Source organism: Trachypithecus francoisi, unplaced genomic scaffold (assembly GCF_009764315.1).
Source record: "Trachypithecus francoisi isolate TF-2019V2 unplaced genomic scaffold, Tfra_2.0 Lachesis_group21, whole genome shotgun sequence".
NCBI lineage: Eukaryota > Metazoa > Chordata > Mammalia > Primates > Cercopithecidae > Trachypithecus > Trachypithecus francoisi.
The window spans coordinates 41,759,578-42,044,941 of record NW_022681467.1 but is presented as its reverse complement, the minus strand read 5'-3'; the positions used below and the strand labels follow the sequence as shown (position 1 = coordinate 42,044,941).

The 285,364-nt window shown below is 49.9% G+C and overlaps 3 protein-coding genes and 2 long non-coding RNA genes across 15 annotated transcripts; 3 read left to right on the top strand and 2 right to left on the bottom strand.

Annotated features, from left to right (window-relative positions):
• Nucleotides 1-17,378: 17,378 nt before the first annotated feature.
• LOC117068867 lies at nucleotides 17,379-18,559 on the bottom strand. Its single transcript, XR_004431263.1, has 2 exons — nucleotides 18,479-18,559; nucleotides 17,379-18,024 (listed from the first exon to the last, which is right to left on the bottom strand). It is a non-coding gene; the product is annotated as an uncharacterized LOC117068867 (long non-coding RNA).
• A 132-nt stretch (nucleotides 18,560-18,691) lies between these two features.
• Nucleotides 18,692-59,748, top strand: ELMO2 (engulfment and cell motility 2). Of its 2 annotated transcripts, XM_033186615.1 has the most exons (21): nucleotides 18,692-18,757; nucleotides 31,296-31,391; nucleotides 31,706-31,749; nucleotides 32,209-32,281; nucleotides 32,667-32,716; nucleotides 36,862-37,044; nucleotides 38,654-38,753; nucleotides 39,818-39,969; nucleotides 42,568-42,646; nucleotides 45,666-45,716; nucleotides 50,173-50,295; nucleotides 50,593-50,727; nucleotides 51,324-51,428; nucleotides 51,521-51,629; nucleotides 52,423-52,559; nucleotides 54,018-54,181; nucleotides 54,296-54,408; nucleotides 54,528-54,635; nucleotides 55,450-55,532; nucleotides 56,962-57,039; nucleotides 58,236-59,748. In XM_033186615.1, the coding sequence occupies exons 2-21, from the start codon at nucleotides 31,317-31,319 to the stop codon at nucleotides 58,434-58,436; spliced, it is 2,163 nt and encodes a 720-aa protein (XP_033042506.1). In that variant the 5' UTR covers nucleotides 18,692-18,757; nucleotides 31,296-31,316; the 3' UTR covers nucleotides 58,437-59,748. The 2 variants fall into 2 exon arrangements, with proteins under 2 accessions (XP_033042506.1, XP_033042507.1); XM_033186616.1 differs by lacking the exons at nucleotides 38,654-38,753; nucleotides 39,818-39,969 and having other exon boundaries at nucleotides 58,236-59,744.
• LOC117068866 lies at nucleotides 39,964-54,615 on the bottom strand. Of its 2 annotated transcripts, none has more exons than XR_004431262.1 (4): nucleotides 54,503-54,615; nucleotides 51,091-51,201; nucleotides 45,172-45,444; nucleotides 39,964-40,615 (listed from the first exon to the last, which is right to left on the bottom strand). It is a non-coding gene; the product is annotated as an uncharacterized LOC117068866 (long non-coding RNA). The 2 variants fall into 2 exon arrangements; XR_004431261.1 differs by having other exon boundaries at nucleotides 51,091-51,688; nucleotides 54,503-54,593.
• Nucleotides 59,749-61,336: 1,588 nt separating the features above from the next.
• On the top strand, nucleotides 61,337-74,910 carry SLC35C2 (solute carrier family 35 member C2). 9 transcript variants are annotated; one of them, XR_004431260.1, is made up of 10 exons: nucleotides 61,338-61,447; nucleotides 66,044-66,420; nucleotides 67,033-67,183; nucleotides 68,169-68,232; nucleotides 68,962-69,034; nucleotides 69,558-69,764; nucleotides 69,872-69,955; nucleotides 72,494-72,669; nucleotides 73,749-73,878; nucleotides 74,113-74,910. XR_004431260.1 is itself a non-coding variant. In XM_033186625.1 (10 exons), exons 5-10 carry the CDS (start codon nucleotides 68,969-68,971, stop codon nucleotides 74,241-74,243), a joined length of 693 nt encoding a protein of 230 aa, XP_033042516.1. In that variant the 5' UTR covers nucleotides 61,338-61,447; nucleotides 66,044-66,420; nucleotides 67,104-67,183; nucleotides 68,169-68,232; nucleotides 68,962-68,968; the 3' UTR covers nucleotides 74,244-74,910. The 9 variants fall into 9 exon arrangements, 8 of the variants coding, with proteins under 8 accessions (XP_033042513.1, XP_033042516.1, XP_033042515.1 ...); XM_033186625.1 differs by having other exon boundaries at nucleotides 67,104-67,183; nucleotides 69,659-69,764; XM_033186624.1 differs by having other exon boundaries at nucleotides 67,104-67,183; nucleotides 69,596-69,764.
• Nucleotides 74,911-115,743: 40,833 nt separating this feature from the next.
• Nucleotides 115,744-252,043, top strand: CDH22 (cadherin 22). Its single transcript, XM_033186609.1, has 12 exons — nucleotides 115,744-116,189; nucleotides 173,889-174,560; nucleotides 184,627-184,921; nucleotides 198,398-198,517; nucleotides 209,016-209,183; nucleotides 212,826-213,019; nucleotides 215,437-215,690; nucleotides 226,087-226,223; nucleotides 238,921-239,042; nucleotides 239,163-239,280; nucleotides 247,570-247,821; nucleotides 250,690-252,043. Exons 2-12 carry the CDS (start codon nucleotides 174,288-174,290, stop codon nucleotides 251,271-251,273), a joined length of 2,517 nt encoding a protein of 838 aa, XP_033042500.1. The 5' UTR covers nucleotides 115,744-116,189; nucleotides 173,889-174,287; the 3' UTR covers nucleotides 251,274-252,043.
• The last annotated feature ends 33,321 nt before the right edge of the window (nucleotides 252,044-285,364 follow it).

The following is a 285,364-nucleotide window of genomic DNA, read 5'->3' as shown; positions in this document are numbered from 1 at the left end:
ATGCACCAAACGACATAGCAAATACATATAGAAAGAAAAAGTATTAGAAGTATAAAGAGAGCCTCATAAAAATACAATTTTGATGGGAGACTTCAACATGTCTGTTTCAAAATCAGTAGCTCTAGTAGGAAAAATGGATGCATAGAAGGATTAAAAATAGAATCAGCAAACTCAAATAACTATTTCTTCAACTACAGAATATAGATTTTTATACATACATGGAGTATTTACCAAAATTCATCTTCTATTAGGTCATAAGGAAAATCTTGAAAAATTAAATAAATTAGATATTTTATAGGCTATCTTTTCCATTCATCTTCCAATAAAAAGAGAAGTAAATAATTTAAAATATTACCAAAATATGCTAATGATTTGAAAATTAAGTATAAGAAATACAGTGTTAGGTAACCCTTGGATCAAAGGAAATAAAAAATAAAATTACAAATTATCTGGAAAGCAATGGAAAGGAGACCTCGTCATTCAAAAGCTAATGGAAGACAGAAAAAGCTGCAGTCAATGGAAGCTGTATAGACTTAAGTGACTCTGTCAATAAATGAACTTAATACTTGTATATGACTCAGTTTATGTATTGCTACAGATCCATAGCAACCCTATACCCCATGCTTCCTCCTCTGACATCAACCATTGCCCTGCTTCAGTGAACATCACATACATCTTACCATATAAACCAGGTATCAAACTTTAATGTGCATACAGATCATCTAGGAATCTTGTCAAAATGCAGATTCTGTTTCAGTAAATCTGGAGGGGAACCTGAGAATTTGCAATTTTTTTAAGACAGGGTCTTGCTCTGTCACCCAGGATAGAGTGCAGTGTTGCAGTAATGGTTTGGCTCACTGCAGGTGCACACTATTGAGCCTGGCTAATTTTTTTGTTTTTGTAGAGGCAGGACCTCACTATGTTGTGCAGGCTGGTCTTGAACTCTGAGCTTGAGTGATCTTCCTGCCTTGGCCTCCAAAGTGCTGGGATTACAGGTATAAGCCATCACACCTGGCCAAGAATTTGCACTTCTAAAATGCTCCCAGGTTCTTCTGCTGCTGCTGATCCCCTACACACACACACACACACACACACACACACACACACACACAAACTTTAAGTAGCAAGGCTATACATCATCACCCAAAAGCAATCAGACTGACAGAAATGGCCTCTCCGAGGTTTAGTTAAGGTACCAGCTTGGAGACAACACCTTTTGGGGATGAGGTGATTTCCTCCAGAATATGGTACATACACTGAATTAATGGCCAATATACGGTGTGATATCCCCAGGAGCACAGGATTGGAAGTAAGATTCGCCTCTCTCAAACCAGCTGGCCATTTGGGGACATTTTGGCCATTCATGCCAGTTGACTAGCAGATAAAGAAAAGATGGTTTTACCTGCTGAGATAATCAACCCTGGGATAATCCACCCTACAACATGAGGAGCTAGGGTAGCTGCTACACAATGAGAATCCAGGGAATTCCTGGGCATCTCTTAGGACTTCCATGCAAAGGACAGTCCTAAATCCCTTGCAGCAACTACAGTTAGACAAGAGCAAGGGTTCAGATCCCTCAGATCCCTTGAGGAGGAAGGTCTGAGTCACTCCACCAGGAAGCAACCCATTTCAGTTGAATGATAGCCAAGAGGGAGGGAAATCCAGAATGGGTAGCAGAGGAGGAAGACAATGAATTGGAATTACTATCCTGGAACAGGTTACAGCAGCAAAAACTGCACTTGGTTTGCCAGCCCTCTAAAATTGCCAGGAACTGCAACAAGTCACCACCTTGGAGGACTGACTTGCATCTCTCCCCTAGGGGACAAAATGAAGGTATCGTTCTTGTATGTGCTCAAGATATTATAAGAGGGTGAAAGTAGGTCTGAATAGTGCAAAGCGGAATGTACCAGATTTGGTATGCACTGCCGTAGATCTCTCTGTGGTATCTTCTCCCTAAGCCCCATACTCACCAACCTCAGGCCTAAACCCCTTGCCTTCAATCCTAGATAGAAGAGATCTACAGGGGACAGCAAGCTAGTACCTGGTCATGGAGCCAGGTCAATGCCTCTGCCATTGACTACACTATAGATGGAGGATCCCCACAGTGGCACTGTCAGAAAAGGAGAGACAAGCTACTACCTGCACTAGCTAGATTGGTCTTGAAGGCTCTGGCTTCCCTAGCTGCTGTCTGGAGAGATCAGGTAATATAGCCTGAATGTGCTGGAGGGTTAATGCCCTGTGGGGGAGACTTTGAGCCACAGGGGATGAGACAAGAGACAGGAAGGAGCCACGGTTAAATTCTACTCACTTTCTCCTCCTGAGGATGTTCCAAGACAGGGAGTTCATACAACTTCTCTGAAGATCTGAAGATGTACTGTGAGTCCAAGCAGTTAGCTCCATTAATTACAAAACTTGGGTCCTCTCAGTAATGCCTCTTATCTTTGCACTTCTTCTTCTTGCCTCATTTTTCTCTCAATCTGGTTTCTCCAAGGTTGCACTCCCCAGCAAGGTGTTAGCATACAAACTTGCCAAAGGCTCTGTTTTCTGGAGAACCCAGGCTAAAACAATATTCTTGAGAAATAGAAAAAAGACAAGAAAATAAGCTAGGGGAAGAGAAAACTCATTAAGATGGAAGATAATATTTTAGAAATAGTAGGGGGAAATAGCAGGAAAAAATAAATCCAAAATTTATGTCTTTAAGGAAAAAAAATCCCAGTGTATCAGTCAGGATTCTATATTGCAAGCAACAGAAGCTGATTTGGATGATTAAGCAGAAAGCAAGTTTATTAAAAAGATATTGAGTAGCTCACAGTATTTTTTTTTTTTGAGAAGGAGTTTCGCTCTGTTGCCCAGGCTAGAGTACAGTGGCCTGATTTCAGCTCACTGCAAGCCTCTGCCTCCCAGGTTCAAGCGATTCTCCTGCTTCAGCCACCCGAGTAGCTGGGACTACAGGCACACATTACCATGCCTGGCTAATTTTTGTGGGCTTCACCGTGTTGATCAGGCTGGTCTCAAACTCCTGACCTCAAGTGATCCACCCACCTCAGCCTCCCAAAATGCTGGGATTATAGGAGTGAACTACCACGCCTGGCCAAGTAGCTCACAGTATTATTGGGAGGGCTGAAAAGTCAGATTCAAGGTTAAGCAATGCCAAAAGCATACCCAGTGCTGGCCTGATAAAGAAACTGCCACTGCTGTCACCATCCACCAAAGGCAGGGCCTTGACCTTGCAACCTCTTCTGGAACTGCCACCATCAAAGCTGGTTGCATGTGCCACCTGGGCCTATGGAAATAAACACTCCATGCAGAACCTGATCCCTCATGTGACTGACTTCCAATTCTTTCCGCAAACGTCAAATATGCACATCTTAACTGTGAGAGAGACTGGGAATTTGAGGTCTAACTCCTACCCCGGAGAGGTGAAACTCATGATTGTGAATTTCCCCCAAGAGAAAAGGGCTATTCAAAGATGATGGGAAGTGATGAATAAGACAGATGTCTACTATGAGAAATAAAATAGATATACCTCTCACGAGGCAGATAAAAGATAAGTGAAAGACAGCAAAAATGTTTAAGAAATAGCTCTGGCACAACTGATAATCTGAAATAGGGCTGTCCAATAGAAATATAATGTAAGCTATGCATGTAATTAAAATGTCTTTTTTTTTAGACAGGCTCTTATTCTGTCACCCAAGTTAGAGTGCTGTGTCTCTAACATGGCTCACTGTAGCTTCAACCTTCCAGTATCAAGCGATCCTCCTGCCTCGGCCTCCCATGTAGCTGGGACCACAGGCATACATCGCCATGCCTGGTTAATTTTAAAAAAAATTTTTTTTAAGATGGGGTCTCACTATGTTGTCCAGGCTTGTCTCCAACTCCTGGGCTCAAGCAATCCTCCCACCTCAGCCTCACAAAGTGCTGAGATTACAGGCATGAGGCACCATGCCTGGCCTAAAATTTTTCTAGTAGACACATTAAGAAGTAAAAATAAATATACAAAGTTAATTTACATAACATTTTATTTACTCTAATGCATCCAGATGAATTAAAGACTTAAATCTAAAAAATGAAACCATTATAATTTTAGAAGAAAACATGACATTATATCAACCTAGTACTTGATGAGATCTTTCCATCTATCTGCAAATCAGATGGCAGATAAAGGGTTAATACCTATGTGCGTATCAGAATAAAAATGGTATCAGAATAAAAATGATCAAAAGCTGTCTTAGGCAATTCCCGGAAGAACAAGTCCAAATGTCAACTAAATGTAAAAAGATGTTCAGTCTCCCTAAGAGTTAAGGAAATGTAAATTATACAACAATCAGTTATCACTTTACTCACATCAGACTAGCAAATTGGGAACATGATAACACCTACTACACAGGCTGGAAAGGGATGCTCTTCACCACATCGCCGGCAGCTGTGACCTTGTTGGAGAGCAATCTGGCAGCATATATCAAAAGAAAACAACTCCACACATTCTTTTACCCGGCAATCCCACACATGGGAATTCATCCCATAGAAATAAAAACACCAGAATATATGTGTATATGGATGTTCCCAACAACAGTGATCATGATTGCAATTGGGGGAAAAAACCTGAAAACAATGTGAATGCCCGTAGATAGAAGAATTATTGAGTAAATTGCAATACATTTATATCATGACATAATGCAGCCATTTAACAAGAATAACTTAAACCTCTGTCGACTGACTTGAGAGCACTTCCATCTTCCATTTCTGAAAGATGCAGAGAAATTTACAAACTATGGTTCTATTTTTGTAAGCTATAGGAAGAGAAATTTACATATATATGTATATATTTAGATATGATTTTATGAGCATGGAGAAAGATATAGATGGATACAGTCAGTCTGCTAGCAGCGTTACCTGGGAAGAGGAGAAGCAGGTTGTATAATTGGAGAGAAAAGGGGAAAGAAAAGGCTAAAAGGAAAAAAAGCTATTATTTCAAGTCAGAACAATTCTTGTCAAGTTATCATCTGTGTTTGAAAAGGGCAAACATGGCCGGGCGCGGTAGCTCAAGCCTGTAATCCCACCACTTTGGGAGGCCGAGGCGGGTGGATCACGAGGTCAGGAGATCAAGACCATCCTGGCTAACATGGTGAAACCCCCGTCTCTACTAAAAATACAAAAAACTAGCCGGGCGTGGTGGCGGGCGCCTGTAGTCCCAGCTACTCGGAGGCTGAGGCGGGAGAATGGCGTGAACCCGGGAGGCGGAGCTTGCAGTGAGCCGAGATCAGGCCACTGCACTCCAGCCTGGGCGACACAGCGAGACTCCGTCTCAAAAAAAAAAAAAAAGAAAGAAAGAAAAGGGCAAACATTTATCTCTATATAAATTTATTTGGTTAAACTTGGTGTGCTGGCTGCAGTGGCTCATGTTTGTGATTTCAGCACTTTGGGAGGCCAAACTGGGTAAATCGCTTGAGTCGAGGAGTTTGAGACCAGCCCGGGCAACATGGTGAAACCCCATTTCTACCAAAAATACAAAAATTAGCCAGGCATGGTGGTGTACACTTGTGGTCCCAGTTACTTGGGAGGCTGTGATGGGAGGATCGCTGGAGCCTGGGAAGTTGAGGCTGCAGCGAGCTGAGATGGCACCACTGCACTCCAGCCTGGGTGATAGAACAATAGTAATAAATAAAATAGTAAATAAAAGAAATAAAATAGTAATAAATAAATAAATAGTAATAATAATAATAAAACCTTGTTGATTGTGGTACTAGATCTTTATGTTTCTTACTTGATTTTTGACTACTTGTTCGGTAGATTTCTAAAGGCAAAGTTTCCCACGAAGCCATGGATTTGTTTTCTCCTTATAATTCTCAGTTTTTCTATTACACATTTCATTCCTATGTTACTAGGCACACATAAGCATAAGGCTAAACTGATTAGTAGATTGAGTATTTTACCACTATGAAATATTATTTTTTGTCTTTTTGAGTAACAATGATTATTTTTGCCTTAAAATCCATTTTGTCAAATGGTAAGATTGCTTGTACCACTTGCTTTTCTTTTCCTGGCATTTTCGCAGTTACCTTTTCCATCTCTTTATTTTCAATCTTTCTGTATTACTCTGTTTTACTGTGTCTTATACAACAATACATGGTTTGACTCTTTTAAAACTCAATTCAAAAGTCTCTGTCTTTTAGCAGCGAATTTGACATAGTCATATTTATTGTGGTTACTGATATATTTGCACATTTTCTACCAATTTACCTTGTGCTTTTTATTTTATATGCTGTTCTTGTGTTTCTTTTTCATCCCTGATCTTTGGTTAGCTGCTGGCATTTTACTTCTTCCCAACTAATTTTTCTTCTAATGACTTGAAAAGTATATGTTTAGTTCCTGTATCTTTATATTTTTATGTGCATAGTTACGCATATTATTAATTGACATCCAGAGCTAATTGTATAAATAAAATGAGGCTCCTAGCATACTTTTACTTCTCTCTCCTACCTCCTTTGCAGACTTCATAACTCTCCGTCCTGAGTTATCTCAGATTTTAGTTTATTATTATAGGTTTATTGTTATAATTTATTTAGATTTAAAAGTAAACTTTACCGATTATCTTGCTCACCTGTGCTTCTTATATCCCTTTTTTTCTTTCTAGATTTATTTTCTCTTTGAATATATTTTCTAGACAGTGGTTTCTCAACCAGAGGTGATACAGCACCCCCTCCAAATGTGGGGCTGTTGTATATTGTCACGGGGAGGAGAAATGCTACTGGCATTTAATGGATGATGGTCAAGGACACTAAGCAACCTGCAATGTGTGGATCAGTCTTACACAATGAAGAATTGTTCCACCCCAAATGCCAGTGGTACCCTGTTGAGAAAGGTTACTCTATGTGGACAGTGAATTATAAACTTTTTGAATCTGTTTGTGTATCTTAAAATGTCTTTATGATGTCCTCACATTCACTTGCAGTTTGGCTAGTTAAAGAATGTTAAAAGAACACTTCAAATTAAACTTAATGGAGTTTAATTGAGCAAGAAGGAAAAACAATTCACAAGTCGGGCAGCCTCCAGAACCACCGTAGATTCAGAGATACTTCAGGGATGCCTCATGATCAGAACAAATTTATAGACAAAAAAAGGAAACTGACACACAGAAATTGGAAGTGAGGTAAAGAAACAGCTGGATTGGTTACAGGTTGGCATTTGACTTATTTGAACACAGTTTGAACACTCAGCAGTTGTGTGAGTGATTGGAGTATGGCTGCTGGGATTGGCCAAGACTCAGCTACTGTTACAGATGCATACTCCTAAGCTAGGTTTTCAATCTTGTCTATTAAGTTAGGTTATGGTTAGTCCACAAGTATGGAGTCCTTCTCAGGCCGTATTTAGTTCACTTTAACAAGAATCATAACTTCACAAGTATTTTCACCAGAAAACTTTAAAGATGTTATTCTGTTTTCTTACTATGTTGCAAATGTCTGATATCAATCTTATTCCATCCTGCATAATTTTTTTCACTCTGAAAACATTCAGAGTTTCCTCCTTATCCTTAGTGTCCTGAAATTTCATCATGATTTACTTACATGTCAGTCTTTTTACATTCTTCCTGTAAATATTCACTGGTTCCTCTCAATATGAGTGTTTCCAATTTCTAAGAAATTGTCTTAAATTTTTGCCTTGTTTTAGGTACTCTCCTTCCTGAATTTTCTTCTCTCCTCTAATTCACATTAAGTAGAGAGTGGAACTTTTACGTCTGTCATTCATATCTCATAACATTTTGTTCATCCTACCCATCTATTTATTGTTTTGCACTGCATTCTGGGAGAATTACTTAGCATGATATTCTGGTTCACTGATACACTGTTCAATCCATTTTGCTATTCAACTCATCTATTGAGATTTTTATTTCAAGAATAATTTTTTAATTTCTAAAACCTCGATGCATTTTTTTATTTTTTTAAAAAATGAATACAGTAGGCTCTGCCATTTGTCCAAGGTGTATAATGATACTTGTTCCATAGCCTGGTTCTATTTGCTGTCTTTACTCTATTTCCTCAGGTGTAAGTTCTTTGGTTTGTTATGTTTTTGATGTTACTGTTTCATGTGTTGGATTTTCCAAATATCTGGTGACTCTTGGCTATGTTTTTATTTTGAAGTTTAAAATTTCTTGTCAGCCTATCTGAAAGTGCTTTCTCTGTTCACCACATTCTAACTCCAGGGATAGAATATAAATTTGTTTTCTGGACTTGGAGACCTCTGTTTCTCAACTCACTCATCCAGGATACAGTTTTGCATTGAGACTTACTGCTGCCATCTGTGGGGAAACACCTATGTAACTTACTATTTAGCCAAAGCAGTATGGATGGGAGGGAGCTGGTCACCATGCCTGATGGCTTCTATTGCATCGCTCCAAATCAATCCCCTATGTCCCCAAACTCTTGGCTCTAGGTATCTACCACCCTTGGAATGACACCCATTATTTACTGCCTTGGTGTGTTTGAGGCTGTTTTCTCTTCTCTTTAATCTCATCTTTTGTAGTTTCTAAACCACTGGAGGCCTGCCTTCCTGATTTTCCATATGGTTTTGGAACACACACACACACATTTCTGTTATTTCTAGATATTTAGGGGTGGGGCGAGGCTGCTGTTAAATGTCCCATCTGCCATCTTGACCCAATCATCCATAGATCACTTTTATGAGAAAAAAATGATAATAGCTACTCCTGGGACCCGCCTCTGTTTCAAAACAGCTGTTTCTGCTGTGACTTGGTGCCCTCTGGCTGCTCCTCCTTTTCTTCCAATAGAATTTACAGTAAAGCCAGGCCTGCCTTTGTGGGAAGGCAGCCACAGTAGAAAGACTAACTTAGCATCAAGAGCATGACAGAGAGGACAGAGCAGAGGCTGTGGAGTCAGATAGGCCATTTGCTAGCTCTGTGACCCTGAGCAGAGGTTGCACTAGTAGCAACAGTAGTGTTAATCTATTAAGTAACAAGCATATATTGAGTATCTGCTATGTCCCAGGCAATATGCTATATGAACTGTAATCCCTGATGCATCCTAGAGGCAGGATTATTATTGTCCCTGTTGCACAAATGAGAAAAGAGGCCAGAGGGGTGAGTCTCAAGTTCATCACCTGTTAAACAGGAATGATAAGACCTACCACTCAGTTTCATTATGGCAATTGGCGTTAACATAATGCCAGGCATGTGTTGCACACTAAATACCTATTTGCTGAATAGGCAAAAGTGATATAATATATGTAAAATACCTGGCACATACATAGTAGGTATTCATTAAGTGGAATCATATTACCATTCTTATCATTATCCTTATTATTAGCATTCACTGAGATAATGACATTCAAGGATTTTATGTTCTTGGTTTCAACTGTGTAAGAATGCCACCACCCCTCCCACCTCCAGATCTATGACATGGACTGATTTATAACTTTGCTGAGGTACCAATTTGAACTACAAGTAGCAAGCCTGGTGAGTGGGAGTGGAAATGTGCCCAGCATCTGTCTTCCAAAATGGCTTTATGTTTTTAATATATGACACCAGTTAACCATCACCACTACCCCAAAAGGCAAGTGTCATTATTCCAGTTTTATAGGATGATAAACCTGAAGAAATTGCAAGCTATGGTCACAGGGCAGTGGTTTAGGACTCCAGGCTAAGCAGTCGGATAGATGGATGTGGTACTTTGTGACTCCAGAAACGAACTCTCTGGGCCTCAGTTTCTTCTTCTGTAAAATGGATCTTACAGTGACTCTTTTGTCACCTCAGTTGGAATTCCACTCATCACTCATCCTTTAATGCCTAGTACAAATGCATTGTGCCACTTCTAAGGATTAGAACCATTCAGGCTGAACTGCCCCCACATGTCCCCACATTCTGCCACTTCCTCGGGCCCTTCATTCACCAAAAGCATCACATGTTGCTAAGAATCAGCTGATTGTACATGCATCTGCCCCCACAACCAAACAGAAAGCAACTTAAGAGAGGCACTTGAGATGACAATGAGATGACTTCCCCAAATCTTAGAAATGAGGCTGACCTCTGATAATTAAACGTTTTGTAAAAGCAGGATAGAAACAGAGAAATATAATGTCCCCTGTTCCAGTTATTAAGCTGCTGGCTCTCAGCTCCAAACCCACCTTTCCATACCCTGCTCTGTGGTGCTGGCTGGAATTCTGAAAAACTGCACTTTTGCTTCACCAGCAGCTCTCTTAGTCTCTACTAATGCGGGTGCTCAAGGGAGCTACAAGTCTGGAAGAGGAAAAGGCTTTGCTATTTCCTGTTTGCTTTTTGTGGAATTGTTTTGAGCATCACTTATTCACTGCAGCAACAGCGGTGCAGTGTCTTCTTGTAGCACCAGCTGACTCCAGTTTGCAAGTTTCTTCAAAACTTGCAGACCAGATTCTAAGTCTTGATAATTCCAATGTCTTTCATTCGTTCCTTTCAGCCCTAGAGGTGGTAGATGCTTTCTGCAGTCACTACCCCCATGAGAGCTTAGAGTTCTTTTGATCCTTTCCGGGGAACCTACTTAACAACTTTATACCCCGTTAACAATTCTTTATATTGACTTACGTCTGTTCAAATAACTGGTATTGTTTCTGTCTCCTGACTCAACCCCGATTGACGCATTCCCTTGAAGGGGCAGAACATCCCCTGAGACAAGATGCAACCGTACACCTAAATAAAGACATAAAATCTTCAAAAGAAAGATAATGTCCTTCAGCAAAGGGTTTGTCAGCCATAGGCGCCTGGCCCAGGGAGGGTCAGAGAATAAACCCCAGGATGACATCCTCAGCAGTGACAAGAGAACAGACCATCACCATGGATAGCCTGGATGAGACTGTAAAGACCCCTGCTACAGACTAAATAGCTGCTCCATGTGCCCCCTACCCTCCGCCTCACCATCCATTCATATGTTGGAAACTGATGTTCAATGTGATTGTATTTAGAGTGGGGCCTTTAGGGGGTGATTAGGTCATGAGTGTGGAGCCATCATGAATGGGATTGGTGCCCTCATAAAAGAGACTTCAGAGAGCTCCTTTCCCCTTCTGCCATGTGAGGACACAGTGAGAAGATGGCTCTCTGTGAACCAATAAGGCAGCCCTCATTAGACATCAAATCTGATGACATTTTGATCTTGGACTTCGCAGCCCCTAGAACTGTAAGAAATAAATATTTGCTGTTTATAAGCCACCCAGCCTACGGTATTTTGTTGTAGCAGCCTGACCAGTCTAAGGCAACCTCTACTGGAGGATAAAACCACCCCTTAGTGTCTGCAACCAGATGCATTTCTTGTTTCTTTAAGCACAGGAGCCCTTTGATGGTCAGGTATAGTCTGGATGAGCAAAACAAACTGTTAATCTTATATAGGTTTGGGGAAGAATTCGTTTGGGGATGAGGTTGGTTTCCAAGCAGAGAGAGGAGTGACACCAGCCTGAGAAACCTACTCACTACAATGAATCTGGGGCAGCTTGGCTGATTCTCAAAGCACAGACTATCACTGATTGGTTGGTTTCAGATGCAGATTCAGTGAGATGAGTTGCCATTAACCTATTAGGTTTAAGACCAGTTCTGGTGGTTACTTATTACTAAGGCCATAGAACAATCAGTCTTTTCCTATGAGGGTGGGGGCTTTTTAATATTCGCATCCCACTCGGACTTCTTGCTTCCATCTTTGTATTCTACAAGCTAGTCTCAACACAATCTGGTCACAGCAACCAACTAGCTATTTTTCAAAACTTAAATCAGATTTTGTCATTCCCCTGTTTGCAACCTTCCAGTAGATTCCTATTATACATAGAATAAAACTAACCCTCACCACAGCAGGGCCAACAAGGCCCTTAGTAGTAGCTGCCTTCTCCTTAACCCTTCTCTTCTCTTCTCTCTGCTTTTGTAATCCAACCACCCAGGTGAAGTCATGATTTTTTTTTTTTTTTTTTTCTGTTCCTTCTACCTGGAACACCCTACCCTTCACTTCTTACTTGGAAAACTCCTATTCATCCACCAGGTCTCAACAGAATCATCACCTCCACAGGGAGGACCTCCATGACTACACTCTCCTCCTGCTTTGATTGCTGGAATGTGGGGAGGTAAGCCTAATCATTTTCCTATTACATTTATCACAGTTTATAATCACACTGATATGCTTGTTTACTTCTTTGTATGCTGTCTGTCTCCCCTGTGTCACTGTGAATGCCAGGAGGACAGGGACCATGTTTGTTTTGATCACTAACATACAGCCACTAGAGCTAGCAGACACGGAACACTCAACAGATGTTTCTGGAAAGAATAGACAGATGATCATATGTAGAGGTCTTCCTAGATTAACCAGAGCCTCGCCTCATGGTCACTTCCGGCAGCCAACCCTCCACAGCCAGGCCTTCACTTCTTGTATCATGGCTGCCTCGTTTTTCAACAAATGGGCAGCTGGCTCTGGACAAACTGAGCCAGTTCTGTAAAACTCAGGGAGGTGTCTAGTGAAGCAAAGTGACCACAGACCGGTTAAGGAACCCCCAACCCACCCCAGGCTCTGGGTTCCAGGACTCAGCTACAATTGAAGAGAATGAAAGCAATGGATGGCGAGATGGGTTCTGGAGTCAGCAAGACTAGCTCATTCTCCCCACCCCAACAATGTCCCCCCCCGCCCCAACACACACACATATCTGTTCAGACCGTTAACACCAACTCTCATCGACTGAATACCTCTCTGAAGTGGAAGCAGGACCTTTACTTGCTTTTGTTTGTGTAACCCCTGCACCAGACCCATGAGTGTGTTCCTACTATTACCCCAGGACCCACAGTAAGAATGGCAGTATTCAGCCAGCATAGCCACGCCAACTGTTAAAATATTGAAATTCTTCCATATTCCTTGGTAAATAGTAGCTGCCTCAAACCACTCTTCCCCAGCAACCCTGACCTCATCTTCCACCTCCAATGGCCCACATTCCAGTAAGTAAAAGGGTGAAAGCCTTGGCCATACTGTGGGGGAGGCAGAGGGACTGTCTCCTGGGATCCTGGGGGGAGGGGCTGTCTGTTCTGATCTGTCAGTACTGGTACCTCCCTGGGTGCTAAATGTTTTGCATTGTTCATTAGGACTGTCTGCTTTGTTGCAGCCAAACAAAATGTTGTACTATTGTAATGTGGTTACTACTGGACAAACAGATTCTGGGGGTCCAAGCTGAGCAGTGGCTGGAGGCTTATCTCTGGTTCAGACAGATGCAGGGGATTCTAAGGCCAGCCACCCAGCGAGTCTACAGCCTCCCTGAGCTTGAATACAAAAAGCAGCAAACTCACAACCAAGTCCCAGCCTGGTTACCATTTTCAGAAGCACTGAGCCCTTGCTTTGTGTCTGCTCTGAGTGAGGCTCTGTACAAGGAGACTTGCCAGGGGGCACTCCAGACCCAAAGAAGGGTCATTTCCAGGGCACAGACCTGGAAGGTCAGAGTCCACTTGTTCAAGCCCCAGATCTGCCACTTAATAGCGGTACAGCAAATGACCTAATCTCTCCGTCAGCTTCCTTGTGTGAAAAATCAAAGTCATAACAATAATTCCTAATTCACAGGGTCGGGGTAAAGGTTAAATTAGGTGCAGTATGTAAAGTCCCTAGGAGTAAATAAATTAATGCAAAATCCTTAAAACAGCCCCTGATCCCCACCCCAATGTTATATTGCTAAGTGGCAGCTATTATTTTTATTTACTGTGTGCATTAGAAATTTTGCAAATCTCAGCCAGCTGCAGTGGCTCATGCCTGTAATCCCAAAACTTTGGGAGGCTAAGGCAGGAGGATCACTTGAGCCCAGGAGTTCGAGACCAGCCTGGGCAACATAGTGAGGCCCCCATCTCTACAAAAATCTTTAAAATTACCCAGGAATGGTGGCGCATGCCTGTAGTCACAGCTACTCGGGAGGCTGAGGCAGGAGGATTGCTGCCCAGGAGGTCGAAGCTACAGTGAGCCATGATCGCACCACTGCACTCCAGCCTGGGCGACAGAGTGAGACCCTGTATCAGAAAAAAAAAAAAAATGAAAATTTTCAAATCTCATTGCTTCTCCAATGCCACACACACACACACACACGCACACCCAACACACACAACCGGCTTGCTTGATGTTGGAAGGTGGCTTCCGATGCCAGCAGAGGGCGCTGGTCTCCCGCAGGCGGCTTGAGCACGCCCTCCCGGAGCTGACAGCCAGCGCTCACCAAGAAAGTCCGGCCCCTTCCTGGGCTCCACTCACACAAATAAACCATCACCACCACCACCCAGTTCCTGGAAGAACGATCTTCGCAAATTAAGTTATTGTGAGTTATGTGAACCCCTAGCCTGCAAGCGCTGGTGCTAGACTGGCTGGCTGCCTCCTGCCCTTTTGCTTCCCGTTTCAAGAACCAAGTCACCATGAATTTTCTTAATGATACTTTTATTCTCCTGTTTTAGCCACTTTTCTTCGCTTTCTATCTGAGGCAGAGAGTGGTCTTAAGGGAGACAGCGCGCTACTGCAGAAAGGACAGAGGCCTTGAAATTAAACAGAGCCAGGTTTAAATACTGGCTTCACCACTCAACTAGGTAATGGTGGGCAAATGTCTAAAGTCTCTGTGCCTCAGTTTCCTTGTTTGTAAAGTAAAGGTGACAGCAGTATGTGTTTTCTAGAAACATGAGGATCAAATTAGATAAATCACGTAAAGACCTTAATACACAGTGTCATCTATATCCAGGATTAATAAGTGTGAAAAAAATGAAGAATTACATGCACAGTGGAATGCTGTTTCCACTGAGTGGTATAAAGAGAAAGTCAGACTGACTGGGTACCAGCCAGGCTGAGGTGCCTTAGCAAGTTTTTCACATCTCTAATCTTCAATCTTTCTCATTTGCAAAATGGGCACACTAATATGCCATAGAAAATGGACAGTTTTAAGTGTGATAATGTGTATAACAGCCTCCAGTATAACCCTTGGCACATAGTAAACCCATGATAAATGCTAGTTCTATTTCCTTTAGCAGATAAATGAAGGTTTTGACATGTATGAGCCACCATGTAAAAATCCTTTTGGGATAGGCACAGTGGCTCACGCCTGTAATTCCAGCACTTTGGGAGGCCAAGGTGAGCAGATCACTTGAGGTCAGGAGTTTGAGACCAGTCTGGCCAACATGGTGAAGACCTGTCTCTAATAAAAATACAAAAAAAAAAAAAATTAGCTGGGCGTGGCAGCAGGTACCTGTAATCCCAGCTACTCAGGAGGCTGAGGTGGGAGAATTGCTTGAACCTAGGAGGTGCAAGTTGCAGTGAGCCAAGAATGCGCCACTGCACTTCAGCCTAGGCAACAGAGCAAGACTCCATCTCAAAAAAATGAAAAAAGCCTTTTGGTGTGGTGGCAGGGGTTGTATTTGACAATAATTCTATATGAGAAGGGCCATGATTAATCTGTAAGTGTTTAGAATGATTTGAGTCAAGTTCATAGAGACCTTCCATTTACCCGTAGGTCACTTTTGTTTATTCAGTGATGCAACCATTATTTCACATGGTCAAAAAAGATATTGACCCATATTATGTACTATAATAGATATGTTCTAGGTAGCAGGGATACAGCTATGAACAGGACAGTCAACACCTCTGCTGTCATGGAGCTCTGACCCATATTATGTACTATAATAGATATGTTCTAGGTAGCAGAGATACAGCTATGAACAAGACAGTCAACATCTCTGCTGTCATGGAGCTTACAACTAATGTGGAAGTCAGAAAACAAAAAAAGGTAATAGGACATGCAGTGCTAGGGAGAAGACTAGAGGAGGTTAAGGCAAGAGAGGGGTGGAGGGGCTGGATGATAGGAGACAGAGTTGTCAGGGAAGACTTGGAGGAGGGAATAACAGAGCATGGCCTGAATAAAGTGAAGATGGAAGCCATGTGATGAGCTGGGAGAAGAGCATTCCAGGAGAGGGAACAGCAAGTGCAAAGGCACAGAGATGAGAAGAAACTGTTCACAGAATGTGAAATTAGTATGTGAGACTCAAACAGTTAAGTTAGGGAGAGAGTAGTCTGAGAAGTAAAGTGCCAGATCATCTAGGGTCTTGTGGACCATGGTAAAGATTTTGTCTCTAAGCTCCCCACCACTCTAAAGATGGGGCCATACTAGCCGGGTGTGGTGACTCATGCCTATAATCCCAGCACTCTGGGAGGCTGAAGCAGGCGGATCACTTGAGGTCAGGAGTTCGGGACCTGCCTGGCCAACATGGTGAAGCTCCGTCTCTACTAAACATACAAAAATTAGCTGGGTGTGGTGGTGCACACCTGTAGTCCCAGCTACTTGGGAGGCTGAGGCAGGAGAGTCTCTTGAACCTGGGAGGCGAAGGCTGCAGTGAACCAAGATCATGCCACTGCATTCCAGCCTGAGTGACAGAGGGAGACTCTCTCAAAAACAAGAAACAAACAAAAGTCAAATGGATTAGAGAAATGAGAGGGGTAGATAATTCACTTACACAATAAGTAGTTATGGAAGGCCTACTAGAAGGTTACAATTTTAGAACTTACAACTTATTGAGCACTTACATGCAGACATTTTGCTAAGTGTTGTACCTTTGCAGTGATCTCACTTCTCACAACAATCCATTAAGGCTGGTACCGTTATTCTCTCCATTGTACACATGAGGAGACAGGCTCAGAGAGATTTAGTAACTTACCCAAGGACAAACAGCTGGTAAATAGCACAAATGTCTATAACGTTACAAAGCTCAGGATCTCTACTATGCTCCCCCACATGCCAGACCCAATTGCATTTGTGTAATCATGACATTCCACTGCAGGAACTCCTCCTATTTGATCCCAGCCTGAAAACAAGGCACCTAAACCTAGTTGCCCACTGGGAGCAGTTGAGGTTGAGGAAGAGGGATCTGGAACTCTGCACTTCTGTGCAGTCTTGGTGGAGCTGTCCATCAAGGTGCCTGCCCTCCTTATCTAAAGTGTGGACCTGTTACCTGAGCTCAGCCAATCGAACCCTTTCTTCAGGGACATTGACTCATCAAAGAAAGCTCTGGTCAAGAAACGGAAGAAAAACATGGAATTGATTCACTTGCCTGCCTAAACTCTCAAAGCATCTCCGCTTTCTGTCCTTTTCTAAGCCTGATCTCCAGCTTCCAGCTTCCTGTTACCTCTGTGAGTTAGACACTAGCCTACCAATAAAATCCTTTTCAGGTAAAGTTAGCCAGAATTGATTCCTAAGACTTGCAATCAAAGAACCTGCACTGGCAATATCAGCAAAAAAAATTACACAGTCTTGTCAAGTTAAAGTGAGTGATTCATTCCTTGGATAAATGTGTATTAAGCAGGGTCAGGACTAGAATGAAGCAAAGTGAGGCACCCAGGGTACAAAATTTAAGGCTTTCATCCTCAGTGTTGTGTGAGTGCAGGTTTGGCTCTAACAGCCCTCCCTGCTATCAAAGTTAGTAATAAAAGGAACGGAGAAAATAATTTCTCTTTCCCATAAGAGTATGAAATGAGTGTCCCAAGTCAGCAGGTAGCATTCGAAACCTTCTGTGCTGTGGCTCTGTCCCCTAGCACATCATCTTTATCATCACAAGGTCAAGGATGGGGCCAGCTGGTAAGGAGAAAGAGTAACCCCTGCCAGAGCTTTAGCAATGTTAGCTATGGTTAAGCCTCAGCCTCCCCAAGCCTCACTTTATTCACCTGTAAAATAGGACTAACAAAAATCATCTTTAATTCCAAGATGTTTTGAGGATCAAATGAAACAACATACGTAAAACTGCTTTGCAGACTGTGCAGTGACCTATAAGCGGTAGTCACCACATAGTCTCTTTACTCTCAGTTTATCTGCAAAGGGACAACTGAATACACACCTCCCAGGATGGTTGTAAGAATCTGCTAGACGAACGATTAAAGTACAAACTTTGGAATCCAACAGGCATAGGTTGGCGTCTTGCTCTGCCCCGCACCAGCTGTAAGATCCCGGACCCTCTCTGAGCCTCAGTTTCCTCGTCTGCAGCAAAGGGATCAGGGTGCTCCCTCCACCACAGGGCTGCTGTGAGCATGAAGAGAGACAGCAGGAGTGAGTCCTTGACGCGGTGCCCGGCCTTGTTCCGAACCGCAGGTGCAGTGACGAATGCCACCTCCCACGGATCCCTTCCAAAAGCACAGCTGAGCTGCACCCTTCTGCTTCTGCTCAGCGCCCACGGTCAGCCCAACCCGGTGGTGAGCAGCGCGGCTGCTCACGGCCTCTGACACGACTGTCACTCCCACTCAGTTCCCCAAACCACAGCTATCCCCACTGTTGAGTGTGCGGTAAGTGTCCGCAGGTCACAGGGCGGAGGCGACCAGAGGACCGCTTACAGCTCACAACCTATGATTTGATGCAGGGAACCAAAGCCTTTTCCTTCACTCTAAGACTGCATACCAAAAAGAAAAAAAAAGTTTGGGGGAAAAAGAAAGCTGCCTCTTGCGTTTGCTAGGAAATCACGTTCCTCCAGACCCCGTACCGGCCAAGAAAAGGCTCCTGTTTCTTGAAGACGCCTCTACTAGCTGGGCGGAAGGGCCGGAGTTTTTCGCCTCTACCGGCAGCTGCGCCCACCCCTTCTTGAGTGACAGACAAGCTACCCAATTGAAGAAAGTGAGCTCAGCGTGACGGCGAGACGGAGCAATAGGAGCCCGGCCTGGCCTGTGCGGGGCGGGGTCCCAAGAAGGCAGGGCGGGTGGAGGCAGGAATAGCCGCTGAAGAGAGACCCGGGAGCGGGAGCTGGGCCTAGGTCGGCCCCCTGATGAGTGAGGGGCGCGCCGGGGGCTGGGGGCAGCAGACGGTGGAGAAGGACCCAGCCCGAGACACGCAGGGAAGAGAGGCCGGGCCGGGCCCTGCAACCTGCGTCTGCCCCGGAAGCTGAGGAGCTGAGAGGGTGGGCCTGGGCTGGACCGCGCGGGTTCGTCAGGCCCCCGTAGGGTGGCGGCCCAGCCGGGGCCTCGGGACGGGAGGAGAGACCGGGTCCTGGACCCGGAAGGGGCGTCGCGTGGCGGCAGAGGGCGGGCCAGGCAGTCAGGCGGGGCTGCTGGGCCGGGCAGCGGTCGGAGAGAGAAGGAGGGAGCCGTTGGATGGGAAGATCGGGGGCGGGGAGGGCACCGAGAGGGCCGGGAAGGAGCCGGAGAGCGCTCGTGGCGGCCCCGCACCAGTCCAAAGCCCGGGTTCACGCTCGACCTGGACCCCACTGCCCGAGTCCACCAGTCCGCCCGGTGAATCCTGTATGCTCAGTAGCACCCCCTCCCGCGCTCCCCCGGTGCATGTACTTTCCATCCCCTGCGCTCATCCTTCAGGCTCCTCTTGCTTCCTGCCTAGACAGTTGCAGTGCCCCAAGCGGTCTGCCAGCAGGCACGGGGGTCGCTCTCCTGTCGGCCTTGTACCGTGCGGACAGAAATCCTTTCTTTTTCTTTTCTTTTTTTGGAAACCTTGAGAGAGCGTCTCGCTCTGCCGCCCAGGCTGGAGTGCAGTGGCGCGATTTCGTCTCACTGCAACCTCCGCCTCCCAGGTTCCAGCGATTCTCCTGCCTCAGCCTCCCAAGTAGCTGGGATTACAGGCGCCTGCCACCACGCCCAGCTAATTTTTGTATTTTTAGTAGAGACGGGGTTTCACCGTTAGGCTGGTCGTGAACTCCTGACCTCAGGTGATCTGCCCGTCTGGGCCTCCCAAAGTGCTTGGAGTACAGGCATGAGCCCAGCCGAGAAACCTTTTCAAATTGCAGAGCAGATCTAGATACTTAGCTCATGAAACTGGTCTGCTTCTCACCCCTTTGTAGGATCAGACCCAGAACCTAACCCAGGCCCTGCAGATCTGGTCCCGCCGACCTCTCCCAAGTCTGTCTACTCATCCCGCTTTCTCAGTGCCCTCCACACACTGGCCTCTTTCTGTTCCTTTTACATCCCAAGCGCCTGCCTTCCTTGGGGCCTTTTATTTAGTATTCCTCCTCCCTAGTCTGCTCTTCCTCCCCTGGCTTAGTCTTGTAAACCCTTCTTCATCCTTCAAAGCTCCACTTAAGCATCACTTCTGCAGGGGAGGCATGCTTGTCCCTGACTCTTGGACCAATACCCTACTTTTATCACCTTGGGTACTTGTCCTTCACGACACTTGGACAACTGCAATTTTACATTTATTTACGAAAGTATTGATATTTCTCTGTCCATCCCACCAGATTGTAAGGTCCACGAAGAAGATAGTGTCTGGTTTTGCTTCATGTTGTATCTCTAGCATCTCACACAGGGCCAGGCACTATAAATATTTACCAAATAAATAAAGGCAGGGTTTGAATTTGGCAAGAGGAAGGGGATGTGAATGGTGGTCACTGATGTCCTACCTGTAGGGTAAGGAAACTGACATTTGGAATGCTTTTTGGGAGGCCGAGGCGGCCAGATCACGAGGTTAGGAGATCGACTCCATCCTGGCTAACAAGGTGGACACCCCGTCTCTACTAAAAATACAAAAAAATTAGCCGGGCATGGTGGCGGGCGCCTGTAGTTCCAGCTTCTAGGGAGGCTGAGGCAGGAGAATGGCGTGAACCCGGGAGGCTGTGTAGTTTACAGTGAGGTGAGATCGCGCCACTGCACTCTAGCCTGGGAGACAGAGCGAGACTCTGTCTCAAAAAAAAAAAAAAAAAAAGTAATGTGAGTTATAGATATGATTTTAAATTTTCTGGTAGCCACATTAAAAAATGAAAGAAACAGTTGACATTAGTTTTAGTAATACAATTTATTCCAAAATTATGTTATTATAACATGATCAATATAAAAACATTATTAATGGAATATTTTACATTCTCGTTTTTTGTACTAAGTTTTTGAAACCTGGTTTGTATTTTACACTGAGGGCAGCCTGTGCCACTTTTCAAGTGCCTACTAGCCACATATGGCCAGGGACTGCAGTGTTGGGCTGTATAGTGTCACATATTTTATATACCCTCTAGAGTCTTTTGAGATAACTATTGTTCTCTGCACTTTACTGATATAAATAGTGAAACTTCTAAAAGAGGTTTCCTGCCAGGGATGATTCTAGAGTTTGTAACTGGAGGAGGTGGGATTAGGACTTCTATCTGTTAATCTTCAGTCTGATCTCTCTATATACTTCATGCTGACTCTAGGAGGTGCAAAAGAAGTTTGAAGGTACAGGAAGTCGGGACCAAACTTCTTAGAAAACTTCAATATACAGCATATTCTAGCTTGTTCTGTGCTGAGATGATGTGTCCAGATGTAGCAGTACCACATGCCCAGGTGGCTCAGCAACAAGCATATTTGATGCGGTTGAAGAAAACCCTGCAAGGCAAGTCCTTCTTTGACCCAGTCACCATACCTCGTCCCAGCCTGGACTAAGTCTGGTCCTAGGACCTCGGTAGAAAAATGTACATACCATGTAGCATCTCAGAGGTGCTGGGAATACTAGGCTTGTGTTTGCAACCTGGCTTTTCTCTCTTCATTTTTTTTTTTTTTGAGACAGAGTTTAACTCTTGTCGCCCAGGCTGGAGTGCAGTGGCGCCATCTCGGCTCACTGCAACCTCCACCTACTGGGTCCAAGCAGTTCTTGTGCCTCAGCTTCCGGAGTAGCTGGGATTAGAGGCGCATGCCACCGTGCCCGTTTAATTTTTGTATTTTTAGTAGAGACGGGGTTTTACCATGTTGGCCAGGCTGGTATTGAACTCCTGACCTCAAGTGACCTGCCCTTCTCGGCCTCCCAAAGTGCTGGGATTACAGGCGTGAGCCACCACGCCTGGCCTACAGCCCCAGTTCAGCAGTTGCTCACTGAGTATCTACCATGTGACCAGCACTGTTCTAGGCCATTTTTGGTGATGGGGCGGTGTATGCCATAGACTTCATCTTCAGGATGCTTCAGATATATTTGCAAAGACAACACTGGATCACATAAAGTGACTGACTAGATGGTATGCAGGGCATCATGTGGTGTAATGAAGAGCCAGAATCAGTGTGGGCCAGAGGCTACAAAGTGGGTGTCTCAGCCAAGCTGCATGACGTGTTTTTTAAAATGTTGAATTTAAACTACTCTAGGCAAGGTGGTGCTTTGCAGTGTTACAGACCCTACCTGCAGGCTGCTTGGTTTGTTTACTTGCCTGCTTGGTTGCCTAAGACATTTGAATTTATAACCCTATTAGGCATGCTATGCTGGTTTAATGTGAGTCACTAGAAAAGATTTGTTGAGCACCTACTATGTGCCAAGCATTGTACTGGCTGCTGCTTTGGAACTGATCATAACATCTTCCAAAGTTCTTCCACTAGGAAATAGTAATAATGATAATAGTGGAACACCAACAAATACTTTGCCTTTTATATTGACTTTCCTCCCAGACTGCCTTCACATATGCTCTCTTATTATGTCAACAATATACAATATACCTGCCTAGCAGGTAGGGCTTTCTGTGTTGGGGAAATGTGATTTCAGGGCTTTTGCAGTTTCTTCAAGTTCACACAGTTAGAATTCTGCTATTATGCCTAGTGCTTTATTATCCCACCTAATGTTCACAACAGCTTTACAGGGTAGCATTGATGCTAATGCCTTTTTTTTTTTTTTTTGAGACGGAGTCTCGCTCTGTTGCCCAGGCTGGAGTGCAGTGGCCGGATCTCAGCTCACTGCAAGCTCCGCCTCCCAGGTTTACGCCATTCTCCTGCCTCAGCCTCTGGAGTAGCTGGGACTACAGGCGCCTGCCACCTCGCTCAGCTAGTTTTTTTTTTTTTTGTATTTTTAGTAGAGACGGGGTTTCACCGTGTTAGCCAGGATGGTCTTGATCTCCTGACCTTGTGATCCACTCGTCTCGGCCTCCCAAAGTGCTGGGATTACAGGCTTGAGCCACCGTGCCCAGCCACTAATGCCCATTTTACAGGTAAGGAAATTGTTACTGCTAGGATCCAAGTTCAGGCCTTTCCCACTCCAGAACACAGCTCCTAACTGTTAAGCTACACTGCCTCACGAGAAGGCTAAAGTGGGAAGAGAGCTCAGAAACATCTAGTCAAGCCCCCCCATGTAGATCAGGACCTGAGGTCCAGAAAGGCTTGTGCTTGTGGCAAAGCTGTGCTGCAGGAGAAGGACTAAACAGAAGTGGGGGCCTAGGCCTTCTTTTGTCCGTAACTGGTGGCATGGCCTTGCCAGCTTCTCTGGACTTAAGTTCCCTTATTTATATAAAGAAAGGGCTTGGCCTGATTTTATGCTGAGAGCAGTTTTGTGCTGTTATGGTCAGTACTGAAGGAGTTCACAGCCCGAGATTTTAGTCGTAACCCAGGAGTCCTCCCCGCACACCACACTCCCTCCCTACCCAAGCGCCATCTCCTTGTGCAGCCACCGTTTTCTAAAGTTTAATTCTGAAGTTCATCTGTATTTTCCATCTCAGTTTCTGTTTCCTCTCATTTCCAAAAACCGAGGCAAGTGGTTTGTAAACACTGACTTTCTGTAAATTCATCTCCTCAGTCATTGTAGTTAGGGATTTGGAAAGTTCTAGGCAATTTCTTTTAAAGGCATTTAGTTAGGTCTGGAAGCACCCTGGAGGGAATTTTCCTGTAGAATTCTATGGACACAGCTGTGTGCCAGGCAGTGTGCTGCAAACTGGGGAAAGAGTAGATGGGGGAATAGACTCAGGCTTCATGAGTCCTTGCCCTCAGGTTGTCAACGCTCCTGGAGCTGTGGGTCGGCCCTCGCCACCATTAAAATCATCTGGGAGTTTATAAATGACTTGGGGTATGCATTCACAGCCAGAGTTGAGAACCACTGTTTCTCGGACTTTATCTGATCTAGAGCCTATGTCCCAGACTTGAGCATGCACTTGAACCACCGCAGGATCTTGTTTGAAGGCAGATTCTGATTGGGTGGGTCTGGGCTCCCAGGAATACTGCTGCTGCTGGTGTGCAGATCACACCTACAATAGCCAGGGAAGAGACTGCACACAGAGAATTGTAAATCGGTAGGATCATGAAGGTGTGTATAAAAGACTGGGATCACAGAGGAGGATGCAATTAATTTTTACCTGAGGTGAGAGGATTAGGAAAGCCACATCGAAGAGTGATTATCTTAGCTGGGCCTTGAAGGTTGAATAGAAGTTTGCCAGCTGGACAAGGAGAAGGAAATAATAGCACAAGCAAACATACAAACTCAGAAGAGCATGGTTTTTCAGGGAACAGGTGGTCTGGCAAGAATGTGGCATCTGCAAAAGCGAGTCTGAGAGCCAGCTCCACCGCAGAGCCACGGTGGAACTGGAGTAAGTTGAATGCTCTGCTAAGGAGCCCTCTTAAGCACTACTCTTTAAGTATAGGAACACTACAGAAGGTGTCGATGTAGGATAAGAAAAGACCCAGGCAGTTCTTAAGCAGGAATCAAGATGAAGAAACCCAAACAGTTCCCCTGCCCCCACACCCTTTCTCACCACACTTTTGCCTCTATGTAAGTTTGTGGCTTTTAACCATGTTTGAATGAGTCCTGTGTCTAACACACTTCAACAAAAAGGGGACACTTCAGCTGCTGTTAGTACGGTGGTCCTTCCCAGGGTTTCCAGCAGTAAACATAAGAACCTTAATCTCTGCCAGTCAAATCCTCCCTTTTCTGTACCTCAGAGTCTCATCCTCATTCAGTGGACTGAACTAAGGGAAATTGAGTCACTTCTCAGATGAGAAGATTGCAGAGGGGGAAGCCTTTATAGAGATGGTGTTCTCGATTAGAAAGAGGGCGTGACCCCAACTTGCCTTCCTGATGAGGTTGCATTCTGTTGCAGGAAACATAAACCAAACTTACCCATGCCTCCTTCACCAAATCAAAAGCGAAATGACTGAACAAAAAGCACACATCCATTCTTATCCTTAAAGGAATAGGGGGAAGGGTGGGGGGAGCTGGAAACCTGGCATTCTTCATCCCAAATTCCTTACTAATAGGAGGAGATCATCTTTCACTTCCTTCCTTAAGATGGGTTTTCCAGCCCTGCTGTCAGAATCCAGCTCGCTGAAGCAGCAGTCACTGCATGGGTGATTTATAAAGCTCCATGGGGCCTTTTGTAAGAGTGCTGATTTTATAAGCACACCTAGAAGCCACTTAGAGACTGCTCCATTGGAGACACTAATATTCCTATTTTTCTCTACTTTCCACAGGTCTGTATTTGAGAAACTGGCCTTTCATTCTTATGACTTAGGGTAAAATTGTCTTCAGGTCAGTGTATGCCTCTCTCCTGTTTTGTAGCATTTTGAGTTTTCCACATCATCCTTAGGTCTGTAATGCTTAAAGAGGGGTGGAAGGGAGAAGGCTGGAGAGTTGTTTAATCTGGAAGGGGCCCTCTGGGCCTGGATGTGGAACCACAGCTCCCTTATTGTGGGGGTTTGCTGTTGAGCTACAGTACTGCTGAGAGGCGGACCAAGAGGCTTTTTACAGCCCTGAGAATTTTGCAGTGTTATTGAATTCCTTGTACCTAATTTCCACTTCCTTTCTAGAATGAAAATGAAGGGAGTAAGCAAACATATGCTGGGAGGGTCCCCTACAAGGAGATGTTTTATCCTGGGAATTTATCTGGAGAATAGAATTACTTCTAGTTTCCTATCTCCTGATATTTCTTTTCCATAGGGAGAAAAGCAGAGGGATGTTTTCCTCTTTCTTTTAACTAGAGTTAGATGTGCTAACCCTGATTTTTCAGTAAGATTTATTCTAATGTTCGATATGAAAACAACAGTTTTTTATTTTATTTTATTTTTTAATAGAGACAGGACCTCACTCTGTCACCCAGGCTAGAGTTCAGTGACATGATCATTATTCATTGCAGCCTTGAACTCCTGGGCTCAAGCAACTCTCCTGCCGCAGCCTCCTAAGTAGCTAGGGACTACAGGCACATGCCACCATGCCCAGCTAATGTTTTATTTTTTTGTAGGGACAGGTCTCGAACTCCTGGCCTGAAGTGATCCTCCTGCCTTGACCTCCCAAAGCATTGGGATTACAGGTATCAGCCACTGTACCCAGCCAAAACAAACTGTTAAACAATGGAAATACTTTGTAGTTAAAGGGTATTGGGACACAGAGGGAATACCAGACAACCTGTGCAATTCATGCCCATCCCTGTCCGTTTGGAGCCAGCCTGGCTCCCAGGAGTGGAAGAAGTCAGAACCACAGGGTTTAAGCAGACACAGGTGCTTACTGAGACTTCACTGGACACCAAGTGTTGTGCTAGGTTATGAGACTGCAGAATAACTGTTCTGAAGGAGGAGCTAGTGGAAATGTGTAAATGTGTAACTGTAATAGAGTATGACAAGATCATACTCGTTAATGGAAGTATGAACAGGATTCTGTGAGAACACGGAGGCCCCTATCCTATTTAGTTTTGCCTAGGAAAGGTAGAGAAAGCTAAGACTAGTACAGGGAGGAGGTAACATCTGAACTAGGTTTTCATGCTTGAATAGGAGCTCTTCTAACAGTCAGTAGGAGGAAGAGAATATGCAAAGGTACAGAAGAATTGAACGAACATGGCCTTATAGAAATAGCAGGTAGTCCAGGGAAGAGTCTGGCTAGATTGTAAAGGACCAAATAGCACACAAGGGAGTGTGACCCACCTGTAGACAGTGGAGTGCTGTCTTCTGTTACATGGTGAGTTCTTGTTGTGAAGGTTTCTTAGCCTCAGTGTGCTTTGGTTTCAGATACACAAACCAGAAATCTCCACAAAGCACCTGCTGCAGGTCAGGAGCAGAGCCACCTGCTTTCTCATGGCTTTCCAGCAACACCAGACAACCTGGGATCAAATTCTGGCTGTGCCACTTGCTAGCTGTGTGACACTGAGTCTGCTACTTAACTATTCTGTGCCTCCATTTTCTTATCACTGAAGTGGAGATAATAACATACCACACAGTGTTGCTTTGTGGATTAAATGAATTAATATATGTAAAGCCCTTAAAATAGTGCCTTAGCATTATGTAATTGTTAGCTGATGTCATCATCTAAGGAAGTATTATGTAGAGGGATGAGAACTAGCTTTGGAGTCCTAAGACCTAAGCTGGAGACCCAGTTCTGAAGTGTTGGGTTGACTTACTTTTTTCTTTTCCCTCCCTTCCTTTTTTTTCTTCCCTCCTTCTTTTGGGAGGGAGATGTAGAAAGAGGTACACGGAGAACAAGTTTGTCAATCCATCTGAACTTCAGTTGCCTTACCTGTAAGGTAAGAATGTTTTTCAGACTTCTTATGAGCATCAACTAAAATAATGCTATAGAAGTGAGCAGTCAACTATAAAGAGGCTACCTGGGCTGGGCATAGTGGCTCACACCTGTAATCCTAGCACTTCGGGAGGCCGAGGCAGGTGGATTACCTGAGGTCAGGAGTTCAAGACCAGCTTGGCCAACATGGTGAAACCTCATCTCTACTAAAAATACAAAAATTAGCTGGGCATGGTGGCGAATGCCTGTAATCCCAGCTACTTGGGAGGCTGAGGCAGGACAATCGCTTGAACCCAGGAGTTGGAGGTTGCAGTGAGCTGAGATTGCGCCAGTGCACTTTAGCCTGGGTGACAAGAGCAAGGTTCCATCTTAAACAAATAAAAATAAAGAGGCTACCTGTATGTTACTATTAGATACACAATTACTGCGAAGGTACCGTATAACCGATCTGTTTCAAACAAATCAGACTTATCTAGTGGATAAGAGCAAACCAGAGCAAACTTGTGGATTTTGCTGACATTCATTCAGCCATCGTTAATTAAGTGCTTACCTGGTACCATCATCTTATGCCAGTGATGCTGCTGTCTGCTCAGACCTCCATTTTAGAGTTCCTGCAGAGCTTGGGGCAGTTTTGGTCTTAGGCTTACTAGTTGCAATGAGTAGAAACACAGACTAGCTTAATTTATAGGAGTTTTGTTGGCGGGATACAGTGGACTTTCAGGTTCCGCAAGCATAGGAAGTGTAGCCACGTAATCTGGAAAGTTATCAGGTAATGGCTTTTCCCATCTCTTTCTGATTTCTGGCCTCAGCTCATTTATATATTTCTGGATTCCTCTTGCAGAATCGCTTCCTCTGAAAGGCTCTTGGTTTTTTATTCTCTGTTTCTTTGGCTTATGTGAATCTTTGGCTTGCCATGGTACTTGCTCTGAAGCTTACTATGATCTTACTTCTCCAGGGCCCATTATCACCCAGTTCCCTTAGTCTGTGTCTTTTATATGTATGTATGTATGTATGTTTGAGTCTCACTCTGTCACCCAGGCTGGAGTGTAATGCTGCAATCTAGGCTTACTGCAACCTCTGCCTCCCGGGTTCAAGTGATCCTCCCCGCCTCAGCCTCCTGAGTAGCTGGGATTACAGGTGCCTGCCACCACACCCAGCTAATTTTTGTATTTTTAGTAGAGACAGGGTTTTGCCTTGTTGGCCAGGTTGGTCTTGAACTCCTGACCTCAGGCGATCCACCTGCCTTGGCCTCCCAAAGTGCTGGAATTACAGGTGTGAGCCACCGCGCCCAGCCAGTCTGTGTCTTTTAAATTCAAGAGAAAGAATTGGAATAGTTCAGCTAAAGTTAGTATTCACTTTGGTCCCATCAGCTATGGCAGGGTTGTGGAGAGTGTCATTCAGTTCAGATAGGCTGCCTGGGCTTTGTGGGAAGGACAGAGTCACTGAGAATGGGGGCTTATTAATATCTTTCAAATAGTTCAGTAGTTGCAAATCTCCATGCTTTAAAATGTATATGAATTTTTGAATAGCCAAGAATCATTCAGTGCTAACTTCAATAAAGAGCATCAACCTAGGATATGTCATACGGGGTCAAGAGAAAATAATAGGTATAACATAATGAGCTTTAGCTCATTTATGTCCAAAGATGGTTTTCAGAAAGGAGTTAAAAATAATGTGGGTTGTTTCTTAGCAGCACCATCAAAATTAAGGAAGGGTGTAATAACTTCTTTTGGTGAGGACTTTAAAATGGGCATCCTCACTTGGATTGTTTACATTCCACTTAAAAATCATGGACTTTTAGACTTTGAAGTCACCTGAGGTATGCTTTAGTTCTACACTCACATCTTTCAATAGAAGAAAACTGAGATTTGGTTAAAGGGACATGTATACATCGTGAAAGACCTAGGATTGGGTCCTGAGGCCTTTGGCTGTAAATCCAGTCACTTTTTTCAGCAGGGACAATCATTCCAGCCCAGTGCTCTTTCTGTTGTACCTTCTGTGCCTGCTTATTTTAAAAATAAGAAGAAGCCAAACTAAACAAATGATCTAAAAAGTCATATTGTATAGTTCCATTTATATGGAGTACAAAAACACGCAAAACTCATGGATGATGTTCAGAAGTCAGAAATTCCCCTTTAAAGAACTGGAAGGATTGACGGGAAGAGGAAGTATGAAGTAATTTTCTAGGGTGATGAAAATGTTCAGTGTCTCGTTTTGAGTGGTGGTTACAAGGAGATGCATGTGTATATTTTTATGATGTATATTATATATACAAACATACTTATTGTATGTAAATTATACCTCAGTTTTTAAAATTGACCTCACAGCCATGCAGTCCTGTCTGCTAATTGCAGGAGTTTTGCCGATAAGGATAAGGAGGCATCTCTAGGCATCCAGAGATTGATGGCGCCGCCCCTGGAACGAGAGCTCCCTGCCTTCCTGTAACTGGAGCAGAGCATTTTCCCCAGAAATTATGCAGATAGGGCCAGTTTCTTTTCTGAGGTTTGTTTTGCGTCTAGGCACATAAAAATTGCATGTGAAAAATTCTGCCATGAGCTGCAGAAGTTATGGAACCTTTGGGGGCCGTAAGACCAACCCACTTCAGTCCCTTTAGGCCGCGTTTAATTGCAGTGGACAGAAGTTGAGGCTGGCTCAGAGGAAAAGGGGGAAGCATTGGCCGAAGCCAGTCCAAGTTCTGTCTCCCCATTGTGACTTACTAGCTGGGTGACCTTGGGCACTTAACAAAACACTGAGCTCTAGTTGTGCCATCTTCCAATGGAGGTGATAATCCTCTTCTGCCTAATCCATGGGGCTGCTGGGAGGACACAATAAAATAAGTGAAAGCACTTGGAAAGCTAGTCCCTTTACATTGTCATGGTCTGGAAATGTTGGCTTTTTATAACAGCAGACTTCTGAAGCATCCCATCCTGACTAGGAAATGGTCATGAAAGCATCCCTCTTTCTGAGGCCAGTGGGCTTGTCAGGGACAGGACTTTTACTCCTTTTCATCAAAGAGGTTTATACTTACCAGGCTGTGAGAACTGACATCTGTGTTTGGGTTGAAAAATTGATAGCATACATGCATAATAGCCTCGCGACAGCTATGCTTTGTACGCCAGGAGAGGCAGGTGGTCCCCATTAGCGAGTCGTGAATTGCGGGTGAATGGCTAAACCTGGAGGATGCAGAAAGGTCTTTTTCATTAAGAGAGAGACCTCTCCTGAACCTGTAGGCAAGGAGTATAAATATACATTGAAATAATCCATCAGCCAAGTGACTTCCCTTCGTCAGACCTTGGAGAGAGTGTGCTTTAGTTACTGCTTGGAATACCAGTAAGCTATCAGAGTTGCCTAGGATACCAGTCACATGGGCCCATCTTCCAGACTTGCTCAAGATGATTTATTTTCCTTTATTTTGGAGAGAAGTGGGGGAGGGGGTCAGAGGTACTTGCAAAGCCTTGTCCTTGTAAGAGGGGCCCTTATGTGAGGATATGCTTACCTCCCTCCACTTGAGTTGTCAGCCACCCTTGCCCTTGGCAATAGGGACAAAAATAGCATTTCCTGTCCCAGTTCTCTTCCCCATTTTCTGATGTCGTCCCACACAGAGGAGGCTTTGCATTGTGTCCTTTGAGGGGAAAGGAGTGGCATCGATGAGTGTGGGGGAAGCAAGAGAGCATGAGTCTGGGCCCCGCTGACGCTGGGATCTTCCTAGGGTGACTGCAGAAAGAAGTAGCCTGGCTCCTCCAGCTAACCACTCAACCAAGAAAGGCTGTCTATTCTTATCTGTTTCGGAGCATATGCTTCTCTTCTCCCAAGGTCTCAAGACAGGAATTTACAGTAAATGCGTTCTACCACTGAGTCCTCTTGACTCTTCAGCTGACGTGCCACGCTGGCACATCCTGCTGCTGGCTGATCTGCGGATGATAGCTTGTCCCATTTCTTCTTGCTGATTTAATCTCAAATAAAACCCCAAGGAGAGGTTGTGGTATGATCTAGAGAAATTCACACCAAGTAGTTTCATGTGTTACTTCATGCAGTGTCTGTCTTCGGACTCTTCAAAACATGTAACAAGAGTGAAAAATGAAGATGTACTCTTTTTGTACCTTTCAGATTCTTTCTCCCCAGGCAGCCATGTCTATGTTCTTGTCCCACAGAATTAGAGCCCATTGGGAACGATGCCACCACCATCAGACATTGTCAAAGTGGCCATTGAGTGGCCAGGTGCTAACGCCCAGCTCCTTGAAATCGACAGGTACGCTCCTGAAGTGAGAAGCAGTGGTTCAAGGAAAGGCACCTGGGGAGTGCATGGCAGAGGACATCTTGAGGGATGGGGACCACTGGCATCAAGAATAAGAACCAGCAACAGGAAGGCTAAGCTTTGGGCCTGGCCTACCCTAGGGAAGGTCGGTCACCATGGCTTGGGAGAGGCTTCCTCTTCAACAAAAGCTAATAGGAAAGAAGTTCATTCTCATGCCCCAGCTTGACCCTGCTTGGCAGCCCTCTTGTCAGAACCTTGGCATGAGTAGGATGTTGCTGCTGTTGAAGGCTTTCTTTCTCTCTCTTTCAGAAACGGCCCCTGGCATCCATTATCAAGGAAGTTTGTGATGGGTAGGTTGAAACGGACCTCGTTTTCGACAGTGGCAGCTCCGACTGAAGGAGCACTGCCACACCTTGAGGGGAGTTCTGAGAAGGATCTCCAGTTAGGCAGGTCCCCAGCATGGGGGTCTTGGGAATCATTGTCTTGGGAAGGAAGTACAGTTGACAACAATACCCCTAAGACGTTTATACTTCTTAATTTTTTCCTTAAAGTCTAGCATTGCTCTGCTTGAGGTCCTGGTAGAATCTGAGACCCCTCCTCAGTTCTGCACACCTCCTTTTGTGGTGCTCATCTTTACAAAAGGCTGAGGCCATGATTTTTTCTACATGACAACCTAAAGCTTTGTTTTTTTCCACTGTATTCCAAATAGGCCACCCAATCCCTTGAGCAATTCTTATTGAAAATTATTTATGAGCAGCTTCTGGACAAGAGAGTGGCCAAGTGGGATGTACTGTTTTTCTCTTGCATAGGTGGTCGTTGCCAAACCCAGAGTATTATACCCTCCGTTACGCAGATGGTCCTCAGCTGTACATCACCGAACAGGTTAGTACAGGGAGAGGCAAAATAACTGTGGGCCTTGCTTGGAAGTAAATGACCCAAGAAGACGCACTATTTATCTTCACTTAGCATCCAGGTAGCTTTCATGTGTTGGGTAAAGAGTCACTCTCTGGACAGACTGGGAAGCACCAGCCCTTCTTCCTCCCTAGTGGCTGGAAAAAGGTGGCTTTTACTTGCTGTGGGCCCAGGGTGCTAGAAGAGGATCTTAGAAGCTCTTCGCCAAGGAGTAAGCAGGAGAAGAGGGCCCAGCTGAAGAGCCTCAGTTACATCTACTGTAAAAAAGACAAAACGTTGTTGATTCAGCTTGCTTGTACCACTTTAACATTTTATCATAGTTACTTTTTTTGTTTGTTTGCTTTTCACTACCCAGACTCGCAGTGATGTTAAGAATGGGACAGTCTTACAACTGGCTATCTCCCCGCTAGGTATTCTTTCCTTCGGAGCTTATTCATGTCACAAACAAATATGAACACCTACCATGGCCCAGGCTCTGTTCTAGAAACAAGGACTCTGGAGATTAAAAAGTCAGTCTTTTTGTATCAGGAAATAATACAGGAAGATTAGAGTGTCTTGGTTCTTACCACCTAGTGGGGAGTAAACAAATGTAATTGAAGGCCTGTCTCAAGGGTCTTGAGAAGAAGTTGCTTAGAGAGCTGTGGGAACTCACAAAGGGGACCACCTAACTCAGCCTGGAGATTTCCGGAAATCCTTGCCAGAGAAGGGGTCACTTAGCTCAGATGTTAAAGTATGAGCAAGAATTAGCTAGAGAAATAAGAAAAGGAAAAGTATTCCAGTCAGAAATCAGCAGATGCCAAGGCACATAAGTTTGCTGTGTTTGGGAAAAGCACAAGTACTTGGCAGCTGGAGGCTTGTAGCAGTCATTGAGAAGCCAGATATTCAAGGTTCCTTGATGGCCTGCTCGTAGGTTTGAACTCTGTCCAGAAGGAAACTAGGGACATTGAAGGATTTTAAGCAGGAAGATATGTTATGTTTAGATTTTTAAGTTTTAGAAAGATCACTTTAGTGACTGTGCGGAAGATGGGCCTTAAGAAGAAGGTTGGTGGTAGTAGGAACCTTTGAAGAGGCTAAGGAGGAATGTTACGAGCCCAGTGAAGGCAAATGTAATGGACATGAAAGGATATGAAGAGTATCTAGGAGGTAAGCTTTATGAGTATGGTGACATGCTGGATGTGGAAGGAAAGGGGAGAATGGAGAATGACCCTGGTTTTTGCAAGAGCAGCCCTTAAAGGTCACAAAGGAAGCAACCAGAAGGGCAGAAAGAACACCGAGAATGTGAAGTGACTGAGGAGCTTTGGGCAGGGAGAGTGTCAGGGTTGAGGACAGTATGATCTGCAATTTTTAATGAGCAGAGAAATTTAGTAAACTGAGAACAAAAGCTGTCTGATAACGGGAGGTGAAGAGGACACTAGTGATCTTCACAAAAAAATTACGGTGGGGAGGCCAGGTGGTCAGACTGAACTGGGTCAAGTAAAAGAAAGGTAAAAAAGTAAGGACTTTGAGTCTACTGCTGTATCAAGAAGCTTGGTTTTAAAATAAAACACAGAAGGTGATAACTTGAAGAGGATGTGGAGTCAAAAAGATGTGCTTTTTAAAAGCCCGTAAAGCATTCATGTGTTTCACAAATCAAAAATTTTCACAGAGATGTAGCAAAAGGTCTCCCCCCAACTCCTGTCCCCATCTGCCGAATTCCTCACCTTTCTGACCCTTCATGGTTGTTTCTGTTGCAATTTTGTATGTGCCCTTAAGAATGTGTTAAGATGGAAGACAGGAAGGTTGAAGGTGTAGGAAAGCAGGTAATCAATAGAACAGGACCTTAGTGGACCAGGAGAGGAAGTACTCAAAGCCCAGGTAGAGGGAATCACCTTGACTGCTAGACCCATGAGGAAGACAGCCATGTGGTTGCACCTTTGCTTACATTTGTAGAAGCGCAGCCAGAATATTAAGGACATGATGGCACCTCTTCTCCTGGTGCAGAGAGAGACTGGTTCATCTGAGAGGAGGGGAGGTATGAAGTGGTATTTACTGAATGCCTGTATTTTGCTAAATACTTTGTGTAATTAAATAATCTAATCTTTATAAACATCCCATGAGATAGGTACTCTTGATAGCCACATTCTGTAGACAAGGAAACCAAAGCTTAGAGAGGTTAAATTACTTGCCACACAGCTAATAAAGTAGCCAAGCCTGCTCTCAGACCCAGGTCTGTCTCACTAGGCCTATATTCCTCCCATCATGTTCTTCTGCCTCCCCCTCTTCTCCTGAACTCTTCTCATCTTAAGGACTTCATTCTTCCCTCCTTAGCTCTGGTAATTTAATACGACAGCCTGGGAGTTACTCACTTTTATGGAAGTGCCGACACATTTCACAGACCTCTTGCACAGTGCAGTTGCCTTTCCCAGAAGCACATCTCTCTGGCGCGGGAGGCAGCAGCCCAGAAATGCTGTCTCAGGAGGAAAATTGGCAGAGTTGGAAGTTTCTAAGTGGGATGCAGACCAGTGCTCTTCAGATTGCTCTATGCTGTGACCTTTTCCTGTGGCGCACATTTTGTCCACTGTAGAGATAGTGAGGGCTTCTGTATCGTAGAGAGCATTGTGCTGTGAAGGGCCAGCTTTATAATAGTGAAAGAGGAGAGGCAAAGGGGAGAGGGCCAGCAGGTCTGACTCCTTGGTGGCAGCAGGAATTGGGCTCCAGTCACTTGCTTAACACTGATACAAAGGAAAGAAGACAGGAGTGTTTTTGCTCTTAAGGCTCTTGCTTTCTAGTGGAGAACATCAAATTAACACCCAAAAAACAGAGAATGATGAAACAATAAATTGTAAGGCACTATATAGTAACAAGCTCAGCAGAAGGAAAGCCCAGTGAATGCTAGAGGAGGGATTTTAGCCGCAGCTTGCAGAAAAGGAGGCGGGCATCCTGCTAGGAAAAGTTCGTGTGCTAGGAGGAGGTTTTGTTTTCACCAGACTGCATTTTCAAAAAACGATTGGGAAATTGTTTCTGGCTCCTTGATGTTCTTAAAGTTTCCCCAGAACTATCACTTTGAGGAACAATCATATGGATTTTGAGATAAAGTTTTAAAAAAATTGTCAAGCTTTTCACATTTTCAGATTAAAAGGGACCTTAGAGGACATCAGATTAAATTCTTCACCCAATGCAAGAATCCCTTCTACAGCGTCTTTGACAGATTCTCCTTGATTGCTTCTGGTGACAGGGAGCTTAATACCTCAAGAGAAACCTCTTCTGCTGTCTAACAGTTTTATAAATTTCATTTTATTTTATTTATTTATTTATTTTTTGAGATGGAGTCTTGCTCTGTTGCCCAGGCTGGAGTACCGTGGCACGATCTCGGCTCACTGCAGCCTCTGCCTTCGGGTTCAAGCAATTCTCCTGCCTCAGCCTCCTGAGTAGCTGGGATTACAGGCGCATGCCACCATGCCCAGCTAATTTTTGTATTTTTAGTAGAGACAGGGTTTCACCATGTTGGTAAGGTTGGTCTCAAACTCCTGACCTGTGATCTGCCCGCCTCGGCCTCCCAAAGTACTGGGATTACAGGTTTAAGCCACCGTGCCTGGCCAATTTTATTTTATTTTTCATTTATTTTATTTTTATTTTATTTTTTTTGAGACAGAGTCTCCCTCTGTCTCCTAGGCTGGAGTGCAGTGGCACGATCTCAGCTCACTGCAAGCTCCACCTCCCAGGTTCATGCCATTCTCCTGCCTCAGCCTCTCAAGTGGCTGGGACTACAGGCACCCGCCACCACGCCCAGCTAATTTTTTTGTATTTTTAGTAGAGATGGGGTTTCACAGTGTTAGCCAGGATAGTCTCGATCTCCTGACCTCATGATCCGCCTGCCTCGGCCTCCCAAAGTGCTGGGATTACAGGCGTGAGCCACCGCGCCCGGCCTATTTTTTATTTTTGAGAGAGAGTCTTGCTTTGTTACCTAGGCTGCAGTGCAGTGGCGCAGTCCTAGCTCACTGCAACCTTGAACTCCTGGGCTCAAGCAGTCTTCCCATCTCAGCCTCCTGAGTAGCTAGGACTACAGGTGTGCACCACCACACCTGGCTCATTTAAAAAATTTTTTTGTGGAGACAGGGTGTCACTCTGTTGCCCAGGTTGGTGTCTAATTCCTGGCCTCAAGCAATCCTGCCTTGACCTTTCAGAGTCATGGGATTACAGGCATGAGCCACTGCACCCAGCCAGCCAGCTTTAGTTAATAGAAAACCTTCTATTAAACCAATATCTGTTTCTCTGTGATTTACCATCGTTAGTGGGCCTCCCAGATGTCTCTGGTCTTCCCTTGGTAGGAATTTTTTAAATCCACAGACCAAAGTGGTACAGAAAAGATACAGATAACTATAGATTGGTTTTGGCATACTAATAACTCCCTGATTGATCCCACAAACATTTATTTAGCAACTCCTAAGCAGTGTGAGAAAACTAGTTCTGCCTCAGGTTTGGATGTCCACAGAAGGGCCTCTGTGAGCTATCCACAGAGTAGTAACCTTCTCCAAGGAGCAGATGGCACATATGTTGTCCCTGGCCTCCTAGTCCCGGGCTGCACGCCAGCTGATGGAGAGGACCCAGTCATCCAACATGGAGACCCGGCTGGATGCCATGAAGGAGCTGGCCAAGCTCTCTGCCGATGTGACTTTCGCTACTGAGTTCATCAACATGGATGGCATCATTGTGCTGACAAGGCTCGTGGAAAGTGGAACCAAGCTCTTGTCCCAGTGAGTATGACTAAGGTCTCGTTCCAAGGACTTTGATAATTTACTACATCCCACAGGGCATCCTAGTCTCATTTCCCTTGAGTCAAATAAGGAGTTTATTGAATATCACCTGCATACAGAGCAGTGTGCCAAGCACTAGAGTCTATACCGAGAAGAGAATTCCATATTGTGGTTCTAAATCGTGTAGTGTATTTGGGCTCTCACAAATAATAGTACAAATCAGGACTGTGCCAAGTGAGCAGTAAAAATAGGGGCTAGAGAAGTCAGGAGGAGAGCGGTGAGGTCGTGACAGACCTGTCAATTGCTGGAAATGATTGGTCCGATGAGGGTTAGCGAGCAGATGCTCCAGTATCTCCCAGGTATCTGTTTGTAATCATCCCCTGCTCTTCCCTCTCCAGTCACCTCCCATCCCATACACACACACACACACACACACAACACACACACAGACACACACAGAGGCCTTCCTTTGTGTTTACCACAGGTTTCAACCTACCCATTCACCATCACCCTGCCACACTTTTGCACAGGGAGGAGGAGACCAGAACTTTGTGATACCCACAAGCATCTTCATCATACCCCAGAGTTGACGTGCATGTGGTGGGCAGCTGTGCCTTATGAGCAGCAGTCAGTAAACTGGTGCTTGGAGCCTAACCTGCCGAAGAAGGAATCAGAAATCTTCTCAGCCCATAGATCAACTATTGAAATTTTCAGCCAAATCAAGTAACTAATCAGAGATACTTGTTTTACATATTGGATCTTCCAGGTGTACTGAAGTCCTGAAGCCTTCAGCTGCCATCAGCACTGACATAGTTCTACAGTCTCCCGAGAGTACAGGGTTAGACTGGCTTTAGTTTCCCTCTCTTTAGCCTGAGGATAATACCTTGCAGTATTATTGTGAGAAGTATTGTTAATGAGAATGTGTCTGAACATGCTTTGTAAATAGGAATATCATCTGTTAATTCTAGAGCACCGTACAGATATATAAAGGATTAATGTATAAGGAGAAGAGAAAACATTTTAATCCTTATTCTCTACCAGCACTAGAATAAGAGCTTTGCATATATCATCATCTTGCCCTCTCTACAACCCTGTGAGGTTAACGCTGTGAGACTAATCTGATTTTACAGAGGAAGAAATTGAATTTTGAAAAGATAAAGTTTGCTTGGTTAGTAAGGTGGAAAGGAACTGAACTCATCTCTTGCACTCTACTGCCTCTTGGCCCAAAGGTTAACATGGCATGTACGCTTCCTTAGGTTCCCCCGACAGGTGTTGGAGTTTGACAAAGGTCCAATGTCTTCTTTGGTCTTGGGAAATAGATAAGGGATTCTGTGTCCCTGGGATGAAGCATATGGAGATGGAAGATCTAATTACCCAGCAGCATTTTTTTTCTTTCTTTTTTTTTTTTTTTTTTTGCAGCAATAGATACCTGGGCTGAATCTGCTCTGCATCTGGCTAGGTGTGCACACAGGCACTCACAGTTACAGTTGCATCGACTGATTTCCCATGGGGTGTTCACATTAAAAGTCATCTTTTTTGTGGCTGCCCTCACACCTGTGTTTCCCGATCTGAATCCTTGTCTATTTTGTGTGTGTTGCACGTGTCTCAGCTACAGTGAAATGCTGGCATTCACCCTGACTGCCTTCCTAGAGCTCATGGATCATGGCATTGTCTCCTGGGACATGGTTTCAATCACCTTTATTAAGCAGGTGAGGCCTCCAACATTCTGTCTTTCTTTCCTCCCTCAGCTGCCAGTTCACAGGGCTTAAGGGGAGATACAGGCAATATCGCCATTCTGGTGAGATCAGCTTTATATTCCCTGGGGCCAGATTTTTCATCCTCAAGCTCTGGTCTTCTGTGGCTTCTGAAAGATTTGCATTTTGTTATACTCTCAGGGCCTGCACTGAGATGGAACTGAACTGTCAGAACTAAATATGATCAGAGTAGAATTAGATCGTCAGTGAGACTGGGGATAAAGCCAGCCAGTCAACCAGTACTAGCCCTGAGTCTTTTGACCGACTTCCTGAGCTCTCTCTTCTCTTTGTATTAAAAAAAAAAAAAAAAAAAGTACATTTCATTTGTAATTCTGCCTTCTATTTACAAATCTGCAAGGTAGCCTGTTTGGATTGTCAGACTAAGCTCAGTGGGTAAGGGGTGACTTCTGGTTTTACCCTCGTTTCTTTTACACAAAGGAGCAGTGTCAATTCAGAAAACTGAACTAAAACCAATGAATAATATTCTATCTGCTGCCCTAGAACTTCACCTATCACTGGCTTAGGACATTGGGACTCCCCAACACTGGACACAAGTGAAATGACCACGTGTCAAGGATATTATAATGAGGACTGAGAAGAAGGATTAGAGGAAAAGGCTTCAAGGTCCTTTCTACCTCTCAGAAGTCTAAGTGTGTTTAGGGAAAATGTGTGTCAGTGGAGGTACATGGAAATAAAATGAGATCCCAGTATCAGTAAAATTCTCTGCTTTTGTATACCACTTTCTCAAGCTGGAACCTTTATTTTGATAAAAATAATTAAGCTTTTAGATTCTGAAGAATCATGATTAAGTGGATACTATAATCTGAGATTAAGGTATCCATGCCAAGGGAATCCCTGGCACATTGGCCAGGGTAGCGATAAACCAGATACCACTATCCACCTAGCAACAGCTGCCCAAATGTGAAGCAGAGAGAGCTTTAAGGCCTAGCATCAGATGCTTATCTTCTATCTTTCTTGGGCCCTGAGCTTCTCAGTTGATGTACCATCTCTGGGTCTAGATTGCAGGGTATGTGAGCCAGCCCATGGTGGATGTGTCAATCCTTCAGAGGTCCCTGGCCATTCTGGAGAGCATGGTCTTGAACAGCCAGAGTCTGTACCAGAAGATAGCCGAGGAAATCACCGTGGGACAGCTCATCTCACACCTCCAGGTGTGAGTAAAAGACCCTACACCTCCCTCCCTTCACTTGTATGTCTTCTTCTCTCCTCTTATTTTAAGTCTTCCAATCCTACTCTGCTTTGCTTATATTCCAAGCTGCTGGTTGGCTTCTACATTCATTCGTCACCTCTTCCACACTCCTGCCAGAATTTCTCCCATCATTCAGACCTGATCATGTCATGCTCCTGCCTAACATCCTCTGTAACTCTCTGCCCCTTAGGTTAAAATGAAGATTTTCCCAGTCTTCCCATACTACCCTGGTACCAGGCAAAATTAGATGCTTTCTCCCACATGGGCCCAACAGTCTCTGTTTGTACCTATGATAATTGTATAAAATACTGGATTTTTATTATCTGTTGCCCATTTTGAACATAGAGCCCCCTGGAAACAGACCAATCATTGTATCCCCTGTTTTGATTTAAGTAGAGGCTCAATTAGTACTTGTTGAATGAATGCTCACTGAACTGATGATGCGCTGTGGGTGATTTGTAAGAAGTATCACACAGGGCGTGAGTTTGGAATATCAGTTCAAATCCAGGCTCTTGTGCCTACTAGGTCACTGCCATCAGCAAGTAACCTAGTCTCTTCTGGCCTCAGTTTCTTCATCTCTAGAATAGGTTAATCATCTTCACCTCTCACCCTGTGAAGATCAAAGGAGATTTTTAAAAGGTCCAGCATAGTGGCCAGTATGGGTTAGGTATTCAGTAAATTCAGGGACTTTTTTCCTTTGTTTGTTAAGACTCTTATCACATCCTAAAACATTTTACCAGGTAATGAGACTATATGACAAATGAACCCATTGGAGTAATGTTTCTCCCATCTCTGTTGTTTTTACTTCACTTCCAACCAACCTACACCATGTAAGGAAGCTGGACTTTGCAAAACAGCGGTGGCACTCCTGTTGATTCTCTTCTGACTGTTGCTCACTTCTGTCTTTTTGGACATTGTCAGAATGTTGCCAGAATCCCCCACCAGTTCAAGGGGAAGTCATAGCTCCCAGATTTGGGAGTTTATATTGGCCCTGTCTTCACTCAGCTATGCTCCCAACTTGTTTCTCCCGACTAATCCAAGTAAACAGAAAGCACAATTATTTCTTTGCAACTCTGATTTCTCCTTGTCACTTTAAAGGAATTTTCAGCCTCCGCTTTCTTTGCTTTTCTTTTTTGAGACAGGCTCTCACTCTGTCGCCCAGGCTGGAGCACAGTGGCATGATCATAACTCACTGCAGGCTCAGGCGATCCTCCCCATCTCAGCGTCCCAAGTAGCTGGAATCACAGGCACACTCCACCACACCTGGCTAGTTTTTTTTTTTTTTTTTCATTTTTGTAGAGACAAGGTCTTGCCGTGTTGTCCAGACTGGTCTCAAACTGTTGGGCTCAAGCAGTCCTCCCACCCCAGCTTCCTGAGTAGCTGGGGACTACAGGTGTGAGCCACCATGCCTGGTCTAGCCTCAGCTTTCATACCCAGTGAGCCACCAAGGTTGATTAAGGTGAGAGGGACATTATAAACTCCAGATAGAGAATTCTGATCTTCCTGTAACCTCACATCTACCTCGCTGTTTCTTTTTGTCTCTGAATTCAAGTGGCCCCAGTTGCCTCCCGAGGGATGATGGGGAACATGGCATCTCATAGGGGCCAATCATGAATACTTTCAGCCCACAGCAGTCACCAGAACTTATATTTCGGCTGAGGAACACTTAGTGCCCTCTGTTAGACTCCCTGGGTACCATGTGACCCAACCAGGAAGCCTGTCAGACCCTCTGGAAAGACAGCCACAGAATGCACCCAAGACATGGCAGGTGGAAATGTCAAGTACCAGGATTGTAAGATTCCAGAGAATGATTGTAGTTATTTTGTTTGTTCATAATAAAATAAGTTTATAGTCAAAGACTTTAAAAATACAGAAAAACCCAAAAAGTAAATTCTTTGCCCATTATCTCACCTCCAGACATACCCACTGTTAAACATTAAATTGAATGTCCCTTCAGTATTTTTATGCATATTTTTAACAAAATCGGGATCTCATTATATATACTATGTGGACCTTGATTTTTTTTAGCTGAATAATATATCTTGAACATTTCTCCATGTCAAAGATTTTTCTGAAAGGGTAATTCTAAGTCTTTTTTGCAACCTAGACACCTTTGAAAATCTGGTAACAAGTATGTACTCTCACCAGTTTGGAAAAAATACCACTTAGTTAGCAAACTACATAGAACAATTTCTGTATCATTCCTGGGGTTCACAAACACTCTAAGCCTATCCCTGAATCCCAGGTTGAGAATCTTGACCCTAAAACATGACTTTTAATAACTACTTAAGATTCTCATATGTATAAACAGTTAGCTAATGTGATCATTTGGATTACTTCCCATTGTTTTTTAAGTAGTACTTTAATGAAACACCTTATCAGTAAATCTTGCACAGCTCTCTGATTACTGTCCTAGGATAAATTCCTATTAGTGAAATTGCTGGGTCAAGAGCATGGTCACTTTGCTTATAATCTATGAGTGATTGTTTTAAACCATCTCTAAGCATCATCTTGCTGTTCAGTCTTCTAATCTCCCTCTGCCTTCTTTCTCCATTGACACAGCTCCAATCAGGAGATTCAGACCTACGCCATTGCACTGATCAATGCACTTTTTCTGAAGGCTCCTGAGGACAAGAGACAGGTCTGTGGCTGCCTTTTCATATATTTCATCTGGGCTTTTCTGAGAGAATTCTCACCCCATATACTCCTTGCTGTGCAGAAAGCACAAATCCAGCCATTTTCCTAAGAGTCCTTCTTCCTAGCCATCTGGTCTGGAGCCCAGCAGGGTGGCTTTGCTAAGGAAGACCCAGGGAAGAACTATGAGGGGAAACCAACTGGGTCTTAAATGAGAGCAGGGCCCTTCAAACTTTTTCCTCTAAAGGGCCAGAGAATAAATATGTTTGACTTTATGGGCCATATGGTCTATGTAATAGCTACTCAACCTTGCCATTGTAGCCAAAAGCAGCCTCAGCCAGTAGGTAAATGAATGGGTATGGCTGTCTTCCAATAAAATCTTATTTACAAAAACAGGCAACAAGCCTAATATGGCCATAGTTTGCCAACTCTTGGGTTACAGGATCAAGAATAAGGAAGAGGAGACCCTGTGGGTAAAGGGGTCCAATATGAATGGGACTTTGCACTAAGTTTTATGTTTAAAGGTTCTCTGGATGCAAATTCTAAACATCTTCCTTCCCCTGTTCATTGACTGACATTATGCAGATAGCTCTGCCTCTGTGAACCTTAGTTTCCTCACCTGTCACATGGGAGCAACAACATCTGCCTTGTTTACCTCACAAGGATGTCTGAGGAAAAACAAGATCCCTGTTTCACAAATGAGGAAACTAAGAATCAGCTGGGTGGTGGAACAAGCACTGACCTAAGAGTCGAGGGGCCTGGGACCAAGTATTCTCCCTGCTGCTGGCTGGGCAAGTGTTTGTAACTTCTTTGGGTCTCGGTTTCTCTTTCCGTAAAATGAAAGGGCCAGTTTAAATGATCTCTGACAGCCCTGCCAACACTAACATTCTAGATTTCACTGAGAAAAGCCCAAGTGGTGTTAAAAGTAAGACGTTTTCATTTTCTGACAATCTCATGGGCTCAGTAAGATGAAATCCAAGTGGGATCATGTATGTACCCAGCTCTTGGTAGATTCTAGAGGGAAGACCAGAAGCATCTGTGGTTCTGTCTGTCCTTGTCTTGGATGGCTTGGCTCTGTTAATCTGCCTTCCCGGTCCTTGTTTGAATGTAAGCTGAAAGCTCATTCTGTCTGCTTCTCTCTGTGCTTTTGCTTTCTGCCGGCAGGACAAGCACCTTAATCCTCTAGACCTGCCTGTCACTGTAAGTAGCACCGCCATGTGGAAAGGGCCCCGGCTCTTCCAGGTGGGGAAGTCAAAGCTAGGCAAGAAGCTCATAGTCTGATCTAGATGTTCAGGGCATGCCAAGACCCAGGGAAAGGTTGTGTGCCGTGAATCTCCTTTGTCAGGACACTTAGGGAAGTACTGCAGATTAGAGTCACAGAAAGGATTAAGGGGGTACCTGCCCCAGGGAGTGTGGCCCCAGCCTTCCTTTATAACTTGCCTTTGCATGGGTCTGTGGTTCAACTAGGGAAGACCAGACTTAGAAACAGCTTGCGACTTTGATCTAGACAATATCATGGATGCGTCATACCTTCTTTCTTGCTTTAGTGGAAGAGAAAAGGTATCCATGCCCTTTTTGGACTCTTACTAGACCGTAGGAATCTGAAAAGGTTTAGACAGTCGACAAAAGGGAATTTGGATGCTCATTTCTTCGTTATAGGGAGCTTTAGAGAGGTCAGCTTTGCAAGGAGATGAAAGGGAATAAATGCCTCCCCCTGACACCACAGAGAAGCTTTCGGTCTAAGACCTTTATATCCTAGCTGCAGACCACTGTCAATTACCCACTTTGTGAGTTGTCCACAGCAAGATTTAATCTCAGTCGACTTCCTATAGTTACCAAAGAAGTTCCTAGGCCACTGTCCTCCTCTGCTAGCCAGTATGTATTCAGTGAATGCAAAGTAAAATTTAATGTTCCTGGCAGCATCAGCCATTTGGAATATGGCTAGAAATCCAGAAGTGTGAGAGAGGGGCCTTTCAGCTCTGAGAAAAATGACACAGAGCTCACAGATACTACTCCATAGGAGAGATGTGACAGCTCCCTCAGGCCCACTAATTTAGGATTCTCTATAAAATTAAATGAAAGCAGCAGTTTAGAAAATGAAGTCATAGTAATTAACATTAGTAAGAAGTGATGGTAGACACTGGAAGGAGGAGACAAGAATTATGAAAAGCTGCCAGAAAAATTAAAGGCATTGTAATCTGGGACCATTTTGTTTATGGGAAAATAGCTTCACATCTCAATAGCTCCTCAGGGTATCACAGTATCACAAATACAATGCAGAATAATCACTGATGTTCTTTTTGATGAAGCTGACTCCTTAGCAGTGATTAAATTATCACTGTAGTCACTTCAGAAATAAAGATATATATATATATATATATATCTAAATGAATAAATAAAGCATGACTATCAAAATCTGGATCAAATCTGGATCAAATGTTATAAAAAAGGTGAGCCTGTTATAAAAAATTACCCAAAACACTGGACCTATTGTTCTCTAAGCCAGTTAGAACTGAATCCTAGACTACTTACTGTTGTAGAGTGTCCAGGCCCCAGCCGTCTGCTGTAGGGTGGGAGGGGGTTGCTGGACCAAAACTCTTCCAAAGTTTGGAGTCAGTGCTTCACTAGAGTTCCTTCTAGCCTTAGCGGTGGGGTCTGCCTGGCACGATGCATGTGGCTTGGAAACCATCACGCTGCTGTGTGTCCACGTGCAATGTCCTTGTGACACAAGTGTCTCATCTTCAAGCAGTCCACATCTCTCTTTGAAGACAGTGCAGTTGATTGTGCCAATTAGAAAGGGAAATCCTATTTGAATTAATTTGCACTCACAGAAATAGGGAATGTTTCAGAGTGTGAAATACATTTGATGGTGAGTGGATTTTCGTTCATTCACCCACTTTTCATTTGGGAGGAAAAAAATTTAAGAAAGCCAAAAAGGCTCAGAATTATGACATCACCTTCCTCTCGAAGTAGTCACAGGTGTGTGCCTGCCACCCTGCCTTATATTTGCTTATTTTCCTTCATAGGATATGGCCAATGCATTTGCACAGAAGCATCTCCGGTCTATAATCCTGAATGTGAGTTCCTGGAACACGGTGTATTTTGCTACTATTTTGTTACTATTAATTGCAATTATTACTGTTACTGTTATTATATTATTATTGAAATTATTAATGAGTGAGGAGGACACACAGAGGAACCTTATCAATAAGAAATACCTCTCGAACCGAAGAGCTTTTTCCTGTGATCCTCTGTGAGCAGAGTTGGCTCTAGGCGGCCATCTCACCAGCAATTGCAGTGACTCCAGAGAGGGACCAAGGCCAGCTCTACTGTTTGTTGCCCTGCAACTCCAGAATTTTTATCCAGAGGGAATATGTTAAAATAGGCACAAACAGGGAAAATAACTCATCCAGCTGACACTGATTAAAAACCTGAATTGTGTAGGGCACTGACAGGACTAAGTAAACAAGTGTATTTGCTCTCAAAGACCTTCTGGCCCGGTAGGAAAGACTAGTGATCATAGTGCGGTGTGATCCCGGTCTGAGGTCTAGGAAAGGATGGAGGAGGAGCAGTGAGTTCTGCCTTGAAGAAGAGTGTTTCCGGAAACTTTTAGAGGAATGTCTTCAGGTGAGCGTTGGAGGATGAGTAGGCAGACCGGGAATAACAGGAATTTCAGCCAGAGGGTAGCCAGAACCCAGAAGGAGTGTGTGATTAGGCACACAGCAAGGAGCAAGTGGGTGAGGAGGCCAGAGAGGTAGCAAGGACCAGATCAGGAAAGGTTAGTCTCATTCCTAAGGACAGCTGAGGGCATTTAATTAGGCTGGTGAAATAACCAGACCAGATTTGCATTTTAGAAAGAGCACATGAAAGACTTGTATTTGCTAAGGGGTGCCTGAGGGAGGAGAGCAGAGCAGGAGTTGGCAGGGGGATCTGGAAAGAAGTGTAAATCCCTGTTACCACCTGTCGGGTGGAGTAGGGCCGATGTTGGGAGGTGAGGCCGGTGGGAGTGGAGGAGGAGAGCCAAGGATCTGAATTAAAAGGAGGCAACTTTGGCCAGGTGCGGTGGCTCACACCTGTAATCCCAGCACTTTGGGAGGCCGAGGCAGGTGGATTGCCTGAGGTCAGGAGTTCAAGACCAGCCTGACCAACATGGTGAAACCTCATCTCTACTAAAAATACAAAAATTAGCTGGGCATGGTGGCAGGTGCCTGTAATCCCAGCTACTCAGGAGGCTAAGGCAGGAGAATCGCTTGAACCCGGGAGATGGAGGTTGCAGTGAGCCGAGACGGGGCCCTTGTGCTCTAGCCTGGGCAACAAGAGCGAAACTCCATCTCAAAAAACAAGTAGGCAACTTTATCAATTGTCAGAAACAAGGGAAACCTGGGAGACCACAGTGAAGGGAATAAAATGAAACATTAGAAGTCAAGTGTAAGACTTAAGTTAAACATGGACTTTGGAGTCTGCCATTTTCCAATCTTTGATCTTGAGCATTTCACGTAACTTCTCTGGACTTCAGTTTGCTCATCTGGATATGAGGACTAAGTGAGGTAATGTACATACCATGCCTAGCAGGGTGTCTGGCACTCAGTAAGCACTCTGCTCATATTGGCAGAACAGGATGCAGAGGTGATAGGATTGAAGAAGTAAGCTCTGAGCACTTGTGAAGCTGAGCAGTCAGCTGCTCTAAACATGCAGAGTCTGCCAGACTTCACCTTGCAGAACCAGCTTCTCCCTGCTGGCTGCTTCCCTGGTCACACCCAGCTACCAACCTGGCAGGAGGGGCCCCAAGCCCACAGGAGTACACAGGTTCCCACACATTCCTGTCTACACTCCTCAGCAGCTGTCCTGGTCACCCTCTTCTGCATGTGTGGGGATGAGAGTGCCCTTCTGAGGGAAATTTAATTATATTTGAGACTTACTATTTAATCGTGTTAGAAGTTCATTTCTGGACAAACCCTGTGAACAAGTAAAGATTTCACTATAGAAGGCAGTTCAGCATCAGGACTCAGGACTTAAGTGGCCTGGCAGGAAAAGGCTAATGTGTGGTCTAATGCATGGTCACTGCAGTCCAGAGACTTCATTGAGTAAAGCCAGAGAACTAAGACACTGAGATACTTGACAGTCAAGTGAGACTTCAGGTAAAACCTCAAACTGTCACTCATCAGACTGGAGCTGTACTTCTTTAAGCCATTGGTGTTAGGATAATTAATTACCTTCCTGCTCTGATGTTTCTTAAGTTTGAGAAAGAGGATTAAAGAGAATGAAAATCAGAATCACATTAACTTCCACCTCTATTCAAAGCTCTTTTATAAATTAGGGAGAAAAGTGAAGAGAGAGGAATAGGATAGACAGGGAGACAGAGGGAACAGCAGAGAAGAAAAGCCTCAGAGTGAGGCAAAGGAAGAGGTGTGGAGGGGAAAAGAAGTGGCGATGGCAGTGAAGAACCCCTGGCCATAAAAGAAACTGGGGGGAGTGGGAAGGAAGGGAAGTTACGGGGCAGGGGGCACAGAGCAGAGAACAAGAGAGTGAGGCTGGGGAGATGAAAGAAACAATGAGACTTAGCTAAGAAGAGCGATCTCGCGCTTAAGAGACAGAGGGCGTGCCTGTGACAGGGCGGGAGCTAGAGGACTGGACATGGTCACTGATTCACAGGGAGGGAGGGATGCAGGCAGAGGCCTAACTCCAGCATGTTAGCACATGCTATGGAAGTGCTGTCCGCAGTGGTGGCCACTAGTCATGTGTGGTACTTTAAATAAGTCTGTTGTGACTGAGGACCTAATTTGTAATTTTAATTTCATTTTAATTTAAATATCCATATGTGGCTCATGGCTGCTGTATTAGGAAGTGCAGATCTAGAGAAACAGCTAGAAAAAGGAGAGACTACTGGAGTCACAGTAGGGGAAGAGGTCTAGAGCAGGACCATCCAGTGGACATAGAACCCAAACCATGCACATGATTTTAAACGTTTTAGTAGCAGCATGAAAAAGGAATAGGGAAATTCAGTTCAATAATATATTTTATTGAACCCATGCTATCCAAAACGTTACCATTTCAACAAGTAATAAATGTGAAATATTACTAATAAGACATTTTTTTCCTACTAAGGCTTCAAGATCTGGTATGCATTTATACTCATAGCACCTCTCAATTTGGCCTAACCACATTTCATGGGCCTGGTGGCTACCAAACTGGACCTCACAGGTCTAAAGAGATTGATCTAGAGTCAGAGCAAACTCTAGGGAGAGCTGATCCAAAGTTAGAGGGAGCTTTAAAAAGATACTGAGTCAGATACCTGCCTAAAGTCAGAGCGCTCCAGAACATTGCTATTCAGTAGAACTCTGTTAATGGAAGTGTTCCCTATCTGAATCGCTGTAGCCGCAGCCACGGTGACTACTGAGCACTTAAAATGTGGCTGGTGCAACTAAGGAGCCACTTTTTCAACTTAAATTTGTTTTAACTGATTTAAATGCAAATAGCTGCATATGGCTAGTGGCTGCTATACTGGACGGCACAGCCCTAAAGACAGGGCTACCGAGTAGGGAAATTGAAGGACATAGTGGTGGTACATGTGGGAAATGGGGGAGAGTCTCATTTGGGCAAGAAAGAACCAAGAGGGACAGGATTCAGGATGGTGGGTGAGACAGGGGGAGTGAGAAATACAAGGGAGCAAGAAGGGAAGCACGATATTGTGGGAGTGAGAACAGGATGGTGAGAGACAGGAACATAATCAAGGGTTGATCAGCTAGGACAGACAGAGGGAGACACAGCATGCGAAAGACAGAGACAGAACGTGAGACAGGACCAGGGGACCTAAAGTGGGGGGTGGGCATCAGAGGGACAAAGGAGGAGGTGATGAACCCTTAGGGGAACGTGGGGGCACAGAGACAGTGGGGAGGGGAGAGTCAGGAGGGAGAGGGACATGGTGTGGGCGGCACAGGGAGCAGGGACAGAGTGATAGGAGAGAGGAGAGGACAAGCGAGACGAAGGAAGGAAGGAAGGAGAGAGGGCTGTGGGAGGGAGCTGGTGGGAGAGTGAACTGTTCCTCCTTTGTGTAGCTATCTCAGTATCATTGAAAGAAAGTGGCCTTTCCCAAAGCCTCTCTGCTTGGTGAAGCCATCCAAAGCATTTTATTTTTCTAAGGGAAAAACAACTCTGCCACCATGCACACCATCTATTGTTTTGCTTTTAGTAGGCCTGTGAAGTGCCTGATTGGAGAAGGTCCAGCCGCCAATGTTCTGTATCATAGCCTCCCCCATTTCTGGTGTGGCTGGGTATAGCCCCTGCCTTCATTCTACTTCCCCTGCCCAGGGGAATGCAGAGGAAGGGATGGTGCCTTTCAGACCTGCAGTGAGTCATCTCTGCCTGAACCAAGCCCATTCATGCTCCCATCACCTTCTAGAATATGAAGTCCTCATGTGTCAGAGGAAAGTTCTGTTCCCTTCCCAGCATTCATTCCTTTTCCTTAGCATGGATGTGACCCTTCATTAAAAGAGATCAGTTCAGTCCCCTACTCCCTGCCTGTGCTTTTTCTAGCATGTGATCCGAGGGAACCGCCCCATCAAAACTGAGATGGCCCATCAGCTATATGTCCTTCAAGTCCTAACCTTTAACCTTCTGGAAGAGAGGATGATGACCAAGATGGACCCCAATGACCAGGTAGGTGCTAAGTGGGGCAGCTGTTTTCTCATGGCTGTGGTGCAGTCCAGCCTTAGTCTGTGTGCCAGGCACTGTGCTTGGTCTTTGTCTGCAGAAGTAGTTTGCATCTGCCCTAGAAAATCTAGCATGATCTGTACCATGAGCCAAGCCCATTTCTGTCCTGCTGTGGTAGAGGTGATGCCTCCTAAGGGACTGATTGGGGCCAGAGTTTGGCCCGGAAAAGCCTGACCCACTGTTTCTTTTCCTTGCTCCCTTGGTTAGCTGATTTACCTGCTGACTGTCTGTTTCGCCTCACAGGCTCAAAGAGACATCATATTTGAACTGAGGAGGATTGCATTTGACGCAGAGTCTGATCCTAGCAATGTCCCTGGGAGTGGGACAGAAAAACGCAAAGCCATGTACACCAAGGACTACAAAATGCTGGGATTTACTGTAAGAACCTCAGAACATAGATGGTGGTAGGCCCTCCCCCCTGATGGGAAGTCAATGGTGCCACCCAGCCAGAGCCCTGACAAGCAACCCCATGGTGACCCTGGACTAGATGACAGTTAGGAAGCTGGTGGGACTTTAATGTTTGCTTTGCTTTGTTGATGGTGAGTCTGTGAGTTTGTGTGCAAAGTTTGGCCCTATGAAACGAATCCATCTGTAGGGGGGTTGGGGTCAGCTAGAGTGGGTAGAGAGGGGACCTGTCCTCCTACCCAAACTGCTAGGTTCTTTGCAAAGCTAGTGTGAATATTTTGTGATAGAGTAAGGGCTTGAGGATGGAGTTAACTGGAAGAAGTATTTCTTGCATACCTACTCGGTGTGCAGCATCATGCGAAGTAGGTTCTAGGATGCATGATGAGGCGGCCACCATCCAGCAACCAAGAGATCACAGTTCAGTGGTGGTGATGGCTGTGAAAAGAGCTAGGACAGAGGTGGGTGCTAAATGGTAGCAGCATCAAGAGGAGAGGCGAGAGGGCATCCCCTCAGGTCCCTGCACACAGGGAGACTACTACATCTCAAATTGTGTGTCTTTATTTCTCTAGAACCACATCAATCCAGCCATGGACTTTACCCAGACTCCTCCTGGAATGCTGGCCTTGGACAACATGCTGTACTTGGCTAAAGTCCACCAGGACACCTACATCCGGGTAAAGGCAGGGGAGCTGGCCTCAGTCCTGGTGCTACATCTCCTGCCTTCCTCCCTCATCTCCCTAATCCTCCCTTTCCCTTCCCCTGACAGATTGTCTTGGAGAACAGCAGCCGGGAAGACAAACATGAATGCCCCTTTGGCCGCAGTGCCATTGAGCTCACCAAAATGCTCTGTGAAATCCTGCAGGTTGGGGAACTACGTAAGTCTCTACAGCTTCCTCTTCTGCAGTCATTCCTTGTCATCAAGAGCTCAGTGAGACTGGAAATTATTATAAACAGTTAAATGTCAGTGGGGCTGGGCATGGTGGTTCACACCTGTAATCTCAGCACTCTGGGAGGCTGAGGCAGGAGGATCACTTGAGCCCAGGAGTCCAAAACCAGCCTGGGCAACATAGTGAGACCCCCATCTCTAAAAAAAAAAAAAAAAAAAAAATCAAAAAATTAGCCAGCTGGTAGAGCATGCCTCTAGTCCCAACTACTTGGGAAACTGAGGCAGGAGGATCACTTGTGTCAGGAGGTCAAGGCTACAGTGAGCATAGTCGTGCTACTGCATTCCAGCCTGGGTGACAGAGTGAGACTCTATCTAAAAAAAAAAAAAAAAATGTCAGTGGGACTAGACAACCTTAGGTGGGTTTTTAATTTTGTTTTTTTGTTTTAAATCACTGCATCAGCTGATAATTCCATCTTATCCTTGTTTATGGGAATCATGGTTGTTGCTCTGTTTGAGCTGGCAATTTGAATCATATTCCAAAGCTACCCCAAGCCTGTAGGTAAGGGCTGGCTGAGTCTGTAACAGGGTAGAGGGAGGGCAAGAAAATGCACCCTGGAGAAGAAAGCTAAGGAAGTGAGAAACGCCCATCCCACACTCCCCATTAGCTGCGCTCCTTGGTGTGCTGTTGTTCCTCGGGACTTTGGTGTAAAGTTTCCGGACGTGAGCTCCCAGGCCCTTGTGGACAGAGGCTTCATCTTCTCCCTGTTTTTTCACTTCCACAGCAAATGAAGGACGCAACGACTACCACCCGATGTTCTTTACCCATGACCGAGCCTTTGAAGAGCTCTTTGGAATCTGCATCCAGCTGTTGAACAAGACCTGGAAGGAGATGAGGGCAACAGCAGAGGACTTCAACAAGGTCAGTGTCTCCAGGCTGCTCTGAGGCCCACGGGAGGAGACCATCACACGACAACCTCTGACAGCTGGCTGGCACCTGGAGAATCCCTGAGCTGGAAAAGCAGCTTGGTCTGCAGAGCTGAGTCATAAGACTGAGGCACTGGAGAGTTCAGCCCCATCTGCTTGTTGCTCCCTCTGTGATCTTGAGCTTGTCTTCCACTTGGTGCCTTAGGCCCTCATTTGTCCATTGAAGTTAGCACCTGTCCCTCCGGTCCTCCATAGAGGTCAGAAGGATAAGCACAGAAGACTCACTGTGGTTTATTGAGGCTTACTCTGCAGGCACTGCTGTAGTTTTGTGAACTGGGAATGTTAGCAGAGAGAAGAGTGGACACCCTGGGTACTTAATCGATTGTTATCCCTCGGTGCTTTCAGTTCCCACTCTATGCAGAGCACTGTTGAGCCAGGCCCTCAAAAGCTGATCATTTAGGGGTTGAGTGTTTTGAAGTTGATCATCTCATTATAAAAAATGTGGAAAGTATAAAGAATAAAAAATTACCTGTATTCACACCATCCAGTGACAAACATTTTTGTTTTCCTCTAGTCTTTTTTTTGCCTACGGGTTTTTCCTTCATTACTGAGATCATACGGCACATGCAGTGTGGTATCCTGTTGTTTTCTTTAACAGTTGTTTTAAGGGGACCAGTGCATTTTTTAAAATCACCACAGCGTGCCAGGCACTGTGTCTGCCTTTCATGTGGTGTTTCATATTCTTTTTTTTTTTTTTTCCAAGACCTAGTTTCACTCTTGTCACCCAGGCTGGAGTGCAGTGGCACTATCTCGGCTCACTGCAATCTCCACCTCCAAGGTTCAAGTGATCCTCCTACCTCAGCCTCCCGAGTAGCTGGGACTATAGGCGTGAGCCACCACACTTGGCTAATTTTTGTATTTTTAGTAGAGACGTGGTTTCAACATGTTGGCCAGGCTGGTCTCAAACTCCTGACCTCAGGTGATTTGCCTGCCTCTGCCTCCCAAAGTGCTGGGACTATAGGCATGAGCTACTGCAACCAGCTAGTATCTCATATTCTTTATGACAACACCTATCAGGAGATGTGTCTTCCTTTCTCTTGGTTTAGAGATGAGTAGATCACACCTGAGGATGTTAAGTGACTTGCTGAAGGGACAGAGTCAAGATGCGAACCCATTTCTTTCTGACTACAAAAATCCATGCTCATTTCCCCACACCATTGACCAATTGAAATATATGGGAAATAAAGCATCTATCGGTGTCAGTCATGTGACCTGAATAACCTTAGATGGTTATTCATTCTTAGATGAAGGTATACCTATTTCACCCAGCAGATGTCTGTAGTGCCTGCCCTGCTCAAGACCCTGGGGTAGGAAAGAGCCTTGGTGCTCCATAATAGGCCTGTCCATTTCTCAAGAATAATGGTGTGAGTTGGCTGGGTTCTTCTCCTCTTAGGTTATGCAGGTCGTCCGAGAGCAAATCACTCGAGCTTTGCCCTCCAAACCCAACTCTTTGGATCAGTTCAAGAGCAAACTGCGTAGCCTGAGTTACTCTGAGATTCTACGACTGCGCCAGTCTGAGAGGATGAGTCAGGATGACTTCCAGTCCCCACCAATTGTGTAAGCTCCATCTCAGGGGAGGCTGGCGGGGGAGGTGGCTGCCAGCTCTGCTTTCCTTCCAGAGCTCCACTGTCCCCATGACCTTCCGCTCACTCCAGTGTGTGTCTGCCCCAGGGAGCTGAGGGAGAAGATCCAGCCCGAGATCCTTGAGCTGATCAAGCAACAGCGCCTGAACCGGCTCTGTGAGGGCAGCAGCTTCCGAAAGATTGGGAACCGCCGAAGGCAAGGTGAGAGGAGACAGGGCAATCCTTGCTGCCAGAAAGAGCCTGCCTGGATGGCCCCTTTTGTGCCCAGGCCTTTCCCAGTACTGTCGTTGCTCACCTGTTTGGTTTCCCTTGTGTTCCAGAACGGTTCTGGTACTGCCGGTTGGCACTGAACCACAAGGTCCTTCACTATGGTGACTTGGATGACAACCCACAAGGGGAGGTGACATTCGAATCCCTGCAAGAGAAAAGTAGGTTCACTTCTCTGTTGATGCGTCATGGTCAGTGGACTTGTCAGGAGACAGGAGTTCTAGTACGGGCTGTTTCTAGCTGATCATCTGGGCTTGTACCTGTCACCTTTCTGGACCTGTTTCCTTATCTGTCAGCGATCGCCTCTACCTGGCCTACTCGGTGGGGTGGTTTGGAGAAATAATGAGTTCACAGGTGTGAATGTGTTGTGTAAAGAGTGGTACATGACTAAGTCAAAAGGCAGCAGTTAAGAGGAGAAGCTGTGAAGCCAGACTGCCCACATTCAAATCCTGGCTTTGCTCCTAATTAACTTGAATCATAATTAATTGCAAGTTAGTTCTCCCCTCTGCCTTGGTTTCTTCTCCTGTAAAGTGGGAATAATAGCCACACTTTCCTCCTAAGAGGATTGCATGAGTAATGTATGCAAAGCACTTAGAAGAGTGGTTGGCCGGTAGTCAGCATAACTGTTAGCAGCTGCCACTGCTGTTGGCGATGATAGCATCATCACTGCCATTACTGTGAAGCGGGGGAGAGGGGAGTCACCAAGGTCCCATTCCTTGGGGATATAAATCTAAGAACCCTGAAGTGACCCTCAATTAGCTTTGACACAGCCTCACTGGGCCATGGTCTACAAGAAGGAGGGAACGGTACAAGGCCACCCTCCCCACCACCCTCACTGAGCTCATACAGCAGCCCTTGGAGTTTGGGGCTGAGGCTTCCTGTGCATCTGCCCCAGTACCTCCATTCCAGTACTGATGCAGGCACTGACCAGCTTGCAACATGAACTTCCAGAGACTAATTCCCATCATTTATCAGTTCCTGTTGCAGACATTAAGGCCATTGTCACTGGGAAAGATTGTCCCCACATGAAAGAGAAAAGTGCTCTGAAACAGAACAAGGTGAGTGGAGAGGCCAGTTTGAGTAGCTAGCCCAATGATACTTGGAGAGTGCCATTGGTGATGTTTTTTTGCAGGTGCATTCTTACCGTCTTCCCCTCTGTATTCCTGAATGTTTTATTAAGAATTTTGAACATACACAAAAATAGATGGAACCTCTGTATATGCATCACCCAGGCTCAGCAACCATGGCCAATTCTGCCCATCCACTTGTTTCTCTCCTTTATCACTTTGAAGAAAGTCCCAAGTATCACACTGTTTCATCTGTAAATATTTAGTGTACATCATATAGTATATAACATTACCACCAGTCCATTAGCACACATAACAGGAAATGAAAGTAGTTATTTCAGATCAAATATTCCACTGATGTTAACTTTCTACCAATTGTCTTATAAATGTCGTAATTTCTCTACAGATATATAAATGTTTATATGCATACACACACACACACACACCCATCTTGTTTAAACCAGAATCTAAGACTGGTCTTTTAAGTTTCTTAATTCCTGAGTTCCCCCCGCCCCCCACCATCTTTTCCTTTGCAGTTTATTAGTTGAAGAACCAGACCGCTTGTTTGGTAGTTTCCTAGCATCTGAATTTTGCTGATTGTTTCCCCATGGTACAGTTTAACTTGTTCCTCTGTCCCAGATCTGTAAATCAGCAGAGGGATCTAGAGGTTTGATCCAGTTCAGGTTTAACTTTTTTTCTGGCCAGTGTCATCAGTGGTATTATGTTCTATCAAGAGGCACATAATGTCTGGTGGTCTCTCCTTTTGTGATATTAGCAGACTGTTGAAGCTCAGTGCCTCATTCCATTAGTCAACTAAGGTTTGCAAACTCATGATATTTTGATGCAGTCATTGCTTTTCATTTATGAGCTGAACCATGAAACTTACCCTTATCTACTATTGGTTTCCCAGTGGTACAGTTTATATAGGAAACAAGAATAAATGCTGATTCTTCTTGTATGTACTTACTTTCAAAATAATGAGTTAGTTCCCTGGTATCATGCAACAGTGACCAATTTTGTGTGTGTATGTTTTGTTTTGTTTTTTAATTGTTAAGACATGCCTATGCCAAATACATCATGATAGAAGTTGTTAGTCATCTTGGTAATTAAAAACTTTTAGGATAACTTACAGTCATGGATTGTGACCTTCCAGGGTTCTGAGTGTTGAAAATGACTTTTTTCCAATCTTAAAAATATCACAACATCTTTGAGGTGACTTGGGCAGGGAGTGGGTAAGTTAAGGTTGATTTATGCTGGGCCTAATCTCCAGCCACACTTGTGGCTGCCTAGGAGCATTGATGACATTCATTTGAATCAGCATGTTTGGTGATGATGCCGAGTCACTAGGACTTTGGCCAAGATCTTGATGTGCAGACCCCAGGCTGTTCCATCGCTCTAATTTAAACGCTTTCTCATTCAGGAGGTGTTGGAATTGGCCTTCTCCATCCTGTATGACCCTGATGAGACCTTAAACTTCATTGCACCTAATAAATATGAGGTGAGCAGTGTGGTGCTGCCTTGGACAACAGAACCATTTCTGTAACTCTTTCGTTGGTGCCAGGAATGAACAGATCAGGAACATCCCCTGTGGTGGGTGGCTGCAGTGTATCATGAAGGCTGTAGAATGCCAAGGATCTGTCACACTCTGGATTGTTTATCCGTGAGCTGGGCTCTCCACATTACTCTTCAGCAGCAGCCATAGGTTGTCATTACAAAGACAAGGTCAACTAGGAATGACTCATTTACTTGGGACTAGGAAAATTCTCCCCTTTTCAGTTTCTCTGTGGTCAACTACCCAAGAGAACTTGACAGATCCTTCCTCCTAGGGGCTCCTGGTCACATGTTGTAGTGGATCCAGTGTGGACTTTGAAGCCAGATGGAACTGGTCCTTCTGACAAGGGCCCTGTAGTTCCATCTGCAGCACTGGAAGATACTAGATATTAAATGAGTGATTGCATTTGAGACCCTACGTGCCTGGTGAGCTCTGAGAGCCATCACCGGGAATTAGAAGTAGGGCTTCTGAAAGAGGAGACACTTGGGCAGGGCCTGAGCTGCTGCTAGTGGAATTTTATTGGGAGGACATGAAGAACAAGCAAGTGGGGAACCAGGTGAGCAACGGTGTGGAAAAAGGAAAATGGCAGCAGAGGAAGCAGAAAGAGTTAGGGAGCAGTGGGATCAGAAGGCTTCCTGGTTACCCCCTTTTAGCATGAGACCCACCAGTTCCATTTCTTTAGTATTTACTCTTTAATATGTATTGACTTATTGATTTTAATTTACTTCTTTTTTGGTGGCAGGGGAAACAAAATTGAGATCTTACAATGACTCCTGTTTGTGTCTTGCTTCTTTTCACCTAATACATATTTCCCTTCTCTCGCTTCTGATTTTGGGGTAACTTCAGGTAGATGATGCCCCAGGACTCAGATCTCATTTTGCTGTATTCATTCATTGCATTTTTAGGTTCTATTTCATATTATTATAAGGAGTTGTAATATAAAACCCCTTATAAAAACCAGATATCTTGAGAAAGTGAAGGATCACCTCCCGATTTATCTTTGCTATCATTCCAAATCAGTTTTGCCTATACTGATTAGTTCCAAAAGGAACTGTTGTGAGCCCCATCAGAATAGAGACCTTGGCAGGATCTCCTGCTGTCCCGGGGTCACGATGTGACATTTTGCAACTTGCTCCCCACAGTACTGCATCTGGATTGATGGCCTCAGTGCCCTTCTGGGGAAGGACATGTCCAGCGAGCTGACCAAGAGTGACCTGGACACCCTGCTGAGCATGGAGATGAAGCTGCGGCTCCTGGACCTGGAGAACATCCAGATTCCCGAAGCCCCACCCCCCATCCCCAAGGAGCCCAGCAGCTATGACTTTGTCTATCACTATGGCTGAGCCTGGAGCCAGAAACGACGGTACCCAGGAGAAGGGATTTTGGGCCCAGGAGAAACGCTTAAAGTCTGGTGCCTTGTCTTTTGCTTGTACAGAATCTGTAGTGATTTTGGTGGCCAGTAAACGCCAGCCATTTCTCAAACCCACCTCGGACCACCCAGAGTTTCCTCTTGGTCCCTGTCTACTAAGAGTCATGAAGGCAGGGTGCTCTGCCCACTCCATCACCATGAAGCCTGGGATTGGGCCACGAGGAACAAACAGCAGATGCCCTTGCCTTCCAGTCCAAGAAATTGCTTCTTGAAATGGATTTAACAACAGCCACTCACCTTTTCCTCCTGAACCTGCTCTCTGATCAGCTGGATCCCCACGTGAGCAAGAGCTGGCCCAAGAAAGGCTGCCTGCAGAGGACAGGTGTGCTGGGTGTGTTGAGAGCCTTGGAGTGACTGCCTGTATCTCAGATCTGAGTACAGGCCTGGGGCCTTTGCTTTTGTCTTTTTTGATGAGGGCTCACTCCAGCTTCATATGGTGCCAAGATGTTGCTGCTTCTGAGGTTGGCTCTAACATCTCTGGTCTTTAGAGCCACCAGATCTCTCGGGCCCATACAGATATCAGAGCAGACGGAAATTTCTCCCTACAAGCACTCAGTCTCATCCTGGCAAGTCAAAGACCTCCAGGCCAAGTCCTGCCCTCTTAAGTCTCCAGGAACGCTGCAGGGAAAACCCAGCTGAGGCCTGGGCCTAGACTGTGGTTAGGTCACTAGATTCTACCCCACTCCCCCCACATTAACACCTTTTCCTTCCTCAGAGAGAAATCTCCCACCTAACCTGAATTGTAGCCCCCTCCAGTTTGCTTTCCTTTGGCCTTCCAGACCCCAGGAAGTTTGCCTTTCCTTCTTAGAGCTATGGTTTCTGCCATTGGCCATGATTTCAGGGAGCTGGCTGAGGCCGGCTGAGGCCACACCTGTGCCAGTGGGGCTTCCCTGGTGCTGAAGCACTTGTAAACCACACATACAGCCTCTCTCCCTGGACATACGTTAGCACATTGGCATTCAGTATTGGTGGCCTGGCATGGTAGGTACTACCCAATGAAGAGTGTACCATATATTTTCATTACTATAGGCCATACTTATACAGACATGTATATATATTTATATAAGATCTACCTATCTTAGGATGGAACCTTGGGGAAAAATAAAATTGAGGGGAAGTAAAAAGTATGTAATGCTTCCAGTTGTGAGCCAAGATTGTAACCAGAGAGCAGCCAGGAGCTTCCTGTCAGTAACCATGTTTTCAATAAATACTCTTTCATGTACAAATGTTAACAGCTGTTTGTCTGTACGTACCCCCTGCCCAGTGGTGAAGATTTCACCTTGACAAGACTTGATCTCAGTGTGTCCGGGAGACTCTGGAGAGCTCCAGCTGGAGCCCTTAGTCACCTTCCAAGAGTCCCTTCCTCCTCATCATTCGCTCCTCCCACACATACACATACACACACACACACACACACACACAGACACACACCTGCTGGTTAACAGTGTTCACAGATTGCTGCACTGGGACAAAGCGTTTTCTGCTCAACCCTGCCAGGTACAGCAGGGTAAGGCATACTGTACACCCCCATGAACACATCCTCCCTCTTCTCCCTGCCAGGGACACAGCCAGGGAACAGCTCGAGTACTTGTGCCTTACAAAGAAGACACGCTCTTTACCCTGTGTGTTGCCTGTGCTTAGTGCCCAGCCTTCCAGCTGGTGTTTTAGGCTGTTGCTCCAAACCTTGGCCTTGGTAGCTGGGAGACTTGAATGAGGGTGGTGATGAAAATAGATACTTTCTCTTGTCCCTAAGAGAGAAGGGTGTGAGGACAAGCTATTTCAAAAGGCATAGAAAGTGTATGCAATACAAGCCTTGAGGACTGAATAAAGCCAAGACCTTGGGCAGTGATGGGTACCATTGTAGGTGCTTGGTAAGCACTGAATGAACTAATGCCTGCATGATGCCAGCTGGCGGCGGTGACAGCAGCAGTTTGCACAAGACACTTACACTCTGGCCTTGAGCCTTCTGTTCAGAGGGGCCAGGGATCCCAGCTGAGTCACTTGTAAGGATCCATGTTTGCAGCTGGTCTTACTGCCGGAGAGCCCAGGAGGAGGCTAGAGGACGGCAAAAGGCACAAAACTGGGTCTGAATGTGCAACCCTAGCTTGCCCTGGCCCAGTGTTCTCCTTGACTGCAAATGCTGCCCTTTTAATCCATCCCGCAAGATGAAGAAAATATGAACTCCCTAGGCTGGCATTTTGGGGCCACTGCAACCTGCCTCTTACTACTTTAACCACCACAGTTACAAACAATCTGAGCCCCAGGCACGGCTGGAGGCTTCTCACCATCTTTTAGGATTCTGCCATTTCCTCTATCTGGCATGCTCTCCCCCTACTCAACCTATTGAAGTTGAGATAATTCTTAGAAAGTTTCATACAGAAAATATTTCACAAATGTTTCGTATTACTTCTGGATCGCCTAAGTTTTAAGTTGTAACGACCCCAGCCGGCCTCAGCTCCCAGAAGAAAAAGCCCATGAGATACTTATCTTCGTGGTTCATTCCATGGTTGCCTAGCACTAGACTGGACATAAGAAAAACAATTTGTTCAGTAAAAGTAAACAAGTGACCATTTTTTGGATGCCCACTGTATGCAGAACACTAGCAGGTACCGGGGTTCCAAAGCAAGCCCCTGATTGAGCGCAGGAGAGACGCAATCACAGGGCTGTGCTCTGAGCCCGAGGGACTCCGCGGAGGACAAAACTGCGCTGTACCCCGGAAGGACCCGACCACCTCAGCACCGGACCACAGCAGACGCCCCGCCCCCGTGCTGCTCCGCTCCGCCCCCGGGCTGCCTTTTCGCCCCGGCTCCGCCCAGCCCCTGGGTAGCTTCCGGCGGAAGTTACCGCCCCTGCCGCGGTTCGGCGGTGGCATCCGGCCTCGCACTTCCGGTGGGAAGATTCCGGCCGGGAGCTCACCAGGCGGAGGTGAGTGGGTGCGCGGCAGGCCTCCCGGTGCGCTCCCAGGGGCTAGGGGGCCGGGGCTGGAGACGGGAAGCGGGCTCCGCTCCCGGGCTCTGCGCGGGTTGGCATGGGGCACGCCACGCCCCTGCCCCTCCCCGGGCCTTAGTTTCGCCGTCTGTGGAGGGAGCAGGGGTCTCCAAGCGCCCTCCTGCCGTGCTTCTGCCCGACGCCGGTTCATCTGGTATTTCTTGAGCACGTGCGACGTGCTGGGTGCGGCACCCGGGCCGGAATCGGACACGGCTCTGCCCTCTGAGAGGCTGCTTCCCGCGGTGGGATTGGGGCGGGCAGTAAACACGTGAGCAAACAAGGAAACGTCAGAGGTGGGATGTGCCACGAGGATTGGGAGGGGTGGGGCATTGGGGAAAGTATTCAGCCCAGCGGAGGTCTGCGGAAGGGTGCTGAAGACATAAAAAGCAGCAAGTAAAGAAATACGCAGGCTTGATGTGTTGACACGTGGCAGGGGGCCGCTGTGGCGGGTGCTGGGGCCAGTGGCAGAAGAATGAGGTTGCGGAGGCCTTCCTTGTGGACCAGGCTGAGGAGCTGGGCTTAGCCTTAGGGCATGGTCTATTCTGTGTGCTTAGGCCATCTCTCTAGCTGCTTTATAGTTTCCAGGCCTTAGAGGCGAAAGTGGAAACAGGGAGACCAGCTAGACGAGTGGCAGTCAGCAGGTGAAAGATAATTGTGGCTTAGACTATGGTAGTGGGAAGGGAGAGGAAGAGAAGTAGAGGGGTCAAGAAGTATATTGAAGGTGGAACTGAGAGGGCAGGATTTGAGAAATGACAGAAATAAGTGGCCAAAGATGACTTCGTCATAGATTTTTGGTTTTTGCTTAAGTAACCGAGTGTATTATGCTGGCATTTACTAAATGACTCTGGGATAGATTGGGAGCGTGAGAAATAATTATGAAATCTTCTTAGGGCATCTTAAGTTTTAGATATTTGGAGTGCAGCTACCAAATAGGCAGTTAGATAATACTAGTCTGATGCAGAAAAGGTCAGGGCTGATGTAAAGAATTTAGAAATTATTGGCAAGTGGATTGGGTAGGATGAGATTATGTAGGGTAAGATTTAAGAGAGAAGAGAAGCCAGGTTCCAAGCTTTAGGCACCCAGTTTTTATAGATTGAGTTGACAAGAAGGTGCCAGCAAAAAAGGCCAAGAAAGAGTCCAGAAAAGCAGAAGAAAAACCAGGAGAGTGTGGTATCGTGGCACCTAAGAGAAGATTTTTTCTAGGAGAAGGAAGTGATCCATTGTGTAAGATGAGAATAGAGACTCAGCCGGCGGGCGCGGTGGCTCACGCCTGTAATTGCAGCACTTTGGGAGGCCAAGGTGAGTGGATCACCTGAGGTCGGGAGTTCAAGACCAGCCTGACCAACATGGAGAAACCCCATCTCCACTAAAAATACAAAATTAGCCAGGCGTGGTGGCACATGCCTGTAATCCCAGCTACTCAGGAGACTGAGGCAGGAGAATCCCTTGAACCTGGGAGGTGGAGGTTGTGGTGAGCTGAGATCGTGCCATTGCACTCCAGCCTGGGCAACAAAGAACGAAACTCCAAAAAAAAAAAAAAAAAAGAATAGAGACTAAGCCTTTGAAGGGGCAGCAGAGAGGAGGATGTGGTGACTCAGTGGAGCAGTAGAGATGGGCTGAAGTGAGGGCAGGGAGTGCATGAGTGGGGCTGGCAGTGCGAGGCCCTCTGGGAAAGTTTCACTGTTAAGGGGACCAGGAGGGGAGTAAGCCTCTATCATGAGCCAGCATTTAATGCTGTACCTGATGCCACTTTACAGTTAGAGAAACTGAGTCCAGTGGTCAAGTAACTTAGGGTCACCCAGTAGTGAGTAGGGACACCAGGATTTGATTATCAGTCTCTGACCCCAAAGCCCACACTCTTAAGCACTAAACCATGCTGCCCAAGTTACAGTTAGGAAGATTGAGGGAAGCAGGTGCGACAGTGATGCACCAGCCAGCCTTACCTTGATGTGACTGCTGCCCCCAGCTAAGCTGCTCTCTGTGGAAAGTGGGGCAGAATATGGACTTTCCTTCCTGAGCAAATGAGATTTCAAAAAGAGTATTTACTCCTTTAAATCTTGTTTCCCTTATAAAATAAGGGTGGGGACCTTTTCAGTTTCATGTCTGTGTGTCCAGGGGTAGGCCTACAGGAGCGCTTAATAAATGCCCATTAAGTGCCTAGATGATCTCCAAGGACCCTTCCAGCTGAGATTTGGCTTTGTGTTTGTGCATAGGTGACCTTCTGAATCCCAATAAGAAAATGAGTTAACTTTGAGATAGTGCTTCTTGTAGGCAGGGTAGCCATAGGGACTTCTTGGAGACGAGGAACCTGGGCCAGGTCTGTGAAGGAAGGTCAGCATTGAACCTCTTTTTTATTACAAATATTTTGTAACAGTCCCTTTTATTACCCTAAAATGAAACATATGATTAATAAAAACAGCCTACACATAATTTTTGAAAAATCAACAATGCGACCAGACATGGTGGCTCACGCCTGTAATCTCAGCACTTTGGGAGGCCAAGGTGGGCGGATCACCTGAGGTTGGGAGTTCGAGACCAGCCTGACCAACATGGGGAAACCCCGTCTCTACTAAAAATATAAAAAATTAGCTGGGCGTGGTGGCGCATGCCTGTAATCCCAGCTACTTGGGAGCCTGAGGCAGGAGAATGTCTTGAACCTGGGAGGCGGAGATTGTGGTGAGCCGAGATTACACCATTGCACTCCAGCCTGGGCTTCAAGAGCAAAACTTCATCTCAAAGAAAAAAAATAGTAAAATAAAATAAAAATAAATAAATCAACAAAGGCCTATAAAAAAGGAGAGTAATTGATAGTAAAACAAAGTATGTTTCAATATGTAAGTTCCTGGGCACAACAATGCTGGAAGTCGCAGTGAAGCTGTCCCTTCTGTGTGGACCCTCTAGGAGTGTGATTTCCACAGACGCAGACTGACACAGCCGTGTTGTGTCACAACTCAAAAACCACTAGTGCCATTGCCGTAGATGATGTGGTTTTTCCAGAATGGGAACTTTGGTGCCATTTTGAGACCAATTTTGACCATTTTCAGTCTCCCTTCATTGTGCATAGGCATCGTATTCTTGGAAATGTTAGTTCACAACAGAACCATGGAAACACTGCCCTGTGTTTACATGTAAACAGTTACATTCTAGGTTCAGCTGATTATAAGCTAATCTTTCACCTATATGAATGTCAAAGTCATGCGAGATGCAGAGCAGTAATTGGCTATGTGGACTGCCCCTTCTTTATCCCTGCTCACTGAATGCCAGGAGCATATCCCCAGAATACCACCACAGGTTTCCAAAGCTACTCTGAAGACAACTGTAGCCCTGGAGATTCATTTGGACACAGCCAGCTCCCTGTTTGCCCCGGAGAGGGGAAATAGTAACATGGGTTCCAGAGTGCAGAACAGAATGTAATGGCTCCCTCCGGAAGTAGTGGGGTGCGAGATGGAGAGTGTTTCTGATCTTGAAGCCTAGGAAGGCTTCGAGAAGAAGGTGGCGTTTCGATAGGATGGGGATGTCTCAAAGGAGGAGCTGTGGTTGGGGGCACACAGATGAAGCAGCAGGTATCACATAACGCTGGACCTGAGGCTCCTCCAGGCGCAGACAGGTCTACCTGGCATGCTCCGGGCAGTTATCCGGGTTGGCTGGATTGACAGGGAGGCTGGGAGTGGTTTCATTTGGCAAGACCGTAAGGCAGGCACTGCTTCCAGGCAGTAGTGGTTAGAGCCTGGTCTTAGAGTGTTCCAACTGTTAGAGTGGTTTCCTTCTCCACTTTTAACCCCTAAAGACCAGACCAGTCCCCTGAAAATCGCATGCCTGCTGTCAGTCAGTCATCAAACCAAACGGAGAACTTAAAGTATGCCGGGTGTGCATAAGGCCAGTGTGGACACACCGTTCCCTATCTTTGTGCCTCTCGTAGTCTCTCAGTGGACACAGACATTACTCACATCACACCCTACACAAGTGCTATGAAGGAGGAGGAAAAGAGCCGTGAAAGCCACCTGTATCTCAGGGGACTGAAGGGGATGGGGTGGGGGTCCCTGAAGAAGTGACCTCTGAGCTGAAGATAGGTAGGATGGATGAAGGACTGAAGGGTGGGTGCAGTGTTCGTTCAGTTCCTTTGGACAACGGGAAGAAAGCTGGTGTGTTTGAGAAGCTGAAAGGCGCGCAGTGGGGCCAGGTCCTGGAGAGCCTGTGGCTGAGACTGGGAAGACCAGCAGGGCCAAATCAGGCCATGGGAGCCCAAAGAAGGGTCCCGGTCTTTATGAGAAAAGCACTGGAAACTGCTGAAGGGTTTTAAGCAGTGGCCCGACATAATCAGATTTGTGTTTTAAAAGATCACTTTGGTGGCAATTCATGGAGAATGACTTGAGGTGACAAGAGAGCAGACATGACATGGGTCTCTGGGAGTGCCTTGTGCCATTGTGGGCAGCCCCTCCGGAGCCCTGAGTCACGCAGCCTTCAGAGGCACCCATGGCTACGAGAAGCGCAGTCTCTGCCTAAGGCTCCAAAGCTGCCCTTTTTCCCCAGCAGCAGACCTCGGGACCTGTGAGCGTTGCATCCAGTTAACCATGGGAAGGGTTAGCACCAGCCACCAGCCCCTTAGGTGAGAACTCTGCCTGGGGCTCCGCTGATGGTTCCAAATCATGGAGCTGCAGAGAGCTCCTCCAGCCAGGAGACGTTCTTGGTGAAAGCTGTGGTCCAGCTCCACCGGCTCTTCCTGCACATTGTCTTCAAGAGGGGTGCCTGCCCCCGCTGACTCAGGAGCTCGGGTGCTGCAGCCGCCACGAATGGGGAGGTGGGCCCTCGATGTGGCCTTTGTGTGGAAGGCGGTATTGACCCTGGGGCTGGTGCTTCTCTACTACTGCTTCTCCATCGGCATCACCTTCTACAACAAATGGCTGACAAAGGTACCGGGAGGCCTTGCTGGGGCAGGGCGCTGGGATGAAGGTGGCTGGAGCCATGGCTATGGTGCCCTTCACGTTTAACAGGAAGGCACAAGCTTCAGCCAGTCTAACTGGAAGCCAGTTACAGCTGGGCTGGAACAGGGCCCTCCAAGCCCGCCATGCCGGGGTTCCCCTTCAATGTTTGGATCCAGGGAAACCAAGGAGAGTGGGAGGTGTGAAGGGATGAGCTGGGGAAACTGGGGCTCAAGCAGCAACTGTTTACCCCACTAGAGAAGTATTTCAATATTGTAACAAGTGATACAACGTAGTGGGCCGCAGTGGCTCTCACCTGGGAATGGGCTGTGAGGAGGGCTGGGCAGGTAGCTCACAGTGTATTGAACTGGTGGAGACAGCACCAGGCTAGAATTGAGCCCCTTGGCTGCCACTTATCTTTGTGACCTAGGAGTCTGTCATTCCAAGCGATGATACGGTACCTAAGGGCCCTTCACACATAGCAAGGTCCTCATGAACCACCAAATGAACCCCACTCCAGCAGAGGGGTGAAGAGGAAGAGGGAGCTGTTGGGGGACAGGCTGTCTAAACCGAGCCGGGGTGTCTGCTTTGGGCTCCATACAGAGCTTCCATTTCCCCCTCTTCATGACGATGCTGCACCTGGCCGTGATCTTCCTCTTCTCCGCCCTGTCCAGGGCGCTGGTTCAGTGCTCCAGCCACAGGGCCCGTGTGGTGCTGAGCTGGGCCGACTACCTCAGAAGAGTGGCTCCCACAGGTAGGTGGGGTACCTCAGTGAGGGCAGGGCAGGAAGAGGGGCTGGGGAACCATAGGATGAGAACAAGAGAGACACCCGCATGTCTGGAAGCCGAGTCCGTCCCCTCTTCCTGCACTGTTCCTCCTCTGCCCTCTTGACCTGGCCTCCCTCCACCCACGCTGCTGCCTCTTGCACACTGCGTGCCTTCCCACTGCCCCACCACACACCCACAAAACCCCTGCTGCACCCACGGCCCCACAGCTCCCTCACCTGGCAGCAGACACCGAGCCTGGAGTGTGGCCTCGGGCCTGGAGATGAGTGGTGAGCAGTTAGGGTCCCTGCCCTCGCAGGGCTGTGACACGGACATGGAGGACACTACGGAGCCCAGGGAGGGGGACTGACCCAAGGCCGGGGCCCATGGCTGGTAGAGGAAGATTTCCTAGGCCAGGTGCTGAGTAGGCCGAGAGCTGAAGGATGCATGGGACTGATTGGCCCTGGGAGGAGGGGCCCTTGTGGCCAGAGGGAGATTTAGTGCCAGCTGTGGGTTCTGGAAGGGAACTCAAAGTGTTTCAGGATGCTGAGAACCCGGTGCTGGTCAGAGGAAGTGGGAGAAATGAGAACTGAGAGGGTGGGTGGGGCTCACATCCTGGAGGCTGGGTTCCCCTTGGAGGAGTTGGTGTTCCATCCTGAGGAAAAAAGGGTTTCCAGTAAGGGATCAACCAGATCGGGTTAATACCTCTGCTTAGGGGCCAGCCGGAGTGTTTGTGGAAACCACACTGGCCCAGCCAGTTGGAATGGGCCCAGCCCTGGTGCTAGAGCAGCCCCTCACCGCTTTGGGGCTGGGTATGAACCCTTTAGTTGCTGGTGGAAAAAAAGGCCTGAGGGCCCCAGAGGAAGCCCCGGGATGGTTCAGAAGTGGGGGACACTCAGGTGCCTCAGGGTGCCAGCCCACCCCAGCAGAGTGTGGACCTCCCACACCGTCCTGTGGGTGCCTTTGTCTCCACAGCTCTGGCCACGGCGCTTGACGTGGGCTTGTCCAACTGGAGCTTCCTCTATGTCACCGTCTCTCTGTGAGTACCGGCCATGCCCTGCTGCCTCCCTTCAGGCTCAAGCTGTCTGTCTGTCCAGCGGGCTGTCTGCACACCCGGCTGCCAGGCCAGCCACTCCACTACTCTCTGCGACCAGCCCTTGCTCTCTCAGCCTCTCTCTGGCACCCAGCAGCTCTCCGGGAATTCACCAGCCTCTTCTGTAAGCCCAGCGCAGAGGGGGTGCTGTGCCCACCTGCCAGGCAGCATGGGGAAGCCAGGGAGCTCACCCAGAACCCCATCATCAGAGTAGGGGAGGGCGGGCCGCAAGGCCACAGCCAGCCAGCCACTGGCGGGTGGTACACGCAGTCGCAGCAGAGCCCTGTGTGTCCTGGGGGCTGCACAAGAGTTTCTTCTTCCCTCTGATGTTTCACTTCAGAGAGCACAGTTCCTGCCTCCTCCTCCTCCCACTCCTCATCCTCCCACTCATCCTCCCACTTCTCATCCTTCCTTCCCGCTCCTGCTCCGCTGAGGGTCAGGTAAAGAACAGAACTCAGGGAGCTCAGCGTCAGACCTGCAACCTCTTTTCCCTGGTGATAACCAGAGGCCTCTTAGTCAGAGATTGCTTCTGGTTAAAGGTCGCTTATCAGCTCAGATGACTTAGCCCAGCTCCGTTTGGTCATTTTGCTCAGTGATTTGTGCTCCTGCTCCTTTCTCGATGATGGGTCTGAGCCCTGGGCTCCATCAGTGCATTGTGGGTAATTTTGCTTCCAGGTACACAATGACCAAATCCTCAGCTGTCCTCTTCATCTTGATCTTCTCTCTGATCTTCAAGCTGGAGGAGCTGGTGAGGGCCCAGTGTCTCTTTTGTCCCTCCTGCCCCCACAGATGCTAAGAATAAAGCAGGAGTCCGAGCAGTGACTTGTCCCGCTGTGTGACAGAGGAGATAAGCCCAGTCCAGGTGGCAGTACATCCCTTTCTGAGAAGGGACCTAGACATGGGCAATATTCGGAATATTTAGAAACCAGTGTGGCAGGGTAATGACCAAAGGTGAAAGCACTGCAGGATGCGGGTCCCAGCAGAGCCTGGTCTAGGAAGCTCCCTGCTGTGGGAGGCAATAGCCCTGTGTGTTAGGCCCCGAGGGGGAGGTGGGACCTCTTGGGGGCCTAGGACAGCCGTCAGTGTGGCAGAGCAGGCAGGGCTGTTGGCATACCAGCTGACTGTCAGCCCTGCATGCTGACATTAGTGGGCAAGGACTGTCCAGGACCCCCTGGGGTAGAGCTGGAGGGTGGGAGGATTTCTTGCCCCAGGGGCAGTCAAGATGGCTGCTGACCCCAGGCTCCAAATGTGACGAACCCTTGACCCTCAAGACCCCCAAGTTAGCTGCCACTGCTCCCCATCCTACCAGCGCGCGGCACTGGTCCTGGTGGTCCTCCTCATCGCCGGGGGTCTCTTCATGTTCACCTACAAGTCCACACAGTTCAACGTGGAGGGCTTTGCCTTGGTGCTGGGGGCCTCATTCATCGGTGGCATTCGCTGGACCCTCACCCAGATGCTCCTGCAGAAGGCTGAACTTGGTGAGCACGTGCCACTCACCCTCCAGAGAGAGGAACTGCGGCACAGGCAGGGCGGAGGCAGGGCAGGGCCGGGCCAGACCTGATGGTGCCCGTCCCCTGCCCTGCAGGCCTCCAGAATCCCATCGACACCATGTTCCACCTGCAGCCACTCATGTTCCTGGGGCTCTTCCCTCTCTTTGCTGTATTTGAAGGTACGTTGGGCCTTCCCTCTCGAGGGCACCTCAGTGCAGCAGACCACAGATCCCTGCCCTGAGCCCAACACAGTGGTAGCTGCAGAGATTATTGAGATCAAAGATGCAGTCCCTCCCCGGAAGCCCATGGTTTGGGGGACGGCCAGACGTAAACAAAATGGCTGGAGTCCAGCATGATAAATGCTACAGAGAAAGCACATATAAAATCCAGGAAACAGTAACAACAGTAAGTGTGTACAGAGCCCTGAAAGTGCACCAGGGCTGTTCTGATCTTTTTAAACATGCGAACTTATTTCATCCTTCCAAAAACCCCGTGTGGCGGTACTATTATTCCCCATTTTGCAGGTAGAACAAAGTGAGGCACAGAGAAGTAAAGATAACTTGCCCAAGGTCCCATAGCTCATAAATGAGCCAGAATTTGAAGCCAGCAGCCTGGCTCCAAGTGTTCCAGCCCTCCTCTTAACCACCCTATCCTGCCTCTAAGGAGTGGGGAATCAGAGATTGTTCCAAGATGCTGGAGTAATCAAGCAAGTCAGAAAGGCTTTCCTGGCTGTGATTTTGGAGGGTGGGTGGGATTTTGGCAGTCTGCAGGGAGCAAGGTATCTGGGAAGTGGGAATAGGAGGTTCAGCCATGTCCAGGCATATAACATTGGGATGTGTGTTCAGGGAGTGTGGACCGTGCAGGATGGGCAGAGGGTGGGCTTCCAGAGCTGGGGGCTGAAGGCCAGGAGCCAGCACACAGGAGCCTGGGGACATGGTCAGTTGTTCCTCCACTGTCGTTGTCCAAGTAAGAGGAGAGCCCTGGAGAGTTGTGTAGGCTGGGAGGTGTGGCGCCACCTTCCTTTCTTTGATGTTTTGGGATTAGCCTTTGTCCCCTTTCTGTTTATCCTTCCTCCCAGAGTCCGCTCTGTAATACCTTCAGGGTCATTACAGAAAATTCTGTCCCACATCCGTTTTAAGTTTCAAGCGGTGAAGCATCTTGAACCTCCCTGAGAAAATTATTTTGAAGCCCCGTTGTCCAGGAAACTTCTGTTCAGAGCCTCATTTTTTCCCCTCTTTAAAATCTCTCCCCATTCCTTCATTATGCCCCCTCGTATCAAACGCCACACTCTCCCCTCCCGGGTGTTTACACCATGCCCCATCTCTGCAAAACCTCATCTGAAAGCCCCTGGTATTCGTCACTTAGCAAAGCTGCATGGATTTAGCTCCTTTAATCTTTTCTGGTAAATTAATCCCCCAAGCGCCTTCATTACTTATGTTGCTTTTCCCCGAATTCCCTTCAATTTGCCGACGCCTTTGCAGTACTGCTGAGCCCAGCACCAAACAAGATGTCCTACAATGTGAGGCTGTTTTGCCTGGGGGGGACTGTCACTCAGCATTTCTTTGGTGCTTCCCTCCAAAAATCTCAAAATACTCGACCAACTTCCAGCTACCACAGGTGTCTCCTGTGCCCAGTTCCGGGCCCCCCTTCACTCTGTGCTAATACACCACAAGGACTTTCCTGTGGGAGGGACGCCGGGAGTCATTCTCCCAGATGGACAGTGTTGGAAGGACCATGACAACTCCGAAAGTCTAAGCCAAATTTGGGGTAGGGGGTGTGCATGCCTGTGTTTCTGGAGCAAGGGGCCATGGCTATATGTGTTTGCATTTTCTTTTTGGGAAATGTTCATCAAGTGGTACCGCAGGTTGGAGAAATACCAGTCTGGTCCCAGGCCTCTCATTTTATCAGTAGAGAAACTGAGGTCCAGAAAGGGGACCATCTCAGCCCAAGTTCCTCAGCTTTGTACTAGCAAGACCTACATTAAAATGAACGTTTGTAGGGATAGAATTTTGTCCCTGTTTGTAGGTAACCTGGCTGAATTGTAGATCAAGGAGCTCCCTGAGTGGGCCGGGGCACTATTGGTCCTTCCTCACTTGGTGGCTGCCCTCCCTTCTTTAGCCCATTGGTTACCACAGCTCCAAAGACCCCATGAAGTTAGCAGCCTTGCGCCCCTTCCCCCAGACCAGCAAGTAAATACCGTCCAAAGGCTGAGGACACTTCCGTCCGTCTTTCCATGCAGTGCCACCCCCCTCTACTTTACCCCAGAGGCTCAGACGAGCCCTCCCCGTCATTCTGTTAGGATCCCTGTCATCCCGCTTGGATCCCATCATCCCACTAGGATCTCCATCATCCTGCTAGGATCCCATCATCCCGCTAGGATCCCATCATCCCGCTAGGATCCCCATCATCCGGCTGGGATCCCATCATCCCGCTAGGATCCTCATCATCCCACTAGGAACCCATCATCCTGCTAGGATCTGGCTTGTATTGCCCCCGGGGCTCTCTGGCAGCCATCACTGCTTCCCTGGTTTCTCCAGGTCTCAGGCCATCTGTGTGGGATCACTTTATACCTCCCATGCTTTTTCTCTGGGCTGCAGACAGTTAGCAGGTCTCAGTAAGGACTCACTATGACAATGGAAGATCTCATGTGGTTGGCGTTGGGCTGGCCGAGGCAGCCCAGGGCCCAGCCTCCCACTGTCTTTCCCCATTGATTTCAGGTCTCCATTTGTCCACATCTGAGAAAATCTTCCGTTTCCAGGACACAGGGCTGCTCCTGCGGGTACTTGGGAGCCTCTTCCTTGGCGGGATTCTCGCCTTTGGTTTGGGCTTCTCTGAGTTCCTCCTGGTCTCCAGAACCTCCAGCCTCACTCTCTCCATTGCTGGCATTTTTAAGGTACAGACTCGGGGGTGATGCCATTCCTGTCTTAGAGGGGGAGCCCCCAGGGATTTCTCGCTAGCAGCGCCTGCACCTCAGGGCCCTGCAGAGAAGAGACGGAAGTGCCCCATTAGGTGCCGGGCACTTTGCTGACTGCTGTGTTGGGCCCTCCTTCCGCCTTGACCACAGCCCTTTGAGAGGGTCTGATCACCTGCACCCCACAGACAGGGACACAGATGGAGAGCCAGCTCTGACTGCCCTAGGCCTGGGGCGCATTCACATTTTACCTTGACTACCATCTCTGGCATTGGGCAGTGACCTGGAGCCACAGGTTGAACAGCTCCTATCCAGACTCATCAGGAAAGAGTTCCATGATTGACTGGCGGTGTCCTCCAGGGCCACAGCCAGGGGTAGTGAGACCCTCAGCAAGCACCCCTGTGGCCAACCTCGCTGTACCTCCGCCTCGCAGGCCTGTCCTTCCCTCTCACACCTCGTCTCACTTCTGCCTTTCCCTCCCACACATTTAATTTTCTCTTTGGTCAGGCACACACCAATACCAAAACTGTTGCCTAAACCCAGAAATGCAGGCTTCTCTCAGTGTCTTCTGGGAGCCAGCTGCATGCTGAGGCATGGCTGTGGTTCTTGGATGAACGGCCTCGCCAGTCCGTTTTGCAGTCTCTGTTTATAGAGAGCCCCGGGACCAGTGTGTGTCTTCAGCCCAGGATAACGCAGCATTCTCACGCAGAGACTCAGGGCTCCTTTCTGTAACTGCCTTCTGGGGCAGCCGTCCTTTATCCTTGTGGATACAGCACGATCTGGACACCCTGGTCCCCAACGTGGGATCCGGTTTGCCTCTTTTATTCCTGACAGAATTCCGTGACAAGCACCTCCTTTGTTGCGTCTCACAGAGGGAGGCTGGTGGGACAGCGCCGCAAGCCGGCAGGGTCCCCTGACCTCTCTGCCTGCCTGGGCCCAGGATTTCAGACAGATCTTGATCTATCCACCTGAGTGTACCCAGTACCCTCACCTTCCACCCTCCTGGCCAAGTGGCCAGATCCTCCTGTTGATCATGCTCCCTCCTGCTTCTCTGCCCCCAGGAAGTCTGCACTTTGCTGTTGGCAGCTCATCTGCTGGGCGATCAGATCAGCCTCCTGAACTGGCTGGGCTTTGCCCTCTGCCTCTCGGGAATATCCCTCCATGTTGCCCTCAAAGCCTTGCATTCCAGAGGTAACCCAGAGCCCCTTCCAGAAGCCTCTGTTTTGTGTTCTTCTCCCTGTGACTTTTAGTGATTCTGATGCAGGAAGTGTGCACGGTGGCTCTGCTGCCGTCACTTCTCTAGGAAGATATGGGGGTCATCTCCAGAGTGGGTGGGTGGGGCCTGGGTGACTCAGCACACATGCAAATCAGCAAACCAAGAAAACAATGACTGGGCCTGTAACTGTGGTCTCTCTCTATCCCAAGGTGATGGTGGCCCCAAGGCCTTGAAGGGGCTGGGCTCCAGCCCCGACCTGGAGCTGCTGCTCCGGAGCAGCCAGCGGGAGGAAGGTGACAATGAGGAGGAGGAGTACTTTGTGGCCCAGGGGCAGCAGTGACCGGCCAGGGCAAATGGCTTAGAAGCAGGCCGCTCCCCAGCCTGCTGCCAGCGCTCACTGTGCTCAAGCCCCCGGGGCTCTTCATGGTAGCTGGGAGCTGTGGACGAAAGTCAAAGGTGGTGGGCCCAAGCCAGGGACTCCTGACTCTTGTCCCTCCCTTCAGAGCTTGGTCACACAAGGGGCAAGCAGCAGGCCAGCCTGGAACCTGGCCAGAGCTGGGCCCAAGCTGCGCTGGAGTTGGAGTCACTGCCGGAGAGGGGAGTGGGCTGGTTCTTCCCAGCTACTTCCCAGGCTCTGAGAGCCAAGACTCATTTCCAAGGCACAGCAGCTTTCTAAGGGGACTGGGTTTGGACTGAGTTTTGGATCTCGAGGGGCTGGAGCCTCATCACCTGGGTAGCATCTTTTCTCAGAGAGCAGGTTTCTTTATAGTTTGGAAATAAATGGTTCATGGTCCACTGGCCACCTCGTGTTGCTGGAGACGGGGCAGGGAGGGGACAGTGTGGGCCTGGCCTCTCCTTTTCTTTCGCTGCCTGGGGCCTTCTTCAAATGACTGGTCTTAAGCCAGGCCTCCTTTGTTTCTTGCCTATGTTGGAACACCAGTGCCCTCCGCATGGGGCCCCACTGCACCTGCTGGCAGGAAATAAATGAATATTTACTGAGCACTGCATTCTGGAGACTTTACGTGTTTTCACAGCCTATTGTGAATCCTGGCTACCACTAGCTGTGTGACCCTAAGCAAATGACCTAACCTGTCTGTGCCATAGTTTTTTAATCTGTGAAGTGGGGATAATCTCAGAGTCCTTTTGAAGATTGAGTCATTATTAGTAACAGATTAAATGCTATATAAGCATTTCTTTTAATCCTTTTAACAACTAAGAGACTAAAGCCTGGAAAAGATAAAGAGCTGCCCAAGTGGCTGGGCTGGGATTCACATCCAGGTCTGTGTACCTCTGCGTGCACGTGCCGCACGTGACATCCACACTGCCTCCTGGAAGGGTTTATGGACCCCGGAGCCTGGGCCTTCCACTCCTCCTTGGCCAAGTCCCACCTCTTGTCTAGACTACAGGCCTCTCTCAAATGAGGAAGGGAGGGGGCAAGACCCCGACTGTGATGTGCTGTGGACTGAGTCTGCTGTAAGCTGGTTCCTGGGCCTTGGGAGACCCCACCAGCCATTGGAGACAGCTTTCCAGGCGAAGTGCTCCTAGGCACTCACAGCAGGTGGCGCCATTGCACCACACTGGCTCCCAGAGCCCAGCCGCCCTGCCACTGCTCTCCAGACACAGGCAGAAAAGGGGTGCTTGGAAGAGGACAGTGGGTGTCCATGGGTGGGGACAAGGATAGGACTTGTTCTAAAATTGTTTCCACAGGTTGGAGTCGCTAAAGCTCGCTCGGTTAAGCGCAGGATAACTTTAATACTTTAAAAATGGGTCTTCAAACTTCCTGTAAAGGGCCAGTTAGTATTTGGGGTTTGGGGAGCATAGCATATGGCATCTGTTGGAGCTGCTCTGCTATTGTAGCACAAAAGCAGCCATAGATGACACAGACCCAGGATGTGGCTGTCCCAGTGAAACCTCATTTACAAAAGTAGGATCCAGCTTGCCAGCTGAAGTTTGCCAGCCGGAGAGCCCTCAAGAATTCTCTAGTCCAACTTCCACTTCTGCAGCAGGAGGCTAAAGCCAGGAGGGGGCGGTGACTAGCCCGAGGCCCTCAGAGCTTCCATGCTCAGGAGGAGTCAGACCAAAATCTGCCTCTAATTCAGATTCCCAGCACAGACTCAGCAGGCAGAGGTGGAGCACCAAGGGAGCTCGGAAGCGGCCCGTTATCTGGCTTCTGCACCTCTGCCCCCCTTGGATTCCACAAGCTCAGAGGCCAAGATTAAAGGAGGCTCGTGCTCCAGCTGGATGACATGGGGAGAGCCAGACAAGGAAGGGGGCCAGGGCCGCCTCCGTCTGAGAGGCTGCTTGCGATGCAGGCCGCTTGGGCAGTGGGGGGAGCCTGCCGGAGCCCCTCTGGCTCAGGTGGATAAGAGCTTCCTGTCTGCTCCCCCACTGCCCGCCTCCCACATGGAGAAAGTGCTGCTGTCTGGTGCAGTAATTACAAGGTGCAGAGCTGAGGCCCTTACCTCGCACTTGTTGGGTTCAATGACAGCCCTTCATTTAGCAGCAATTACCAGCCAAACCTAAAGGAGGGCTCCTTCTCCTCCCGCACCTGGCCTCCCAGGCCAGACAGCGTCCACCTCGGTATTGAGCCCTAGAACCACCCATGCTGTCTGCAGTCATTGCATCTCAGGGCTGCAGCATCACCATGGCAACGCGGTGCTTGCACAGGTTGAGGGAATCTGAGGATGTGACTTGTCTCTCCAAGGCTGTGGTGTCTGTCCCCACACAGCCCCCCAGCTCCGAGGCTTCTGCAGAAGGGGGCGGAGAGAGGAGGGCTGACCTGCAGATTCGAGTTTTAAGTGCTTACAAGCCCACCGCCTCTCCCAGGAGCGCACAGTGGAAGGAAGTTAATGCCCCCAATATGTGAGGACGTCCACAGTTGGTGCTGTGGTGGCAGTGAGAACAGGCTGCAGTTTGCCTGTGGGAGGGACCTGAGCCGTCAGGCAGGGCCCGGTGTACCTTCATCTTCACTCCAGTACCCTTTTCTGCCTTGAGGGCTCAAGGGATTGTCTCCATCTGTTTCTGCTCTATCGTGCTGTGAAAAAACTGAAAATTCCAGTGGCTTAAGAGTAGTTAATATGGCACCAAGAGAATTCTTATGGTACTTGCTGCAGCTTCCTGCATCACACACTAGTGATGGACTGAGGGTGGGGACTCCCAGGCCATCCATTTAGGTCGACAGCATTCAGTGAGTGCTGGCCACATGGCAGACACTGCTGGACTTGGGGACAGAGACATTCGTTTTTGGAGTCAGCCTTCCTCCCAGCCCAGGGAAGTGATGAGGCAGTGGGCTGGGGAATGGGGAAGAAAGAACAGAACAGACTGTTCACTGGGCACCATCTAGGCCTTTGCCATAGGTTATTTAATCTGTAACAGCCTGGTGCAGTAAGGACTGATTGTATTTCTATCCTAGCTGTGACAACTAAGCTCCAAGTGGGTAAGCATAACAGTGGCTAAAGATACAGCCTCCAGATGCCGTAGACTGAGAGACATGTCTCTCTGCTGTGATTAGCTGTGTGCTTTTTGACACGTCGCTGATCTTCTCTGAGCCTGTTTCCTTGTCTCTACAGAAGGAAGAATAATATATATACCTGAAGGAAGCTACTGTGAAGGTGAAATAAAATAATGTAGGTAAAGCACACAGTGCTGGGCTCATAGTCATCGCCACTCAGGAAATGGAGCGGGAAGAATGTCACATAACTCGCTCAGATGAGAGGAGGAGCCAGTGTTGGCGCTCTGGCCTTCCGAGATCCCCATCTCTGCTGCAATGTCTGGTACTGAGCACGCACTTAACAGATGCTTTTTTTTTTTTTTTTTTTGAGATGGAGTTTTGCTCTTATTGCCCAGGCTGGAGTCTAATGGCGCCATCTTGGCTTGCTGCAACCTCCACCTCCCGGGTTCAAGCGATTCTCCTGCCTCAGCTTCCCAAGTAGCTGGTATTACAGGCACCCACCATAATGCCTGGCTAATTTTTTGTATTTTTAGTACAGGGAGCTCTAAAGCTGAGATGCCTTTCAGAGTTGTCCCAAGTTGGGGTGAGAGGTTCATGGCTTTACACCACAGCATTTTTTGTATTTTTAGTATTTTGTATTTTCGTATTTTAGTACATGTTGGCCAGGCTTGTTTTGAACTCCTGACCTCAGGTAATTCACCTGCCTCAGCCTCCCAAAGTGCTGGGATTACAGGTATGAGCCATCGCGCCTGGCCCAGATGCTTGTTTTTCGTAGGAATTTCCACTAGTGGAAAGTGGGGGATTTTACAGGTTCTAACTTCCAAATGACTTGCCCTGTAAGAAGGAGCTGCTCCCTCCCACTGCCACCCATTCCTGCCAGTCTCCAGTCTCCCAGCCATCCCATGGAGTCTTCACCCTAACTGCACGGCCCTGACATCAGCCAGGTCCCTTCACCCCTGCTTTGTAGTAACCAATTAGCTTGACGTCTGTTCCCATGGTTATTTAGTTTCGTTGGCAACTAACATACTTCCGAGAAACAAGCCAGCAGCCCCCAGTCCCACCACCATCCTGCTGGTGGGGCCGTTTTCTTCTGGATGTCGGATGAGAACTCTCCTGCTGGGGAACAACAGAAGGACAGAACACAGAACCAGAGGAAAATGCATTCAAATGCATTCCGTTAGTGTTTCTGGACCATCTACAATGTGTCCTGCCCAGTGATCGCTGCTGGAGATATAGAAGCCATTAAAACACAGTCTCTGTCCTCAAGGAACTTTTATTTTAGGGCTTTTTATTTTATTTATTAGAGATGGGGTCTTCCTGTGTCTTCCAGGCTGGAGTGCAGTGGTACAATCATAGCTCACTGCAACCTTGACCTCCTGGGCTCAAGTCAAGTGATCCTGAGTTGCTGGGACTGCAGGCTTGTGCCACCATGCCTGGCTTCTGCAGGGCTTTTTAATCCAGTGGATTCCCTGGGAAGTAGATTCAGAGATGGAGATTAGAGTGCAGGACATTTATTAGAAAGTGATCTTGGAAAAATTACCTGTGGAAGGGAGAAGGTGGCAGGTTAGGGCAGAGGGGACGTTAAGCTTCACAGCAGTCCTGCCAGAAGCCTCAGCCAACCCCACAGGGAGCTCTAAAGCTAAGATGCCTTTCAGAGTTGTCCCGATTTGGGGTGAGAGGCTCATGGCCTTACACCACAGCATTGACCTGTCATTGGGAGTGAGCCTGCCCCTGGAAGGAGATGTGACTTTGGGTAAGGCAGTTTAGTCAAGACAACCCCCAAAGAAGGCTGCCTGCTAAGGGCTGTGAGCTGAACTCCCAGCAACTGAGGAGATAAGTCCTTCACTCCCAACTGGAGATCTCAACACCACATCACAGTGTCTACCACAATCAGGGTCCACAGTCTGGCTTCAGGGATGACCCAAGAATCTTTGAAGAGGAAAGCAACATCCAGCATGTGTGTGCATATACGTGTTTTTCTGGGAGACATTGACCTTGACCCCCAAAAGATTAAGAATCATTGGTCTATGGAAAGCCAGACTCATTTAAAACCATGTGATCAGAGATGCACACGGTAGTTGCTCAATAAATCTAAAAGGACAGATGGATGGATAATCGATGGATGGTGGGTGGATGGACAGATGGGTGGATGAATGGAGGGGTAGATGGATGATGGATGGAAGGATGGATGGATAATGGATGTATAGATGGATGGGTGGATGGATGGGTAGAAGGATGATGGATGGATGAATGGGCGGGTGGATGGACAGATGCCATAATAGTTGAATGTATGGGGGCCACAGGAAAGGGAGCAACCGTCTGGGTCAGGAGAAGAGCAGAGCTCCAGGAAGAGTTGACCGTTTTGAATTGAGTCTTGAAGACTAAATAGAAGTTTGCTAAGCAGGCAAAAGAAGAAAGGCGTACCCTGCAAGGGGAAAGCAGATGTGAAGGTGCAGAGATGTGCATGAGCTTCAGGATGGTGTGTTTGGGTGCTGTGAGAATTTGTTCACCATGGCTGGCCAGGTGGCTGGAAAGAGGAGGGGGAGGGGAGCTAGTGACCCACCTTTGAAAAGAGGAGGTATCCTGATAGGATTGTTCCATCATGTTATTTGAACAAGTAAGTAGATCCCCTCCCCGCCCCACAACACTCAACAGTGGTATCTCTAGCATGACGAGGGGGAAGAGGGAGGTCCTAAAAGAGTTTCATGCAAGTGAAGAGCATTGGGTCATTTACCACATCTTTTTCCATGCTTAAGTTCCTTAGTCCTGCAGTCCACCCTGGGAAGCCGTTGGTTGTGAGCAGCCCTGCTTTCCAGATATGAAACAGGCTCAGAGAGGCTAAATGACTTGCCCAAGGTCACTCAGCTCGTTAGCCACCAAGCAGACAGCGCTCTAGCCCAGCAGGGGCTTACACCTCCCAGAGCTCAGCAGCCCTACGGTTGGGATGGCAGGCAGCCTCACTACCTTCCTGGGATTAGGTTACTCTGGCTAGGGACAGAAAAGATGGCCCACTGCGGGGCGTCCAGGGCCTGGCGGCATCCTGCTGACAATATTTTGCTCGGTGAGGAATCCCCCACTGAGCTCAAGCCTCCCATCCTGTTCCTGGGCTGCCCCATGAATTAAACATGCCCCCGTGGTTAACTCAGTAATGCTTTTATTAATAGTTAATTACTCAACGCGCACTGGGGAAATGAGACTCACTCAGGCCTCGTAAATTAAGGCAGTGATCTTGTGAAGGAGGCCAATGGGAGTTCATTACCCCAGCCCCTTCCGCCATTGTACCTCTGGGTTTACCATTTAGCAGTGCTAAACGAGATGTGCTGGCGGGGGCGGGAAGGGGAGACGCGGGGACAGGGACCTTCTGCAAGGGGAGGCGGGAACTGGAGGATGAGTGTCCACCGGTTTCCTAGGAGAGAAAAGGCCCTAGGAGATGGGGCGGAAGCGTCAGCTAGGAAATGTGATCCCTGCACCTTGGCAGCTTGTCATCTGCCTGTGTTCCCTGTCACTGCTAGGGACTCACAGCCTCCAGGGATTCCAAGACAGGGCAAAGCCGTCTGTCTCAGGTGTGGGACTCCCTCACCCCATCTGGACCTGGAACTGGCCCTGCCCCAGCCTCAGCTGGTGGTGTCCCCCATCGTGCCGCCCATCAAGCCCTGGGTGGTGAAGAGCAGATCCCAGGCCCTCCCTCCTCAGAATCCAGGCCCCTGCCTCCCCCACCCCTGCTCTCTCATTTCACAAATGTCGAGACTTCCCCTTCTAGTTTTTGTTGTGTCTGAAGCCAATTTCCCATCCTGATTTTGCTGCTGAGCTGGACAAGGGGCTTGCGCTAACCTGGTTTGGTTTTTCTAAATTTAACTTTCTCCCAGGTTTTGTTTCCCAGGAGACAGAATCCCCTCTATTTATCTTCCTAGGAGAAGGCAGCCAATGTCCGCTTTGAACCTACTATGTGCCAGGACCTGTCCCTGTGGGTTCTGTTCACTGGCTTTAATTTCTAGCCGTGTGACTCCACCTCCTGGGATGTCCGTTTCTTCATCTGAAAATGGAGATGATCATAGGACCTGAGTCTGGAGTCGCTGTGATGATTAAATGGAGTGGTTAGACACTGCTCAAAACACGTCAGCTCTCTCTCTACGGGGCAGCTGTCATTACTTGCTTCTTCACAAGCATGCTGCCAGTTGGAGACCGTCCCCATTCTACAGATAAGCAAAGTGAGGATTTAAATACCTTCTTTGAACTTGCCTAAGGACACACAACCCAGAACTTCCTGTTGCCAAAGTTTATTATGTTCCTTCCTTAGAAGCAAAGTGGAGCACCGATCCCCACTCTAGGAGGGCACATTGGCCAAGCCCAGGAGCCAGGAGAGATATGCCCATCTGTCCTTGAGTCACAGGGTCTCACCAAGGTAATGTAGGATGAGACGCAACGCCCTGCAGTTGGGCTGGCCCAGGTGCAAATCCTGCCATACCCACTAGCCATCACTTTAACCCCTGGAGCCTCAGTTTCCACTTCTGGAAGAATGGGCTCAAGGTAGCACCTGGCTCCTTGGGCGGCCATCAGGGCTTCCGTTTGCAAGTGCCTGACATCTTGTAGTCAGCTTTCAGAGCTCTCTGCACCTGGGCTGCTTTATCTGTAACTGGGGATAACAAAAAACGTCCCTTGCTGGGTTGTGGAAGACCCCACAGAGATAAAGGGCACCAATCTGCCTTTCGAGCAGGCAAATGTAAAACAGGTGAGCTGCTGGTGCAGAGGTCAAGGCCCCTCAAAAACAGTTTAGCAGAGCTGCTGGGGGTTAAGCACTGCCCGGGTGGATGAGGTGACTGCTGGCTTGATGAGGTCTCTCATGGATCCGTGATGCAGAGGGCTGGGGACAGATCACCACCTAGTGCCCTCCTCAGCTCCCAGCTGCTTTGCCAGGCAGAGATCAGTCTCTCAGCTGTGACTCCCCAGGACTGCCAGAACCACAGGCAGGCAAGAAGTCTGGGGCGGGAGATTGAAGCCTCCATGGTTAGGGAGCACAAGTAGTGAAGGAGTGTGGCTCGGGGTTCATATATAATATGTAGCGTCAGATTTAAATGTCACTGCTGCAGGCGGCTGACCCGGGTCCCACACAATGGGCCGCAAGGGGCAGCGTCACCGCCTCTTCATCTTCCTGGCGGTAGCTGACCAAAGGGAGGGAGATTTGGTTTCTTAAAAAACTAAACAGTTGTTGAGCACTCTGGCGTTGCCTGGGCAACAGCTGAGGGGGAGAGAGAAGCATCTTATTGTTTAAAGTTATTCTTGCTCGATTTCAAAGGGCTGCTCTGAAAAGACCACATTCTTCAAGCAGCACGGCTGGTCCTCTCCGCCGTCCCCGCCATGCCATCCCAGCTCCTGCCCTCCCTCAGCCCCCATCCCCACTTCCCAGCCTGAGGCTGCAGAAGGAGTTGTAGCTGTGCTGGACATCAGGGTGCTAGAGACAGACTCCCTCATGCGCTCTGTGCGTTCATCCCCAGGGCAAGCAGAAAAACAGATACAACACGCCATGCTACTGTAGCCACCCGCAACCTGGACGTGTGGGTACAGGGGCACTGTGGTGCCTGGTGACTTAGGGGTCAGCTCAGCACAAGTGCCTGAACTTGGGAGCAGGCAGGAAGGGACAGAGGTGTCTCCATCACTTATGTTCCAAATGTGGGCATCTTGGTTTTCAAGCCCAGACAGGGATAAGGAGAAGGTGGCCGTGTCAGGTCATTACTCAGGGGCAGTGGCTGAATGCAGCCCCATGATCACTCAAGAGCATGCCAAATGGCCTGGTGTCTGCGCCCCCTGCCCCTCCTGCAATGCTCTATTGGAATTGTTTATTCTTCTCTCTCCCCCACGAGACTGTCAGCTCCCTGACAGCAGCACTGCGTCTATTCATCTCTGTGTATTCTTACAAGCTACCTCAAATCCTTTCAGGAGCAAGGCAAATTCTGAAGAGCCGAATGAGATGTACATATATTTTTAATTAAAAACGTTTAGAGGGTGAAAACATACACATAATACAGAATTCAGAAGATTCGAAAGAAATAAAAACTCATGTGCCCAGTTTCCCTCCGTGGGAGCACTCCTGGTTCCCAGCATCTGGTGGATTCTTCTAGAGATATTCTGCTCATATAGACACAAATGGGCATCAAATAAGATATGTTGGCCGGTGCGGTGGCCCACGCCTGTAATCCCAGCACTTTGGGAGGCCGAGGCAGGTGGATCACTTGAGGTCAGGAGTTCAAGACCAGCCTGGCCAATATGGCAAAACCCCCATCTCTACTAAAAATACAAAAATTAGCTGGTTGTGGTGGCACATGCCTGTATCCCAGTTACTGAGGAGGCTGAGGCATGGGAATTGCTTGAACCTGGGAGGCAGAGGCTACAGTGAGCCACGATCAAACCATTGCACTCCAGCCTTGGCGACAGAGTGAGACTCTGTCTCAAAAAAAAAAAAAAAAGATACGTTATTCATACCTCCAGCCCCTCTATCTAGCACAGGGCCCAGTGCATAGTAGGTGCTCAATAAAAGCATGTTGAGTGGATTGATGCCCAGATGAACAGAGGTGGATGAAGGAGGGATGGGTGGGTGGGTGGTGGATGGGTAAATAGTTGCAGCTCTTACACTATTAGTTATCTTTTCGTACAGATATCTGGGTTCCCCGAAAAGAAATTACTTGAGACAAAGACGGCAGACCCAGAATTAGACACATGGAGTCTGGGGAGCTATGTGATTTGGAGGGAGATGTCCAATGAGCAGTTGAATTTGTAGTTGTACCCAGTGGAAATTTTATTTTACTGCTAATAACAAAACCGAATTAGAATTTCTTGAATCCATAAAGCCCCTCCTTGATATCAAGAATATCAGGGTCAAGTTCACTGTGATTCCCTCATCATCCCAAAATGCTTTTGGGGAAAGTGGCCTTCAGCCATCCTGTTCATGTTCCAGGGAGGAAAAAGAGGAGCAAAAGGAGGAGTCAGCTTCCTATAAAAAGCCTGTTCACCAGATGACAGCTCCGGTATCTCCAAAGCAACCCCTCACTTCAAAGGAGGCTGGGAGAATTGGCCTCTGAGCTGGGCACATTGCTCCCTCAGGTAATATTGGGGGATTATTAGTAAGGAAATGGAAAAAGAGGAGGCTACTAGCAGTCTTTGCCACATGGGTGAAGAATCTGGGGAGAGAGCTGGCTGGAGGATGGAGATGGCAGGAAAGCGAGTTCCAGGAGTGGCATAAGCCGAAGCAGAAGGATGAAAGTTAATGGTTCTTTTAGTCCCTCATAAGCTCTGCAGGCTCCAGTCTCAAGATGCATCCCGAATGGGGCCACTTCTCCAGTCTCACCCTGCTCCAAGCCACGTGATCTTTCACTGGATGGTTGCAGACCCCTAGCTACTGGTCTCCCTGCTTCCCCTCCTACCCACTGCTCAGTGCCTCATTCTCTGCCCCACAGCCAAAGGGATCCTTCTAATCGATAAATCTGAATGCATCACTCCCAGCCTCAGAACCCTTCCGTAGCATCCCACCTCAATGGGAATACAATCCCAAGTCCTCACCAAAGCCAGGTCTTACATCATGTGTGGTCCCTGCGCCTCTCTGTTCTCTCCCATTGCTGGTCCCTTTGCTCCAGCCACCTTGACCTCATCGTTCCTTCTTACCCCGGAGCCCTTGAACTTGCTGTTCCCTCTGCCTGCAATGAATTTGACTCAAATCTTCACATCGCAGCTCCTTTGCCCACTTCAGGTTGCTGATCAAATACCGCCTCCCCGGAGAGGCTTCCTTGGCCACACCAGTTAAAACCCACCCCTCCTCCCCACCCATCTCCACTCCAGGAATTAATGCATCTGGGGCCATGTACCCTTTGGCCCTGGTGAAGCCTACAGAGTCTTTCTCAGAATAGTGATTTTAAAGGCATAGATGAAAATACATAGATTTACAAAGGCAGCCAATTATATAGAAATCGTTTTCAAAATATGTACAAAACAAATGAGTGATACAGTACCAGATGCACTTCTTTATTAATGCATTAAATAACAAGATCTAGTGGCAGTTCTATTAACCACCACAATTTTGAAGCAGTGATGAATGTCAATGATATTTCACAATGTATGCAACAACTGTAATGTGATAGGAAATATCTGATTTCTATTGGTGACAAAGTCACAGGCACTGCTAATACTACCGTGGTATGTTGCCAACATCTATAATTGAAGAAAAATGCAATATTTTAGTTACGGGTTAGAGAAATAAAAATGTAATTTTTTCCTCATCTAACTTCACTGACCCCCTGAATTCTATCTCTAGAACCCTTGGGACAGGGGGAGGGTCTGCTTCTTCTTTTTTTTTTTTTTTATAAGTCTCTGTCACTGCCCGACATCATACATTTATTCGTCAACTTGCTTTCTGTCAGTTTTTCCCAGAAGAGCAGAGATTTTATCAGTTCTGTTCTCTGCTGTATTTTCAGGACCTAGAACACCTGCCAGGCACATAGTTGATCAACAAATATTTTTTAAATAAAGGAATAAGCAATAGAGGAGGTTGGAAAGGCAGGGAGGTTGGAGGCAGGTGCGAGGGGCCTTGAAAGCCACGCACAGGGAGCTCGACTGGACTCACCCTGGGAGGGGACACCAGCCTGGAAGAGGTCACTGTGCCCAGGGCAGCCAGGCTAATAGGTGGGGTGACTGCGGGCATGAGCAGACTGGCTGTTACCACGTTCCAGAGGCAGCTTTCAGAGGGAGGCCCAGGCACACACGAGTCCCTGCCTCAGCTGTGGATGTTGGCATCCTCTCCACTCCCCCATCTCCCAGCTCCTCCTCTGGTCCCCTGGAGGTTAAGCAGGAACCTTGAAGAAGCCAGACTCAAAGCCCTGTCATCATTCTTCAGCCTTTCCCAGGCAGTAATAGTGTGTCAGGCACCAAGGGCAGGGCCCATGGGGCTTTGGGAAAGGAGAACCCCAGAGGTCATGATGCACCGAGGGGACGTCTCCATGGCAGCTATTGCAGACAGACCTGGTGTGTTGGACCCAGGAGCCACAGGTCACCCCTCCCCGACTGGGGCTGGGTATTCAGGGTCATGAATGAGAAGCCGGGGAAATAACCAGCTTCTGGGATCAGACCCACTTGGGTGGAATTTCAGCTTGGCTGCTTGTTTCCTAATTGCGTGCGGTTGAGCAGGTCACATAATTGCTCCAAGCCTCGGTCTCCATTTTTTTTCCTTGAGACAGGGTCTCACTCTGTCTCCCAGGCTGGAGTGCAGTAGTGCAATCTTGGTCCACTGCAGCCTCAACCTCCAGGGCTTAAGCGATCCTTCTACTCAGCCTCCCAAGTAGCTGGGACTATAGGCATGCACCACCAGGCCTGCCTAATTTTTTAGCTTTTTGTACAGCCAGGGTCTCCCTATGTTACCCAGGCTGGTCTATAACTCCTGGGCTCAAGTGATCTTCCTACCTGGGCTTTCCAAAGCACTGGGATTACAGGTGTGAGCCACCGCGCCCAGCCTCAATCTCCCTTTCTAAAATGAGAGTGGTTTTTTCTACATCATAGATGTTGAGTGAGGATTTAATGTGGGAAAATAACAGATCTGGCCGGGCACGGTGGCTCAAGCCTGTAATCTCAGCACTTTGGGAGGCCGAGACAGGCGGATCACGAGGTCAGGAGATCGAGACCATCCTGGCTAACACGGTGAAACCCCGTCTCTACTAAAAAAATACAAAAAAATTAGCCGGGCGAGATGGCGGGCGCCTGTAGTCCCAGCTACTTGGGAGGCTGAGGCGAGAGAATGGCGTAAACCTGGGAAGCGGAGCTTGCAGTGAGCTGAGATCCGGCCACTGCACTCCAGCCTGGGTGACAGAGCGAGACTCCGTCTCAAAAAAAAAAAAAGAAAAAGAAAAAAGAAAATAACAGATCTAAAGCAGCCAGCAATGCCAGATGCATGGTAGATGCTCAACAAATGGTTGCCCTTGTCCTTGTGAAAATAGCAAAATGACTTGACAAGGAGACCAATAGTCCCTCTGAAGCCAGCATCCTTTCATAACCGGCCTCAACACCCTGTCCACAAAGGAGTAGGGGGAGAATAAGGTGGTAACCTGGGAGCCAATAAGCTGAGAGTGAAGAGAAAAGACGTGTTTTGGAACCATGTCTGGATTCAAATCCCAAGCTCTACAGTTTACAGCTGTGTGACCTCAGGTAAACCACATCGCCTCTCTGAACCTCACTTTTCTTTTTCATAAAACAAAGATAATCCCTTCTTCTCATAGTGCTGTGAGGGTTACTGGACAAGTGTGCACAGGATGTGTGAAAGACCCCTGGGACAAGCCCTGACCCGAGGTCAGTACTCAGTCAACAGCAGCCTGGAATAGGTGATCACAACCCAGCCCAGAGAGGGAGCCAAGGAGGATACAGCTCATAGGATGAATGCCTTGCATTTGTCAAGTGTTTCACCCTGTAGAAAGAGCACTCACTCACAACCATCATTGCATCTGAGCCTAATTTCAGGACTTTAGGAATGAGAGGATAGAGAGTTTTTAACTTTTAAGTTCAGGAGTTACAAGTGCAGATTTGTTATACAGGTCAACCCATGTCATGAGGGTTTGTTGTGCAGATTATTTCATCACCCAGATACTAAGCCTAGTACCCATTAGTTATTTTCCCCTAGTCCTGTCCCTCCTTCCACCCTCCACCCTCCAACAGGCCCCAGTGTGTATTGTTCCCCCTTTGTGTCCATGTGTTCTCATCATTTAGCTCCCACTTCTAAGTGAGAACATGCAGTATTTGGTTTTCTGGTCCTGTGTTAGTTATTCTGCTAAGGATGATGGCCTTCAGTTCCATTCATATCCCTGCAAAGGATATGATCTTGTTCCTTTTTTATAGCTGAAGGATGGAGAGTTTAATTACTTTTTTTTTTTTTTTTTTTTTTTTGAGATGGAGTCCCACTCTGCTGCCCAGGCTGGAGTGCAGTGGAGTGATCTTGGCTGACTGCAACATCCATCTCCCGGGTTCAAGCAGTTTTCCTGCCTCAGCCTCCCAAGTAGCTGGGATTACAAATGTGCACCACCATGCCCCGCTAATTTTTTGTATTTTTAGTAGAGACAGAGTTTCACCATGTTGGCCAGGCTAGTTTCGAACTCCTGACCTCAGGTGATTCACCTGCCTCGGCCTCCCACAGTGCTGGGATTACAGGCGTGAACCACCATGTCTGGCCCTTGATCTACATTTGACAAAAGAGACACAGAGCTGTGGTGGCGATGGCCTCTCAGAAGCAATCTGCTCAAAGGTCACTCAGTCAGTAAGATTTGGGGCAGGATGTGAAGCCGGTTATCTCCTTTCCTGTCTCTTTTCAAAATAGACACTCATTCATTCACTCAAGAGATGCTCCCAAGCTAAGCCCCAGGGAACTAGCAATAAATAAGGCAGACATAGCACCTGCCCTCAAGGAACTTCGAGTCCTATGGACTCAGGATGCTCCCCCCACACTTCACCGATTTGAAGGAAGATCTATATTTGCTAGATTTTCCTTCAAAGAAGGAAGCCAAAATCTAGCAATCTTGCCCACTTGCAATCTTGCGTCACTTGCCCAAGGTCACTCAGCATCAAATCTAGATGACAGATAGGGAAGTGCCTCGAGTCTGGAGTTATGGCCATGAATAGGAGCGTTCTCTGTCCTTGGAGATGACATCCACTCACTGATAAGCCCAGAGATAGACACTGGATCCCAGGATGGATGAGAGTCCTAAAATGAAGGATTCCATAGCCAAATGCACTGGGAAAAGCTACACCATCTCCACCCCTCCCTGCAAGTCTGCTGCTCCTGAACACACTGTGGGCTCTCTGGAAATTTCTACAGAAAGAAACCACTTAACTCGACGTTTCCTAAACGTACTTGACCATGTGAACCTTTTTTTCCAGCCACACCTACTGCATTTGGAGTATGATAGGCTCTGGATGGGATCAAACTGTCAAGATATTAAAACCCAGAGGAGGGAAGGTCACTTGCCCAAGGTTACTCAGCATCAGATCTAGAGCCTGGGTCTCCATACTGTTGCTCTCATGAGAAGAATCCTTAAAGCATATTCTGCCTGGCCTCCTCTCTGAGAGGAGTGGCCCTAACAACCTGCTATGTGAGAGTTCGTTCTGGAGCAGCTGATTCGTTCCTAGCCTTTTGTGCAAATTACAAGAAGGTACCACCTTCTTCTGGGCCAACAAAATCCCATGTCAGGGCACGTGGATTGCAAAAGTGTAGTATGGGCTGGATTTCAGCCCCCTAACCCTTGGCCAAGCACCCTGGTGCAGGACACAACCTGTGCAACTGTACATGGCCAACCTTATTAGACCCTTTCTCCTCGTTCCTCCTCACTCATTCCACCCTTGGCCACTTCATATGAGGGGCGCCCTCCCCTCAGTGCTGGGCTGAGGCTGGTGTGGAAACAGCCCAGTTGTTGGGGCTGCACTTCCAAGCCCCAAAGTGGCATCAGCCAAAGGTGCTGACTCAGCAAACCTTAATTTATCTCACAGGCCAGGGGTGCGCGTGAAGCAATTAGTGAAATAATGGTTATGTCGCACTAAAAATTATTTATAGAGTCACCGTGCACACAGCTGTGATTAAATTAGACAACCAGGGGGACTTTAACTGCTGGCAGAACCAGCATCCCAGGCCCAGGCTGCAGCTGGCTGGGGGTAGGGCAGGGTCACGCTTCTGGTCTGCTCACCCACTCCAGGCAGCTGTGCCAACCCTGACCCAGGCCCGGACACAGGGGGTCTACGTGGGCAGGGGTCTCGGGAGGAATCCCCATCCCAGAGAGTCTTCGCTGCCAGGACCCCTGAAAATAAACAAGTAGGGGCTTTCACACATTCAAGGCTGAGCAGCAGGAAGCTTTGCTCACGTGGAGCCTTCCGCAGCCCTCCACCAGTGAGCCTGCCGCAGCCCTCCACCAGTGAGACTGCCGCAGCCCTCCACCAGTGAAAGAGACGTGGGCTGAGAACCAGAAAAGGTGGTCCCGGAGCTCCGCGGGCTTGGTGTTGACTCCAGTGGTGGCCCCTGAGAGCCCAGATCCCAGCTGGAAACCATAGATCGGTGAAGCCCTCTTGTTTTACAGTTGGTGAAACAAAAGGCCAGGGATTTCCTCTCTCTCGTTCTTCCAGCAGACATCAGGAGACCTTTGGTCCAGCTGGAATCCTGGATGAACCCTTTCCCCTCTCTGGACCTCAGTGTATGCCCTGTATGCCTGTTGTGCAGGCAACAGATACTGATCAAGCACCTACTGCCAACTGGATACTGTTCTATGTTTGTATTTATTGCCTTATTCATGTTTGCTTATATTCTTCTTTAGCTCCTCACAACATTCCTATAAAATACGTATTATTGTTCCCACTTGACAGATGGAAAATCTGAGGTTCAGAGAGGTAAAGATATTTGCCCACAGTCACACAGCAAGTGAGGCAGAGCCATTTTTCTAAAGGCCCATCAGACTCTAATGATAGAACATGGTGGTACACTGGGCTGAGATGCTGCAAAACGAAAACAGAACTTCCTTTGCACTGGCTCCTGCGCAGGACACTTGAGATGCCTCATTTCATTTCATTAGCAGCCCCTCAGGGTAGATGGGGAAGCTGAGTCACAGAGTGATTCAAGCCCCCTGTGATTGGCAGGGCTTATTTTTATCAGCAAGCCCTGAACTAAGGAGCTCCAAAGGGGTTGCAAATTGAGCTGCCCACAGGGGCCCAGCAAGTACCAAAAACAGACCTGGATGGTGGCTGTGGCCATCTGGACTCACTTGCAATCTCTGGCTTCAACTCCATCTGTCACCGTGATGCAGCCCCAAGTTCAGACCACCCCCGTCTAGAGCACAAGCCTTTGCCCAAAGACCAGAGCTACCTGTGTGATTTCAGATTCTGGGAGCTGACGGTACCAGCTGCTCCAAGAGGTGGTAGCCGGGCGGGGAGTGTGGGTGGCAGTCAGGAGGCCCTCAGGGCACTGGCTTCTGGCCTGGCTCATCTGCCAAACCCAGGCCCTGCAAGTCTGGCACTCCCATCTAAGCTAAAGATAGTTTCAGACCATTTCACAAGAGTCCCAAGCCCAGTCACCTTTTTACAGCCAGGGCACCTTCTTGGACCTCCCTGGCCCTGCCTCTAAACAAGCTCCTAGTGGCTCAGAGGAGTGGGGTGACTGGGCAGGGCCTCGAGGCTCAAGGCTTAAGTATCCCCTAGCCCCCTCCCCTCCCCTCTTCCAGCACCTTCCCCGATGCCTCCCTCACGCTCTGCTGTGAATAGGTGGGTCCATCTCTCCAATCACAACTCTGCCGGCAAAGGGGATGAAGCTTGCTCTCCAGATGCCTTCTGCCCAGTACCATCTGATTCAGGACCCCACAGGAGGAAGGCTAGAGGGGGAGAGGCCAGAGGATTGGGAGGAGCTGGCTGACCCTGGCGCCCTATCTCCCAGCGGGTATTCCCTAGGGAGTAACCTCTTACCCCCCCCAGGGGACACACCCTCCCCCTCCCTATTCCCCAGCCCCTGACCAACGTGGCTCCTCATCCAAACCAGGGCTGGCCTCTGGGTGCTCCTGGGTATGCATAGGGCCTGTCCCCTCTCTGGGTCGGCCCTGAGTCCCACTGCTGCCTCTGGCCACTTAGCACGCAGCCCTGGTTGTGCGACTGCAGCAACTAAATGAGATTAGCTTGCCTGCTCCAGCAGGTCCCCACTTGCCACCACCCACGGCCCTGCGCAGCCGCCAGCTGTTCTGGGAGCCTCCCACAGCCCCAGCCTGCCATCTCACCCCCATCACAATTGGGCCAGTGAGGGGAAGGTGGGGAGAGGGTAAACAATCCTGCCGACTTTGTAGCCCCCAGACCCACCACCACTCCCTGCCAGGCCTTCTGGAGTCAGCAGTTGGGGGTGGGGACGCAGAGGGAGACAAACAGGATTGAGGATCCGTCCTTGCTTGTATTCCTGGCCAGTTCTCCTCCTCATGCCTATAATCCCAGCACTTTGGGAGGCGCAGGCAGGAGGATCACTTGAAGCCAAAACTTTGATCTTGAGGCCAGGAGTCTGAGATCAGCCTGGGCAACATAGTGGGACCTCGTCTCTACAAAGTTTAAAAATTAGCCAGGCGGGGTGGCACATGCAGGTAGTTCCAGCTACTCAGAAGGCTGAGGCCTGAGGATTGCTTGAGCCTGGGAGGTCAAGGCTGCAGTGAGCTATGATGGCACCACTGCACTCCAGCCAGGGTGACAGAGCAAGACCTTGTCTCAATAAAACAAACGAAGAAAACTTCCTGGTGGGGAACAAATCAGAAGAAGGGCCTGGCTGGCTTCATCTAGACTGCCCCTCCTGTTGCATCCCCAGCCCCGCTGCTCTCCCTCCTCTGCCCCCATGGGCCACAGGGGAGCCAGCAGAGGGGCCTGGCTCAGCCCCAGGCCTCCCTGCAACCCTCCCAGTCAGTGAAGGGTGTGGCAGGAAAAGGGGCCCAGTACAGCCCGAGGAAGTGTCCAGGGTCTGTGCAGGAGACCGGCAGGAAGAAAGTTTTTAGAAAAGCTGAGCTCCCACCCAGGCGACCAGAGAGGCGAGAAACCCCTTTGATGTCAGAACTGAGGTGCGGGTGTCTCGTAGAGGATTCCCCTGTTCCTGCTGACAGCCACCGATGCCTCCCCGGCTGTGGTCCTGGTTTGCCTGTGTGCACCTGTGTTGCCTGCTTCTCTCTCTGACTGCCATGCCCCCATCCTTCCCAGATCTCTATCCCACAGACCCCCTGCCCAGCCAGCACTAAAATGCTCTCAAGGCCACCCCGAGGCTCCCTTCCTAGCTGAGCTCCCACCAAGCCGCTGCCCAGCATGTACCTCTCCTCACCTCTCCTTGTACTCCCTGCCTGTATCTCTCCCCTTCTTCCCCTACTCCCCTGACCTTCGAAGCCCAGGCTGCTGGCTCCCACACTGCACCCTCACCTCACACTTCAGCCCTGCACCTATCAATTGCGCTTCTCTCTACACGCGCTTGCTGTGTAGCTTCGGGCAAATCACTGAACCACTTTGAGCCTCGCTTTCCCCATCTGCAAAATGGGAGTGATCCCTACTTCTCTCAAGGGTGGATGTATGGCTCAAATTAGATCACAGCTGTGCCTGCCCATGTGAATTTAGAACAGTCCAAGGGGTTATTCATCAGGGATGACGGTTTCTCCCGGGTTTGTAGATTTCCGCATGGGTCTTTGTCACGGCCACACGGATGCTGCTCAGTATGGTTCATTTGGAGCAAACATGGCCCCTTCCATAGTGGACAGGGATCCCTTCCAGCCTCTGGCCACAGGCAGATGAAGGGAGCTGCTGCATGCAAAGGCAGGAGGGTGTGGATTAGGAGCCATCGCGGGAAGTGGCTTTCTTATCACGACACAACCAGGATTGCCAGGGCCAACTCTGGAAATTGAATTGCTCCCCCACTCCATGCCCCCTCAATACCTCTTCCCTCTGTTTCCTGCTCCCTCCCTAGCCCTATCCCCCATGACAGGGAGAAACCCAGAGACAGAGATGTAGGACAGAGCAAGTAGAGGGGGCAGTGGGGGTGCTCAGAGATGGGGGCAGAGATTGGGGGACCAGGAGGCAAGGGCAGGGTTGGCAATGAGCCAGAGGCAAGGCAGGGATGGGCCACAGAGGGGGCCACTCAGGAATTCAGTAGACGGGGGTGCCACCCTCCCCGTGGACTCTTGTGCCATCCTACACCCGCCAGACCCGAGCTTTGGCCAGCCAGGTTGCTGTCATCTCCTCTCTGTTGGCCCCTCTCCAGCTCCCACCTTGGCGCCTCTGCAGGGCCCAGGAAGGGCCCTGATGGCCAGGGCAGAACCCTGGGCTGGCGCCCACAGGTGCTTGGATGTAGTCCCAGTGAGTTCCTGGCAGAGCCAGTCTGCAGGTGGTGGGGAGCAGGCCCAGTGGCCGGGGCAGCCAGCTGTGTAATCAGGCGAGTTCTCACCACAGCCCGCCCAAGGGAGGAGGTGCACAGGGAGGGGAAGAGGGGGACCTGGCCCACCTGCCTCCAGCTCCCCTGGCAGCCCAACCTGGAGTCTCTCGGAGGGGACCTCAGAGTCCAGGAGGCTCAGGATGAGCTGCCGGAGGCTGTGCGGGGGGCTAGGACCCCATGAGTAGACCTCCAGTCAGCCCAGCCCCCAGGCCAGATGCAAAATCAGGAGCTAAAGGCTGCTGCCTCCCAGCCTGGCATGGTCCTGCCTCCCCTTCCCAACCCAGCATCTTGGGGTATAGCCTAAAAGTCTCAGACCCTCTCATGAACTGACCCCTGCTTCAGCCTTTAGACCCTCAGCCCAGAAGTAGCCCCTTCCCTCAAAGCCCTCTCTTCTCAGCCCCAGCTCACCCATCTCCCGCCATGTGCCCACCTGTGACTAGCCTGGTGCACAGGAGCTGCAGCAGCCAGGGAGCCCAGCATGGGGGACCACAGCCCCAGGACCACATGGCTTCTTCTCTACTCAGTCCACCCTGCCCAAACACATAAACTCTCTCTGTCTCTCATTCATTCACAATGTATTGCTGAATCTCAAGTTCACATGTTATCAGCTCCAGGGACCTCTTAATTCAGCCTCCGTTTCCAGGTGGGGAAGCTGAAGCCCCATTTACAGGTGGGGAAGCTGAAGCCCAAGACAGAATGGACTTGTCCAAAGTCACATGACAAGGGAATCCCTCTAAACCCCAGCCAGCCCTTCCCTCCAAGGGGACCCTCCCCTGGGAGTCCGCCTCTGGCCTCAGGACTCTCTCTGCCCAGACTTTGTGGGTTCTCCTGGCCTCTGCACTCACCTGCGCCTCCCAGACCTGGCCAATGGCACGGCCCCAAAGTGAATAAATCAAGGTGACTTTGGGGACAAGAATCGGCCTCTTTCTCCCTTGTCCCTCCCATTTGCATAATCCTGGCTGGCAATATGATAATGATGTTTGTTAAAGACAGAGCACAATAAATTAATACCGTTAAGTTGTTGCTGCAAAATGCAAAGCAGGTAATTTACTGCCAGCGAGGAACGGAGCCTTTAAACTGTAATGGATTAACTTTCCCAGCAGCAAATATGTCCCCCGAGGGAGGGAGGGAGGGAGTGAGGCAGGTGGGCTGGGCTGATGATAGGGGGGCCTGCCTGCTTCCCAGGGTTGGGCCAAGTGTCCAAGCCAAGATCTTAGGCCTGCACCTATGTCAGCCCCTCCCCATTGTACAGAAGGGGAAACTGAGTCCTGTGCAAGACAGGGAGCTATGGAAGGCCACAGCAGGGCTGTGGTGGTAACCTGGGGGCTTTGTGTGACAGCCCATTACCCTCTAGAAGAGGGGCCGCAGATGCCTTATTTGCACACCTGCTCTGGTACGCTCAGGAGGAGCTCCTGTTGCAGACCCTGAGCCTCCTCTTCCTTGCGGGGGACTAGTGATGTCCTCCCTGGAATCCCCCAGGCCCAAGAGAGGCCTCAGCTACAGAGTCAGTCCTAGCCCAAGGAGGGAAGGATCCTGGGTTTTGTCAGGACTGAGAGGAGGGGAGTGGGAAGTGGAAAGGGGAGCGCCAAGAATGGGGTCAGACCTTGGCCTGATGCCCTCAGATACTGGGAGGCAGGGGTTGTGGAAGGAGAAGAGGAAGGGGTCTCTTGAGAGGAAAGGCGAATTCTATGGTTGAGGGGGAGGGGAGTGGGACAGCGACAGCAGGGAAGGTGGGTGGGCGATGGGAGGCTGGCAGGCCTAAGGAGAAACCCAGGCACTGGCCCAGGGCCCCTCAGGGGCATCTCCTCCACTGGGGCTCAGACAGCTCCATGGGTCCCTAGGAGAATTGCTGCAGCCCCAGCTCAGGGCGGGCCGGCAAGCGGGTCTCAGGGACCCCAGCAGAATTCTAATTTCTCATTTATCTCTGCAGCTTCTCCTGTGATATTAAAGGGGCGACGCTCTGCAGTTGGCTCCCAGGCTAATTGGATTTGGGCCTCCTCTCACTCCCTGGTGAGGGAGGGGGATGTGGCAGCCTTGATGGGGGAGGGGATGTTTGAGGACTTGGGCTGAGGCTGTGGTCCAAGGCCAGACTCCTGGGCTACAGTCCTGACCACCACGTGGCCTTCCCAAGCCTCTGCCCCTCTCCGGTCTCTGCATTCCCTCATCTGAGATGATGATAATGATGTTAATATTATTAATAATAAAAAACAACCACCATGATTTGCATAGCATTTCCTAGATGTAGACACTGTTCTTAGTGCTATTCAGGACAACACTCCTCACCCCCTCATCCTAACAACAGCCCAGTGCATTAAGTGTGATTACGTTCATTGCACAGACGAGTAAACTGAGGCATGGAGGGGTTAAGTAAGTTGCTCAGAGTACAGACAGGTGAATGTCTTTCAGGTTTGTGAGAGGTCTAGAATCCCAACTTTAAAAACTCAGTTATGCTCAAATAGACCTGAGGTGGCGGTATTACTGCCTGCACCCATTTCACAGATGAGGAAACTGAGGTCTGACCCATACGTATTTTAGCTTTAATTTTCTGTGACTCCCACCAAGGACTCCCTTCCCTCTCCTCCACCCCAGCCAGGGCCCAGGGCATTTCCAGGGTGCGTTCAGTGCAAGAGTCTGAGGTGGGGCAGGGGAACTTGCTCCCAACACCTGCCTTTCCTCCATAGGCCCCACCTTTCTCCTTCTCTGAGCCGAGGCCTCTGTCCCAGCATCCTCCAGCCCTGCTGGGGTCCCTTGTCCTACACTGCTCATCTGGAGGGAGAACCTCACCTCCTTAGCACAAATAATTCCCGGATGTACCCCAGATGCAAACCACACAGCTCTGCAGGTCCACAGTGGAATAATGGAGACAGGAGGAGGCCGTCCATGGGAGCCTGTTCCCCAGTGACCCTAGAGCCAGGCCCTTTACACATGTTGCCTCATGTCATCTTCATGATAGACCCACAAGCCAGTACAGCTCCAGTGCCCATTTTACAAAGAAACAGAGGCTCCCGTGGAACGTTTCAGGCCAGGCCACATGGCAAGGACCTGATTGAGCTGAGATTCAAACCCAGGTTTATCTTGATCCAGAACCTGAGCTCTGGATACATCCTCCTGTGCAAGAGAGAAGCTGAGACTCCTCTGGAAGTTCAGTGTCAGAGGGCCTGGAACTGGAGCCCAGGATGACGACAGTGGAAGGAGTCCCGCACTGGGAACTGGTAGACCTGGGTTTCGATCTCCACCTGGCCCCAAACTCACTGTGTAGTCCTGGGTGAGTCACTCGGCTTCTCTGAGCTCAAGGGCAAAATGCAGAAACCACAGTGCCTAACTTATGGGGCTATTGTAAGTGTTACAGGAAGTACAAGCAAAGCGCTTATCACAGTGCCTGACACGTAATAGGTACTCAACCCAGGCTAGCCATCATTCTGTGGATGTATTCATGCTCACCTCCCAAGGTAGCACCTAGGCAGAGCTTTGCTCTTTGTCATGGTCTCAGAGACTGCCAGAGCTAGAAGCATTGAGCACAATGCCCTTGCCTTTCAAATGGGGAAACCGAGGCACAGGGTTGCAACAAGTGAGTGGCAGGACAAGGACGCAGCTCCAAGTGCCCTGGTGGCCTCCCTGCTCAGCAAGGGTGACAGTTCTCCTTCCAGTCTCCTTTTGCCCTGGGTGTCTGCATCTGTCTGTCCAGGCGTCCCTCCCTGAGAGGCCAGCTGGATGGCTGACCCCTGCAGCCCTTTCTAGTCCAGCCGCTGGCAGGAACCAGCCAGAATAAATGCAAAGAGACCCCCTCTGGAGGCTGCTCTTGCCGTGTCCCCCATCCAAATGTTAATTTTGTCTTGATAAATCTTCCTGTCGTCTCCATCCGCTCGAGACATAGATTTCATCTTATTGAAAGGTGACACTTCTGCCCTTTGGTACCAGCTATCAATTTCAGGTGGCCATCAGAGTGGAGAGCAACGAAGAATCAGGCCCCATTAACTCCCCTTCTGCCACCAAATCCTTCCTTTAAACCTTTTGGGGCCCGCCCACTTGAGATGTCTGCTTCACCTGCCCTTCCAAAAAGGTGTCAGGACCTCGTCTTTAGCCTTTCAGGGCATGCCTGGCTGAGTTACTTTCTCAGGCCTCCAGAGCCACTTTGCTGCCCAGTGGGCAGACTGAAAGAGTCAGGAAATTAATGTCCAGCTCTTAACTGATGACTTTTTGAAGCCAGAGTATAAGTACCCCAGATCCCTTACCCTTTGCTGGGGAGTGGGAGTGGATTACTCTGTGATGTGAGTTCTCTTCTCCCTCCCAGAATTCCCCAGCAGAGTTGAGCTCCAGTTGCCCACAGTAGTAACAGGCTTGATAAAGCACCCGGTATTGGCTGCCTGCCCTTCCTGTCTCACTTTCCCACTGTCCTACTGGTGCTTCCTGAGATCATTTCCTAAATAAATTACTTGCCCTTGAATCCATTTCTCAGGGTCTACTGTAGGAACCCAAACTGTGGGAACACCGAAGATTTTTTAGCATCTCAAGATGGAATGCACTCTACTAAGCAGTGGAGATACAAGAGGCCTGACGTGTATTGATTGCCCACTACATGGCAGGAATCCCGTGTTTTGGCTCCTAGATCAATTTTTCATTCATGCTGCCAGACAGCTGTGGGAGGACTTGTCCCAGTTTTACAGATGAAGAGACATGCTCAGAGAGGTGAAGCGACTTACCCAAGGCCACACAGTCAGCAAACAAAAGAGTCAATATCCAAACCCAGGGAGCACACTACCTTATCCACTCCATTCTACTGCCTCAGATAGGGGCATGAAATGGAGCCAGGGCTCACTTCTAGGTGCAATAAGCAGTGCAGTTGGGTAAATTTCTCCTGAGGGCATACTATGAGGCAGGCAGCCTTCTGCAAGGTGCTTAGGACAGCGTAATGAAAAGACACAGTTCCTGTTCTCAAAGGGGCTGGAAGTGGTAGGGGAGATAGATCTGTGAAAGACTGTATGGCTGACACCTCTCCCAGAGTGCATTGCAGCCTCTTCCCTGCAAAATCCCATCTTACAATCATAGGACATTCATGCAGGGGGGCAGCTGAGAGGTTGTCTATTTCAACACATTATTATATGGAGGCCACCGAGGCCTCAAGAGAGGCATTCACCCACAGTTCACTCCATGGCCAGGGCTCTTGTGTTTGAACTCAGCCAAAGATTTCTCCAACAGGGCCACAGAATTCCTCAGGCTCACAAGCATTCTGAAAACTCAGAAGTCTCTAAATTAAAACAAAAACAAACAACAAAAAAATCTTGCAACATAAAATATTTAAACTTCTATATGAACTAAGGAAAAATTAATAATTATACAGACTTAAGAGAAAATATTTGCATATCACAGGTAAAGGGTTAATAGCCTTAATATACAAAGAGCTTTTGCCAATCAATAAGAGAAAAACAACCAAAAAAAGGGACAAAAGATACCAGCAGAAGATGCCAGTGTAAGAAGTTAATGTGAGAGCTTTGGACTTCGGAGGATCCTGAGGGTGGTAAAACTGTTATTACTTGTTAAGTAAATGCTTATTCATTATTAAAAAATCCATTTGGACTGTGGGTCGCATGCTACTGCTTGTTAAATCTGTTAAAGTGCTGGGAGTCCTCCCAGATGCCTTATTTACAGTTACAATGACAGAGAAAAGTGGCTGAATGCCAGAGCCACAACCCTGTTGTGGGATCCACTTCTTGCTCCCTCTGCCAGTTCCGTGCCTTTAGTCCCCCAGTCCCAAACAAAGTGGCCTTAGAGCCAAATTGCCCCTGTAGCTTGGGTAAGGCTGACTAAAAAGGAGTCTGGCCAGTGGTCAGAATGCATAGGCTTGGATCCTGGCTCTGCCCCTGTGTGACCTCCACTCCCATCTCTATAAATCAGTTTCCCCATTTATAAAATGGGTGGGTTGGCACCAATGGTATTGGAGGTCACTGCCACACTGACAGGCTAGCTTCCCGGGGTGGGGGTGGGGGTGTAGGGAGTGGTGGGAGGAGATTTGGCACCTACTATCTCTCCTGTCCCCACCTTTACACCATAGGGCAACTGCTGACCTCATTAACTGGAACTCAAGTAAGGAGCCCTTTTAAGCAACAAAGATTTCAACTTACAGATGAAAAGTCAAAAGCCCAGAGAAGAGCAGGCACCCACTTAAAGTTGCCTAGCCTCGTCAGGACCAGAGCCTAGGACTCAGGTTCCTTCCTTTCCTCCTTGGAAGGGAAGCAGAGAGGCCAGAGGCAGATCCAGAGCCTGGATTTTGCAGTTGCTGGGAAGCTTTTTCTGCTCCTTGCACTCAGCGCTGCCTCTCTCCTCCTCCTTGACTCCATGGAGATCCCCCACCCTCAGGGCCAGAAGCACCTTGCAGCAGGAGAACCTTGTCAGCCCAGCGGGGTCCTCCTGGTCCTCCCAGTCAGCCAGACTCCTCATCTCTGCTCTGAAGACAGCCTGTGGCCCTGAGTGAGCAATGCTGTGCTCCACGTGCTCCACGTGCTCCACGCCCCCTGATGCTCGCTGTTGGAGACACGGCCTTCCAGGTGAAGCATGGTCCTGTCAGGAAGTCACCGGGAGGGGTAGCTGAGTAGCAGGGAGCACCTGCTGTCTTTCCTTTCCATGTGTTTTATGTCTCTTATCTTTCGACCCTCCTTCCATTGCTCCTGGGGGGAGGGGGGTCAGTGTGTGGCCCGTGATGGCAATGGGGAGATCAGGATTTGGGGCCAATTCTGCCACTTACTGTGTGACTCTAGGCAAGCCACGTCACCTCTCTGAGTCTCTCCATAACCAGGGCTGTTGTACAGAAACAATTAGATAATAAATGAAAGGTATTAGCACAGTGCCTAGGACCTAGGCAGAGGTCGATAAAGATTAGCTCTTATTGTTATCTGAAAAATGGGATTAATAATATCTAGCCTAGGATTCTTGGAAGAGATAATGACATAATGCATCTGAAACATATGGCAACATGGCAGGGGCTCCTTTAGTGACCACACTGGGGCGAGATGACTCTGAAACAGGGACATTCAGCTCATTTTTGGGCAAGGGGCCTATCCTCATGACTCCAAATGCTCACCAGGATCATGGCTCCCTCATCAGCTGCCACCTGGGGCTGACTCTGGCCCTGGCCAGCCTTGGGGTGTCATCCAAGCTGGAGATGCCAGCCTCGAGGGTGAGTGGGAGCCGGGGACCCAGGAAGACACACATGATCAATACTAAGCCAATCTCTTACAAGATTCCCCCGGCCTCTGGTATCCAATCGTAAAGAAAATCACTCAGCACACTAGGGAGATGTGAAAAATGGCACAGATTACAGTTTGGGATGTTCTGAGTGAGAGTGAGTGAGTCTGGGATTGTTTCCTGCAGTAAATAATTCATTCACTTTAAATTTCTTTTTTTTTTTTTTTCTCACCGGCTCCCTTCCTGCCACCTCTGTCTCACTGCCTCTCCTGCCAGCTCCCTCTCAAGTCCGCTCTCTGCCCTGGAGGCTCCCACCCCTACCTCGGTTCAGGCAACCCCCAAACCACCAAGGAGCTCATAATACAAATGTTTTGAGTCAGTTAATGACACTAATCGTCTTTTGCTGCTAATTAGTAATGCTGCCAAGGAAAACTTCTTTGTTAATGAGGCCAAGGGCCACCCAGGCAGGAAAGCCTAGTTGGAAAAGGTTGCAACTCAGCTGGGAGCCAGGCGGGAGCCAGGCAGGCGGGCACCAAGGAGGCCCCTGGCAGGACCAAGGGCAGTCTGGCCGGTGATGGCTCCTACCCTGGACCCTGTCCTCTGCCTCACGTGCTACATCACCCAGAGAGGATGACTTGAGTGGGAGGCTGGAACCTGGGCAGGAGGCAGGTGAGTGGAGGCCAGGGAAAGAGATCTGGCTGGTAGTGGTCTCTTCAGCCCCATCATAGACACTGCCAGGCCCCAGATCAAAAGCATGGAACAACTCCAACCTGAGTGCCAGTTCTAAGACCCAGGGCTCAAATATGCGAATGGTGCACCTATGTGGAACCTCTTAGTACACAGTAGCGGAGGGTCTGGCAGACAACTGTTCAACAAGTAGACCCTGGGGAGGTGCTGGGTCCCCAAACGCAGATCAGACTCTGCCTTGGTCTTCAGGAACCCCTAGCTTGGTGCAAGGAGACAGACAATAATGGCCAACATTTATCGATCACTTACTATGTGCCGGGCACTGAGCCAAGAATTTATGCCCACTGCTTCACTTATTCCTCCCCAAATCCCCATGAGGTGGGTACTTGTGTGGTTTGGAGTGTTTTTGTTTGTTTTTATTCTTCTGATAGGTACTCTTTTTTTTTTTTTCCATTGTACGGATGAGAAATAGAAGGCACAGAAAGGTCAAATAACTGGTCCAAGAGCACAATACAGCAGAATCAGTATGTGAACTCAGGCACCTGGATCTAAAGCCAGCTCTTTGAACCCAAGCCCTTTAACAGAGAAGACGACGATTTTCATTCAGTGTGCACCAGTCTGGAATAGGAGAGCTTTGGGGGTTGTAATCCTGGGTGATGAGTGAGGCTTCCAGGAGGGGGTGAGTTCTGGTTCTTGAGGGGTGCATAGGAGTTAGCTGGGGGAAGTAGGAGGGAAAGTAGAAAGGAATTCCAAAAGATGGGGCATTGTGAGCAAAGCAGGGTGGTGCTCAGGTGGTCTAGCGACATCTGAGGGTAAGGAGTACAGTGAGAATGGGGAGAGAGCGCTCTGGGGAGCCCAGGAGAGGGGCTGGAACCGCACCGAGGGCCATGAAGATCCATACAAGGAGAGCAGCAGAGAAGACCTGACTTCAGGAGGCTCCCTCTGGACTACAGGATGAAGGAAATTGTGAGAGAGACAGACAAGGGAGACTGGTGATAAAGCAGGGAAGGGCTGGCCAGGGATTGCACTTGGGCCGTGTGCTACTGGGATGGAAGGGGAGCAAGCAAAAGGTGATGTATTGAAAGTGGAAGCAGGGTGGAGGAGACCAGGAAGGCTCCTAGGAAGATACGAGGAGGGCCACCTTTCTTCTCCTCCTCAGGGAAACATGCTAGGCACCTCGGGGTGGGGACACAGCCTACCTATTCAGTCCCAGCTTGAGCTGCAGGGAGCCCAAACACCAGGAGCTGATAAGGCAGGAAGTGCTCCCAGCCTGAAAGGCCACCTGGCCAACTATATCTTCTCCCGTGGCACCTAACACCCACCATTTCAATTGCATTCCCTTGGATTAAGCATTGTCTGTTCTCTGGTAGGGAGATCGTATCATGCCATGAACTCTTTGTAGACAGCACTGAGGACTCAAATTACATATCATTGTTTTCAGGGGCAGCTTTCTGGGGTTCCCCCAGACAGAATAAATTGTTCCTTCCTCTGTGGCCCCAGAGTGCCTCATATGGATGCACAGCCCTGATGATACTGGAGTAAGGATTTTTCTCTCTGTCTTCTGCATTAACCTGGGAGCTCCTGGAGCAAGATAATAGAGCAAGATCACAAGAGATCCTTTGTTTTGTATGTGTTCTTGCAGATGAGCATGATTTTGTATAAATGCAGTTTTTCGTATGTATCTCCCCTCCTAGCTTATGAGCCCTCTGAAAGTGGTCACTTGTCTTACTTTATATTGTTTTATTTTATTTCAATTATCATAAAGTAACATTGACTTTCTTTGGGTGTATAGCTCTATAAATTTCAACACATATATAAATTCATAAACCACCATCTGAATGCACATTTAATTCACATAGATGGTATTATGCTATAGATCCCAGTTGGTTCCTCACTCCTTTCATCTCATGTTTTAAAGATCCATCTATGGCCGTCTCTGCACTTGTCTAATAGTTGCCAGGACCTCTGCAGCGTGTGTCTCCGATGTCTTCCTCTCCCCTCCCCCAGGGAAGAGAGGTGGGTTGCCTCGAACTCCCCTCACCACAATGTGGGCACAAGAATCCTCAGACTTCTTCCTCCCAGTCATGCTGATAATTTCACTGAGATTTACACCAGGAGCAGACTCTCTGGGCCATAGGGGCATCATATAAATAATGATCTCTAAATGCCGTGTCACTCACAAGAGTGTCCTGGCCCATCTTGGAAGATGACCCATAACAGGCTAGGTGGAGCCAGCACATGCCACTAGGGCTATGCCAGGTGTTTAAATATTGACATCTTTCCAGTCTGGTGGACAAACAGGTACTTGCCTGTGTAGAGTTTCCCAAGGGCTCAGCCCATCTCCTTGACACCCAGCTCTACCCCAGAACACCTGACTCTTCCCAGGATCCAGCAACTAACGGGTTACAAGTTGCCCAGCAGGGCCCCCAGGGTCTTGCTCCAATGGCCATTATTAACTGTTACACATTTTGAGTATCGTCCTTATCCATAACCCTGTGCAGGGGAATGAGGCAGAGAGGGACTCAGAGGTTGAGATTCAAGTCCTCTTCAGCCAGCCTTGGCAAGCCTTGTCCCCTTGCTAGATTCCTACAACGCGAGATCGGCACTTGCCAGACTTTCCTGAAACATGCTTCCACAGCCTCTTAGCCACTCTGGGAGCTGGGAAGTGGTTCTCCTCATCTGACAGATGAAGAAAGAAGAAACAGGCCCAGAGAGCGGAGGTGACTCGCCCAAGGTCACACAGTGAGCAAGGAACAGAGCTGTGACCCAAGAGATTGAAGACCAAGGTGAACCCCAACACACTCCTGCTTTGAAGGTCCCCACACCACACCACACCACACGCAGTAAAATGCACCAACTCCCGCTTCAGACCTCTCCTATGCATGAGTAGAGGAGAGGTGAACAGAATTGGTGCTGACTAGTTGGCACAATGCTAGATTTTGTAGACATTTAATTAAATACCCATTAATTTTGATTTTGCAGTTTTCTTTTTGTATTTTGGAGTTTATCTTTTCTTTTTTCCTTTTCACATCTCGAACTTTTCCATAGGCCCTTGACAACTGCTTGAATGCTGCCTGTGGTACAGGGCCAAGTTCTATCTCTCTGTCTCAGTCTTGGGACTTTTGGAGACCCTCAGGCTGTGGCCAATCTGTGAAGGGAGCACAGAGATCAGTTAGCTGAGGTGCTCCCCTTAAGGACTCCAGGTCTGCCTCTGAGACTCAACATCCTCAAAGAAGAAGGTTCCCCAACGCAGGAGGTCTGTGCTGTGGCAGGTTTCAGGAGCTCAGCACAGAGAGTCTCAGGCCCAACAGGGGGTGGGAACACTGCGTTCATGGGGGGAGGCTGGAAGTTATTGGTGAATCTTTTTAAAAGGTGGGGAGGTGGGGGAAAGTGGGGACCTGAAATGCCAGGATTCCAGGCTTAGAGCCTTGGTCCAAATTAAAAATAACGCCAATGATACCTACCTCTGTTAAGCACCTACTGGATGCCAAACACCATACTCTTATCTTGTTTAATCTTCATGACATCTGTGGGATTCAAGCGGGGCAGATAAACAAAATATTTAACCCTCAGTATAGCACGTAGGATCAATCAGAACATTCACCACTGAGGCTGCAGCAGGTCCTCATGGCCCCCAGAGGAGCCAACCTTTAGTTTTTGGACCTTGGCAAGAGGAGGTGTCCCTAGTTAAAATGGGAGCAGTAGAGAACATTTGGTCCATGGGTTGGCCGGGACAAACATATTGCAATTTGTGTGTGTGTGTGTGTGTGTGTGACAGAGTCTCGCTCTGTCACCCAGGCTGGAGTGCAGTGGCATGATCTCGGTTCACTGCAGCCTCCATCTGCTGGGTTCAAGAGATTCTCCTGCCTCAGCCTCCTGAGTAGCTGGGATTACAGATGCCCACCACAATGCCTGGTTAATTTTTTTTTTTTTTAATTATTAGTAGAGACGGGGTTTCACCATGTTGGTCGGGCTGGTCTCAAAATCCTGACCTCAAATGATCTGCCCACCTTGGCCTCCCAAAGTGCTGGGTTTACAGGCATGAGCCACCATGCCTGGCCCCATATTGCAATATTTTAACAAGCCCAGCTGAATATTGGTTCAGGTCATAGGCACTACTACCATCTGTTCCATTTTACAGTCAAGGAAACTGAGGCTCAGAGAGGTGCCACCTCTAGTGGGGAGGTGCTACCTGAATTCAGACCTAGGGAGGGTTCACTCCAGGGTCTACACCTTGAACCATTAAGCTTCTAATGTTTAGCTACCTTCTCCCAGGCCCAGGCACTCACATTCTGGCTACTTTCTCTTCTCCCCAAAGGTTTCCCTGCAGCTTCCAGACTCAAAGTGCCAATGGTAGCTCAGGCAGGAGGAAGGGAAGGGTTAATTGGGCCACAGCCCAGGGCAGGCACAGCAGCACTCTCGGGCCTGGCAGCCTCTGGCACCTGCCCTGGCCTTTCATCTCCACAGGCTCCAGGTGAGAGAAGCCAGAGTCAGACCTGCCAGGGACCCAGCAGCGTGGCTTCCCTTTGATTCCCATGGAGCCCAGAATCAAAAGCAGGCGGCGGTGGCCAGTGCTCCAGCATCCCCCGGATGGCAGCCCCATGCTGCCCTTTTCCCTTAACCACCAGCCTGGCCTGAGCCTCTGCAAGTGAGGCTGGCGGGGGGCCCAACCTGCGAGATTCTCAGGGGACAGGCCAGAGCCAGAGAGAGGCTGAGGGATGCTCTGGGGCAGAGGGGAAGGAGGGACAGCAGTGCAAAGCGTGGGTTCAGGCCCAGGACCAGTTGTGGGGGGTGGGGGAGAGTTCCAGGAGGCTGGAGGGGGAAGAACATGGGCTCTGAAAAGCACAGAGCTTGACCATGGCCCTTCCCGGAAGTGCTGGCAACCTCGTGGGGTTCAGGTCTCAAGGTGAGAGCTGCAGGGGGCTGGTGAGAAAAAGCAGCGAATTTAAAAAGAATTAGTCAGGAGGAGGTGACAGGCCCATTCTGAAGCAAGATGAATGGGTTTCAGTTGGCAAAAATGATTCTAATTTATAATCTGCTTCTTGCTGCTGCTCGCCAATTAATTCTCTATAGATACATAAATAGGCCGCATGTTTGCTTTGCTTCAAACGTAATAAACATTACACTCTGTCCCCTTCTTTTGTGCCGGTTCCTGTCATGGCATTAGTCCCCACAGCTAATTTCTCACACCTGTCTTTGCCGCTCAGGGGAGCAGGGCTGAGTGGGGAGGAAGTGCCCAGCTCCAGGAAACTCGAGGCACCAGGAGATAAATTGCCGATCCAAAAGCTGCCAACACCCGCAGCAAGCCCAGGCTCCCCACTCAGGAGACGCCCAGGCGGCAAGGGAGGGAGGGAGGCACAGGGGAGTGCCTCCATCCTCCTTTTGAGACTCCTATGTCACACTCTTTGGGACCATCTTCCTAATGAGGGACGGAGGGAGGCATAAGATGCTTTGTCCCATCTGTAGCCTCAGCCTGCTGGGTTCCAGACACACCAGGCCCACTCTGCTTCAAGCTTTTGCATTTGCCATTCCCTCTACCCCAGGGAGTCACCTCCTTTATGTCATTTTTAAAATTTCTGAGTCTCACTCTGTCACCCAGGCTGGAGTGCAGTGGTGCAATCTCTGCCTCTCAGGTTCAAGCGATTCTCCCGCCATAGTGTCCCGAGTAGCTGGGATTACAGACACACGGCACCATGCCTGGCTAATTTTGTATTTTTAGTAGAGACAGGGTTTCACCTTGTTGGCCAAGCTGGTCTTGAACTCCTAACCTCAAAGTGATTCGCCTGCTTTGGCCTCCCAAAGTGCTGGGATTACAAATGTGAGCCACCGCGCCTGGCATTCTTTGCATCTTTCTTCATGTTTCACCTTCCCAGTGAGATATTTCCCTGACCACCGCCCCACCTTCCTAAAACTGACACTCCCTCTTCAACTCTCCCCATACTCCTTTCCAGCTTTTAATTTTTCCTTGGTACCATCACCCTCTGACATTATATGTATTTTGTGAATTTATCTTGTCTGTTTTCCTCCCCAACTGGAATGTAAGAGCCCCTGAGGTCATCCTCACGTTTGGTGCTATATTCTCAGTGCTTGGCATGTAGTAGATGCTCATTAATATTTGTTGAATGAATGAATGAGGTGGGGAGGGAATGGGAGGGAGCAGTAGATGGGAGCCACAGATTGAAATGACACCTTACTTCTCGTCATCTCATCTGACCCCTGAGAGATGGCAAAACTGAGGCTAGGGGAGGCGAGACTTGCCCAAGATGACACGGCGAGTTCGTGGCAGGGCTGGTACTAGGATCCCAGTCCTTGGCCCTTCTCTAAGGCAGCTTAGGCCGGGAATACACCTCCCAAACGTCCTTCCAGGTGGGGTGTTGAGGCAACTGAAACTCAGGGAGGTGACGTGACTTGCCCAAGGTCACACTCATTTAATCACCAAAATGATTGAATACCTACTATGTGCCAGGCAAGGTTCTAGGAGATGAGGATGTAGCAGCAATCAGGACAGAAAAGATCTCTGCCCTCCCAGAACTCACATCCTAGAGAGAGAAACTGGCATTGGGTGAGTTAATAAATAAATGTAAATGTTAGGAAGTGGTAAGAGCTCAGAATTTAAAACAGGGTGAAAAGATCGTGTGATGTCACGGCAAGATGGAATAGAGGTGAAGTGCCATTTGCAGTGGGTTGGTCAGGGATGTTCTCTGTAAACAGGTAACAGCTGAGCAGGAGCGCCACTGACAAGAAGGAGACAACCTTGTGAGCACAGATCAGGACCGGGATTTCCACTTGGATCTGTCTGCTCCAAAGCGTGCATTTTTCCCCACTAAAAATGAGCATTCCTGGCAGTAAGGAGCACTATCGGGTGAAGGAAGAAGCACTCAGCTCTGAGTGGGTGAGGTATGAGTTGAAGTCTGAAACCTCAGTGAGAGAGAACAGACAGCAAGGGATGGAGCAGAGTCGGCTCAGCCAGGGACCACAGGGGCAGAGGCCTGAAGGTGAAAGGCCTGGAGGTAGGAATGAGACCTTCAGGCAGAGGTGAGCTGGCTCTAGAGGAAGCAGGGAGCAAGCCTTGATTTGTATTGTTTATCATTTCTTTTTTGTGGTGTAAATATTCTCAACCTGGCCAATTTCAAGGGCTTGCCAACCTGGCTTGCAAAATTCCTGGAAAAAGACTCTAACAATTGGCTTTGATAAGCCAACACATACCAGTTCCAGCACACCACTGCTTCAGGTGTCAATAAGAGGGTGGCCAGGCAGCATCCACACAGGGAAGAAGCAAGACATGGTTTGGAAAAGTACGTGTGGAGCAGAGAGTCCTGGATCCCGGAAGGGCTCTTGGTCATCATGACATTTTCCCCCACCGCTCCTCCTTTATTTCATGCAACAGAAAACCAAGGCCAAGAAAAGAAAGAACTAGAGACGTGCCCAAAACACAGAGAGAGTTGAGGTCGGAGCCACAGCCGGAAGATCTTAGGCTTCTCAGGATATCTAGCACTTTCTCTGTGGCATCCAACTGCCTGTTCCTAAGAAGTCATCATCTGTGATGGCCCCATCAGGCCTGAGAGTCAAGGAATCTGCTACCCATGAGAGGCGGGAGCAGGGAAGCAAACAGGGACATGTGTTGTAAGTCCAATGGAGTGCAGAGGTGGGAGAACTTCATGCCACCGGCTGGTTTAATACTTAAGCTGGATTTCAAAAGATAAATAGGAGTTTTCCAGCAAAACAAAGGAGGAGAGGGAGCTCCAAGTGGCAGGGACAACATTAAAAAAGCTCAGAGTAGATAAAAGCTAAAAGAGTTTGGCACTACCAGAATATAAGGTGCAAGAAGGAAACAGTGGGAGAGGAAGCTGGAGAGGCAATGCCCTGTTCCTCATGCTGAAGCCATAGTGGTGGACTTTCAGGTAGCTGCAGAGAAGCTATTTTTAGATGGGTACTCCCCTCTTGCCAGAACCAGATGAATGAAATCGTATGGCAAAGTCCACTTCCTCATGGGTGAGAACCTGCAGGTAAGGGAAGGCCTGGGTTCCATGGCATGTTGGCCCCAGCCCTTCTGGTGCTCAGCAGGTCACTCGGCCCAGGGTGGGTCCCTCATCCTCATCCCCTTGCAGATCCCCTTTCCCTTCCCACTGGCGGGTCTTCTCCAGGCCAGGAATAGAACCTCACATCTGACAATCCTCAGCGGTGTTTAAATTTAATGGGCCTTTCTGCTTTTTTCTTCCTCAGCACCTGGGCTGGGCGCTCTGCAGCAGCCCTGAGGAGAGGCAGGTGAATAATTCAGGGAGAGTCGGTGTTTGAAGTGTGTGTGGGGAGTGTGGCAGGGCTGTCTCACCCCACCACCCCAGGGAAGGGGGTTCAGGAGGGAAGGTCCAAGTGCTCAGTTTCTGCTCTACTCTGCTCTGTCTTTAGGGCCTTTCAGGGAAGCTCAGGGGACTCTTATTCCCATCTCCACGCAGCCACCTGCAGTGTCAGGCCTCAAGGCTGCAGAAGCTGTCTAGGGCTGACAGGAAGGGAGAGGGAAAGCGGGGAGGCGCATCTTTCCCAGTGGCTTTGGATCTGGGTCCAAAGAGAGACGGAAAAGAGACAGAGTGTGTATAGGAGGCAGCAGGTTGGGACCTAGCCCCAAACAGAGGTGACAGGAGTGGGGTTAGGGACCTGGGATGTGGGCTGAGATGTGCATGCCCAGAAGAGCTCCTGGTGTAAAGCTGGATCCTGGCCTGGGCCATAGCCACTGTCCATGGTGCTGCCGTTGTGCTCAGGCCCTGGATGGAGTGCCAAGTTCACAAGGCTTGGAACTTGGTAGGCGCTGGCCTCCTACTTTTCCCACCTGGCCCCACCCCAGCCCACCACAGACAAAGTAGCCTTCCCATTTTCTAACATCGGCACCTTTCCAGCATTTGCATTCCTTTATTCACTCATACATTTAACAAGTATTTATTGAGCATCTACTATGTGCTGCATTGGGAGGATAGTGCAGTGAACAAAACAGACTCAATTCTTAAGCTCCTAGAACTTGTGTTCCATCCCTGCACCCACTTCCTTCAGGAGAAAGAGGGGAAAGGAGAGGAAGGAGCTGGCCTTAAATTCCCGTTTGTCCCCTGACTTGGTCTGAGTCGTCCAGCAAGGCAGTTTCTCTCCTGTCCAGCAAGTCCACTTTCTACCGCTGGTTTCCCCAGCGGTAGCACAGGGATGATAACCCTGTTTTGTGAGTTGTTGCTGCTGTTCTTCTTATTAATTGCATCAAACACTTATCCTAAGTGCCTTACAAGGATTTGCTCGTCCAATCTTCACCATCTCTATTTTGCTATAAGGAAACTGAGACGTGGAGAGGCGAGGTCACTTGCCCAGGGTGGCACAGTGGCAAGGGGCGGTGATGGGATTTGAACCCAGGCAGTCTGGCTCCGGGGTCTGCGAGGATTAACGCGATGAGGTAGAGGGGTTTAAGGGCGCAGTGGCCTCGGCTCCTGTGGCTCCCGCAGGCTCGCCCCTCCCCCTCCTGGAGCCCCCAGCCATAGGCGGCCTGCCTGTCCCCACGGAGTCCCCTCCCCCTCCCTGCGCTCCCGTCGGCCCCGGCGGAGGCAGCCGGCTCCGCAGAGGCGTAGAGCGCCGGGAGTCCCCGGTGGGGCGCTCTCGTTAGGGTCCCGGGTCCCTCTGGGGAGGGGCTGGGGTGTGCCCCGGCTGCCCCCCATGCCCCCCGGCGGGCTGACGGCCCCGTCCCCGCGCTGACATTTCTTTGGTTGTTCATGTCACGGCCCTTCAGTCTGCGCAGTTTTACAAATGTGCTGGCGAGATGAAAGGCGCCGGGAACAGCGACTGGAGAGCAAGTTCGGAAAAGCTTTTAACTTCCAGCTCCCACAGACAAAGCGGGAGGAGGGGGAGGAAGGGAGGGAAGGGAGGGGAAGCACAGAGTCGGGAGAGTAGAGGAAGGGAGGGGTAGGAGGGGAGTGGGAAGGAAGGAGGGAAGGAGGAAGAGGAGAAGGAAGTATGGGGAGAAGAGATAAAGGGAAAAGGGGCGGGGGCGGGGGACGGGGCGGGATGAGGACAGAGAGAACCAGAGTAGGACAGGCAAGAGGAGACAGAGGGAGACTGGGTGCCCTGAAGACACAGAGATGAGAAGAGACAGAAAAACAGAGAGAGGGAGACAGACACGGGGGCAGAGAGAACAGGACAGAGAGCGGGGAAACGGAAAGAGAGAGACAGATGCAGGGACACAGCTAGGAGATAAGCAGATGTGGGGAGGGGAGAAGGGTGCTAGAGAAGACGTAGGGGCAGGTAGCAAGAGACTGACACCCATTCAGAAACAGTCAGAGAGACCAGAGGCACTGAGGGGGAGGAGACAGAGACAGGAGTGGAGGGAGTCAGAGAAGGGAGGATAGATGGACAGTGAATGAGAAGGTGACAGACAGATAAAGAGATGACAGAGAAGTGTAGAGAAGAAAAGGAAAAGAGCCAGAGAGAATAGCAGAGCCTGGAGCTAAGAGCAGCCTCCCCACCCCCAACACACACGCATACACACACACACACACACACACACACCCTTCACTGACACCTGCTCAAACTCACAGCCTCCCTGGAGCAGACCCTGCTGTTAGGGCGCTCAGACTAGAGCAGGGGCTCTCAACTGGGGGTGACTTTGCCCTTCAGGAGACATTTGGCAATGTCAGGACACATTTTTAGTTGTCACAACTGCGGAGGGGGTGTGCTGCTGGCATCTAGTGGGTAGAAGCTGGGGATACTGCTAAGCATCCTACACGGGACATGCCCAATGACAGAGAATTATCTGGCCCAAATGTCAATTGGGCCAAAGTGGAGTGACCCTGGGCTAGAGACAGAGAAATGGCCATGCACCCAAATGACTACTCCAGGGGAAAACATGTCCCATGTGCCAAGACAGGGCTGTGTGCCCTTCTGATGGACTGGGAAGGAGAATTATCACAAGCGCCTCCTCCTGGAATCCTTCCCTAGCCATGCTTCTCTCCCCAAGTCCTTCATTACCCTACCCAATCCCTGGAGGAGTGGTGTCTCTCTTGTTTGTAGACTCACCACACGATATCAAAAAGCACAGGTTCAAACTCTAACTACAAAGCACTTGGCATTTTATTTGCCCAGAGGCAGTATTGCACACTAGCTCAGTGTGCAGGCTTTGGCCCCAGCCTGCCTTGGTTTGAATCCCAGCCCTGCCACAAACTAATTGTGTGACCTTGGGCACGTTTCATAGTTGCTCTATGCTCGGTTTCCCCATTTTAAATTTATAAATTTGTTGAGAGCAAAAGGAAATAGTCTGTGTAAAACGTTTAGGAGAAGGCTTGACACATGGCACAGGTTCACTAAATGCTAACTATTGTTGCTATCATCTCATTCTCTCTTCACATCAACGCTGGGGGAAGTGGCTTGCCCATGGGTCACACAGTCTGCATGTGGCAGAGCTGCTCTCAGAGCCCAGGTTTGCCCAGTTCTTCCTCTGTCACACCACACTGCCTTTTGCTGCACCTTCCACACTGCAGCAGAAGTCCCAGCTTACCTTCTCCCAGACCAGAGTAAGAGATCTGACCCAGGCCCAATACATCAACCTGATCTCCCTACTTGCCATCTGAATGATCTTGCTATTTCAACACTGTGTCTCAGTTTCCTCATTTGTAAAATGGGCTAATACTAGTACCTGATTATTGTCAGGACTTAAAAGCAAAACTATGGCACACAACAAGTGCTCAGTAAACATTCAGTGTGTTCTCAGAGCTTAGCCGGAGTGCTCACAACAGAGTGGACACTCAGAGAAAGTCTGTTGAAGGAAGAATTGGAAATAATGGTAGAATGAGCCTGAAATTAGGAAACATTGGGATAGGAAAACCTGAGGGCCTAATAAAGAGTCATGGGGAGCTGGATGCAGCAGCACATGCCTGGTGTCCCAGTTACTTGAGAGGCTGAGGCAGAACGATCACCTGAGTCCAGGAATCGAGCCTGGACAACATAGTGAGACCCATCTCATAAAAAAGAGAGAAGAGAGAGACCAGAGCAAAAGAGAGAGATGTGACAGCAGTTCATTCAATAACATTTATTGAGCACCTACTGTGTGCATGTAGATGTGAGAGCAACAGCGTCCCAGGTCAAAACAACCTGTGGACAACTAAGTAGGTCTGACTCTGGAGATGAACAGCACACACTGGGGCCTGGAGGAAGAGGCGAAGAGGGAGTGGGAACTGGAGCAAACAGCAAAAGTGAGTCAGAGCAGGAGGAGAGAAAGAAAAGTGAAGAGATGCATCTGGAAGGCTGGCCTCTGGTCTCCGAAAGCATGAAAGAGTGGAGGCTAAGAATAGAGAGGAGGGAGATGGGGAAAAGAAAGACAATAGAAAGGCAAGGCTGGAAGAGATCAATGAAGGGAAATAAACCAAGAGAAGGACTTAGGGGAGGGAACAGCCTGGCATAGTGGAGAATACATCTCAAAATAAATAAATGAATGATGGAGTTTAGTAGGAGGGGCCGGAGGGGCAGCCAGCAGGAGAGGTGATTCTAATAATCAGGGAGAAGGACTAGGGTGTGGAGATGGAGAGGGAAATTGGGAAAGGAGGCGAGGAGGAGAGAAGGATAGGGATGAGGTAGAGCGAGGGTTCCTGGAGGGCCCTGCCCCTTCTTTGCCATGAACTTCAGCAGCTGATTGTGGGTGATTAAATGGCTGGTCATTGGCAGCTTGGCAGGACAGAGGTCTGCAGCTGTCCAGTCTCCTGTTATCCTTCACCCACCTATCTGGAAGCCGTGGGGAGTAGGGGGGCGGGTAACTCCTAAGGGGACCCACAACCCAAGATAAAGTGTGGGTCGATGGGAGTCACTGGTCCTATCCTACCATCAACAACCTCATATTGAGAACTCAGGAGTGGGGGTGGGAGGGTCTTCTCCATTAGGCCTTATCCCAGAGAGATGAGGCAGTAAGGAGAGCCAGGCAGCCAGCAGAAAGAAACAGGACCAGGTGGAAAAAATATCAGGGAGCAGACCAGCTGGATTTTTTAAAGAACGGAAAACCCGACTAGCAAGGAATTTCTGGGCAGTGGGAAGATTTTATTGGGAGACTTCTCCAGGTCAAGGTGGCACCAAGTTAAGGATGGAGGCGTCTTGTTTTGCCTCCTTACTTTGTTGGTTACAGGAATGTCCAGCAGAACCCTTCAGAGGAAAAGCCCACAAGGTTCTCTCCAGGGTACACCCGACCTCCACCTGCCTGGGGACTCAGCCCTAGGCACCTGGTCTCTGTCCACCTCAATGCACAGTGACTGTTTCTGAACTGGCTGATCTGGTCTGTGCAAGGGACCTTTCTGGGCAGCAAGCCAGGGATGGCCACTGGAGAAGACTGCTCCTACCCTCGCCTGAGGCCCCGCTCCTCTGAAGGCGGCCTCCAGTGGTTCGGGGGGCGGAAATAGGAAGCCCTAGTCGCAGTAAAATCAGGTGGGGGAATAGGCTCCGGTCTCAAGCTGCGGCCACCGGGGGAGCTGCCAGGCGGGGAGGTAGATGGTCCCCCTCCTGGGGGCGCTCCCTCCGCGCGGATCTAGGGTTGGAGGAGGGAGGGGACTGTCCCCTGTGGGGTTTCCTGGGACTGGGCCGCCCGAGAGAGGGAAAGGCCGTCCCCTCCTGGCGTAGGAGGGGCGCAATCCTGGGGGCGGGGGCCGGGGCTCCCCGGCTGCGGGGGTCCGGGCCCGGCGGCCGCCTGCGGCTCGGCACTGTGCGGCGCTCCTGCCCGGCGGGCGCTGCATTCTCCGAGTCTCCACCAGAGGCTGCGGGAGGAAGGAAGGGATCCGTCCCTTGCACACTTCCCCCCTAGTCAGACACGCACACTCCCTCGCTCCCGCTCGCTCGCTCACTCCCTCGCTCTCTCGCTCTCTCGCTCACACACACGCGCGCACACGCCGCCGCGGCTCCCCCTCTCGCTCCCGCTCTCCCTCCGGCTCCTCCGGGCGGCCGCGGGGCTCCGGACTCGCCCGCTGCCCGCGCCGGGGCTTCCGCCCCACGCAGCGTCCCGAGGCGGCAGGACTTGGGGGAGCCCGGGGCCGCTCCCCGAGGTAAGAGCGCGGAGTGCCGCGGGAGGGGCGGCCGGATAGCCGCCGAAGGGAGGCTGCCTGGCGGGGAGGGAGCCCCCTGGCCGGCGGGAGCGGCCGGGCAGGCGGCGCGGGGGGCGAGCCTCCAGCCGCAGGAGGAGCTGGGGTGCCTGCGCCCGGCCCTGCGCGCCCCCTCCTCTCGGCGGGGCGGGCGGGGAGGGAGTTTCCCACGTCCAAACTTTCCCCGGCGCGGAGCCGAGCCGCCTCTCGGCCCAAAGCCCGCAGCCCCCACCCGTCCCCACAACCTCGTACGCCGCGCGCCCGGGAGCCTCCGGGACCCCCGCGGGCCGAGGGGTGGCAACGCTAGGGGCCGAGCCGGCGCGCCAAAAGGAGCTGGGAAGGTGGTGCACAGCCCTGACGCGAAGGCTGGGACCCAGGCGTTCCCGGTCCCCCAACCCTGCTAGCGGGGCTCGGCTCCCCGGCCCCTCCCAGAGGCGGGGTCCGGGGCCGGGAAATACCGCACGGCGCGAGCGTGTGCGCGCGGTGTGTGTGTGCGAGGTCGTGCCGCGTCCGGGGGCACCCGGAGGCTGACTCCAGCCGCGGCGACACGCACGGCTCTGGCCCCCTCTGAGCCGGGGAACCGGCCCACAGGGACCCCTGCCGGCCCCACCCGCGCGACCCTGTTGCCCTCTGGCCGTCGGGCGGGCTGGCGGTGAGCGAAGGCCAGCGCTGCCCTCTTCCTCAGGACTCGACTCCGGAGACACCGTCCCCGATTCGGAAGAAGGACGGGGCCCCCGACCGCCTAACGTCCAAAGAGAGCGCCACTTAGGGCTAACCCTCGGGGGCCGCGGCGTTTACTGGGAAGAGTGGACTGCGTGGGCGCGCAGGGTGCTGGGCAGCCCTGGGTGGGCACCATGTGGACCCGTCTCACTCGCGCCTCCCGGCTGCCTCTTCTCTGGCACTGTAGGGCCCTGTCCCAGGCGTGGCTGCAGCGGGCGGAGCTGATCCAGGGTCCCCCGAGGTCTCCCCGAGGTGCAGGGCACCCCCTTGTGGCGGGCAGAGAAACTGCTGTTTGAGGCCGCTCAGGGCTTCCAAGGCGCTCGCTCCTGGGAACCTCTTCTCTGCCACCCTTTCGGGCGTCGCCAGGGTTGCGCATGCCAGCTTCTTTTTCCGTGGGGCTGATTCCAGCACTCCCCAGCTTTCTGGGGCTGGCCAAGGTGCCCTCAGCACAGGCAGCGGCTCATTCGAGGGCTTTGGCTGTTGCCAGCTCTCTGTGGCCCCTCCACTCAGGTTCGGGATCTCATCCTCTTCTCCCACTGGTCAGCGCCACTACCCTATATCAGCATCACCACTGCCCTGGGGCCCAAAGGCTCCACCCTAACGACCATGACTCTTTGTCCTTCATTAGTATCCCGTGTATGTGTCCTTCAGTGCCCACTCCGTCCCCCTCAGTTGCCTCTAGTCTACAGCCCTTGTTGAAATTTGGCCTCTACACCCATAGTGACATCTTTTGGTCTTTGCCCATCAGTGACCATTTCCCCATCCTCCAGGACCCATCTTCTGTCCTGTCTGCCTCAGTTTTTCTGTAGCACTCACCTGTTCCCTGCCCCAATCATTTCTCTACTTCACCCTTATTTCCCTCCTTGTCCCAGTGTCTGGGACTCTCCTCTTCCATTCCTCCTGGAAGGGAAGGGCATTGCCAACATTTAAACACTGCTTCTTGGAGATGTCCATGTGCCCTTCTGGGACCACCACTGCCAATGCCTCGGGGACAGGTACTTTATAAAGCCACCCAGGTCTCTCTCAGCTAAGGGACACCTGTACCTCTTGTGTGTCCCCATCAGGGGGCCCCTGGAGACGAGAACCCCTTTCCCTATTCCTAACTGTGATCAGCACATTGGAGACCACCTGGGCTGCCCTCTTTTCCATTTTCAAGGATTGGCAACAGCGGCCCGAGGTCACATGGTAAGCTATACCCAGAGCCAGAATAGGAACCCAGGCATCTTGACTTCCAGGCCTCACCAACGCTCCTTATGTGTTGGGTAGGCCTGGGGCAAAACAGAGCCATTTCTTGGCTTCATGCTGCAGGGAGGACAAGAAGACATTTGCTTAAATTCAGCATGAAGTGTTCAAGTTAGACCCCAGTGCTCCCAGTCCAGTGCGGGAAGAAAGCTGTTGAATGCCTTTAGCAGAGAAGCCGAGTAGCAGAAGCAGAGGACAAAGTTTGGTCCCTAAAAGTAATTGTGACCTCCGGGTGAGTCATAGCCTTTCTGTCAAAAGGGTGGCTGTGATCTCAGGATGTTTCTGGTCGTGCTCTGGAATAATCATACCTAGAGGCTGGAACCCCCAGTGCCCCTGCTGCTTCCCCAGGCATTGGTCTTTCTGATGGCTTTGCAGGAGCGCTGCATTCTGAAGCCCTCTGACAGGGGGCCAGGCCATAGCTGGGGCAGGGAGCCCAGGAGGGCCCGTCTCTTCCCGAGTTGGCAAAGTTCGGAGCAGCCAGTTTATGTACCACATGGGTGATAAGAGTCAGCCAATTAAACTTCCTCTCCTCTCTCTCTGTTATTCCCCCTCCCCTTTTTCTTCCGTCAAGAAGCTCCAGTCTGAAATGCAGCCTCAGGTAGAGGGAGAGAGAGTGAATTATTTCTGTTTATATAACACGGGCAGCAGCTGGCGCTGCACGGCCTGGGAGAGAGTGGGGGAATAGAAGACCCTATGGTGGTGGGTGGGCTGAGGCCTCAGGGCCGAGGACTTCCTCATTCCTCCCCATAGCTGAGCCAGGAAGGGTACTGGGGCTGGGGACCAGGTGGGGAATCAGGCTGAAAGGAAACCCAGGCCTCAGGCCAGGCTCAGAGAGAAAAGCCTCATGCCCCCAGCAAGAGTGGGCACACCCTCCACCCTGGGTTCCTCAGAGCACCTTTAAGATGGAGCTCTCAAGTCAGGGCCTCTCCTTCCTGGAACCTTGTGTTTTGATTCTGGCCTCTCTAGAGAAAGCCTAGCTATCTCACCACCAGGACAGGCTCTGACCTCAACTTTTCATCAGGGCAGGCGGGCACGGTAGGACTGTCTTTCCCCTCATGGAGGAGACAAGGCCTAACAAGAAAGTTGTCTGTGGAGTGATTTGAGCTCTGTGTATCTGGCAGGAGGGACGTTTTCTCATTGTTGATGGTACAGAGTGGCTACTTGGAAACAGAGGTGCAGGACAGGAAGGCTGGAGGCATGGCTATGATATGCAGTTGAGCAGGTTGTTGACTGTCCAAGGACATTTAATGCAGGAGGAGAGTGGGGACTGAAATCTATTTTAAGCTCCACTGTCCAAGTCAGGTGCCTGCCTGGAGGAGGGGGCATCTTTCTCTAATTTGCAAAAAGGCTTCATATACTTACCAGCCATGACCTATGGGGCTGCTTACCCCCAGAGAAGGATCCCTTTCTTTAATTACTCCAAAGGTGGCCCATCTCGGGGTTAAGGATATGTTCACTGCTCACTCCTTACCTCAGTTCTCTTACAGTGGGCACACACCTTTCTGAATATGTGGATCTGATTTCAAACACATGAGGTGCAGAAACCTGGAGGAATTCCCTTCTCCCCCCACGTTTCCCTCCACACCCCATCAGCAGGCTCCTTCCTGCTGTCACGTTGGGATTAGGCTGGGAACTTCTTGCTTTGTCGTCAGACCCACAAGCCTTCAGCCATCCACTTGTTACCAGCTCTTTCCTGTGCATAATATAAATAGATGATTAAGCGCGTAGGCATTGGAGTCCAACCAGCCTGAGTTTGTGACTTGCTGGCAAGTTACTTTGCCTCTCTGAGCCTCAGTCTCTTGCTCTGTGAAATGGAGGAAAATATAATACCTATCTCATTGGGTTGTTGTGAAGATTAAATGTGCATGAGCATGTGTGGTTCTGAGCACGATGCCTGGCACATAGGATCTGCCTGGCACATAAAGCAGTATCATTATTATTCATATCCCTCCATTTGTATTCCTTGGTTCCCATGGGGTAAAGGCAGTGGTTCCTCCCTGTTTGGTTTTGCACATGATTTTGGATGCCTGCACCCCTGCAGGAGGGGAATTGAGTTAGGACCACCAGGATCTGTCTCTGACTTCAGGATCCTTCTTCCTTTGCCTTGAGGAAGGTGGAGTCCCTGCATGCAGCCGGCAGTGTAGGAACATGTTCTAGAGTCCCACAGATTCATTTCATCCTAATCTCTACCTTTTCTCCCCTCTCATCCATCTTGTGATCCCTGCTCCAGCTCAGACCTCACTGGCTCATGCCTAACCTGTTGTGGCAGCCTCCTGCCTGGCCTCCCAGCCTCTGATACCCTCCCGCTGCAACCCCTGTGGCAACCAGAGCGTATTTTCTCTAACGCAGGTGGGATCGTGTCACTGGCTTGATTAAAACCCTTCCATGGCTCCCCATTGCCTACTGAATTAAGTCCAGACTCGGCACCATGACATTCAAGGTCCTTGTAATCCGTCTGCATCCTCCTTTATCTCCCACTGTGCTTCCAATCTGACACTCCTGCATCCAGCCCCACCTGCCCTTCCACCTGAACGCCCTTCCCTGAAGATATTCCGAAGCATTAAGGACCCAACCCAAATAGCACCTTTTCCTTGCATCACCCATCTGCCTGTCTGACCATCCGTTCATTATCCAGTTTAAAATATATACATTTACATATATACCTAAAGCATTTACTATGTGTTAAGCATTGTGCTGCACGGTGGAGACACAATGGTGAGCAAGCAGCCTGAATCCCAGCCAACAGGAGTCTGGTGGTCCAGGGAGGAAGACGAACAATTCTCCTAACTGTGACAGCCAATGGGCGGGGCAGCAGAGGCTTCTAGGAGGAAATGATGTTGAGGCACACCTGCAGGCTGTCTCGTGGTTATCTATGGGATAAAGGGGGGTAGGGAGGAACAAGAGCAGGGAAGGCAGCCTCCAAGCCAAGGGGTACCAAGGCCCTAAGAGGAGGGAGAATAGCAGAGGAACTGCGAGTTCAGTTGGCTGAAGTGGGGTTCAGGGAGTGGGAGTCACGGGAAACCAGGCCAGCGAGGTGGGCAGCAGCCAGGTCCTGTGGGCCTTAAAAGCCACACAAGGAGCTTGGCCTTCATCCTGAGAGCAGTGGGGAGCCACACACAGGTTTTCAGCATGGGAGTGGCGCATGGAGATTCACCATTAGAAGCCTCATCCTGCTGCTGAGTGGGGAAGACCAGGTCCTGGGCTGCTGGTGTCTGGTTCTGAGTCATGGAGGGGCACTCACTCGTGAGGGTTGTGGGAGTGGAATGGATAGAGCTGAGTAACTGCATGGGCATGGGGGAGAGAAGGAGTCCCCATTCCTGGCTCAGGAGGCTGTGTGGGTCGTGAAGATGCTACATGAAGAGGAGAAGGGCTTTCAAGAAGAGGTGGGGACCAGCTGTGGACAGGTCGAGGTGAGATCCTAGTGGGATACATGAGTGGGGATGTCCGATGGATAGTCATGCAAAAACATCTAGGCCCACTCGGAGAGTTCTGGGCTGGAAACAGAGTTTTGAGGCCATGAGGAAGGAGGAGCTCACCATCCAGGATGAGTCTGTAGAATGGAAAGAAGCTTGAGGCGCTCTCAAGGTTCGGGGACAGGTTCATCCCCAGAAGCCTTCTTGGACCCAGTCAGGCACACGTGACTCCTGTCTATATTTTGAACCTCTGTAGCAATTAGTTTAGTTTTCTTTTCTCACTGCCTGCCTTGTGTCATCTGCAGCACATTAGATCAGTGTTTTTCAACTGGGGGCAATTTTGCCCCCCAGAGGACTCTTGGCAATGTCTCGAGACATTTTTGGCTGTCACTACTGCGTAGAAGGCTGCTGCTGTCATCTGATGGGTAGAGGCCAGGGATGCTGCTAAACCGCCTACAACGCACAAGACAGTCCCCCCACCCCACTGCAAAGACTCATGTAGCTCAAACTGTTGATAGTGTGGAGGCTGAGAAACCAAGCCCTGGATGAGAAGATCTTGAAGGCAGGCGCTGGGCTTTTTCATTTTTTCCTCCCTAGGGTCTAGCGTGGCATATGGTGCAAAGCTGCACTCACTCCATTCTCTGAATTAAATTTGGGTGTGAGGAGAGGGGGCCTGAGGCCATGTAGCCTTGAAGTCTGAGTTAGAGTTAGGCCCAACTCTAACCAGGGTTGCCTGGCCCCTCCCCAGAGAGCTGGACCATGCTAATACACAGGCACTTAGAGAGGAGAAAAGGATGCACTGGCTGGTGGGGAGCTCCTGGATCCACAGATATCATATATATATATATACACATATATACTTTTTTTTTTTTTTTGAGACGGAGTGTTACTCTTGTTGCCCAAGCTGGAGAGCAATGGCACAATCTTAGCTCACTGCAACTTCTGCCTCCTGGGTTCAAGCAACTCTCCTCCCTCAGCCTCCCGAGTAGCTGGGATTACAGGCACCTGCCCCAATGCCTGACCAATTTTTGTATTTTTAGTAGAGACGGGATTTCACCATGTTGACCAGGCTGGTCTTGAACTCCTGACCTCTGGTGGTCCACCCGCCTTGGCCTCCAAAAGTGCTGGGATTACAGGCATGAGCCACCACACCCGGCCATATATATATATTTAATAGGCAAGTTACAGATAAACAAAATGAGAAACATGACAACCTACTGATTAGGTGCACGGGCTCTGGAGGCAGACAGAGCAGAGTTGAAGTTCCGACTCTGCCACTTAATAGCTGAATGAGCCTCTGTTTCCTCATCTAGAAAATGGTTTTTTGTTGTTGTTGTTGTTGAGACGGAGTCTCGCTCTGTCGCCCAGGCTGGAGTGCAGTGGCCGGATCTCAGCTCACGGCAAGCCCCGCCTCCTGGTTCACGCCATTCTCCTGCCTCAGCCTCCCGAGTAGCTGGGACTACAGGCGCCTGCCACCACGCCCGGCTAGTTTTTTTGTATTTTTTAGTAGAGATGGGGTTTCACCGTGTTAGCCAGGATGGTCTCGATCTCCAGACCTCGTGATCCGCCCGTCTCAGCCTCCCAAAGTGCTGGGATTACAGGCTTGAGCCACCGCACCCGGCCTAGAAAATGGTTTTAATAAAACCTGCCTCCAAGGACTCTGGAGCAATGAAGTAATACAGACAAAGTGCTTAGCACTGCACTGGGCTCACAGGAAGTATTTAATACAGAGTGATTCTCTATGTGTGTGCGTGTGTACATTTATATATGTATATATGTATGTATCTTTTTATATGTGAAAGCATTTTTAATTAGCCATAATTTTACCACCACTTGGCTACCATTTCAGTGCATATCCTTCTTGACATATATAGATTTATAAAAAATAAAAATGGCATCTTGCTTTATACATATGCCTCCATAACCTGCTTTTTTTCACCCTATAATATATTGTGAATATCTTGCCATTTCGATAAATATACATCTACATCATCATTTTTTAAGAGCTGCGTGGTTCTCCATTGTGTGGCGGGCCTGTAATTCATTTAACCAGCCCCCGCTGTTGGACATTTGGGTTGTTTCCAATCCTTCGCTATTACAAACAATTCTGCCATGAACATCCTTGTACACACATCTACACGCTCTTGTCCGATGATTTCTTCAGGGACCACTTGGACATTTTTGGCAGGAGGCATGTGGCCCTGACCAGATTCCTCAAGTAGAAGCCCTTGGGGCCAGCAAAGAGGGGGCTGGGGGGTCCCTGGGGAAGGGAAGGATGCTGGATGGCAGAGAACTGTTTTGGCTTCTGGAAAGTAGGTCCAGATGTTAACACCACAGACCCCTCTGCGAGTGAAAAAAGCAGAAGGCCCCACCCCGTCTTCTTTGTTGTCACCGTAGTGCTTGCAGAGTAGGGGAGGGGAGCTGGGGAGGTGGAGTGTGTGCGTGTGTGCGCGCGCGCGCGTGTGTGTGATGGGCAGAGTGACAGGCACCAGACAGGCGGGGGATACAAGGTGGATGGGCCCAGGCAGACTGATGGATGGGTAGCAGAAGCAGGTGGATCCAGGTCAGCGGGTAGACAAGATGATGGGTAGGTGACAAGCCAGACAGACTCAGGTAACTAGACACAGGACTGTGGCCTCACAGTGGGGCCCACAGGGACCAGAGGCTAAAATTGTGTATTCAGGAGCAAAAGAGACTTCCCAGGAGAGGCAGCCCAGCCCCCAGGCCAGGAGGCTGCCAAGGCTTGCGTCTTCTAGGATCCAAGTGACTGTGTTTAGGGTTATGCATTTTTGAGTTGAAAGGGCCTTTAGGGACGGACCAATCCAAGCCCGTGATACAGAAGGGAAACTGAGGCCCAGGGAGAGGCTGGAACTTGCCCAGGGCCCTATGGTGTCTCAGAGCAGACTGAATCCTTTGCCCCAGCTGAGCTTATTTCAGTGTCCGTTTATTCAAATGGCTTGAAGAGAAGGGAGATGGGTTGGCAGGGTGGGAGGGGGGCTGGGAGGTCAGAATGAGCCTTGTCATGGCTTTTCTCTGTCCTTCCCACTCCAACAGCACTATTCATGACACACTACTATGCGCTGTTGAGAGAACTGCCTGGGAGCCAGACTTCCAGGGTTCCCATTTTCGCCCTGCCACTTACTAGCTGAGTGACCTTCTGCCTCAGTTTCCTTATCTATACCTACCTCATAGGATTACTAAGAAGGCGAAATGAATTATTAGAAGTAAAGCACTTAGAACAGTGCACTTAGGCCCATATTCAGTGTTCCATAAGCCTTAGCTACTAATACTGTGCTATTTTGCCCTTATTTTTTATTTTTTTATTGTTTATTTATTTATTTATTTATTTATTGAGACAGAGTCTCACGTAGGCGTGAGCCACCGCACCTGGCCATGCCCATATTTTTCCCCTTGAATTCTGTATATGTTTGTACGCACCTGCATGCTCACACACACATGACTACATGAGCAGGCTGTGTACCTTGGAAGACAAAGGTTGTGTCTCTCCTGTGTCCTAGCCCTCCCGCCATCAGGATCCTGTTTGCCAGCTGGGCACATAGTAGGTGCTCCATAAATGCTCTTGAGGAAGTGGCACACTTGGCTTTATCTGGTCATGGGCACCAGGGGAGGCTTCGTGGGGAGGCAGCTTTTGAGCTGTGTGTTTCCACACACAGGATGAGCTGCCGCAAGTGGAGGGTATGGGTGGAGGGCAGGGGTGCTTTCCAGCAGGTGGGAAGAACGTGAGCAAAGAGGAGGAGCTTGGCAAAGGCTTGGGTGCCAGCCGGTTGCCCCATTGACCAGGGCACAGAGGACATGGAGGGGAGGAAAGACAGAGAGGACCAGAAAGGGAAGTTGTAGCTGAATTCAGATGTGGAGCTCCAGGCTGAGGAATGTAGGCAGTAGGAAGTTATTGAAGGTTGCTGGCTGGAATTAAGCTGTAGAAAGAATTTCCTGTTGGCAGTGTTTGAGAATGGACTTGAAGGAAAGAGAAAGGAGGCAACAGACAGGGGCAGCTGAAATTGTCCAGGAGATAAGTGGGGTGGGGGCTTAATGAAGTTGTAGAGAACAGGGGCCAGGGAGAAAGGCCCCAAGGAAATAGGATCAACAGGACTCAGAGCTGTTTGCTTGTGGGAGATAAGGGAGATGGAGGAATGAAATATGACAAAGTCTCAGGCCTGGTGTCTGGGAGAACTGGGGTCCATTAACCAAATTAGGGGAGCCTATACTTGGGATATATAGGGGAAAATTGAGATGCCAGTTGAGATTATTCATCCAGCCAGCATCCCGTCTAAGCCAGCCATCCATCCACTCATCCATCCACCCACCCATCCATCCATCCACCCATTCATCAATCCATCCATTTATCCAATCCATCATCCTCCAGCCCACCCACCTCCATTTAAACATCCATCTGCCTGCAGTTCACCCCTCACCCACCTCCACCCATTATCCACCCACCTATCATTTACAGTCATATCACCACCTTTCTTTCCATCTTCTTACTACTCATCTCTCCACCCTCATTCACCCTCAAAGTCTACCAACTTCTCCATCCATCCAAGATACATTTCTTGTGAGCCTACTATGTGCCAGGCTCTGATAAAATCTTAACACAGCATTTGAAGATACCGGATCCTAAAAATAATGATTAGAAAAGCCAACAAAAAGGACCAGAATGATTTTACCCAGAAGAGAGAAGTTTGAGAGGAGACTTTATGTATCCAAAGCGATGAAGAATGGAATGAACAGTGGCCTGTAGATCAGCCTTTTTTTTTCTATTTCCAGGACAGAACAGAGGAAATGGGCTGCATTTGCAGCTAGACAGATTGAGGTTGGCTGTGAGGGAGGACTACCTTATTGATCATTACAGGTGTCTGAAGTACCGACCTGATAATGCATTTGGGCTGTAGGAAGATATCAAAATCTATAGAGGTGACTTTGAGGAAATGGGTGCAGAGTGGGGCATTTGTGGAGGAGTTAGTAGAGAGGGCGTCAGGATCTTGCCTTGAGGAAAGGTGGGTAGGGGGAGTGGTGGAGCAGAGGACCAAGGTGAGGGGACCATCAGGGGCACAGGGCTTTGTAAGCCAAGGAGACAACCCTGTGGCTAGGATGGGTCAGCCGAGGTAGGGCACCCAGGTAGTGGGTCAGGGAGGAGATGGCTGCATTTAATCCCCAAAACAAACTTGGATGAAGGGCCTTCCCACTCTCTCACTGCCCCTGTCCCTTCATAAGCCACCATTTCTCTCCAAGCCCTCATCCTCTTGGAAAGCCCCAAGCCCCTTCCAGAGCCTCTGTCTCCTGCAGGTTAGCCTCCATCCCCTCCCTGAGCCCGTGCTCTCTTTTCTGAGCCTTTATGCTCACAAACCCCAGCCCTGCAGCCGAGCCCCTGGCCAGATCCCCACCTCCCACAGAGTGCCCGTCTCTTCTTGGAGTCCCCGTCTCCTTGTGGAGGCCTGGTCCTCTCACATGATAGAGCCCCCAATTCCCCAGAATCTCCACAGAGCTCCTGCACCCCCTCTGAAAGCTCTAACCCTCCATAGAACCCCCACCCCTCCTGGAAACCCATCCCGTCCCTGAGCCCCTATTCCGTCCCTGAGCACCTCCTGTCACTTAGCTCCTGGTCACCTTCTGGCATGCCTGCCCCTTCCAGAGCCCCTGTTCTCTCACAGAATTTTTGTCCTCCGAACTGAAGACTCATCTCCTCTCTGAGCCTGCATTCCCTCAAGGAGCCCTTATCCCTACTCACAGAGCTCTGGCCTCCTCACTCAGCCCCTGCCCCTCCTAGAGCCCTTGACCAGCCCCTGGCTTCCTCCCAGAGCCCTCATGCCACTCTGTCCCAGGGTACCAGCCCTTGAGGCCCATGAGGCACCATCAGCCAGCAGTGGGTGGCCCCAGCTTAAAGTCATTCCCAGGTCTCTGCATCAACTCAGCCAGCTTCAGGCTGGGAAAGAAGCCCCTGGATTTGGGACCATAAGACCCTCCCCGCAGCCTGCCTAGTACCATGGGGGGCTTTTGGGACAGAGGGACTTGTAAGTCCCCAGGTGGGTTGGGCTGGGGGTGGAGACCTACAGCTTTGGCAGCTCCAGTAGGCTCGGCTTATGGGCTGGGAGAAGCTGGAGACTCTTGCTGCTTCTGGTTAGAAAAACAATCACAAATTAGAGAAAATGCTTTGGGAAATTGCTCTGCTGCGTGAGAGGGAGGCTGCCTCAGGAGGGAGGGAAAGAGGCTCCTAAGACAGCAATGGCTCCCTGTGGCCTCGCCTGTCAGCGCCAAACCATCTGCTTGGCGTTCAAAGCCGCATCTCGTCATCTGACAGGATCACCTGATGAGCTCAGACACAGACCTGCTAGGCCATTGCTCCAGGGCCCATTCCCACCCCCAAACCTTTGCTCACCTGGGCTGTGCCCTTACATCTATCTATTCAATCTCAGCACCCCCTTTCGGCCCTTTGCGAACCATTGTTACCTTCTTGCTTCTCTAACTGGTCCCTGGAGGACAGGAATCATGTCTTTTGCTAATGGCAGTCAGAGACAGACAGATCTGGGCACCAATCCTTATTGGATACATTTTAGCTGAATGGCTTTGGGCAGGTGTTCGACTTTCCGAGCCTCTGTTTACTCATCTGTAAAATGAGGAGTGTAAGACCTCCCTTGCTGGAATGAATGAGATAATGCACACATAGTGTCCTCATAGTCGGTACCAAATTAATGAGTATGCCCCTCCCTGCCTTACAGCCAGCTCAGGACTTTGGGCTGTGAGAACCAGCATTGATCTACAGACGTCCACTTACTGATAACGTCCTCAGGTGCCTCCTCTCTTTGTATCTGTCTACCACTCCCTGACTGCAAAGATTCAAAAAGAGAGCACAGAAGTTTCAGGACAAGCACTTGGGAGGCTCCTGATATAAAAAGGTGAGGCAACAGGCCAGGCATGCTGGCTCACACCTGTGATCCCAGCACTTTGAGCACTTTGAGAGGCTGAGGCAGGAGGATCACTTGAGGCCAGGAGTTTGAGACAAGCCTGGGCAACATAGCAAGACCCCGATCTCTACAAAAATTTAAAAATTAGCCAAGCATGGTGGCACACGACTGTAGTCCTAGCTACTTCAGAGGCTGAGATAGGAGGATCACTTGAGCCCAGGAGTTTGAGGCTGCGGTGAGCTATGATCATGCCACTGCACTCCAACCTGGGCGACACAGCGAGACCCTGCCTCTACAAATAAATAGATGAGGCAACAAAAGTTGAACTTTATGAGTCTTTTGACTATCAGGCAAGACTCAAGCTGGATCATCATCTATCAGGAGGAATGAGAATGGCAGCCCAGAGCTTGGATTCTGGAAGCTGCACTTGGATTCTGGAAGCTGGACTGCCTGGGTTCTGCTCCCTGAGCTGCCCCCCTTCCTAGCTGCCTGTCCTTATACAAGTAACTTAACCACCTCAGTTTCCCCATCTGTAAAGTGGAGATGATAGTCACAGTAGTTGCGTTACAGGCTTGTGGTGAGAATGAAACAAGCTAATGTTTGTAAAGTACTTAGAACAGTGCCTAGCGTTTGTAAGCCCTATGTAAGGGTTTCTTTAAAAGTGAATGTGATGAGGGATTCAGGAACACAGGAGTGGACAGCAGGGAGCTCAGGCTAGGTGGGAAATGGGCTTTCAGGAGGGAGATTTTGCAGAGCTAGAGTCCAACCAGCTTCCCATCAAGTTGGCCTCTTTCTGAATAGGGAGAGCACAGGATATTCTCAAAGCAAAAACACTTTTTCTGGAGACCACTGGGGTGCCTCATTTGGAGAAGGCTGGGCCAAAGGACGTTGCAGGGAGAGGTGGCCTCTGCAGAGGGCAGCAGGGAAAGACATCCGGGGCTCTCAGAGACACCCCAGAACCTCACAGATCTCACCTGCCAGTGAGAGGCTCTTCGCATGCCTGCTCTCTTCCTGGCAGTGAAAGACAAGGCCAATTGTGTGTGGCCTTCGTGGAAAGGTCTCAGAGAACTCCCTCCCACCGGATGGGGAGCAGAGAATGAAGGGTGTGAAGGGGAAACCCCTCCTCAGCCCAGGCAGCTCTGGAACAAACCCTGTTACTATCTGTTGGTGCCAGGCCTGTGCTGGGCACTGGGAAGATGCAGTGGGTCAGATATATTCTCACACTTGAAGAATGTGGGATGAACAGCCAATGCCAGGAATCCCACGTCTCCTGGTGCCTCAGTTTCTTCAGTTGTCCTCTTCCCTTCTACAGAGTGGCCTTTTATTGCCCCTTTCTTTTCCTCTTCCTCCCAAGCCCCCACCCACCCACCCCAACAGAGAATAAGGGGAGGCCTGTGGAGGAGGGAGAGTTTGTACAAACTGGGGCACAGCTGGAACTTCTGATTGGTTGGTCAGGGCCATTCTTTTCCCTGGTTGCCATAGCAGCCATTTCCCGGGGTTGTCAGTGATGAAACTCATAACATTGTTTTCAAATAATCCGTGTAATTGAAATAACAATTGAGCTGTTAACTTGTCTCTCACACCCCAGCTAGGACAGATCTTCCTCTTTTTGCACCCTCCTACCATCCCTGGGAAGCTCTGGTGTGTCCCCGTCTCCTGTCTGAGGCCCCAGCCCCTTCCTTGGGGCAGGAGGAAGAAAGAGGAGGTTGCATGGCTCCGCAGCATCAGTATAGAATCCTAGAAACTCAGGACCCCACAGCTGAACCAGAACTTAGAGAAGAGAACCCACTTCTTTTGCAACCAGAGACTCAAGGAAGGGAAGGGGCTTAACTAGGGCCCCACAGGAAGGACACAGCTGAATGAAGACATCCAGTCCTGCTTTTAGGTGAAGGTTGAAGCTGATGTGTTGCCCTGAGGGTCGATACATAAACCATAAAGCTGCCCCCTTTTAAGGATTTGATGTTGCAGGCATATCTACCTACCCCTACCCCCATTTTACAAGTGAACAAACTGAGACTCCAATAAGTTAAACATAATGTAAGCGTTTTTTTGTTTTGTTTTGTTTTGAGACAGTCTCGCTCTGTCGCCCAGGCTGGAGTGCAATGATGCAATCTCGGCTCACTGCAACCTCCGCCTCCCAGTTTCAAGCAATTCTCCTGCCTCAGCCTCCTGAGTAGCTGGGATTACAGGCATGTGCCACCAAGGCTGGTTAATTTTTTGTATTTTAGTAGAGAGGGGGTTTCACCATGTTGGCCGGGCTGTTCTCAAACTCCTGACCTGGTGATACGCCCACCTTGGCCTCCCAAAGTGCTGGGATTATAGGTATGAGCCACTGCACCCAGCCTCTGTGTTTTTGTAACTTCTCAGAAAATACCTGTTGAATGGATGGATCTCAAAGAACACAGACCACCTCTCTCCTCTCTAGCCCCAAAACCAGGAACTGAGATCTGGTTTGTTTAGTCAGAGGACTTCTTGGAAGAGGGGTTGCGGACAATTTGGGTACATGTGGCTCAGATGAAGAGAAGGGTGGATTCCTCGAGGGACTATGAGAGGGAGGGAATTCCAAAGTGCTCCCCCTAACCCCAGCCACCCCTATCTTGGCTCAGAGACTGCACATTCGGAAACATAAACATGGAAAACATAGATTCCCTGCCTGATCCTCAGAAAGTCCTGGGATGGATTGAAAAATGGAGGAAGCAAGGCCTCTTCTACAAGCACGTGTCTCCATGCACACACGGAGATGCAGGTCTGCACAGACAGCTCCCTGTAGCGGCAGCTTCATGGAGGATAAAAGCATTTTTTATCAAGTGTCTGGTTGCTGTCCAAGGTACTCTCTGAGTCCGCAGAATGTGTGGGTGGCTGAGACGACAGGCCATTGCTGGGACTGGGCACGGGGGCAGCTTCAGACCAGATGACAGCAAGAGGTTGGCCTCCTTCCCTGGATTCTAGAGGGTTGTAACCACTAAGGGGTCTTGGCAGTTTCCTCCCCCGCTTCATTCATTCTTACTTACTCAGCATGTACTGAGCATCTACTCTGTGCCAGGCACTGTGTGGACCACAAAAACATCAGGATTAGGAAGACCCAGGGTCTGTCTGCAAGGACTCTTTCGGTCTAGTGGAGAAAACACACGCGCGTGCGCACACACACACACACAAAACCAGTGGCTGGTGCTCTTCTAGAAGCACCAGAACAGAACAAAAGAGGGAGTGATTAACTCTGCCTGCAGGAATCAGAAAGACCCCCTGGAGCAAATGACTTGGGCTCAGTCTTAAAAAGATGAACAGTTCTCCAGGCGGATAATGGGCAGGAGAGCATTTCAGAGGGGCAGCATGAGCCGACACAGGGAAGAATTCATGGTTTATATCACAATGAGAAGTTCTGTGTGACTGGAGTGTTGGCTGCTTGAAGGTGAATGGTGGATTGAGGAGAGTGGGTTCTGGAGAGGGGCAGTGACTTGCCCAAGGTGCCACTTTGAGTTGCAGGCACAGCCAGGACTAAGACACTGGATACCCTACATTGTCAGAAAATCAGAACATCAGAGCTAGTTGGGTGTTTGTGATTCTCTAATCCAAACTGCCCATTTTTCGGATGGGGAAACAGAGGGTGAGAGATGTTCAATGCTGTGCCTGGGGTCCCACAGTATGGGTGTAGCAGAGCTGGGATTTGAAATCTAGTCTGTTTGGCATCGAAGCCACAGCTGTTTTCCTAGTGCCACAGCTAGAAGCAGAGCGAGCCCCACCTCGGCTCAGCTGCAGAGCAGAGGGCTCTGGCAAGGACAGGTTGCTCATGGGACCTGTGCATTTACTGGGACAGGCAGCCCACTCCTGCCACATTGCTGGCACTCAACACTCACCCTGGGGGAGGGAGACTCCAGTGGGAAAGCTCAGCAGGCATGCCTTCCTCTTGGCTAGAGGGACCTGAATCCTACCACTAACTCTCTGAGTGACCTTGGGCAAGGTGTGACCCTCTCTGGCCCTTTTTTCCGTGATCTGCGATGTCATGGGAGGATCTTCCTTTGCCGACTATCTGGAGCAGTCATTCTCCTTTGGGGTGGGAGAGCAGTTGATTTTGGCCTCCAGGGAACATTTGGCATTGTCTAGACAACAATTTTGGTTGTCACAACTGGAAATAAAGAGTGCTACTGGTATTCGATGGGTAGAGGCCAGGGGTAAGGCTAGACATCTTACCCTGAGCAGGACAGGCCCCAGCATCAAAGGGTTATCCAGCCAAAATGTCACTGCTGCTGAGGCTGAGAAACCCTGAAGCCTGAGGCCATTTGTGAAGGTCAGATATGGCCACAAGAGTGGGCACATAGGGCTGTGCAGAGGTGCACCCCAGGCTGCAACGCAGAGGAGCAGAAGTGGCCTCGCTGTCAGGCAGACCTGGCTGTGTTGAGAGGTGCTTCACCTCTTTGCGCCTTGGTTACTTCATCAGTGCAGCAGGGGCAGTAACAAGAGCACCTATCTCGGGAGACTACTGAGAGGGTGTGATGAGATGGTCAATGCCGATGGTAGAGGAAGCAAATGGAAAACAGAAGCCTGGAGCCAGCTCTGGAGCCAGCAGGGCTGCTTAGGGCTATGGGATTTTAGGCAACTTACCTAACCCCTCTGCCTCCATATCCAATCTGTAAAATGGAGATTATAGTAGTATCCACCACACAGGCCTGATGGAGGATTAAAAATGAGTTAACAGATGTAAAGCATTTAGAGTGACACAGAGTAAATGTGATGCAAGTGTTAGCTATTATTATTTGGTTTTGTTTGTTTTTTGTTTTATTTATTTATTTATTTGTGAGATGGAGTCTCACTCTGTCTCCCAGGCTGGAGTGCAGTGGTGCGAACTCGACTCACTGCAACCTCTGCCTCCCAGGTTCAAGTGATTCCCCTACCTCAGCCTCCTGAGTAGCTGGGATTATAGGCGTGCACCACCAAATCCAGCTAATTTTTGTATTTTTAGTAGAGACAGCGTTACACCATGTTGGCCAGGCTGGTATCGAACTCCTGACCTCAGGTGATCCACCTGCCTCTCTTCCCACAGTGCTGGGACTACAGGAGTGAGCCACCCTGCCCAGCCAGCTATTATTATTTGAATTCTGTCTTGAACAAGGCAATCACATAAGTTGCAGAGGGTGCATCCAACACCAGGCCCTCCAGATGCCAACTCTCTGCAGCTCTCTGACTATCCATGCTGCACCCCCAACCTTCCTCCCTAACACACCCCCCATAGAATCTGCTCAGGCTCTCTGCAACTCTGCAAAACTATTAGTCTCTCTCTGTCTATGTCTTTCACCAGCTCCCACCCTGCTTGTCTGTAGCTTCATGAATTTCCTGACACATTGGGCTGGCCCTCTCCTCCTTCTCCCTCCCCATCTCCACCCTAACCCCCTTCCTCTCCCTTAGAGTCTGCCAGAGCCAGAGATAGCTGTCAGCAGCTCCATCCAGGGGAGGGCGACACAAGGGTGCCTGCACCTAACTCTATAGCTCAGGCCCACATCACACCAGCCCTCCCCCTAAACACTCATATTCTGACTCCTGGCCCACTTGGATTAGCCTTGGCTAACCCTTTAGAGAATGAATAAATCCTCCAGCATGGGGTTTCTCAACCTCAGCACTATTGACATTTGGGGCTGAATAATTCTTTGTCGTGGAGGGCTGTCCTGGACATTGTAGAATGTTTAGCAGCATTCCTGGCCTCTACCCACCAGATGCCAGCAGCACCCTCCTACCCAGTTGTGACAACCAAAAACATCTCTAGTCATTGCTAAATGTCCCCTGGGTGGCAAAATTGCCCCTAGTGGAGACAAACTGTTCAAGAACTTGACTGTATAACGTGAGCATCTGTCTCATAGTGTCCTGGCAAAGAAGCTTTGAAAATCTACTAAATGTCCTCAAGTTGAGCCCCTCAAGTTGATGCCACCTTCAACTTTGTCCAGTTTTCTCACCAGTTTTCATTTCTTGACCCATTCTCAAAACCAGTTGACCACAAACATTAGGCTTAGCTCCCAAACACTCAGCCCTAACTAGAATTCTGAATATTAACGTTAAATCCAAAACTTCAACCTGTTTTCCAAACTCCAAACCTTAATTCAGACCCTAACCCTAAACTCTTGGCCCGTTCTAAAACTTTAGTTTCCTGAACTTCCAACAGAATTCTAAATCCACAGGTTAGCCTCAGACATGAAGCCCAGTTGGAAACCTACACTTTCAGATCCTTCCGTCACCAGCTCCTAAATTTTAATCCCTATTCCTTCTGGTCTCTAGAGATTCCTTGGCTCATGATTCTAGCTTCCTCCCCTCCCAGGTGACCCCAGGTTCTTCAGGAATGGCAGGAAAAGTTCCAGTAGGCAGCTCTGTCTAGCCATAACCCCTCCCTCCTATCACCTCATGCAATCCATCTGGAAATTCTATTATTATTCATTTGTTTATTCAAACATTTGATGAGCACCCACTCTACAGACTCTGTGTTGGACACCAGGAAAGCAGTGGAGAACTGGATCCAGTGACTTCCCGCTGTCTGCTGGGGGAGACAGACAAGCAGACAAACAGGAAGACAGATAGATAAAAACTCTGCGAGTCATTCAAGAAATATCCACTGAGCACCTATGATGTGCCATGCACTGTTCTAATTGCTGGGAATTCAGCATCAAGCAAAAAAAGACAATAGCCCTAAAATCATGGCACTCACATTATAGAGAAAGGAGGCATCCATTTATAACATATCAGATGATGATAAGTTCTATGGAGAAGGTGAAGAAAGCAGAGTGAGGGGATATGAATGGCCTGGGGAACTGAGGAGCTGTTTTATTGCAGGTTGTCAGGGAAAGATGCATGGGGTCAGCCATTTGAGCGGACCCTCGAAGGAAGGGAGAGAGTGAGCCAGGCAGACATCAGGGGCAGGGGTGTTCCAGGCAAGAGGACCAGCAAGTGCAAAGGCCCAAAGGTGGGATCATACCTGATCTATTCAGAGAAGAGCCAGAGGGCCAGTGTGGCTGGAATGGAGGGAGAGGGGAGGTAGGAAAAGGTCAGAGAAGCAACAAGAAGCTGACTCATGTTGGGTCTTATGAGCCATTTTACTCTGAGTAAGACAAGAAGCCAAAATAATTTTGAGAGAAGGAGTGTTATGGCCTGATTTATGTTTTAACACCGTAACTGAGAACAGTCTGCAGGGGGCCAGGGCAGAAGCAGGGAGACCAGTTAGAAGGCTGTTGCAATCATCCAGGTGAGAGATGATGGTGGCCGGGACCAGGCTGCTAACAATGAAGGTGGCAAGATTGGCAAGATTCTAGATCTATTTTAAGGTAGAGCTGGCGGGATTTGCTGATGGATTGGATGTGGGGTGTGAAGTCAAGACTGACTTCAAGGCTCTTGGCAGAAGCAGCTGGAAGCATGGAGTTGCCAGTTACCGAACTGGGGAAAGCTGGAAGAGGAGTAGTTTTTGAATTTATTTTCTCATTATTTGTGTGTGGTGGTAGGTAGCACTCAGGAGTCCGGATTCAGACATGAGGGTTTTGAAGTGCCTTTTAGACGTCACACTGGACAGGCAAGAGGCTGTATGTGTTGGGTTTTGGGCAGACATCTGAGTTGGACACACACATTTGGGTGTCACCAGCAAATCCATGGGGTTTCAAGCTGCAGGGTTGCATGTGGTCATCTGAGGAGGAGTAGCCCAAGGACTACACTCTGGGGCCTTCCAAAATTTGGAGGGAAATGAGATGGAAACAGCAGAGGAAACTGAAGGAGCCAAGAGCTCTCTGAGGTACAGGGTGCTGGGAGAGGTGTGGACGCGGGAAAGAGACCAAATCTGGGGTACCAGGGAGGGCTTCAAATATTAGAGGGGACATTGGAGACTGGCTTTGAGTGATTCATACAAAATGCCCCAACAGACAAGATTGGGGAAGGACATTCTCCCTGCAACAGTATATACAAAGGCTCAGAGGCCTCCAGCCACTGGGGCATGGTAAGCTACATGCATGGTTCCTCATCCTCCAAACTTGCTACTTCCCTCTCTTCCCCAAATCAGTGAATGGGGCCACCTCAATATCTTACCGAACAGGTCCTCATCTTGCACCTCCCCATAGCATTCCTACTTGTACAGAGGATTCTGCCTTCTGTATGTCTCTAGAAATAGCCCACTCCTCTCCAACCTCACTGCCCCCACCTACTTCAAGCCACCATTACTGTTCACCTGGACAACACCCTCCTCTCCCATGTCCCTGTTTCATTCTCAGCCACCCGATGGGGGACCCCAGCAGGTGAAGAGGTGGGGACCAGTCTGTTTCACACCCACAGTGGCCTGGGTGAGTTCCAAACAGAATAAGGTTCATGCCAATCCTCTGCTTCAGAAGCTTTAAACAGCTTCCCATTGCTCTTAGAATAAAATCTAAAATTTAACAAGGCCCACGAGATCCTGCACAGTGTGGCCTCCTGCCTGCTTCTCCTGTCTCATTTCGACCTTCTTCCCCATAGCTCCTGACGTGCCAGCCTCCCCGCTGCCTTTCAGGTTCTCAGCTTGGCAAAATCCATCCAGCCTCAGGGCCTCTACCCAGGCTGTTCCCTCCACCTGACTGTCCTCGCCCTTGCCATCCCCACCCTCCAATCTGAGAACAAATCACTTTCTCAGGGACCCCTTCCCAAGAGCCCCAGACTAGTCCGAGCTCCCTGTCACATGCTGTCCTTGTACCTTTCTTTTATAGTCATCATCGCATGTTTTAATGAAGTCGTGAGTTAATAATGATAATAACAGCTAACGCTTATGGAGTACTTCTTGCTCCATAGTAAAAGATCGAAGGAATATTGAGTGATTCACATATCTTTTTAGTTGTTTAAGTCCTGACACACCCTGTGAGGTAGCTACTGTTATTATTCCCATTCTACACAGGAGAAAACTGAGGCCCAGAAGAGGTTATTCATGCAAGGTTACACAGACGATAAAGAGCTAAACTGTGACACAGACCCAACGTCTGTCTTTTCTGCTTGATATTAAACTCCATGGGGTGACGGACCATGCCTGTCTTGTTCACAGCTTCATCCCCTCCATCCCTCAGAGGGCTTAGTAAATGTTTATTGAATGAATAGATGATTGATTGAACGGATGAATAAATGAATAAGAGTTTGAGCAGCACAGGGCGCCATGGTATTGGAATGCAAGCAAGGAGGCTGGAGCCACAGAAGGGATGAGACATGAAGGACCCTGAATGGCAGACAGATGAGTCTGGACTTGGGTCTGGGCCACAGGAGCCATGGGGCTTTCTTGAGCAGAGGAGGGCAGAGCTCAGATAAGGATGTTAGACAGATCTAGCAGCTGGCTGCCACGGAGGAAGACCAGAGGTGGGGTCCTTCCCTGCCCAGCAACCAGGCACGGCTGGCACCCACCCCCTCCCACTCGGCCCTATTAGCATTCTGTGTGTGGCTGGGCTCCACAATTAACACAAAGGTACAGTCATTCATTCTGACTGGTGGACTCGGGGGATCAGCGAATCGGGGGCTGGCTGCGCAGGGCTTCTGCTGGGAAGGCATGTCACAGCACAGCGGCCACCGAAATGAAAAGCTATTAATAATGATCCTGGAACTTCACTCCCATCAGCTGTTTGTTTAAAGGTGTTCCAAACTTGGAGCTGCCTGATTTATATGGGCAATAACGCACCCTGGTCGGTCCGCACTTTTTAAAGCAGCACTAATGGGGTGAGACTGAGACCCTGGGGGATGCTGGGGAATAAGGCTCGAGGGCCAGGCGTGGTCAGATTTGGGCCTTGACTCCCTGCCCAGCATCAGAGTGGGAGAGCTGAAAGAGCCAGGGAGCTGGGTTCAAATCCAGCTTGAGCATGTCTCTTTCCCTCTCTGAGCCCCTGTTTCCTCATCTTCTCTTTGAGTAAGAGAACACTTGCCTTACAGTCTTGACAGGAGGATCCCATGAAAAGCATACAGTAAGTGCTCCATAATGTCTTAGTTTTCTCCCCTTCCTCTTTTCCTTGTAGAAAGACTCTCCCCACCACCTGCCAGCCCTCTCCAGGAAGGAGAAGCATTCAATCTACTTAAATGTTTATCGAGAATCTACAATTGTATTTGACATTTAAATTCCTGAAGGCCTCACAACAATACTGGGAGAGACGTCGCGTCGTGCCCATTTTAGAGATTAGGAAACTAAGGCTCAGAGGAGGAAGAGATATGCCTAAGGTCACCCAGTTCAAAATCCACTACATGGGAGTCCCAAACAGGCAGAGATTGTATATATTTTATCCACCACTGAGTACCCAATGCCTGGTATGTCACAGGAGCACAATGTATATGTGTCAAATGGAAAACAAAAAGTGTCTGAACCCTGAATCTTCCCTCAGAGGTCCAATTCCCTTTCCATCATTTAATCTCAGTGGTAGAAACAGTCAGGAGACCTGGATTCTATCCCCAACTCTGAGGTAAGTTGCTTAAAGGGGACATTGGATCAGATGACCATAGGGCAGAGTTTCTTAACAGCAGCACTACTGATACCTTAGGTTTGATAATTATTTTGTGTATAGGTGTTTGAGGGGAAGGAGTCCTGGGCTCTTTGGGATGTTTAGTAATATCCCTGCCCTCCACCCACTAGATGCCAGTAGCAGCCTCTCAGTTGTGACAAGCAAAGATGTCTCCAGACATTGCAAATGTCCCAAGGGTGGCAAAGTCCCCCCTGGTTGAGAACCACTGCACTAGGAGCTTTCTCCAAATGCACAAATTCTGCACAGCAGAGGTCTACATTGTGGTTGGGGGAGAGGGGGAGACTTGGCCTGTGACCCAGGAAAAATGTCATGTTGACATTTTCACAAAGTCTCGTTTTCCCATTTGGCCTGTGCGAGAACAATTCTCCTTTGGCGGAGCCAATCACCAGGCAGTTCTGCTAACAACACTGCAACCTGGTCCACAGAATGGATGGTCATGGCGCACGCAAAGGCAAGTTTCCCAGAATGCAGCTAAACATGAGAACCAATGAGTCCCCACCAGGCACAGGGGCGAAAGAGAAGTCTGGAGCTGTTAGGGATGAGTAAAGACAGGAGTGATCAGCACTGGGTACAGTGGTCAGGTTGGGGGTCGGGGGAAAGCCTGAGCAAAGATGGAGAGGCAGGAATGAGTGCTGATGAGGAGTGAGGGAAAAATTATCTGTGCCCATCCCAGAAGGACAAACACTTTTCAGACTTTCCCTCCGATTTTCCCACCTAGTAAAGCTGCACTATCTCGGCAGGAGACACAGTTTCTCCTGGCTCTAAGTCATCCCCTCCATGCCTCCTTCCCACGGCGACTCCTTACACAGAGGTGGCCTGGAGAGACAGAAATGGTGTGAGCTTTGGTGTCAGACACCAGGGGTTCTAGTTTCAGATGGGAATCTACAGCCCTGTGGCCTTGGCTCACATGACAAAGGGCAATATTAAAGACACTGAGCCACTGGACCAGCATAGTCACCGATCCATCAGAACAGGGGACAGTTGAAAACAACCGCCAGGGCTAGCTGGACATCGGCCCCGCCTCTGAGTCTGCACCTCCACCTCTGTACATCTACCTCCTGGGGTCGTCAGGTGAAATGGAGAGAAAGCACCCAGCACAGCAGCTTGCATACGGCAGGCATTCAATAAATGTTCCTTGGCTTCCCCCAAAGATCCCAGAAGGTGTTAAGGTCTGAATTCCCTGCAGTGGGTCCCTGAAAGACATCATTCTTTCCAGATGTTGAGGAAAGTTGTGAATCGCTTCTTCCAGCCGGGGCTTAGGAGCAGGGAGGCTGAGAAAGCTGGTCTGGGTGCAAAGATGTCAACTGCAATCACGGTTCACTGATCACCTTTTTCCCCCCGGAGGTCTCCGTCCTGCCCGGGGAATGTGGCACACCTTCCTGTCATGCACTCCAGGAAGATCTGGGTGTGTGCATCGGAACCGGGCCAGCCAGCCCCGTCTGAGTGTGTATAGGCAGCTTGTCACTATGAAATCCATTTTCTTATCTCCTGCCATATCTATTTTTCTAATTCTTACTTAACGAGCTCCCCTGAAAATAAGAAAATCATTGGAACAATTTCCTTAAGTGTGAAAGATTAGTCTGAAATCGGCATTAAGGGGACTAATTACCTTCATTCTCCCACCTTTCCGACAGCCGTTTGTTAGCTGTGAGGACTCATTCATCTGCTGCTCAGGGAAGTCAGGCAACATTTGGCTGTGGTGGGATCCTCCGCTCCTGCTTTGGCTCACTGGGTGTGTGTATGCATATGTGTGTGCATATATGTGTGTGTGTGAGATAGAAACATAGAGAAATGGATTGGGGGGCAGAAAAGAGTGGGGCCCAGGACTCCATGTGCAGCTGCTCCCTGGGACTCTTTGATGATGGCGGTGGGGGTGGGGAGGGTAGACATACAACTCAGAATCAAGGGTGGGTGGGTACCTGGGGAGGTGCTGGCATGAGCCAGCCACACACGGTCTGCCAAGCTCCTAGAGGCCTGGATTCCCTGCCGCTGACTCACTGAATGACTATGGAGAAGTCTCTGTGACTTCAGGCCTCAGTTTTCTCATCTGTAAAATGAGGGTCATTTCTTGTAACTACAGTAATGACAGCGATATCCAGCTTTCATGGAGGGTAGGCACCGCACGGTGATTCCACTCCCTCTTCATCCTTACCACAGCCCCAGGGGCAGCTCCTATCATTAATGCAGTGTACAGATGGGAAAGTGGAAAACCAGAGATGTTAGGGAACGTGCCCTAGGTCACGCAGCTGGAATCGGAATCTGTGTCTGTGTAATTCTGGAGCTCATGTCCTGTCCACTTTGCTCAGACTCCAGACCTCCCCCTGCACCCAGAATGCATTCCCAGTACACTTGGAGGCTGAAGACATAGGTTCCAACCCCCAACTTGAGCTCACACTACTTGTGTGACCTGAGGTACATCCAGGCATCTCCCTGAGCCTCAGTTTTCTCCTCTGTAAAATGGAGACAGTTATGCTTCTTGCCATAATTGGATGTGGGGCGCACCCCGTGCCATACTGCATGCTGTAAACAAAAAAAAGGATATGGAAGGCAACGGATGGCAGTGGAGGAGGGCCAGGAAGAGACAAGAGCTGCACAGTCTCTGGAAGCCCCAGGGCATGAACCCGGGTCTGTGGACTCCAGGCTCCCCTAGACCTGGCCAGCTGCTCCCACTCCTGTCCCTAGCTTTGAGGAACCCGCCTTCCTGAACAAAGCTCTGAACAGCAAGAAGGCTTGTGACAAGGGAGCAAGTTGACAAATGGTGATGCCCAGAACTAGGCAGGGATTACAGGTTCCAGCGTCCAGCCCAGGACCTGGTATGGGGGAGGGGCAATCACCCACCCACCCTTCCCTCCCCCGGGAAGAACTTACTGGGGAAGGCGGATAAGCTCTGAGAAGACGACGGGAACATCTTCCATTTTCCATTTAACCACCCGATATTGAATTATAAATAATTCATACACCTGCCAAACATTTGATTAAAAGAACCCAATTCGCACTGCATTTGTCAAGGGGTAAGAATTGCATTTGGTGTTTTTATTTTAATCTGTCCTTTAACTCTTTTACGAATATTTATTTATACTTGGCTGTCAGGTTTTATTCTATTTGCCCTGATTTTATTCTGGCTATAGCTGGCATTTTTTCCTTTCCCTTTTTATTTTGTCACTTCTGCCTAGTAGTCATGCATTTGAGAGCCCAGAGGTAATAAATAAGGAAGCGAGACTCCTTCCTGCTCTCTCAGGGCACTTGGCCCCACCCATCTCCACCCACTGTGTGTAAAGACCTCTTTCTCCCACCCCCTGGGTAAATCTACTCCCACCCCTGCTCCCACCCCCTGGGTAAATCTACTGTGAAATCTAACCTGCCAAACTCAGGGTATCCTGGGCATGTTGTATTCATTTCTGTCTCTGGATCTTTGTCTATCCTGTTCTACTACCATTCTCTTCCCTCTTTGCCAAGCGTGGTGTAGGCACTCAATAATTATTTTTTTAATGAATAAATGAAGCATAATCATCAGATTCATCAGTATTGGTATCTTTGGGGACAAAAAGGAAGGTATTGGTATTCAAGTCTAGTGATAGGAGAAAGCTGTCATAGTGGACCTTAGATCCAGCTCCTGCTCTGCCAGCTGCGTGAATTTCGGTAAGATACTTCCATTCCCTAAGCTCTGCATTCCGTCATCTGTAAAAGCATCTGTAATAACAGCACCCGCGTCAGACATTGATATAAGAATTAATGCGTGTGCCCCGCACATAGTAAGCATTCAAAAGCCAGAAGCTGTGACTTTTATGATGAACTGTAAACTCCTTCTCTCACATCCTGTCCATATTCCACCTGTCCTTCCTGCCTTTCCCTTGAATCTGAAGGTCTGGGCATCTGTGATATCATGCTGAATGCCAGGTGTGGGTCGACAGATGTGTCTGTGACAAACAAGGAAAAAGAAAAACTGACCATTTCCCTTTGTTGGCTACCTGCCTTCACAATAGTGCACTCTGTGTTTGTTGGAGGGCTTACATGGGTCGGTTTGCGAGTTGACATAAAAACTTGTTTCTGCCAAGTGATTCAGGTGAGCTGGGAATTTCCTTGAGACCTGTGTCAATGCTCCCTGAATACAAAGGCAGGATGTTATACGCCCAAGAAAAGCTGTTGACAAGGACAAGAGAGTATCAGGGTAGGTGTATGTGATTTTTTTCCGTTTACAAAATGCGTCCTCATATACATCACAGGTTTTCTTTCAATCTCCAAGAAAATCCTAGCATCTTTCAAAAGGCAGTCCAGCCACCCTACTCTTCCCTGGCCTCCTCCAATCCTCCAGGCATCTCACGGGATTAGAAGAGATCTCAGGGCCCCATCTGTCACCTAAATTGTTCACCACAGCCTCCTCAAGGCCTCCCTGCCTCCAGGCGGTCTCTCTACCTCTGGGCTTCCCTTCCAAAGTCACACTCCACACAGACAACATGTCCTTTCAGAAGTCTATTTAGCCATTTCACTCCCTTGATCAAACCTTCAATGGCCCCCTACTGCCCTAAAGGTAGAGTTCAAGATGGCCCCAGTGAGCTGACCCCAGAAATCAATTGAGATTGGGAAGACCTTTGCTTGTGAGTAGGTCTGCCACCCCAGTTAGATTGTGGTAACTTTTCCTGTTGTCATTGGTCCTTTAACCCCACAAACTTCCTGAAGTCAAATCACAAACTTTCCTGAGAATCTGCTTTGTGCCGGACACCGTGGCTCACACAGCATTCAGGGTTAAGCCAGACACTGCCTAGGACTATCCAGGCTCCTGCTCAGAGTTGGAGAAACTGTTGGAAGAGGAAAAGAGAACAGGATACAACATTCACTGAGTGCCCACCATATACATTTTGCCCACAGCAAACTGCAAACTAGGTCTTATCTTACAGAGTGAGGAAGTGGCTTGCTCATGGTCACCTTATGTGACAGAATTGAGATTCAAATCCAGGTCTCCCTGAGTCCAATAGCCAAGGTCTATCCTCAGCACCACACTGCCTCCCAGGGAATAGTGAGTGAGGGTCTCAAGAGAGAAGGCAGCCCCCAGACCATATGCTGAGGTCTTTAGGGCCAGTTCAGATGGGACTGTGGTACTTCTGCCTGGAGACTACCAGGCCCCCTGAGAAGTTGCTCAGAGGACCCTGCCCCCACCATCATTATCCTAATGACAACAATGGCCAGCAGGCAGTTTAAAAGATATTGTTGTTGTCCTCAGAGCCTCACTCTGTCACCCAGGCTGGACTGCAGTGGCACGATCTCAGCTCACTGCAACCTCCACCACCCAGGTTCAAGCAATTCTCCTGCCTCAGCCACCTGAGTAGCTGGGATTACAGGCACGGGCCACCATACCCAGCTAATTCTTGTGTTTTTAGTAGAGATGGGGTTTCACTGTATTGATCAGGCTGGTCTCAAACACCTGAGCTCAAGTGATCTACCCGCCTCGGCCTCTCAAAGTGCTGGGATTACAGGTGTGAGCTTCCGCACCCGGGCTGTTGTTTTTACCCCAGAGCTTGAAGCAGCAGAGAGGCTCAGCCTATGGAACCAGACAGCCCCAGGTGTGACTCCCAACTCGTCCCCATGACACGTATGTGACCTGGGAAAAATCACTGCAGCCCTCTGTGCCCCAGTTTCCTCCTCAATAGCACAGAAATTATAATCCATCCCTCAAAGTCTTGTTGAGAGGATGGAGTAAGGTCACGTGGGTAAAAAAAAATGCTCTGTCAACTAGAAAATGAATTATACATTCTCTCTGCACGTATAATTTGATCCTCCAAACAGTTTAGTGAAATAGGCAGGGCAGAAATTATTTAAATAAAGTGATTAATTTCTTTTAAAAATAATTTTAATTTTATAAGAAATACCAGAATCCATTCTCTTAGAAATCAGGGCACTGTCGATGGAGCTGAGGTCCCTTCCCCACCACCTCCAATCTGGTCCCCTCCCACTTCCTCAGCGCCAGCTCCTAGGATGAGCTTAGTATGTATCACTGCAGACCATTTTTAGACTTTAGCATACATTATATGCACCCACAGAAAATAACTAGCATTGTTTTGTGGTATTTTTAATGTAAATGGATTCATACTGATGTATCACTCTGCAATTTGCTTTTTTCTCTCCAACAACGTTTTTGAAAGCTATCAATGTTGTCATATATAGCTCTGGTTCACTCCATTTAAGTGGCTGTGTTCCATCGGATGAATACACTCCATTTTATTTGTCCACTCCCTTAGCGATAGACCCGTAAGATGTTTTCCCTTTTCCCCTTACCATCAGCCATGCCATGTGACCATCTGTGTACACACCTCCTGCTACATATGCTGATATTTCTCTCACACCGACTCCTGAGTCATGAGTTTTTTTGCGTTTTCAGCGTTAAGGGACCAGGGTGGGACTTATTAATAATGATAATAGTTATCATGTACTGAGCTTTCGCGATGTTCTAGAAGAGCGTATGGGCATTATCTCATTTAGCCCTTGCAGTAAAACCACGTGGGAGTCAAGATTCTCTCCAGTTTTCAGAAGACACTGCTGAGGCCCACCCAGAGAGATACAGGATTCACTTAGAGCCACATAGCTGGGTTGAAACAGTGTCTGGACCAGAACTTGGCCTTCCTAAGCCCCGATCAGCCCCTCCCCCCAGCAGCAGTCTTTCCTGCTGCTCTTGAAGATTTAGGGCAAGAATCTCTTAAAAAACTAACTGGACCATTCTGGACCTAGAGCCAGAAACCCACAAAATGGCAGGGTGCAAGGGCTCACAACTGTAATCCCAACACTTTGGAAGGCCAAGGTGAGAGGACTGCTTGAGTCTAGGAGTTCAAGACCAGCCTGAGCAACATAGTGAGACCCCGTCTCTATCCCCCACAACATTTGTTGAAATTAGCCAGGTGTGGTGGCACACACCTGTAGTCCCAGCTACTCGGGAGGCTGAGGTGGGACCATTGCTTCAGCCTGGGAGGTCAGGGCTGCAGTGAGCTGTGATTGTGCCACTGAACTCCAGCCTGGGTGCCAGAGTGAGACCCTGTCTCAAAAAAAATAGATAATAATAATAATAACAATAAAAACAAAACAAAAAGTCCACAAAATTCCAAGTGGCAGGTCCCTTCTGATGATATGAAAGGTGTGTCTGTCTAGGCCATCTCTAGGTCAGAAGGTCCATCCTGAGTTTTCCTTAATCCAGACATTGGCGGCTGGGATGGCAGAGGCAGGACTGGAAGGGGCATTGAACCATGGAGTTCTAGTCTCCTGGAGCTGAAACAACCTTTAAGGAGAAACTGAGGCCTAGGGCAGAGGTGGGGAGGACTCACTGAAGGTCATGCAACGCACCAGAGATGTTCAGGACCAGGAGACTGCCTGGGCCCCGAGGCCAGCTGAAGGACCTGCAAGCCCAGGCCGGGGCTGGTGACCAGCACGAGAAGCAAAGCTGGGGACTGCCCCCAGAAGTGTAGAATTGGAGGGTGGTCCCCCAGAGGGAGTGCCTAGGAGCCCAGGGAATGAGGCCTGGCTTTTGTTCCCAGCTCCCTGGGACCCCCACCCCTTGACCACCCTTTTGCTCCTCCTCCTTTTCCTCCTCCTCCTCCTCGTCACCTGTCATCACGGAGGATCCTTCCTTCCTCCGCCAACGCCTCCTGCCCCCTACCTTCTGCCTGGATCTACACTTTCGCCCCCTCTCATTAGCACTGAGCACACCCAACTCTCTCCTTTAAGAAAGCCCTCCCTCAGCCCTGCCTTCCTCTCCAGCTACCGCCCCCTCCCTCCTTCCCTTCAAAGCCCAACTTATCAAATTGTCTTCGCTTCACTCTCCCACTCACTGCTCAGCCCACGCCAATCTGGTGCCCGCCCCCTCCTCGTTACAACCATCACCAGGTCACCGGCGGCCTTCCTGGTGCTGTCACTGAGGATGCCCTGATCCTCACCTCAAGGGGCCCTTCCCTCTTGGTCTCTTATCAGCACTGGACCGGTGGGGGGCAGGCCCTCTTCCAAACTCACCCCCGCTCTGATTTCCTCCACCCCACTCTCTTCTGCTATTCCTCCCACCTCTCTGACCACTCATTTTCACTCACCTTCATCTCCCCCCCCACCTACCCCTTCATTGGTTAACAACATTTATTAGTTAAAACGAAGAACTATAGAGAAAAAAGCCAAACAAAAATGACTTAAAATCTTACCTATTAGTTACTCCCTTATTCATTTTTTGCAAAAATAGATGTGGTGTGTGTGCCACCTGCATAAGCCCATGCTGTGTCCACAGAGAGAACACAGAGAGAACAAGGCAGTGACAGTGCCCTCCCCACCTGGCCTGTTGCTCTCCCGAGGTAAACCCTGCAAACCTATCTTCTAATGCCTTCTAGAAAGATGTTTTGTTCATACACCACCATATATGTCTTGATATTATGTTTATTTACCCCAAAGGGACCATTCTAACAGCCTGATTTGGACTTGTGCCCCTCTTTAAATCTTGGTGCTGTCCTGGGCCTTTTCTTTTTTTTTTTTTTCTTTAGAGGTGGAGTCTCACTAGAGACAGGATCTCGCTATGTCGCCTAGGCTGTTCTCAAACTCCTGGGCTCAAGCAGTCCTCTCCCCTCAGCCTCCTAAAGTGCTGGGATTACAGGTGTGGGCCATTGCACCCAGCCTGGGCCTTTTCTTATTCTTCACACTGCCTTGAGCCAGCCATCTCAGCCACCCTGTAGGGTCTTTGTGGTGATAAGACCTGATTCACATCTTGCCAGCTTTAATTTCTTCTCTGGGTTCCAGACCCACAAAATCAACTGTCCATTTGACATTTCCACTTAGGTGGAGAAGCTCACACTCTTTGTGGATCTGGCATCTTCCCTGGAAAACAGAAAACTGTCTCACTTTATCTGGTTCCACCCACCCCATCTCCCCAAATAGCTCCACTGCTCACCCCAGCCAGCAACCTGGGAGTCACCCCTGAAAGTCCAACGTCATCATTAGACTGTGTCTGCACGCTGGATACACCACTTATGTTTGTGGAACCTCATCTGTAAGATGGGGATGACAGCAGTTCCTTCCTCCCGATATAGTTGCTGATGTGTGGATTAAAGGAGATAGAACCTGGAAGGTGCTCCGGGTAGCCCTTCCTGGCACAAGTATCTGCTCACTAAATGCTGGCCATGGTTATTAATGTCCATGATCCCTCCCTATCCCTCCCTTTGCTGACCACCTACATCCAATCAATTGCCCACGACTGTCAATTCTCCCAACCAGAGTGGCTAAACAGTCTCCTATCCAGCCTCCCTGAAGCAACTCCGGCCCCTCCAGTCTGTTCTGCTCTTGATAGCCAAAGTGATCCTTTAAAAGGTGAATCTAATCACTGTCACTCCCTTGTTTAAACGCTTCAGGGATCACCACATGTCTAAAGTCCAGGGTCTCTCCTTTGGCTTCAGGCTCTGCAGAGATTCAGTCAAAGAGTTCCAGCTGTGTGTGGCCAGCATCTTCTCTGATTGGTGGGTGCCCCACTGAGCTCACTGCTACATATTTGGACATGCCCAAGGTCTTCTGCAGCCTGACACCAGCAGCCACCTCACCAGCATCTCTCCTCTGTCCCCCTCACAGTTCATATTTCAGCTGGAACAAACATCTATTTCCTTAAACAGTATGACACACTTTCTCCCGGACCTGTGGGCCATCATATGTGCTGTTGCCTTGGCCTGAACCCCCCCTTCTCCCCACCCCCACCTGGCTAATTTCTACTTATCTAGTAGATCACTCTCCAGAAAGACCCTCCTTCATCCTGCTCCCATAGCAGCCTTTTGTAAAGTTCTTTCACTCGTGATTTCTTACTAATGGGGCTAAGAGGGTTTCCCTCTATTACTGGTTTAAAATTGTTTTTTGCCTATGGTCTCTACCGCTAAAATGCAAGACACCTAGGGGTGAGAGACTTGCTCATTCAGTGTGCTTCTGAACGCTCAGCTCCTGGCACAGAGAGGGCGTTCAGACAACGTTTGTTGAATCGCTTATTAATTCAACCACTCAACAAATATTTGTTGAGCACCTTTCTGTGCCAGGTACTATTCTATGCCCTAAGGATACATCAGTGAATTGAACCAACAAAGATTCCTATCCCCTTGAAGTGTACGTGCTATGGAGGAGAGAGGGTGGCCAAAAATAAACATCATAAATAAGTAAATCACATAATATGTTAGAAGGTGATAAGAGCTATGGAAAGTAAAGAATAGAGAAAGGGGAGTTGGCAGAGCCTTGGAGAGGGGCTGTGATTTTAGGTGGAGTGGTTGGGTTGCTTTTCATTGAACAAAGATAGTCAGATGGAAGGGAGGGAGGCCCACAGCTATGGGGAAAGGAACATTGAGACTTGGGGAACAGCTACTGCAAAAGCAATCAGGTGGGAGAATGCCTGCCAAGAAAGGAAAACCCAGCAGGCCAGCAAGACTGGAGCAGAGGAACAGGGAGAGGGGAGCGGACAGGGTTAGAGGGGCCACAGGGGCAGATCATGTAGAGCCTTATAGAAACACTGGCCTTTGTACTGAGAAAAATAGGGGCCACTTTTTCCAAAAGCTTTATTGAGGTATAATTTACATGCTCTAAAATTCACCTATTGTAAGCACACAATTCAATGGGTTTTCATAAATTACAGAGTCGTGCAACCACCACGCAGTTGCAGAACATTCCTTTCACCCTAGAAAGAGCCTCTGTGCCCATCTGCAGTCAATCTCCATCCCCACTGCCAGCCCTAGGCAACCATTTCTTTTGCTTTCTGTCTCTATAGATTTGCCTTTTCGGGACATTTCCTATAAACAAAGGCATACAATGTATGCTTTTTGTTTTGTTTTCCGCATTTGGCTCCTTTCATTGAGCGTAATGTTTCTGAGCTGTAGCCGTGTTATAGCAGGTGTCAGCAGCTCATTCCTTTTTATTGCTTAATAGTACTCCTCTGTGTGGATATACCACATTTGCTTATCCATTCACTGGTTGAGAGGCTTTGGGGTTGTTTCTGCTTTTTGGCTATGTTGAATCATGCTGCTATGAACATTTTCATATGAGCCTTTATGTGGACATATGTTTTCATTTCTTTTGTGTAGATACCTAGGAATGAAATTGCTGGATCGTATAGTAAATTTATGTTTAACTTTTAAAGAAACTGCCAAACTGTTTTCCAAATGACTGCCATGTGGAGAATAATCTAGAGTGGAAAAAGGATGGAAGCTAAGGGCCCAATTGTTTCATTAATATCATTAATTAAATAAATCCACTGGGTTTAAGGAGAAAGGCGTTAGAACCATCATCTGTAACCTGGGCACATGGTGTCCAGGTCGGCACCAAAGACCCTTGTTGAGGACCTAGGCCAGGGAAACCCTGGCTGCAAACCCAGCCTTCCCAGCCCCAGAAAGGAGCAGAGAGCCCTGTCATATCCCCACCCCTCCCTCCATGCTGCCCAATCCCCAGAAAGCTTCCACGCAGCCAAAGCGTGAAAATTCCCGGTTTAAAGAAGAATCAGCATCAGGCATGACTGTTCGAAACTGCGGAGCCCTCTCCCCCCAGGGAGATGACAAAATTTTCTTTGCAATTAAAATTCCTTTGAAACTAGGACCAAGGAAAATGCAGAGGAGAAAGCGTTTTAAACTAAGGGAAATACTCTTCTGTAGCAATTACCATGTGTGCATTTCAACAAAAGCTGTTGCCTCCTCTCTCCCCGCTCTTCCCTCCTCCTAGTGGCTGCAGGGAACTGCCCCGGTCCAGCGTGGCTTCTGCATTCACACTGGGCCCTGGGGCCTTCCTTGGCCCCTTTCCCTGGCTGGTCCCTGCTTCTCTGCCCACTCCTAGCTCTTGGATTCCTCACACATTCCAGCCTTGAGTTCAGGCCTTTACTACCATGTCCACTTCCTGTAAGGCCTTTCCCAACCCAGTGGCTTATCTGCCAAGATGCAGTTCCATCCTTGCACTCACCTGTCTGATACCCCCTGCTGGTGTCCCTCCCCCATTCCCTGTGGGTCTTTCCCTCCTCTGAGCTCACAGCCCTGCCTCTCTGGACAGCTCACAGAGCTCTGAGCACAGTGCTCTGTAAGCATCTTGGCCTGTGAGTGTGATGTTCAATGCATCAGAAAGAGTAGGGACATTGGACACCTGGGTTTCCTTCATTCATTTAATCAGCAAATATTTATTGAGCCCTAATGATGTGCCATGCACTGTGCTAAAGTCCTAGGGATCAGCCATTTCTGTGTTTAGAAACAGGAGGCTAGGTTTTTGGGGCCAACCCTTCAGCTAAAAAGGGCTAAGAATGCTAAATAAAATATAAAAGGTATCTTATTAAAGCATCAAAGAGCTGACAAGTAAACTCTTTGTAAGGAATTACCAGGAATTATTAGGTCAAAACTGAGGGAAAAACAGAAACCCAGAGAAGTTAGAGAGCATAGAAACTGCTTTTGTCCAGAGGGCATTTGCTGATCCTAGAAAATCTGCATTTGTTTTTTGATGATCTCATGGCATAAAGAGAATTGAAATCCAAGTTCATGGCCTGAACAAGGTGGAAAATCAGATGAGAGACTGTCACCAAAATAAACTGGAACGCCAAAGGATTCACCCTTGGGGTAAGGGTGAACCAGAGATGACCCAGCCTTAAATCATGGATTGGAAGCCTCATCCACACAATTTGGGTATGCCAGGGAACCTCAAGCCTTTAATTTTATTTAATCACAGAATGGTAACACCCACAGCCATATGCAAATGCTCACTAGAAACAAATACCTTTATCCTGGGCTTTAAATTATTCCTTAAAATAAAATTCAAGTACAATGGCCAACATGCAGTCGAAGATAACCAGACACACCAGAAAACAATGCATAATGAGCTAAGCACTGGCAGTACAATGTGAGCAAACAAATGACATCCCTTGTTTCATGGGACTTACAGCCCAGCAGGGAAGACAGACATCAACACTCTTAGCAAGGATACTAACAATCTCTGCTAGTAGAGGCATTTCTGTGTCCTCAGTTTACTTTGCTTCTCAACAGCTTTCGTCATGCTGACCTCTAGTTCCGCTCTTGGTTTCCATGACAGACTCTTGGATGGCTTCCAACCTCGCTGGCAGCTTCTTCTCAGTCACTGTGCTTCCTTCTCCTCGCTTATTTCATCTCTGATGGTGGTGTGCCCCAGGGCTCACTTCTGGAGTTGTTCTCTTTCTCCAGGTGATCTCATTCATTTCCTCAGCATTAAATATCATCTATATGCTGATGAATTACAGATTTATATCTCCAGCCTGGATTTCTCCTTGGAGTTCCAGACTGTTTCATCCACTGCCTGTGACACATCTCAACATGTATGTCTCAGGAACATCTCAAACATAGCACATCCAAAAAGGAACTCTTGCTGCCTCCCCAACTCTTCCTCCCCAAATTTGCTCTATGGTGGTAAGTATCACACCACCATCCAGTGTTAAACCAAAAACCTAAGAGTCATCTTAAAGCACTTTGGGAGGCCGAGACGGGCGAATCACAAGGTCAGGAGATCGAGACCATCCTGGCTAACACGGTGAAACCCCGTCTCTACTAAAGAATACAAAAAACTAGCCGGGCGAGGTGGCGGGCGCCTGTAGTCCCAGCTACTCGGGAGGCTGAGGCAGGAGAATGGCGTAAACCCAGGAGGCGGAGCTTGCAGTGAGCTGAGATCCGGCCATTGCACTCCAGCCCGGGTGACAGAGCGAGACTCCGTCTCAAAAAAAAAAAAAAAAAAAAAAAATTCTGAATGGAATTAGAATGGGGATGGGGATGATGTGAAATGGTCAATTGAGAGAGTTATTTAGAAGGTAAAGTGGACCAGACTTAATAGATTGCCCATTGAGGGTGCAGGGATGAGAGATGCCAAGCATGACTTCCAGCCTTCTGGCCTGGAACACTTGACAGATGAGGGTATCATTCACCAAGATGGAAAACCCCAGAGAAGAGTCAGTTTTAGGGAGGAGGAACATGTTGAGTTTGAAGTTTTTTGGAGATCTCTAAGTGGAGGCATGAGAGGGCCGCTGTATGTTTATCCTTGGGCTTCAGAGGAGAGGTTAGGACTGAGGATACTAAGCTTGGGAGCCATTATAGTATTGATAGTAATGGAAACCATCAGCATGGATGAGATTGCCCAGGGAAAGAGTGAGGAGTTTGCAGGTGGGGTAGAGAAGGACACACCTGCAAAGGAGATACAGAAGGCATTATTAGAGAGGTAGTAGGGAACCCAGTTGTTTAGTTTTATATTCTAAATGCTGCTGAGAGTCAAGTAAAATAAAGATTGGAGAACATCCATTGGATTTAGCAACATGGCAGTCAAGGTGACCTTAGTAAGCCATCTCGGTGCATGTTGGGAGTAGAAGCCAGATGGCAGTGGGTTGAGAAGAGTAGGAAGTGAGTAAAGGAGATAGTGAGTATGATCAGGCAGTTTTCCGAGAGGTTTTGCTATTAAGGGAAGGGGTTGGGGAGTATAGGGAGGTATGTGCTTGCTTTTGTTTTTTAAAGATGGAATCTACTTGAGCACGTTTAAATGCTGATGCCTACAAACCCCTTAGAGAGGGTTGAAGGTAATAAGGCAGGAGAAGGGACAATCCATAGTATAAGGTTTCTCAGATTCCAGGAAGGTTTGCATAGGCTCAGACAAGAAAAGGGCCATTTCCTCTGTTGCAAAGAGGAAGAAAAGAGGATGGACATGGATGTGTTTCCTCATCTGTAAAATGGGATAATAACAGTGCCTACCTTGGAGGGCTGTGATGGGGCTTTGATGAATGGATGTTTACAATGGGTTCATCCCAGGGTGGTCCCAGCAGGTGGTACAGGCTCCACAAACAGCAGCTGCTATTCATTATCTTCCACTCTCATGACTGCTCCACTCTTGCCTGTGGGGAATAATAATCAAACCTCACTTGGTTACAGCACTTGACTCTTTCCAGAGGATTACTTTTATATTCATCATCTATTCGAACTTCACAACGAACCTGGGATTCCTGTTCCCTCTTTTACAGAACAGGGCACTGAGGCTCCGAGGGATGAGGTGACCTGCCTAAGATCACACATTTGGTAGCAACAAAGCTGGAAGTCCAGCCCAGGTTCCACTGCCAAATCAACCCAGCTCCTGCCTTAAATATCATCGACATTAAATATCATCTACATGATGAATTGCAGATTTATATCTCCAGCCTGAACTTCTCCTTGGAGTTCCAGACTGTTCCATCCACGGGGTAAAGATGGACACAGACTTAGGGTCTCACCACCCCTGCACGTAGCCCCTGCAGTATAGCCCTGTATGGGAGCTCCATTTCTTTCAACACCTGCAGTGTCTCCTGGAGAAAGGATTCCCATGAAGAATCCATGACTAGAATCCATAGCTTTAAACTCAGGAAGAAGAGGATTCAGGTTTGAACAAGGTGCCAGTCTCACCCCCCTTTCTTGTTCCAGCCCGAGATTGGAGATTAAGGAAGAAGGTGCCTTATCTACCAGCTCTATCGCTTGTCAGGAGAGGGGATAAAGTAAAAGCCCCCTCAGGCCTGGCTCAGTGCTGCCTATCTGTCACCCCAGATGGGGCCCTGCTCACAGTCTGGGGTGAATGATTTGGCCAAACTGCAGTGCAGTCTGCAGCCCCAACAGGCCTGACCTGGAGATGTAGGACCTGTGAGAAATATTCTCTTCCTCTCTCCTTCCCCATCTGTTCCCTGCACCACCAGGTCAGGATGAGTGCTCCCATCTCCAAGTTAAGAACCAGCCCTGTAGCAAGGTGCTCGGGCTGGCTGTGCCTTCCCTTTCTACTCTCTTCCCCTAGGCTCTCTGAATAGCCCTTCCTCCAAGACTTTGTTCGGGTTCTTCCGTCTGCCTGGAATTCCTTTCCCCTTTGCTCTGTATGGCGAACCCCTACTTATCCTTCAAGGATCGGTTCAAAGGTCTCCTGCCGCAGCAAGCCTACCTGACTCCCTCGGATAAAAGCAAGTCTTTTTTGAGCACCTACTACATACTGGTTCCTGGGTGAGGCTCTGGGGTATGGAGATGAATCAGACCTCGGCCCCTGCCTCCAGAGGTCCAGGGTTGCAATCCAGTAGGAAGAAGTCACAAGGCTGGAAGTCCCTGAGGAGGTGGATGGGGAAATGGGAAGTGATAATCCGCAGGGGGTAGGCTTAGTGCAGGGAGAATGGTGACCTCAGGCCCCTGGCCCAAGAATAAAAGCAACAGGCCAGTTTCCCTGGTGCAGCAGGCACCCTTACTTGTCCCTGGCAGGCTGGCTCCTCTTGGCATCTTCTGTCTGCACAACCACCCACAACAGGCCACGTGGAATGGAGAGAGGGTGCACGATGTGGGGAGCCCCAGGCTCGGAGCATGGCTCTGACGTCAGACTGCCTGTGTGATCTTGGACAAGTCACCTCTCTACACTTTGTCTCCATGGCAACATGGCAATAGAAATAGGATCTGCCTCATAGGGTTATGTGAGAAGTAAATGGATTACATTCGTGAATGCTTAGAATGGTGGTTATCCAGCACTTGACTAAAGTTAGCTATGCTCAGTACTATTTATTATTTTATTGGCAGAAGATTTGGGACCCACACTGTCAGCTCACCCTGTGCACTGGAGAAGTGCACCCCCTCTCTGGGCCTGTCTCCATCAGGAAAATGCGGAGTCATGGATTTCCAGCTTTGATATTCTGTGATAGGAACGGAGACAGGGCTGGTAATTGGAGCAGGATGGGAATGAATGAGAAAGACCCGGGGCAGAGCGGGACGCTGAGCAGCAAGGAGACCACAGGCAGCCTGCTGTGGTGGTGAACCGTGAAAGATCAGTCTGCAGAAGAGAGTTAGCAGCTAGATCACAGAGGGCATTCAGTGTCAAAATAACCCCTCTGAGGGGTCACGGGCCTGATCAATTATTTGGCAACTATGTCTAATCGTTAGAGAGATAACAGGCCCACCAGAGAGGAGTGATTTCCCCATCACTAGGGGAATGTAAGCAGGGGCTGAGATCTAAGAGAGATTTGAACATCCAAAAGCAGCAGCTGGTGAAAGAAGGAGTGTGCCAGAGTGCTTCAGCTACCTCAGCCCCGGAGTCAACCGCTTCCTTGGTGTGTGACCTTGGCAGTGACCTCATGCTGCCTGGCCCCAGTTTATCTATCTATAAAATGGAGGAGATGATGGTTATTGTGAGGGTCAGATGTGGTAGTGTTGAAGTGCTCATGATTGCTGGGGTTACTATGACCTCTCGGCCTTGGCCTCTGAAGCCCACTCCTGCCGTCTCTGGCCTCTCTGCTCTCCCATTCTAGGAGAAGGCAGCTGGCCATGCTGGAGTCTGGGGCTGAGGAGGCTCCAGTCTGAAGCCTCCCTAAGGAGCTTGCCATGGTTACCAGCTGCCTGCAAAGAGAGGCCATAAATCCCGAGCCCGGGGTGGTGGGAGGGAGGGAACCCGTGTGTGGGGTGGGAATGGGGGCAGCTAAGTGGAATTGAATCTTGTTTAAGGAGGAGGCCCACGCCTCCCCGGGCCTGTAATTTACTGCGAGGTTGACAAGATGAAAGCAGAATTTTCAGTGGCATAATCGCTGGGACCTCGGGGAGCTGCGGGAGATGAGCTGCGAGGCAGGAGGTGGCCGCCAGGCTTTAAGCAAGATCTGGGGCGCTGATCCTGCTGTGATCACAGCAGGCGACAGACCCTCAGAGCGGGGCCAGGACCATCTGGATAAGCCCAGGCTCAGGCCGCGTCTTGCCTGCTGTTGTCTCCAGGGCTGAGGTCCGCCCCCAGTTTTTAGCAGATTTTATGTAGTGGATCGCACCACCCAGGACAGTTTTGACCCTGTAGCTGCTGACAGCCCTCAGCCAAAATGAGTTGCCTCACCCCAAGTCATCCCTTTAGGCGGGTTGGGGGGCAGAAACCCATGTCCAATATGTGGTAGATACATGGATTCAAAGGCCTGGCCCCTTGCTCAATTTGGAGCACCCCAGCTCCAGAGTTCCCTGTGGGAGCAGCTGAGGCCCCTGCTGAGACAGCATCGCAGTTCAACCTCTCTCTCCACGTGGTCCTGCTTCCCTCACCCCTGCCACGGTGTTCCTGAGAACTCTCCCGCAGTGAACCTCCCGCAGGTAAAGCTCTGGCTCAAGGCCTGTTTCCAGAGAGCTGGACTTAGGGCCTTCCCTCACCAGGAGATTTGTTTCAAAGCAGTGTTTATAAGTAGCATTGGAGTAGGATACTGGCAACTTCTTTTACAGATGGAAAGACTGAGGTCCAGGAAGGGAAGAAACTCATCCAAGGTCCCACATGGTGTCAGGGACAGAAGCTGGGATTCTGGACTCAGCCCACTAGTCCAACTCCTCCATTTCACAGATGGAAAGACTGAGGTTGGGAGACCATTCAGCTGCAGAGCTGAGTCAGAGAATGGAAGCAGAGCATGCTGGGGCAGAAGCTACTGCTTTGGAGTTGGCCTGTAGCCATGTGATTCTCAGCAAGCCACCTCTCTTCTTGACACTTCTCTTTGTTCATCGGTAACTGGAGAGACTAAAGCCCATCTCAGGAGGATGGTGTGACAATTGCCTAAAATAATAGCAATAAGAGCTCGCACTGGTTGTGTGTGGGAATGAGCCCTTCACACATACCTTGTTGAATCACTGTGAAAACATGTAGCAGTTGGCTTGCGGCTGGGCACACAGCTAGTGTACAATGCTTGATCTCTGTTCCACAACTTGCTGACCACCTGCTCCAGAGGATCTCAGGCCAACATCAGAATCTGCTAGAAGCTATCCCAGACCGAGGACAGGCTCTGGCACCAGACTTTCCTAGTTCAAGTCCTGGCTTCTCCCACTTTCTGGCTGTAATCTTGGACAAGTAGCTTTACCTCTCTGTGACCCGGTTTCTTCATCTGTAACATAACAATTATAATAAAACAGATGTGGCACAGATGAAGCAAGGTAACCCATGGAGGGTGCTTAGCAGAGTGGTCAAAAAGTACAGCCTCTTCTTTTTGCTCATCAAAGGCACGGTCTCTGGCACATAGAAAGCACCCTATTAGAACATGTGGAAAACGGCAGGAAAAAAAAAAAAGCACCCTATAGACATTCCTGTTAGTACTATTATTATCCTTACTGAATCAGAGGCTCCAGAGGCCTGGGAATGTGATTTTGAACAAGCCCCACCTTGTTATACACCAGCATGACCCTAGTCCTCTGATGAGCCCTGAGAACTGCAGTTTGACCTTACATTGTACAGAAGTCCAGCGAGAGCAGGGACTTGCCCAAGGTCACCCAGTGTTATGGGATCAAAGCCAAGTTCCAACCTACTCCACTTGCCTTCCAGCCTAGAGAGCTTTCTCCTGTACCACAAAGGGACAGATTCTTTAATGTCATCTGCTCAGGTTGCAATAAAAATTAACTATCCCGAATATGTGCATCATCAAAGCAGCTCCAAGACAGAGAAGGGACTAAGAGAGACTGGGATGAAATGTGTCACACGTGCTCCTGGGGTCTCCAAACCTGCTCTGTAATGGCTCCTAGGAGCCGCCACCCCCCCGCCCTCCGCCCTGCACCAGCCTGCTGGTCCTTCTCTGCCTTGGTGAGACACAATGCCAGGCACAGGGTGGTCGCTCTGCGAGAACTTCATTGAGCAGAGCTGAGGTTGAGGCTTGACCCCTGAATGGCCCAGGTTCCAGTCCTCTCTCCCCACACAGCTGTGCATCCTACAGACAGCCACAAGACCAACTGGGGCCACCTCAGTTCTCACCCCAGCCCAGAGTGGGTGAGAGTGGGAAGAGAGGCCTTCTCCCCAAGGCTGCTAGAGTAGAGGCAGGATGTGTGAGGACAAAGGACCCTGCTGTACCATTTCCCCAGTCTCTGCCCCAGGAATCCAGTTTAACAGATAAACTTTAATAGACTCAGGTCCATGGAGAACCTCCCTCTGGCTGGAGCCACATACCCAAAATCTGGGTAGGGAGAGGGAGAGAGACCCAGAGGGTTCATCTGGGCCCTCAGTAATTCAGTAGGATGGAGAAGCTGGGATGAAGAGTGTGTGTGTGTGTGTGTGTGTGTGTGTGTGTATGTGTGTGTGTGTGTATGTATGTTTCTGTGCATCTGTGTGAATGTGTGCATAGCCCCCAGATGTAGCAGACGAAACAATAGAACAGCAGTGGGCAGGCAACCAGGATGTGGAACAGGAAAAGAAGTAGGAAGAAGAAGAGAAGAAGGTAGAAGGGAAGGAAAAGTGGGAGAAAAGGGGAAAGAAGAAAAAAAAAGGAGAGTGGATGAATGGATTTCTAAGTCATGGTGTAGTCATGCAATGGAGTACTATGCAGCAGTGAAAAGGAACACATACAAGAACAAAGACAAATCTCACAAACATAACGCTGAGAAAAAGAAGCAAGATGCAAAAGACCGTTCAGTATGACATACAAGCTCAAAAACAAGCAAGACTAAACTAAGATAGTCAGAAATGCATAGTCGGGGGACAATAAGGAAATGCAAGGAACTAGTCATCATAAAAGCCAGGACGGAAGGAACCAGTGGGTTATGGTCAAGAAGGGACACACAGTAGGAGCTTCTGAGGAGGGGACTATTTTCAGTATTTTGCTCAAAGTGTGAATTCATGGGTTCATTTTATGACTTTTCATTAAACTATGCATTTATGATTTGTGCAGCTTTCATTATCAAGGCTGAATTTTACAATTTTAACTGATTATGAGAAGTAGAGAAAGAGGAGGAGGAAGAGGGGGAAAGAGCAAGGAGGAGGCGGTTTGGAGGGAGAAGGGCCTCCTGGGACTCTGCTTGGCTGGCACCACAGCAGGGCCCTGCCCCCATCCGGACACGTTTGTAAAATGGAATAAATATTGACACGGCCAGGATGGTATTCAATTTGTCCTGATCACTGGGCTGCGGTGAGTTCTGACAGGGCGCGGTGTAAAACAGCAGCTCGGGATGTAATTTCTACTGTCAACATGATGTACAGCGCGGCTCTGCCTGCGGCACCCGCACGCGGGCAGGGCGGGGGCGGGGCAGGGAGACAGGTGCAGGCCAGGGGCACCTGGGGTGGAGGGTCCCAACAGGTTGCCCCTGGGCAGGCGAGCAGTACTAGCCAAGGAGTCTGCATGTGTACACGGTGTGTGTGTGTGCATGCAGTGCGTGTGTGTGCATGGTGTGCATGTGTGTGCACGGTGTGTGTGTGTGCGCACGGTGTGTGTGTGCACGGTGTGTGTGTGCACATGGTATGTGTGTGTGTGCACGGTGTGTGTGTGTGCATGGTGTGTGTGTACGGTGTGTGTGTGCACGGTGTGTGTGTATGGTGTGTGTGTGCACACGGTATGCATGTGTGTGCACGGTGTGTGTGTGCGCGCACACTCATACATGTTCATAATTTGCACGGGAGGTCAGGGCTTAAGGAGGGACGCAGGCCTGGGTTAAGTCACCTCAAGTAGCGTGGGGGAAGGACATGGTTCATGCTGAGAGCCAAATGCAGGCCTGTCCTTTCCAGCAGCCACTGAGCACCTCCTGGCCCATCCTCATTTCCCTCCCACAGCCAGTGCCTGTTTGAATTCCGGATCCTCCACTAACTAGCTGTGTGACCTTGGACAAGTCCCTCAACCTCTCTGAGCCACTGTTCCTGCTTCTGTAATAGAAATTTTAAAGAGAGCCGGCCGGGCACGGTGGCTCAAGCCTGTAATCCCAGCACTTTGGTAGGCCGAGACGGGTGGATCACGAGGTCAGGAGATCAAGACCATCCTGGCTAACACGGTGAAACCCCATCTCTACTAAACAATACAAAAAACTAGCCGGGCGAGGTGGCAGGCACCTGTAGTCCCAGCTACTTGGGAGGCTGAGGCAGGAGAATGGCGTAAACCCGGGAGGCAGGGCTTGCAGTGAGCTGAGATCCGGCCACTGCACTCCCGCCTGGGCGACAGAGCGAGACTCCGTCTCAAAAAAAAAAAAAAAAAAAAGAAATTTTAAAGAGAGCTATTGTGAGGATTCAATCAGATCATTGATACAAAGTGCTCTGCATGGAACTAAGTGTTACCTCTTATTATTAGCTAATTGGATGGCACCGTGCCTGGCACATAGTAAAAGTGCTATAAATGTTATCTATCATTATTCTTACTGACTCAGAATCAGTTCAATGTATGCAACTGCCCTCTCTTTCTTCCTTCCCTGTGCCTTTGATCTGCCAAGGTTGTTCCCCAAAGGAACAAATCTTGGGACACATCCCACTGTGTCCCATTACCTAGCTTTCTGATGGAGTGAAATGAGATTGTGAAGGGGATAATGATAACTGACTTTATGGGGTTATTGTGAGGAATAAATAAGTTAATGCATATAAAGTGCCAGAACAGTGCCTGGCTCTTAGTAGGTGATCAATAAACGTCAGCTAAAACAAAAATAAAATCCGGGGAGTCACTCTTGATGTCTCTCCCTCCCTCGTCCACTACGTCTGATTCATCACCAACTCTGGTCCATTTCGCTTCCTAAATACTCCAAGTCTGTCACCTTTTCTCCAACCCACGCCGGCCTCCCTGGTCCGGGCCACCACCACCCTCTTCCTCAGGTGCTACCACCACCTTCTCACGAGTCCCCCACTTCCAGCCTTGTACATCCGCGGTTGTTCTTCCAGCAGCAAGCACAGTGACCTCTTTTAAAACACAACCTTGAACACATCTCCTCTGCCAAAAGCTCTTCAGTGCCTTCTGGTTGAGTCAAAATCTCAACTCCTCCAGGCCCGTCCTCAGCTGTTTCCCTAGCCTCTCCCCTCACACTCTGCTTTGCCCGTGGCCTTTCAGTCCCCTAAATATGGCTCTACACATTCTGCCACCTGTGCCTCAGTACATCTCACTCATCTTTTGGGTTTCAGCTAAAAAACCCCTTCTCAGGGAACTGTTCCCTAACTTGCCCCACCCATCCCAAATGAGGTAGTGTCCCCTATAAATGTGGGGGTTCCTTGTACTTTCTCTTTGCAGATCTTAGCACAGTTGGTAATTGTGCATTTATTTGTGAGGTTGTTGGATGAATAAATGTATCTCCCCACACACACACATGCGCACGCGCGCACACACACACACACACACACACACAGAATGGAAGGCCATGGGGACAGGGACTTTGTGTGACTTTCTAACTGCTGCATCCTTAGCCTGGCACATAGTAGGTGCTCAATAAATATTTGATGAATCCGTAAGTGGAACAAGCATAGAAGAGCAGTCTGAGGGATAGGTGCAGCAGTAACCAGGCAACCCCACCATGTGTTCTTCCATTCATCCATCCATCCACTCATCCCTTCATAGATTCACTCATACATTCAGTAGTGCAAACTCTGAGCACAGCACTGAAGTGTGAGCTGGAGGACAGAGAGCAATAATGAAGCATCCACAGCCAGTGGGCAGAGTGCTGAGGCCAGGACAAAGAAAAGCCTGATTCTGAGACGCAGGCTCAGATAAGTGTGAGCTCTTCAGAGTCGGGGGAGGAGGCTGAGAGATCACATGGAGGAGAGGGCAGTGGAGCTGGGAGCCGAACGTTGAGTCAGAGCTGGACGTGGGACAGCAAGGGAGAGGGGCATTGTTGGCAGAGGTGACAGCAGGAGCAAAGGCCCAGAGGCATGAATGTCATGAACAGCAGGTGGTTCCATCTGCCCAGGGAGAAAAGAGGCAGAGGCAAGATGTAGAGTAGGCAGGTCCCAATCAGGCAGAGCATTGAGTGGGCCATGTGTGTAGTGGGTAAAGGTACAGGCTTTGGAGCTGGCAGATCAGAGTTCAAATCCAGACTCCACAACATAGCAGTTGTGTGACCTTGGGCCCATCACATAAACTCTTTGTGTCTCAGTTTCCTTATCTGAAAAATGGATGCAAATAACAATATCCACCTCAAAAGGCTGTGTGTGGAGTCATTGAGCATGAAAAACCTTTGTTACTCTAAACAGTAATGAATGAATGCTAGGCCTGAGTCTGGGCTTTATCTTAAAGGGGAAAGGGAGCAAGGAAGGTTTGGAACAGGAGAACCATCCAGACTGAGCTGGGCTTCATGAAGACGTGTACGGCAGCGTGTTCAGCATATAGCCTGGGGCAGGGGTCAAGACTAGGAGCCCAGGGTCAGCCTTTGCAGATGAGGTGACCGTGTATATGGAGTGCATAAGACCCCAGCTCTGACCATCCCCTCTCCCCTGACCTTCCACCTTTGCCTCCCTGGGTGATGTTCAGCTACCAAGCCCAGAAACTTTGGCATATCCTGCTCCCACTCCAACACCCCCCTGCCACACACACAAATACATTCAGAGATGCAAACACCCTCCGTCCCAACACTACACGTGCATCACTCACAGGCCTCAGAAATAGCCCTTGGGCTCAGCACACTAAGAGCAGATCCCCATTTAGTCTCTTGCTCCACACTTACTGAGCACCTAGTGTGTGTAGGGAGCTGTCCTTGGTGCCGGGATGTGGTGCATGTGCATGCCGCCCCTGCACACGTCAGTGATGCACATGCATGCTTGTGTTCAGCCACACACATGCTCATGTGAATTGCAGGCACGCTGAGGCAGTAACTGTTTGCCTCCTTCATTTGTGGCTCCATCGTGCCTTATACCTTGGGGTAGGAGGCATTGAGAGGTGAGCCGAGACAAAGTGGACCTTCCCAGCACCCCTCCATGCCTCAGTAGCTCCTGCATTACACCAGGAGCTATCCTGGCCCAAAAGGAGAGCACTGAGCTGGTAGAAATAATTTTCCCCCAGGGAGAAGACGGCAGCCAAGCACAGAGAGCTCTGGGCTCAGGATCCAGCAGGCACAGTGCCCTTGGGACTCAGTGGGGGCAGACAGGAGCCAGACTGTCAGGCATCGCTCCCACTGGCAGCCCTGGAAGCCAGGCAGGCGTAGAGAGAGGACACATACAAGCCAGGTGTGCTGCGAGGATTGAGTGAGTGAAGGAATGAACAGATGAATGAGCTGCCTCTTTCTGAACTACCCTTTCCCCCAGCCTGAGTCTGGTGCTGGAGCAGGAGGCAACTCCCACACCCTCTGCAACTCTTCACTCTTCTTGACTCAGGCTGCGCTATAGGCCTGATTAGCACAGTTGTTAAATAAATACATGAGTGAATAAATAAATGGCTGAGAGGATGAAGTTCTCTAAACTCTCCTTACCTGGCCAGGATACTTTGTGCATAATAGGGTCCAGTAGTATTTGTCCAGGGACCGGAAATAGTAATAACAACACTAGTCATTCTGACGACATTCACTAACATTTATTGCCAAACACCACAGATTCCTTCACATGCCTCATCTCGCTTACTCCTTACGTTGGCCCTGGGAGGTAAGTACTATTATCCCCATTTTTCAGATGAGAAAACTGAGACTCAGAGAAATGAAGCAAATTACCAAGGTCACACATAGAGTAAAATAATGGAACTGGAACTCAAGCTGTGGTCTGACTTTGGATCTCGTGGTCTTAGGTCCCCTGAATGTTAAGAGATTATCAGGAATTTGGGGGAGGAGGCAGGGGTGCCAAAGCCCCAGGCAGCACCACAAAATCTGTTCTACTTTGTTCTGTCTGGGGGTTGCTCTGTGCAGCCCCTCGTCTTGGTCTTGGCAGAGGGAGAGGACACAAATCCCATGACAAGTAGGATAAGAATACCTTCCCCTGTCCCAGGGGGAAAGACAGATGACAAGGGAGAGCCTGGAGCCACCAAGCTGGCAGTCATACAGCCTTGGCAGTGACGATGCCAGGGCACTGAGAAATAAAGAAAGGACATGCTGGCCATCCAGCCAGACTCCGGAAGTACAGGCAGCAGCAGTGATGCCCACAGCTGGCAACTCCCCAGTGACAGGGAAAGTCATATTACCCGACCAGCCTCTGAAGTCTGTCTGGAGCAAGCCTCTCCTGACTCCCTCCCAGGCCCCAGTTCTGTGCTTAGCTCTGCCAGATATGTGTGTGGGAATGGGGAAAGGGATGGAAGAGGAGTAGGAGTGGTCTTTGTCTTTCGGAAGTTTGCCATTGCGCTGACAGCAAACCCCAAAGGGAGACACAGCCAGACAGGCCTGAGGGAGTTCAGGGAAAAGAGAAAGAGAGTCTGGAGGAAGTGGAGGCTGGAAGTGGATTCAAGACCCCGGGTGGCTTAATTCAGTAGTTCAAAAACATCTTCAAGGACACAGATTGTTCTGTCTTTTCTTAGTAGGCCTCTTTGGCCTCTTGGTGTGGTTCCCTGCATCATCCAAAAGTGGCTGCTATTGCACCAGCCATCACCTATTTCCACATGCAGAAAACAAAAAGGTCCTCCTTAAGGCATCTCTTTTTTAAGAATAATAAAAATTTCCCAGAAGCCCACAGAAGATATACTTTTATATTTCACTGACCAGAATTGTGTCACATAATACTTACTAAATCAATTGCTGGTGGGGAGAGGGGTCTGGGTCCTGTTGGTTTAGACTAGTCACTATTAACAGAGGAGGGACTGAGCACATGGCTGAGTTGAGGGCGAATATTGAAATGAAATTGAAACAGGAAAGAAGGATGAGGGATGAATTGGCTGTTTGCAGCCAGCCATGTCTTTTGTATTTCCCATAACTCTTTTTTTCTCATTTCATTTTTGTTCTTTTTTCTTTTGATAACTTTGGTACCAATCATTACTCTTTTTATACACCATAAAAACCAGCCAGACTACACTATTCACTGTATCCCATTCATGTCCTAGGTTTCCTCTGCTCATGCTCGTTCTTCTGGTAATTTCCTATTTCATCTCCCTGTGTCCAAATCCTCTTCACCTTTCAAGGATCAGCTCCAATGCCCCCCTCGTCCAGGCAGCCCTCCATGGTTACCCAAGGAGATAGGAGCTCTTCCTCTGAGCCTTCACATCTGTGCATGAGTTTTCTATACTTTCCATTTTCCTGGTTTTATTTTTTGTTGTGGGATTTTTTGTTTGGGTTTAAAAAAATATTGGTCTCTCCTGCTCATCTTCGAGCACGTGCATTTAATTTGCAGAGCACTTACACGTGGTGTGGCACATAGTAGGTCTTCACTAGATTTTAGTTCACTGATAAATGAGCAACTGCCGGGAATTTCTCTCATTAGAATCTGGTAACTTGGCCACAAACCTGTTAAGGCTCATTTGTGAAACTTGCCAAGGGCCTAGCACAGAATCTGGTACCCTATAGTTCAATAAGTGTTCATTGAATGGATAAATGAGAAAATGGTACACGTGAGGTGCACTGTAAATGCTGAATGGCTGTTGCCACCCTCTAGATGGTGAGCTCTTTGGGAGAATTATGTCTCTAGGTTTCCATCATCCCAAGAGTACCTAACGGTCTGTCTGTCTCACTAGGGAATGTTCTGTAAGAGTTTGTGGAATGAATGAATTAAGGAATGAATGTCTCTACCATAGGCTGTGACTGCCTTGAGAGCAGGGATCACGTCTGGCCTATTTCCAGGGCTGAGAAGAGTCAAGTACACGTAGTGTGGCTGTAATGTGTATAGAAATGCTTCATCACTATTGGTAAATAGACGCTGTCCCAAACCCCCTGAAGACCACCTCACCCTGTCATTCTAGCCCCTACCACAGGGATCTCCTGGACCTCCCCTCTCCTTGGCCCCTGGGACTCTGCAGTCAGGGTGGTTGATGTCTATGCTGCCTCAAGTTGTTAATATTTCTCGCATCGTCCTCTGTGTGTCCCCCAGAGTGACAGGACCCAGAGCACAGCAGGTACTCGGTGACTGCCAGAGACTGGAGCTGTGGGACTCTCCCCGAGGCTGTTGGGGAGCTGGGAGAGAGGGAGCACACCCAGTGTTGGGGCTGCTCTCCTCTTCCCATACCCGCTAGAGGAACCCAGCCCAAGGCAGGAGCAGCAAGGATCTGCCAAGTCACGGGAGCCTGGGCAAGGACAGAGACTCACCTGTCTGGCTGGGCCCTGTGGCAGGATAGACGGGAAGAGTACAGGAGGGGATGCAGTGAGAAGGGGGCTCTTCTGGCCCTCCCCACACAGCTGAAGCTGCCCTGGTTGCATTATGTGTATGCTGATTTGTGTCCTGAGCCTCTGTCTTGAGCCATCTCTATTGGGATGAGGTTGGGGGGCGGGGGCAGGCAAATGAACCTTCACAAATCCCAAGAGGGGCCGTCGCCCACCCACACATGTCCCCACCTTCCCTTCTCCCGGTTCTCTTGAACCTGTTCCAGTCAAGCGTGTGCACCCACCACTCCACCAAATTGCTGCCAGCAAGGTCACTAATGACCTCTGCCCCACTAACTCCAATGGTTAAGTCAAAGTCCACATCTGACCTGTCAGTAGGATCACATGATTTATCATCCAAACTGGGGGACATTGTTAACAGTTATGCCATGGAGCTGTCCCAGGCACAGTTGGACAGATGCTCACCCTGCAATGGCAGCATTCGGCACAGTTCACCACTCCCTCCCTATAGCACTTTCTTCTGTTGGCTCCCAGGATGTCTCCCTTTTCCTCCCCTTCTCTCTGTCAGTCTCTTGCTGTTTCCTCCTCATCTCCTGGATCACTATAGCTGTGGTCCCCCAGCATTTAGTCCCCAGATCTCTTCTCCATCAACAGTCACTCCCTGGTGCTCTCACCCAGTCTCAACTTTACATGCCACTCAAATTCCCAAACTGCTACCTGCAGCAGGACCTCACCCTGAACTCCTGGCCATAGGCACAGAAGCCTGCTCTGCATCTCTGCTTTATGTCTAACAGAGATTTGGGGTGTAACCTGTCCAAAAACTGATTGTAACACATCAAGGTCAGTTCCTGACCACCTCCCAAATCTGCTCTTCCTGCCATCTTCAACTCTGAATGAAAGGAAACACCATCATTGCCTCTGCCCAGGCTGAGGGCATGGTCACACTCAGTTGCTGTCTTCCCATGAACCCCATTTCTGACCCGTCAACATATTCTGTGGCCCAGCATCTCCACTGCTCCCCCTTGATCAAAGCCCCCAACTAGTCCTCTGCCGGATTATTGAAATATTCCCATAGGCCCCTCCCAACCCCAGCACCTGCATATCTTAACGCAATAGCCAGCCAGCGTGATTTGTTTTTTCTTGAGACAAGGCCTCACTGTCACCCAGCCTGGCGTGATCATGTCTCACAGCAGCCTTGACTTCCCCAGGCTCAGGTGATCCTTCCGCCTCAGACTCTTGAGTAGCTGGGACTACAGGCACATGCCAGCACACCCAGCTAATTTTTCTTTTTTTTTTTTTTTTTTTTTTTTTTAGAGACAGGGTTGTGCCATGTTGCCCAGGCTGGTCTCGAACTTCTGGGCTCAAATGATCCAGCTGCCTCAGCCTCCCAAAGTGCTAGGATTATAGGTATGAGCCACCATGCCTGGACTTTTTTTTTTTTCTTTTTTCTTTTAGAGACAGGGTCTCACTCTGTCGCCCAGGCTGGAGTGTTAGTGGTATGATCACAGCTCACGGCAGCCTTGAATTCCTGGGCTCAAGCAATATTTCTGCCTCAGTCTCCCAAGTAGCTGGGACTATAGGCACATGCCACCATTCCTGGCTAATATTTTTAATAGTTTTTTGTAGAGACAGGATCTTGATATGTTGCCCAGGCTGCTCTTGAACCCCTGGCCCCAAGGAATCTTCCTGCCTCAGCCTCCCAAAGTGCTGAGATTACAGGCATGAACCACTGCACCCAGCCCAGAATGATCTTTTAAAACGTAAGTCAGATCATGTCACTCCTCTGCTCAAACCCTCTTAGGGGTCTCATCTCACTCACAGTAAAAACCCAAGAGAGCCTGTAGGCTCTGACTACACCTCCACCCTCTCTGACCTCGTCAGCTGCTGCTTCCCCTGCACTCACTCCACTTCAGCAACACGGGACCCCCTCATGTTCCTCCTTCTCACTAGACACGTGTTACTGACCTCAGGGTCTTTGCACTTGCTTTTGCCTCAGCTTGAAACCCTCTTCTCCCAGTTTTGTGCACAACCCCTCTGCCCCTCACTTCAGATCTCTGTTTAAATCTCATCTTAATGACAAGGCCTTCCCTGGCTAGCCTGCATAAATGATCATTTGTAATAATGATGATAGATGGATAAACAGCAAATCCCACCATCCCCAGAACTTCCTGCCCTTTACTCTGCTTTGCTTTCTCCACTGCACTTGCCATTGTCTGACACGTTATTTGTTTATTGTCCGTGTCCCCACCTGGCAAGGACTGTACCTGTTTCTTTTTGCTGTGCCTAGAACAACACAGAGTGGAAACTCATAAATATTTGTGAAATGAAGGAATATACATCAAATCCTCATGCACACTCAGTCACATAAGTGACTGCAGACACATGTTCGCATGCACATAGAAGCCATAGGCATATATGTAGACCCTTGGGCAGACGGACAGATTATAGGAGGTGAGGCTGAAGTGTGGACAGGGCAGAGCCAGAATTAATTGAGCCAGGCCTGGGCTCAGTTTTTAATTTCATTTGGGATTACACAGCTCTGTGCAGTAGGCTGAGACCTGAGGACCAGGGAAGGCCATCAACATGCCCCAGGTCTCATGGGAGGGGTTCCCAGGAGAGCTGAATGCGGCTGCAGGACTCCACAGCTGCCTCCCTGGACCGATTTTGAATGCCAGGACAGGATCCTGTAGTCACCATCCATTCAGGAAAAGCAACTGGAGCAAGAAAAGGAGGAAGGGAGGAAGGGAGGGAGGAGGCCGACATGTCTGTGGCAGCCCTAGCAGGGCTGTGCAGAGCAGTGAAGAGTTGGCAGGCTGCCAGGGCACCTAGCCAAGATGCCTGAGGGAGGACCTGTAGGCTGAGGTATGAAGGGCCAGGAGCGGGAGGGAGAGGTGAGGATGGGAGGGCCAGGGCTCCACCCTCAAACAATAGTGCAGACTGTGCCCTCACGAGTGGGGGCAGCCTTGCCCTGCCAGTTGTGACTCTGACACTGGGTTTCAGTCACCTAGAGGTGCATTTTTTCCCATTCCCCAGAGATGCCTTATGCCTGGGGAGTCCAAGTGCCAGGTTTGAGGCACCGCTTTGTCACGAAGTAGGCTTGATAGAGTCCTCCTGGACTCTACTTTCCCCCTCTCTAAAGTGGGGATCTTGGCCAGGCACGGTGGCTCACACCTGTAATCCCAGCACTTTGGGAGGCCGAGGTGGGTGGATCACCTGAGGTCAGGAGTTCAAGAACAGCCTGTGAAACCCCATCTCTACTAAAAATTTAAAAATTAGCCAGGTGTGGTGGCATGTACCCTGTAATCTCAGCTACTTGGGAGGCTGAGGCAGGAGAATTGCTTGAGCCAGGGAGGCAGAGGTTGCAGTGAGCCGAAATCACGCCACTGCACTCCAGCCTGGGTGACAGAAAGAAATTCTGTCTCAAAAATAAATAAATAGGCCGGGCGCGGTGGCTCAAGCCTGTAATCCCAGCACTTTGGGAGGCCGAGACGGGCGGATCACGAGGTCAGGAGATCGAGACCATCCTGGCTAACACGGTGAAACCCCATCTCTACTAAAAAATACAAAAAACTAGCCGGGCGAGGTGGCGGGCGCCTGTAGTCCCAGCTACTCGGGAGGCTGAGGCAGGAGAATGGCGTAAACCCGGGAGGCGGGGCTTGCAGTGAGCTGAGATCCGGCCACTGCACTCCAGCCTGGGCGACAGAGCGAGACTCCGTCTCAAAAATAAATAAATAAATAAATAAATAAATAAAATTTTTAAAATATATAAAGTGGGGATCTGACTCCAGGCCTTTGCCTTGGACAGCCCTTCTACCAAGAGTGCCTTCTCCTCCCCAACACCCCAAATTCCACATGTCCAGATGCGTCCTGCACTTTAGCTGCAAATGCCATCTCAGCTCGTTCCACCCTCTGGACCTTTGCACAGGCTGTTCCCTCTGTGTGGAACTATTTTGTGCACAGCTCCTTCTCATCCTTCCAGACTTGGCCCAATGCCACCTCCTCTGAGAGGCCCTCCTTCCCTGATATCGTATCTTTAACAACGCACTCACTCCATTCCTCTCCACTTCCTCCTTCTTTACTTTTCTTCTCAATGTTTACCACTCCCTGAAATTATACTGTAGATTAATTCCTCTATTATCTGTGTCCCCCACCAGAAGGTCAGTTCACGAAGGCCAGGACTGCTTTTTTTTTTTTTTTTGAGATGGAGTTTCACTTTGTTGCCCAAGCTGGAGGGCAGTGGCGCAGTCTCGGCTCACTACAACCTCCACCTCCCAGCTTCAAGCAATTTCCCTGTCTGAGCCTCCCGAGTAGCTGGGATTACAGATGCCCACCACCATGCCTGGCTAATTTTTGTATTTTTAGTAGAGATGGGGTTTCACCACGCTGACCTGGCTGGTCTCAAACTCCTGACCTAAAGTGATCCACCCGCCTCGGCCTCCCAACATGCTGGAATTACAGGCTCAAGCCACCACTCTCGGCCAGTACTTCATTTTTTTATTGCTATGTCCCCAGTGCCCAGTACATGGACTGGCATTAGAGAAGTGCTGGTAAATATATGTGGAAAGAGCGAAGGAATAACCAGAAGAAATGCATCTCTTTGCTGATAGATCGCTGAATAACTGATTGCATCTTGCTGTCTTAAACAGAAAACGATTGTTAACTTATGTTCAATAAATGAATGAGTGAAAAGATAAAACACTGTTCTGTCTCCCTGCTTGTAGCAGACCCTCATGTTTGGTGACTGAATGAATCTCTGAGCCTCCCATCCTTGTAAAAGATGTTAGAAACAAAGAAATAAAGGAAAGGAGGGAAGGAGAGCAACAGCTGGGTGCCTGCAAACACTGGCAGATCTCCCCTTGACATGCCGCTCCATCGACCTCCACAGCCCTCTCTAGAAGTGGCAGCAGCCTCCCTCCAAATTCTCTCTCCCTTCAGCCTCTCCCCTCCTCTGCATCCCTACAGGGCTGTGATGGGCCCTGGAGCTGCTTGTTGGAGTTGGGGGAAGAGTTCCCATGGTGCACCCAGGGAAGCCTTACGCTCCAGGAAATGAAGACTTCGGAGCGGCACCTCCTTCTCACCCACAACTCCAGCCTCATTACGACCAGCCCAGGTCATAATGCGGGGAATCAAAGCCAGATCCCTGGAGGCGGCAGCACAGAGCAGCGCTTGCAGAGCAGAGCTGTCAGGGTTGGGGAGCCTCGTGCCCAGGTCCATAGAAGTCATTCTACACCCAGGCAGGGTATGTTCACAGCAGGATCATGGGTCCTCCTGACCCCATGAGTTCAGGCTGTGCCTATACGGAAAGAGGGAACAGCATGTTCCAGACCCCTCCCTCCATTCCTACCTATGGAGTGTGGACATTTTCCCACTGTCATAGCCCAGAACTACAGTTTAACCCCCTCACTATCACCCTCACTTTCCAGCAATGACTCCCCACCCTGAAACTCCTTCCATAAAGATTTTCTGGCGCAGATTCTAGAAAAAAAGCACTGGGGAATTAGGCATCTGCAAAAGAGGCATAAAACAACTTTCAGAGTTGTGATTCCCATGAGTTAAAGGGATGGGCATTGCCCACTGTGATGCTGGGTTAAAGAAGATGGTCTGCATTTCTTCCTCACTAGAGTTAGGCCACTTCCTTTGTTCTATGGAAGATCTGGCTAGGGCCAGGTCAGCCCCTCGACCCTGACCCCGCTACACACCATCTGCCCAAACACACACCCCTGTTCACAATCTAACTCCCCAAACTGGCCAGACCACTCAGCCATCATGCACGCTCCTCTGCCTGAAATGCCCACCCTTTTCTTCCCATCTGCTCAGATGCCACCTCCTCCAAGAAGTAGCCCTGATTGTCTCCCACCTACCTTCCCTTTCCAAACACCCGAGCTCAGTCCCTTCCCTGAGCCCCACAGGTCTCAGGTTGTCCACACACAGACACTTTTATAGCCCTGATCACATGCCACCTGGCATTTAGGTTGTTATAAGAAGGGTTTCACCTTCCACCCCACTAAACTGTGAGCTTATTTACCTGGCCCCTGGCAACCGGCCTAACCTGGCACGAAGTTGAAGCTTGGTGGAACTGAGCTGTGGCACTGAGCTGAACTGGACTCAGGGGAAGGACAAGTGGGGATTGAGCCCCTCACCTCCATGCACTCCTCTCTGTGCCTGAGATTCCTCCATTAAGCAGCATCGCTGTCCCCTGTAAACACCCACATCAAGCCATTATTCATCATTATGGCTTGAGTAGGCGTTAGTCCCTCAGATCCTTTCCCGCTGAAAGCAGGATCTGATGGAGAGAGGGGAGGAGAGATGGATGGATCTGGGGACGGCAGGCTGGCCCAGGAGTGGGGAGGAAAGGTGTCTCTCGGACTGTGGGAAAGAAATGTTTTCTGGGGGAATGTGGAGGCACCAGAGGCAACCTCAGAGGGGCTGTGACCCTGCCTGGAGTCACTGGGGGTGTCTCCAAGCCAGGCCCTCTGGGACTCATGTGCTCTATCCCTAGAAGCTGGTGCGGGGGTAGGAGCACATCAGAGGGCCTTCCCTTGGTGCTTGTTTCAGATGGAATGACCTGTCTGCTGCGACGGATAGGAAGGCAGGCGTATTGGGTAGTGGGCTGGGTGCTGGACTTCTGTGCACCGAGGAGGCCTGGGTCTTGGGGGCTCTTGAAGATGTCTTCTAGAAGCACCTGGGGTGGGGGATTCTGGGGGCTAAGTAGGGCTGGAGACATTGTCAGCCAGGTCAGGGGCGCCACCTACTAGGGTCTCTGCTTGTGTGGGCATGAAGGCTGAGCTGGGAAGGGGCTGTGAGAAAGGCGCAGGAGGTTGGGAGAGCAGGGGCGTGTGATGCCAGGTGAAAGGAGAGGCTGCGGTGTGCGGGAGAGGGCGCCTACTAGACTATGGGCTCCAAGAAGAGGGGACCACTGTGAGTCGCTATGGTGCCTGTCCCACCCTGCACAGTACCAGGCATACAGAAGGTGTTTAGTTAGTACCTACAAGAGGAAAGATAGACTCAACTTGCCCACCCCCGCTACACAGAAGCCCCATCTGATGATTTCTTGTTTCTCTTGCAGGCTCCTGATGGAAGGGGAAGGCCCCTAATCCTGGCGGGATCCGCCTGCCTCAACCCGCATCCTCTCTGCGCAGGAACCATGGCGCTTCCCCGACTCTGGAGCTGTCCAGGCGCTGTCTGGTGATCCGCACGCGACGCGGCGAGGGGGGCGCGGGCGGGGACCCCGGGGGCTGTCCATGCCCCGGATGCGGCCGCGCCCCCTCCCCCTCCAGCCGGGCACCCCCGAGGCTGGGCGGCGTTCAGGGCCGCGGGCCTGTCCGGGTGCCCCGTCGGGGTCGACATCCCGGCGGCCGCGCTGAGGCCACCATGTGACACGGCGCCGCATCGTTGTGCGACCGAGCAGCGGCGCCCTGGTGCCTCCCGTCCATGCTCCTGGGCCCCGGCCCCGCGCAGGCCAAGCATGAGGCCGAGGCCCGAAGGTAGGGGGCTCCGGGCGGGAGCCGCGTTGTCCCCCACGCTACTGCTGCTGCTGCTGCTGCTGCTGCTGCTGCTGCTGCCCCCGACGCCGACGCTGCTGGGGCGCCTGTGGGCAGCGGGCACGCCCGCGCCGTCCACGCCTGGAGCTCAGCAGGACGGCGCGCTGGGAGCCGGCCGCGTCAAACGCGGCTGGGTGTGGAACCAGTTCTTCGTGGTGGAGGAGTACACGGGCACGGAGCCCCTGTACGTGGGCAAGGTAAAGTGGGGCCCCACTCCAACTCCAGATCCCAGGACCCTGAGGACACCCACTGGTAGATACAAGAAACCCTAGTTCACCTTTCCTTTTAAATCCACGTTTCATGTGCCTCCTTCTGCTCCCTGGCCAAAGACTGATAAGGGAGTCCACAGCCCCACTCCCACTCTGCCCCATGGCCTCCTCTCCTCCCTCTCATTTTAGAGAGAGCCCAGCAGGCAATCCCATCCCATCCTGTAGCTAGATGCTTGCGGGATTTAGGAACGAGTTTGCAAATCTGGTCCTCTCACACACATACTCTAGCCACTCTGCTTAAAATTCTTCAGCAGCTCCCGATGCACTTGGGGTCTAGCCCAAATCCTATCTGTTGACTACAAAGATCTGGCTCCTCCTCCAGCCTCATCTCCTGCCACACTCTCTGAGTTTCAGCCTCACTGCCCTTCTGTTGCGCTTCTGAAAGTCAGTCAATGCCCCATGCACACTCCTGCCACTGCCTCTCTGCCTAAGTTGTTTCTCCCGCTGAACTGCTCTTTCCTGCTCCTTCCAATGATGACCTGACACTCACACTACAGCTCCAATGCCACTTTCTCAGAGAAACCCTTCCTGCCCACACCAGACTAGGACAGATCTGCTGTCACATCCCCATTGAGGTCCCAGCATCTTTCCTTCATAACACTTTAATTATGCATGTGTTTATTTGATCGTGCAATTAATGTGTCTTTCCTATTAGACCATGTTTGTTTTGCTGGCCATGAAATCCCCAGTGCCTAGCACAGACATTGCTTGCAAATGGTTCATTAAGTGAATAAGTGAATGAATGAATGAAACTACTTTCTCAAACTCTCTGAGTAAATGCTAGTAAATCTGGCTGAAGATCTGTGCCACAAGAGTATAAGGAGCTGAGAAGGACTTTTATTCATCCATTCAATTCCTGAGCCCCTTGTGGGGCCCGGGTGTGATGCTGGGGAGAAAAGGCGAGTGAGATCCAGCCTCTGCCAGTTTGGGGATCCCCAGAGTGGCAGAGGCACCCTGGTGCATAAAAAGCTTCACGAGTCAGCACTGGGCACTGAGTAGGCAATCATTAAATAGTATATTTTGTCTGGCTTCATGGAGGAGAAAACACCTGAACTGGGTTTTGACGTAGGTGTAGGAGTTCATCAGGCTGGTGGGAAAGGACGTAACCTATGCAAAGACTTGGAGGCCTGAAAATAGCTGGTTTGCCCAGAGCCTTGTCAGCAGTTGAGGTGTTGAAGTGGAGGGTGATTGTAGGGCATGAAAGTGGGGTGGTGCCCCGGGATAGTATCTGGCTTTTGTTAAGGCCAATTAGCTTTCCAGGAAGTCTTGGTCAGCAATGTGGGTGGGTAAAGACAACTCCAGAGCTTCCTGTGTGCTTAAATGAGTCTGAGAACTAGGAGGCAGTTCTGAGGCTCAGAGATCAGGATCCTTGACAAGGAGAGAAGGAAAGTCTAGATGTAAACCTTTGGGTTAGCCTTGCAGGAAGCTCATATTTTCTCTGGTCTAGACACAGTAATCCCTGGCCCAAAGCTACTTTCCCTTCCATACATGTGGCTGAATGAATGAATGAATGATTCCCACGAATTAAGCTGAGCAAGGATTTGACAGACAGAGCTCAGATAGGTTCAAGGCCTTGCTCAAGATCATCCAGCAACCTAGTGGCAGAGCTTAGGACTCCTGACTCCCAGTCAGGTATGGGAGATGGTGGCGCTGGTAGAATGGGGTGAGGGCTGGGGATGGAGTGACCAAGGCTGCTATATGATAGGTAGTAGCCAAAGGTGAAATCGCTAAGAATGAAGGCTTTGGAGGCAGATAAACCTGAGTTTGAGGCCTGGTTCTGCCAACCCCTTCACTGTGTGACCTTGAACAAGTTCTTTTGCCGCCCCAACACTCGGTCTCTTCATCTGTAAAAATAGGGGCTCAGAGAGCCGGCTTCCTAAGGTTGTTGAAGATTAAAGAAGAAAACAGAGCACATAAAGTGTTCAGCCTGCGGCTTGTTTGTTGTTGCTGTTTTTTATTATTCCCATATAAAGTACTTAACCCTTAAACTGCAAGGTAGAAATCATCATTCCCTTTGGTAGGTAAAGAAACTGAAGTAACAGAGGGCAAAGTCATAGTCATGGGTGAGTGGCATGGCCAAGATTTGAATCTGTGTGAGTCAAAGTGTTTGTTGCTGGTGGTGGTGGCGGTGGTTTTGTTTTTGTTTTTTGAGACAGAAACTTGCTCTGTTGCCTAGGCTGGAGTGCAGTGACACGATCTCAGTTCACAGCAACCTCCACGGCCGGGTTCAAGCGATTCTCCTGCCTCAGCTTCCCAAGTAGCTGGGATTATACCATGCCCAGCTAATGTTTGTATTTTTAGTAGAGATGAGGCTTCACCATGTTGGCCAGTCTGGCCTTGAACTCCTGACCTCAAGTGACCCACCTGCCTCGGCCTCACAAAGTGCTGGGAGTACAGGCGTGAGCCACCAAGCCTGGCTCCCTGAGTTGAAGCTTTTAAGCCCGCAACAGAGAAAGAGAAGAGGCCAATCCCAGCCTGATTTTCCAGACCCCTCTGAGACTCCCAGACCTGGGAAAAGGCCTTTGGTCCAGGAAAACCTCGGAGACACAAGAAAGGACTGATGCATCTGCCTAAATGTAAGAGGAAGTGGTCATCTCAGGCACTTCAGCCCCGCTGTCCGCCCAGCAGCTAGGGCTCTGCAAAAGCCTCCCCAGCCACCCACATCCTGAAAAGATGAGAAAACCAGCTTCTGACTCACGCTTTCATCTGCCCCTACCTAGCCTTTATCACCTCAACAGCATGACCTGACCCCACCCCCATCTCAGGAAACCACAGTCTATAAGCAGGGAGGGCCCTGTAGCTCCCTTCATTAGAAGGAGGGGAAACTGAGGCCCAGAGGCAGAGAAGATCATGCCAAGGCTATACAGCAACATAGCTGCAGAACCAACCCAAGAAACTAGGTCTCCTAACACCATCTCCATGCTCACTTCAAGAGCTTCATATTAAGCAACTGCCAGGAGTCAAGCACTGTGCTGGGCCCAGGGCCCTTTCTGTTTCCGCCAGCAACCTCTCTCCACAATTGCCACTGCTGTTGGGACTTGTCACCCTCCTCCTCTATCACCTTCACCCAGAGCCCCTGCCCTGCTCTCTTACTCTCAAGGCCATCTCCAGAAAAGCACTCCATCCAGGGAGGGAGAGGTTTCATCTCTTCGCAAATATTTGCCCAATGTGCACTTTCTTATGAGAGGTGGCATTGTGTGTGGTTAAAGGGCCACCTGGAGCTGTACTGCCTGGGCTCAATTCCCAGCTCGGCTGCTTATGATCTTTCTAACTTTGAGCACTTCACAGTTGTCTCTCGGTATCTCTCGATAGGGGATTGGTTCCAGGACCTCCTGTGAATACCAAAACCCAATATAAAATAGCAGAGCATTTGCACATAACCTATGCACATCCTCCCATACACTTTAAATCATCTCTAGAGTATTGATAATACCTAATACAGTGTAAATACTATGCAAATAGTTGTTATACTATATTGTTTAGAGAAGGACAAGAAAAACGTCTGTACATATTTGGTACAGACCCAATTTTGTTTCTGAATGTTTTTGATCCTTGGTCGGTTGCATTCACTGATGTGGAACCCACGGATACAGAGGGCTGACTGTATTCACCCTCTCTGTGCCTCAGTTTCCTTATCTGTTAAGTGAGGCTATTACTAGGACCCAGCTCAAAGGCTGGCCTTGGGGAGTCAATGAGTATTTATCAAGAACCTAGAATACTTGCTGGGTCCTGGCACGTGCTCAGTAAGTATTCACTTTTATTATTGTTAAGTCTCACCTTGTAAGTCTCACTATTATTGAGAGTTCCACCATCTTGAGTGTACCATCTAACTACAAACTCCCACCCCAAATCCAAAAGGTCTTTTTGGCAACTTAACATTATAGCTTCTTACCACTAAGTTGGGGGGAAGTTTGTCATTAGCCCACCGCTCCCCACCCTAGGAATATGAGCTTGGGCTTTTAAAAGCCACCTGTCCCCTTATGTACGAGTGCTTGTGTGGGCACACACGTGAATGCAAACACACACTCTCATACCACGCTCTCTCACTCTTCAGGAAGAAAGGACTTCACCACGGTTTCAGTTAATTCACTGCTTCCTGCTTCCCCCCACCCCAGGGAGCCGCTTGGAGCATCCGTCCTTGTCGAATTCTAAAGGTAGCTTAGCAACAGCACCATCCACAGAGTGAACCCCAGGCGCCCGACGGTAACCTATTTTACAACCACCTCCTCCATCACTCGCCGCCAGGCTTCTGTCAGCACCCACAGGAACTGATGGGCCCCGTGGTTGTCGCCCAGGCCCCACACGAACAGCTCCTTCTGCGGCCCTGCCCCCATTGGCAACCCTGGCGCACCTCTCCCCGACCTTCTTACGACACCCACCGTCAAAGCAACCTCCCAGCATTTCCATAAAATCTGGGTACTCTGACTAATCCCTTTTCCGAACTGCAATTTCCCCCGAGGCTTCTGTCAGCTGGATGTGGATTTTGTAGGATTTTTAATTTTTTTAAAAAAAGATAGAATTATGGGGTCAGCACTTATGACCAACGCCTGTAGGCGGTGAGATCTATTTTAGATATACGGCAGGATTAAAGTGGGGAGGAGAGCAGATTTAATTAAGTTGCTAATATTTAAAGAAAATTGATGAACTCCTGGTTTACGAGTAGCACGGTTGTGAACAGACCCCTCATTCCGGGGAGGCTTTTTATTTGATTTGCTTTCCATTTAAATCCTGGACTCATTTTATTTGCGTAGCCGCACTGTCCGTTTAATTGTCTTTAATAAGGAAAACGTACCTCTGCTCGCATTTAATTTTGATTTAATTAGGAGGAAGTAATTAATGGCTTCATAAATCCCATTTTTCAGCCCCCTGGGATGAGAAACCATCACTCTTGTGTTTTTCGTGTTGTTTATGATCAAGGGATGGGGCTTGAGGGGGATTTCTCCTCCAAGGCTGGCCACACTTGATGTGGTAGAAAGAACTCTGGGCCGGGCGCGGTGGCTCAAGCCTCTAATCCCAGCACTTTGGGAGGCCGAGATGGGCGGATCACGAGGTCAGGAGATCAAGACCTTCCTGGCTAACACGGTGAAACCCCGTCTCTACTAAAAAATACAAAAAACTAGCCGGGCGAGGTGGCGGGCGAGTAGCCTGTAGTCCCAGCTACTCGGGAGGCTGAGGCAGGAGAATGGCATGAACCCGGGAGGCGGAGCTTGCAGTGAGCTGAGATCCAGCCACTGCACTCCAGCCTGGGTGACAGAGCGAGACTCCGTCTCAAAAAAAAAAAAAAAAAAGAAAGAACTCTGAATGTGGTGTCAGGCTTTGGGGCCGTCTGTCATTACCTGTGTGACTTTAGGTCACCCTCTCTGGGCCTCAGTTTGCCCACCTACACAATGGGGAGAGAGTAAGTTCTGATGCACAAGACGAGACATCAGTGAGATAGCAGTAAAGGGTCTAGAACTGTGCCTGGAGTGTTTTAAGTTCCCAGCGATTGTCCATGTGTACCTGGGATTTAAGAGTGGCTGAATTCTCCAGAAATCCCAGAAGACAACTGGGGGAGTCTGATGACAGTTGTATACTTTATTATTCATGTATTCAATACGTTTGATGCTGTGCCCCGTGCTGGGTGCTGGGGAGTTGGAATAAACAGCCAGATGCTTGACCCTCAAGGAGCTTACAACTCACACTCACGTGCACACACACACATACACACACACACACATTCAACTTTCCCGCTCCCTGTATTTTCTCTGCAGGCATTGTCAGGGTACCTAGTGTGTGCCAGGCACAGAGAGTTCTGACATAGACAAACCTAACTTAGTCCATACCTTGAGGCCCATGACAGCTGGGGACACAGATGTGCAACACTAGAAGTTACAGTAGGGTGTGGAGTGGAGGGGTTTGTGTACGGGGCAGGAACGGAGCAGGTGAGGTCTCTTCAACCAAATGAGAGGGCATCTGAGAGGGCTACCTGGAGGAGGAAACAAGCTGAGTTTTAAAGACAAGAAGGCATTGATTGGATCATGGCCCCTAGATCTCCAGTGGGTCAGGATTTGAGTCTGTGTGGTTCTTGTATCAGGAGATAGAGGATGAACTAGGTGACCCCTCAACCCCTCCTGAAACTAGCACAGGAAAAGGAGAGGGAACTAATTTACATTGAGCACCTACTAAGTGCAGGGAGCTTCCATATATTATCTTATGAATCTTCAGAATATATATGGTGAAGCAATATTAGCCCCATTTACAGATGAGAAAACTGAGGCTCAGAGAAGGATAGCCACTTGCCCAGGGGCGTGCACAGGTCGCTGGCAAAGCTGAAGCTGGTACAGAGCTGATTCTGACTCCAAAGCACGTAATCTTTCCTGATGTGTGGCTTGAGGTTCTTTTCCAAATGGTAAAATGGAGGCTTAGAGAGAAGAGGCCACCGATGACTGTGGCCTGCAGGGCACAGGGCAAAAGACTGGTGTCAAGGCCACTGTCCAAGCTGTGCAGCCCAGTGGCCACCCGGTAGCCCACTCCTTCCCCTTTTTTCCCTCATCCTCTGCTACAGGCATTGTAAGCAGACTAGCCAGATTCCCAGAGACTGCAGAGAAACCAAACTGGACTTTGGAGTCAAACAGACCTGCGGCCATCTCAGTATCTTCACCTGGAAAATAGGGATACATTTGCAAACCCCACAAAGTCAAGCTCAATTTCTGCAGATGGCCTGCAACACATGTCTGACACATAGTGGGTGCTCAGTAAATGAGAGCACCATCTTCCATCCTCTACTCACAGCTGAGAGTCCTGAGAAATATCTTCTTAGGGCAGAGCCAGAGGCATTCCCCCTTCACTCTGGAGCCGGGACCCAGGCAGGCAGGGCAGGCAGCCCCAGCTGGGCCTGAATTCGTAACTCCCAGATCTTAGCTCCTGCCCAGGCTGATTGCCCCTGCCTGACTCTGCAGTCCCCAGAGAGCAGCCAGTAGGCCCCAGGGTGAGCTCTGCATCATATTCCACAGAAGATGACATCACCACTAGGCTCTACGCCCTCCTCTCCATTCCTCACTCGTAAGTGAGCCCTGCCTGGGGTCTGAGTTAAAACATCAAGGGCTGCAGAGATGTGATGGAGAGCCAGGAGATGGAAAGGGAAGGAAACAACCATTAGCAGAGTGCTTAGGTCAATGTAAACATGCTCTCATCTAATCCTCCCCACACCTGTGCCAAGTAGGGCTCGGTCTGATTTCTCAGGTGGAAACACAGTGGCTCAGAGAGGTAAAATGGACAAACCCATGGTCCCAACATTAGTGAGTAGTAGAGTCAGGACCGTGCTTCCCGCAGTTAGCCACGTGACACAGCACATGACTTCCCCTCTCTGTGCCTCAGTTTTCTAACCTGAGAAATGGGAATGATAATGTTTCACAGGGCAATGATGAAGACTAATAAGATTATAGCTGTTAAGCATCTCTTCGAATGGTGTCTATTCTATCACACTGCTCAGAAGTGTTTGCTGATGAAATAAGCTGACAACAGATCAGACTGGGAAGCAGGTAGAGGCACCCCAAAAGGGAACAGAATCACCCCCTCTCATCCCATCTCCCTTGGGGCAATGGTAGAAAAAATGTATAAACAGCAAACAGGAGAGACAGGTCTCCTCATCCTCAGCACTGCCAATGATTCAGGGCCGATGTCCTGAAATAATTTTATTGGGGGCATTAAACTGAGTTATGAGGTTTTTACAATCCAGCCACTTATGAGAAATCTATTAACAGTAACTGGACAGGAAGAAGGCTTCTCAGTGGAGCCCAGGACGGGCATTAATTGGGGCAATCTATAACAGGACGGGGACCCGGAAAGGTTCCACCAGACGCCTCCATTTAGTCCCCGCAATTTCTGCTGAGAATCAGCAGACTCGCCAAAAAGAGAGAGATGCCCATTAATCGGCTAATGAAATATGAAAATGTTTATGGGCCATTCAATCTTCCAAATGGCACTTCTATAATCCACCTTTCAGACACAAAGTTCTACCAGCAGAATTTATACCCCGGCTCCTCCTGCATGGCAGGGGATGGGCTTTTGTCCCCCTTCGTGATGACTGCATGGGCACCTGTTCTTCTGCTGAGTGGGCTGGGGTTCACAGCACCCCAGCCTGAAAGGAACTTTAGAGATTCTCTCATTCACACTCCATCTCCGTGGAAGCTTAGAGAGGAGCAGGGACCTGCCCAAAGCCATTAGCTTCATCGGAATGGATTTTCCTCTGCGCGAAGCTGCCTGGGAGATTTGGGCATTGGAAGATAAGGACTTAGGTGTTTCTGATTGCAAGAAAACAGACTTCTTGCTGGTTCCTCACCCAAGAGATCTCAGGGCAGTGAAAACAGCCTGGAATCTGGAGCCTAATAGTGCCTAGATTAAATCCTGGTTATATATAGCTAACATTTAGTAATAATATAATAATAACGATAGCTACCATTTATTGGGCACTCGTTATGTCTCAGACAGGGCTGATTTTCAGCTAGTACAAACTGGTGTAGTTGTACTGGTTGTTAAAACCATGAAAAACCTCCATACTTGTAGTAAATAGTCCCTTTCCTCTCCCTTGCCCCAACTCTCTCAGCCCCTTGGGCCTCTCTGTGATCCAGCAACCAAAGGGTTCCTGCCTGGCCCAGCAGGGATCCTGCTACAGTACCACTGCCTGGGCAGTGCACCCACCATGCTGGCTGTTAAATATTGTAAATGTCACCTGGTAACACCTCCTAAGGGCCTTGTGTGGATTCTCAACTCAGCAAACCCCTCAGTACCTCTGGGAGGAAGATGCTAATATGATTCCCGTGCTATAGATGAAGCAACTGAGAGCCAGAGAGGCAAAGTGATGGGTGAGGACGCACAGGGAGATGTCAGAGCCAAGGCTGGGCCAGGTTGCACTGTCTCTCCCCCCCCCGGACTCCTCTCCGGAGGCTTTAGATGGAATGGGAAAGCCCAGTGTGGAGTCAGACCAGCTCTTCCAGTGGCCTGACCTTGAAGAACCCATCCCACTTCTCCAATCTTCATTAGGAAATGGGGGAAAAAATCTGTAAAATAAAGATAGCAAAACCTACTCTAGCAGGTTTTTTAAAAAAGTATCTTGAACTAGAAAAGTACATAAATTGCTTAGCCAGTGCCTAGCACATAGAAGGTGCTCTTTCAATTGACATCCCTTCCTCCTCTCTCCCTTCACTCCCTGCCATGTGCCATGTCTTGAGCCTGGTTCTCCATATACCAAGATGAGGAAGATGCCACCCCAACCTCCTGTGGTGCAGAGTCTAGGGAGCGCTGGACCTGTAATTCACAGTGAGCTCATGGACCAGCAGCCTGGAAGTTTGTTAGAAATGCAAAGTCTGAGGCCTGGCCCCAGACCTACTGAGTCAGAATCTGCATTTTAACAAGATCCCCAGGTGAACTGCGTGCACATTAGAGTTTGAGAAATGTTGGCTACAGCCATCCTACAAGGCTGAACATGATCACGTTGGCTTGATGTACTGAGAGATCCCAGAGGTGGGGAGAGACTGAGGATCCAGAAAAGCTTTCTGAAAGAGGTGGCATTTTTGTTGCACTTTGCAAGATGAGTAGACTTTCCAAGGGCAGAGAAACAAGGACAGGACTCAAGGCAGGATCGTCAGGGCTGTGCTGCTAAAGGGGAGAGAGGTGTGGAAGTGGTGCTGGACTTCTTTGTGAAGGCAATGGGAAGCCACTGGAGGGTCGTAAGCAGGGAGGCCATGTTCAGATCTGCCTCCAAGGCTGATAACTCTGAATGCAGAGGGGAAAGTAGAGTCCAGGGACAGGGAGGGCCCCAGAGGACTGAGGAAACACTCCAGGCCCGGGATGTAAGTGAGCATGGCTGCTGGGCCTCAGTGTCCTCACTAAAGATGTGTATGTGTTGGAGAAGAGATGGGCTTAGGAATAGGCACCCAGGAATAAGCATGGGACAGTGAAGCCAAGAGGAACTTGCTCCTCAGCCTCCACCTTGCCTTCCTCTCTGCCTCCCCAGATCCACTCCGACTCTGACGAGGGTGACGGGGCCATCAAGTACACCATCTCAGGCGAGGGTGCTGGGACCATTTTCCTGATCGACGAGCTGACAGGCGACATTCATGCCATGGAGCGCCTGGACCGCGAGCAGAAAACCTTCTACACGCTGCGGGCCCAGGCTCGGGATCGCGCCACCAACCGCCTGCTGGAGCCCGAGTCGGAGTTCATTATCAAGGTGCAGGACATCAATGACAGTGAGCCTCGCTTCCTGCACGGCCCCTATATTGGCAGCGTGGCCGAACTCTCACCCACAGGTGGGCTGTGGGCCCTGGGAGTGGGGAGTGGGGTCAAGGTGATCCCCAAGGGGAGTGGAGCCTGCTGGGAAGGGGAGTAGCTGATCCTCTCGGGAGGGACAGGAAAGAGCCTGCTGACCCAGGATACAGGGTACAGATGTGAGCTCAAGTGCCCCCTGGGGTCAAGCATAGTCCTGGACAAAACCACACACATGACCTCAGCTACTTCCACGGACACAGCCCCCCCATGAATGTGGACCTGCATGTGGACACAGTGATGCCCTCAGACGTGCTCATACAGCCACACGCAGTCACATAGGTAGACACAGCCACAGATCTGGACATGCCACATGCACAAGCCCAGCCCCGCATACAACTCACCACTACAGTGATATACAACCCCATTCATAGATCCAGTCCCCAACACAGGCACAGCTGGACAGAGTCACACACACAGGCACAGCTGGACAGAGTCACACACACAGGCACAGCTGGACAGAGTCACACACACAGGCACAGCTGGACAGAATCACACACACAGGCACAGCTGGACGGAGTCACACACACAGGCACAGCTGGACAGAATCACACACAGGCACAGCTGGACAGAGTCACACACACAGGCACAGCTGGACGGAGTCACACACACAGGCACAGCTGGACGGAGTCACACACACAGGCACAGCTGGACAGAATCACACACAGGCACAGCTGGACAGAGTCACACACACAGGCACAGCTGGACAGAGTCACACACAGGCACAGCTGGACAGAATCACACACACAGGCATGCCTGGACGCCTTGACAGAGCCCTTCACAAAAGTTCAACTGCACATAAACAGACACAGCACACCCTTGACAACAACCTCCACACGGACATAGTCCCATCTTCAGGCACACCCACCCCTGGGAACAGCTAGATTGGGACACAGCTGAAACAGGGCCCAACCACACACTCAGACCCACGACTGCACACCCTGATATAGCCACACACAACTCCAGGCAGGAAACGGGCCCTTATGCACATAGCGCTTCTGCACAGACTCAGCCATGTACACAGAGGCAAAAGCCACAAGCAGACATGAGCATCCTGGGGTCCAGCTCCCCTGGTGTGCAGCTGTAGACAGGCGTGGGCACAGGCAGATGAATGAGACAGGCAGCTCTTTCTATAGCTCAGAGAAAGCCACAGCACACCAAAAACCCAGCCAGCTAGGGGCAGAGCCTCATACAGAGATGGCTGAGGCCCTAGACACAGATTCAGTTGCACTTACCTGGGTATGACTGCACACACGCAGGAGCACTGCACACATGATTATGCCCATGGAAAGTGAAGTGCACACACACAATATACATCTCCGTGTAGACATCAGACACAGCCATACTCAGAAAGGGCCATGCACACAGGAGCAGGACACTGAGGCTAAAGCTGCATGACTCTGCATGACCATGAAACCCCCAGACCGTTTCTGACCATCAAGGCGTCACTTAGCTCAGGGCTTCTGGGGCTCTGGTAGAAACTGGAGTCATGGGGTGAGGGGCACAAGCCAGTAGCCGCCATCTCCTTCCCACCATGTTGCTCGAAGTTATCTGCAAGCCAGGCTAGACAAGAAGCTGCTGCCCTAGGTCTTAAGCCACACTCCATTGCTGACTCGCTGTGGCCAAAGGTTGGACGCTGTGCCTCCCTGGACCTCCCAGCTGTATGGCTGCATGTCAGAGGCCAGGAGTACTTGGGCTCTTGGGAGAGAGTGCTGTCAGCCCAGCTTCCCCAGGTTGAGCCAAATCTGGCAGCTTGCTGGGATAATGAGCAAGCAGCCAGTAGGGGAAGAGGAGAAGGTGAACCAGAGAGAATGGTGGGCAAGGGATGAGTGGGAAATAGGCAACAGTGAGGCTGTGGATGTGGGTGCAGACTGGTGTACACACACAGGCATGCACGCCTGATGTACATGTGTGTTCCACATATATATGCAGATGTGCACACACACCTAGCCAAGAAGCACTTTAAGGCCTGTGTGTGCATGTGACATGCTGTGTCTAGATAAGTATATTCATTCATTCAACAAATATTTATTGAGTACCTACTATGTGCTAGGCCCTGGGAACATGGCAGTGAAAAGGCAGAAGATCCCCTACTGTCATGGAGGGCCCATTCTTCCTAAGGAAGACAGACAATAAGCAAGTGAACAACTAGATCACTGGTCCAGTAAGGCTTCTCTGAAGACCTGGAGGAAGTGAGAGCATGGCCCTGGGGGAAGAGCATTCCAGGCAGAGGGAATGTCACATGCAAAGGTCCTGGGGTTGAATTCTGCCAAGAAAAAACAAGATGACCAGATCATGCAGCCATGTAGACCATAGCCAGGGCATTGCCTTTTATGCTGAGCAAACTGAGAAGTCAGTGGAAGGTCTTGCTCAGAAGAATGACATGATCAGGACCCCACAGCTCTTCCATGAAGAATAGATGGGCAGAAAAGAGGGCAAGAGCAGAAGCAGGTGGCCTGTGAACAGGAAGTGATGGTGGCTTGGAACAAGATGGTACCAGTGGAGGTGTTGAAAAGAGGTCTCCTTTTGGATATATTCTGAAAGCATAATGGATTGGATAATGGAAATTGCTAATGGATTGGATACGGAGTGTGAGAGAACGAAAACTCAAGGATGACTCTCAGGATTGTAACCTGAGCAATTAAATACATGGATTTCCCTTTACTGAGATAGAAGGAACAGATTTGGGGTATGAGAGGAAATTAGAAGTTTGGTGTGAAGTATGTTAAGTTAGAAAAACGTATTAGGCTGCTGAGTGGAGATCTTGAACAAGACAGTTGAATATCCAGGTTCAGAGAAGGTCTGGGCTGGAGAGATAAATTTGCATATTATCAATGGCAAAGACATACGAAATTTCAGAGCCTGGCAAGAACTTAGCAATTAATGTTGCAAATGGGGAAATTGGGGCCCAGAGAGGCAGTGACATGTCCAAGGTCATGCAACAAGTCCCTGACTTTCTAGGTCCTGCAGCCCCCACCTACTGACTTAAACTCACAGCCCTGTCCCCCTTCACCTAAAACTGACCTGCACATTTCTGCATAAAAAAGACCAGAAAGGTGGGGAGAGCTGATGCTAGAGAAGGAAGCAGAAGCCCCATCTGAAGGACTAGAGGAAAGCAGGTAGCCTGGGAAAGGCTTGAGCGAGGGAGTGACGTGGGAAGACTTGCATTTTAGAAAATTCCCTCTGCTGCACTGTGGAGAAGGGCTGAGGATGGGGAGGTGCTGGGGGAAGAGCAGCCTCATCTCCACCATGGTGGCTCCTCCATGACCACTTCACTTTCACTGCGACTCTGAGAGGTGGCAGGACTGATGGTAGCATCCCCATTGAACAGATGGGAACACTGAGGCTCAGAGAGAAGGAAGTATCTACAGTCACATAGCAAGTCAGCGACAGAGCAAGTTGCTGGGCATGGCTCCCAGGTTGTTGGAATGGCAAGGGTCCTTGTTTCACAGGTGGGGAAACTGAGATCAAGAGAAGGGCAAGGTCATGCAGAGAGTAGGAGGCAGAGGCAGCCCCCAGTTTATGAGCACCAGCCTATAGAGAACCAGCCCTGTCTTGACTCCCTCTCCCAGCCCACTGACTCTCACAGTCCACTCAGGAAAAAGGTCGAGAGGGAGGGGGACTCAATTTGGACCAGCTGGGAACCCAGGAGGGGGAAGGGAGAAGCAGAAATTAAATTAGTTTATTTCATTTGAGCAACTATTTGAAGGGGAAGCAAATCTGACACCAGGGTGCTTGCAGAGACTCCAGGCAGCTTTGAAAATCAGTCACAATTACTCAACCTCCTGATCCGGCTGCGGAGGGCGGGACCAACAAGCAGCACCAGGGTCCAGGCAGCTTCGGAGATCAGAGGGAGCAGGGACGCAGCTTGGGACATGAAAGGCAGCAGCGCTTGCAAATTAAACCACTCACAGCTTAAAAGGGAAGGGAAGTGTGCCGGGGGCCTCCAGTGAGCCACACTTCTAAGCAGGGGCACACCAGTCATGTTAAGCCTGATGCAGCCAAGTGGGTCCTGAGTTGATAGTCAGGACGCCAGACTCCCTGCATGACCTTGGTCGACTTCCTGTCCCCTCTGGACCCCAAGTTCCCTTCTGAGCACAGAGAGGGTTCATTCAAGCATCAGATGTTTATTGAGCGCCTGCTATGTGCCAGGCACTGTTCCAAGCATTGGGGATTCTTAGGAAACCTACACACTATAGCAGGAGAGAGTCAGGACAGAGATAAGCAAATGTGTAATATGCAAATAAATAATCAAAAATATAAAATAGGCCAGGTGCAGTGGCCCACGCCTGTAATCCTCACACTTTGGGAGGCCAAGGCAGGCAAATTGCCTGATCTCAGGAGTTCAAGACCAGCTGGGCAACACGGTGAAACCCCATCTCTACTAAAATATAAAAAAAATTAGCCAGGCATGGTGGCATACATCTGTAGTCCCAGCTACTTGGGAGGCTGAGGCAGGAGAATTGCTTGAGCCAGGGAGGCAGAGGTTGCCGATAGCAGAGATCACGCCACTGCACTCCAGCCTAAGTGACAGCGCGAGTCTCTCTCTCTCTCTCTCTCTCTCTCTCTCTATATATATATATATATATATAATGAATATTAATATGCCTGATGGTGTGCTGTGCAGAATAAAGGAGTAAAGGAGTTAGGAGCAATTTGGGGGAGTGCTATTTTAGACAGAGGGGTCAGGGAAGGCCTCTCTTTCTGAAAGAGGACATTTCTGAATAAAGATCTGAAGGAAGGGAACCAAGGAGCTCGGTCAAAAAGTGATTTTCAAGCTTTTTTGTGCATCCACATTACCTGGAGGGTTTGTTAAAACACAAATTGTTGCCCTTGTTCCCCCAGCCTTTCTGACTCAGGAGATCTGGACTGTTAGAAATGTCTGCATTTCTAACAAACTCCCTAATGCTGCTGGTGTGGAGACCATACTTGGACAACCACTAAGCTACAAGAAGAATGTTCCAGACAGAGAGAACCACAAGTGCAAGGGTCCTGAGGCAAGCATGTTTGTCATGTTTGAGGAATAGCAGGGAAGTCTGTGGCTGAGGAGAAGTAAGTGGGAGACTATCTGGAGTCTGAATACCTCAGACAATGGATCACGCAGGACTTAGTAGCCATTGAAAGGTTTTTGGTTGTACTCTGAGTGAGACGGAGAGCAGAGGAGTAATCAAATCCAGCTTATATTTTAAAAGAATGACTTGTTGGCCGCCATGTTGAAAACAGACTGTAGGAGGCAAGGTTGGAAGTAGGGAGGTCAATGAGAAAGCAATTGCAATGGTGCAGCAAGAGGTGATAGTGACTTAGACCAGTGTGGATGGTGAGACGAGATGGAATTCTGGATGTACATTGAAGGTAGAGCCAACAGGGTTTGTGAGGGATTGGATGTGGGGAGTAAGAGGCAGAGGAGACAAGGATGATGCTGAAGTTTTGGGCCTGAGCAACTGAATGGATGGAGCTACTGTGGCTGAGATGGGGACTGCTCCAGGAAGAGCAAGTTTGCAGAATAAATTAAGAATTCATTCTTGGGCAAGTTAAGATTGAGGTGTCTATTTGGACGTCCAAGTTCAGATGTCAAGGTGACAGTTGGATCTATGAGTCTGGATGTCAGGAGAGAGATGAGGCTAAAGATACAACTTTGGAAGTCAGCAGCAGAGAGAGGGAATTTACAGCTTGAGGCTGAATATGTCAACAATGAGTAAGTTTTAATAGAGAAGAACTGGACTAGACATTCTTTCAGTGTCAGGGAGCCACACCCCTCCCCTAGGCTGTCACAACCTGACCATGGGATGGCAAGAGGATTTCACAGGTCTCCCACACCCAGCTCAACTCCTCCTAGTTATTCATGTCAACCTTGTGCAAGATATTATGCCTGGCACTACTGAAAATACCAAAGACAGAAATGATAAATTCAATTCAATGTGCATTTACTAACCACTACTTTATTCTGGGCACTGCAGGGGATATAAAGATAAGTAATTGAATTAAATCCACAAATGTTTATTAGCACCCATTATACACAAGGCCTCCAATGTACTTGGTTCTGTAGGGCTTGCAAAGATGAGTCACCCAACTTAGCAAACATTTATTAGCACCTATTTTATACAGAGCCCCACAGAGGATAGAGAAGTAGTTGCTTTTAATTCAGTAAACACATATTAGGCCTACTATGTACATAGCACTTTGCTAGGTATGTGGAGATCACAGATGAGCAAGACACCACCCCTCACCTCAAAGTGGTAGCAGATCAGTTTCATCTCTTGTGCTAACTCAGATCAATTGGTAGTGACTGTTGGGCTGTATTGTGAAGGAGTCTAAGATCTCATTCAGCCTTGGCAGAAAAGAATGCCATGATGGATTGGTGATGTCTGCCATGGGCAAAGGAAGGAGAATGTCATAGCGGACATGCCATAGAATTGACATTGCCAGACCATGGGATTAGGGCTCAACAGAATGTGGAAATGGGCACTTTTCCATGTATTTCAATTCCTCTGTGAGCAGCATCTTTAATAGATGGGAAAAGACTGTTTGGTAGTACAGCCTGCGTTTATTTGGATATTTACTAAATAATAGCTATCAGCAAGCCCTGCTTTCACAGAGCTATTTCTCTTTATTCTCACAATCCTGGGGAATAAGCAGGATCAGTATTAGTGTCTTCATGTTACTGATACAGAAATAAATGCAGTGATTTTTCTGAGGTTCCACAGTAAGAGCTGAAGTCAGAACTAGACCCAGAAGCGGAAACCAGAACCTGAGTTCCTTGGCTCAGCATCCATAGCTTTCTTTGAGGAAAGAGTCGCAACCATTTCTTGCACAAAACTTGCTTGAAAATCACTTTCACATCCCTAATCTCATTTCAGCCTCCTAGGGACTCTCTTGGGTTAAGGACTGACATCCCCATTTTACAGCTATGGAAACTGAGGCTCAAGAGGGGAAGGAAAGTAAAACTGCGAGAGCACACTATCTGATTCTTAAATTCAGTGCTTGGGGGAACAGAGAGGAAAGGAGGAAGGCAGGAAGGAGTGTGTTCCCCAAGGATATCATTTAGAGAGGGCAGCAGCAGGCTGGGAGCCTCCAATTGTCCCATCTATAGCTGGAGAGAGTGTAGCTCAGCAGCCCGCAGGCCCAAGCCAGGAATCAATCGCTGGTCTCTGCAGAGACAACTTCTAAAGATGTTTTTAATTAAAGTCCAGGAAGATCTATATGTGCAATATCTCCTTGCCTAGCAACGGCACTGGCTCTCACCACCCCGGCTGGGGGGAACGGGACAGGAGGCTTCTGGTGGGGAGAAGCAGCAGACAGGAGCAGAGGCCCTGGCCCTCAGGAGTTGGCCCCGTGGCCCAGGTAATCTGGACAGGGAGGAATATATCCCTGTCTCTTTTCGTCTTTTCCATCAACAAATCATTCAACAAATATGAGCACTCTCTGTATGCCAGGCCCTGTGGCCACATGGCATTAGGGTGCAAAGGTGATAGAGCTACCATCCTGCCCTCGAGGGTCTAGCACATAGCAGGTGCTCTGTAGATGTTGAGAGAATGAATGGAACCGAATCATAAGCAAAAATGTTTGCTTTCTGCCATGGGTAGAAGGATGCTATCACAGATACTTAAAATGTTGCAGTCCGAAACAAGCAAAGTCACGGGACTGCCTAACAGAGGGCCTGGTAAATGTTGAGAGGACAGAAGAGCTTATGGGTCTCAGTTTGGGATGTAAGAGAGTGCTCTCTCTCAGGAGGACATAGCAGATACACACACACACACACTCAGGGGTTGCCTGGATGGGCAAGTCCATGGCCAGGATCCATAAGGAAAGAAAGGGTGAGGAGAGGAGGGTGTTTCGCGTTCCCTGGAGACTCTAGAGGAAGGTGCTTGCAATGCAGGAGGTCCCTCACCCCACCAGGCCAAACCTCACCTTCCTCTCCTAGTTCTTCCACCTGCTCTGCCCCCTCTTCCTGCTCCGTATGTACCGCTCTCTGTTCTATTTGTTCTGTCTCTGTTTCTAGATTCCTCTGGTTTCCTACTTAACCTCTGTGTTTCTACTGCTTTCTCTCTGTCTCTGCCCCACAGACTTCTGTCCCTCTGACCCTCCTTTCTCTGTCTCTTCCCCACTTTCTTGACCCCCCTGTCTGTGCTGCTTTCTCTGTCACTTGTCTCTGGACCTGCCTCCTCCCATGCAGCCACTTTCCTGCATCTCCTGTGTGTCATTCATCTGCATTAGGCTGCCCTGGCTGGGAGGCTGGAAGCAGGGTCAAGGCCAGCCCAGCCAGCCGGTATTCTAAGTGATGATAGAAGAGGGAGTTGGGAGGAGGGCAGCAGGGCTGGATGTTGAGAGGGGGCTTGTTTCCTGTGTAATCTGAGCGTTCCCAGAGACTCGACAAGTGGTTTTTAATTTTTAATAGAAAGCATTCTGCACAGTGCTGGCAGCAGCAGGGGTGGGATTCATTTTTTATAAATGTTTGAGAAGCTAAATGTGAGCCTAGGGTTTCCCCAGGCCCAGTGGGGTGGCGAAGGGAGGTAGGGAAGAGGCAGGATGGTAATAATTACAAACATCTTCATAATAATGACACGTGGTCACCTCGGCTGAGAACTCTGTTCTTTTCCAAAGTGCTTCATCTCTTTCTCTCATTAAGGGGTCTCCCACACCCAGGGAGGCACGAATGATAAAGTGTTATCTCCATTTTTACAGAAGGGGAACTGAGGCCCAATCAGATTGGGAAGATTTTCCCACAGCCACACAAAGCCAAGGACAGGGCTGGAATGAGAATTTATGTCTGTAATCCCTGAGCTCCACTCCATGCAGCACCATCCACTCCCAGAACCAGCTGGGGGGCTCCTCCTGGGGGCTCTGGAACTTGAATCTGGAGCCTCAACTGCACCTCACAGATAGCAAGGATTAAGGGATAAGAAAAGAAAGAATTCTGGCCTGGGATCCAGGACACACATTCCAATTCTTGTTCCACAACAAACCAAGTCAGAACAACCCAGAGATGAAGAGTAGGCAAGCCCCCTCCCTCCTGATGCTGGTGTCTAGGGGTCTCCTACTCAGGGAGGCACAGCTCCAGGTGCCTCCTGATAATATGGAGAGAAGGGAAAGGAATGAACTTCTGTTAGGCACCCACGACACACTGGGTCCTTAAATCCATCATCTCTAGTCCTCATAGCAGCTCAGAGACTCAGAATGGGCACCCCTTAATGTTACAGGTGAGGAAATGGATCAGAAAAGGTAAAAGATCTGACTGAGGGTGTAGAGTGAGGAAGTGGTGGGACTTGAAACCAGGACTCTGTGATGCCAAAACCCACCCAGTCTCCATGGAGATGTGAGGGGCATCTCCTCTCAAGAGTGTCCGACTTCTCATGCTGACTTCAGCTGGGAAGAGCTCTGATGACTTGGTGCAACATCATCCTACCTGCTTCCTTCCAGGTGTCAGTCTCAGAACAGGCTCAGTCAGTCCAGGAGGGCAGCATGCTGGCTAGGCAGACCTGAGTTTGAATCTTTCCCTACTGCTTACTTAATGATGTGTCCCTGGGGAAGTCATTGAGCCCCTCTGTGACTCAGTTTCCTCATCAGTTCAGTGAGGGGTTGGGTCTAGGGCATCAGTTTTTAGACTGAGAGGCACTTTAGTTGCACTCTGGAGATTGTGAAAATACCTTTGCCTGCGCTCCTCCCCAAGAGTCCTATTTACTTGGTCAGGGATGGGGCTCTGCATCAATGTTATGTAAAGTTCTCAAGAGATTCTAATGTGCTGCCAAGTTGAGAAGCTCAGTTTTTGTGCTCTTCAAGGACCAGCCTTTCCATATCTAACATTCCACATGGGTCCATGGGCCCTGAGATCCTGTTTAGCCAAGAATCAGTTGGGCAACCCTTCCCATTCCAGCCTGGACCTAGGCCCCTAACCACCACTTAGCAGAAGGGCTGGGCGGCAGCACCACGGACAGCAGCCCGCTCCCCTCAACCAGTCCCAGCTCTACTTCTGGAAGTCTGGGCTTGAACCAGCTGTAGGGGAGGGAGAATCTAAACTCAGTTCCTGTCCTTCCCCTCCTCTGCCCTCCCCTGCTTCTGTGTCTGAGTCTTCCCTCTCTCTCTCTCCCACCTATCTACTTCTACTCCAAGCAGCCCCTCCTCCTACCTCTAAGGCAGGATATATGTGGGCTTTGACATCAGATCCACGTGGGTTTGAAACCTGCCTCTCTTCTGCACCAGGTGAACTTGTCAAGGTACTGCCCTTGGTGCTGAGCATAGAAATCTGAGTTCTCACAGTGATCCACGAGTTTGGTAGTATTCTTACCCATCTCACTAATGAGGAAATGGAAACACTAAGAGGTTCATTACTTAACTTCACTCAGCCTCCATTTCCTCCTCTTTAAAGTGAAAATATTAAAAGCTTATCTGAAGGCCTTGTTTTGTAAATTCTATCATATACAAAAAAGGTTTATATCATAGTATCTAGTACAAAGTTGTTATTTAATAAATGGAAACTATCTTTATCAGTTATTGAATAATGATACATAATTCATAATGGTTTTCATTATTAATTCATGTTTGCACCCTTCACTGTGCATAGCAGTCTCCTCAGCTGTGAAATAGGAATGGGGCAGGGGTGTGCTGGAGTCAGCTCGTACCAGCTCATGAGAGCCACACTTTGATTTTCAGGAGTTTTGTGGGCCAGTTCATATCATGTTGGTAGCTTGAAACTGGGCCATGGTGAGAATATTTACACCACGGAAATCAGCAAACATTACAAAGCAGGGCACTCCTCCCCACCCCTTCACCCCTCAGAGCTGACTCACCAACAAACCATTGCATCTATATCACAGAGCTGGTGTGAAGTCTGCAGGAGAGAATGGACATGATGGGGCACTGTGAAATATAAACTGCTGAACCTGTGGAACCCCCCCGAGGTGGTCCCACAGTAGCTACAAGCCTGGCACCCTTTTGTTGGCCAATTCTGGGGAGCTGCTGACTTCTAAAGAAGGTGGGAGGGCGTGTGTGGCCCAAGGAAGCCATTCCCCTGGGGCCTGGGAAACCAGTGGTGAATCACTGACCCTTTACCATTCCCTCGTGTCGGCATTAACTGTAATGGCTGCAATAAAGAATCCTGGATTGGGGAAATGATTCCATCATCCCCTCGGGAGTCTCTGGGATGCAACCAGGGAGAGAGAGAGCTCAGCTGTGTCTGGGGAGTCACTCAGCCCTGCATTGTGCTTTGCCCAGGGAGTGGGAGGGACATGCGGGGGGAGTGACAGGGAGACCCTCTCTCATAACAATTACAACAGCCACTAGTTATTGTGCACCCACCATGAGCCTGATGCTTTATGTATCTTCTCCCATTTCAGCACCTCTGTGAGGGAGTCATAATTGTGCCATTGTGTACTGGCGTGCTGTGCCTCTTGAGACGACAACAGTAACCTGCACTTACTGGGCTCTTGGCACGGTCCAGGCACTGTCCTCAGTGCTGGATATGGAAACTGAATTCTCAAAATGATCTCAGGAGATTTGTAATACTACCACCCTCGTTTCGCAAAATGAGGAGATTGAAGCACAAATGGGTTCATGACAGATCCAAGGTCAAACTTCTAATAAGTGGCAGTGCCATCGCTGGTTGTGACTCAGTGCACCAGACCACTGTCCCCAAAGCCACTATACTTGTGCTGACACTGCTTCCCAGAAGGGACTTGGCATCCCAGAGTCCCGGGTTCAAATCCCACCACTTCCTTACTCTGTGCCTTCAGTGAAATCTTTTCCCCTGTCTGACTTGATTCCTCCTTTATAATATTAGGTGGGGGGACCACTCTGCATCTATGAGATGCTATGAGGATTAGAGGTGATGGATTTAAGTGGCTGGTGAAGCCAGTGTGTCATGAGTGCTCAATAGGACATAATTCCTTTCCCTTCTCTCTGTACCAACAAGAGGCACCTGGGGCTGTGTCCTCTCTGAGTAGGAGACCCCTGGGCACCAGCATCCAGAGGGAAGGGACTTGCCCACCCCTCTTCCTCAGCTTCTCTGGGTAACTCTGACATGGTTGACATGGAGCTGGAGTGGCCAAAGAGACAGGCGCATTGCAGGGACTTTTTAGGAGACTGTGGCTGGGAGGGGGAACCTGCAGAGGGAAATGAGAAATGCAAAAGAGTGAAAAATAAATACATGTGTCTGTCTGGAATGATAGAGGGCCCCGGGCTGGAGGCGGGAGAGGCGGGCGGCGGGCTGGGCTTAGCAGAATTGCTGCAGTAGCACTTCCAGATTCTCACTCATTAACCAGGCAGTGAACTGGCCTCACCTCCCAGCATGCAGCCCTCCTGGCCCAGGGAGCCCAGCCCAGCCCCAAGAGGGGCCTGCCTGGCCCCACCGGCAGGCACCCAGCAGAGGGCCTCTCCCTGAGGTGGGGTCTCCATCTCCTCCCCTTTGGGTCATATCCTGAACCCCCAAGACTCACTCTTGAGTCTTCCACCTCACCCTCTTCTTTCTGGAAAGGTTTGGGTGGACTCAATGGCTTCATTGGCCCCTCCACCTGACCCTCCCCCACCCTTACCCCCACCCCCACCTGGTCTAGCCTCACGTCCCAAGCCCTGCTTTCGTCAAATTGAACATGATGTCAAATTAGAGCCATCTCTGGGACAGACCGAAAGAAGCTCGCAGTTTAATGAGGCAGCGTCGAAAATCAATAACTTAATTGCTGCTGTTTGATGGACTTTTATCCAATTTATACTCTCCCCAGCAGTCTACGTGCAGAGCATGAGGAGAAGTGTGTATGTCTGTGGGTGGGCCGTCTGGGCACCCAGGGGGAGGGGCGAAGAGGGCACCAGGGCCCGCAGCCAACGACTTTCCAAAGGGAAGGCTGGGTACTGCCCTCTCCTGCCAGGGGCCAAGAGACACTGGCCTCTGACCCCCGATGAACTGGTCTGTCCCTCTGGGCTGTCCCCTACCACCATGATGCGGGGAGAGGACGCAGAAGTCCCTTGAAGAATCCGTAGGAGCTGGAGTGGGTAGAATGGTCCCTGCATTGGGAGTCAGGTCCTGGTTTCCAGTCCTGGCTCCAACTGACTGTGATGACTGTAACTGGCAATAATGATGGTTGCCACATTGAGAAACTTCTCTGAACTGCTCTGTGCTGGGAGTTTAGAATTCTTCCCCTCAACCTAATGAACCAAGCACTAGGATTCAACTCGCTTTGCTGAAGAGGTAACAGACTCAGAGAGGCTGCCTTTCGTTGCCAGAGTCCTACAGCTGGGAACCACCCCAAGGGGACTTGAATCCAGATCTGACTCCATGGTCACATTTGCGCCACTAGAAAGGGCTCAAAACAGGAAGAGGGTTGGGGCTCAGAGTGGGGATGGGGACCGTGAGGGGCTGTCTTCGATGGCCTCCCGCAGGTCTCCTTTCCCAGCTTCCCTGGGGTGAGGCGAAGTGGGGGAACGAGCTCGGCAGCCCCAGATGACCCCTGTCTCGCTTGGTCCCCCGGGCCCAGGCACGTCGGTGATGCAGGTGATGGCCTCGGATGCGGATGACCCCACGTACGGCAGCAGCGCTCGGCTGGTGTACAGCGTGCTGGACGGCGAGCACCACTTCACCGTGGACCCCAAGACCGGTGAGGGGCGGGGCGGGGCCAGAGGCAGGGCCGTGGGGCGGGGTCAGGGGCGGGGTCAGGGGCGGGGCAGGGCGGGGCGAGGACCATCCCAGACGTCTGCTCTGAGCCTTCTGTCCCAGCAGCTCTGCGGAGAGCACAGGGGGCACCTTGTGCACAGCAGGAGTCCAGGGTCGCAGAGAGGGAAGGGCAGCCAGGCGGGAAGAGGGAAGGACTGAGGAACAGAAAAGGAATGGGATGGGGGGTTTCTTCCAAAACTGGAAGAGCAACAGAAAGGCAGGAGGCAGCCGCTGTGGGTGCCCTAAAAGGACCTCAAAGGTCCGAACTAAGCGGCTTGTCCTTGGAGCTAAGTTGAAGCAGACGTGTGAGCTCTTCCGGGGTCACAAGTGTAGTTTAGGGGAGGGAGGACGGCTGGTTTCAGCAGTTTTAAGAGCTCTGCCCCCGTGGCAGTTGTTAAGAACCTGATGGAAAAACACAGGCATCTTTAAGGAAGGGTGTTTAAGACACAGAGACCTTTAAGGAAGAGTGGCTTCTTTCTTGCTTATCCCCCCAACACCATCAAACGATGGTGCAGCACGGCCACCCGCTGTCCCCCACTTCACTCACTGTGACATTAGAACCTGACTAATCTCTGAGAAGCCTTAGGGGAGTGCGAGGAGGACAGGATGAGAAGACTGAAGACCAGAGAGGTGAAATGACTCACTTGAGGTCACACAGCTGGGAGTGGCTGCCGATTCCAGCGGGGTGCTCTCACTGCTTCTGGGATAGGAGGGGCCTGGCTTGGGTGAAGGCAGGGAATGAGATGTCAGACAGCACAGAATGTTTATCAAATGCCATTGTGAGGCTCACAGCCCTGTGGGGCAGGAAGACAGGCAGATATATGGGGATTTGGATGCAAGACTTCTTGGATGCAGTAGCAGCAATCTAAAAAGGATAAGAAAGTGTCTGCGGGGTGCAGTGGCTCACCCCTGTGATCCCAAGACTTTGGGAGGCCAAGGAGGAAGGATCGCCTGAGTTCAGGAGTTTGAGACCAGCCTGGGTAACACAGAGAAGACCCCATCTCTACAAAAAGAAAAAATTAGCTAGGCATAGTGACAGGTGCCTATAGTCCCAGCTACTCAGGAGGCTGAGGTGGAATGATTGCTTGAGCACAGGAGGTTGATGCTGCAATGAGCTATGATGGCACCATCACACTCCAGCCTGAGCAACAGAGCAAGATCCTGTCAAGAAGAAGAAGGAGGAGGAGGAGGAGGAGGAAGGTGTTGCCAGAGCAAGATTTCAGAGAAGGGCATTCCAGGTAGAGGAGGAGGAGGAGGAGGAGGAGGAGCAGGAGGAGGAGGAGGAGGAGGAAGAGTAAGAAGGTGTTGCCAGAGCAAGATTTCAGAGAAGAGCATTCCAGGTAGAGGGTATGGTGCAGGCCAAAGTTGGGAGAAGCAGAACAGCCTGGGGGCATGAGGGGAATTGTAAGCAGCTCAGGCTTGGGCAATCAGGTTTGTTGAGAGGTGACATCGAGAGGGTGGCAGGGGCCTGACTGTGCTGGTATGAGCCAGGCTAAGGAGCTTGCATTTCATTCTAAGGGCAAAGCTGGGAAGTAGGGTTGGGGGGAGTTGATGGATTTGGGTTTTGGGTTTTTCTTTGTGTGTTTCTTTTGTCAGGGGGAGAAGGGAGAGGATTCCAATCCATGAGCACAGTTAAAATTGTATTTTCTCACACAAAGTATCTTCGTTATGTTTTTTCTCCCCACAAAATACATTTTAGAAAACATTCAAACATTAAAGAAATGCTAAAAAGAAAGGAAAAGAAAGTGCTTTCCACTCCCTATCCCCAGTAATTGCAGCCCCAAAGGTAGCCACTTGGTGTATATATCCTATGAGATCTTAGACTCATTCACTCGAAAATATTAAGTCATGTTTAATAGATAATATATCTCAAGGTTCAAAATTCAAAAAGTCCAAACAGGCATTTAGTAGCAATTCTTCACCCCATCCAGTCCCCCAGCCACCCAGTCTGTATCCCCAAGGCAGCCAATGTAATTTTCTCATGCATCTTCCAGAGCTATTCTGTACATGTACAAGAGAATAAGGTACATGTATTTGTTTTATTTTTTTACATGAATGGTAGCTATAAACACACTATACACACGGCTTGCCTTTTTCACTTGACAGTACATCTTGAAGATTATTCCATATCAGTACATAAAGAGCTTCCTCATTCTCTTATTTAATGGGTGTTATGGATACACTAAAATTTATTTCACCAGTCCCCTACCAGTGGACACTTATGCTGTTTTCAATCTTTTGCTACAACGAACAATGCTACAGTGAATAACCTCACACATACATCATTTTGTGCTTGTGTGAGTATATCTGCAGGATAATTTTCAGGAAGTGGAGAAGCTGGGTCAAAGGGCACATGCATTTGGAATCTCGATAGATAATGCCGAAATGTACCAGACGACACTCCCATGAGCCACGTGTGAGAGTGCCAGTTTCCCCTCCTCGTCAACGACAGTGCAGGTTCATTGATGACTTCTAAGCAAGGAAATGACAGCTCTGGTTTTCATTTTAACAAGATCCCTTGGGTTGCTGCTACAGAGCTTGGCTCAGAGGCAGGAATTGGAGGCAGGGAGGCCCTAGAGCCCAGGATGCCCAGCATAGAGTCCCAAAGGGCAAAAACCAAAAGCCTGCGCCCTTTCTTGACACTCGCTCAGACTCCTTAACCTACCTGTCTAGCTAGGAGGCCAGGGATGATGAAGAATTCGTAGGAGGATTGATTGAGATGCCAAGAAGAGAGAATGGGGGTGTCAGTAAGATCCTGCAAAGGACAAACCTTGGGGGCCAACACGAATCTGCAGGACTAGGTTGAGGGAGGAGGCAGAGTTTCTTTCCACGTAGTAGGATTTATTCATCTAGGCAAGGGGTACCACCAACAGAAACAGGAGGAGTGTAAATTAAGAAAGCTACCAGAGCAGAGGAATGAGTGAATGTGCCCTGGAATCTGATGCGGAGCTAAATAATTCAGCTTTAACCATATTGGCTTTAAGATGAGAGAAAACAGGGAAAGAAACATCTAGAATTTCTAGCAGGCCAAGTGAAATACAGGTGTGGAGCTCCAAGAATGGTTGGGGCTCTTAAAGCTTCAGTTTCCCCATGTGCACAGGGGAGAGTCATACCCATCTCATGTGATGGTTGTGAGAATTCAATGGGACAGTTCACTCATTCATTCAACAATTTATTGAGTGCCTATTATGTGCCTGGTTCTGTTCTAGGCACTAGGGATGCAGCAGTAGGCAAATCTAAGGCTCTGCATTCATGGCACTTTTATTGAAGTAGAGAATATAGAAGATGAGCATGTACACATGTAACATAATGTCAAGCAGTGACGAGTGTGAGGACGAAACCTAATGTAGAGGAAGGACTTAGATTAAGACATCACAGCCGGGCACCGTGGCTCACGCCTGTAATCCCAACACTTTGGGAGGCCAAAGCAGGTGGACCACTTGAGGTCAGGAGTTCGACACCAGCATGGTCAACATGGTGAAACCCCATCTCTACTAAAATACAAAAATTAGCCGGGCTTGGTGGCATGTGCCTGTAATCCCAGCTACTTGGGAGGTTGAGGCAGGAAAATTGCCCGAACCCAGGAGGCAGAGGTTGCAGTGAGCTGAGATCATGCCATTGCACTCCAGTCTGAGTGAGAGAGCAAGACTCCATCTAAAAAAAAAAGAAAGGAAAGAGAAAGAAAAAGAAAGAAAGAAAGAAAGAAAGAAAGAAAGAAAGAAAGAAAGAAAGAAGGAAGGAAGGAAGGAAGGAAGGAAGGAAGGAGGAAGGAAGGAAGGAAGAAAGAAAGAGAAAGAAAGAAAGAAAAAGAAAGAGAGAGAGAAAGAAAGAAAGAAATCACAACAGGCCTTTCTGGGGAAGTGACCTTGGGGCAGAGACCAAGTGCAGTGAAGGTATGAGCCATGCAGATTTCTGGGGACCAACAATGCAGGCCAAAGGAACAGGAAGTGTATAAAGTGCTCAGCCTGAGCCCCAGCACAAAAGGATAGTGATGGTGATGAGGAAGGCTTCATGCATTCAGCCTGAGGCGGTAGGGACCTTATGGTTGATAAACCTTGGGGAGATGGGGGGAAGAAAGAACATAGAAATAAGAGAAGGACCAAGACTGAGTCTTGGGAGGTAGCAAGGCTGGGCAGATGAAGGACCCAGAGAGTGGGGAGGACATGAGAGTGAGAAGGACAGCCAATTTCTAAGAAACAGCATCCCCCGCTGTAGAGGGCCCAGAAGATGGTGACAACTGGGAGGCCACAGGGCCTGGGGGAGCAGGAACAGTTCCCAAGAGGTCAGAAAGTGAGGAGCAGGCAAGGCAGGTGAAGGAGTTCAAATGGGGTCCCTGCTCCAGAGTCCCTCAACTCTTCAGTCTGAAAGGGTCCTTTCTGGCACGTCCCAGGAAGAACCAGGTTTTGCCTCGCCTTGCCCACAGCCCCACGGCAAGAGCTGCCCTGGTGCCATTCCCAGCCCCAGCTCCATTTCCCCAGCCAGGAATATTCCGCTGATGCGGGTCTATATATAGCAGCTGCTGCGAGGTACAGTCTGTTCTCGCTGTGCAGATAGCAGGGAGCAGAACCGGAACGGGGCCTGGGAGGAAGGTGTGAGGGAAGGGAGGAGGCGGGGCGCCGCGAGGCCCCAATGCCAGAGGAGGAATTAACTTGTGTGTTTTAAAGGCCAGGCCTGCCAGCAGGCCCCCCACAGGGCCGACAGGGATGGCATTTGCGGGCTAATGAGGCATCACACGGGCTCCAGGGCCCCTTTTGCAGCATTTGGAGGGGACGGCAGGGGCGGCCAGGACAACAGCTGGAACTGGGGACGATGGGTGAAGACAAGGCTGCGGGAGCTGAGGCCAGGTTATAATTACCAGCCCCCGCCCACCACCACCCCAGCAGGAATAGAAATATTCTATGAGATTTCAAGATCTCTGCTGAAAATTCTCAGCTGAGCCAGAGTCGTCCATTTTACAGGGAGGGAATGAAACTAACATTTGTTGAGCACCTTCTAAATGCCAGATCCTGGAGTCAGGATAAGGAACTAGACCTGGTTTCTGCCTTCACGGAGCTTCTGCTCTAGCAGAGAAGCAAATAGATAACGACACCCAGGTTGTGAGAGGGGCAGTGGAGGGGCACTGGGAGTCAGCCAGTCAAAATGTCGTTTGAGCACTTGCTGAGTGCCAGGCCCTATAGATACGAGATGAACAAGACCAGCATGGATCTCTGCCTCTGTGAAACTTACTTATGGAGGTATCCAATCCAGAACTTGAGGAAAGAGATCAGCAAGGCATCTCCAAAATGTGAGGCCTGCTGCTGGAAGCTTCCTCTCATTCAGTACTCTCAACAGCCCTACCAGGTGCGTGTCCCCATTTTACATAGGAGGAAACAGAGGCTCAGAGAGGCCCAGGAACTCGACCATGGTCAGCTAGCATGTAAATGGTGGAAAGAAGACTTGAGCCTATATCTGTCTGGCCCCAGAGTCCTCCTTTTCACACTGCAGCCTATCTGATTCTGTGTAGCCCTGGCATTTGTAGTAGGCCCTCAGCAAGACTGTACCGAATGAGTGAATGGATGAAGTCAAAGAGCTGGGAGGCTTCAAGAGCAACTTCATGGACTGATTTGGAATTGTTGTACCCCTAGATCTTCCAGAGGGCAATAGTCTCCACCGTGCTTCTCCCAGCATCAGGAGGAAGAGAGTGGAGTAGAACATAGTAGACAGAAAAATATGTTATCAATTCCTCCCTGCCCTGCACACGGCCTCTTAGTAATGTGACTTTGCCACTGTTCCAGGCAAGAGGTGGAGTCTGTTTCCCCATCCCTTGAACCTGGGTTCACCTGGGACTACTTTGGCCAATAGAATGTGGCAGAAGTAATGTTATGCAAATTCTGACATTAGGCCTTAAGAGACCTCGCAGCTTTCACTTTTACTGTCCTGGAACACAGTCCTGAGACTGCTATGTAAGGAAGCCAGCCTACTGGAGGATGAAAGAACCAATGTGTCCCCACTGACAGCCAAGACCAACTGCCAGACATGTAAATGAGCCATCTTGGACCTTCCAGTCAGCTGCTCCTCCGGTTTAGGCTCAGCTGTGTGAGTGAGCCCAGACAAAATCAGCAGAGGAATGGCCCAGCCAACTGGATTTCTGTATCAGTCATCTAGAGCTATGTTAAAAAAAAAAAAAAAACCCCACCCCCAAAGCATGGTTGCTTAAAGCAACGATAATTTATTATTTGTCACAATTTGGTGTGTCAGCTGGGCAGTTCTTTTGCTGGGGTCACTCATGCAGCAACAGTCAGCTGTCCGGTCGCTGGGAGTGACTTCGCTGGGACAGCTGGTATGACTAGGCCTCCCTCTCCATGTGGCCTTTTATCCTGGGCTTCTTCACAGTACAGTGGTCTCAGGATTCCAAGAGGACAAGCCGCAGCATACAGGGGTTTATCAAACCTCTGCTTTTGTCACACTTGCTGATGTCCTATTGGCCAGCGCACACTTGCTGATGTCCCATTGGCCAGAGTCAATGTGGGAGGGAATGACCCAAGGGCATGGATACCGGAAGGTGTGGTTCACTGGGCACTGTCACCATAGCAACCGACCCTGTTCCCTGGATCCCGAGAACAAGGCCCAGGGGCAGTGTGGCCTCTGGGGACCCAACTCATACACACTCAGAGATGGCACCTGTATCCTACACGCTATAAGGCTTCAGGACCTTTCCAAGTGAGAAGAGTGTCGTGTCCCCAGTTCCTCAGGAGCTGGAAGTGACAGGGACAGCAAAGAGGGCAGCCACATGGAGCCTCTCTCACTCACAGAAGTGGAGCCAGACCCCAGCTCCAACCCCTACTCAGATCTGGGACACTGAGCCTTTGGTGCCCAAGCCCATAGATGCACAGTGACCCCAGATCCTACCATGAATCCTCTACGTTCACTGAGGTCCTGGATGGCAAGTGACCAGCACAAAGCTTAGCACACACACAGCAGGTGCTCAGCTAAAGTCACTCCCTCTCCACCTTTCCACCTGGGACCCCCTGCTCCCTGGCCTGGCAGCTGCTGCACTGTAAGCCTACCTGCCCTCCCCTCCCCACCCCCCACCATCTTTCTTCACCCTTCCTGCGTCTCTTTCTCGGTTTTCTGTATGTCTGCTCCCGCTCTCTTAGTTGTTCTTTGCCCATTTTTTCTTCCCTCCTTTCCTTCTCTTCCTCTTTGTTTCTCTCCAGGTCTCTGTTTCTCTCTTACTGTCTCTTTCTGGGTATCTCTGACTTTCTCTCTGGTTTATCTAATCCCCCCATCTTCTCTTCTCTCTTTTTCTGTCTCTTTCAGCCTCCCTCTCTCTCTGTTCCCCTCCCCTACCTTCCTTTCTTCCCTTCTTCTTTGTCTCTTTCCTCTTGTCTCTCACTAGGTTTCTCCCTGCCTCTCTTTCCCTGGGACTCCTTTTCTTCTCTCTCTCCTCTTCCCTGTCCGTCACCTTCACTCTCTTCCTCCCCTCTGTCTGCCTTCTGTTCTCTCTTTCCAACACCCCAAGGGTGGAGAATATGATAACACCCCACCTTCCCTGTACAGCCCCTGCTGTCCAGGGCTGCAAAGCCTCAGCGTCCTGGCTATGCACTTTCTACACATGTGACCTTCAACAAGGTGCTTAGCCTTTCCGTGCCTCTGTCTCCTCATCTATAAAATGGGTATAATCACAGCACCTTCCACATATGAATATTGAAAGGATTAAATGAGGCAATTCAGCTAAGGTGCTTAGAATAATAATAATAATAATTTTTATTACATGTAATTCTCATGAGATGAAATCCTGTACGAGTGGTTCTCAACCAATCTTGCCCCAGGGTCCATTTGACAATGTCTGGAGACAGTTTTGGAACTAAGGCAACAGTTAGTGCTGCTGGCATTTAGTGGTGGGAGGCCAAGGATGCTACTAAATATCCTACAACGTGCAGGTCACACACACACACACACATACACACACACACTACAGAGAATTATTCTACCCAAAATGTCTGCAGTGCCAAGTTTGAGAAATCCTGTTGTTTAAGTCAGTATGGTGGTTGTCACATTTTACAGATAAGGACACTGAGGTTCAAAGAGGTGAAGGGATTTGCTCAAAATCACATGACCAAAGAAATGGTAGATCTGGAATTTATCCCAAGGCAATCCACTGCCAAGACTCCCCTGTTCCTGGGAAGACCAATGGTGGCAGAGAAGGGGTTAGGAGGGGGTCTACTGAGGCGTTGAGAAGGCCACTGATAAAGGGTTTGTGTGACCCTTGATTAGATAGAATACCCATTCCATATCTGCATGTGATCCCATGAAAGTGGGACCACCCCTTAGGCGCCCCACCTCTGGCTACCCTACCACAGGTACACACAGAAATACACACACAAACACCAGACATACACACACACACTACAGCCTCTCCTTCCGTTCTGTTGCCTGTATGGGAATCTGGGGACTGTTGGGGGACATCAGGTGTTGGAGCTTGGGTTTTATGGGGCGCAGCATGGGGCTGCTGGTGCATGACTCCACCTGGCACACAGGCCCCAGGCACCACCTGTCACCACCTGTGCTCAGCAGGTTGGAGTGGGTGGTGGGAGAGGCTCTGAATGTCTCATCGACTCCCCCGCCCTACCCTTGTCTCTTCTACTGGCAGCGAGACAAGAAGCCCAGTCTTCCCCACAGCAGAATTAATCTTGCGGTCACCCCCACGCCTGCTCCCCTCCCCGCTTCCAATAGCAGCTTGGAAGACTGTCTGGTCAGCAATTAGCTGATGCCTGGACAGAGGATCTAGGGCCTGGAGAGGGTGGGGGTGGGCCTCTAGGGCTGGGGGATAATTTGGTTGTGGGAGGAGGGTGTGAATAATAGTGTGTGACGGTAGCTGTGAGTGTGCACGTGTGTAAGGGACTTTGTATGTGTTCTTATGTCCATACTCTACAAATGTGTGAACTACATTGCGTGTGTGTATACAGGTCAGTGTGACAGCACAGTGAGTGTACATGAGTGTAGACATGAGTCCAGTTCACACCAGCCAAGCTGCTGCTCCATGCCTGGCCCTGGGCTGTGCGTTACTGACACAGACCTGGTTCATGCATAGAATGTCAAGTGGGGAAACTGAGGCCCCAAAAGTGGGATTAGTTGCCCAGGGGACTCACACAATGGCAGGTTCTAGCTTGCAGTCCTCTTTTTAGTAAACCAAATAGTCCATTCTGTTGCTTTTGTGTTGTGTCTGTGTGAGAGACAATGCATGTGCAATGTGTATGAGCAAGTATGTTTGAAATTGTATGTATTTGAGGCCAGGTGCAGTGGCTCACACCTGTAATCCCAGCACTTTGGGAGACTGAGGCAGGCAGATCACTTGAGGCCAGGAGTTCGAGACCTGCTTGGCCAACATGGCAAAACCCTGTCTCTACTAAAAATACAAAAATTAGCCAGTCATAGTGGTGCACGCCTGTAGTCCCAGCTACTCAGGAGGCTGAGGCAGGAGAGTTGCTTGAACCCAGGAAGAGGTTGCAGTGAGCTGAGATCGCATGACTTCATTCTAGCCTGGGCAACAAAGTGAGAGTCTGTTTAAAAAAAAAAAAAAAAAAAAAGGAAAGAAAAAATAAAAAGAAAAAAAAGCATATGTATTTCAGTGTGTGTATGTGTTAAAGTGTGTATGAGAGTGTATGTGTATATGTTAAAGTGTGTCTGTGTGTGTGTGTGTGTGAGGATATGTATTTGAGAGTATGTGTGAGTGTGTGTGGATCATTGAGTGTGTATTTGAGAGTGTATCTGTGTGTTTGTGTGTATGTGAGTATGAGTTATTTATGAGAACACATCTGTATGTCCAGGTGTGAGTATACGTGTTTCTGTATGGATGTGTGAGTGTATCTGAGCCCGTGTGCGTTTCTGCATGGGCAGGTAAGTGTGTGGGTTATCTGTATAGGCCTGTATGTAATTCTGTATGAGTCTGTGTGAGTGTGAGCATGTGACTGGATCTGTAGGGTATATGAGTGTGTGTTTGTGAGTGTTTGTGAGTGTATCTATAGGAGTGTGTATGAGTTTGTGAATGTATCTGCATAAGCCTGTGTGTGTTATTCTGTGTGAGCCTGTGTGAATATATCTGCAGGAGTGTATGTGAGTATATGAGCATGTGTGTGCATCTGTGTGAGCATGTGTGCATGTGTATCTGCATCTGTATGAGCAAGTGTGTGAGTCTATCTGTGTGACCGTGTGTGTGAGCATGTGTGAGTATATCTGTGTGGGCATGTGTATCTGTATCTGTATGAGCGTGTGTGAGTGTGTGGAAGCTGCTGAACCCTGTCCCACATGGTGGCCACATAGATGTCCTTGTGTGGCCCACTCTCCTCCTGAACTTGAATTTCCCCAGGAGTCACGGGGTCTGAATCCCACCTGTACAGGGGTCTCTACATCAGTGGGCAGCTGGTGTGGGGCATCCTGGCCTCTCTCTCACTCACTCACAGGTGTAATCCGGACGGCTGTGCCTGACCTTGACCGCGAGAGCCAGGAGCGCTACGAGGTGGTGATCCAGGCCACAGACATGGCGGGTCAGCTGGGTGGCCTCTCGGGCTCCACTACCGTCACCATCGTAGTCACCGACGTCAATGACAACCCACCCCGTTTCCCGCAGAGTGAGTGAGGCCTTCCCGGAGGAAGGAGCGTCTGTGTGTCTGTCTGTTAGCCCATCCAAGCCAACTGCCAACCCCAGCTTCCCTTTAGACTTCCCACCAAAAGAAGGGCTTCCCCCTGTCTGTCTGTCTGTCTGTCCTCCCAAGCCACCAGCTATCCCCCAGCCCTCCTCCAACCATGCCTCCTACCAAGGAAGACCCTGGGGCTGGTCGATGCCCCACAGAGCCAAGTAACATGCCATCACCTTCCCAGACCTCCTCGTGCTTCCAGCAGAGGGGGAGCCCCACCCATCCACCCTTCTGTCCATCCTCCAACCCCTCACTGGCCCCTGCCCACTCCCCTAGCCACTTGTTGGACAATCCCATGCCGCTGACCTAGGCTTGCAAAGGGAAGGTATTGGGGAGAAAGGGGATCTAGGCAAAGGCAGCTCAGCCCCCAGACAGATGGAGGTTGTGCAGAGAAAAACTAAGTCTGAGTGACAGGCATTTCCCTCCTCCTCTGAGCCTGGGTAGCGGGACTCTGTGCTTCCGAATTAGTAGGCCTTTCCACCCCCTGCCTCTGATGGCACAGCGGGGATTGGAGGATGTCTCCGGCCCAGCCTCCCAGCTCCCTATCAGCCCAGCCAGCCCCTCTGTCCCAGGCTCAGGCCGAGAGCCACGACAGGGAAGCCACCAAAGCTGGCAGAGACTAAATGCCGCAGGGAGCTGGGCTGATTCCTATCGGGTGAGTCATTACTTAAGGTCTGCTGCTCTCACATTAGGCCCCGCCACAGGGGACTGACCCCCCGAGAGATAAGGGAATCCAATCCCTTAGCTGAGAGCGCAGCATCAGTGCGGCCTACAGCCTCAGCTCAGACAGAGAGCGGAGTGGGCTGAGCTCACCAACTGGCTTCCCGGTGCCAGGGAGCCTGGCATGGAAGCCATCCCACTGCCCAATCTCCCAGCCCAGCCCCAGACCCTGAAGGCCCATGCAGACAGGTGGGATGGGTGGGACGCACCCCCACCCAGTCTTCTGCCCGTTTGTGCCAGGCTTTGAATGAACTCTGAGCTGGAAGGGGTGGGGCAGAGCAGAGAGGAGGAGGCCAGGGTCCCCAGAGGTTTGCTTTCCTGCTCATCCTTCCTTTCCTCCTTCCTTTCTTTTTCTTTCTGTCTTTCTTATCACGAACTATGGCACACAAAAAGAACATAAAATATAAATGTTCAGTTCAACAAATAATTATAAAGCAGACACTCCTGTGACCACCAGCCAGGATCCCAGAAGCCCTAATATGCCCTTTCCTGATCATAGCCTCTTCCCCAACTCCTCCCTCCAGTTACCCACCACCTGCTTTTGTGATGGTCATCTTTTGAGTCTGTTCGTCTACGTAGGCATCACCAGACAGAAGTCTAATTTCATCCATTTTTGAATCTTATGTAAATGGGATGAATCATACAATACGAATTGTTTTTGTCTTGCTTTTTACCTCTCAAAATTATGTTTATGAACTTATGTTGCTGGTAGCTATAATTTATTCATTTTCTTTGCTGTATAGTATTCCATAATTGTCTATTCTGGTGGTGGTGGACGCAGGCATTATTTCCAGTTTGGGGCTATGGGGAGGGAGACTGCTTTGAACCTTGTTGCCCCAGGTCTCCAGGTGCCCATTTGCACTTGTTCTCTATGGATATAGAGGAGTAAAATTGCTGGGTCATGGGATGTACTCATCTTCAACTTTACCAAATAAAGCCAAACTCTTTTCCCCCATGAGGAAACGCACATGTCCATTGTACCACATCCTCACTGACTCTTGGTACTGTCACGTTCTTTGATTTGTGTTAATCTGGTGGGTGTCTACTGGTAACTCATGCTGGTTTTCATTCATACACTCACTAGTCCCTCACACATTTCATTTATGCGACAGCCTGGCATTCTGCCAGGCACTGGGAATGCCTGATGAATAAGAGATGTGGTCCCTTTCTTCCAAGAGCTCATACCCGAGAGACAGAATAAACAGAAAATGAGAGTAAAAAAGCAGTAATTCTAACAATGGGATAAGCTTGGCGGCCAAGGGAGCACAGGAGCAGAGCCTGGAGGTCTGGGAGGGTTCCCTGGAGGAGGTAACATTCGGTGAGACTAGAAGGCAGAGCGGGAATTGGGAAGGCAAAGGCAGAGAGGAGGACAGGGAGAGGGGATGCCTGGAGGTGAGAAAGAGTGAGTCAGAGTTGCAGAATCACAAGAACTTCAGCAAGGCTGGAGCTAGAGACGGAGTGGGGATTGGAGGATGAAGCTGGATAAGCCAGCAGGGGCCAGGCAGCGTTTTGTACGGCAGGCCAAGGGGCTTGCATAACTCCATCCCAAGGGCAATGGGGAGCTATAGAATGGATTAAAGCAGGGGAGTGGCATGTTCAGCTTGTGTTTCAGAAAGTGTCCCACCTCGGCTGCTGTATGAGGATGAATCAGAGGCAGCCACTCCATGCAAGGGTTACCAAGACCTACGGAGCCCCCAAGAGACACATCCCCACAGTCCCTGCTTCAGCTAGGCTGGCCCATCACTTAGCAAGTCATCCTCCCCTCGACCTCAGCTCTGGCTGGAGAGCAGGCAGCAGCCTCCATCCCATCTGATCTCATTCCTTCTGGTTTCCCCTCTGCTCCTCCCCTCCAGCCACACGGCCATCTTGCCATTCTTCCAACATGCCAGGCACAGCACCCACCTCAGGGCCTTTGCACCTGCTGCTCCCTCTGTCTAGAAAGCTCTTTCCCAAATATCTGCTTGGCTCGCTCCCTCCCCTCCTTCTGACTTTTGCAGAAATGTCATCTTCTCTGAGAGGCCTTTCTCTATCAGCCTATTTAAAACTGCGTGACACCCTCATCAGCACTCCTGCACCTTCCCTGCTTTCTCTCTCTCCTAAGTACCTATCACCGTTGGACATACCGTATGTTTCACTGATGTGATTGTTTAGTGTCTTTCCCTTTCTATTAAGAGGAAAGCAACATGAGAGCTGAAATTTTGGTCCATTTTATTTGCTGCTGTAACCATAGTCCCTAGAACTGCATGATGTCTGGGGACATCATAGGTGCTCAATGTATACGTTGAAACGAAGGAGTAACTACTGTTAACATCAACAGCAAAATCAGTATGAAGCCCCACCATTTTAACACAATTTATTCTATTTCTTGAGTAGCTACCAAGTGCCATGCACTGCACTAAGCATGTTACAGGCGTCATCATCTAAGTTAGTTGTCATAACCACACAGCTGTTAGGAAGGCACCATCATTATTTATTTCCATTTTACAGATGAGGAAACTGAGGCTCAAGGTTACACAGCTAGGACTGACTCCAGAGCCTTAGCCTTTATCACTGTGCTCCTCTGTCCCTGTCACTGGCTAGGTAGGGAAACTGAGGCCCAAAGAACTGCAGGCATTTTCCCAAATCAACCAGTGAATAAAACCAAAGGTCAGAATTAAAAACCTCCCTTTGCACTGCCACCCAAACTCCTGCAGGGGACATGCCTCACCCAGCCCACATTTTGGCCAAGCTGAGAGCCCCTTTCAAGCACTGTCCTCCATAGAGGCTCACCTGGGCCCCCTTGTCCCCTCCCCCGCCGCTGGCAGAGGCTGGGGTAGGGGCTGCCTTCATCCCTGCTCATAGCCGTGTCCCCCACAGAGATGTACCAGTTCAGCATCCAGGAGTCAGCCCCCATCGGAACGGCCGTGGGACGTGTGAAGGCTGAGGACTCAGACGTGGGAGAGAACACGGACATGACTTACCACCTTAAGGAGGAGAGCGGCAGCGGCGGCGATGTGTTCAAGGTCACCACAGACAGCGACACTCAGGAGGCCATCATCGTAGTGCAGAAGGTGCAGCTGCCTCAGGAGGGATGCGGGAGGCAGACCTCAGGGGTGGGAGGATCAGGGAGGCCTCTGGGCAGCCAAATACACCCATCTCACGCCACTCAATGGATTAGTTCTCTCTAGAGGCCCAGGACCAACCTGGAAAAACACTGATGGTATCATTCCCCTTTTGCAAACCAGGCATAGAGAGGTGAAGTGACCTGTCTGAGGTTGCACAGCTGGTTGTCAGAGCCGGGGTTCAATCCAGATGGGAATCCACACCCTCAAACACTCTGACGTGTGCTTCACATCCTTGCCAGGCTCTTCACACTCCTCATTCCCTTTAATCTCATGTTTCCCTCTGAATCTGAGGTCACTATCCTCATTTTTACAACTAAGAAAATAGAGGCTCAGAGAGCTAAAGGGGCTTGCCCAAGGTGACACCTGTAAGGTACATAGTAGAGATTTGAACCCAGGTCTGGTGACTCCAAAGCTCTTTCCTTCCTGAGTCTAACAGCCTTCCTTGCCCACTGGCTGGCCCAGGAACCAGAAACTAAAACTGCAAACTCAGCAATCCCTAGGGAGGTCAAATAAAGAGGCAAAAATCCGTCTTCCAGGACTTGGTCAGGGGCTTGGCAACTCAGGGCTGCAAAGTCCATTAAGAGCACCCACTCCGACCCCACTCTCCCATGGGAGGTCTAAGTCCCCTGCACTAGCCCAAAAGTGGTCATAGGCCTTTGTTTGTATATCTCCAGGGACAGAATGTTCACTTTCTGCCACTGTCCAGCTCTTCTTCCTCCCATTCAGCCGGCATCAGTCTCCTTAAATCTGTGCCTATCAGCCTGAGCTCTGCCTTCCAGGACCTCCAGAAATATCTGCCCTCAACAGTCCTTCTTTCACTCAGCAAGCACATAATGACCCACTCTTTACCTGGCATTGAGGGCTTGAGGATAGAGAAAACGCCCAGTTCCTTCAACTCCCTCTCAGAGGATAATAATATAATAGCTACTACTTGTGATAACGTGCTTGCCACGTGCCAGGTGCCCTTCAACTACTTTCTGCATATTAACTCATTTGATCCCTTCATCAACCCTCTGAGATACTGCTATCGTTCATTTTATAGATGAGAAACTGAGGCCCCGAGAAGTTCGATAACTTTCCCAAGGCCACACATCTAGCATCGTTCAGTAGGGATACAGGCCCAGGGGGTCAGCTCTAGAATCTCCCTTTTTTAAGCACTGGTGATTTTCAGTCTTTTGATCTCCGTTTGTCCTTAACTGTTAGATAAGCCATTTTACAGATGGAGAATTAGAGGCCCAGAGAAACCCAGCTTCACAGAGCGGCAGAATCAGGCTTCAAACTTAGCCTGGGGACTCCAGCATAGCATTTGCTCTCATCCCCTGGGCTGCTTAATCTCCCCCACCCCCAGCTCTTAGGCCCCCTCCCGCTGCCTGCTCCATCAGTGGCGCCTAGGGTGTCTCTGCGGAGTCAGTGATGGCTCAGGGAGCAGACTGATGGCCTGGCTCCAGAGTCCATCGCTCACTCCTAGGCCAGGCCACCGCCTGCCTCTCTGCATCCTGATTTCCCAGGCAACAGGCTGGAGGCAGGACATGGATGTTTTTGCTGCTGGAGAAGTTGGGGGTGGGGGATTCTGAGAGCAATGAGTGGGCCCCATACACAGGGCAGGCACCTGCTGTGGGTCTCCTGGAAGGTCACTCTTGCCAATCAGATCGCTCCCCCACCATGCAACTGAGGTCCCTGCAGCTCCACCATGGCTATTTCTCTTTGCTATAGGCAGTGTCTGTAGAAGGCCAGAGCTAACACACAGCCACGGAGCTCATTCATCAGAGGGTCACCCATTAGCACCCCCCGATAAGAAGCACAGGCTCAGCATGGATTTAACCAGATCTCAGAGGAAAGCTCTAAGGCAGCCCGGCTTATCGGGCTCAACTCACATTAGTTGCTAACTCCCGCATACCAGGGAATCCTGGCTCTGCTAGTGACTCACTGCTCAGTAACTCGGGCAAGTTACTGAGCCTTTCTGGGCCTGGATTTCCTCATGTGTAAAATCCGATCATAAGAATACAAGCCTCTTAGGGTTGATAACAAGTTGAGTTAATATATTTAAAGCACTGGCACACAGTAGGTGCTTTGTGTTGGTGAAATAAACTAATGAAATATGCCAACACTGCGCTCCGGAAGGCAGGAAGTTTGGGTGCTCAGCGCGGTAGCCTGGAGTGGCTGCGTCCCGAGGCAAGACTGTCCTCGAGGAGCCTCAGTTTCTCCACCTGTAACCCACCGAGTGGGTCTGGGTCAGTTCTGCAATGCAGCCCAAACATCCCTGCCGCCCCTGCTGAGACAACGTGTGACCTTGGCCTCCCTCGTGAAGGCCTCAGTGTCCACCAGACCCCAGCCACTAACCGGCCCTCTGCTCCCTCCCCCAGCGCCTGGACTTCGAATCTCAGCCCGTGCACACCGTGATCCTGGAGGCCCTCAACAAGTTCGTGGACCCCCGCTTCGCCGACCTGGGCACGTTCCGCGACCAGGCGATCGTGCGCGTGGCCGTGACCGACGTGGACGAGCCCCCCGAGTTCCGGCCACCCTCCCGCCTCCTGGAGGTGCAGGAGGACGCGCAGGTGGGCTCCCTGGTCGGCGTGGTGACGGCGCGGGACCCCGACGCCGCCAACCGGCCCGTCCGGTGAGACCCCCGCCCGGGGCCGACGCCTGCTGCCTGCTATCCCGCCATCGCCCCCGCAGACAGACTGCGGGCAGAGGGGGGGAGGGCCAAAGGAGGGGGCTGCGTGGGGGAGGGAGGCGCGGAGAGAGGCGCACAGGGATGGAGAGAAACAGGCACGGAGCGAAAGGGCCAAGGAAGCAGATGTGAGAACAGTCAATGAGAGAGGCAGGGGAGCCAGGCCAATGAGGCAGAGAACGAGGAGGGACAGACAGAGGCGGGCACTGCACTGGCGGGACTGGCTGCAGCCACACTGCTCCCTGGTCTCTCGACTGGGCCATCCCTGTGCCCAGGACTCCCCCAGTCTTCTCCCTGCACCCCACTTGCCTCTCATCATCTCCCTTGGTGTTCTACTAGACACCTCAAACTTAAGTTCAGAACTGGGTTCCTGGTCTCTCCACCAAAATAAATAAAAAACCCAAACACCAGTTTGCCTGCCATCATCTCCATCTTGGGAATGACAGCTCTATCTTTCCAGTTGTTCAGGTCAAAAATGTTGGAGACATCCTTGCCTCCTCTCATTCTCTCATGCCTCCCTTCAATCCATTAGCGAATTCTGCTGTCTCTACCTTAAAAATTGATCCAGAATCTGACCACTTCTCACCACCTCTGCTGCTACCGCCTCGGTCCAGGCCACCATTTCTCTCGCCTGGAGTATTGCAGTTGCCTCCTCGCTGGTGTCCCTGATTCTGTCCTCACCCCTCTTTAACCTAGAATTGTTGCAGGAGCCAGCCTGATCCTGCTCAAAGGCAAGCCAGAGCCTGGCCCTGCTCTGCCCAAGCCCTCCAAAGACACCTACTAGGCTCAGAATAAAAGCCTAAGCCCTGACAATGACAGCTCTGGCCTCCCTGAACCTCTCAGACCACACCTCCCACTCCTTTCCAGTCCACTCTGTTGCAGCCACACTGGCCCCCTCACAGCCTTGCAAACACACCAAGCTCACCTGCACTCTGGGCCTGTGCTACAGCGGATCCCTCGGCCTAGAATGTTCTCGCCCTAATAGCCCCCATAGTTTGCTCTCTCACTTCCTCCAGGTCTTTGCTCAAAAGTCATCTTCTCAGTGAGACCTTCTCTGACCGCTCTTCCTAAAATTTCAACTCCACCCCAACCCCTAGCCCTGATACTTCCTGTCCCCTGTCTTCCTCTGCTGCTTCCTTACTACCTTTCATCATCATCTGACACGCTGCTTTTCTGATTACCTTGTTTGTCTCTCCTACTGAAAGGTAAGCTGTCTGAGGGTAGGGATTTACGTCTATTTGTTCACTGCTGTACCCGCAGGGCCTAGCCCAGGCCTCAGTACTCAGTGGATACGTGCAGAATATGTGATGAATTAATGATACGTAAAAATAGAGGCCAGGCGTGGTGGCTCATGCCTGTAATCTCAGCACTTTGGGAGGCTGAGGTGGGCCGATCACACGAGGTCAGGAGTTTGAGACCAGCCTGACCAACACGGTGAAACCCCGTCTCTACTAAAAATACAAAATTAGCAGGGTGTGGTAGCGCACACCTATAGTCCCAGCTACTCTGGAGGCTGAGGCAGGAGAATCGCTTGAACCCGGAGGCAGAGGTTGCAGTGAGCCAAGATTGTGCCATTGCACTCCAGCCTGGGCGACAAGAGCAAAACTCCGTCTCAAAATAAATTAATCAATTAATTAATTAAAATAAACTAAAAAATAAAACTAATGACTGAGAAAAGAGGCAGAAAAACAGACTCACAGAGATGTAGAGAGACCAACAATGAGAGGAAGAGACTAGAGAGAAAGAAGAGCCCATAAAAAGAGGACAAGAGGGACTGACCCGGCAATATGTAAATAGAGAAGGGCACCTTGGAGAGGAAGCCGGAAAAGGGAAGAAATAGACACAGACACAGGCAAGACAGAGGCGGAGCTGGGATGGGGCAGCTTGGGTCCCTGGAAGGGTCTTGAAGCTGCAGGTGATGGGGAGTCGCTGACAGTAGCCTAGGTTGGAAGATGTTCAGATAGGAGGGAGGAAAGGCTGTAGAAGAAACTGATCCAGAGGAGGTTAGGGGCTGGGGGGATGGCCAGTGTGACAGGGATGGGAAGGAGGCATTGGGGCTCCCTGACTCATTCCCAAAACCCCTGTACCTAGTCAGTGAGTAACCCCTGAGCTGACTATGAGCCTAGCCCTGTGCTGGGCATTGAGGAGAGGAGGAGGGAAAGTTTATTTGAGGACTTCTGCATTGTGCAACTCCAGAGGGCAACATCCCCATCATTGTCTGTCTGAATGGTGCTATCAGGATTGTGCAGTGCACAGCCCATGCAACCTTACATGGCAGCCCTAGGTGAGACACACAGATGCTATCCCGCTTAACTGTTCATGGACTCTCAGACTGGGAGATAGCCCCAGGGGTCTGGGAAGACTTCTGAAGGAGGCAGGAATTGACCTGAGCTAGGTATCTGGGTACGGTGTAAATATGAGGAGAGGCACATTCCAGACAGAGGAACAGCTTGTGCAGAGATATACAGGCAGAGGAGTGGTAGGTGTGCCTAGAGAAGAGCAGACCTTGATCGTTATAGGGGGCTGGGGGAGATGAGGCACAAAAGTGAAGTCTAACAGGGCCTCAGAGGCAGGCCGAGGAGCTCAGACTCTGTCCTGAAGCCAAGAATGCCCACGCTGCTTTCACTACACTCACTGCCAATGCCATCCTGCCACTGCCTCTGAACTCCTCTACTTCCTTCCACCTGGGCTGGTGGCACAGTCTGTGAACATCCCCCTTGGCCTCTGGCCTGGGCCCAGACTTCTCCAGGAAGGGCATTTTCACCCCCGTTTGTCAGGGAGCTGAGGCCCAGGGAGGGGAGGAGGATTCTGCAGGCTTTCCCAGAGAGGTAAGAACACGGAGCGGGAGGCGAGTCCTTGGCCCCAGGTCAGTCCTCCCATCTGCCAGCTCCCCTCCTCTCCAATTCCACTCTCCACACCCCCTCTCAGTCCTCTCCCTCCTCCCTGCTTTGGCTCCCTTCCCTCCTGCTCTTATCTGCACCGAAAGGGCCAACTTTGAAACCTGCTTCTCACCTTCTTTCATCTCTCTTTGCTGGCCCCTTCCCTGGGGCTCCTCAGATGTGGAGGCAGTGAGGAGCTTGAGACTGGTCCAATTTAACACCACAAACATTTACCCAGCTCCTCCTCCGTGCCAGGCCCTGAGCCAGGCCTGGGGACACCAATATGACTCAACCAAGGACAGAACCGGGGTGGAGCTTCCAGACTGTAGGGTACAAAAATGGAAACGGGAGGCCAGTGAGGGACTATGGGAGACAGAGAAGGGGTCCTCGCAGGCCATGTGTGCTGCCAGAGCCCAGCTTGCTCTAAGGGTTCCATTCTGGCAGCACCTGCGTTCTCAGGGTCACAGGCTCAGGCAGCAACTCGGCATTGAGTTACGCCCGGCACTGTTCTGTGCAGTGAGGAAGCAGAGATGATAAAACAGGATCCCTGCCCACATGGAGTTTGCCTTCTCCTGCAGGAAGACAGACAGCAAGTGGTTAAATGGAATAATTGCTGAAAGCACTATGAAGAAAATAGAGTGATAGGATAAGGAGGGATTGGGACCACAGAGGGCCACTTTGAATTGAGTGGTCAGGGATGTGCCACATGAGCTGAGATCAGAATGATGGGGCGTCATCCATGCAAAAATGTGAGAGAAATCATTCCAGGTAGAGGGAACAGCAAGTAGAATGGCCCTGAGGCAGGAACAAGCTTGGTGCGTCCCTGGAAATGAAGACATGAAGTGGCATCCTGGGAGACTCTGCCTAGCATGGTTTGCAGGACACAATGAGTGCCTGGAAATTACAGGAAAGCAGACGGTACAGAGAGATTTTTCTGAGCCTTTGCACTGGAGATAGTAGAAGGTGCCTCATGTTACTTCACTCCCCTTCAGAGGGTATTGTACTCATTTGACAGATGAAGAAACTGAGAGTCAGAGAGGGAAAATGACTTCCCAAGGCCACCCAGCTCAAAAGGGGAAGCACCAAGGTTTGACCCATGTCTGACCACTTCCTGAATCCAGCCTTTTGCCATTTCACTCCTGCTTCTTACTCTCCTTGTGGTTACTGCAGTTCCTAAACTTGTGCAGTGCTCTCCACTGTGCACTGGCCACAGAGATGATGGCCTCAGACATGGGCCAATGGGAAGGCTGGGCCTGTGTGAACGAATCCAGTGACAGGTCCAGGTACACGTGGGCTTGGGCTGAGGCAGGGGCTTCAGGAGCTCCAAGGAGGGGTGAGTATTTATGCACCAGGAAGGGGAGTGACAGAGGTTTGCCCCAAGAGGCCCCTGCAGGGGGACGAAGGGGACAAGGCTTGGAATGGGGAGAGTGTGCCCCAGGTTGGAGTGATGGGGAGGGGAGGTGGCAGGGACAGAATCATGAAGCCAGGAGGTTAAGTTTGGGAGCAGGGAGACCAGCTGGACAAGCTCATGATAGGGCCAAGAGGGCACTTGGAGATAGGCTGCGAAGGACCTTGAATGCCACATGAAGAAGTGGGACTTTATCGTGTAGGCAGTGGGAAGCCTTAGAAGGCTTTAGAAGGAGGGAGAAAAGTGCTCAGATGGGCCCACCTCTCAATTAGGCAGGTTTGCAGACAGACCGACCATTTATCAGCCCAGCCATGTTCCCACCTAGCCCCATCGTGAGTTTCCTTTGAACATCAGAAACAGCTAGTCCACACTACAGCAGAGGAAGCGAACACTTCATTTCTCCAGCCAGCACTCTGCAGTGTGGTGCAGCAGAAAGTGCAAGGGCTTTGGAATCAGAGGAGATCTGGGTTCAAATCCCAGCTCAGTTGTGGAGTCTTGTGCAAGTCAATGCACCTCCTCTGAGCCTTGGTTTCCCCATCTCTAAAATAGGCATCATACCTCATTCATAGGTATCAAATGTCTACCACATACCAAGTTCTGTGCCCGGTGCTCTCAGGGTTGGAAGAAAGATTAAGTGCTTAGATATAGCAGGCCCTCAGGAAATGGTCATTACCATTTTTCTTGGTAGTCTGCACACCTGTTTTTTCCCTTTCATTCTGCAACCAGTATTAACCACATATAATTTTCCAGGCATCATGTGTGGGCTTTTCAGTATATGCCTAAAGGGAGTAGGGGAAAACAGTCACAGATAGGGTAGAGTGAGCAGAAAGGAATCCCTTGGTTGGGACAGTGGAGCAGGAGGCAGGTTGCTTTGTTTTGGAAGAGGCTCCCCCACTACACTCTGACACACACACACACACACACACACAAGCAGCTTGGGTGGCAGCTGCATCATTCAGTCGGCTGCATGTATGTTCATGTGCCCACACACAGGCACACCAGAAAGCCTGTATGTGCATAAGCCTGCAGCTTTCTCTATTTATTATGCCTGCATGCATTATATATGCACATGTTTATGTAGAGGAAAACCACATGTGTATCCCCAGCCAGGAAGCAGCACCCTCCCCATTTTCTCCACCCTAACCTTGACAACAGCAGCATTTTGTGCTGTTGCTAACACATGGAAATGCCAGCAGGTGTACCTGGCTGGCTCCTTAAGAGGATGCTCTTAGATGTCTGGCTCTGAACAGACATGGGAGCTTGGCTCTGCCACTAACTAGCCCTGTGTGACCTAGGGCAAGATACCTGGCTGCTTCTCCAAGCCTCAGTTTCCTCTTCTGTAAAATGAGAGTGATGACAGTATCTGAAAGGATTCAAAGAGCTCATGACACAAAGTCTTGCTCAACAAATAAAAGTAAGAGCTAATCTGTACACCAAGAACCATCTTAATTGATTTATTGGTAGTCACTTGTCCAAACCTCACAACCAGCCTGTGAGGTAGGTATTACTATCCCCCTTTTTTTTTTTTTTCTTTTTTGAGACAGAGTCTCACACTCTCACCCGGGCCGGAGTGCAGTGCCATGATCTTGGCTCACTGCAATCTCCGCCTCCCGGGTTCACGCGGTTCTCCTGCCTCAGTCTCATGAGTAGCTGGGATTACAGGCGTGTGCCACCACATCCAGCTAATTTTTTGTATTTTTAGTAGAGACAGGGTTTCACTATGTTGGCCAGGCTGGCCTCAAACTCCTGACCTCGTGATCCTCCCGCCTCAGCCTCCCAAAGTGCTGGGATTACAGGTGTGAGCCATCATGCCTGGCCTACTATCTCCATTTTTAAGAGGAGGGAACTGAAGAACAGAGAGATTAGGTGACTTGCCCAAGGTCACACAGCTAGGTTTCAAACCTAGGCAGATGGGCATTAGATCTGCACCCCTAAGCACCATTCCCAGGCCTCCCTTGCACATGTGGGTGTACACACACACACGAGCTGCCACAAACTCATAGTCTCTCCCTGTTCCTCCAGCCTCACCTGTTGTAGTTCCCCTTGCTGCCCTTCAGGTTGTTGTCACCAAATGAGAAGTAGGACTGCAAAATTAAGAACCTTCTAGACCCACAGCTGTCTCCTGTCCTTCTCAGGCTACTGTGTCCCTACATGGTACCTCCCCGCCCCCAGGTATGCAAGCCACACACTGGGTTGGGGGGGACTCCTGTGTACTCCCCACCAGACATCTCTGAATAATAATTAGAGTGACAATAGTTCCCATTCATGGAGTAATTTTCCTGGAACTCAGCTAGGCACCTTACATGCGTTTCATTCTCCCGACAACTTACAAAGTAGGATTATCATCTCTATTTTGCTAGGAATTAAAGATGGAAGTGACTTGCCTGGGGGCAACGCAGACCTGGATCCAGATCCGGGGCTGAGCTGCTGCCTCTTGAGCTGCTGCTCAAATATAATGCACAATCTCACACACACAGGAACACCACTCACATATTGACGCCACACAAAACACACACTGTCCAGCCACAACACAGACCAAACACACGACCCATGCGAGCACTACACATGAGCTGCACAAGCTTCGCCCCCACCCCACCCCTCCACCCCTACCTTTGCCAGGCCACAGTCCCTGCCACACAGTGCTTCCTCCCACCCCTCACTGCTTCCCTCCCTCCCACTCACTCTCTGGCTCCCTGAGCTGGAACAAAAACACCTGGGCTCAGCCAGCCGCACTGACCCCCCAGCCCCAAGTCTTTAGCTGGCTAATGGCGGGTGCCCGCTGCCCCCGCCCTATGGCCTTGGGAACAGCTGCCTCCACTTAGATTCCAGCCCCTCCCTTCCCCTCGAGGAAAGAACAAAAGAGAAAAACAGGGAAAAGGAGAAGGAGGAAGAGGAGGAGGAGAAGCAGCAGCAGCATCGAGGGAGGAGAGAGGAGAGAGCTGTGAGCCAAGAAGGGAGGAGAAACAAGAAGGCAGTTGGCATTCTCCCATCAAGCCGGCCTCTCGCCCAGCCCTGACAAGGGATCAGGAGCCGAGGCTGTGTCATGTCTCTGGTCCTCTCCCGGCCTCTATCCTCCCACCTGTAGAATGGGAGGAGGTCGCCAAGGTTCTTTCCAGCTGAGCTGATGCTCAAGAGCCTCCTTCAACCTCCTTTGGACTCAGATATCTGACAGGGCCAGGCTGGGGCAAAGGTGACCTGAAGCTTCATGCATCCAGGCTTTGGCTGGTTCAACTTTGGATGGACTGTCAGTCAGGCTAAAAAGAACTCTGGGAGGGAATCCCCGATCTGGTTTCAACTTTCAGTTCTGTGACAGAGTCGCTGTGTACCCTTGAGCAGGGCATCGGCATCACTCGCTCATGTCACCTTTGTGTAAATAAGAAACAGGCCCCCCTTTGATACTTCCTGGTCTAGGACACGTGGCTGGGCAAGCAGAAGGCTCGCTGGAATTCATCCCCGCTTCCCTGGAATTCATCCCCACTTCCCCACTTCGGCCTGGTATCTTTGTGCATGACACAACCTGCACAACCTTACTTGGTAGCTCTAAGCTTGGCAAGTTTCCTCTCTGGACCTCAGTGTCTTCATCTGTAAAATGGAGACCACATCAGCCTCATAAGAGGCCTGGCAGAGACCTCTTCTATCTCACTTGCCACTTTATCCCCAGAGTCTAGCACAGACCAGCACAGAGAAGGCACTCAATTAGTGTTTAGGGCATAAACGAATGAATGGAGGGATGGTCGGGGAGAAGCAGGCTCCAAACTGTTAAGTGCATGCTAGGGAGGAATTATAATCATGGGTCTGAACCTCCCCATGTACTTTCACCCAGGCCAATGGGACTCAAGGTGACCAGGGGCAAGAAGAATAGGGGTTTAGCAGCTTAGGAACAGGATGGAGCATTAAATTGGGGATTCAGGAGATTGGCTTATAATGCCCACTACACCCACAGGCACAGCCCTTTACAGTTTGCCATAGGCATTCACCTCCAGGACAGTAAACATGAAAAGCATAAGGGCTGTCCTGTATGCCCCACCCCTCCCCTAACACCACAATGTGAGGTGAGTAGGAGTCATCCCCTTTTTCAGGTGAGCAAACAGAAGCCAAGGAGTGACTTGCCCAAGGTTATACAGATAGAATCAGTGGCAGAGGATTCAAACCCAGCTCTGACTGCTTTCAGAGCCACGAAGTTCCACTGGGTGTCAATAGCCCCATTTCAGAGATGGGGTAGTTGAGGCCCAGAGAGGTTTGGCAGTGCAGCCAAGGTCTCACTGACGGGTCATCTCGGGGCTCTGGGCCCCCAGCAGGCAATGCTTCTGGGGTCCTCCCCTCCCCACTCTGGAGACTACAAAAAGGCCCCTTTCCTCCTGCCTGTGGGAGGGGCCGGGTGGCTGCGCAGGCCCCCCTCCTTACCAGCTGCTTTGTCCTGGCGCACAATGAGCGCTCGCTTGGCATTCGAGGCCTTTGTCCGCGCGCAGCCTCGCGGCGCCCCCATCAGCCTTATCAGCATGGGGCAGCGGCGGCCGGAGCTGGCGGGGCCTCTTTGGGCCGCCGCTGCCCGAGACATGTGTTGGACACGGGCCTTTAAGGCCTGGAGCCGCCACACAAAGGCCCAGGAAGAAGGCGGAACAAAGGGCTTTTTCACGCGGCAACTGAAAAGCTGCAGATTAGCTCGCGCGTGCTGCGCAGGCGAGAGGAGCCGGCGGCCGTGTCCACAGGCCCCCTCCCACGGCACTCGCCCAGCGCGTGTCCCTGGGCGTGTCCATGCCGCGGCCTCCCGAGAAGCCCCCTGATGCCACAACTGACACCCTCTCCCCTGCTCAAAATTTCCGGTTGGCTCCTCAGTACACGCCAACTGCGTGCTGTACCGGTGTGTTCTGGTGCCTAACTCTTCCGGCTACCCGGTTCGAGCCATTTTGCAGTGTTTGCCATTTCTGGGATAACGCTCAGCCGCAGCGCCTTTGCACCTTCTGTTTCCCCTGCCCAGAATGCCACCCCCACTCTCCGTCTCTGCCTTCAAGCTCAATTCTAGGGGCACCTCTTAGGGAAAGATAAGAATTGACCGGATGCAGTGGTTCACGCCTGTAACCCAACACTTTGGGAGGCCGAGGCGAGCCAATCACTTGACCTCAGGAGTTCGAGACCAGCGTAGGCAACATAGCGAAACCCTGCCTCTGAACAACAACAACAAAAAATCGCCATGCGTGGTGGCATGCATCTGCAGTCCCAGCTACTCGGGAGGCTCAGTGAGTCAGGAGGATGGCTTGAGCCCAGGAGATCGAGGCCGCAGTGAGCCAGGATGGCGCCATTGCACTCCAGCTTGGGTAACAGAGTGAGACCCTGGCTAAAGAAAGAAAGAAAAAGGACCGGGCGCAGTGGCTCATGCCTGTAATCCTGGCGCCTTGGGAGGCCGAGGTGGGCGGATCACGAGGTCAGGAGATCGAGACCATTCTGGCTAACACAGTGAAACCCCATCTCTACTAAAAATACAAAAAATTAGCTGGGCGAGGTGGCGGCGCCTGTAGTCCCAGCTTCTCGGGAGGCTGAGGCAGGAGAATGGCATGAACCCGGGAGTCGGAGCTTGCAGTGAGCCGAGGTCGCGCCACTGCACTCCAGCCTGGGTGACAGAGCGATACTCCGTCTCAAATAAAATAAAATAAGGAAAGAGAGGAAAGAAATAAAGAAAGAAGGAAGGAAGGAAGGAAAGAAAGGAAGGAAGGAAGGAAGGAAGGAAGGAAGGAAGGAAGAAACATCAGTGAGTCTGTGCCAGGCACTTTGCCAGCTTCCAGCCCTCACGACAACTGTGGGTACAATTAGCTCTATTCCAATTGAAGAAACTGAGGCTCAGAAAGGTTGAGGGCTGCCCATGGTCACAGCAGTTCCCCGTGCAACTAAGATGCAAACCCAGTTGCTTCCCGCTCCTCCTCGGTCGCAAGGGGCTTCTCTGCCCCTTGTGTGTGTCCCAGGCAGGCGGTCCCTCTCTTGGAGTTGGGTGTGGGGACAAGGACACGGGCTCCATTTGGCACTGGGGCACCTTCAATCAGCCCCGCCCTGCCCCCCGCAGGTACGCCATTGACCGCGAATCAGATTTGGACCAGATCTTCGATATCGATGCGGACACAGGCGCCATCGTGACTGGCAAGGGGCTGGACCGCGAGACAGCCGGCTGGCACAACATCACGGTGCTGGCCATGGAGGCGGGTGAGCTGGGCGCCGCGCCCCCTCCAAGGGCAAATATGGGGCCGAGGAGCAAAAGCTGAGGGGTGGGGCCAAGGGCTGGGGGCAGAGCCGAGGCAGCACTGTCAGTCAAAGCCCACGGGGGAGGGGCCAAGGATTGGGGGCGGGGCAAAGAGAAACTAGACAAAGCTCTCACAGGGGTGAAGGTGAGGGCAAAAGCTGACGGGTGAGAGCAAAGATCCAGCGGGGTTCCAAGTCAAGCGGATAGGGCTAGTCTCAAGCTAGGCTTTCTTCTCTCATCATTTATTGAGCACCTGCTACATGCCAAGCCCTGTTTTAGGGGCTGGGGATCCAGCCTTGAACAAGACAGAAAAGGTCCTGTCCTCATAGGGAGAACCAGACTATCAACAAACAGACAGAAAGCACGGACATAGTATGTCAAGTGCTGCTAAGTGCTAAGAAGAAACAAGGAGAGAAGGAGGCTGGGAAATGGAACTGGGAGGAGGAGGAGGGGCATTGCTGCTCTTAGGGGAACATCTAAGAGATGAGGAAAAGACATTTCAACAAAGACCTCAAAAGGTGGGAAAGTCATGCTGATATCTGGAGGAAGAACATTCCAAGCAGGGGGAACAGCCAGTGCAAAGGCCCTGTGGTGTAATTTGCCAAGCATGTTGGAGGAACAGCAAAGAGGCCAGTGTGGTTGATGAGGGGCAGCATGGTCAGCCAGAGTCACTGGAGGATCTTTGGACTTTACTCCAAATGAATTTGGAGTCATTGGAGGCGTTTGGAGAGAGGAGGGATGTTCTCAGTCAGGGTACCTCTGGCAGCTGCATTGAGAAGAGCCTGGAGCCTGAGGGGAAAACGGGGGCTTAACTAGAAGCTGAAAGCAATAGTGCTTAGGAGATAGCACCATGGCCTGGCCCAGGGCAGTAGCTACAGAAGAGGTGAGGAGGAGGGGAGAAGTGGCTGGCTTTGGGATACAGGCTGAAGATAGAGCCAGTGGGACCTGCTCATGGGCTGATGTCCTGGGGAGAGATGAAGACGTGTCAAGGATGACTCCAGGGTGCTTGCCCTGAGTTTCTGGAAGAGTATGTGTGCATGTGTGTGTGTGTGTGTGTGTGTGTGTGTGTGTCTGCGTGTGTGTGTGTGTGTCTGTTTGGTGCAGCTAGGGAGAAATGTGAGTTGGGAGAGAAAGAGAAAGAACCCTGAGATATGGCATCCAGGTAAGTAAGGCTGTGGAGGTGAGGAGCTGAGAGCACCGGGAGAGGGGCCAGGGGAAGTGCCTTCAGGCTTCCTCCATGCCCAGAGCAACACTGCCACTGCCGTGGCCTCCACCTGATCTCCCAGCTTCTCTACTCCGTCAGCCCTAAAGGTCTCAGGCATCAACAGAGCCACCAGTAAGCAATCATGACAACAAGAATATGGTTGAGTCTCTGAGCTGCAGGTGGGTAGGCAACATTCAAACTTGCCTCTGCCCATCAGGACCCCAGGCCCCTCTGCCCCAGGCCTCTCCTGCCCCAAGCTCCTCCTGCCAGCCCTCTTCCTCCTCCCCTAGCTGCCATCCCCCCATTTCCCAGGCCCCGCTGGCCCATTCTAGGGCCGAGGAAGTCCCTAGGCTGAAGTTCCCTTCGTCTCTTTCAACTGCAGTTTAAAAGGAAATACAAAGCTGGCTCAGACCTCAGTGCCTGCTGCTCTGGAGCCTTTGCATCCACTCCTCCACCGCATGAAAGGGAGATAACAAAGGTGGCTGGAGAGGAAGTGGCGGCTGGACTTGGGGGAAGAGAGCTCCCCCTCCTTGCCTCCTCAAACCTGCTCCCTGGGTAGCAACTGAGGCTCTGGGCTGCAGACGGGGCCAGGGAGGACTGGTCCGGATGCTGGGCAGGGATGCCTCCTCTCCCTACCCACAGATACACGCCCCCTCACCCCCCGCCACCAGCCTATCACCAGCCCAATGTCCCACCACCAGCAATAGTCTCCTCCTGGGTTCAGCATTGTGTTTCTACCCAGTGGGTCTCTTTCAGAAAGCAGCTAGAATAGCATACAAAGCCTGTAAGGCTGCCATTTCACAGGAGAGAGAATCGGGGGAGGGGTACTCCTCCACAAACATTTTACAATTTTTACTTTATATATATATATATATATATATATAACCTGGCCTAGATGCTGTCTAGCACATATTTTATTGAATTATGATCTGTAGCATGATTAGCACCTATTTTCCTGATGGGAAAATTGAGGCTTGGAGAGTTAGGAAACTTGCTTGCCGAAGATGTGCACTGGCAAAGCTGGGATTTGGACCAGGAGTGCTTGGTCCCCACAACATTGCTGCATGGCCTCCCTTTTCCTCCGCTCTCTGAGCCCCACCCCCATCTCATCCATCCACCCCAGTAACTGATCGTGGGGAAGGAGATGTATCTCTGAAAGGAGAAGACTAGCCACTGGGCTTGAGACTCCCCTTCTCTGAGCTGCGATCCCCAGCCCCTGCCCACTCCTCACCCAGGATATTAATTAATGGGAAAAGGAATTGTTTTGCTTCAGAGAACTGGTGGGAGGATCAAACAGCATAGCTCATGGGAAGAACTTAGCCTAGTGGTTGGTGCTTAGTAAGTGCTCAGTTGATGGTATCTGTCAGTCTTGACTCTGTTCCAGGCCCTTTCTTGTGATGAGCTCATGAAATCTTCACCCCTAAGGGGTGTCCATTCTACTGCCATCTTCACTGTGGGGATGAGGAAACTGACTCAGCAAGGCGAAGTCATATGTCCAGATTCCCAACCCCAGCCTGCCTGACTCCAGAGCTCGGCTCTCCTCAGCTGCCCCTCCAATCCTGTTTCCCCGGTGCTGGCACAAAATCAAGAGCTCTCACAGGTCAGGCACAGTGGCTAACGCCTGTAATCCCAGTACTTTGGGAGGCCAAGGGGGTTGGATCACTTGAGTTCAAGAGTTCGAGACCAGCCTGGCCAACATGGCGAAACCCCGTGTCTACTAAAAATACAAAAATTAACTGGGCGTGGTGGCGTGCACCTATAATCCCAGCTACTGGGGAGGCTGAGGCACTAGAATCACTTGAACCCAAAGGCAGAGGTTGCAGTGAGCTGAGATCATGCCCCTGCATTCCAGCCTGGGCAACAGAGCAAGACTATGTCTCAAAAAAAAAAAAAAAAAAAAAGCTATCACAAATAACTGACCCACTCTTCCTTTTCACCATCTCCATGAGATGAGAACAAACTTATTACCCCCATTTTACAGATGAGGAAACAGAGGCTCAGGGAAGAACAGGGATGGCCCCAAGATCACGAGCAAGTCCAGGCAGAGGCAGGCTCAACCCAAGACCTCCCGCCTCACAGGAGCCAGCCAGAGCCCCAGGTGCATGGCCATCGGGTCTGCCCACCCAGCCCCATGCCCTCTGCCAAAGCGTCCATTTGGCTTGCTCAAAAACAGAAGAGAAACGCAGAGGGTCATGGCAGCCCCACCTGCTCTCAGTCATAACAAACATGAGGTGACAAGAATCAGAGGGGAAATATTTACACACAGCGGCGCGCTTGGTGAGCACCTCGGAGAATGTTGCACTCAGCCGGGAGCCGCCGCCTGTCATACTGGATTACCTCAAAGACTCCCGAGCCACTTAGTATGCCGGCTCCCCTCTCCCCGAACTTCTGAGTCATCCATTCTGCCCATGCAGACGCTCCTTCCACTGACATTATCTTTAACGTTTTGTAATCATGAAATATTAATGACCGATATTGAATTTAAAGTACAATTTGTGTCTGAATCCTTCGGTGGAAAGGGCAGTTGTAAAGGGACAGTCTTCAAAGAGACTGGCTGGGGGGATCTAGGGGAGACTTGGAAAGCCAACACTGGGAGCGGGGAGTGCCAAGGGGGGTGCCCAGTCACCCTCTCAGGAGTCATCCAGCCCTAAGCTGATCTGGAGGAGTAATAGCTAGATGTCCAGGACAGCAAAGGGTTAACCAGACTCGCCAGAAACTTCCCCATCTGGGTCACCCCTGGCCAAGTCACGTCTCACAGAACCCTGCTTTTCCCTTCATGCCACAGAGCACGTGTTATGATTTTTAGATGCATCTGTGTGAGTATTCAGTGAAGATCACTCTTCCCCAGGAAACTGTACCTTCCATGAGGGCAGGTCCCAGTCTGTACCTGCAGCACTCACACAGGCCAGGCACACAGTAGGCATGTGTGTTTACTGAAGGGATGAATGAATGGACTTGCGTGCCCAGTTGGAAAAACAGGAATGCATGATGGAGAAGAAATGCTTCTAGTCGCATGGCTCCCAGTTGCATAGGCCTGGATATGCCACTCCCCATCTTGTTACCTTGGTTTTCTCATCTATAAAATGGTGATAATCATACTTACTTTATTGGATGGCTATGACAATGGTAACTATTAATAATAGCAGCTTCCAGCTGGGCACGGTGATTCACACCTGTAATCCTAGCACTTTGAGAGGCCAAGGCAGGCGGATCACCTGAGGTCAGGAGTTCAAGACCAACCTGGTCAACATGGTGAAACCCCATCTCTACTAAAAGTACAAAAATTAGCCGGGTGTGGTGGTGGGCACCTGTAATTCCAACTACGTGGGAGCCTGAGGCAGGATAATTGCTTGAACCTGGGAGGTGGAGATTGCAGTGGGCCGAGATTGCACCACTGCACTCCAGCCTAGGACACAGACCAAGACTCCATCTCAAAAAATAGTTAATAATAGTAATAGCAGCTTCTATTTACTTAAAGCTTACAATATGCCAGGCATTGTGCTGAGTGCTTTCTGTAAAACATAAATCCCCCAAGGATCAGAAATAATGTGCCTCAAGTGCCCAGCACAGGTTCCTACTGTGTGCCTAACACTCAGTAGGTCCTCTATTAAGTCAGAGAGAGAATCTGAGAGGAGAGGGAATGTCAGAGATCATGGGCTCCAGCCCTGTACCCATCCTGTTTTGTACCTGAAGAGACGGAGGCCAAGAAAGGGAGTCCTCCCATGAGGCTTTCTGACTCCCAGTCTGTGCCTCTCAGAAGGACCATAGAGGAGGCCTAAGGAGGCTGGAGGAAGGGGCAGGGATGGGGAGTGAAGGTCGCAGTGGGATCTGAGCAGCAGAGAGTGCTTAGTTTCTCCTGCAGGGACCCCCCACACACACCCACAAGCCATGTACCCGCAGCCAGTGTTTTCTGGGGCCTCTTATCACCCACCCCAGCCTGGACTGGGCTCTGGGACCCGGTGATGAACAAGGCTTGGCCACTGACCCGAGAGTTCACAGGTGGGTGGGGAGAGACCCACTGACAGTCAGTGACAATACAGAGTGAAAGTCATGGCATCATGGCGATTCCTGAGGAGCAGGGAGAGACTGGCCCGCCCAGCGAGGGCCAGAAAACCCTTCTCAGAGGAGGGGACGTCTATTTTTTGTTCTTTTGTGTGTGTGTGTGTGTGTGTGTGTGTGTGTGTGTGTGGTTTTTGTTTTTGGTAGAGAGGGGGCTCTCACTATGTTACCCAGGCTTGTGTCCAACTCCTGGGCTCAAGCAATCCTCCCACCTTGCCCTTCCAAAGCCCTGGGATTACAGGCATGAGCATCAGCACCTGGCTGAGAGGACATCTGAGTTGGGTTTCAAAGGCCAGGGAAGTTTTTCCATGGGCAGAAAGGGGATTCAGGTGCTCCCGGCAGAAAGCCCCCTGTGTGCAAAGGCCTAGGAGCTTGGATGTCCGAGGCCCATTTTGAAAACAGAGAGGCTGGGTGTGGCCAGTCTCTGGGGCTGGAGGGTGTCCGGAGCAGATGATGCGAGGGGTGAGTGAAGAAGCTCACTGGGCCTGTGCAGAAAGGGCCTTGGTGTCTCATGAGGAACCAGACATCTCCTGGAGGTGACAGGGAGCCAGCGCAGGTCTTTGAGCAGAAGAGTGGCATGATCAGATGTTTGGTCCCCAATGTTCCCTCGGGTTCGTGGGAAGGATGGCTTGGAGGGGGCAAACGTGGAGTCGGTGGAACATATGGGAGGCCGTCAGGCTCAGCTTTGGGCTGGAGGGTCCAGGGCAGGACCAGGGCAGGTGGTTGGGAGCTCCAGGGAGGCTGCCCGGGGAAAGAGACATGTCACAGCTGTACATGGAAGGCGCTGCTTCAAGAGACAGTGAGCTCCCTGTCACTAGAGGTATGCAAATCAGGCCTGGGCTCCTCTTGGACTGGATGACTCCTGGGATCCTGTACCACCTTGAATACCTAACAGACCCCAACAGGAACAAAGATTTTGTGATATCCATGGAGTAGGACAGCCCAGATCATCAGGGACCAGCTCAGCTCCTGGAGAAGGAAAGTTCCCCCATCTCCCCTTTGAGTTTCAGGGATGTTATGATTTCAGGGTCCCTGCTTCACCCAGAAGTCCTCCCCCACCCTTTCCTTGGAGGAACAAACTTCCCCCCAGTAAGGTCAAAGCTTCCAGTCTCAATGTGGAAAACAAATAGATCATCGAAGTCCCCCCAAGGGACAGAGAAGGGCACCTGAGCCTCCTGCTCCCATTGTGGGGGCGTGGGGACAGGGCAGGGAGTGCAGGGAGTTTGCTGCCGGCTACCCTGACACCCCTTCCCTGGAGCACTCCCATCTTCTCGCCCCGCACGCCTCACTGTCCTGCCTGCTTGTCTTGGCGGGTTTGTAATTGGGATGATAAATCTTCCTGCCCAGCTGGCCAGCTCTAATCAGAGCCTGGTGTTTGGATGCAATTTAACTCCCTCGAGGAGGAGGGAGGGGCTGGAGGGACAGTGGAGAAGAGGGTCCAAGCTCTGCTCAGTCCCCAACACTGCAAGCGAGAGGGAAGGCGCTTTCTTTGAGCTGATCTCTCTCCTCTCTCTCTCCCCCTCCTACCCCACCCCCCACTCTCCTTCCCACTCCCACTCTTGCAGCTTCACTTCTCTGTTTCTGTCTAGGCTTCTGTCTTTCTCTGTGACAGCCAAGGAGAGCCACAGAATCCAACTCCATTTGTTTTACTGATGAGAAAACCTTGGTCAAGAGACAGAGAAAGGGAGAGGCAGGAAGAGGGTCCCAGCACTAGACTGCTTCTGAAATGGAGGGGACGCAACCCCTAATACAACAGAGTCAGTTCACCCAAGAAGGTCTCAGTTTCTCCCCTGCACCTCCCCAGCATCCCTCCCGGAGCGTGGCCATGGTCAGAGATGCCACAGACAGTGGAATGGATTCCTCTGACACACCTTTATTAAGCACCTACTATGTAGCATGCACACAGTTACTGGGGATACAGCAGTAAAGAAAATATACACAAATTCTGCTTACATTCTAGGGGAGGAGAGAGAGGATGAGAAAGTTCAATAAAAACAGAGGGTGCTGGGTAAATGCTACAAAGAATAAGGCAGGGAAGTGGTGTCTGGTAGGATGGCAAAGGACGCATGGAAATAAGGTCTTTAGGGGTGGCCTCTCCGAGAAGAAATCTGGGCCAAGACCTGAAGGAGGTAAAGGAGCAAACTCGCAGAGTGAAAGAGGGAGGGCGGGGTAGTGACGAGGCTGGAGAGGCCACAGCAGGATGCTCATGGGGGGCCCTGTGGGCTTGGGAGACTTGGGCTTATCCTTGGATTGCCCAGAACCGAGAGCAATCAAGGAAAGCTTCCTGGAGGAAGCAGGGAAATTTGTTCAGGGCCTTGAAGGCAAGATACCTTCTGACAGCTAAAGACAAGAAAGGCAACACCATGTGGTGGTTAAAAACTCCCCTTTAAAACCAGACCCAGTTTCTAGTACCAGCTCCTATGAGACCGTGGGCAAGTCACCTCACCCCTCTGAGCCCGTAACAGCAACAGTCTCAGTCCCTGCCTCCCACTGTGGTTGACAGGATGAAATGGGACAGTCCAGACCCTGGTCTTGCCACGTGCTTCATATGTGTTTGTGGCCATTCTTCCAGGGAGGAGCACATTCATAGGAGTGCCCTAACAGGGGCACCAGGCCAGGCCCTGCCTCCTTTGCCCTTCCCATTGGCCCCCAGCCCCATTCCCACGCCCACTTAGGTTGGTCCAGATGTCAAATGAGGAATTCTAATAGGGGCTGGGATCCTGCTTGGAAGAGATCCACATCCTCCCCTCCTACCCCAGGGCCTTTGCATGTGCTGATCCCACTGCCTGAGACAATCTTTCCTTCCCCTTCCCCCTCATGCAATTACTTCCCAGTCACGACTCGCCAGGACTCAACAGAAATATCATGTTTTTCCAGGAAAAACATCCTGCATCCCACCAGGCAAGACCCCCTGCTCCAAGCTCTCACAGCTCCTGAACTTTTTCCCTCAGCTCTTATCACAGTCTGGAGTAATGTCTGTCCCTGCCACTAGACTGAGACCATGCTGTCTTGTTCATGCTGTGTCCTTGGTACAAAGGAGATGCTTGATCCACAACTGTCAGCAAAAACCACAGGTTTCAGTTCCAGATTGTCCAGTCCAATCTCCCATCCATTATACAGAAGAAACTCTGAGGCCCAGCGAAGGTGACAGACCTGCCCCACTGCACAGCAATTCTCCTGCTCCGAGTGTGTTCTCTCCCCGAGGCACCCTGAGCTGCCCAGCCTCCTCAGGTCCCTCAGACCCCCGGGGCTTCACCTGCCACCTCCCCGGATTAATGGTGAGGCAGCTCAAGGAGGAAGCACCGGGCCAAAGCACGTTTAATTTTAATTTAGGAATCGGTTAAGGCTGCAGGCCTGCTCAGCCCCGGGCTGTCAATCAGCCTTCCTCAAGGCTGCATCAATTAGTTTAAAAATATTGAATGTAATTTTGCCTGACACAACATATTGCAGCTACTGCAAAATATAATTTATTTTAGAAGAAGAAATAATTAAACTAATTTGCATGTCAGTCAGCTGAACTGAAAAGCCAAGAGGGGAGGGCTGTGGGGGACCCAGTCCTTGGAGGGGGCACCTGCCACTGGCCATTGGGTGAGATCCACTTGGGCCTGGGTGTAAGCCGTAGCTGCCGCTGAATGGACAAATGCCCACGCAGCAGGAGGGACCCTGATACTGTATCAGGACCAAGCACTGAACTTGGAGTCGGGAGGCTTCGGACCCAGCCCCAGGTGTGCTGCTGACTCCCCTAGGGCTGTGGGGAAAATCCTGCCCCTCCATGGACCTCTGTTTCCTCATCCAGAAAGTGGGTTTAACAAGGCCTTCTTCAAGAGTTATTTCAAGGATCACGTGAGGTCATAATAAGAGAGTGTTACGAACTGGAAAATCCTACACAGAGGTCAAGATTAATCAACAGATTCCTTGTTTTATCCCAGAAACATTTAAGGTGGCAAAAAATAGGATTATTTTCCATTCTTACAAATGATTCTAATTGTGATAGGAGGGGTTTGGAGGAAGCCAGTCAGGCTGGATTCCCCCACCTCCCAGTCACCCTAGGGTAGTGGTTTGCAAACCTTGCTACAGGCTGATCTTCTGGAGCTGTTAAAATAAATAAATAAATAAATGACCAAGCCTTGGGCATCGGTGTTTTCTAAAGGCTTCCCAGGTGATTGTAATGTACAGCCGTGCTGGAGACCCACTGCCACAATGGCAATGACAGTGGCAATGGGTGCTGACCTGGGGCCAGTCCATGAGCTCTGGGATTCCAGGCCAGCCCCAAATTCAGGAATTCCTAGAAAAAGAAATGCAGGTGGCAACTTTGGCAATTTAGAGGTCACTCAGCTGCCCCGCCTCTTAGGTCTGAGACTCTAACTCATGCCAAGGGCATTAGGGCTTTCTCACAAGGTGACCTATGACATTTTAAAAGAAGAGGTAAGAGAGGCCGAGCCAAAGCAAAGGTGCTATAATGGGGGTCTCATCCGCAGTGAGGATCTAGGAGGGGATCACCCACTCAACAGTCCATCCTGCTCTACCTTCGACATGGCCCATAGGACCCTGTCTCTCCCTCCAGCCCATATACCCCCACCACCCTCCACTGCAGGGGAAAGTGCCCTGGCCACCCCCTCTACTCTCCCCTGCCTCTGCTGGGAGAGAGGCGCCTGTTCCTGGCTGTGGGCCTCGCCCCCTTCTTCCCAAAAGCACCCACCGTCTGTCTGTTGAAATTCGCCGGCAACGCACTCTTAAAAATAACGGTTCACCCGGCATCCCCAGTCACGACTCCCATCTCTCACCCTGGAAAAGCCCCCTGTAATCACCGGAATGGCAGATCTGGTGAGCTTAGAAGATAATGTGCCCCTGGCTAAGGGGAACTCCAGAGAGAAGCCGGGGTCTTATTAAGAACTCAGCCCCCTCCTTTTCCTGACTGCCCCCCGCAGGAGGTGGCTGCACCTGCCTTCCTATCTCTGTTTCTCTCTTTATCAACACGTGAGCAGCTGCCATCAGCACACGGTGGATCCAGAGTTCACAGCAGGAGGCAGCCGACCAGTCCCACCCCCACGAAACTCATGGGAAGCCTGGATGCCTGGAAGCTTTCAGGCTGCCCCTAAAAGAGCTCCCTGCCAGCCCAGCCAGAAAGCCCCATCTTCCAAGTCACTGCTTGGAAGTGAGGTGTGGTTTCCTCCTCCAGGAGATGTTCCTGAGGTCACTGGCAGGTGGAACATGTCAGTAATGAACATGCCAGTAATGAATATGTAACCAAGATAGCAGAGGATGGGGCACCAGAGAGCACTCAGAGGTCTGGGCTGGTGAGGGGTTAGAAAGCACCAACACTCAGGGCACTGCTCAGACAGGACAGGCTGGGATAAAGTATTCCACATCCTAGAATTATTTAATGTCATTGCTAATAGGACCCTTCGAGGATGTCTGTTTATTTACAAATGCTTATATAGCACTTGCTATGTGTAGTACACACAGTTTTAAATGCCCTGCAGATATTAACTCAATCTGTCTCTTCACCTACCTATTAACCCATTTGTGCCTGAGGTTTTAATTTTTTGTTTTTTTTTGTTTTGTTTTGTTTTGTTTTGTTTTTTTGAGGAGGAGTCTCGCTCTGTCGCCCATACTGGAGTGCAGTGGCCAGATCTCAGCTCACTGCAAGCTCCGCCTCCCGGGTTTACGCCATTCTCCTGCCTCAGCCTCCCGAGTAGCTGGGACTACAGGCGCCCGCCACCTCGCCCGGCTAGTTTTTGTATTTTTAGTAGAGACGGGGTTTCACCATGTTAGCCAGGATGGTCTCGATCTCCTGACCTCGTGATCCGCCCGTCTCGGCCTCCCAAAGTGCTGGGATTACAGGCTTGAGCCACCGCGCCCGGCCGGTTTTAATTTTTTGAATTTTTGCAATCAGACCTTGGCGATGACCTAGGATAATAAATAACTCTCACATGCTTAGCATTCCAATAATGGAACGCTAGGCATAAGTGGGTCAATATTGGACCCATTTTGCAGGTGAGAAAATTGAGGCACAGGGAGGTCACGTGACATGGCTCGGATTACACAGACATGAAGCCACAGAGCTGGAATCAGAACTACCCAGCATTGCTCATAATCACTATGCTCTGTTTATTTTCCAGGTGTGGAAACTGATGTCAGAGAAGGCAGGGTCTTACCCAAGACCAAACACTGGGTCAGGGACATAGCCATGCCTGGAATTCAAGCCTCCTGCAGTCTCAGTCTTTCCAGGCTTCATTCATTCATTCATTCATTCATTCAGCAAATATTAATATGTTAGAATTTACCTGTACCATATCCCACAATGCTGGTAGCCCAGAGATAAATAAGACAGGGACCATGACCTTGAAGACATCCCAACTTGGAGGGGTGGGGACATCATGGTTTTGCTGGCCAAGATTTTCCTCCCTGGACTTGTCTGGCCCGTTTAGGATCAGGTCTTGAGAAAGCAGAAGTCTTGGAGTTTAGTTGCCCCTGACCCATGTCTAGAAAGTGTCCCATGTTTTAGTTTCTCCTTTGCAATATAGGGATAGAAATTGTACCAAACCACAGGATTTCTGCAGGGATACTTAAAATAATGAATGTAGATGCTCCAGGTGCATGTTGTGTGCTCTGTGGTGTGGGGAGGGGTGGCAGTGGTGATGGCAGTGTTGTTGGGGATCAGGGATGTGATGGTGATATTGGTGATTATGATGGGGTAATAGTAGTAATAGGGGGGCTGGTGGTGGTGGTTGTGGTGACTATGGAAGAGATAGTGGTGGTACTGGTGATGGTGTTGGGGTTGGTGGTGGTGGTGAGGGTGGTAATGGTGATGGCTTTACTATTATTTATGGTAGAGATGATGGGTGTAGCACTAGAGGATGTGGTTCATTCTAATGGTGATGATAGTGATGGTGATGACCTGATGGTGGTGGTGGTGATGGCAGTGGTGATGGTAACAGTGTAAGGATGGTGACGGTGGTACTGATAGTTATGTTGGTAGACGCACTGATAATAATGCAAATAGTGGTATTGGTAATGGCTTAATGATGACAATGGTAATAGTAATAGCGGTGGTGATGGCAAAGGTGGCCATGGTGGAGATGGTGATAGTGGTGTTGATGCTAACAGTGGTGACGGTGTTGGTGATGGCAGTGGGTGCTACTGGTGATTGTGGTGCTGAGGGTTGTAGTGATAATGCCACTGGTGCCAAGGCTGATGGTAATGGTGGTGATGGTTACAGCGATGATTACTCAACTTATGCCCAAATGTTCCCAATTCTGGTCCTTGTACCAGCTTGGTTAACCCACAAATCTCTCAGCATGACCCCACTGCCTACTGTTGTCCTTGTAGTAGAGAGGAGGCTATCTAGATCTCACACTTGCTGCCTCTCCCCCGCTCCTGTGCTCTCATTACAGACAATCATGCCCAGCTATCCCGGGCATCCCTAAGGATCCGAATCCTGGATGTGAACGACAATCCCCCAGAACTGGCCACACCCTACGAGGCAGCTGTATGCGAGGATGCCAAGCCAGGCCAGGTACCCCTGAGGGGCTGGGGACTGGGGGTTGCTTCCAGGACTGGCCAGCAGCACCTTCTGCCTGGACCCAGAGTGGTCTCAGCCTCACCACTAGCCCCCTATCCCCTCCTCACCCTTCAGCTCATCCAGACCATCAGCGTGGTGGACAGAGACGAGCCCCAAGGCGGGCACCGCTTCTATTTCCGCCTGGTGCCTGAAGCTCCCAGCAACCCTCATTTCTCTCTGCTTGACATCCAAGGTGAGCCTCCAAACCCTAGGATGCAAGAAGGGAGAGGCACAGTCTCTCTGCCCTGTTCCCATATTATAGACAGAGGGACGGAGGCGCCCACAGGGCCTATGTTGGATCTAAGATCACATGGAAAGTCTGGGCCCACTGGCCAAACACAAGCAGGGTGTGGGTTGGTGGAGTGGAGGAGGGCGTCCCAAGGATAAGAAATGGCAGATGGGAAGATATAGACAGGGAATAAATGAGGAATGGTTGTGCCAGAGTCCAGGGTGGAAAGAGCCCCTGTTCTGAGTGAAGACTGAAGTAAGCCACGTGCACAAATTCCCCACCTGCAGGTTTCTGGTTTTTTTTTGATTTTTTTTTTTTTTTTTTTAGACAGGGTCTCTCTCTGTCAGCCAGGCTAGAGTGCAGTGGCTCGTTGCAACCTCCACGTTCCAGGCACAAGCAATCCTCCTACCTCAGCCTCCCAAGTAGCTGGGACTATAGATGTGTGCCACCATGCCCAGTTAATTTTCGTATTTTTTGTAGAGACGGGATTTTTGCCATATTGCCCAGACTAGTCTTGACCTCCCAGGCTCAAGCTATCGGCCTGCCTCAGCCTCCCAAAGTGCTAGGATTACAGGTGTGAGCCACTGTGCCCAGCCCACCCTGCAGTTTAAAAACTGCTTTGTTCCACTCACATTCCCTTTTTGGTTTTTGGAATTGTTCTTGAAACAAGGTCTCACTTTGTCACCCAGGCAGCAGTGCAGTGGTGCAATCACAGCTCACTGCAGCCTCGAATTCCTAGGCTCAAGCAGTCCTGCGTCAGCCTCCCGAGTAGCTGGCACTACAGGTGCACACCATCACCCCTGGCTAATTTTTTTTTTATTTTTTGTAGAAATGGGGTCTTGCTGTGTTGCCCAGGCTGGTATCCAGCTCCTAGGCTCAAACAGTTCTCCTACCTTGGCCTCCCAAAAAGCTGGGATTACAGGCATGAGACACCATGCCAGACTCACTCACATTTCTTTCTGCATCCTCACAGCCATCTTGTGAGGTCGTTTTCTGACTCCTCTCCCTATTTTACAGGTGATGAAACTGAGACTGTAAGAGAGAAAGAGCCCCGCCCAGGGTCATATAGGGAGTCGGTGGTGTGGGTAGGATTCAACCCACCCCCATCCCCAGTCCAGTGTGCTTCCTGCCTTAGCACACCACTGGGAAAGCAAACTGCCCTGCCCTGCCTGAGTCCACTGTGAGATTCCTCCCCTCTGGCTCTCACAAGTTCCTCATGATGTTGAAGTTTGAACCTTTAAGGAATAGACTGAGGGGAAGGGAGTAGTCACCAAACTGGAAACAAGGGACCAGGCTTAGCTATACCACCCTGGCAAGCTCCTGTTCCTCTCTAGCTTTTTGTGGTTGTTGTTGTTTTGTGTGTGTATGTGTGTGTATGTTTTGTTTGTTTGTTTGTTTGAGATAGCATCTCATTCTGTTGCCCAGGCTGGAGTGCAGTGGTGCAATCTCAGCTTACTGCAACCTCCATCTCCCAGGGCCAAGAGATTCTCCTGCCTCAGCCTCCCAAGTAGCTGGGGTTACAGGAGTGTACCACCACTCCTGGCTAATTTTTGTATTTTTAGTAGAGACAAGGTTTCATCATGTTGGCCAGACTGGTCTCGAACTCCTGACCTCAGGTGATCCACCCACCTCCCAAACTGCTGGGACACCTGTTCCTAAGCCTCAGTTTCATTGTCCAAAATGGGGAAGATAACGCCTACTGCCTCGGGTGGCTAGGTGGCCCCAGTAAAATAAGGGCCACCGAGATATAGTGTTAATACCTAGAAATATCAGTTCCTGTGTCCAGCAATTATTTATTGAGCGTTTATTGAGACACAAAGCCTCTGTGTCAGGGTCTGCTCTGGGTCCTGGAAACGCAATAGCAAACACAACAAAACCTAGTTTATATTCTAGTGAGGTGAGACAGAAATTACACAAATAAAAAAGTATGTTGGGGGTGACAAGTGGCTGGGGTGGAGGAATAATGCAGTCTCCACAAGGGTGTGGACTTGTCTTTGTTCAACCCTGGGTGCCTGGAGCAGTGCTTGGCACATAGCAGGTGTCTGATAAAATGTGTTCAATGAAACAGTGAAAAGTAAAGCAGGGACCGGGCATGTTGGCTCACACCTGTAATCTCAGCACTTTGGGAGGCCGAAGTGGGCGGATTACTTGAGGTCAGAAGTTCGAGACCAGCTTGGCCAACATGGTGAAACTCCGTCTTCACTAAAAATACAAAAAGTAGCAGGGTGTGGTGGTGCACACCTGTAATCCCAGCTACTCCAGAGGCTGAGGCAGGAGAATTGCTTGAACCCAGGAGGCGGAGGTTACAGTGAGGTGAGATGGCATCATTGCCCTCCAGCCTGGGCAACAAGAGCAACACTCCACCTCAAAAAAAAAAAAAAAAGGAAAGCAGGGTAAGAGGAGAAGCTATCTTCTTAAACAGGGTGGCCTGGGAATGCCTCTCCAAGGGGATCCATAGTGAGAAGGGACCTAAAGGATATGAGAGAAAGCGACCACCCCAGTGGTAGAAACAGCAAGGCCCTGTGGTGAGCAGGACTGGGGTGAATTAGGAATGGAGGAGACCTGAGTGATTAGAGTGAGTAAGAGACAGGACGGGGAGGAGATGTGGTCGGCAAGGGGGCCAGATCATGTGGTTTCCTTCTGGCCTTGGAATAGGTCTGGGATCCTTCTCAAGGTCTTTACACACTCACACCCAATGTGAGAGGCCTTAGTGGTCTCTGAAGCAGACCCGTCTGTACCCCTGGGAGTCCTGTTAAAAATATGTAAGGCTCATGCTTATAACCCCAGCACTCTGGGAGGCCAAGGCAGGAGGATCCCTTGAGACCAGGAGTTTCAGAATAGCCTGGGCAACACAGTGAAAACCCATCCTTTTAAAAAATAATAATAATTAGTTGGGTGTGGTGGTGCACACCTGTAGTCCCAACTACTCGGGAGGCTAAGGCAGGAGAATCACTTGAGCCTAGGAGTTTGAGGCTCCATTGAGCCATGATCGCACCACTGCACTCCAGCCTGGGAGACAGAGTGAGACCTTATCTCAGTCCATCAATAATTAAAAATAAATAATGAAAAATAATAAACAGATTTAACAACCAGTGCAGCTCAGATGACCAATCAGAAAGGATGCTGACCAAAACGTGGAGCAGGACCCTAGAAACCCTACCATGCCAGGCATTAACTCCTTCATGGCTTGATGGTGTCAAAGTTGGGAGGCTGCCTGGGGAAAAGGCTGAGGCAGCAGGGAGGGACTTGGGGGGCGCAGTGTCAACAGCTATTTAAACCTTTTTTGGAAGTATTTCAATATTTTAATAACGAGTACAGCCCTGCCTACTCATTATTCCAGTAGTATCCCGAGCTGGTCACAGGAAACACAGCTAGCCTTGGCTCAACTCTGCCAAGTTCACCGGCTTTACAACCCAAGGGGCCGAGATATTCTGCCTCAATGCTTTGTTTAGCTGGGGAGGGAGGGGGGGGCACCAGAGCTGCCATCCAGAGTGCCACCTGGTGTAAGCTCCGGGGACTGGGTGGCAGCAGCACGCTGAGGTCATAGCAGCCGTGGAAGGCCTCCTCCTCCAGTCCCTCAGCCCCTTCTAACTACTTGCCAAGCCCCCTCCTCCTCACTGTATAAATATCCTAGGTGACAAACGGCTACCCCAATCCATCTGTTTCTTTGTACAAATGTGTAGCCAGTTTGGAAACGTGATTTATAAATATTGCCTTTGCAGCCAGGGATTGACACTGATGTATGTCAGGCCAGATGGATGGATGCAGCGCTGGGCACAGATCCCACCTAGAAGGGTGGGGTAGGGGGCTGGGGTGGCCAGCGGCTTCCCCAGCTGAAGCCAGCTGCTGCCCAGGAGGGCAAACTTGATGCGTTCAGGGATGATGCCTGGGGATTCCCCTTCATGGGGTGGAGGAGTGGTGGGGACCAGAGTTCCCAGAACATATGGTCCCATGGCCCAAGACAGCAACCCTGAGAGACAAACATCCCTGTTCTTGCTTGGCAATCTGAGGCTGAGCCAGAGCCAGCCACTCATTTCTCAAATCTGCCTACTTCTCTGTGCCTCCACTACTACTATTATCTCACACCTAAAACACGCGAGAGCTTCCTGGCTGTTCTTCCACATTGACTCCTGCATTTTAGATGATAAGCTCCTTCAACTAGAACACAGGCCCAGCAAAGACAGGGATCGCATCCATCCTGTCCATTGCAGTATTCCCAGGGAGGACAGATACAATAGTCCTGACAGACAGGTAGTGCTCAATTCCTACTTGCTGTTGAATGAATGGGTTTGTCACTAGGTCACTTCTTTGCTTAAAGCCCACCAATCAATGGCCTCCTGTTGCGTTTAAGAAAATTATCCAGATTCTGGCCAGGAGTGGTGGCTCATGCCTGTAATCCCAGCACTTTGGGAGGCTGAGGCAGGCAGATCACTTGAGGCCAAGAGTTCGAGACCAGCCTGGCTAACATCATGAAACCCCGTCTCTACTAAAAAGTACAAAAATTAGCCAGGCGCGATGGCAGATGCCTGTAATGCCAGATCCTCAGGAGGCTGAAGCAGGAAAATTGCTTGAACCAGGAGGTGGAGGTTGCCCTGAGCCAACATTGCGCCACTGCACTCCAATTTGGGTGACAGAGCAAGATTCTGTGAAAGGAAGAAAGAAAGAAGGAAGGAAGGAAGGAAAGAAAGAGAGAGAGAAAGAGAAAGAAAGAAAGAAAGAAGAAAGAAAGAGAAAGAAAGAAAGAAAGAAAGAAGAAAGAAAGAAAGAAAGAAAGAGAAAGAAAGAAAGAGAAAGAAAGAAAGAAGAAAGAAAGAAGGAAGGAAGGAAGGGAGGGAGGGGAGGAAGGAAGGAAGGAAGGAAGGAAGGAAGGAAGGGAGGGAGGGAGGGGAAAATGACCCACATTCCTTACCACAGCCTCCCAGGCTTTCCACAATGAGCGCCTGCCTCCTCCTCCAGCCTCGTCTTGACTCATTGTAGCTATTACCCTCATTCCTCCACAAAGGACTGAGTGTCCTCTCAGTGTCCCAGGTCCCTGAGTGTGTTATGCTTCTGCCAACCTCAGGACCTTTGCATGCGCTGTTCCCTCTCCCTAAACTCATTGTTCAGGCTCAGGAATCATATCACTTCTTCCAAGAAGCTCTCCCCGACCTCCTAGACTGGCTCAGGTCCTCTGTCATGTGCTCTTCCTATATTCTTCCTTCACAGCACTCACCATGGTTTATAATTGTTGACTAAATTGTGGGTTTGTTTGATTAGCATTGTTTCTCACATGAAAATATGAGCTCTGATCCAGGACCAGAAGTGAACTGGCTTAGCTCTCTATTGTTTTCTCACAGTGACTAGCGTGGTACCTAGCACCTAGTAGTTAATAAAGATTTGTTGGATGGAGGCCAGTCATGGTGGCTCATGCCTGTAATCCCACCACTTTGGGAGGTTGAGGCAAGAGGAGCCCAGGAGTTCGAGACCAGCCTAGACAGACGATATAATGAGACCTCATCTGTACACACACACAAAAAAAACTTTAAAAATTAAAAAAAAATTAGCTGAGCATGGTGGTGCACACCTGTAAGCCCTAGGTACTCAGGAAGCTAAGGTGGGAGGACAAGGTCACAGTGAGCTGAGGTCACACCACTGCACTCCAGCCTGGGTAACAGAGCGAGACCCTGTCTCAAGAAAAAAAAAAAAAGATTTGTTGGATGAATGGAAGGAAGGAAGAGTGCTTTCACTGGAAAAATTCAGGCAAGTCACTTGTCTCTGAGCCACAATTTCCGTATATACAAAATGGGAATAATGCCACAACTCTTAATAGGTTGTGAGGATTAAACATTACTATGTATTTCAAATACGCAGACAGTCCTTGATGCGTAAAAAATATCCATTCAGTGCAAATGGGTCCGATGCCATTCCCTCTTTCTCCCATCTTGCCCTTCAGCCCCCTTTCTTCCCCTGCAGAAGGCAGATTTTTCCCAGCTGGGGTTGATGCACCCTTTGGTGGGAGAGCTAGAGTTCAAGCCCGAGTGTAGCCAGTTTGAACTGTTGAACTTGACTCAACCTTGCCAAGTTCACAAGGCTTTCCAACCCAAGGGGCCTGCGATTCTGCCTTAATTGCTTCTGTTTGGCTGAGGTGGCCACCAGAGCTGCCATCCAGTGTGACCACCCCATGTAAGCTCCGGGGACGGGGTGGCAGCAGTGACCTGAGGGGCTGACCGGAGACCACCAATTCCCCCAAAAGCTGTGGTTCATTCAAGGATTGCTCTTCAAGACTGGCTCCGTGCCAGCCCTGGCTGGCCATGCAGTGGAGAAACAGGCACACACTAACTTAACGCAACGTGACAAGTGCTGTAACAGAACTGTGCATGGCACCTGCGTAGTCAGAGCAGGGAGAGGGGGAGCCATAAATCCTTCCTTCCCAGGGAAGCGGAGAAAGGAGGCCACAAGAAAGGAGGTGACATTTAGCTGGAGCATGACGGATGAGGAATTTGCCCAGGCAAGAAGGTGAAAAGGGTGTTCCAGATAGCGGGAACTTTATGAGCAAAGGCAGGGCGGCCTAGACAGGGAGCCAGCAGTGGGTGCAGCACAGGGAAGATGGGGCCGGGATCTGAAAAAATATTAACCAGCATTATTGAGCCTTTCTATGGGCTGGGAACTTTTCTAAGGGTTATGTGTGAATTACACCATTTAATCCTCACACCTGCATGATACCCTTTCTGAGTTTACAGATGGGTAAACTGAAGCCTAGAGAAGCTCAGTGGGTTTCCCCAGCTAGTAAATGATAGATTTGCATTATTTTTCAACATTTTAATGGAAATTCTCAAATATGTATAAAAGCAGATAGGCTAATGGCATGAACCCTCATGTTCCCGGCACCTCGTGGGCAGCTTCCAACTCACGGCCAGTTGCGCTGCATCTGGACCTGCAGTCCACTTCTGAGATGTGCCAAAGGCCACAAGTCAGATCTTCCCAGGGCTCCTTCTCCTGCATAGCATCCATGATGAGAAAGGCCAGATCTAGGGTGCTGAATTGGGGGCGTCTGGGGAAGGGGCTGGGTTAACTGGGGCCACAAAGCAGGGCAAGGAACCCAGGCTGCCAAGCTGCCAACAGAGCTCCCAGATCTGGCTCTCAGATTAGAAAGAGCAGACTGAAGACCGCAGGGAGAAGGAGGACTGAAGGCCCCCAGCAGGAAGGCAGGGCCCCCTTTGGCAGAGTTGGCTGTGAAGGGCGGGGCAGCAGCCTTCAGAGCTCTGGGCACTTCGTCCCCCTGCGTGTGCAGAACTGAGAGGGGCCATCAAAATGACAGAGGGTCAGGTGGCCTGACTCCTACAGAACAGGTGTGAAGAAGGCAGGAAGGGCGGAGAAGGGGGTGCCACCTGTCACCTCAGCCTGTGATCCAAGGCCAGCCACCATCCCCCTGCGTCCTGCCTGGCTTCCCCAGTGACAGGCTGAACCAGTGCCATGAGTTCCATTTGTGTTTGTTCACTGTCCTCTCTGGCCGCCTGTGTGAAAAAGAAAGATGTGAAGAAGAAGACCTCGATGCTCCAGGGCCCCTCATCAGGCCCCTCACCACGCCCCCAGCCCTCTAGGCTCAGCCTCTTAGGCAGAGACTCCTTGTCAGGCTCCAGGACTCTCAACTAGCCTTGGGGTATGAAAGACAGAAAGATCCCACAGCCAAAGGCAGATGCTGGCTGGCCTTCTGCCTTCTGATGACCTGGTCCCTTCTGATGACCCAGGACTTGTCAGGGCCCAACAAACCACAACTCAAGGACCCTATAGGACTCCTAGGGTCAGAAGACACTGGGAAGCTGGGGTGGAATCTAGAGCAAAAACAACTGTTGAGACAAATGGGAAAAAAAAAAAAAAAAAAAAAAAGACATAGCCGGGAGAGGACCTTGGCCTAGCTGGGGACAGAATCTTAGAATAGCTGGGGACCTTGGCAAGCTAAGGACAAAATCTTAGGATAGCTGAAAACAGAATCTTGGGATGGTTGAAGACAGAATTGTGGGCTACATGGGGACAGGATCTTTGGGCAGCTGAGGGCAGACTTTGGGGGACAGAATCTTTGGGCAGCATGGGGCAGAATTTGGAGGCATCTTGTAACAGAATTTTGGGAGATCAGAGAAGAGACCCATGAGTCCACTGGGAGGCTGTAGTTTGGGGCATAGGGAGGCAAATCTCACAGTGCAGTCAGGAGGTGGCTAGGACAAGGATGCTGACCGCTGGCTCCAAGTCACCCCGCACCCCCTTCTTCTGGAACAGACAACACTGCTGCAGTGCACACGCAGCACGTGGGCTTCAACCGGCAGGAGCAGGACGTGTTCTTCCTGCCCATCCTGGTAGTGGACAGCGGGCCACCCACACTGAGCAGCACGGGCACACTCACCATCCGCATCTGTGGCTGCGACAGCTCCGGCACCATCCAGTCCTGCAACACCACGGCCTTTGTCATGGCGGCCTCCCTCAGCCCCGGCGCCCTCATTGCCCTCTTGGTCTGCGTTCTCATACTGGTCGGTGAGTCCTTCGAGAGCCACCCAGCCCTGCCTGATTGACCCCCATCCTGGGGTCCTGGGTTTCCTTCCTAACCAGCCCCCATGGGGCCTCAGCTTCCCTGTCCACATGAGGATGGGCTGGCCAAACGATCTCCAAGCTCTAACATGCAGCCCCCATGAGGAGTCTTCTAAGTGCAGAGCAGCCCCGCCACCAACTCCATGGATGAGCTCACTGTGGCCCACCCCCTACACAGCCTAAACCTCACCCTAGCATTTTTTTTTTTTAATTCTCTTATGTGAATGGTCCTTTTTTAGTCTCTATGTAGGACTTTTAGTAAGAAGGGCTCTTGTGAACCTCACAACCACATGGCCAGGCATGTATTATCCCATTTTTCAGATGAAAGCGCTGAGGGTCAGAGAGGTTAAGTGGCTGGCGTAAGGGTACCGGATAGTCTTCGGATTTGATATTACGTCTTCTCACCCTGTGTCCTCTACTCCTCTAACTACACCACCTGCTATGAATCTAAACTGAGAGCAAAATCTCAAGTCATTGGTGGTGGGGAGGGGGGCAAAGTCTACACTGGTTCCAGCCCACTAGCAGCCATTTGAACCCCAAAGTGTCCCCAATGAAGAGGTCAAGTTTCAGAAGCTAACCTGGATCTGAGTGGCCATATGCCACCTGTCACAGCTGTAGCCACCCAAGTACAGAAGGGCACTGAGGCCAAAGCTAGAGGAGCTCAAGGGAGGTCCAAGTGCAGATTCTAGCCTTGCTGTGCTCCCTGGGAGATGTCAGCTGCCTCCCCCTGCCTTCGCTGCCGAGCGCTGGCATGGCCTCTGTCCACCCTCTGAGGACCTGCCCAAGGCCAGGCTGTACCTCCTCAGGTCCCAGAAGAGGCCCTGGGCAGGCTTCTTCTAGTTGAGAGGCCCCCCTTCTCCCCCCACCCCAGCCCATGGCTCAGAAACCCTTTTTCCAGAGGGTGCACTTTACAGCAGTTTCATTTTCCCAGGCAGTGCAAACAAATTTCTGCCTAATTGCCCACAAACGAAGACAGTGCACATCAGTGCTCTAAAGGTGACGGGCGGAATCGCTGATCAGGCCTGGCACATCTGTCGCCCGCCGCCCGCAAACCTCACCATCTGCTCCCGTGGGCATCCCCCTCCATAGCTCCCAGCCTCGGCTCCGAAAGCCATCCATCCATCTTTCCCACTTCTCTCCTGACACCTTCCTTCCCTGTGCCCTCCCTCCGGGCCTGTCCCCAGCTCTCATGCTCTTCTCTGTCACAGGCCACCTTGTTAGGTGGTGAGCAGGTGCCCTGCCCCATAGCCCTCACAGCCAGCTCTGGCCACTGGAGCTGTCTGGAGGAGCAAGAAGAGTCCAGTGCCCAGCACAGTACCTGGTACATGTCTGTTCATCTGTCTGTCCATCCACCCATCATCATTTACCTATACATCCATCCAGTGAGTCCCTCCCACGTGCCAGACACTGAGATTTAGCAGTCAGCAAAAGAGACTTAAAAGCCCTGAGTAATTGAAAAGTCGGGGTTGCTAACACTGAGGTGGGGGAGACTCGGGGTGGGGAAGGGGGAAAGATTAGTATTTCACCTTGGACCTGTTAAGTTTGAGATTCGCTTGGTCAACAAGAGGACATGTTGAGCAGGCAATTGAATGTACAATCTAGATTTCAGGGGAGAGGTTCAGGCTGGAGGCTGAGATATGGGGATTGTCAGTTTCTAAATGGAACTTTTAAAGCTGTTGAGACCAAAGGAGAGCTCCAAGAGAGGAAGCATGGATACAGACCTGAGGTCTGAATCCTAGGACATCTGAGTTAAGAGAGGTGAGGAGAAGCCTGCTTAGAAGATTGAGAATGAGTGATCAGTGAAGTGAGAGGAGGAGGAGGAGAATGTGGAGTCTTGGAAATCAAGTGAAGAAAGCCAAGAGGGGACAAGCATTCATTCACTTACCCATGTCTCCATCCAACTCTTCCTTCAGTCATTCATTCATTCAACAAGCATGCTTCAGGCGTTCACTGCATGCCAGCCACCAAGATAGCGGAACATTTCCCAGGTCCTCAAGGGTACCTTAGGTTGTGTGTTTTGGGGAGACATGGTAAAACAGCAGAGTCTGGTCTATGACAGAGCTGTGGCTTTCAAACTTGAGCTGCCTCTTCATGTCTGCAAGTCTTGTTAAAACACAGATCCCCCTCCACTGCCACAAGATCCGTGCCAGGATCCAAGGGTCTGCATTTCTAACAAGCTCCCAGGGGGATGCTGCTGTTGCCCAGGGGCTGCACTTTGAGAACCAGTATGATAGAGGAAGGAGCCCCGTCCTGGGGAATCTTGGAGGGGAAGGCACGGAACCTGGCCTGCAACTCTCAGGGAAGGGTTCCTGCAGGCCTTGACCTGAGAACCAAAGGGTTGAGTAGAAGCTCAAGACTTCTGGTGTGGCAGAGGAGGGTGAGGGTGAAAGAGAGGTCAGGGTGAAGGACATCTTCCACTTCCCCAGTTCCATCTGTTTCTCAGCTGCCTGCTACACACCCCCAGCACCTAGAGTCCTCAGAGAGTATATCTCTTCATAGAGCTGAGAAGGGAGACCTCAGGCCTCAACACCCGGGAAAACCTTTAACACTGTTCTCCCATTGGCCACCTCCACCCCAGAGTAATCTAGCCTCGATTTGCATACCTCCCGAAATGGGTAGCTCACTACCTCTCCAGACACTCAGTTCAGTTTTGATTGTAAGAATGGCTTTTTGAACAGAAATCCAGGAAATCTGTAGGAACGTTGAGACTGGGCCCACTCTGCTGGCGGGAAGCGGGAGGAGATGGGGTAGAGGGTCCTCCTAATGCCGTGGGCGGGGCTTGGCCCTCAGTCGCCCCCTCTGTCCCCCTGGCAGTGCTGGTGCTGCTGATCCTCACCCTCAGGCGCCACCACAAGAGCCACCTGAGCTCGGACGAGGATGAGGACATGCGGGACAACGTCATCAAATACAACGACGAAGGCGGTGGCGAGCAGGACACCGAAGCCTACGACATGTCGGCGCTGCGGAGCCTCTACGACTTCGGCGAGCTCAAGGGCGGCGACGGCGGCGGCGGCGCGGGAGGGGGCGCGGGCGGGGGCTCGGGCGGGGGCTCGGGCGGGGGCGCGGGCAGCCCCCCGCAGGCCCACCTACCCTCCGAGCGCCACTCGCTGCCGCAGGGGCCGCCGAGCCCCGAGCCGGACTTCTCAGTGTTCAGGGACTTCATCAGCCGCAAGGTGGCGTTGGCGGACGGGGACCTATCGGTGCCGCCCTACGACGCCTTCCAGACCTACGCCTTCGAGGGCGCGGACTCACCGGCCGGCTCGCTCAGCTCGCTGCACAGCGGCTCGTCGGGCTCAGAGCAGGACTTCGCCTATCTCAGCAGCTGGGGTCCGCGCTTCCGGCCCCTGGCCGCGCTCTACGCCGGCCACCGCGGGGACGACGAGGCTCAGGCCTCCTAGCCCCGCGCCCTGCCGTCGGGGCGCGGCTGCTCACCCGCCCAGCACACGCCGGGGCCCCCAGGCAACGCGTTTCCCCGCGGACCCCCTTCCCTGCCCTCCCCAACCCTCCCTCGGCGGCCGGACGGAGGAGGACTTGCTAGGAGCGGATTCTCCCGCTCCTCCTCCTATAGGGGTACAACTTGGGAGCCCAGAGGTGCGGGATTCTGACCAACAGCATTAAAACTGAGGCGAGACCGGGCGCTGCGTGGCTCTGGGGTTAGAATGGGAGATGGGGGTGGCGTTGCAGAGTCGGGAAGGGACGGGTCACTCAATCCTGGCCTGGGGGAGAATGCTGGAGGGAGCACGCCGCTGAGATGCCCCCACCCCAGGTTTCCCCCATCAGAGTTAAGAGGAAAGAAGGCTGTTCATTTACTAAGCACCTACTGTGTGCTGGGACGCTGTACAGAGACCAGCTCAGTCGTCAGAGAAACCATGAGGTGGTGTCCTGCACGGAATAAAAGGGGAAAGGACCCCAGAGAAGTGGCTGTGACCCGTCCAAAGGCACCTGGCCAGTGAATGGCAGAGCCTCTGGCACTGGCCAGCTGCCTGGCCTCGGGCAAGTCACTTCACTTCTCTGGGCCTCAGTTTCCTCATCTGTCAAATGGGGTTAATAACAGAACCTACCTCGAAGAGTTGTGAGGCTGAAAAGGGTTCATATGTGTCAAGTGGTTAGGACAGTGCCTGGCACATAGTAGGTGTTCAATAAATGCTAGCCTTTGTTACTATTCTTATCTTTGTGGTTCTTAGAAGCCCAGTGTGTCTGCCTCCAAGGTCTGAGCTCTCTCCCTTGCTCCAGATGCCCTTCCCCTTTTCCCTACATCTCCAAGGGGAGAGGAAAAGGTTGCAACTGTCAGCTCCTGATCCTGCCCTGTGTGGGGAAGGACACCCCCAGCAACTGTGGAGCCTTCAGGTGTCTCAGACCACACTGAAACACCAGCGGAGCCAAGCAAGAACAAGCTGGGTGACTCCAGGACTTGAGTGGATGCAAGGATTGACAGGAGACAGAGGGGTCAGAAACCACTGGGAGGGGTCAGAAACCACTGGGTAAGAGCCTTATCTGTCTGGCTTTGGAACCCATCAGTCTCCCCACTCATGGATCCCAAATTAAGAACCCCTGGACTAAGTCACCTGAAGAGTTTCCAGCTCTAAAACCATATGATTATAAGATACAGGTTATCTGTCCTCCCACCTCCCCCAACACCCAAGTGATTCATTCATTCCACATTGATCCAACATGAATTCCAGCTCCTGCTAGCTGGGCATCCTTCATCAAGGTCCTCCACTGATGAAGCCTCAGTTGCCTTATCTGTAAAATGGGGGTAATGATAGTCTCTTCCTTAAAGGATTATTAAAAGTCTTAAATGAGATAGTGGATGTTAAACTCTGAACTCAGTGCCTTCCTGACATGTGGAAAGTTCCCAATAAATGCTTATTAGCCTTATTTTTCTTACCCTCCCAGAGGGCTCTCATTCATTCCCACATTTGCCAAGGTCCACTGTGATAGATCTAGGGACGGCCAGTATGTCCCAGTGCCTTACCTGCATTATTTTCTCTCATTTAGGTACTGTCAGCCCCAGTTCACAGATGAGGAATCTGAGGCTAAGAGAGTAGTAAACTGCCGAGGGTTACACAGATGATAGGTAGTTCCTCCCTTCCAGTAGCTCAAGACCTAAGTTGGAGGAAGGAAGTGGATCAGGGAGCTGAAGCAGCCAAAAATAATGTGTTTGGTAAGAGTAGTCGAATTGACAGAATAAGATCCTGGAAGCACTAAAGAAAGACTGAGTAATCCTGGAGGGCTTCCCAAAGGAAGTAACTTCAACTGGGTCTTGAAGAATGAGTATGGGATGTGAGGTGGCCAAGCGAGCAAGAGTGTTCCAAGAGGAACGAAGAGCATCTGCAAAGGCTGGGGTGGGGAGAAGGCAAGAGGATGTGGCAGCTTCGGGAAGGGTGTGTGGCCCTTGGGACTGAATCACAGGGTGGAGGAGTGGTGGGACATGAGGCAGGGAAGGCTGGTTGGAGGTAGTTGTGAAAAGAACTTGAAGGCCAGGTTAAGGAACTTGATAACTTGCTCAACTTGAACATGCCTTCTAAAGTCCATTGAGAGTGGCCAGTGGCAGGGATGTGGGGTTAGCATGGTAAGCCCAAGTGGAGGGAAATCTGGGAACCCCCAAATCATCCCATGTGGGACCCTTAACCCATGATTCCTATAGCTCATACTACAAATGGGCATGTTAACTTGGGGACCCCTGAGGAGAGCTGCGGCCGCCTCTCTCACCGCTGTGTGCCCAGCTCTCACATACAGAAGCCCAACAGCATTTCTGAGGTTGGTTGCCAGCTCCATTGTAGAAGGGGGGAAACTGAAACCCAGGAAATAAAGTGGCTGGTTCAAGGTCTCCCAGCTAGTATAGGACAGAGCAGAGATGGCACAGGTCCCCCTGGCTCCAAGCCTGTCCCTTCCACATGCACTGGTTGCCTTAGCAGATACTGACCCCACCAAGAAGGAGGTTACAGGCAGAGTATATGTCCAGAGGGACACATGGACATGAAGTCATAGGTCCCTTGAACATCCTGTCTAAACCTCACACATGGAGAATGACTTACCCAAGGTCGCACAGAGTCAAAGATCTTGCCAGAAATAAAGAACATTATTTATCCAGATTCGCCTTCTGAGCCTTTGGCTCTGTTTACCCACCGTATGATTTCCTTCCTTCCTTCCTTCCTTCCTTCCTTCCTTCCTTCTTTCTTCTTTCTTTCTTTCTTTCTCTTTCCTTCTTTCTTTTCTTTCTCTCTCTCTCTGTTTCTCTTTTTCTTTCTCCTTCCTTTCTTTCTTCTTTCTCTCTCTCTTTCTCTCTCTCTTTCCCTCCCTCCCTCCCTTCCTTCCTTTCTTCCTTCCTTCCTTTCTCTCTTTCTCTCTCTCTCTTTCTTTCCCTCCCTCCCTCCCTTCCTCCTTCCCTCCCTCCCTTCCTTCCTTTCTTCCTTCCTTCCTTCCTTCCTTTCTCTCTTTCTTTCTTCTTTCCAGGGTCTTGCTCTGTCACCCAGCCGGAGTGCAGTGGCACGATCATGGCTCACTGCAGCCTCAATATACCGGGCTCAACCGATCCTCTCACCTCAGCTCCCCAAGTAGTTGGGACTGCAGACATGCACCACCACACCTAGCTAATTTTTTGTAAAGATGGAGTCTTGCTATGCTGCCTAGGCTGGTCTCAAACTCCTAGGCTCAAGTGATCCTCCCTCTTTGGCCTCCCAAAGTGCTGGGATTACAAGCATGAGGCATCACGCCCAGCCATTGTGTGACTTCAGACAAGTTATTTATCCTCTGTGTGCCTCCGTTTTCTTATCCATAAAGTGCATATGCTCAGACCACCTACTTCATAGGGTTGCAATAAGGATAAAATGCAATAGCAACAGCTAACACTTACTGAGCATTTTACATAAATCAATGCATTTAATCCCACAACAACGCAATGAGGCAGCCCCCATTTTACAGGTAAGAAAACTGAAGCACAAGGAGGTTAAGTAACTTGTGCAAGATCAAATGACTAATAAGTGGAGATGCTGAGATTTAAACCTGGGTGTTCTGGTCCCCAGAACCTACCCGGTCAGCAGCACACACAGTGTCCGGCACACAGGAAGCCCCAAACATATGTCTTGGGTGTATCCAAAAGTCCCTGTCTGTGCTCTGGGAGAGCTCGTTCCTCTACCCACCACCGCATTCCACAGCCTGTAGAAGTCCTCAAGCCTCCCCATGATTTCTGCTAGTTCCAGAGTGGGGTGTAGAGGAAAAGGTAACATTCCCTCAATCCCCTTTGCTTCTAGCTCGTGCATCCACACTTGCTGTCTCCACTGGGTGCTGAGCCAGCCCACAGTGAAATCCAGTGAGTCCTGCCCTTTCACTGGGTTGCACAAGGTGTCTACTCATGCCAAGCATTTGTGAGCTTTTCTGATGACTTGGGGTCACAGAGGAGGGTTTTATGGAACACACAGCTTTTGGTCATCTGTCTCATTGGTTCCCACCAGGTTCCCCAAGAGTTCCAAATCCTCTCCCTGTGTTAGGCAGAAAATACAACCATGCCAGCTCCAGGCTCCAAATGAGCAAACCCAGCTCTATCGAGGAGCTTAGAAAATAAAGAGCCTTCCACTTACCGTGCCTGCCCTCCTTACAAGGCATCTAGGAAGATGAAAAGAAAAATATTCCCCTTTTATTGTCATCATCATCGTCGCCATCATTATCATGGGATAAAAGAGTATTCAGGGTCTTGAGCAAGAATTGATGTGCAACTGGCCAAGGATTTCAGAACCAGGGATATTAATGACAACAATGATGATAGTAGTGATGACGGTGACAGCACACTTATATAGCATTGCAGCATGCCAGGCCCTGTTCTCAGCACCGTACATAATTAATACTAAGATAGGTAAATCTCATGGAGAATGGATGCCGTGTTTACTGTGCTTAGTGCTTTTACATAATTTGCCTTGTTTGATTTCAAGCAGGTGCTTTCATTAGGCCCGTTTGATGAGGATGAGATGAGGAACCCAGGGCTCACAGATGAACCACGTTTTGCCCAAGGGCACGAAGCCTTTAAAGGCCTGAAATCATTTTACACTCCCACCCGCCACAGCTCTGCACAGGGCCTGGATGACTCTGATTCTGAGTCGAGTTTCTGGGAGGACAGAGAAGCATGTTGGTGAGAAGAGGAGGCACTCCAGGGGGATGGCAGAGCTGGGAGCAAGAGGGACAGAGGGGCCTGGCTGGCTGACCACTGTCCAAGCCAGGGTCTGTGTCTCTGGTGTGTACCAATGTGTGTGTGTCCTCACGTGGCTGTGGACAAGCACCAGGGAGGTGGGAAGCCAGTATTGAGCAGCACAGGTCAAGAACTAACCTCCCACCTCCTGATTCAGGCAGCTCAGAGAGCCGGCTGCTGTCATAGAGGGTGTCTAAGCGCCTGCATCCATCAGCCAGCCGTCATCACAGCCCACCCCCAGGTCACAAATCAGCAGCTCCACTCACCTCCTGCCAGCAAGCACTCCCAGGCCAGCTCTGTCACTGGTCGCTGGGCCTTTGGAAAATGCAACCCTGTCAGCCCTCACTCTGACGCGAGATGGCTCATGTTCCAGTGTGTGCATGAGCATGCCAGTACATGAATGCACACGTCGTACCCACAGACACGTTCACACCTGTGGGCACAATGCAGACATGTTCACAGCGATACACACAGAGCATATCCCTGCAGGTCTGCAAATGTGGACACATGCCAGCACGCTATGCATGCATGGGAGGCAAGCTCTCGTGTGTACTCATGTTTGTATTCAGAGCATACACATGCCTGCCATAGATAAGTTCTCTTACATGCATGTACATGTGTCCACTGGTACTCTTCAATAAGCAAACATATTTTCCCATTCAGGTATATACTCTTACACATTCACTAACATATGTGTGTCCCCAGAAACTTCCAAATACACAGCACATATGTGTGCATACCCTCACAAGTGCTTCTGTGCATGAACATACAACTCCATGCTCTCATTCTCAGTCATATGCACATTTGTATGTACTCACAGAAAAGCAAATGTAACCTCAGGAACAGTCCATTACAAACTCCAAATTCAAATGTATGGTCCCATAGATGCATTTGTACATGTGAGCACACAGGTCTATGTGTATGAACATAATATACACGATCACCTACAAGCACCTAAACAAACAGCCATCCTCCAACAAATACTCAGATCTGCACCAAGCACTCACACACATGCAATGGTATACGTGCATCTGCCTGTCTCCGTGTAGGTTCCTCAACTTCCAGACAACGTGTCCTCAGGCATTAACCACCTCTGTCCACGTGCCCCTTTAAGCAGGCTCAGCACAGTTCACTCATACCCATGCCCCATGTGCCTAACTCAACCCCACAGACAAGCACGCACATAGACACGAGCCTCTAAAGCCCATCTCCCACATGTGTGTGGAGTCAGATCCTTGTCACGTGGATGCACACACACCCTCTCTGGGGCACAGCCTGCTCAGTCCCAGACCGTCAGGTGTGCTAGGGACGGCAGGAATGGTGCCCACACGCAGAAATCGCCAGTCACGCAGAATTGCATCTGCTGCAAACTTCTCATCTTCTGTGCAAATGATGATTAAATGTTATTGTGCAAGAGAAAACAGCAAGGAGGGATTCATTAGCTTTATTGTCAGGAAGGATTCCATGGGCTCCAGCTCCCAACTCCAAGGCTGGTTTAACCCCCTGTGTGCTGGGGGGTGCCATGCCCAGACGTGGGATTGTTGAAAATGAAGGTCCCAGGGACAGAGATACCAGTGCTGGGCCCACATGAGCCCATCTGGGTGCACAGAGCACTGTAGAGAGAGTCAGAATGTGAGGGAGCCACTCCAACCTTGCCTCTCATTTGCGTGTGTCCCTGGACCCACCATTTCATTCAGCAAATAATCGCTCATCCCTACCATGTCCCCAGGAATCTAGAGCCACAGAAGCCATGTTGCCTCTGGGTGCATGGGCCTTCTCAGATGGAGAAGGACAGTCTCCCAGAAAAGAGCTTAAGTAAAGGTTTTGGGGGCTTGGAGAAAGTGGAAGCAGTGCAGGACTTGTTCACGGAATAAGGACCTAGACAGGTCCATTGGGAAACAGATTGCAAAGGGCCCAGCAGAGCCTTCCAGAGAGATTGGGTCTTTTTCTGACAGCGGTGGGGAACCATGAAAAGTATAGGGACAGGCTGGACAGATAAATTGCAGGGTGCCCAGTTAAATGCGAATTTCAGATAAATAAAAAATAATTTTTCTAGTATTAGTATTCTAAATATTGCACAGGACATACTTATGCTAAATCACTTATATATTACTTATCTGGAATTCACATTTAACTGGGAATTTTGTATTTTTATTTGCTAAATCTGGCAACCCTATGTATAGATTTGCATTTTAGAAAGATTATCCTGGCTACTTGCCCAAGCTGGATTAGAGGATGAAAGAAGTGAGAGGGAGACCAGTGAGGAAGAGAGGAGGTCACAGTCTCACTTTCTTCCTTAATAAGAGAAGCCCCAAATTTTAGCTGGGCACATGGCCTTCTATTACAAAGACCACATTTCCCCGCTTCCTTCACAGCTGTGTATGAACCATGCATGAACTGAGTCCCAACCAATAAATAGAAGCAGAATTGTCATGTAGCAGCTTCTGGGACACCTCTTTGAAAGGCTGCTGACTCATGCCTTTTGCCTCTTTTTTACTGACACTTTCTTCTTTTTGCTTACTGAACACAGTTGAGATGGCCAGAGCTCAAGCAGCCACCTTGAGCCATGAGGACAAAGGTCATACCCTATTGATGGACTTGGTTCTTATCAACCTCATAGAGCTACCATACCAGCCCTGAACTTCCCATCTCCAGACCTGGCTCACATAAGAGACTAATAAACTTCCAACTTGTCAAAGTCACTGACACTTTGGTCTTTTGTCTCAAGCAGCCAAACCTAATTCTAGCTGATATGAAAGGCTGACACAGGACTGTCAGAGAGAGACATTGAGGCTTAAACTGGGTCAGTGGATTTAAGAAATAGTTTAGAAGGAAGACCCAGCAGGAGTTGGCAATTGATTGGGTGTGGGGATGGCAGATGGAGGAGGTCAAAGACTTCAGCCTTTGAGTGACAAGGGCGGCAAAGCTGGTAATGAGCCAGAGAACCCAGGAGAAGCCTTGGATCTGGGGTCAGGAGAGATCAGTTTGATTTTAGACATGCTGAGTTTGAGGGGCCTGCAGGCCACATGCACAAGATGTAGAAATGTAGGGCTGGAGCTCAGGAGGAGGAGCGGAGACTAAAGAGGTCTTTCTGCTCACTGGTGTCTTCAGGAGAGCTAAAACTGCAAGAGTAGGAGGCACAGGGACAGTGTGTAAAACGATGGGATCTGACAGTCAGGGGTGAGCCCTGTGGACCACCAGAGGCAGGTGGAGGGAGAAGAGTCACTTGGACCTCAGTTTCTCTAGCTGTGAAATAGGGGCAGTTGAGAGGGGTAACCTAACAGATTCCTAAAGCTCCTTCCTGATCCAGCATTCATGAATGTTAAGGTGTGATCTTAGGCCATTTATTTTATCCTCCCTGTGATTCCGTTTCCCCTTTGGAAAATGAAGCTAAAATAGCAGCTACCCCATAGGGTTGTTCAGAGGAGGAAGTGGTCCCCCACTAAAGCACCTAGCTCAGCCCTGGCATACAGTAAGCACAAAATAAACAGCAGTTGTTAGGACATGGAAGAGGTGGTATGGTGTAAGGGGAAGGAGGGGTGAGGACAAATTCTCTTTCCCATCCCAAGCCCAGGAAGAGGTTGGAAACCTGGGAATCCTCTCTGCGACCTTTAGTGGGCACCTCCTGTATGCAAGGACATAGAGCTATGCAGAGAGAAGATAAAAATGGGGAGAAAATGTACTTGCTTTTGAGATGGTGATAAAGGCCGGCCTTGCCAGGACAGTTTGAAGGAAGGTAAGATCCAGGGAGAGGGAAGGGGCTGGGAGAGGGACGGGGTGGGATTATCTGAAAGGTCTCCCAAAGGAGGCTTCTAACTGAGGCCTCCAGGGAGGAGTGCTTCAGAGCAGACAGAGAGAAGAGGAGGCCACCGCTGATCACAACACACACATCTGTGAAATGGGTCCATGGGGAGCAGAAGGGCAGTGAGAGGAGAAGCCCCTGAGCACTTCACATCCCCTGGATTCATGTCCTAGGGCTGCTGTAATAAAGCACCACCAATTGAGTGACTTAAACAACAGCAACAAATGATCTCCCAGGCCTGGAGGCTTGGAAGTCTGATATCCAGGTGCCAGCAGGGAAGTAAGAATCTGTTCCAGGCCTCTCTCCCAGGCTTACAGATGGCCATCTTCTCTCTGTGTCTCTTAACATCATCTTCCCTCAACACATCTGTGTCTGGGTCCAAATTTTCCTTTTTTATTTTTATTTATTTATTTATTTATTGAGATGGAGTTTCACTCTTGTTGCCCAGGCTGGAGTGCACTGGCGCTACCTCGGCTCACTGCAACCTCGGCCTCCCAGGTTCAAGGGATTCTACTCCCTTAGCCTCCCGAGTAGCTGGGATTACAAGCCCCCGCCAACACGCCAGGCTAATCTTTGTATTTTTTGTAGAGACAGGGTTTTGCCATATTGGCCAGGCTGGTCTCGAACTCCTGACCTCAGGTGATCCACCCGCCTCGGCCTCCCAAAATGCCTGGATTACAGGCATGAGCCACCGCACCCAGCCCAAATTTCCCCTTTTATAAGATCACAAGTCATATTGGATTAGTGGCCCACTCGACCCCAGGGTGACCTCATCTTAGCTAAGTACATCTGCAATGATCCTATTTCCAAACAAGGTCATGTTCTCATGTACAACTACTTTGGGAATTCAACTTATGAATTTTACGGGGACACAACTCAACCCATGGCATCCCCCATTCCAGGCTCAGCACCAGCTCACAGACCCCTCCCTCATCAGGCTCCCTAATGGGGAGTCTTCCCACTTTTTGTGGAAGTTTATACTCAGCTGTGGTCAGAGGGAGGAGGCCTTGGAATTCTCATCACCAGCTGGGATGGATGGGATGGAGAACAGTTTTCTCCCGACCTCTTCCCTCCTAGCCACTGATTCACTGAGACCCTCACATTTAACCACACACACACACACACAACTCAGAGAAAACCAGAGACCCACCCATATATGTGAAGTCTCACACAAAGACACACACACTCAAAGCAGAATCTTCACACACCCATGCAGAACCCTCACACACCCATGCAGAATCCTCACACACCCATGCAGAATCCTCACACACCCATGCAGAACCCTCACACACCCATGCAGAACCCTCACACACCCGTGCAGAACCCTCACACACCCATGCAGAATCCTCACACACCCATGCAGAACCCTCACACACCCATGCAGAATCCTCACACACCCGTGCAGAATCCTCACACACCTGTGCAGAACCCTCACACACCCGTGCAGAACCCTCACACACCCATGTAGAACCCTCACACACGAAGACACATGCAGTGTCATATATATAGACACACGTGCTCACAGACCACAACTCACACACATCCCCAGACACACAGATGCATGCTAGCACACCCACGCAGGCACAATGACAACCACATAGAAGGATGCACAGGGACACATCTGCATTCTCAAATCACACACACAACACAGATATGCTTGTGTGCATTCTCATGGACAAATACACCCACCCACAATGATGTCAAACACATGGTCATAGGCATTCATGAGCACTCAGCCTCACACAGACACATGAGGCCGCTTACATACATAGGGCTTTTTAATCCCGTTGTGGTTGGCAGATCCTGGCATCCACGCACCGTCCCCCTGGCCTCACAGCTCACTGTTCACTCTTTGGTAATTGGAGGCAATTTAATTCCCATCCCACCCAGCCAATCACAGGCCCCACAGAGCAGGTGACCATCAAAATGCCCCACCACGAGGGCAGTGAGGCAGAGACCCTCCTCCCAACTCCAGTTTCCCCTTCCACCTTTGCAGTTGAGATGGAATTTATAAACCTAGACAACCACACACATACAATCAAATACTATTCACAGAACCATACACAATTGTCCACACACACAACTACATATATGGGCACAGGAAGATTGTGTACACAACAAATAGAAAAGGTTCCATGAGATAGATGGTGTCTGTATCTATACAGGTACACACAGTCTCACGACAAGTTAGTGCAAATGCGTGTACACCATGCAAGCAGTTCTACTAACGCGTGTAAACTCTTGGAGAACATGATGGAGATGGAGATGAAGAACACACCTACAACAGCCACACACAGATCTCCAGCTGTGCTTACTGAACTCCCTCCCAGGGTGTCTGAACATTTGTGCACACCGAGGAGGAGGTGTACAGGTGCAGAGACATTGCCACATGTGCACACATGCATGCACACACCTCAGGCACAGGACCCCTCGAAGCCCACTCTGTGTCCCCACAGAGGCCCGTGGTCCTCGCCTGCTGAACCCAGAGATGGCCCAGTTCCCCAGGCTGATTTCCCAAGGGAAGAGAGGCCACAACCCCACCTGTCAACCTGCTATTTGTCACTCCATCACGGCCAGTGCGCTGACATTCAGAGCTCAGCACTGAGATGATCACATTTAGCTGTAATGTACCACAGATTGCACTGACATTTGGAAAATATTCCACCTCGGGACCCATTTGACTTCAAACTTTTTTCCTAGAAGAGGAGAGAAGCAGCAGCAAGGACCTGTAATAGTCTCAGCCTCCCAGGAGCTGAGAATCTGGGCCTCACCTGCCAGAGACCCAGGTATCCTGGCTGCTCTTTCTGCAGCTACCTGGAGACAGGAGGATGAAGAAGAGCAGTAGAGGCTCCCAAGGATGAAATTCCGTATCATACATCAAGTCTTTACAGAAGATCCATTGGGAGTTCCCCCATGTTTGAGGCCTGGTGATATCAGCCTGCTGTCAGTGGCACACCCACTAAGCGCCAGGCCTCGCTTTCAGCATGTCACATACAAGACCTCATTTGGCAATGGTAATGTGAGCTAGGAACTGCTATCATCCCATGTGAATGATGAAATTTCAGAGAGGTAAAGTGACTTGCCCAAGGTCACCAAGCTAGGAAGGACTAGAGCTGAGATTTGACCCCAAGTCTGTCTGGCTCCAGAACCCTCCCTTTTTACACTCCACAAAATGTGTCACAATATCAGGCAAATGCTGACTCCTTCCCCAGGGCCACTCACCACCTTTTCCCTTCTCCCTTTCCTCTCTTGGGCTTCCTTTCTGTCCTCTCATTTCCCATCCTCTCTGCTTCAGTAAGCAGGACTAGTGCTCCCAGAATGATAGCACAGTCTGGGACAGCTTCCTGGAAGGGAAGAGGAGGGGACGAGTAGCACCTGGAAGCCCAGAAGATTGGATGGATAGGATTGGCATCTGCAGAATCAATGTGCAAACCTCGCAGAAAAGCCTCTGGAAAATACTGCATTTTAGAATGGAATGGTTGGACTTTTCCTACGTGACAGCTGCAGAGACTCCGGGCTTGGATGCAGGAGACTTGCCTGGAGTGGCCCAGCCCTCTCTGAGGTTGTGCCCAGCCCAAGATCCAGGCAACAAGGCTATCAAAGTAATCTAATGGCAGCCCGAGATGTCTCCACCCATTCCCCAAAAGAGGAGCTGCAGAGAATCCTGTCGAACTAAATGGATTGGGAAAAAATGGTGAAAATGTAGACAGGGTGCTAGAGAGTGAGGAAAAGGATATTTTGAAGGCAGGGTGAAAATGACATGGCCTCAGCTAATCCAAAAAGAGATAGAAGAGGTAGGGAGACTGTCCAGATCTCTTATGAGCTGATTAATCTTCTTAAATAACTCAGAGTCCAACTTCCCAAAAGGCAAAAGAAAGTTAGGTTAATCTACTCTAAATGATTCCTGAGCTTCTCAGGGTGGCAATCAATACCCACACACACTCTCTCTCTCTTCATAAGTAATTCTCAGCAATTACAAGAAAGAGGGTTTTGTGGAAAATGACATTCTAGCTGCAGAGAGAAGGCCAGGCAAGGGAATCAACTGGCCTCCAGTGGGAAGCCAGCGCTTTCAGTGGGGGAGGCTGTTGGACAGCCACCATCACATCACGTCTTGGGCCACAGAGTCCGCCCTCCGTCCGTCTGCCTGCAAGAGTTTTAATTGAGTGGAAGAAGAAAGGTCAGATGGGGAGGGTGAACCAAGATCTCCCACAGGAGCGAAAGGTTTCTACCCCACCAGCACCCATCCTTTATGCCCTAGGAGTGGTATCAGTGTCCATAACTGATGTGCTTGAAGCATATCAATGCTTAACAACAATACATCAAGGATACCATCATCAATGAAAGGATACCATCATCGATGAAAGGATACCATCATCGATGAAAGGATACCGTCATTGATGAAAGTCATCAATGATGACTTTGGGGTCACCATAAGCACTCATCACCAGTAGCCTTAGGGCTCCATCGCCTTTATTCTCAGGAGTACCCCTCAGTGCCCATCCCAAAGCCTGGAAGGGCATCCCCCTGATGCCCCTGAGCAGAAGAACAGTGTCTTTCTTGATCATCATTGTATCTCCACTAGCCACGGTGACTGGCACATAACAGAAGCACAGTAAACATCTGTTGAGTAAATGAATGCGTGAGTGAATGTTCTTGGGAAGGATGTGTGCCTTTTCTTGGTCCTGTCTACCACCCGGTCCTCAGGGCCTTACACAGTGCAGTGCATAGCCAAGGAGAGGGCTCCATAAACATCTGTTGATGTGTGGGAGGGCAGGTGGGGGAATGGTGGATGCATACGTGATGCAGGATGCACACGTGGAAGGAAGAAAGGAGGCCTTTGGAGCACAGTCACTGCCCCTCTGTAATGCCAGGGAATCTGCCTCTGAGACCGCAGAGCTCAGCACAAAGGAATGCCAAGAGGGAAGAGAAATCTGCCTCCTGCACTGTCCCTAGGGGTCTGGGCCCCCACATGGCTAGATGGTTTTGGTTGATTCTCCCCTTTGCAGTGGGGATGAGGGTAGGAATGGAGGCAGGCAGAGGCAGGGAGAGTCTCTCACCTCCTGGACCTGCTCTCCCCACTCCCATCCCACTTCAATCCGAATACAATTTTCCAGAATGTCCCTAGGTTCTGGAGGGAAAGCTCATTACCTGTGATCTGGCCATAAAAACGTCAGTAGCTGCCTGGCGGCTGGGGAGCCAGTTGCCATCAACTCAGCTTACCGGTGGCTGCGGGAGTCAGCCTGGCCTTTCTGCAGCCACCAGCTTCATGTAGACCCAGCCGTGACCTCTGGGAGAGCTGACCACTCCATGACACTTCCAGAGGGTACCTCTCAGGATGAGGAAGGCTCAGCCTACCTGCCGTTTATTCAGCCTTCGCTGTGTGCCACTCATTCCCTGTGCTGCTGAATGCACATCCTCAGGACAACCCTGGGAGTCGGGTCCAATCACTAAGGAGCTCCGTTGCACAGCTGCGGAAACTGAGGCTCAGAGAGGTGGGAGAGAAGTTGCCTAAGGTCACACAGTGAGCATGTAGCAGAGGCAGCCCTCTAATCCAGGTTGATCTGACCCCAGGGCCTGGCTCCTATGGAAGGTTGTTCACAGCCCATGCCACCAAGGTCAGCATTGTCATGCAGCAGCTTGGGACAGGAGCAGCCTCACTGCAGGCAGGGTGACCAGATGGCAACAGGGAGCACCCCCATCTCAGTGACCTCTATTCTCTGACCTCTGCCAATCGCTTGGCTGCCTCCAAGATGTCCCCGTCCCATGGGATCTGTACCTCGAGTCAGAAGGCAGACATGAGGGCACCTGGCTGGGGAGCCTGCTGGCCCTTAGCACATCTTCATGCAAATTAGAAGTCACTCATCATCCAGACGAGGGCCTGGAGGCAGGCCTTGTGCAGTGGCCAGCCTGCACCACCATGATGGCAGCCCTACCCTTGCTCTGAGACCACATTCTGCTCTTAAATCACAGAACCTTGGAACTGCAGTTCTAGAAACATTATGGAATCGATCGGTGTTTTCCCTGTCTCAGCCATTCAAATACCATATTCATGATTCCTGCTGTATCCAAGTACCACCCGAACTATTATTTACTTAATGTTTTTCTTCCCCCAACAACCTCCTTTTTAAGCTTAGTTTTATTTTGAAAGCAAAACTTCCATCAGTACATTAAGTGGAAAAACAGTAACACAGAACATAGACGGTGATGTAAAAATAAGCACACTAAACAGGCTACTGATGCCGGGTCTGATAACATTGCCTGCAGAAGGCTTCAGCCTGGGTCTTACACCCTCTTTATTACAAACGAAGACTACTGAGTACTTGAGAAATGATAAAGACACGCGATCCCCAAACCCAACTTTCTCTTTGACGTAATGGAAAGACTGAAAGAGGGTTGAGGAGGAAGCACGTTTCTCACCAAGTGACAGTTCAGTGTTATTTAATGCCATGTAGGGACTGTCAGGGATGTGCAAACTACACCTTTGTCAGCACTAGCATTGATGCTGTCCAGGTTTCCTCAAGGTAGCCCCCTGGCCACTGCATCAGTCCAGTGCAAGAGCTGAGGACTCCCTGCTTGGTTCTTTCACTATTTGCTGTGTGTCCTTGGGCAAGTCCCTTCCCCTCCCTGTGCCTCAGCTGGACAATATATTCTGTGTGAATGTTTTGACTCTGATATTCTAGAATTCTAAAATCTTAAAGGGATGATTATGTCATCTAGGATCTGCATCAGCAAACTTTTTCTGCAAAGGGCCAGAGAGTAAGTATTTTCCAGCTTTGAGAGCCACACAGTCTCTGGTAACTATGCATCTGTGTCACCATAGCATGAAAGCAGTCACAGACAAGAAGTAAAAGTGGATGTGGATGTGCTGTGTTCCAATAAAACTTTACTGGCAAAATAGGCAAGGTGCAGCCCATAGATGGGACTTTGTCAATGTCAACCCTGGTCAAGGTCTAGGGGGATGAAAGATGACCCAAGGTTGGGGGAAATTTCCACCAAATCCAGATCTGTGATGAGTCAGGCGTTGGTCTCCTGTGAGACCCCAGTCTCCCTTCCAGGAAGTGATTCTTCCTCGCTGCCTCCCAGGCAGCCAATACCTGCCTGTTCTCTCTCTCCTCTGCTTTCAAAACTTATTCAAAGTGGAAGATCTAAGTCATTCTTTGAGGTGAAAATGATGGACTCCCTCATAGCTGGCAGCATCCCCCCATCTCAGTCTGGTGTAGCTGAGACACACACAACCTTCTGGAGATGGATAGATTTGTAGTGGAAATCTCTTTCCTCCACCTACACAGGCCCTTTCACCGCCTGCACCTATTTCTTCAACTATGAAACAAGAACTGATACGGACCCACCCCTAGGAGATTAATTGCAAGGATTAAAGAGTTAATCTCTACAAAGCACCCGTCAAGTATCTGGTGTGTCATAAACCCTGGACACCTGACCTGTTGTTGTTATGAATAACAATACCGGCAGCCCGAAGCGGGCTCCCTTGGACCCTGGCCCCCTTGGCCCACCTCCCACCGCACAGCCCTGCCTGCCATCCAGCAGGGCTTTCCCACAGCTTGTCTGCTGCCCGAATCACTGCCATTGATTTCTTGGAAGGCAACTTTGGGGTTTTGTGATTTTTTTTTTTTTTTTTTTTAGTTTGATTTTAAATCCTAGTTTATTCTTAGCGCTTTAAGAGAGGAAGTGAAGATTTGGGAGGCAGGCTGGGTCCTTCCTGACATTTGGTTTTCCTGTTCTTCCACTTCTATTTCCCCCTTCCACCCGGCCCACCTCTACTGCATAACTTGTTTCTTCCCCCAGAAGAGGTGGCACTGGTGACACTCTTCCCTCCCCTGGGTTGCGATAAGGGGATGGAGCCAATGATCGTGACTTGGGGCCCAGGCACTGTCCCCTGTCCTCCTGCTAACCCCCTATCCCAGCCCTAGTCAGGATCCTTCTGGGGCCTCCTCTTCCCACCCCCAGCTTGGGCTTAGGGCACTGGGCCAAGGGCTCCCTCAAAACTCTGCCATTTCCTAATTGTGGGTCTTGGGCACACCGTTAAAGTTCTCATGACCTCTGCTTCTTCTTCTGCAAAACAGGTACAGAGGTTCCATCTTGCAGGAGTGTGGGAGGTCCCACGGAGACAACCAAGGAGTGAGGACTTTGTGAGCGCTCTGCATGCGTGGTAGGGGTGGGGGCGTCTTGGTGGTCATTGTCTGACTGGAAGAGGGTCTGGCTGTCTCCCAGGGGGTGCTGGGTCCAGGTAAAAACAGGCAGAGAGGCCTTCCCAGCTGGGTGCTTCAAGCTCAGGCTCTGGAAATGTTGCAGCTGCCACTCTGCTACAACCCAGCTGGGACCCACTGGCAGCATCTTAATTTCTGCCCAAGCTCTTTTCCAGACAGGCTGCTAATTAGGGCTAATGGGCAGCTCTCCCTGCTGGCTCCCACTGCCTCTTCCTCCCCCTGCATTAAAGCAGGCCACTGAGCAGGGCTGCTGGGCACATGCCCCAGGCCCCCATTGGTGGGTCCGTCCTCTGGATTAAGCATCGCTCTCCAAAATCTCTCGGCAGGGGTGAGCTTTTTGTTGTTGTTGTTGTTTTTCCCTGACAAATGCAGAAGATGTGGGGACTAATAGTTACCCAGGGCAAGCAGTTGATCATTCGGTGGCCATGTACCCACTGCCAGGCCCTTGGGAGGCACTGAGGACATGCAAATAAGCTGAACCGGAAGTCAGATATGCCAGGCTCTTGGGAGGCACTGAGGACATGCAAATAAGCTGAACCGGAAGTCAGACATTCCTGGATTCAAATCTTAGCTTAACCTTGTTCTCACTATGTGACCTTGAGCAAGGTACTTAACCTCTCTGAACCCAGGTCTCTGCATTTGTGAAACAGTTCCTACCTCATAGGGAAGCTCTATGATAAGAATGAAATGAGATACGGTGGCCTAAACAGTGTCCAGCACCACAGCCATGAAACTGGCCTAGGTCAGGGGGTCATAACGGGCCTTGAATGCCATCTTGAGAAGCGGGACCTTCATGTCAAGGGAGGAGTAAACAGTAACTACTATCTGATCACGTTTATGTCTGCTTAACACTTATTAAGCACCTCCTAGGTCCTGAGAATGTAAGAAGAGCTACATCTACATAGCACTTACTGTATACCAGGCACTATTCTAAGGGCTTTACATATACTGATTCAACCCTCAAAACAACCCCACAAAGTGGATACGATCATTATCCCCTTTTATTTTATTTTATTTCATTTTATTTTATTTTTGAGACAGAGTCTCACTCTGTTGCCCAGGCTGGCAACTACACAGTGGCACAATCTCGGCTCACTGCAACCTCTACCTCCCAGGTTCAAGTGATTCTCCTACCTCAACCTCCCAAGTCGCTCAGACTACAGGCATGCGCTATTATATCAGGCTAATTTTTTTTATTTTTTGTAGAGATGGGGGTCACTATGTTGACCAGGCTGGTCTCGAACTCCTGACCTCAAGTGATCCGCCTGTCTCAGCCTCCCAAAGTGCTGAGATTACAGGTGTGAGCCACTGTGCCCAACGTATCCCCATTTTATAGATAGAGAAACTGACACACAGCAAGATCTAGTAACTTCCCCATGATTACTCAGTCAGTATTTAATTATCCTCTGCTGGCCTGGTGCGGCAGCTCACGCCTGTAATCCCAGCACTTTGGAAGGCCGAGGTGGGCAGATCACGAGGTCAGGAGTTTGAAACCAGGCTGACCAACATGGTGAAACTCTGTCTCTACCAAAAATACAAAAATTAGCCACGTGTGGTGGCATGCGCCTGTAATCCCAGCACTCAGGAGGCTGAGGCAGAAGAATCACTTAAACCCGGGAGGCAGAGGTTGCAGTGAGCAGAGATCACATCACTGCACTCCACCTTAAGCGAGACTCCATCTCAAAACAAAACAAACAAATAAAACATTTATTGTCTCACAGTTTCTGTAGGCCAGGAATCCATGTGCAGTTTAGCTGGTGCCTGTAGAGCTGGAGATATCACCTCCTTGCCACGTAGACCTCTCCATGGGGCAGTTCATAGCATAGCAGCTGGCTACCCTCAAGACAGAAAGCAAGAGAGGGTGCCCAAGATGGAAAGAAGCCAGTTTTTTATAACCTAACCTCAGAAGTGACATTCCATTACTTTTGTTATGTTGTATTATTAGAGGCAGGTCACTAGGTCCAGCTCAAAGTCTGGGGGGGGGGGGGGTCTGCATTAAGGCAAGAATAGCAGATGCCACAACCCCATTGGGAGCCATCTTAGAGGGCAGCTGCTGTGGCCGGTCAATAGCAGAGGTGGCATATGAATCCAGGCAGGCTGGCTCCAGAACCCATCTTCTTCATTCAGAATCTGGTTCATAGCCTAATTCCACAATTGTTACCTAAATGATGAGAAACTAGATACCATTCCTGCCTTCCTGAAGCTCTCCATCTACAAAGGGTAGCAGAAAGGTAAGAGGGCAAAGTGGAAAGTGTCACAACAGAGAAAGGCAAAAAGGAGGTTATACAGGAGGGCTTCCTGGAGGAGGTGATGCCTGACTGAGACACAAAAGACAAGGTGGAGCTGACCAAGCAAAGAAGGGTATGGAAGAGAGTTTGGCAACTGGAACAATTTGTCCAGGGCTGGAAGCCTGGTGCTTCGTGTGAAGGCCAATGTTTGTGTAGGATGAAGGGAGTTGAGAGGGATAGAGAGAGTGCTGGAGAGGTGAACAGAGGCCAGGTCATAAAGGGGCAGGAAAAGGAACTTGGATATTATTCCAAAGAACTAAGGAGCAGGGAAGGTTGCCCACAGTAGGATTCGTGTTTTTAAGATTATCCTGAATGGCATAAATAGAAGAGAGTGACGGGGGGCAAAAATGGGAGTGAGGAAGCTCTTCCTTCCTTTATTCATTCATTCAGGTAATGCACATTTTGCAAGGACCAACTATGCATATTTTTCTAGTCACTGGGGATACAGCAGTAAATAACACAAGGCTGTTCTCTCAGAAGTTACATTCCAGTAGAAGAGAAAAAGAAATTTGAAAAACTAATACGTAAACAAGGAAAATTATCAGAGTAATAGGTACTATTGAAAAAAAACAGCAAAACAAGGTAGCAAAAAACCAAAAGAGGCACTTTCAACTGGGTGGTTGGGGAAGGCAACACTGACCTCAAACTCGAATGAAAAGGAAGAACTGACCCTGGGAACACAGCATCCCAGAGATAACGCGAGTGCAAAGGGCCTGAGGTGCCGCGAGCCTGGGTGGGGCCAGTTCAGCGAGACACACCAGGCAAGAGTGAGAAAGACAGGAAATGAGGTTGGAGAAGAAGAAAGAAGCCAGAAAAAAAAGGATGGCATCTAATACTGAGCCGTAGCAACCAGGAAGAGAGATGGGACTGCTGAGGAGTGATATTAAGAAGGCATAACCACTGGCCTTGGGTAAGCACATTGGAGTAATGATGCTAGGCCCAGTGGACCAGGGGAGCCATAGCAAGTGAAGGAGACAGGAGACACTGACCCAGCCCTGGCCTGCTTTGCAGACAGGCCTCCGCCCCACAGGCCCAATTGCACGTTAACACTCATATTGGAGGCAGACCCAGGCGAAGGCAACCGGTTAGGCAGCATTTGCATATTTGTTTAATAAAAAATTATGGATGTACAAAGACGGATAATTAATTACCCAGCATATTTTCCCTCCGCTCCCTCCCCTCCTCCTCACATTACCACCATGGCCCCAATTGCTTTCCTCTCCTTCTGGTTGAGTCAGCAGAATCCCTGCCTCTTCCAAAGGGGGGCACAGGCCCAATAAATATGTACTTATTAAGTGTGTATTGTGGCCAGTCAGGCCTGCACAAGCAGCAATCTAAGACCGTTCTGCCTGAAGTATTTATACCAGTACCTAGGGCCACTTTAGCTATTCATTTTTGCAAAGAAATTAAATTAGATAGTTTGATAGCTTTCAGTGTAATTATGAAAGAAATTTACATGAGATGTTGATGGGAAGGGGGATCATTAGGCATCCAAACCCCAAGGGTTTCCATTGGGTGGGCCTCCCCTTATATCCTCCTCAGCTACTACAAGGCAGTAGGGAGGTGTCCCTCTCAGGGGGAGCCAGAGGGGTGGAAATTCGAATTGCTGGAACATGAGCTCCAAGGCGGCAGGAGGTAGTCTGTCTGTTTCAGCAATGAGTTTGGAGCGTGGTAAGTGCTCAGCAAATGCTCAGCATGGATGTGGGGATAAATGGATGCTTGGTTCACAAAACAAGCGGTTTCTCCTCTCTGAGCCTCAGTTTCCCCATCTGTCATAACACCTCCCTCCCCAAGTTGTTCTGAGAACTAAATGAGATAACGTAAGCAAAATGCTCCCCCCAGCCGTAAGCTTCATTTATTGAGCACTTACTATGTGTCAGGAACGATTCCAAATACCATATTGAATCCTTATAACCGTTTTAAGCGGATATCAGTACTTTAATGGATGAGAAAAGTGAGAGTTGACCACCTCATTACCCCAGCATCCAGGTTTTAAAGCAGGCAGCCAGGCTGAACTCAGCCTCCAATCAAAAGCTGTGCAACCACCTTAGCTTTCTTTGAGGTAGTCAGCGAGGCTCTTTCCCTGGCATTTCAGAGTTACAGCACTACTTACCGCCTTCTCCCACCCCTACATGTAGCCAGGGAAACCAAGGCCCAGAAACGAAGACTGAAGAGTGCCAGCGTCCTGCTGCGCGAGCCTGGGCTGGAACCCGGGTCCTGCGCCGCCTCCGCGCTCCCTTGCTGTGCTCACCTCTCCATGGGCCAGATAATTAGCGGCGGCTGATTAGCAATTATCGCAGCCCCCCCGCGGGGCAGAGGAGGAAGCCCGCTTCTGGGCTGGGCCTTGGGATGGGGGACAGGGCGTGAGGCCCAGAGAACCCCTGTCTTCCCCTCAGTCCCTGGCCAGCCCGTTTGTCCTGGACAAGGCGGGCTGCAGAGGGCAGTGGGGCGAGGGCCCAGGGACACGCCAGGAACCCAGGGCAAGGGCAAACGCACTTTAATCCAAAATCAGGAAACCGAGGCTGACTTGAGGGGGCCTCTGCGGCGAGATGGTCTGAATTCTAATCCTGGCTCTGCCATTAAATCTGGCTCTGTGGCCTTGGGAGTTACTTATCCTCTCTGAGCCTCAGTTTCTTCATCCATAAAATGGGAACATAATAATAGTTGCTTCCAGACCAAGCACTATCGCTCACACCTGTGATCCTAGGGCTTTGGGAGGCCTAGGCAGGAGGCTGTCTTGAGGCCAGGAGTTTGAGACCAGCCTGGGCAACATAGCGAGACTCCTGTCTCTAAAAGAAAAATTAGGCAGGCTTGGTGGCATGGGCCTGTAGTCCTAGCTGTTCAGGATACTGAATGAGGAGGATTGTTTGACCCCAGGAGTTCAAGGCTGCAGTGAGCTATAGTCGCACCACTGCACTCCAGGCCTGGGCGGCGGTGAGACCCTGTCTCAATAATATAATAATAACAATAGTTCCTTCCTCTTTGGGTTGTTATGAGCACAAAATAAGATTCTGCAGGTAGCACGTCTGACAGGACTTAAGCACTCAAGAAGCATTGTTTGGTCGGGCGCGGTGGCTCACGCTCATAATCCCAGCACTTTGGGAGGCCCGGGCAGGCGGATCACTTGAGGTCAGGAGCTCGAGACCAGCCAGGCCAACATAATGAAACCCCATCTCTACTAAAAATACAAAAATTAGCCAGGCATGGTGGCACACGCCTGCAATACCAGCTACTCGGGAGGCTGAGGCATGAGAATCGCTTGAACTCGGGAGGCAGAGTTTGCAGTGAGCCGACATCATGCTACCGCACTCCAGCCTGGGTGACAGAGTGAGACTCTGTCTCAAAAAAAAATAAAGAAGCATTATTATTGTTACCCAAATCCCTGAAAGTGGGGGAAGCCGCTAACTGGTTTTCTAACCAGCGACTGGATGACCCATGGATGGATGCAAGAGAAGCTCTCCTGTGGGGGCCTAGGAGCAGCTCAAGGCAGCCCTGCTTCCCCCTGCTTTGGGAGCCCCTCAGATCTTGGAGGTGGGTAAGAACAAAACACTGGGTATTGATCTGCTGGCTGTGTGAGGAGTGTTGGGTCCTGGGTGAAGTCATTCAGATGAATCCCATCTCCAGGGGAGGAAACAGGCACAGCCAGCAGGGGGCCTTGCACAGATCAGAAATTGCGCCCTGGGCCCCTCTGACCCCATGACCCCTAGGGGTAGGCAGGGGCCAGGCTGAAGCTCCTTTTTCTTGATGGAAAGTCACTTGGGCCCTAGGCGGCCCCGCCAGTCCCAAGCCCCACCAAGGTCCCGCCAAGGCCCCACCAAGGCTGGGAACCGGGCTAAACGGAGCAGGGAGGATTGAATAGAGGACGCTAGTCAGGGAATCCTACAGAGGACACCAGACAAGATTCAATTAAAGTATCAGCCTTGGTGAGTTCCCCATTTTACTTTTCTACAAACTAGCTTATAAAGAGGGGGATGGAAATGAAGATATTAGGTTTTTTTTTTTAGAGCCAAAAGGGAAAATCCTTTGAGGATTATATTCCTTATTTCTCTTTAAAATAAAATAAAATAAAATAAAATCACTCTCAGCCAGGGGATATGGGGGATTTTTGGGCTCTGCCTCCCTTGGAGGTGACTTTCAGGACCTGCGTGTTATGGTGCAGGATGGTAACCGCTTTGTAACAGAGAGCACCATCTCCTGAGTCAGCAGTCTCTGTGCACCTTCCTCACCACCCCTCAGGTCGACATCACTGCACCTGTTTACACGTACCTGAGGCCCAGAGAGATGTAGTGATTTGTCTGAGGTCACACAGCTAGGAAGTGGTAGAGCCAGTTCCAGCACTCATGTGTTTTGCACTGCAGCCAGACTCTTGTTCAGCCAAAGACCCTGGTCCAGGCCTCGTCCTCACTCCCTGGTCCCCATCACCCCTCTCCAGGAACCTGCAGAATTGAGAATGGAGAGACAAATAGACGCCAGCCTGCCTGCTGCATCCTGCAGGACCCGCCAGAGGCCATTAGTATTCCAGAGGCCCCACGGACTTCCTGGCCTTCACCCAAGGTGGGGTAGGCCCCCCTCCTGGCTCCTCCAGGATGGCAGTGATTTCCAACACCACCACCACCAACCCCAATGCAGGGGCTGAGCCTTGTATGCTCTTAGGCAACCTAAGCCTGGAATCCAGACCATCCATCACTGTCTTCTGGCAAAGGCCAGCCCCTGCCCTTTCCCCCAAGTGACTGGCCCTGGCAGCCAGTGCCCTTGGTCTCACTGCAATGTCCTCCACTCCCATATCCCCACCCCATCCTCCTGTCTACTGGAAATAATTCGTTTTGCCAGTGTGGAAATAATTCAAGCTCAGATTCAGCAACAGCATACCCTCCCCAGCCTGCCACATAGGCAACAGCCTCCCCACCGAACTCCAAATCCCAAGGGCATTCCCAAGCACTGCTCCAAGACCTGGGGCAGCATGCTGGCAGAGACAAAGCTCCGCCTCTTCTGGGCTGTGTGCTCTTGGACAAGTGACTTAACCTCCTTTTGCATCCATTTCTTCATCTGCAAAATGGGTATTATAAAAATCTAACCTGAAAGGCTGTGGTATGAGTTCAGTGAAAGCACAGACTTGCCAGGCCCTGGTACAATAGAGGATGCTTGGCAAATGCTACCCCTTCCCTCCAAAAACTGAATGCAAAGGACCTGGCTGGGATGGGATTCGACATGGGAAGAGGTAAGAGAGGGCTGAAAGAATGAGACGAAGCTTCCATGCCAGGCGCAGTGACTCACACCTGTAATCCCAGGACTTTGGGAGGCCGAGGTGGGTGGATCACCTGAGGTCAGGAGTTCAAGACCAGCCTGGGCAACATGGTGAAACTCTATCTCTACTAAAAATAGAAAAATTGGCCAGGTGTAGTGATGCGCACCTGTAATCCCAGCTACTCAGGAGGCTGAGGCAGGAGGATCGCTTGAACCGGGGAGGCGGAAGTTGCAGTGGCCTAAGATTGTGCCGCCACACTCCAGCCTGGGCGACAGAGCGAGACTCCAACTCAAAAAAAAAAAAAAAAAAAAAGGCTTCTGATACTGGAGTCCACTGAAGCATCAGGGAGCCTGGGGATGGATAAAAATGTCTCCGCCGCCTTCCTGGCCCTGTGGAAAGAGCTTAGAGTCACAGGGCAGGTGCACGAGAGCAGACCTCAAACTTCCCAGATCAGTGGTGCTGCAGCAGCTTCCCTGTGCATGGACTGGAGCCTAGGACTGGAGGTGCCAGACACTCAAGGCTCGGTATGAGCTTGTTGAGGGGGTAACCCTCAGATGCTGCTGGTAGTTAGAGGGCTGGAGTCTAGCCTGAGGAGCTAACTGAATCTGGGGTTGTGCCAGATCCGTGTGTAAGCAGAGGTTTTGGGGGATGTCTGCACTAGAGCGTGAACCCTGAATTTGGGGCTGACTCTTGTAAAGCCCCAACCTTGAGATTCAGATAATCTATTAGATGGGTGCAAAAGTGAGTGTGGTTGCTGCCATTCCTTTCAATGGCAGAAACCGCGTGGATGCTGCGAAAGCTGAGATGAACCACAAGCCCGTCTGGGAGCCCACGCCTGCGAGAGATCAGAATTTGCGGTAAGCTATGAATTTGGAGTACCCTCACAGTGAACCTCAAAATCTTGGAGTATCTGTGAGCCTATGTATGGGGGTCATCTGAATCTGGATGTGAACTCACATCCGAGGAATGGGGTCTGTTTGGGAACCCAGCTTATGGGAGCCACACCAGCCCTAGAGGTGTGCTTGGGAAGGACACAGGCCTCTCGGGGCAGTAAGGAGTGACTATAGGGCAGATTCTGAGCAGCTAGTGAAGACCCAGTTCCCCATCCTTTTGTTCATCCTGCATGCCTCTTTCAATGCACACAATCCTCATAACCTTGGTCTCACCACTGCCCACCATCCTGCCCTCCCACCCCCAGGTCTGAATTGCTACCTCTCTGGGAATTACAGTTGCTGAACCCCAAGTCTCAGGTGCCCCCACATCCCTTCCTTGGGGCAAGGAGAGTCAAGGGATGAGGGGAGAAAGAGCCCGCCATTCCCTCCTCCTCCGACAGGGCAAATCCTCCCCAATCGCCCTTCAGGGCCCAGGAAAAGCAGATCCGATACTTGGGGAGCTTGGAGGCATGCTGCCTTATCTAAGTCTCTGGAACAAGCATTTTGCATTTATTTCCCCAAATGTGTTGCCGAATTGCGTTCCAGCCCATGGCTCCCAGCCATCTGCAGAGAGAAATCCAGTTAGACCTTGTATAATAAGTTCCTGACAATCTTGCTGAGGACGCTGGGTCATAAAAGTCCCCTGGTTTTATCGCCGGTAACAGACACGGAGTGAAATTAAGTTGTCTTATCAAATTTAGATAATATATATCCCTCTAGAGTAGCAGGCTCTGCATGGGGCTTTCACGGTATGAGCCCAGGAGGGGGATAGGGAGTGGCAGAGTGTTCCTGGGGATGTGGCTCAGGGTGGGGGCTGTCCTGGAGAGCCTGGCAGGACTAACAGGCAGCAGGGCAGGGTTACTAGCATCCCAGGTTTCAATGTCAACTAGACCTGGATTAGAAACCTGGCTCTATCATTCCCATGCTGAGTGAACTTGGAAATTTTACTTTACTGCTGAGGGCCTCGGTTTCCTCATCCGTAAAGCAGGCAAATGCCTGCCCGCTGGGTTATTGTGAAATTTAAACGAGATGCTACATGCAACAGGCTTAGCCCAGTGCTTGGCATGTAGTGAGCACTCAATACATGTCTGTGGACTGGACATGGCAGCTCACACCTGTAATCCCAATGCTTTGGGAGGCCAAGGCAGGAGGATCGCTTGAGGCCAGGAGTTTGACACCAGCCTGCGCAACATAGGGAGACTCTGTTATGACCAAAAAAATAAAAATAAAAAATCAGCCAGGCATAGTGGCCTGTGCCTATAGTCCCAGTACTAGGGAGGCTAAGGCAGGAGGATCACCTGAGTCCAGGAGGTCAAGGCTGCAGTGAGCTATGATCACACCACTGCACTCCAGCCTGGGCAATACAGCAAGACCCTGTCAAAAAAAATAAAAATAAAAATAAAAATAAAAACCCTCTGTAATTTGGGAGTGGGAGAAAAATACTATCTGGTCCATTCTCTTCCCATTTTACAGGTGGAGAAACTGAAGCTCAGAGAGGGAGTGGACATGGATGGTGGTCACACAGGCAGACGGGGTTCTCAGTCTCTGCTTCAGGGTTGAGCAATCCCAATTTACTGCCCCCCAGTCAGGCCTTCTGGAAGAGGCTAGAAGTTGCCCTTTCCTGCCTCTGCCTATGGTCCTGCCATTCAGTGCCTTGCCCAGGAAATGGACATACATGGTAGGAAGCCTGGATCCCTTGGCTCCAGGAATGGACTCTCAGGACATTGCCAGTGCCAGACTTCTCTAGGGCTCTCCAGCTGGTCCTGGGAAGCTTGTCTCACTGTCCCAGGAGGGGATGATCGTACCAGAATTGACCTACTTTTCTCCCACAGCCAGGATAGCTCTCTCTGGCAACTTCACACTTTGGTTTACATACTTCCAGTGATGTAGTGATCATTACCTTACCAGGAAATCATTCCATTTCCCTATCCTGGACTTAAGAAAACCCCAAATCTTCTGACTTCCGAGCTAAGACTCATTCATTCTAGAATCACCCCCTGCCACCACAACTTTCTTTCAGCACGGCCTGAGTATGTGTGAGCCTGTATGTGTGCTGGTGGGCTTCTCTGTGTGTTCCGCACTGTGAGCTCTGAAGGGAGAGGAAATGATCTGGTAGCAATTCTGTATCCCCAGGACTCAGGGCCTGGCACACAATAGGCACTCAAAAAAAAAAAAAAGAAAGAAAGAAAGAAACAGTCATACAATAGCTAACCTTTACTGAGCACTCCATGTCAGGCATGAATTCCATGCATTAATTTATTTAATCATTATAATAACCCTGGGATGCTGTTACCATTATTATCTCCAATTTACAGAGAGGGAACCTGAGGCACAGAGAGGTGAGATAACTTGTCCAAGGTCACACAGCCAAGACAGGGTAGAACCAGGATTTGAATGGTGAGAGTCCAGAGCTGTTACTCATACCTCCCAGGTGAAGATTATTTGGAATTAAAAAAGGGAAGGGGGAAAAGGAAGGACAGACCCAGGTAAGTATCTCTGTCTCTCCGAAGTAGCTTGGGCTTCTGGAGGGCAGGAAACATGTATTACTCATCTCTCTCTCTCCCAGAATCTAGCACAGTGCTTGGCAAACATTAGTGGCCAGTAAACAGGAAATGTTTATTAAATGAATGTTTAAGCCAGGCATGGTAGCTCACACTTGTAATCCCAGGACTTTGGGAGGCTGAGGCAGGAGGATCGCTTGCATCCGGGAGTTCAAGACCAGCCTGGGTGACAGAGAGAGATCTCATCTCTATAAAAAATCAAAAATTAGCCAGGCATGGTGATGCACACCAGTAATCCCAGCTTCTTGGGAGGCTGGTGGGGAGGGAGAGTGTCAAGGTTGCAGTGAGTCATAATCGTGCCACTGCACTCAACCTGGGTGACAGAGTGAGACCCTGTCCTCAAAAAAAAAGAAAGAAAAAGAAAAAATATCACACATCAATGTTTATACATCATAGGTATATTTTTCTCCCCCACTATCCCTAGAGCCCTTGAGGATCAGGAACTGAACTATCGTCATCCCTGCAGAGCTGCCACTAGCCCATTCTGTGTGAATTGGGAAGAGGTACCCACTCTGAGCAGGCACAATCCTGTGGATTCGGCTTGGCAAGCTAATGACCCATTGTGCAAAGAAAATAAAAAGTCCCCTCGCCTGGTGCCAGGGGCCCCAGGTTGGCAAGGGGAGCCCTCACTCTCCTGCAGGTGTACCTTTGTGCAGCACACAACTTGAAAAGCTGTCCATGGGAATTCTGCTGTGGCTTCCAGTGGCCCAGCACTAAGCCTGACCATGCAACAGGCACTGTGGTTGTGGAATGGCTGTTTGGCAGTATTCACCTTTCTTCCACCCTATTTCACCCGCAGCCAGTCTGAGCCCCAAGAGAGTGATTGGTGGAAGAGCCACCAGCTGGGTGTGATGTGGCCACGGTGCTGACGGGGGAGTTCGCAGACGTAAAAGGAACAGGCAGGGTCAGGCATAATTGGTAAATATTTGTCTATCTAATCAGAGGGCCTTTTAATTAGCAATTTCATCCTTGCAACTGGTTTATTTTTTTTTCTTTCTGCGGGAAGTCAATTAAATGTAACAGATGGAGGAAAACATGGGGGTTTCCTTGTCTCCCACCATCTGTCCCATCCCATTCCACCCCCAGCTGTGCCCAAACCTCATTGGCGGGGCTGCCTGCCAGTTGCCAGAGAAGGGCAGTGCTGGGGACATAAACAAAGGCGGGATTCCTGACCCCCAGGAAGCCCTCTTTGGTCTCTCTGGCCAGCCCACACATGCAGGCTGATCCTGTCTGCACAGCCTATGACTCTGGGGTCCTAAGACCCTTTGCCAACAAGGTATCTCTTCCCACCTGATCCAGTAGTATAGGGTCTTGTTGCCTTTATTTGAGCTCCCAAGACAGGCCTGACAAGGGCCCACATGCAGAAGAGACTCTTGTTTAGTTCAGCAAACCTTTATCGAGTGTCTGCTTTCTGCCAGGCAATGTGTTGGGCACTAGAGACATAAATCAAATAGTTTCGGCCCTTCAGGAATGTATAACACATTGGGGGAGACATTTATTCATTCATTTATTCTTTAAATATTTATTAAGCAGCATGTGCATCAAGTTCTGTGCTAGGCCCTGGGGACGCAATGATGAATCCAACAAGTCCCTGACTTTCAATAACTCAGTAAGCAGAGGACACAGGCCAGTAAAGTCATGCATGCAATACGTATTTATTGAGTGTCTGTGTGAGCCAGGCACTCTTCTGGCTGTTGGGGGCACAGCAGTGAACAACACAAAGTCCTTGTCCTTTCGAGTAGGGGAAAAGACAATCAACAGATGGACGTATCACGGCAGGGGTGATCCGTGATGTGAAGAGAAAATTGTCAAACAGCCATTGTTTGGAGTTGTATGGACTCTTTTTTTTTTTTTTTTGAGACGGAGTCACTCTGTTGCCCAGGCTGGAGTGCAGTGACGCAATCTCGGCTCACTGCAACCTCTGCCTCCGGAGTTGAAGTGATTCTCCTGCCTCAGCCTCCCGAGTAGCTGGGACTACTACGGGGGTGCGCCACCACACCTAGCTAGCGTCATATGGAATCTAATTGAGCTCTGCAAACATCTGGATTCCTTGGCATGGCCTACGAGGGCCCTGATCCCCAGGCTCCGGCTTTCTCTCTAGGACTGTTTCTCAGCACTCCCCATTTTCTGGGCTGTGTTCCAGCCACACCCACCTTCTGAGGATTCCTCCAACCTGCTGCGCACTGTCTTGAGGCTTTTGCCCAGACTGTTCCCTCCATCTGGGGCACTCCTCCCCTCTTCTTTGCCTGGCCAACTGCTCAGCTGAAGCGTCCCTTTCTGGGGAGGCCTTCTCTGATCTCTCAGGCTGTGTTAGGTTCTTCTACTGCATTCCTGCAGCCCAGTGTGGGTGTGGCAGGGTCCTCGTCTGTCTCCCCACCTTGTCTGGGAGCCAGCCAAGGCCCCAGCCCATGTCTGTCCTAGTCCTCTGCACTGTCTCACCAGCACCAAGCTCACTGCCTGGCACATGCCCCCTCCCCTCTCAAGCCCACCTATATTGACTGGGTTGGGTTCAACCAGATGAAGAAAGGAGGGACATCCCAGGCAGGGTCCAAAATTTGCAAAGACAAAGCAGCTGGAAAGATTCCTAAGTGTTCCAGAAACAAGGATAAGGTCAACATAGTCATTTTAAGAAGGCCACGAAATTAGAGTTAAGCATAGGTCTTCAATGTTAAACTAGGATGTCTACAATTTATCCTTATAAGCCTGTAAACCAACTTCAGTCACTCACAATGGTCTTCTATGACTTTGCCAAAGATCCATGTGTCCCTATATTGCTGTTGGCCTTTCTCTGTAAATTATCATTTTCTTCACTTTCTTTTTATAACAGCTTTATTGAGATATAATTCACATAGTATACAATGCACCCTTTTTTTTTATTGAGACAGGGTCTCACTCTGTCACCCAGGCTGGAGTGCAGTAGCACAATCATGGCTTACTGCAGCCTTGGCCTCCTGGGCTCAAGTGATCCTCCTGCCTCAGTCTCCCAAGTAGCTGGAACTACAGGTGTGAGCCAGCATGCCCAACTAATTTTTGTATTTTTTTGTAGAGATGGGGTGTTACTATGTTGCCCAGGCTTGTCTCAAACTCCTGGCCTCAAACTACCCTCCCTCCTCAGCCTTCCAAACTGCTGGGGTCACAGGCATGAGCCACCAACCCTAGCCAAATTTCACCCTTTTAAAATGTATAATTCAGTGGTTTTTAGTATATTCACAGAGTCATGCAACCACCACTGCTATCGAATTCCAGAACATTTCTCATTTCCTCCAAAAAGAAATCCTGTACCTTTTATCAGCCTCTTCCCATTCTTCCCTACCCAAGCCCCTGGAAACCACTGACTTTTTTTCCTCTGGATTTGTCCATTCTGAACATTTCCTATAAATGGAAACATACAATAGGTGACCTTTCACGAATGTCTTCTCTCAATTAGCATACTGTTTTCAAGATTCACCCACGTTGCAACCTATGTCAATACTCCACCTCTTTTTATGGCCAAATACTATTCCATTGTGTGTACATACCACATTTTGTTCAGCCACTCATCCACTGACGGACATTTGAGTTGTTTCTACTTTTTGACTCTTTTTAAATAATGCTACTATCAATATTTGTGTACAAGTTTTTGTATGGATGTATGTTGTCATTTTTCTTGGGTATATACCGAGGAAAGGAATTGCTGGGTCGTGTGATAACACCAAGTTTAACTTTTTGAGGAAACTGATGAACTATTTCCTAAGTGGCTGCACCGTTTTACAATCCCACCAGCAATGTACAAGCATTCCAATTTCACCAAGTTTAACTGTTCTAGTAAAGTGATAATCACATTGTAGTTTGAAATGCAATGGTATCTCATTGTGGTTTTGATTTGTGTTTCCCTAATGACTAATGATGTTGAGCATCTTTTCATGTGCTTATTGGCAATTTGTATGTCTTCTCTGGAGAAATGCCTATTCAAATTCTCTGCTCATGTTTTCATTGTATTTGTCTTTTTATTGTTGAGTTATAAGAGTTCCTTACGTATTCAAGTCTCTTATCAGAATTTTTTTTTGCTTTATTCTTAAAAGGAAACCTATGTCACCATCTAAAATGGGGAAAAAAAAAGTGACACCTGTCATACATCAAAGGCAACTGTAAAAAATACAACTCATTAATTCAATCAGCAAATAATAATCATCTTCTATGATTCAGGTACCATTCTTGGCACTGAAAATACAGCAATGAACAAGACAGGTAACATTCCTTCTTATGTGGAGTTTGTAATTTTATGGTGGAAAGCAAAAAACAAACAAACAAAAAAAAACTGTCATGCTAAGCAAAAAGCAGGAAGAGAGGGATGCAGTGGTGTCTGGGGTGACTTTGCTGTTGAGTACTCAGGGAAGGCCTCTCGGAGGAGGTGACCCTCCCAGCAGATAGTTAAAGGAAGAGACGGTTCTGGGTGTGCAAAGATCAAGGGAGAGAAGTTCTGGGCAGAAGGAACTCAGTGGAACCGAGCTCAGTAGGTTCAAGGGCAAAGGCAGGGCAATGTGGCGAGAGCAGAGTGAGCAAGGGAGAGAGGGATATGGATGGAGTGAGAGAAACCAACAGAAGAAAACCCCAGTCACACAGCACTTACAAACCAGAGTAAAGGACTTGGATTTGTTGTAAGCACAAGGGGATGCCCTTTGAGAGTTTTAAGCAGTTGAGTGATGTAATCTGATTGATGCTTTTAAAGATCCTCTAGCTGCCATGTGGTAGGTTTGGAGGGAGGCAGGTTGAGAGCGGCATGACCAGCCCAGAGGCTGCTGCAGCCTGCAGGTGAGGGGTGATACTGGCTCAGACCAGGGCACGAGGACATGAAGGGAAGTGGCTATTCCAGAATATGTTTTGCAGGTAAAGTTGACAGGCTTGGCTAATGGATTGGATGGGGAAGGCAAAGAAGAGAGAGGAGTCAAGGATAACTCCTAGATGTGTGACCATCTACTGAAGCAAGGCAGGCAAGAGGAGAGGCAGAGGAATGGGTAGCACAAGGCTCCGTTTAGGACTTGTAGATTAGAAATACCTATTGGACATCCAAATAGAAATATCAAGAAGGCAGCTGGAATTGGTCTGGGTGGAGAGTTGCATTTGAGGATCAGTGGTGGTGGTTAACGCTCTGGGACTAGATGGAGCTCCAGACAAGAAGAGGAGTGAGGCAGAGTCTGATAGTACACTTGCGTTGAAAGGACCAGCCACAGCAGAAAAAGCAAAATGGGAGACCTGCAGGGAGCAGGCGGTGCAGCAGGGTGGCAAACGAGAAAATGCAGCACTGGGGAGCCCAGAGGAGAAGGTGTTTGAGAAGGAAACAGTTGGAGAAATCAAAGCTTAGAACAAATCGGCGTTGTTGAGTTCTAACTAGACACTGGTGGCTGAGTCTGACCTGACCTTCCTACAGCAAAGGATGTGAAAGACAAACCAGCACCAAACTGGGGTGCCCTCCTTGGGATCAAAAGAAAACTGTGCAAAGTCTCCCAGGAGACCCAGATCATGTGTCACCTAAGGTTATCCCCCAACCTGCAGGGGGTTCTCCTGACACACTTTAAAAACCACTTTTATAGGGAAGAGGAGTCATTGAAGGTTACAGACGAGGGGAGTGACATGGTCAAATTAAAGGGGACAGAGAATGGGCTGGAGGAGGAGAGGCTGGGCAGGAAAAGCAGGATGGAGGCTGAAGCCATGGCCCCAGTGAGAGATGTGAGGTCTGGGCTACAGCAGAGGAAGCTGAACCTAAATGTCTTCAGGAGGTCACCTGAACCCCACTCAACCCCCCAAGCCCCAGAGCCTAACACCTGCATTGCCACCTTGCTTTCTGCTCATCCCAAGTCCCACCTCTTGCCCCAGCTCTCTCTGACCCTCCATCCTCGCACTCCTCCATTTTTCAGATGAGAAAACTAAAGCACAGAGAGAGGTCTAGCAAGTTGCCCAACATCACACAGTGAGTAAATGGTGGAGCTGGGATTCAAACCCAGGAGCTCTTACTCAATCCATATTACAGTGATGGAGAGAATGGAATCCAACCACCTATCCAGCAAGGAACCCCTTTGTTAGTGAGCTATTCCTTGCATACCTCCAGTGTCAGGCATTTCACCCCCTCCAGGATCAGGCCGCTTTGTTGGTCAGGTGGATTTGTACATCCCTCTTTTTCTGTACCACAGTCTGTCTTCCTGTAACTTCTCTCCACTGGCAATGCAGCAGAGGCCTGGGGAGTGGCAAGGTGGCATAGAGGTTAAAATGAGGACTCT

What these genes read in the sequence shown, in the direction of transcription:
- CDH22 (XM_033186609.1), top strand. Translation starts at nt 174,288, where the DNA reads ATGAGGCCGAGGCCCGAAGGTAGGGGGCTCCGGGCGGGAGCCGCGTTG. An exon ending in AGCCCCTGTACGTGGGCAAG is followed by an intron (nt 174,561 to 184,626) that starts GTAAAGTGGGGC and finishes CTGCCTCCCCAG; the next exon opens with ATCCACTCCGACTCTGACGA. An exon ending in GCCGCCAACCGGCCCGTCCG is followed by an intron (nt 215,691 to 226,086) that starts GTGAGACCCCCG and finishes TGCCCCCCGCAG; the next exon opens with GTACGCCATTGACCGCGAAT.
- SLC35C2 (XM_033186618.1), top strand. Translation starts at nt 66,301, where the DNA reads ATGGGGAGGTGGGCCCTCGATGTGGCCTTTGTGTGGAAGGCGGTATTG. An exon ending in CAGAAGAGTGGCTCCCACAG is followed by an intron (nt 67,184 to 68,168) that starts GTAGGTGGGGTA and finishes TTGTCTCCACAG; the next exon opens with CTCTGGCCACGGCGCTTGAC. An exon ending in TCTCTTTGCTGTATTTGAAG is followed by an intron (nt 69,956 to 72,493) that starts GTACGTTGGGCC and finishes CATTGATTTCAG; the next exon opens with GTCTCCATTTGTCCACATCT.
- ELMO2 (XM_033186615.1), top strand. Translation starts at nt 31,317, where the DNA reads ATGCCACCACCATCAGACATTGTCAAAGTGGCCATTGAGTGGCCAGGT. An exon ending in CCCAGCTCCTTGAAATCGAC is followed by an intron (nt 31,392 to 31,705) that starts AGGTACGCTCCT and finishes TTCTCTCTCTTT; the next exon opens with CAGAAACGGCCCCTGGCATC. An exon ending in ACCAGGACACCTACATCCGG is followed by an intron (nt 51,429 to 51,520) that starts GTAAAGGCAGGG and finishes TTCCCCTGACAG; the next exon opens with ATTGTCTTGGAGAACAGCAG.